Source organism: Centropristis striata, chromosome 14, assembly GCF_030273125.1.
Source record: "Centropristis striata isolate RG_2023a ecotype Rhode Island chromosome 14, C.striata_1.0, whole genome shotgun sequence".
Lineage (NCBI taxonomy): Eukaryota > Metazoa > Chordata > Actinopteri > Perciformes > Serranidae > Centropristis > Centropristis striata.
Genome location: NC_081530.1, coordinates 31190003 through 31475002, shown reverse-complemented (window position 1 = coordinate 31475002; position 285000 = coordinate 31190003). Strand labels below are relative to the sequence as shown.

Sequence of the window (285000 nt, the reverse complement as noted above, 5' to 3'; positions counted from 1 at the left end):
GAAAGAGGAGAGTGTGATGTAGTGATGGAGGTGAAAGAGGGATAAAGATGGCGGCTGAGCTGAGTTTTTTTGTTTTTTTTCTCTTTTTCAGAATAAAGATGCAGATATGATATGAAACTAGAAGACCTGGAGAATCTTTTGGTACCAACCAAGTCGTGATATGTTATCGAGAAAGGGTCACAACAACGTTAGGAAACATTTTAGGAATATTTTAGGAACACTTTTAGGAAAAAAACAGGGATGTTTTGATCTCGGATCTTATTGTGAAGGTACATTTTCATTAAATTATTTGCAGCAGCAATAATAGATTAGTTAATGACCTACGCTACAGAAAATTATACTAAATAAGAGACAAATTAATGTTCGAATAATGACTAAAAAGTTGGAATAAATGAGCAACAACAGCAGCAGCAGAGTAAACAAAAGGAAGGAGTAATAGCTGATTAACCCTTTGGAGTCCATCTATTTATTGAAAATATACTTGTTTTATTTACAGTAATAACTTTATTTATATATGATATGTAGACAAGCTGAGAAAGACAGTTGAAGTTCAATCATAGGAGCTTTCACAGTGTGACATTTATGTTTCTAGACCATTTTTAAATTGTGAATTTTCTTTCTACAATGAAAACTATTAATATTTTTAATTTACATGCAAATAGACTGTTTTGTTGTTTAATTATTTATTATTTTTTCTGCTGTTTTTGTGTGTATAGATGGTAAAAAAAAAAAAAAAGGTACATTTCCATAGAAACCTGTGTCTTTTGTTTGTATTTTGGGTTCCTGGCAGCTTTATACTTAATTAAAATAAAATGAAAAATCTGACTGATAGCCAAGTTTGTGTGGAGAAAAAGGAGCCATGCATGTGAAGTAAGGACAGACTGAAAGATGCTGAACAGAGACAGAAATGAATGCAGAGGAAGTTGACAAATTTGAACTAATATAACTAAATTCAAACAAATTTGAATTTAAAATCTCCTGGACTTCAGAGGTTTAATCCATCTGAGCATTTTAACATCAAATAGAAGCAAAAGCAATGCAAATAGTCTCTAACCCTTAATGTGGTTTTTTGGAGGGACTTTTTAAATTCTTGAGAGGTAAAAATGGTCAAAGTTAGCACCAAATCTGTGTAACAAACGGTAGCCAATCAAAAATTACCGCAACAATTTGCAAGGCATTATTGTACATAGAGACTTTTAAAAAATGACTAAAAACATTCCTTTTTATCAAAACCTTTGGTTCCTCCCATCTAGATGGTTTTTAGATTATGTACAGTATGTATGTTTTCTGTTTTTAGCTGTATGTTTTCTGTTTTTAAATGTTTTTTTCCTTTTTTATCCTTTTTATAATTAGACTGTTATGCTTTTAACCTGTAGCACTTTGAGATTTCCTGTAATGTAAAGTGCATTACAAATAAAATGTATTATTATTATTATTATTATTATTATTATTATTATTATAGAGATATCCAAAATATACCTCCCTCATAAGTCTGTTTTCCTTATATTTCAATTCAGAGGCATGAAAGATGTCATCACACTGAGGGTGGAGGTCTTGACACGGCACTGAGGAGAACAGATGCATGATGGGAAACAAACACACGCCCACCTTGCAGTTTTTCCACCAGTACTTGTTCTTGAGTTTGGCGGCGCTGCTCTCGAACTGCGAGGCTCCGGCCTGCAGCGCGTCGGCCCGGTCGTCCAGCTCCGACAGCTTCTGGTCTCTCTCCAGGACTTTGTCCACGTTCACACGCATGATGTCCACCACCTGAGGGACGGAGACGCCTGGTCAGCTCCATTAAATGTCCCTCTAGAAACGCTTATTTCTACCTTGTAAGTTCCTGTTCAACATTTAATTAGAGCCTGAATTTACACTACCGGTCAAAAGTTTTAGAACACCCCAATTTTTCCAGTTTTTTATTGAAATTCAAGCAGTTCAAGTCAAATGAACAGCTTGAAAGGATACAAAGGTAAGTGGTGAACTGCCAGAGGTAAATAAAAAAAGGTAAGCTTAACCAAAACTGAAAAATAATGTACATTTCAGAATTATACAAGTAGGCCTTTTTCAGGGAACAAGAAATGGGTTAACAACTTAACTCTATGGAGTCTTGGCTATTTTGTCCATTTTTTAATTCTTTTCATGTCTTTGTAAGTCATTTTGTGTCTTTTTTGGTCATTTTGTGTCTTTTTTTGGTCATTTTGTGTCTTTTTTTGGTCCTTTAGTCCAACATAAAATGTGAATTTTGAACTTTCAAAACACTATCATGCTCAATGAAGAATTTTAAATGTTGCAAATGTGCATTCATTTCAGAGTAGACTGACACATTAAACTGCATAATTTTCAATTAAATTCTGGAAAAGTTGGTGTGTTCTAAAACTTTTGACCGGTAGTGTACTTGACATTTTATATAATTTGTAGAACTTGTCCTCACCTCGTCCACCTGTGCTTGTGTCTGCTGCAGACGTCTGTTGCTGGTGAGGTTGGGGGCCGCAGCCGGAGGGCCCCCCTCACCGTCCGGGCCCCCGGGAGTCCCTGCTGCATCTGGAGTCGACCTGCAGGTGAGACGGAGGGAAGGAAATAATATTTTTCTATATATAATAGATGATATATAATAATCAGACAGGCACAAAACAATGTTTATAACAAAATGTATGTATGTTTTCTGTTTTTAGCTGTTTTTTCCCTTTTTATCCTTTTTATAATTAGACTGTTATGCTTTTAACCTGTAGCACTTTGAGATTTCCTGTAATGTAAAGTGCATTACAAATAAAATGTATTATTATTATTAAAATATGACAGTAAAATAAATAATAAAGCTCCCCAGACAGCAGTTTTGGGGTTAAAAATATTTTTTGTGCACTGAAAAACTCTAATAAACACATAAAGAGAAAGCAGAATCAGATCTTTAACTGTTTACTCAGGTGGATATTCTTTTTTTTTTTTTTTATCGCATTAGATTAATAATGGATAATAATATAATCAACAAATAAATGATGCTTAATTTTTACAGATGAAGTCGTGCAACAGCATGTAAAGGAGTTAAAATCAGCTTCACCTCTTCCAGCTGCAACATTAAAGGAATAGTTCAGATTTATTGAAGTATTTATTTATGTTAGTTATCCATCATCAGTACTGACACAGAAGATAAACGATGCACTGCTGTGGACACCAGCTAAAAAAATCAATCAGTTTAAGTGTATGTTATATTTAGAATATTTTCACCACTTTTTCTTGCTGTGTGAACTGAACTGAAGCTGTTTTCTCTGCTTTCTTCAAAGGCACCAGACTTCATTGATAAAAACAGTCATTTTAGCTCAAAGACTATGTGAGTTGCTGCTGCAGTCCTTTAGTCTGTTTGTGTTATTCTGCAACTTTTTTGAAACCTAATTTACACAAAAAAACACTAAAGTCACACAATAACACAAATAAAAAAAATAATCAGGGAAGCGGTAGACCAGCAACCCCTGAGTTCTGTGAGGTAAAATTACTGCTTTTGTTAATGGAGTCTGGTGATTTTGACGACAGCACAGAACGACTTCAGATCTCATGTAAACTTAAACAGAGCTGTCTGACAGCAAGGTAGAGCAGTGAAAATATTCTAAATATAGCAGCACACTTCAACTCATATTGATTTCTTAGGTGGTAAAGTGCATTTAGCTGCTGCTCCGACAACAGCTGCACATTTCTTTGCAATCTAAGGGCGTGCTGATGGCCATCTACTGCAGCTAATACACTGATTGTGGATAAGTAGCTCATACAACAACATTTAAAAAAACAAAACTTACCATTTAAAGTGATGCTCACACACTGAGGCATCAACTTTTATATTTCAGGTAAATTATATTATTCTCAAACTGGCAAATCTGCACAAAAAGTAGTTTTATTGTGGTACTTTAAGCATAATTTGATGATAATACATGTGATATTTTGATGATAATACATGTGATATTTTGATGATAATACATGTGAGTTTGTACTCAAGTATTATAGATAATATAAACTAAATTTAAAAAATTGCAGTTTTATAAGGCAGAAAATCTGAATTTTTTTTTTACACACATTCACTAATAGCAACATGACTCATCAAACTTTGGCCTCCATCTTTATAATAATCAGAAAGTGTTACAGCTCTGCAACACACACACACACACACACACACACACACACACACACGGAGCAGGTCGGTTTGATGCACGATGACACTTTTACAGCCTCTAATAACAGACAGGCTTGTGTTTTTTTTTTCCAGAAGCAAAATGGAGAAAGATTAGTGCAGCAGCCAGAGAGGCTCCACGGAGATAAACATGCACGCAATAATACCTCCCCCTCCTCCCCCACCCCACGATAAATACATAAAATAACATCCATTAGACCTGTATGATTTGTTTTTATATATTTAAAAAAAAAAGTTCAACAAGTGCTCGCAGTTTGACGCGACATTTGAAGCCAGTTTAATGTGGTTCTTCCATGCTGTGAGCTGAATATAGAACAAAGTGTGCATTAGTTTGAAAAGCACTTTATCCGATCACAGTATTGATGGATAGTTTTGCAGGTGAGTCAGCCGATGAGTCACTGTGATATTTCTGCTGCAGCACACAAACATTCAGACTAACAATGACGGGTTGGCCACGATAAAAGCAGAGGTCAAGAGCAAGAAATGTCAGTTAAATTACAGATTTGTAGATTTTTTGCATCGAACTTGATTTTTTTCCCCATAATGCATGCATAAATCAAACTTTAACACATATATTCCTCCTAGTTGGGGTTAATAAATGATTAAAAATGAATTAAATATGTTTGAATACTCACATCTCAGCGGCAGGATGATGGAGATAATCTGAGTCCGAGAGAGAGAGAGAAAGAGAGAGAGAGGAGGGGTGAGAAGGGTGAGAGAGAGAGAGAAAGAGAGAGAGAGAGAGAGAGAGAGAGAGATCTCAGCTGAATATAAATGGAGGATGACTTCAGTCTTCTCTCTGTCTGATGTTTTGATTCCCCTTTTCTTCAAAATATCCCAAAAAACTACAAGTGAAGCAGCTGCGCAGATTAAAATAAATAAAAAAACAACCGCGTCTCTCGCCCCGCCCACACACACACACACACACACACGCACGCACACGCACACACAGCAGCTCTAACGGAAATTAGTGTTTGTCCTTCGATATTAAATACGCACTGTTTCTTTAAATAGATTTTTTGGGGTACCACGCACGCATGCGCACATGCACTGTAATCTGTCAATAGGTGAAGCTCACCTGCTCAGGTAAGCAGAAAATCCTGTCCACACAGCAGCAGCTCAGCGCCTCTCTGACGGGACAGACAGTACAGACAGTCTTCATCATCATCATCATCATCATCATCATCATCATCATCCGGTCAGGTTTGGTTTTAAACTGAAGGGTAAAAGTTAACTTTTGATGCTCTATAATAAAGTCTATGGATATGTATTATTTTCTTCTTTCAGTGAGTTAAATCTTTTAACCAACTTTAGTCCTGATCATAACTACTAAATATTCATTCATTATCAGACTTTTAACCCTTTAAATACCAGTTTGTTTCCACAATGCAACTCTTGTGAAAAATAAACACAATGTAATTATTTCCTCTATATATAAATTAAAAATAAAAACTTCCACTTTTAACCTAGTAGACAAAATGTCCACTTAAATTTTTTTTATTATTTTCTACTTTCAGTGAGTTAAATCCTTTAACCAACTTCAATCCTAATTTTTAATTTTCGAGATTTTAACTTTTTTTTAATGCCATTTTGTTTACATAATGCCCCTGTTTTAAAATAACAACAACAACAACAACAATAATAATAATAATAATAATAAAACAAAGAATTTTTTTTATTATTTTTGGTATACTAAATGCTGGGGGATTTTTTTTTCAGGAACTGCATCAAACCCTGCAGCTCCTTCACTTATTCGAGTCAGGTAGTACAAGTAGAGGTGTGTTGGTCACGTGACCTGCGCGGACCAATCAGACGCAGTGAATCAGACGCAGGTGTGTTAAATGTCCTCCTCTGGCTCGTGCTCTGGTTCTGTCCCACGTGGTCGGTCTCGTGTTCAGCCCTCCTCGTGTCTCAGTGAGTAAACTTTCTTTTACTATGATCTTCATTACTTTTGCAGTAAGATGAATCAACGGTTATTATCATGACTTCAAACTGTTTCTGTGTCGTTTGTTGAATCTCTGTGATTAGAATCAACTTTATTTACTCGCTCTTGTTTCTAGAAGCCTTGTAGTTTAATGAAGTAATTTACTTATTTTTTTAAGTCATTATATTTTGGAGGGAAAATTGTGCTTTTTATGCCAATATATATTTTATGTAATTTTTAGTTCATTAAATTTTTCAAGTGAAATGTATTTTTTATTCTACTACACTTTGGAGGGAAATATTGTACTTTTTACATCACAACGATTTATTTTTATTATTATTATTTTTTTTTTACTCCATAACATTTTGGAGGGAAATATTGAACTCTTTTATTCAACTACATTTTGGAGGGAATTTGGCAATATTACTAAGATAGGGATATATTGTTTTGGTAATAGCCTTGATGTGTCAATGTAATTCTTTGGGACATGTTAGAATAATCTGATTATTCTACGTTGTTTAAATGATTTGACTACACTGTTTATTTTGTCTGTCTCTGTGCATGACGCAGGTCACTATCAAAGGTCAACCTTGGTACTATTAATCAGGCAATATGATTTTGATACAATGATTATGTTTGTGTGTTAATGTTGATTTAGAAACTGTGATTACTTTAATTACAAACATTTAATTTGCTTAAATTGATTAAGATTCTACAATCACAAAGAATATTATTGTCTGTTTTATATTTTTTTAGACTTTAGAATCCATGTTAGACAGTGAAAACCCTTTTGCTCCTGTTATACACTGTAAAAAAAAAATCTGTTTAATTCACGGTAAAATACCGGCAGCTGTGGTTGCCAGAACATCACCGTAAAAAATACAGTGAGCGTATGTTAATGTAAATATCAGCAAAAACTGTAATTTATACTGAATAATCCCATTACTTTTAGGATAATTGTGTCATCATGGTATTTCTCCATTAACTTTACATGAAAAATTTATATTTTTACAGCAAAACTGTGTGTTTTCTACAGTTTATGGCGGTAGAATTTAAAGTTTTTTTTTTACTATTCTTTGATTTACAGTAATTAAAAGTATCTACTACGGTGATGTACAATGGTTAATTTTACAACCTATTTCTGATGCAATTTGACAGTTTTTTACTGTAATTTCTACAAACATTTTTACAGTGTATCTCTGTAAAACATAACAAGGCAGGAGGTTTTGTTGAATGTTCTGGAGAAGAGGCCAGGTCAGGACTTGATGTGCTGGCCTTGTTCCCTGTATTGATTAAGATTGGCGAATCAACGGATCAAGAAGGCGGAACTTCCTGGAAGAAATCTGCCAGCATGTTTAGTAAACAATTGTTAGTATTTAATGGGTTCGAAGGGAGAGAGACGAGGTTCAGACTTCACAAACTGAAACCCGTCTGTGTATCAGGGACATGAAGAGTTTTGGACCCGGAGATCTCTGTATTGCACATTTTTTGACGTATTGTAATAAAACTATGTTAAATTGAAAACTTGGACGTCTCCTGCTCATCATTCCCCATCAACGACTGCGCAGAGAAAATAGGTGAGGATTTTTGGTGTTGGAGTCAGATTATTCAATTTTCAAGGTTTCCTCAAGCTATTTTTCTAACAGACATCATCGTCATCCATCTTTAAAGTGTATGTTAACTCAGTGTGATGGTGTGGTAGTTAGTTTGTTGGTCTCCATGTAAACCCAGTGTGGTGTTTAATGTGTTTAATGTGCTGAAGCAGCTCAGCTGTTTCTCCTCAGCAGCTCTTTCTTCTTCTGCTGCTTCAGTGTTTGTTCTTCTTCATTGATTTACTGTGAAGCGGTTTGTTTTGCTGCGGTGGACCTCCTGTGTGTTGTTTAGCCAATAAACCAGTGTGAGCAGGAGGCAGTTAATATCAAATCATTACAGAAGCAACAACACTCAACTGAAACTAATCAATGCTGCAGAAATAAACTCCAGTTATTACCAGCTGCGTGGAGTCATTTCACAGTGTGGTATTAGTACTTTTACTGAAGTAAAGGATCTGAATGCTTCTTCCACCACTGTCCTTTTTACTTCTTTACTTTTTTATTTTTTTATTTTAATTTAATTTAATTTATTTATTATTTATTTAGGGCCGCGCATGGAAAAAAAAGTAAAAAATAAATAAATAAATGAAAATAAATTTAAAAAATGAAAATAAAAAATAAATAAAAAAGTAAAGAAGTAAAAAGGACAGTGGTGGAAGAAGTATTCAGATCCTTTACTTCAGTAAAAGTACTAATACCACACTGTGAAATGACTCCACTTCGCTCATTTTAACTACCTAATAAACTTTTAAGTGGTTTAATTTATAAAAATGGGTAATCATTTTATATGTATCATGTTTTTCATTTTAAATCTTGACCTGAAAAGTAATTAAAGCTGTCAGCTAAATGTAGAGGAGTAAAAAGTACAATATATGTCTCAAAATGTAGTGGAGTAGAAGTATAAAGTTACATAAAATGTACATAAAAGTACCTCAAATTGTCCAGTACTTGAGTAAATGTACATAGTTACTTTCCACCATTGCTACCTGCCTCTTCTAACTTATACATATCAGTTAAGAGTCCTCCTTCAGACACTGTATGAGGATTAAAGGGATAGTTTGTGCATTATTATACAAAACTTGGTACAATTATTGTCAATGCCCTCCTGAGGATAACCCTTTAAGGTTTTATTGATCGGCCCCTAGGCGGCACTGTGGTGGCAGTCTAATTTCATATTTGGTACCGTGGCCCGTTCAGTACTGCTTTTTTTTTTTTTTTTTAAATCTTTATTGATAATTAAGGAACATTACAATCATGAGGTCAGACAAAAAGGGATTTCAAGAAACAAAAAAAATCTCATGAAACAAAGAACTAATCAGGAGAAGTAGTTGTAAAAAATAAAATAAATAAAAATGATAGATACATTGATCATGCAGAGAGTACGAGGTACATAACGTCTGAACATTCTTTTTTTTTTTTTTCGTTCAGTACTGCTTGCAGTCCTAGTTTTGTTTATTTTTCTGTCTCCTTTTTTTTTTTGCTATTCGAATTTTAGTTCACATCAATATCTAAGTATAGTCTGGACCTGTAAGAACTTTTAATAATTTTTAATTACATTTTTAATTAACTTGCCATTTCTTAACTCCAACTGTCTTAAGTTGAATGATGTGTGATATGTGCCTCTTGTGTGTGTGTGTGTGTGTGTGTGTGTGTGTGTGTGTGTGTGTGTGTGTGTGTGTGTATGAGTTCTCTATACTGCAAACAAAATCTACCTCTGGGTACAAATAATCTTTTAACAAATTTCAGTCATGATCATAGCCACTAAATATTCATTCATTTTCAGAATTTTAACCTTTTAAATACCAGTTTGTTTCCACAATGCAAAACATTATTATTTCTGTATATCAAATTAAAAATAAAAAGTCTGCAAAAATGTCTGAATAAAAAAACTGCTATAATAAAATAACAAGATTAAATTAAAATAAACAATTGTGAAATAATACGTATTATATTCTACTTTCAGTGAGTTTAATCTTTCAACCAACTTAAGTCCTGATAATAACTACAAATTAATTACTAATTTTCATTATTTTAACCGTTTAAATGCCAGTTTGTTTACATAATGCCGCTGATTTATTTTAATAAAACTAGCAAACAAAGAAAAATGTATTTTCGAGTATACTAAATGCTGTTTTTTCCCTTCTTGTATCTGATTTTGAGGCATTTCTGGTTAATGCAGAATTTGAGTAAATGTATCGTGCAAAGAACAAACTCACAACAGAGACTCTTTCAATCTTTTATTCTGTGCAACGTTTCATTTAGCTTCAGTAGATTGATGGAACATACAGCTCTGTGACTGAAAGAAATAAAAACATTAGAGACCTCATGAAAACAAGACTCACTTTACATGCAGAATACAGAATATCTGCACCAAAACATCATTCTGACTTATTTGTTTGTTTTCCGTCCATATTTCCTGAGGTCTTTAAGTGGTTTTCTCTCTGTTCACACTTGATTCATTCCTGTTTTCTGCTCTTTCTACAGATGCTATTTACATTCTGATAATATAGAAGTCAACAGTTGAGTTGAAGCACACAGTTTGATGAGGTGAGTGACGTCTAGTTTGCTTTAAATATATTGTACACTTGCAGTTGCTTTGCTTTGTTTCTCCTTTTGACATTAAAGGAATAATTTGACATTTTAGTCCACTTCTTCTCTGAGCACTTTCTGTGGATGGTGTAAAATTAGAGTTCAGTACATGGAAACAAGCTTTTTTTTGTTTTATTTTTTTAGAAATGTGTTAAGAGAAGAAAATGTACAGGACTAAAACTAAAAGTATTCCTTTAATGGATCTGTTTTTTCGTAGTGAACATGGCAGGTTATTGAATAAGCAGACATTCATTTAATGAGAGATGTTTCAGTGATTGAAGAGGAGACACATTCATGTCAACAGAGACAGAAAACTGGCACAAACAAAGTCAACACTTTGAACACAGCTTCTGCAGAATGGCTTCGTTCCTCCACAAATGTACACAAACATGCACAGGAACCTAAATTCACTTTTAGAGACATTTCTTAAGTCGTACTGATGCCGGCTGTACTGTGCTACTAAGATGTTGATAGTAATAACGATGCTTAAACTAACAGAAATCTATATATAAATTGATACATTTTACACATAGTTTAGCATTATTCACAGCCTCGTTATATACATTAGATACAATATTTAGCCTTTACAAACTGTACATTTTTAAAATAGGTTTTTTAGTTTTGTAAAATAAAAACTAAATTTAATTTCTGTTGTTGCCAACCGTCTCAAAACCACAGACAAGTTCTTTCAAACAAATCCGTTATCTTCGCAGCAGCAATGTATGAAATGTGCAATAATTTCATTACATATAGAGCTCTGTTAGCATTGATGCTAACATGTAGCTCGGCTTCTGATTGATGGCGTATAAATATGACACCTTCCCTTTATGTTTTAAGAGGAAAGAAAATCTGCTCAAAAGAGCAGAAACTAAATCTGCAATCAGTTTGATGATTGATAAATCATTTATAAATCATCTATATAAAAAGACTTTTTTTAAATTATTGGAAATAATCATTAATTACAGCCCTACATCTGTCCTTAACACACAAAAAAGGAGTTTGAATTCAGAAATCTAAGGCGGATTTCCCAAATATTTACTTTTATATTTATTTAAATTAATTTTGGTTAAATGCACAAAAATATTAAATGTTTATAGTGAACAAACTTTCACTCATCTATATGAAAAAATGTTTTTTTTTATTAGAGAAGGTGTCAAATTCCTCAAATGTTGGATTTCAGTTTAAGGCAAGTTCGGCTTTTATAGTTGGAGATCTGTTAAATGTTTTTTCGTCAAACTTTACCGTCAGAATGGTGAACAGGCGAATCAGGAGTTAAACTCTTTAAAGATGCAGCACATGACTGGATTATTAGTAATAAAAACAAGCATTTCATTATAATAAATAAATAGTAAAACTGTTCATACACGTGATCACTCTCTACCACTGTAACCAACAGTTGTGTGCAAACTATTTCTTGTGCGTCATTACGTCTCTGTGCAGCTGCAGCTGAAAGGCATTAGTACGGAAATTGTGCAAAAATAATCGTCTCCCACACTAAAAAAAACAGCAAAATAAAACGTCATTTTCATTTCATCAACAAACAGAATCAGTGAAATGTCTTTCAAAGTGCCGTTTTGTTGTTTTTGACTTATTGAGGTGCAGTTACAGCTGATAACCACGGGAGGGCAGCACTTAAACACAAAGTGAAGAGTTATTGATTTTTGATCAAGCTTAATTCTTTCTATAGTTTTCTATCTGAGCTTTGCAAAACTCTGGTTTTCTGATGTAACTTTTCTGGCGCCAGAAACCGATTTGATTCAGCTTTTTTCCCTAAATCACCTGCTGTCAGGTCGGCATCCAGTAAGCAGCTTAAAGATCAAGATAAAACATTTTACCTCTGCTGGTTTTTAAATAATTTTAACTGCAGGGAAACAAAAAAAGACCTAATTTGAGATGTGTGTCCTCGTATCAACACAACAGACTGATGTGAGGTTAGGTCAGGGTAGCAGCAGCGTGGTGGAGTGTGTGTTAGGGTTTCCTCCAGGTCAGAGGAGGGATGGAGGCGTTGGCGCCGCAGTAAGACTCGCTGGGCTCTGACTCAGCAGGCAGAGCTGCTGCTTTCTTCTTCTCCTCGCCGTCAGAGTCGTCCACCGTCAGCGTGATGAGTGAGGGAGACTTCCTGTAGAGGACAACAACATGATGTAGCTTTAGTCCTCTGTGAGTGGAAAAAACACCATATTATGGGACGTCCAAAAATGACAACCTCATAAAAAGAAATGCTTAAAATGGGTCAATTATAGTCAGTTGATACATATTAGAGCATAATAAGGCCAGAAATGACCTAGGAAAAAAAAGTCATGCTATAGCATGTCGTTTTTTGTCATACTATATATGTATCATAGCATACTAAATTGGTCACTTATAGTCTATTGATACATGATACAGCATAATAAAAGAAATGACATAAAATACCCACATTTTGGGATGTCCAAAAATGATGCCTTCAAAAAAAAGTCAATATATGTGGTAGTATGTTTGTCCAAAAACAGCGAAAAAGCACCATATTATGGGATGTCCAAAAATAACCCCCTCATAAAAAAGTCATACAGTAGCAAGTAGTTTTTTTGGCAAAAATAGTAAAATTTTAAAATGCTTAAAATGGGTCAATTATAGTGAGTTGATACATATTAGAGCATAATAAGGCCAGAAATGACAGAAAAACACCATATTTTGGGACGTCCAAAAATGACCTCCGAGAAAAAAAGTCATTCTATAGCATGTTGTTTTTTGTCAAAAATGGTCAAATTTTAAAATGCCTAGAAATGATTAGAATGGGTCAATTATAGTCAGTTGATACATATTAGAGCATAATAAGGCCAGTAATTACATAAAAACAGCATATTATGGGATGTCCAAAAATGACCCCCTCATAAAAAACAGTCATGTCGAAATTTTTCTGAAAAAAGTCACTACATTTTTAAATTCCCTGATACTCTCAAAATGATCTCATTATAGTCTGTTGATACGTGTAGTAGGGTGGCTTTTCCAGAAACAACAAAAAAAACACCATATTTTGGGATTTCCAAAAATGACCCCCTCATAAAAATATGCTTAAAATTATAGTCAGTTGATACATATTAGAGCATAATAAAGCTAGAAATGACATAAAAACACCATATTATGGGATGTCCAAAAATGACGACCTAGAAAAAAAAGTCATATGTCGATTTTTGTCAAAAATGGTCAAATTTTAAAATGCCTAGAAATGATTAAAATTGGTCACTTATAGTCTATTGATACATGATAGAGCATAATATGTCCAGAAATGACAGAAAAACACCATATATGGAAGGTCCAAAAATGACCCCCTCAAAAACAGTCATACTATAGCATGTCGAAATTTTTCTGGAAAAAGTCACAACATTTTTTAATTCCCTGATACTCTCAAAATGGTCTGTTGATACGTGTAGTAGGGTGGCTTTTCCAGAAATAACAAAAAAAACACACCATATTTTGAGAGGTCCGTAATTTGAAAAAAAAAGTCATAGTATAGTATGTCGTTCAAAATCAGGTTACAAAGTCATCGTATAGTATTTCGTTAAAATATCATGAAAAAAGTCATAGTATAGTATGTCAAAATTTCATAGCAGGTCAGTAAAATAATTACCGCAGTAGGTCAAAAATGCACCTAAAAATGATATTAACACTGTCTCATTTTAATTCTCTTCTTAAAACCCACCTCTTCTCGTTGGCTTTTAACACCGCGTAGAGTGTTGATTTTATGATTTTATGATTTTTTTATTGTATTCATGCATATTTTATTTTGTGCTGGCAGTACATTTTACATTTTATTTTATTTATTTTTTTATCCCATTTTTAATTTAGTTTATGTTATTGCATCTTACTGATCTATTGTTTACTACATCTCTTTGTATTGTGTTATGTATTTGTTGTTTTTGCAGCACTTTGGAAACCTTGTGTTTGCTAAAATTGTGCTATATAAATAAAGGGGATTGGATATTAACAGTTAAATCAACACGTCTATTAACCATTCAACAAAACCTGAACACCTTGATGACAGTAGATACAGGATACAGACATAATAACTTGTGATGTTTATCATTATATCACCCAGCTATAGTAAAACATTTCCCTCAGTCATTTCCTGCTGGTTGGTGTGGATGTCTTGTGTGTGTCCGTACCCGTCTCCACTCTGTGTGATGAGTCTCCTGCACGTCTCCATCTGGACGTCCAGCCCTCTCTTCATTGAACACATCTCCATGTACTCGTGCAGGTGGCGGTTCATGTCACTCTTGGCTGTGGCCAGTTCCAGCTGACCAGGACAGAACAAGTGACAGCATTAACCCCAAAGTACTCCAAAATCTATACATGAAACTGTCCTGGTTAAATCATCATTACAAAGGCTTTAAACAAGCCCATATGGGTTTTCTGCCTCTGTAAAGGGTATTGCACATATTTTATCTGGTTCTGTATTCCCAAAAAAAGGGATATTTTAGATAATAATAGTGTATAAGAGTATTAAGCGATATAGTCAGTAAACAAATTAAGATGACTTTACAATCATACAAAAAAGGAAACATATTTATTTGTGAGAGATTATTTGTGAGAGATTTTTATGAGAAGGTGGACACCTTCTCATAAACACAGGAACTTTTAGCTGTAATTGGGCAGTCATATATTCCAGGTTTAGGTTTATTTATTTGCACAGTTATAAAAACATAAAACAACAAGGATGACAAATAATGTAAAGTGCAGGGAGAGGCAGAAGGGTCTTTGTATAAACAATCTTCCTATCCTGTGAGACCGCTTTTTCTTTTCCTCCATCTTTTTTTATTTATTTTTTGGTATCTGTTTGTATGTTATGCTATGGTGTTTGTATGTTGTGTGTGGACTCTTAATTTTACCGTACAAGTGTTGCGTCATGTCTTGTGATACATGTTTGTCAGTGTCTATGATTGTATATGTGTTGTGACTGTATTGACGGTTGTTGTTGTTGTTGTTGTTTTTGTTTTCATGATGATCTTGGAGTATGGACAATTTTATTTAATGTTTGGACTCCAGCAAGAATAGCTATGCTCATGTGCTGGTGCTAATGGAGATCCAATAAATAAATAAATAAAAAGATAAAGAACTTCTCATGAAAAGTCAAAGATTCAAGCCTGTGTATATAAAAACTTCAGGGTAGATGTTAACTACGACTCCCAAGGTGCATTTCGGCAAGAAACAGCTGTTTCTCAGTGGCAACTGTTTGTATTATAGTATTTAGAATCATCCACTGTGGCAAAATAACAAGACAAAGACATTTAGAGATTAAAAAAAAAGAGAATGCACAAAAACAAGCACCTCAATCTGTCCGATGGTGTCCTGGTATTCCTTCTCTCTGGATTTGAAAAGAGACTCCGTGTCTTTAATCACCTCCTCAATGGACTCGTCCTGCTGCAGCTGGATACAATGAGAGAAGAGAAAGAGACTAAAACTCTTTATTTACACCTAAACACAGCTGATTCTGAGCTATACTGTATATTCTGATGCTTTTGTACTTAGGAAACCTTTTGAGTGCAGGACTTTTACTTTAAGTATTTCTACACTGTGGCATTACTAATGTTACTGAGTTTCTGTGCAGCCAAAATAAAGAACAACAAACCTGCACCACAGCTGTGTAAATGTCTGTGTGAATCTGTTTGCTATTTCCTCTCTAAGCAGGTCATTAGCCTCTCTGGCTTATTAAGTGCAAAACAGCTTACAGGTCACCAGGGTAGACTGTAGACGTCAACAAAACAAAAGTTCACCAGGTCAGCCAAGTAGAACACAATTAAAAGTGTCCCTGACATGAAACACCGGTGACTTTACTGATGTCGGGAAAATAGATCTGTAGAGAGATGGAGGGGGAGTTACATGAGCCGGGGCTTCTCTGTTAGACACCGCTCTGCTCACACTTTGAAGGCAGATTCAGTTTTATAAAAAGCTGCTGTGGCTTTGATTTCTCAGTGTACTGTTTGTTGTTCAAGGGTGCTTTCACACATGTAGCTTTCCTGCTTTGAGGTCCTTGTATTTTTTTAAGGTGTTAAGGGAAATCTCTCTGACTAGGAGAGGGACCAGAAGCATCTGTCACAGCAAATAAAACTCAGCAGATTTATATATGGTGTCCAGGCTGCAAACCAAGGTTATTATAGTTAACGAAAACTAACGAAATAATGAAAACTAGAATTGAAAAAACATTAACGTTAACTGAAATAAAAATAAAAACTAGAGTTTTTAAAAAAACGATAACTAACTGAAACTGTATTGCGTGGTTACAAAACTAACTAAAACTAACTAAAATTATAGTGAAAATGTCCTTAGTTTTCATTTTTGTCAACTTTTTTCATTCATAATTCAGTGTTTCTATTTGAACATGCAACACATGGTGAATATGTTTACTGAGACTGGGATGTCTACACTCCAACCAAAATTCAAAACAGTTAATAACCTTATTGGGGCTGAGATAATAAACCAAAGGAAATAAAGGCAAAAAATTTTATGACCTCTTTGAATCTGGCACCCAACACAGAGCCCATTACAAAAACACTAAAACTAATAAAAACTAAACTAAAACTAGAAAACTCACTCTTAAAACTAACTGAATTTGAAAACAAAAATTCACAACTAAATTAAAACTAAAACTAATGAAAAATCCAAAACTATTATAACCTTGCTACAAACCAGCAGTATCTATTAAAGACGCCTTCTACTTAAGACATTTATTGAGTAATTAATTAATGATCATGATGATCTGATCATTAAAGTCATTTGTCAGGAGACAATGAGAAGAATTTGTTGGTCTCAGCTTCTCAATATGAGGATAAATGCTTTTTCCCTCCATTTTATTTCATTCTAAATTGAAAATCTTTGGGTTTTGAACTGTTGGTCAGACAAAACAACAAATTTGTAGACGTTATTTTGAATACCCAGATCACATGAAGGTCTTACTACAGTTTATAGAAGAAGAAAAAAAGCACTCTTTAGATGGGTTGATAATGAAAACAAGCATTAGTAGCAGCATGAGACTCAAAGACGAGTGTTTTAAGTGTATCTGTCCTACAGATATAAAGGATAATCAAAGCAAAATTAAGCTCAATTTGGGCCAGTACTATCAATGCAATAGCAATGAGTCAGAATACTATATTACATTTGCAAACAATTCTGTGCAGGTGTTGCTTTGTTGTTTCACATTATAATGAGAAGTAGTTGCCAAAAAAGGCGATTCAATCCATTTAAATCTAAATCTAGTGTGTGTACGCACCTCTCCTTGTGTTTCCACTCCCAGACTGTATCCAGGAAAATCCTCCCAGAGCAGAAGAGTCTCCTCTGTTTCCTCCCAGGCCAGACTGTCACAGTCATCCTCGAACTCACACTCCCTCCTGCACACACACACACACACACACACACACACACACACACACACACACACACAGAAACACACATTAGTCATGTCGACTATGTGTCTTAAATCAGTGTGTTTTTAAACATTATTAGCCAAAAACACCTACAGCTGATTCAGCATCCTCTGCATCTGCTCGTTGATCTGATTGGCCGACGAGCTGCACGACTCCTCGTCTTTAGCCCCGCCTCCCTCACCCTCGGACATGCTCAGTTCGTCTCCGTCCCCGCCCTTCGCCGACTGCCCGCTCTGCTTTCTGGCCCGGCCGCTCAGAGTGGAGGGGGGCGTGGCCACCTGCAGGGAGGAGATGTGTTTATTTAACCCTTTGATGCACAACATATAAACACCTTCTAATGCACAACATAAGACAAAAATGACCTGCATTCATTTCACATTTTCATGCTGTTATTTCATGCTGGCTATGTGTTTCAATATCTTTTTTTTATTACAACAGATCACTATATCCATTTTTCCTTTCGTACTTTATAAAGAAAAACAGTTTTTGTTTTTTTACATCAAGTTTACACACATGGGTCAAAAATGATCTTGTGCATTAGAAGCGTAGTGATACAAAAAGTGATACACTAAATTAACAATTTGAGTATATGTGTAACTATTTTTGTCTTCTTTTTAAGGTTTAACTTTAAAATAGTTGTTGGAAAATCACATATTTTAACATTTGAGACTTATTAGAGCCACCAAATAATAATTTCCAATGGAAAAACACAAATCTCACAAAATAGGATAGTTAATATTTGTGAGGTTTTAAATTGGTTAGAAGCGTAGTGATATAAAAATGAAATGAAAACAAAAATTAGGACGTATGATGATCAATGATTAATTGAGGAAAACCTGGAATACTGAATGATGAAATTAATTTATTGCAAAGATATAGAATATACAAACTTATTCGGATCACTTTAGACCAGGGGTGGGCAATTAATTTTCCCAAGGGGCCACATGACCAATACCAAAACTCAGAACTAAATTCTGCTCAATATTAATGTAATCGCTTTATAAAATATAGTAAATTATCTGGTTTTGAGCTGCTGCTGATAGGAACACATGTTATGATGAGACTGTTAATGTGGAGTAAATCAAGTATAGCAGTAAAAAGTAGTAAATACTCCAATCACTATATCACTTTTCCATTTATTTTAAACACAACTGTAAATCACCTTTAACAAGGTTCCTTTTTATGTTTTTGTATTATATAGCTTGTTTTTTCATGTTTGTACATTTTCAAGGTGTTTTACAATGTTGTGATGCTTTTATTTTGAAAAGGTGTCGTCCAGTGTAAAACGGGTGCTTTAATTTTGAAAGGTAGTGACAGGAAATAACCGGTAGAAAGGTTAAATGAAAAAACGAACAGTAAATAATAACGAGTGCGTCGTAATTCATATAGAGTTGATATAAAGTATGAAAAAGGCTTCTATAGTGGCTGACTGACAGGACACAAGGTTTGTTAGAGTTTATTTTATTCTGTCATATATATTAGTGGCTATATTTGTTGTCTTAACTATAGTAAAAGTGCTTGTTAGCTCTAGTGCTAATGATAAGGTTTGCTATTTTTTTCAAAATAAAAGCACTGCGGTTATATTGATTTCTAATTTCTTGGTAACCTCACGCGGGCCGACAAGGACAGCCAACGGGCCGGATGTGGCCCGCGGGCCGCCCAGTGCCCAGGTCTGCTTTAGACCCATGTCGTGCATCAAAGGGTTAAAGTAAAAGGTGGTTGAATTATTGAGATGACATTTTATCACCACAAACGCACCTGAAACATCTGGATCATGTCCTCACAGTTCCTCTGCTGGGCGACGTCACAGAGGCGGGCGGTGATGTCGATGCGGCGACAGATGTCCATGTCCACCTTCATGGCTTTCTCCTGGATCTTACTGTCCAGATCTGACAGGTTCTGATGCAGATAGAGAAGATTTTCATCTTTTATTAGTCAAAGAACTCTGCCAGCACATCCTAAATTATCTATAATAACATAGACTTTATGAATCACAAATAAAAAACTGTGAAATGTATTTTCTTTCTGAACTTTTCTTGGTTTTAAACATATAAAATAAAGCTAAAAGCAGCTCAGAGCAGACTTACGTTGCTGACAAGTCCTTTAAAAAGAACAAGCTCCGCCTTCAGCTGCTTCACCCTCAGAGCCAGCTCATCCTGACACACCTCGCTCTCCTGCAGGTCCTGCACACACACACACACACACACACACACACACACACACACACACAAAGACATGAGAATGAAGTGATGTCCTACCAATATTAATGAGATAACAACTGAAGGTGCTGCTATAACACAGACTCCTGATTGCCTTCATTCAAAATACAAAAATGAATATTCAGAAGACAGTTCACTGATATAATTGTCATCTTTTGGATCCTTTGTTGTGATTAAAGAAAGAAGTGAGACTCAGAGCACGAGAAAAGAAAGCTACATTTTCTAGGTGGTAACCATAGACTGTATAAAATAGGTGGTAACATGCGGCTATAGTTAATATCTGACTCACAGCCACCAATTTATTGCTGACAATGTTTCGATCTACATGGATCTTTGCCAGGTCAGATGGAAACATCGTCAGCAATAAACTTGTGGCTGTGAGTCAGTGTTCAGGCTCTGGATGACCTTGGACCTGTGCGTGATGGGCATACGATATTCTCCTTCCATAGTTAAAATCTTAACATCTTATAATTCATTTCAAATTTAAATGTCACATTACCTCCTCCAGTTCAGCCACCTTCTCCTGCAGATCCATTCTGGCTGTGTACTCTTCCTCCCATCTACAAAACAAACACAGAAAGTAAAACATTTAATAACACAGAATTATGCAGAACAGACAAAGATAATCAAATAATACTCAAAGACTATTTCTACTTGTTTATCTGCTTCCACTGTGTAATCTACACACAATCTATACGTATAACATCAATCTGTATCCTAATCTTCATGTCAGTGAGATGTGTGAAGAGTTTCAGCTTCCTCGTCTTCCTCCCTGCAGCTTTAAGCACCGTGGTTACCTGACTGACCCACACTGTGCAGCACAAAGCCTCTGCTCCCACCACGGGTATTACTCAGCAGGTGTTATGTAAGGAGACACCATGCAGAGTGCATGTAGAGCACCAACAGCACCAAGAGCATGCTGCAGAACTCAGCCAGCCACTGAGGAGAGAAGACAGAAATACACAGACAGAGTGGAGAGGCTGAGCTCCCACTGCAGGGATACAAGTGGTCTGAACACATTTTATTTCTGATTGTATTGTGACACAGCTCAGGTCAAAATATAAATATTAACTAATAGTGAAACACAAAGAAATGCATTCAGAATGAGACAGTAACAAAAGATACTACTTTGGTTTTTAGCCACATTTGCAGTGTGGCATAAGAAACAGTTATAGGTCAATTAATCATTCACTCCATATTTCATGTCCTGAGTTAACTCTCTGGAGTCTCCAAAAGCTCCAAATCCAGACTTCTTCATGACATCCAGACTAGAAAACAAAGCAGCGTGGAGCCCTACTGTAGATTTACCTCTAAAGTTCTGGCTGTAAACTCCATGAGGCCAGTTTCAGTTTGATGATGATACACCAAGTAAAACTGGAGACAAGCTCAAATATATTTAGTATAAAATGATAGAACTGGATGTAACCCTCTTTTATGTTATATTTGCAAGCTTTGTTCACATTTGCAACATTTACAATTCTTTATTGAGCATGATAGTGTTCTGAAAGTTAAAAAAAAGATTCAAAATCACATTTTATGTTGGACTAAAGGACTAAAAAAGACGCAAAATGACCCAAAAAAGACACAAAATGACTTAAAAAAGACACAAAATTACTAAAATAAGACACAAAATGACAAAAAAAGACAACAACAGACACAAAATGACCAAAAAGATACAAAAAGACATATAATAAGACACGAAAAGACATGAAAAGGGTTCAAAAATGTACAAAATAGCCCAAGACTCTATAGAGTTAATAATCTAGATAACTGATGGAACTGGGATGGCATTTGATTTATACACTCCATGTCAAGAGAGACTCAACATATGACAGAAAGCCATCCTATACAACTACAAAGCTAGTGTGCATCTGTTTTCAATGGTGAAATGTAGAGAAATTAAATAAGTTCAAACAGACATCTGTAGAACATGACATTAGGTTATTATAGTATTCGCATCTGACAACAAAACTGCTAGATACTGGTTAAAGTTATATAAACACCCATCAGTTCATGAAATGATACCTTTTAGACCTCAGATGTAATTTTACATAATGCAAGCTTTAGCATGTTACACTTATAATAACTTAGACATGCTAATATTTAAATTCAGCTTAAAGCAGAGCTGAGTACAAAAAGGCCAAGCTTTTTCATTTCATACCCCGCTACAATATATTGATTTGTTTTATTTTTTCCCTGCTGCTTCTCCTGCTTGTTCCAAATGCTTCGCAAATGTTTGTGCATCTGGTTCTTGACTGGATTTTCCTAAACGGCATCAACAAATCATCTCAGCAGTTCTGGCGTCTTTCCATCTTTCCATCCTTTTAGTCCCTCACACTAACACTGCTCAGCTGGAGCCGCTGGAGAAATGAAATTATGGCGTATATCGTGTCTCTCGGGACGACCTCGGATCAGATTGCCTCCATGTCAACAGAGATATTAAGTACGTCACGTGCAGGTTACAGGCATTGAGTGAAATGTGACTCCATGCAGATTTTTGCTGCTGATGAACATCAGATGTGAGTCACATTCTGGGGGACAGAAATCAGCAGTGATTGAACTTCAGCTGCAGAGAGAAAGAGTCATTATATCTCAGATTAATGTGAGGGTGTTACAGTGAGAGCTGGTGTCCTTGTTGCTCTCTTCTGTTTGTCAGTCTCAACACGTGGCTCTGCAGTGAGGCTGCTGGCTGTCATTACTGCTTTATCTCTATGACTGATGATGACATAACTGCTGGATGATTCAAAAGCTTGTTGGAATGCAGTGAAATGTTAATCTGAATAATAAAAGGCTTTCACATAACTCACACTAACTATTGTGTGATGTGTCTCAGTTTGCTCCTGTCACCTGCTGCTGCTGCACTCACCAGCTGCAGCGTCAGCAAACTAGAATGACGAGGAGAGGGTGACGTAAATTAAAATTGTGTTTAATGACGCAACCTATTCTTTTTTCTCTTACTAACAGTCAACTTTGAATTCCTTTAAAGCAGGGGTCTCAAACTCAAATTACCTGGGGACCGCTGGAGGCAGTATCAAAATGACCAAAAAAAGACACAAAATGACAGAAAAAAACTAAATGACTTAAAAAAGACACAAAATGACAGAAAAAAATGAAATGACTTAAAAAAGACACAAAATGACAGAAGAAAACTAAATGACTTAAAAAAGACACAAAATTACAAAAAAATGACACAAAATGACCAAAAAAGACACACAATTATTTTAAAAACACACAAAATGACAGAAAAAACGAAATTACTTAAAGGAGAAACAGAATGACCAAAAAACAACACAAAATGATTAAAAAAAGACACAAAATGATTAAAAAAGACACATAATTACTAAAAAAAAGACACAAAATTACCAAAAAAGACACAGTTACTAAAAAAAGACACAAAATTACCAAAAAAGACATAGTTACTAAAAAAAGACACAGAATTATTTAAAAAAGACACAAAACTATTTTAAAAAGACAGAATTACCAAAAAAAAGACACAAAATTACCAAAAAAAGTAACTAAAGGGACCTCCCACACACAACACGTTAAAGTGCCATTCATATAAAACTCACATTAAACTTTCATATCAAGGTGGGGGCCACAAAATATCGTCATGAGGGCCGCAATTGGCCTGCGAGCTGTGAGTTTGAGACCCATGATCTAAAGGAAATAGTAGTATGGTCTGTGGCTTGTTTTCTGGATTGGTCTACAATCCTTAATAACAGTAAATGGAACTCTTAAAGCTACAACACACTGAATACTGTGTAATTATATTTAATGATAACCTGAGTCCTGACCTCATCCCCATCCAGCACCATCATTTTTTAGGATGAACTGGAACACAGAGACCTTATCACCAACACCACTAATGCCCTTGAGGCTGAATGGGAGTAAATCCCTGCAGCCATGTTCTAACATCTGATGGGAAACCTTCACAGAAGAGTGGATGTTGTTGCCTCTACAGATAAATGCATGTGATTTCAGAATCGTATGTTCAACAGTCACATGAGTGTAACGTCTACATATTTTTGTCCATGAAGACTACCAGCCTTGGCAACATGCTTTCTCATTAAAAACAACATGATAGTGAAAAAAATGTACCAAATTAGATTTTTCCATTGTCCCAAATGTGTCACTTCAAGTATTAGATTGTGTTTTAGGGGGCTACGACAGAGCCGTCGAACTAATGGGTTTTCGTCCAATGGGACGTATTTCTGACTATTGCGGTTTCGGGAATAATGGACCGTCAATCAAATGGACAGTCCCTAAGTGGACATTGCCTTGTAAGATTCAGCTGGTGACTTTTTGGGTAAAAAAAAGCAAAAGTGATCCACCTGAACACATCTCAACCTACTCGTGAAATTAATTTCTTGGGGCCTAGTACATAACATTTTTGTTTTGCTTGAGTCATCCAATCATTCACTGATATCACTAACTGTTATTCCAGTAAGGCTTCTGTAAGTTACAGGAGTCTGAGAAGAAGAACAACGTTTACAGTGGGGTGGCAGGTCATGAACAGGTTTGGGTTTTTTTTAACTTTATTGCCTTTATGCACATTAACAGGCAATTAACAGATCACAAAGGAAAACAAATCAAAACATCTTGAGATTGGGTCTCATCTGTCACACAAATAGCACTGTAAAGGGTATTGCACATATTTTATCTGGTTCTGTTTTCCACAAAAAAAGGGATATTTTAGATAATAATAGTGTATAAGAGTCTTAAGTAATAGTCGGTAACTTCTCATAAAAAACGTAACTGAGCAGTCATATATTCCAGGTTTAGGTTTTTTATTTAGGTTTATTTATTTGCACAGTTATAAAATAAAATGACAAGGATGACAAATAATGTAAAGTGCAGAGAGAGGCAGAAAACCCTTATGGGCTTATTTAAAGCCTCCACCTAGAATGTCATGATTTCATAGTTATAAGTTAGTTATAAGAAAGTAATAACAAACTCATAATATAAAAACACATATGTATAACAACATGTTAGTCTTAAGCGATATAGTCAGTAACTGCACTGTAAAAAAATAATCTGTTAAATTTACGGTAAATTACCGGCAGCTGTGGTTGCCAGAACTTCACCATAAAAAAATACAGTGAGGGGGTTTTCTACTGTAAATTTAAATATCAGCAAAAACTAATTTAGACTGAATATTCTCGTTATTTTTCAGGTAATTGTGTCATTCATTCACACATCCTGGCAAATCCCCATTAACTTTACATGAAAATGTTATATTTTTACAGCAAAACTGTGCGTTTCCTACAGTTCATGACAGTAAAATTAAAAATTGTGCTATTCCTTGATTTACTGTAATTAGTGCCTACTACGGTGATACACAATTTTTAATTTTACGCCCCATTCCTGATGCAATTTGACAGTGTTTTACTGTAATTTCTACAAACATTTTTTACAGTGTGGGCTCCACCTTCTCATAAAAACAGGTACTTTTAGCTGTAATTGGGCAGTCATATATTCCATCATGTAGACATCTTTTACTTCCTGTAACCACTCAGTGATCTTGGATGAACAGGTTTAGAGGAATACTTCGGGGCTATCGGCGTGATACTAGAAACACAAATTGTTTTGTTCTCCCAGATTGAACCAACTGGTTTGTGGTTCGGCTGTGGCTCAGTTGGGAGAGTTGGTTGGCCCCCAAGGGTTGGTGGTTCAATTCCCTGACCATCGCAGCCTACATGTCGAAGTATCCTTGAGCAAGATACTGAACCCCAAATTGCTCCCGATGCTGTGTTCATCGGTGTGTGAATGAATTCCCAATGGTGGCAGGTGGCACCGTTTAGGGTAGCCTCTGCCACCAGTATGAATGTGTGTGTGAAAGGGTGAATGAGCGCAGGCTGTAGTGTAAAGCGCTTTGAGTGGTCGCAAAAGTGACTAGAAAAGCGATATATAAGTGCAGGTCCATTTACCATAAATGGCCCTAGTTTGCAATGTGAGTAAGAGGCTATTGAACTGATTGAACTGAGAATGTAAGAGAAAAAGAGGGCGGAGAGGTTTTGGGATGAATAGTGATGATGATGTTAATGATGATGTCAGCTCCTGCCTGACGCTGCAGAGGCTGGCAGGGGACAGAGGGGAGGGGGAGGAGGGAGGAGGGCAGAGATGGATGAGGAGTCAACAGGGACAGCAGCAAACAATTCAATAGGAAACAAGACAGGAGAGAGAGAGACAGCACATAAAAAAGAGAGGGAGAAATGTGAGGAGGGAGACATAAAACAAGAGAGAGACAGTGAGAGGGAGACAGAGGGTGAGAGATAAAACGCAGAGGAGACAGAGAGGAGAGCTGCTGGCAGACTGGGTGACATCACTGTTGGCGGTCACAGGCCAGTGCTGCATTGCAGGTACCAGGACAAAACACAGCTGAGAAGAGGAGGAGAAGGAGGAGCAGGAGGGAAAGAAAGGAGGAAGAAGAGAAGGAGACAAAATGAAAAGGAGCAAGAAAGAAAGGAAGAGAGAAATCATGACAGAGACAAACAACAGCTCATGTTCAACCTTTCCCCTGACAGTTCCTCCCTCCAGACAAACGGAGCCAAACATTTACGGTCACAGCTAAATTAAAGCACCTTAATGGAAGACAGTACACAGCAAAATCTGTAGTGTTGTTTTTTCAGTGTTAATAATTTTTTGTTGGTGAGTGTTGATTTTAGAGTTGTTTTAACATTGTAGTGATCAAAAAGCTCTGCCGGCGTTGTTACATGTTACATGTTAACACCTGAGTTAGATTCACTTCAGTTGAGTTGATTTTCAGATTTTGTGACTTGTATGTTCGGCTAAAGACAGAATGCACTTTTAATGTATCATAAAAGAAAACAATGAATGTTAATTATCACATGAGCGGAAGGAAATAACATGATTTTAGGGTTAAAATAACACGATGTATGTTAAAAATTAACACTCACAGTGAAAAGGGTTAACACAATTTCGAGTTAAAAGTGCACTTGTGTGGTGTCATAAAACAACACCAAAAGTGTCAAATATTTATTAAAGAGGTAAAATATTAACACTTTTCAAAGTGTAGTTTTAACTCAGAATCCATGAGAACTATATAAACCCAGAAAAAGTGTTACATTTAACACTCTGTGAGTTAAATTAACACTCCCGATTTTGCTGTGTATACACACATAAGCTGCATTTCCACAGATAACTTCCTGGTCATTTGAGTGCCTGGACTAGTTTTTTAAGGGAAATAAAAGATTCTTAAAGTTCAGTTTAGTCTGACTACCTGTTTTCTCTGATAAAGCATGCTGAAAAGAAAAAAAAACACTCAAACAGCCACAGAAAATGCCCCCAGAACATATGTCCAACTATGGTCCACCACTCAATGTTTGGCGACTTTATATCATCCAGGTCATGAATTGCTTCATCTCTGAGTCACCTACTTCATGTCTGAGTCACCAAGAAAAACGAATGGGACTTTCTCGAGTCAACCTTCTACTTCACAACTCTACCTTGGCTTCATTTTGTGAGATAAATACTACAGCACTACCTGTAGAAACTTTCATGCATACATGCTACATGTCAAAGTATCCTTGAGCAATTGCTCCCGATGCTGCATTCATCGGTGTGTGAATGAATTGACGATGAATGAATTCCCAATGGTGGCAGGTGGCACCAGCGTGCCCTGGTAGCCTCGGCCACCAGTATGAATGTGTGTGTGAATGGGTGAATGAGCGTGTGTAGTGTAAAGCACTTTGGATAAAAGCACTATATAGGTGCACCCCCGTTTATGAGAATCAGAAAAAATATGTTTCACCAAACTGACAAGTGTAGAGATTTAGGAAAATGGAAAATGCCCTCCTGACAGGCCTGCCAGCCTGCACAATAAAACCGCTTCAGATGATCCAGAACGCGGCGGCGCGCCTGGTCTACAACCAGCCAAAAAGGTCACATGTCACACCGCTGCTCATTGAGCTCCACTGGCTACCTGTTGCAGCCCGCATCAAATTCAAATCTCTAATGCTGGCCTACAAAGTTGTCTCCGGTACTGCTCCTACCTACCTGAACACCCTGATTCAGACATATGCTACCTCACGACCGCTGCGCTCTTCCAATGAACGGCGCCTGGCTCTGCCCCCCGTTGGTCCAAGGCAATCCAGACTCTTTGCATTTCTTGTTCCCCGCTGGTGGAACACACTACCAGTTCCTACCAGAGCAGGGGCGTCCCTCTCTACCTTTAAAAACCTCCTGAAGACCCAGCTCTTCAGAGAGCATCTTCTCTCCTAGACCACACGATAGTTCTACTCCTCAAAGAATTGTCACTAGCACTTATTGATGCACTAATAGCTCTTTTTGCACTATACCTTGATTGTTTGCTTTTACTCTTCCTGTAAGTCGCTTTGGGTAAAAGCGTCTGCTAAATGACTAAATGTAAATGGAAAATGATCAAAGGAAAAAGTATTTGTGAACTGAAGAGAGAGGGAGACACACCTGGTGGGAATCTGCACTCTACTGCACATCCATTAAGGAAGCAGGATGCTGTAAACATACTGCTTAATTAGAGGAAATAGCTCAATCATTTCCATCTCTCTTTTATAGCTTTCAACCATGTAAAACTTGAAAGCAGTTCAGTGCAGCAATAAAAACGTAAACGATTAGCAACACACAGTTCAGAGAGGTTGCTGTTCAGTAAAACGTCCTGCTGGCTCTGAAATCGATGTGACTGAAGGTTTGTGTTGGAGTGGCATCCTGCCTCAGCAGGCTTAAACACAAAGTAGTGAGGTCAGGACTTTTCAGCATAGAGCTGCAGTTGGAGACTGTGTGTTAATGTGTGTGTCAGTGTACAAGTGTGAAACAGGTCTGAGCTGGAAAAAAAACAGAAGCTGCATGCTGTGCAAAACCCTGCACAGACAAAACAGAGGTTTGCATGTCATTGACAACACCTCTGCTTAAAAGCAACACAAACGCTGCAAATTAAAACAAACGCCTTGTATTCACTTCTAACATCCTGCTCTTCCTGAGGCTTTTGTTTCTTTTATATGTTGTTCTCATAATGTTACCTGCTGTAACACAGAAGTGACAATGTCATTAAAAGAGAATAACAAAAAAAATACAATTAAATTAGGTTGGCAGGTTAAAACTTCACATTTTGTTCAGTCATAAGGATCATACAGTCCGGTCTGGTTATAATTTCCAATTATTTAATTTTCTGCATGGAAATATAACCTTTCAAGATGCTTCTCACCTTCAGTATTTTTTATGCTCGTTTGAAAGTTTGAAAGCACTTATTGTCAATCGCTCTGGATAAAATCATCCGCCAAATGACTGCCACGTAATGTAAAAAATTCTGGTAAAGCTTGCCATAAAGAAATCTTTATCAGCGATTTGCAGCACTGCACTCAATGGCCCAACACAAGCGGAGACATTAAAGCATCACTAGCTCAGCAGAAACTGATTTCCCTTTACTGGTAGTTTGGCAAAATCCTTGTGGGGTGACAAATTCAAATCAATCAACTCTGCTCAATGTTCATGTTTCAGCTTTTCACAGAGATCAATAAATTAAACCTTCAGTGCCAAAATAGATTGTGGAGCAGGAGCTAAAGCTCAGAGGCACGGTGGGACATTGTCTCTCAACAACACTGGAAACTGAGTGCACATTTCTGCCTCTAGTATAAACAATATAAGGCATGAAAAACAACTAATAAGGCACTAAACACACCATAATGTACTGTCTATGATAACATTAAAGTGTATTGTTAAGAGCTGCCAAGCACTGCCTTATAAAGTGATAACTGAGTATATATGATAAATAGTTTTCCAGGAAAATTCTCTATATGCATGCATAGAGATGTGAATCAAATTGCCAATCGATTGGAATCATATGCATCTGAGTTTATGGACTTCTTTTATCAATGCTTTTCTGAAAGTTGCAAAATAATGACATCAAACTCAAACTTAAAACAAGAAGGAAACACTGGGAAAACTGATGATGAATCAATAAGAGAACTGATAAACAATCTGACCAATATGCAGAATCAATAATGGCATTAGTATCTATAAAACAAATTACAATTGTTTTGTTTTTGCACTAATAATATCTTTTTTTAATTAATAAATCAATTAAACCAAATCATAATAATTCCCATCCCTAACTATGCATGTGTCTTTTTCATCATTTTGCTGCTGTGACACTTTAATTTCCTGTGTGGAATCAATATCTCATGATATAGACTGACATCAGTAACTGTACACTCACTGCTTGATGCTGCCATACAACTGAAGTCAATACTTTCTAATCATTCCCAGTACAATAAGTCATTCCCAGTAAAGGAGCCGAGCTGGGAGGCCAGAATATGTGCTGCTTTAATCTCTCCCATCCCTTTAAATGTGCATTTCTACAGTCTTTATCATTGGTGCCACAAATCATCCAGAATAATAATGTGAAAATGATCCTCATAATGCAATCTGACACTTTGGTTTGGTGCCTCAATCCTCCACAAACACTATTTGACACAGCACATACTACATAGGAGACCTAAACCAAGATATTATTTTCCCGTATTAAATATCAGTGACTGCATGTATTATGGTGGAAAGATAGTATGGAAAACCATGATAGAAAAAAAAACATGACATGAGATACTTTTTAATTTACATTGCTTGTTTTATTGTTATAATGTATTTGTAATATTTTAAAAATGTATTTGTAATTTTTGTTGTCTCTGTAACCGGTATGTGTGGTGAGACATCTTAGAGCTGGACAATATTTCAATATCCGTGTCTGAAATACAATTTTTAGATGGTATTTTGACACATTTTATCTAACAAATATTGTGATTTTCTTTCTTCCTGGGAATTGGATAACAGCTTTGCATTTGATTGGTTAAATATTCTTCTTATTAGAACATTTAGGGCTCCATGATTTGGAAAAAAATATGCAAATGTCATTAATTATACTGATATTGTGATATGGTTCACATGATTGGAGAAAATGATCATATTTTCCATAGTTTTACAAATTTCCACCTACAAAATATATAAAAAATGATAATGGTGTTCATTTTTGTGAAGATCTAACAACCTAAAACAAAGATTTTTGTGTTGGCCTGGACATCTTGTAAAACAACAACACTTATTTCATAAGGTGTTTTGACACAAACGTGCCCTTTGATTTGCATATTGCAGTAGTCCATATTGCGATTTGATTAATTTGCAGTCCTATAAATATTAATTACACACTGACAAGAATGAACCTCAGCAGTAAACTGCAGCACTGCATCAGAAATCAGCCAGTTGAATAACAAACAGTTTGCATTAGAGGGTATAGATCCAAACAATGCAGCCATGTTGAAAGTTTAAAGAGATAAACTGCAATAAACAACTCTTACCTCCTCTTGTACTCGTCTCTTTCTCTCTTCACCTTGGCCAGCACGTTGTACAGGGCTCTGATCTCAGGTGTGATGGTGTCGATTTGGACCCCAACGCCATCCGGGTGCGTCCAGGAGACCCCGGGGCAGGACTCCCTCCCGGAGCCGAACCGGCGGGTGTGGTTGAAGGACCAGATGGTCCCGGGGAGGAAGCGCGGGGGAGGAGGGGGGCCGTTGTTGGTGTTGGTCCCGGCGTTAGACGCGTATTTCTCGTTGATGTTGGTGATGGTTTTGGACGGGTCGGTAGGACTCAGGGCCGGGCTGACGGAGAAACCGGTCGTGGTGAGGTTGGAGTTTGAATCCGTGGAGAGTGTGCTCGGGTTGAGGTTGGTCCCCAGCAGGTATTTGTTGTCAAACAGAGGAGGAGGGTTCAGGGTGGGAGACAGGAGGCCGCCGGGCAGGTAGGCCGAGTTGTTGGCGTTATGGAGCGGGATCAGGCCCGGTCTGGCTGGAATAGGCCCAATAAATCCAGTCTGGACCCCCATGTCTTTAGTCAGCGGCTTCTGGTGTCCATCTCCTCCGCAGTTGTCCTCCAGAGCCTGCTGCAGCTGCTTCTCCAGCACCTTGTTCCTGCGCTCCAGCTCATGCACTTTGGCCAAAAAGCAGCGGAAGCGCAGGTTCAGGGTCTTCAGGACGCTGATGTTGGAGCCCAGGTCGTTGCGCAGCGCCGTGGCCGCAGGGGGCACACGGTGCAGCGGGGCGCTCAGGTGCAGGTAGGCGAGGCCTGAGGGCGGAAGGGCGCCCAGGTCCAGCCCCGACAGCCCATCAGGCCCGAACCCGTGGTCCCCCAAGAAGTAGCCAGGCTCCGGGACGGCGGAGTCGCTCTGGCCCGTCATCTGGTGGTGCTGCTGCTGCGGGGCCAGGAAGCCACTCTCCCCCAGGACCGGATTCATGCTGGAATAGGAAAATCTGAAGTGCTCGAAATCCGGCATGAACCCAGACTTCTATATAATCAACTCGACAAATAATTGTGGTATTCTTATTATAGCCCCGAACCGTATTCAGGCCCAGCTGCCTTGTTTTTGAATCCTCCTCCTCCTTCTCCTCCTCCTGGTTTCACCCGATGATCACCTTTATGCAGAGGAGCTGTGGGTCTGATGATGCGGGTTTAAAAGGACGCGTTAGGGGCCTAAAATCGCAGCGAAACAACAAACTCCAACAAGAATATTACAGCAAAGCTATGGTGATACGATATGGGGATTAAATGCAATATAAAGCACAACAATATGCGTCTAAACTCGCAGACACAGCTGGACGCTGCAGCAAAATAAAATTACCGAGTTTACTTTTACGCAGGACTAAATTATGATCCAGAGATCACAGCTGCGTCACACAAATGTTTATTCTACGCCTTAGTTCTTAGTTCTTTGCAGCTGTAATAAAAAATTAAGAATTGTACCTGAAAAACACTAAGTTTGGATCCAGATAATAAGGTGAAATAAGCCTGAGGAGCAGAGAGTCGAGCAGCGGTGCAGCAGGATAAACACAGACTGCGGCGTTCACATACCGTACTGACTGTAGCAGCGGAGCACCGTGAAGTCTGTCTCAGCTACCGTAATGATCAGAGTAGAGGCGCACCTGGGCTAAAACTAAAACCATAGAATGTATAAATAAGGCTAAAACGGCACAAATAGGAGAACTTTAAAATATTTGGATCATCCATCTGGAGCCGAATGTTACATAACCTTAATATTTTTACTTCCCCTTTCAAAAACAAGAACTAAAAGGCAAATCTACACCAGTTTACACCCAAAACGGTTCAGACTAGCCGTGATCGATTACAGTTGAAGAAGAAGAGTACTTTATTAATCCCACAATGGGGAAATTCAACCTCTGCATTTAACCCATCCTTTTTATACACACAAGTGAACACACCATGCAAGGAGCAGTGGGCAGCACATTACTGCGCCCGGGGAGCTGTGCAGGGGGGTTAGGTGCCTTGCTCAAGGGCACTTCAGTCCTAGACCTGTCAGTACTGGGATTCGAACCAGCGACTCTCCAGTTACAAGCCCAATTCCTAACCTCTAGGCCACAGACTGCCCCAATGAATTAATTGAATTGAATTGAATTAACTATTCAACTCCATTTCAGATAGCATAATTTAGCTAATGACGTTTACCAGACTACAGTAGTACAGCTTAATTGCTACCAAATAAATCTTCTTTAACACATAAAACGCCTCTAAATTAATTTGTTCTAACTTTTAAGAGCTGTTCACTTAGCTGTTAGCTTTACCAAGTTCATAATGGCTAACGGCTAACTTTGAAAACATTAACGTTTACATCAACTGACGTTCAAACGGCCAAATAACATTTTCTCACTCTTGGTCTGTCAAATTGTGAAAAAACAGCAAATAACAGTAAACAAATGGTAAACAGGTGATAGTCATTTCAGGGGAGAGACTTTTTTAGGGTACCCAGTGAACACTCATCCCACCCAGCCCTCTCCTCCTCCCTGGGTGAGGCTCTGCAGCAACAGATTTTATTTTTGGCTTTTCTCCCCAGAAACTAACTTCATGTTCTGCATCAAACTCAGAGTCACATCTCTGCACAGGTCCTACAGAACAGCTGTAAGATTCTGGATGAGAAATATGTCTAAACAGCTCACTGTTTGAATTAAGTTTCAACAAAAAAACACAACACAACTAACTAGAACATTCTAAATCTCACTATATAGCAAAATCCCTGCAGTAAAAAGATCTATTTCCCCACAAACACACACTTTACCTGGAAATCTTAGTGCTATCACACCTCTCATTTAATGAAGTTGCCCATTAGTTTTAGCTTGCACCTTTAAATATTTGTCTGTCTATCTGTCTGTCTGTCTGTCTATCTATCTATCTATCTATCTATCTATCTATCTATCTATCTATCTATCTATCTATCTATCTATCTATCTATCTATCTATCTATCTTGATAAAAACTAAATCTGAGGGAAATTATCTTGCTGCATGGACAGATAATTTCACTTCACAATATGTCTTGAATTAAGATAGTTAAATCTAGAAATTAGCATGTTGAACACTTAAAATAAGAAATTAACTCTTAAAACATACATTATCGAAGACTTGTAAATCTAAGTATTTTTATTTCTTCCTCTAATGCTACTAAAACAGCTGAATTTGTTCAGTTATATTGGCTCCTTATCATGTGTTTTTATTCTATCCTTTTTTTAAACATTTTATTGAGGGAGTCTGTTGTTTTTTGTTGCTAAAACAGATCAGACAAACTTTGTATTGTATAATGACAGTAAAACTCGCTTTATAACAGACAGATTAAACTTAGTTTTGTAAATCACAGATGATGCGAATAGAAAATGTTTGCTTGCCATCAACTTTGTGCCATGAGAGGATTTTTCTCCCTGATAACAAATATATTAATCAAAAGTGACATGTAAACCACAAAGTGTGGAGTCTCTCTCATACTTTGATGATCAACTGTCACGTAATTAAGAGTGACAAATGATTTATATGAAATAATCATAAGTGACAAACTACACCTCCTGTATGGCTTCATCCTAACTCTCCTCCTGCCTCCCTGTCTGGCTTTCAGTCTCATAATGTTGGACAAATTAGCTGTTTAACTAGAATTTGGCTTTTTTCCCAGAAATTCATTTAATATTCTGCAGCAAACTCAATGTCACTTGTCTGGGCAGGATGAAAAAACAGCTTTACCAGTCTGTCTAGCCCACTGTTTGAACTAGATATTTATCTAAATACACCAAATGTATTTAGGTGACAAGTAAAGCCTGATAATTAAGATTTTGCAGCACTCTGGCTTATATTTTGAGGTTTAAGGTAGCAGCATATGGATTATGAAGCTCCAGTTTCCATCTTAACCTGTTTAAAATAATTTTAAAAATGCACCAAATGTCTAAAGAGATGTACAGCATGTACAAAATACAGCATAAAACTTGAATTCTTTCCACAAACTGAGGACTTTATTACCATGTTAAGTGCAAAAGGAGCCAGTGTGCATGTTTAGTGCAACCAGACCGTTCAGTACAATACAGTTCAGTGATGGAAGATCATCTCTACAGACGCTGCTGCTGCTGCTGCTGCAGTCCTCCCTGCTGGACAGAAAAGAGGCGACTCTATCATATAAAAAGGTATTCTTGATATTGCTATGATCAGCAGTTTGTCGTAGGAGATGTTTGCTCCCGGGGGGCGGATGGCACGGCATCCAGTTACAGGTGGAAGAAGAGGGAATCATGGGAAGGAACGCTGAGTCAGCACAGGGCTTTACTCCTTGGTGAACATGTGCAGGATCAGGTCGCACACGCGGTTGCTGTAGCCGAACTCGTTGTCGTACCTGCAGGTGAAGAGATAGTGAGGTCACAGAGAGCGAGGACAGATGTGATGTTCATAAAGGAGAAAACAGGTCCCAGGAGAGGGACGCATGGGAGACTTTCAAGGACTCAATATAAGGATTCCAGTCATGTTGTTTTGCATGTAGCCTTTTAGTGGTTCAATGCTGAAATGTGCATCTTTTTAGGAAATGTTCTCTATGAAAAATGCCGTTTTAAGTATTTATAATAATAATAATAATAATAATAATAATACATTTTATTTGTAAAGCACTTTTCATGGTTAAAAGCAATCCCAAGGTGCTACAGAGTACAACAAGACTAAAAACAGGTTAAAAAGCCAAAGCACAACAATACATTTAATAAAAGGTCTTTGTAAAAAGAAAGGTTTTTAGGCCTTTTTTAAAAGAGTCTGTTTTTTGTGGAGCCCTCAGGTGGTCTGGGAGGGAATTCCACAGATGGGGACAAGAAAGTGAGATTTAATGAAAAAATCATGGACACTGAGTTTAATAAAGTAAAAAATATTTTAAGGAATCTAGTGTGAGCAGTAGCTGCCTCTTATATATATAAATAGTGTTTACAACTTTTTCCAGAAGGTTTTTATAGTCCTCCATTATGCCTGTGTTACCATTTGAGGAATTTATATTCATATTTATATTATATTTAAGAAACTGTTCTCTGCAAATTTGATTTCTTGATATTTCCATCCTGGTGTTTTAGTCTGCCTTGTGGGTAAATTTGTGTCAGAGCAAAGATTAAAAGAAAAAACACAAGCAGTGTTTTCTCCACTGGCAGTTAAATAACTTTATATAAACACAAGGACATTAGAAATTCAATTTTACCACCCATTTCTCATTCTTCCATTTAATTCATATGAAGTATACGTTATGTAATTCTTGTCAAAATAAAGTGACAGGTCATACAACCATAAGTACAAGTCTTTGGTTTGATGATAATGGGCTTTTTAAATTCTTGTCTTTTGTATGGATGCAACAAAATTGAGGGCAAATTTAGCAAACGAGAAAAATAAGTGTTTCATTTTAATTTGCATGGGAACTTTTATGTTACTTTAAAGAGGCAAAGCTACCAAATGAACCCTCATATTCACAAAGAAAAACGTATTTTTCAACGTGCAGTTGAAAAATAATTTCTTGTCTTTACCAGCTAAATTAATATAGAAACCCATGGTTCCTAAAGGTAACCCTGGATCTGTGAACACTGTGAACTCACCATGAAACCAGCTTGACAAAGTGCTCATTGAGTGCGATGCCGGCGCCGGCGTCAAAGATGGAGGAGTGAGTGTCGCCGTTGAAGTCTGTGGACACGACCTGAGCAGAAAGAGACGAAAACAACCATTTAAACACACGATCCTGGATACTACTGGGCCACGAAGCGACACAGGCATGATCTCTTTAATGCACAAATAATAAATACCTGCAGGTTTGGCTTTATGGATAATAAATGTTGCAAGGACAACTTGATAAAGTTAACGGTTATTAAAGATGTGCTGCCATCTAGTGGCTCATGTATGGCTCTACACGCCCATAAAGATGATATCTCACTCTGGTGTGTTGTTCATAAAGTCTAAACTAACACACTGTGATTGTCTTGTAGGAATATGTGGAGGTGTTTTCTGTACCTGGTCCTCTGTGTATCCCAGATATCCCTTCATGGGTCCCTCAGCAGCGGCCTTGACGACCTTCTTGATGTCGTCGTACTTGGCCTGAAGAACGAGACGTTTAAAAGTGAGAAATTAACATCATAAACTGAGGGTTAGGTTTATGATTTAGTGTGAGCCAGGCATCTCTATGTGTAAATAACAGAATTATTTCTTAAAACAATGGAGGGAAATTCAGTGTGAGATCAAGATTTTCTTCCAAAAAGAAGGTGTTAAAAAGGTGGAAAGGGAAATTAAACATCCTATAAAAGTTACTGAATACTTACGGGCTTCTCCAGACGGACTGTCAGATCAACGACAGACACGTTGGGGGTTGGGACACGGAAAGCCATACCGGTCAGTTTGCTGTAAGAACGGGACAGTCAGGGGTCAGACACAAAGGAAAAACATCTAAACACGTTCATTACATGTGATCATACAGTCTATGTTCTGTCACAGTGTTTGCCAAATTTGCAAGAACTCAACATCTAATTGTATTAAAGGTGCAGTATGTTGAGTCTAATCCCCAGGTTGTCAAATACTGAAACTTTGGGTTAGTATTCAAGATGAAAAACGACCCACTTTAATGTTTGATGATCTGGGAATGAGTTTTTCATTCAACATTTTTCTCCAGAAAAGCATTCTCACAGATTTAAGTATTTCAGGTAGCCGTTATTAAGGACTCTCATCCCGTAACTCACATCCTCAGAATTTAACGCTTTCCTTCAAAATTCTGGCTGGCAGGAGAAATGCTTTTTCATGAGGGAGCTCCCAATCTTTTCATTTTTCTTGGCCCTGATCTGAGTCTAATATTGAATGTAATCCAATACCAGTCCAGATATGATACTTTTTGTAGATTTTTCTAGATAATAAAGCTGCAGAGTGCATATAAGTTATTTCAATCAATCCCATGTTTGTGTTACAGTATCTTGCAAATTGAACATTTCTGCATTTCATTAAGAAAAAGGGTCACCATGCACATGAAGAGGGGCTCAATAGATAAACTGATCAATAAAAAATGCCTTAATCATCCCTGATATCGAGTCTTCAAGATCAGATCCAGACATCTTTCTACAAGATGCATAAGACTCTGTCCTCAGGCTGCATGGCTACACATTTTAAAATAAGAAGCAGGTGATGTGAGTCGTACCCGTTCAGCTCGGGGACGACCTTGCCCACAGCCTTGGCAGCGCCGGTGGAGGCGGGGATGATGTTCTGGGAGGCGCCACGTCCGTCTCTCCACAGCTTACCGGAGGGACCGTCAACGGTCTTCTGTGTGGCGGTGATGGCGTGGACTGTGCTCTGGAGGAACAGAGGCGGCAGAAGATTTAGGATTCATGTGTTGAATAAGATGCTTTTTGGCAATTAGGAAATGCTGTGTCGGCACTTTGAAAATATTTTATTTAACACAGCTGCAGGTGATCTAATAAGCATCAAATTCAGGAACTTTAGCTGATGATTATTTCATTTGCAGTTCCAAATTAAAAAAAAAATAGTTTGCATTATTTGGATTTTGGGAGAGTTTGAGAGAGATTTTCAAAGTAGGATAACTCTCTAAAATATCACATTTATTTATATACAGTCATAGGTTACAGTATACAGTATTACACAATTTTTAAAATGAATTTTAGCAGTTAAAATGACTCTTAAAGAACTGAAAACAGTAGGATGTTTTGGGGTTGAACCATCCCATTATTATAACTTAAAATGTATATATTAATATTTTTATATGCTTGTATTTTTGTTTTCATTACTGGTCCTTGCTAGCTTTTGTATTATATATGTTAACTTAGTATTACGACTTCTTGTTACAACCCTGTTTAACAGAAGGTTCAGATAAGTGAGGCTAATAATACTACAACTACATATATATATTTAAATATGTAGTTCTATATCTATATATATATATAGAGAGAGAACTGTTTACCATGAGACCCTCAACGATGCCGAAGTTGTCGTTGATGACCTTGGCGAGGGGAGCCAGGCAGTTGGTTGTGCAGGAAGCGTTGCTATGGAGACAAGACAAAGACTCCAAGTTAAAACAATTCAGAGTTATAGTGCTACTTATATCAGAAATGCACTCAGTTTAAGAGATGATCTTGGTTTGACATTTGATTTTTTTTTTTTTGGCAGAGCATTTAAAAGCATCCAGATGTTCACATCTGTCCTCGCCAAGTTAGATAACGGCTGACATGCTGCTGACCAGGTGACACGTCTCACTAAAGGTCACCATCATGAACTGAGATTAAAGCTGCAGAAGCTTTAAAACCACATAAACTACAGTTGAGTTTCTACATGCTGCCATGCTGCTGGAGGAGGAGCAGCCACTCACCTGACAACCTTCATGGAGTTGTCGTACTTCTCGTGGTTGACGCCCATCACGAACATGGGAGCGTCGGCGCTGGGGGCGGAGATCACCACCCTCTTGGCACCGCCCTTCAGGTGAGCCTGGACGAGAGGTCAGAGGTCAGAGGTCAGAGAATGACAGATACATGAAGACAGGAAACATGTAGCTTTGAAACAATCCGTCAATCAAAAAGCAGCGGTGGTGATAAAGATATGAGTAGATGGAAACTGGAATAGAGACAAATAAATAAATAAATAAACATAAAATAGACATAAAAACATTGTTGTTATTATAAATATGGCCTGTACCATAAAGCACATTTACTAAATAAGTTATTTCATCTAGTCTGACTCATTTATTTGGTTCCATAAAGCAAATTAAACATAGTTAAAGCTAATTTACTATGGTGACTATTGCTGCAGACTGTGGGGGATTTAAATTTAAGTGTGTATGTATTTGTAATTTTCAAAAATATATAGAAGGAAAAACAATAATAAGAAAACAAAATAATGATGAAAATAATGATAACTAATAATTATAAATAAATGATGATAATAATATTGATAAAAATGGCAAAAAAGTACATTTATCTTTTTAAATAATAATAATAATAATAATAATTTATATAAAAAATATAAAAATAATAATAATAATAATAATAACATTAAAAAAAATAAAAAAATACATTTAATATTTTGTTTAATATTAATCTGGGGTTACAGCCCAGATTTAGTCACTTTACTGACATACAAACATGTTTAAAAATCATTTTTTTATGTTTAATAATTTCCAGAATAATAACAACATTCAGATTTTTTTTGCTATAAGATGAATGTAACTTACAGAGGCCTTCTCGATGGTGGTGAACACACCGGTGGACTCCACAACGTAGTCAGCGCCAGCGTCGCTCCACTTGATGTTGGCGGGGTCCCTCCTGTTGATGACATCACACAACAGAAAGGCTAAACTCCAACACACTCAGAGTCAAATAGAGCTCATGGTACAAATAGATCTAAAATATAAAGTTTTGGGGGTAAAATGATGGAATGGACTAAATGATGAAATAAAGATGTGTAATTCTATGTTAGTTTCCAAGAAGACTTTAAAGTCTAAAATGATCAAGGGTTACAATGAAATTTGATTGAATTTGAATTTCAGTTAAGCTATCATGTGTTTTGTAACAATGTGAATTATTCAGTTAATGTAATGTATATAATGTATACATGAAGATGGTACAGGAGAGGCAAAAATAAGCCTCGGGGCTTTATCCTAGTCCTATTTCGGCTGCTGTCTGATGGATTCTTTTGTAAAAACATGATTTTAGTTTTTTTTAGTTCTTTTTAAAACCAAAATAAAGCATTCATTCATTAAAGTGTACGTACTCGTGGAAGACCATGATGTGCATGTTGCCGATCACCAGCTTGCCGCCCTCGGCCTTCACTTCTCCGTGCTTCCACACTCCGTGAGTGGAGTCGTACTTGAACATGTAGACCTGCAGGAGAGGAGACAGGATGAGAGGAACATTTACACACAGAACACACAGAGAACACACACTGATAATCACATTTATTATATTTCATTACTCAGAATGGGTTCCAAACATTTACATTGCTCACTTTCTTTCCTTAATGCTATAGAACTCCTATTCCTGGAACTCGAGTAGTTTTACTAAACTTCACATTTACAACTCTAGAATAATCATGAAGCATTTGTAAAACAGGAAGTGCTCTCACCATGTAGTCCAGATCGATGAAGGGGTCGTTGATGGCCACCACCTCGACCTTGCCACCGGTTGCGGCGGCACGGGTCACCAGACGGCCGATACGTCCGAATCTGAAATGAAAGAGGAAGAAGTCAGTCACAAAGTCTCTTGAGAACATCTTTGTCTGCTTTAGGTCCCTCTGGCTCAAAGCTCCTGACTTTACTAACTTAAAGACTATTTTTCTCTTTTCTTTTATTACAGAAGTGTAACACATTCACTTCAGAAAAATATTTGTATATATTATATTACATTATATATTTATATATATTTTCTGAATAAACAAGATTATTATTATTATTATCTAAAGAAATCTGTAGCTGTTGTAATGTAATGTGAAAAAAAAATTCTACTCTTATTTTCTACTCTTTTATTATTATTTTTATTTTCTTATTTTATGGAGATAATAATCTGATCTTTGAAAAAAATGGTAAATTAATGATAATCAGAAAAACCCAGAATTACTGAGATAATTATTTGTTTTTTTCTGAATTAATTATATAATTATCGAAGGGCAGAATTTCTTCTATGAAAACTTTCCGCAGAATTATAAAATTCTGTTTCTGAAGGGAGTGCATCACACTTCTGTACGTTTTCACACCACAGCTGCTCTCTGTGAGCAGCAGGTGGCGCTGTGAGCCAAGCTAACACAGAGTCACAGTGGAGGAGATCAGCACCATACAAGGCTGCCAGCTGACTGGAGATAACAATGGCTGGCACCAGCAGCACAAAGCCTGTTTATGCCTAATATGGCTGCCGTCTCAGCAGGTCACAGCGAGGGGCCCGAAACCAGAGACAGAGCTCACGGAGGACAAGTTATTATTTTATATCATGAGCACTTCAGTGGAAGACGGAGACAACAGGAGGGTTATCACAATGAGAGAGAGGAGAAATCTCCTCGTTTTAACTTACAGGAGTGACTCATATAAAGATCATACAGAGGGAATATAAAAAACCTGCAGGAGAACTGTCCAAGTGATGTCAGGTCTGCTCCTGATAAGTCTAAAGTCCTGCAGGATAAAAGGCCCATAGAGAAGCCTGAGATAACTTCATGTGTGTCGGCTGAAGGCAGGTGATTTTTTAAGGGTAGTTAAAGCGAAGAAATGACAGCGAGCTGTGCATTTCTCAGGTCCTAAAGTCGTTCCAAGACATGAAAAGTTGAAATTCAAAACACATTTTTGGTAATAAGATGATCCAAAAAGCTGATTTGGTTTTGCTTCCTCGCTACTGTCTGACTGACAAACCTCAAACTGTTCCATTTCATATGTTTCATAAGTTTTAGTCCCATTGATCAAGTTTCCTCCCACTGCAACAACATGCAAGTTGGTTATTAGAAATGCTCCTGCTGCTGCAAGTCAGAACAGAAATTGTGACTCCTGAAACTGAACTGTGACTGTCTACATGGCTGCAAAACAGATGGTTTATCTATTAGTGATTCATTAAAGTAAGAAGACCTGCAGTTTAACAGTGTTGTGTCAGTAATTGCCAGATTTTTTGTCTTTTTTACTTTTTTCAAAATCTGACATTTTGAGACTAGAAATCACTGCAAACCTCTCATCACATCACTCTCCAAAATGGAAACAATATTCTGTCACTTTAGTTTTAAATTAAATAATAAAAGTTTTGATCTCCAACTTGCAGTCGAGCTTTGGATAAAAGGAGAACAAGTGCAGCATTTCTCTCTGTTTTCTATTTGTGGTCACTCTGTGTCTTTCTGTTTTTCTGCAGAGAAAGTTACTCTATCATGGATGCATGGATCATTCTGATGAAAAAAGTCCCTCGGCAGCTGGGCCTAGTTAAGTCTGGAAATCGACCTAACTCTTCTGCACAATATTTATTTCTTGCCTACATAAGAACCAGATCTCATATCCTAGTATTCTGAGATAATTAAGTGGCCAAACAGGTATTTATTGTTAAGATAAAGTGTCTTATGATCCACTATCACCTGAGAAGCTGCTGTCATAGAGATAAAAAACACAACCGTAGCAATGACCTTCTCCCAGCCTCAATGTTAAACTATCTTGTTACCTAAAACAACTTCCTTGTGCACTTTGACCTTTCTTCAGATAGACGCAGGACTCTTATTTTGGCGAGCAGAGTGTGATTGTCTGTCACAGCGTTCAAACTGTCCCATGACAACTTACAGTCAGTAATGTGACTCCTGGAGACATGCAGCGTTACATAACAGGACTCAGTATTAAAGATCAGATAATATATGCAGCACTTTTTCCACTGAGCCTTGAGAGTACCCTTGAGCAAGGCATTAAACCCTCTCACTGCTTCAGTCTACTATTAGTTTAATTATTATGGAAACTTCCTGCAGCACAAGGACTTCTGGGACATTTACACAGTCGTGCTGGGAGCATTGTTGCAGGCAGGTTCTGTAAATTTCCTAATCAGCGAGTCAGACGAAACAATCTGCTTCTCCTGAATAAATGTAAATATCAGCATGGAAGATTTTGGCCATAACTGGGAGAGCAGATTGTCAATCATAAAACCTTATTGTCTGAATTTCACAGAAGATTGGACTAGAGGGAGAAGTGTCAGCGGACTTCAGAGCTTCCTGGGTTAGTTTTGGGAAGCCACCAGGCAGCCAGAAGGCCAAAATGGACCGGAGCCCATCTTCTGTTTCTGAGGCTCAGTGTTGGTTTTGGTGCGAGGCCAGAATCAAGGAGCTAAATCTCCCCGCAGCTCCACAGCAGCTGCTTCACCGAGGAGGAGGAGGAGGAGAAAATGTTTCAGTGGTGCTCTCCGGGTCTGAGCAGCGTCTATAAACCGCCGGCCGGATGATCTCTGAACTTCAACGGAAAGGTTAGAGGGTTAAAAATAGACGAGGGGAGAATAAAAGGAATGTGACAGCTGAGCAGAGCAGCGATACAGAGAGAGAGAGACGGGATCGGAGGGTCTGAAGGGTGTGGAAGAAGAGGGGACGCCAACCGTGACACCACAACACCAGCCGACTATAAATAACCAGAGAATAGACGGGTCCTGTCCAGAGCCCTGCCCCAACAACAGCAGCAGCCTTCACAAAGACTCAAAGAGGCTCAAATACAGAAGCATGTTGCTTAAAGTTATTTGATCGTTGCTGAAATAGAAAAAGTGGATCTGAAATGACTAATATTTTATTCCACACAAATATATTTTAGGAGCAATTTGGAGTTGAACAACGACCTTGCCACCCACCTAAAATCAATTTAACATTTGTATTGTTTGTATTTTAACTCTTATTCACAAAGACTTTTCCTTGAAAGAACGCCTTGTTAATTTACTTTGTAGTAAGAAAATAGTTGGGACAATATATAGTTGGTTTACAGATTGTGAAAGCTGAAGACTTCATGTTTTAGGAATGGTATAATAGTCATATCTTCTATAAATAGATGATTATGAAATATTGGATTTGATTATGCAATGCCTAACCCATGGATCTCTGGATGAACAGAATAACAATTATTTGCACTGATTGATTATTGTGCTGATTATTTTCTCGATACAAAACAATTTAGTTCAAAAAATGCAAAAAAATAAAGTTGTTCAGAGCTCATGGTCTCAAAATGCTTGGGGCCCAAACTAAAAAATATTCAGTTTTTAATAAGGTGTAAAAATAAACATTTAATCAACAATATAGAGAAACTTCTCTACTTTTCTGGTTCTTTATAAGCGTACATTTATAACTTCAACTACTTGAGAGAAAACTCATATAATCTCTTCACTGAATCACATCCTCTTTTTAAATTTCCTCTCCTGCAGCTGACTCGATTACGCTCTCGACTCGAAGTGAAATAATTAAAATCTGCTCTCTCCGATATTCACTTGAGGGTCACAGGAACATTGTCTGGAGGTCAGAGGTCGGAGGACTTTACACTCACAGCCACTGGATGCTTAAAATGTTAACGATTTAGGAAATTAACGACTTTCTACTCTTGCCCTCTTATGACATTGTTCTGAACTCAAACAGCAGCTACAAAAATGAAATAAAATGGTTGTGTGAAGCTGAGAGTTTGTGTATCTGCTGCAGCTTTTCTGCACACATCTGACTCCTGTAATGTCCCCTTAATGAGCTGCAGGACGCACAAACTGCAGGATGCACTTGTCTCACATTTCTAAGACGCTGGACGAGTGCATGAACTGCAGGATTTTGAATGCAGCTGGCTGAGTTTTTAAATATCTGCTTTCTAAAACATCATTAACACTTATTAAATACTTCCACCAATAAAGGTGATGTCAGTAAAGTGTATTTTGAGTAGTTTTTGCTATACTTGTTTGTGTTCTTCTCCTCTTTCATTGATATTTCCATAAATTCTGTTTTATTTGCTTGTGCTTCTTCAACATCCCATTTAAAGTTTCCTGTGCAGCTATAAACTTTAAAAAGTCTTCGAGTGCAACAAAACCTCCTGCCCTTTGGAGAATCACTGATTGCTATGCAGTAGTTAGACTCTAATAAAAGCTTTACTATGAGTCGGTCCTGTAGACTAGTCCATGCCAGAGGACAGTGCTACATAAAATGACACAAGTTTTAAAAGATGAGAGTTTTTCTGAGTGCTTAAAATAAAACTAAACAGCAACAACTCACCCGTTGATTCCAATCTTCACCATTTTGTCTGATATGGTCAAGTCCTCACTGCAAGGGAAACGAGATATGACACATTCAATGCATATTTTATTCAAAAACAACACAAAACATATTATTATGCAAAGCTGTGAAGCTGCACAGAACAAGAAACCCATTATTGAAAAAAAAACATTACATAAAAATGCATAAACCTGCAGAAATTCTGAATTTAAACTAGAAAATTGGTATTTTTAAACACACTTCAGCATGCAGATCAATGAGAAGACCAATAATTATAAAATGAGAGCCCCCAAAAGCTACTTTTTTGACAGTTTGTTGCATAAAAAACAGAATTAAACTCTAAAAAGTGAAAAGTTTTGAGTCAAATTGAAAACGACATTATAAAGTAATAGTATTAAAGTGTTCCAGTACCGTTTGTGAAGGCACCTCGGTTGTCTGTCCTCGGGAGGAGAAGAGAGAGCGGGGGACGAGCGGAGGGTCCCGCACCTTTTTATCCCCGCAGCGCGCGGCAGGACACGCCCACCTGTCAGAATGTCAAGGTCGCGTGCAGCTGCCTGTCAAACAGCGACCCGAGAAGTTTACAGTAAGTTTAAAAACAGCTGAGAGCAGAAACAAAACACCTGGACACAGCTGAACTCAGGAAGAACAACCTGACTGTTTAGTTTTATTTAGACAGTAGGATTTTTTTTTTTTAAATACCCTATTTTCTATAAAATACCAAATCCTCCGCCAAGAAAAGTAGTTCCTGCGCAGGGAATAAACAACGTGACTGCTTTGTGACAGTCGTCATTTTCGAGTTTCTTCTGAAGGAAAAAAATTGACCTTTACCTTACAAATTAAATCTAAAATAAAAAAAAAATTTACATTTTACATCCATAATCTATATCCAAACTTTTTTTTTTTTTGAGGCAATACTGAATGATGTTTGAGGATTAAGAAAATCTGACGATGATACTTACAGGCCAACAAATAAAGTAAAATGGGTTATGCATCTGTCTATATATATAAGGATCCAACGTGCATGGATGAGGTATTATTAAATTAGTAATCACATTAATAAAACCAACAATATATATTATTTTGTCAAGCAAAATGGTAAATAACGATGCTGTTGTCTATCCTCGCTGCTGTACTATGTGATTTAAGGGCTGGGTGATAATGATGATATACATCCTCGAGATGTTATAAAAAATTTTTATTTAGAATATATATAATTGTTCCTTTTTTTGTATTACATAAAATCTGACTTCTTTTTGCAGCCAGTGGAGTCGCCCCCTGCTGGCCATTGGATATAATGCAGGTTTACGTTGGATTTGCGTTGGATTCACTTATCAGGCCTGGAGTTAGCTGCTCTGTTCTTCCCTATTTTGTCTTTACTGACAGGCAAAAAGTCTATGTCCTTATACTTATTAATCTAATTAATCATATTCTCTTTATATTACTTTATTCCACAGCACAGACCTATAAATGAAGCTGCATGTTCTCACTCATATAGCTGCAACAATCTGTTTTAGAAATAAAAGCTACAGATGATGCAATAATCCATACATTAACTACTTCACACAAAGTTTAAAGAGTTTAGAGTCAGATGCTTTTAGTGTAGCTAACCTTTTAACTGGTCCTCAGTCCAAAACCAGACCTCCCCTGCCCCCCACCCCCTCCAGTCCAGTCTCATGTTCACTGCTTGACCCTGGTGGTCATGTGGTGCTGTGGAGCCCGCTGCTACGTGAACCGCAGCATGTCAAGAGGAGGAGGAGGAGGAGGAGGAGGAGGAGGAGAGGAAATGTCATGGCAGGTTCAGACGTTAAAGGTCCTGTAGCTTTTATTTTACATTAACAGCTGAATTCAGAGCACTTTGTACCAGCTGTAGAACCTAAAAGTACGTTTCTTTATCATCACAGCAATGCAATAATCTGTAACATCTGATCCGTGCTGGCAAGAGATGGTGATGTTTAGTTGTTTTGAGTAGATTTTCCACTCTCTGGCTTGTGTTTCTTGTGTTTCTGATACCTGGCTGGAGGCCTGCTGCGTGTGTTTGATGAAGCTCAGTCTCTGTGTGTTGTAATCAAGGAGCAGTCAGAGCGCTCGGCTCCCCTGGTACTGCACTTATTTGCAGAACACTGTATTCAATCACAATCAGCAAATTCGTTTTTCTGCTCATGCAACAGGAGCAAAAAGTCCTGAAGTGATGTAGCCAGTGTTCAAGCTGCAAAAGTGATAAATGCAGAATACACAAAAAGATGCATACTGTATCTCTTTTTGAATGATGGAAAACAAACTGGAGATCCCAACTTTCAACAAGCAAAGTGATTTGATTAACCTCAGGTCAAAAAACGTAGATATATTGGCAAAATTCAGCAAAATTTGGCTGAAAACTGTATTAAAACCAAGCAGAAAAGTGAAGCCAATGCTAAAAAGGACTTAAAACTGCATTCTGTCTAACGGCCAGCAGGGGGTGACTCCACTGGATGTAATTAGAAGGGAGATTGTATAGAAGTCTATGAGGAAATTATCCTATTTCTCACTCAATAAACATTCTCATAATGAGTTTATGGTCTCAATCATTAGTTTCAAGTCTTCTTCAATACAGCATGATGTTCATTTTGTAAGTTAGACAATAAAGCACTGTTTACGTTTAAATAACCATTAACTTGTTTTGCCTGTTGTCTTGTTTTCATCTTAGAACTTTAACAGGGCGTCCCAGTTGCTCACTGGTAGAGTGTGTACCACCAGGTTCAGGTCCCTTATCTGTATGTCTTCCATGCATGTAAAGCATATAAACTTTTGCTTTGACCCTTTCACAGTTAAGTTCATAAAAGTTAATGGTAATTAACAATTTGGTACAATTTGGTCCCCTAAAGTGTCGACATTTGGTCGTACTGATTAAAACAAACCAGGACTTTCACCAACAGGAGACCGAGGTTTGAGTCCCGTGTCAAAACAAGTCGATGTTTTTAGTGTGATGCCATTTAATGTGCATGCATTATGTTTTTGAGTCACTTCAAATGCTCACACCATCCTGGTAACAACTTAACTTTCAACATTTATGTGCATTTATTGTACTTTTTAAACCACTTTTATAACACATAAACAGGAGGTTCTTTGCCCTAACCTTGGAAAAGTCATTTTGTGGTGTAATTGTAAGGAAACTGCAGCCTTTTAACTAAACATAACCACTTTGTTTTCAGCGAGCAGCCATTGAATGGACTGATAACAACCATCTCAACCTGCCAGCAGGTGGAGCAGACACCTACTATGTCCATTTAATCATCTGACAACATTTGAATCAGTTCTCGCTTTTTAACTAAGGTAGCTAGTTAGGTTTATTGTTAACTGGCAACTTAACATTTAGCTTAGCACTTATCCCAACAGTATGGTCACCTCTGGCTCAAAAAAACCCAAGATGACGACAATACAAAACTTTAAGCTTCAAAACGAGAGCTGACAAACCGATGTGTGACGTCTGAATTTAGCCGAGTTTTAACCTACATGTTTCTGTTACTGTGCTACACTGTGTTCAAACAGCTACCTAAATAATCATCTATGAAATTAATCAACTCACAACAAATCCTCCGAACCATATGACATACTTTGTTTGTTCCTACCGTAAAATATTTGAAAGTTTTTTTTAAATTAGAGCCCCTATTCCTGACAGGAGGTCAACAAAACAGTTGTGGTTTTAAATGTGTCATTAATGTTGTAAAACAGTCACAGTTTGGTTTGATTAAGGGCAACAAACTAGTTTATTTAAGTTTAAGATAAAAAAGTACATGGTTAGGCTTTGAAAAAGCTGAAAAGGAAAAATAAATTAAAAACAAAACTACTGGAAACAAAGTAGTTATGTCGATGATGTGAGTCTAAAAGAGTGGGAAATTGTCTAAAATGTAAATGAATGCGATCGTATGATAATCATTATGTTTACTAAGACAATACATCTGATGTTCAAACTGATAAACTTTTAGTAGCTAGCTAGGTTTATTGTTAACTGGCAACTTAGCATTTAGCTTAGCACCTATCCCAACAGTATGGTCACCTCTGGCTCAAAAAAACCCCCAAGATGACAAAAATACAAAACTTTAAGCTTCAAAACGAGTGTCGAAAAATGAGTTTCTTTAAGTTTAGGATAAAAAAGTACATGGTTAGGCTTCAAAAAAGGTGAAAAGGGAAAATAAATTCAAAACAAAACTACTGGAAACAAGGTAGTTATGTCGATGATGTGAGTCCTGACAAACCGATGTGTGACGTCTGAATTTAGCCGAGTTTTAACCTACATGTTTCTGTTACTGTGCTACACTGTGTTCAAACAGCTACCTAAATAATCATCTATGAAATTAATCAACTCACAACAAATCCTCCGAACCATATGACATACTTTGTTTGTTCCTACCGTAAAATATTTGAAAGTTTTTTTTAAATTAGAGCCCCTATTCCTGACAGGAGGTCAACAAAACAGTTGTGGTTTTAAATGTGTCATTAATGTTGTAAAACAGTCACAGTTTGGTTTGATTAAGGGCAACAAACTAGTTTATTTAAGTTTAAGATAAAAAAGTACATGGTTAGGCTTTGAAAAAGCTGAAAAGGAAAAATAAATTAAAAACAAAACTACTGGAAACAAAGTAGTTATGTCGATGATGTGAGTCTAAAAGAGTGGGAAATTGTCTAAAATGTAAATGAATGCGATCGTATGATAATCATTATGTTTACTAAGACAATACATCTGATGTTCAAACTGATAAACTTTTAGTAGCTAGTTAGGTTTATTGTTAACTAAGTTGCCATTGTTAATGGCAACTTAGCATTTAGCTTAGCACCTATGCCAACAGTATGGTCACCTCTGGCTCAAAAAAAACCCCCAAGATGACAAAAATACAAAACTTTAAGCTTCAAAACGAGTGTCGAAAAATGAGTTTCTTTAAGTTTAGGATAAAAAAGTATATGGTTAGGCTTCAAAAAAGCTGAAAAGGGAAAATAAATTCAAAACAAAACTACTGGAAACAAAGTAGTTTTTTCGATGATGTGAGTCCTGACAAACCGATGTGTGACATCTGAATTTAGCCGAGTTTTAACCTACATGTTTCTGTTACTGTGCTACACAGCTACCTAAATAATCATCTATGAAATTAATCAACAAACAAGTAGATAATTCATTAAAATAACGAGGTAAATAAAGACAGAGACAGATGCTGTGAGCCTGCTGATTGACGGAGCTTGTCAGTCTGAAGCCTCCTGTGTATCGCTCACACAGAGAACGTCCAAGTCTATTCTTGGATAATCAGTCTGCGGGCCGGATCTCCACAGATCATAACTCACATCCATTATATTCTGTCGACACGCTGTTCAAACACAATGGAGCAACATCTGTCCGCTCCGTTATTGATGGCGTGGGCCGGGCAGTTTATTAGACAACATGACAGGCCGAGTCCGCCAGAACACGCTGACGAGTTTTAAAATATCTTGTCACCGTGACACGTAACGTTCAGCTCAAGATCTATTCTTACTTTAATTTTCCTTTTTTGTTATATGTTATAAAACACAAGAAGAGTCCATGATGAAATACTTTATCCCTCTGGAGTCCACAAAAGCGCCGGAGCACGACTTCTTCATGACGTCACAACGTAAAAACTTCAGCAGCATGTTTCCTGCTGTCAGCTGAACTCTAAAGTTTTGGCTTTTCCACAAGTTTCCATGTCCAATTTAATGCATTAACCATTTTTTTGTGTATAAACATTTACCTTTTTGCAGAGATTTTTCTAATTTAGCTTTGTGCATTTAACATTTGTAATGCAATCTTTTGTGTTTACTGTTTTTTTTTGGTTGTTTTTAATTTTTTGTGTTTTTTATGTGTGTTTTTTTGTAATTTTTGTATGTTTTTTGTATTTTTATTGTGTTTTTGGTGTGTTTTGAGTGTGTTTGTATGTGTTTTTTGTAATTTTGTGTGTGTTTTTGGTTTGTTTTTCATGTTCACAAAAAAACACACAAAAACACAATTTTTAAAAAAAATGTGTTTTTGTGTGTTTTTGTGTGTTCAAAATGTTGTCAAAAAGTAATTAAAAAATTTAAATAATATCCAGGTCATATAGGTGAGGTTGTGCTGAAAACAATGATATCAACATGGCATGGTATAAGTAGTTTATACAGGCAGAATGAAAAGGAGTCCAAAACCGACAAAATAGCCCCAAACTCCAAAGGGTTAAGGAATGTGAATGCTTAGACTTCTAAGGATTAATGCTCCGTACCTTTTGTCCCTTTAAAATCTCATCTTCTGATGAGGAAAGTCAGTTTTTCTGAGCAAATTACAACTGAAGTTGCTCGTTTCCAAAGTCTCTGAACGCTGATTGTTTCCTCTCCAGTTGAAATTAAATTCTTTCTTTCAGGAGGTCTGATAATTAGATTTTGAAGCTATGTGAAGTCTGTCTGCAGGGTCATTTATTTTCTACTATGCTGGGATTTTATTTGAGGTAAAAACATGAGATTTCAAGTCTTAACTTTGCCTTCTTGGTGCTTAAAACATCAAGTTTGTATTATTGTCTTACTGTCAACAAACCCAATAATAAGATAAAAACTAACAGTGTGTCAGTCTATCCTACAATGTCTTTTATTGTTTTTTCTTTTAATGCAAGAATTGTTTTTAGCCTAATGGCAGCATTCTCCTGGTGATTAACTTCTTTGTAAACTGTTGTTGTTAAGGGTTAAGGTGCTATATAAATATAGTTATTATTATAAAGTCATTATTATAAAGCCACAGTTCACTACCTGCTCAGCAGCAAACAGTGGCGGTTCTTCACAGGGGCCACTGTCCCTGTGAAGAAGCCTTTGGCCCCTGCTGTGGCCCCTTTAAATCAGGACTAAAAAAAAAAAAACTACACAATGTTTGACTTGTGCTTTTTATTATTTTATCTCTTTTTTTTATCCTGCTGTATCTTATTTTATCCTATTTATATTTTTATTTCTATTTCCCTGTTTTTACTGTTTTCAATTGTGTCTTGCTGTTTTTAATGTGTATGTAAAGCACTTTGAATTACCTTGTGTTGAATTGTGCGATACAAATAAACTTGCCTTGCCTGTTTCAAATTAATGATAAATTGATCAATTATTTATAACGATGAATAATGGAAGAATTCTAACCTTTTTTTGTTCAAACAATATCTCATTGTACACAAAATTGAGTCTCATTATTTAAATCAATGTATTTGTATCTTCCAAATATACTTAAATGAGATGTTTAAATAAGCTAAAATAAAGATTTTGAATGCTTAAATATCATATTTGCCATTTTTTAATGTGCCCCTCTGATTAAACACTGGCCCCTCCTTGGCCCCCACAGTAAAACTGGTCTAGAACCGCTACTGGCAGCAAACTGCAGACAGACACAGTTTGTAACTAGCTGGTGAACAGAAATCCGTGGAATAGCCACGGATTCACTCAAATTTCCGTGAAAATGACACGGATTTCGCTACAATGCAAGTTAATATTTTTTCCTATTGGTTTGTTCCAAGTCACGTGACTTTCAAGGTCCCGGCGGTCAGAACAAAAAACATGGCAGACAGTTCTATCATTTTTAGTGAAAAAATCAATATTTTGACTTAGTTTCTGCATAAAAATGGGTTTTGATCACATTTCTAGCGAGAAATATATGTTTTATTTTCTAAATATTCACTCAGTGAATGTACATAATCACTTTGTATGTTGGAATAGCCACGGGATATGACTGTCATTAACTTGCATTGTAGCGAAATCCGTGTCGGTTTCATGGAAATTTGAGTGATTCCGTGGCTATTTCACGGATTTTGAGTTAAGCAAATCCGTGGCTATTTCACGGATTCCTGTGAGATCATGTTGGTTTGTAACTAGCTGGTGAACAGAGTGGAGGATTTAGCTGCTGTTTTTAATAGTTTTTGGACAGAAATGAAGCTCTGTGGAGCAGAGATACAGTCTGTTTATAGATACAAATTTCCAGATGGATCCTTTAAATCAGACTTAAGTGCAGGAGTTAGTCTGCAGCTTCAGAAAGCAACATGTGGATCCACACTCTGAGTGTCACAATGCTCGGAGCGGTGAACATAAAGATCTTTAGGTCGGAGGGTGAAGTAAAGGTCAGACTATAAATACAACATCCAACCTTCTCGTGCAGCGAGCCGGAGCTCTCTTCATACAGTCTCAATATGTCAGAGGGCGTGACATTTTGCTTCGGCGGTCGGGGTCAAAGGTCAACAGAACGTCTGGAACACAAAGTGTGTCTGCAGGTTAGTTTGACTGTTTGAATAAAAACCTTTACAGATTAGATAAACGGGGCTCTTTGTGTCTACATGTGATGGTGAAACATAAACAGACCTGCAGTTTATGTGAGAAATGATCATATCAGCTGCTCTGATAGTTCACCACGGCTCTGTCACTCTGTCACGCTCACGTCTCGCTCTCCCCGGCCTCATGTTTGTCTTTCTTTTGTTGCTTTGTGGTTTTAACTTTTCCTCGACTTTTTTTATGACTTTTTCTTCATCGAGTCAGAGGTTTCTCATCACCTGAGGCTTTTATTTCTTACTCTCTTATTTTATTCTTTTATGGTTGCTTCTCTATTTTATTACCACTGCAACTGAGCAACAAACCACCTGGACACTTTTAAAATGTATAATCTGCAACACTGTGCTGCTTTACTTTCCCTAGAAATGTGAAGACTTTCAGAAACAGAATCTCTTAATTGAAAGAAAGTACAAAAAAAAAAGGTAGACGCTCTCAAATTCAATGCAATTTCTACATAAAACAAACATAAATGAGTTAAAAGTACATAGGAGGTCAACAAAGTAGTCATGGTTTTAAACATGTCGTTCAGTTAACCCTTTATCGGGTGAAGAATTATATTTGGTAACTTCAGGTAATATTTCAAGAAAAAAGTTCCAAATTTACTAGATTAAAGCGGCAAATCTACAAGAAAAAAAGCCACAGATTTAAGAGATTTAAAGTGGCAAATCTGCACAAAAAAAGTTGCATATTTACAAGAAAAAAGTGGGAAAAAGCAACTTTTTTCTTGCAGATTCACCACTTTAAATCTCATAAATCTGCACATTTTTTTCCTCATAGATTTGCCACTTATATCTCGGACACTTTTTTCAGTTTTTTTACACATTCTGGCAGTATGTAATATCCTCCAATATTCTCTAGGGTTGAAATTTGGAAATACTGTAATATATATTATAATAAGTATTTAAATGTGTGCCCTATTAAGGGTTAAACAGTCATAGTTTTGTTACGTTTAGGGCAACAAACTAGTTGCTTTAAGTTTAGGATAAACAAGTACATGATTAGGCTTAATTGATTAAATTCAAAACAAAACTACCAGAAACAAGGTGATTCCAAACGTAGAAGCTCTCATATTCAATGCAATTTCTCCATGAAACAAAACAAAACAAGTTAAAAGTAAAGAGGTATAAAAATAAACATATGAATATAAATATTGCACAGTCAACATTGTTTCTTACAGAGGTATTATATTGTATAAGGTATGATGCATTCAGGTGTTTAACTGTGCAGTATTTAGTGCAGCAGCAGCTCTGGGTCTTATTTAGTCTGTTTGTTTTGGCTCTGATTGTCCTGAAGCGTCTTCCACAGAACAACAGTTCAAAAAGGTGGTGACTAGGCTGGGACGAGTCTCTGTAGACGTCCTCAGGAGAGACAAGAGGGAATAACACAGATTTCCTGACTCGTTCTGTCTAACAAACGCTGTTTTATTCTCTACAGTTAGTGCTGAAAAGCTCCAATGCCAACCTGCCTCTTTATTCTGATTTTTGCTCCCAGTTTTTCTGGAAATTCAACAGAAGTGTCAACGCTTCTACTAAATAATAGATTTTTCAGCCTCTGTAGCAGATAGAAATGAAATTCAAAAAGTATTTGAGAGCTGATAGCTGTTATATCTGAGCTCCTCCGCTGTAGTCGTCTTCCGCCATGATTTCAGTTCTGGAAAAGTCCCATGATGCATTGCGACTCTCCCACATGTATTCTCATTTTGTGTCTTTTATTTAGTCACTGTGTGTATTTTTTTTGTCATTTTGTGTCTTTTTTTGTCATTTTGTGTCTTTTTTTTGTCATTTTGTGTCTTTTTTTTGTTGTCATTTTGTGTCTTTTTTTTGTCATTTTGTGTCTTTTTGTGTCTTTTTTAGTAATTTTGTGTCTTTTTTTTTTGTCATTTTGTGTCTTTTTTTGGTAATTTTGTGTCTCTTTTGGTGATGATTTCAAAGTTACATTGCGACACTCCCACATGTATTCTGATGCATTTCATTGGCCAAGAGACCGAAAATAGGTGGAAAAAACTACAAATACTACAAAACGACGTATCCGCTTTCCCGGCTTTAATGGTAGAAATGCAGTAATGCTTTCTGGCTTAAATGGGTTAATACCACCCCGATTCCAAAAAAGGTGGTGGAAAAAGCAACAAAAAACCCAGAATGCATCGATATGCAAAACTCCCATTCAAGAAATCAATGTGCACGAACAAAATAAGAACAAAATTGTGGTTACAAGCAAAGATATTATGAAATTTGCACGTTTATCACTTCCTGCATGAAGCTAAATGCTTTGTTTACTTCCAGCAGAACTTCTTTAAAGCAGCTCAAACTGTGTAAACCTGGTTAGTTATTCTCAAAATAAACTGATTTCTATATCAGGGAAACATCTGTGTGGAAGTTTACGTCACTGGCATCACAAATAAAAACCAATACTCACAAACTGAGAGCCAACTGTTACATAAAGACATTTTCAGGTGAAGTTCAAAGGGCAGATGAACCGACGTGCAGACAGACGGAGCGAACAGCTGATGAGAGCAGGTAACCAGAGACAGACAGCACAGAGGCAGCAGTGGAGAGTGAAGAAACAAAAAGCTGCAGACACAAAGTAGGAAACAAACTCAACTGCTTTCATATTGTGCTGTTTTTTTTCCCGTAATTGTTTTGCATGAAATTAGTGAATCTGAGTTGCTGCAGGAGCTCAAACTGTTCATGAAAATGACCTTTTATAATTTCATTTTAATCTGATGACATTTATGGAATTTTCTCTTCATTAAAAAGTGAAAAAAAGAAAAGAAAGACAGCGCACCACAAAGGTCAAGAAGTAAAGTGGAAGTAGTTTAGACTAAGAGTGGGCGGAAACACCAGAAAGCTGCTTCAGTATCTGTTACTGTGGGTGTGAAAAATAAAAAGTTGGAAATAAAATCATTCTGGAAATTTTGGTCTGTTAGCTAATGAACCCAGAAACATCACATCTGGTTAAACTTTCCGATGCAATTGCAATCAGCTGTGTTTAGAATCATTATTATTTAATTTTATTGAATATATTATGCTTTTCTACATATTTCACTATGGTTGAAATTAATGCTTTTCCCCCCATTAATCTGTTTTGAATTTGTTCTGACAAAATGTGCTGCAGATATAAAGTGTTTTGCAGCACTGACAATGCAGGACTTTTACCTGTAGTGGAGTCATTTCTCAGTTTGATATTACGGTAATACTTTTATTTCAGTAAAGGATCTGGATACATCTTCCAACCCTGCAGATATGTTATAACCTCAGACAGAAGACATTTTCATGCATACTGTAAGCAAAAGAAGTAATCCTCATGCACAAGGTTTTTATTTGACTTGTGCAGACAGATGCGTGGGAGAGAATAACTGAAGGAAATGTTAAAATAAATGTGCTTTTGTGCCACTTTTGACACACATTTTTGTTAAGAATAAAAATGTGTATGTATATGTATTATGCTCACAAGAATGATTTATGATATATATGATATATATATATATATTATTATTATTTATATATTTTTAAAACTTTTAAAAACATTTTTAAAACTCCAGTTGTTTACCCGGTGCTTGCATTTACTAACCATTACAATACAGTTAGACCCACCTTCAAAATAAAAGCAAGCACATGTAGCTTTCATGATGCGTTAGCAGAGTCCACCACAGAATTTACAAGAAGACTGTTGAAATATGATGCCTTGAATAAAACATATAAGAACCCTTATTCTATTTTACAATAATTCATTAAAATATACAATCATTAAGATGGAATAATGGCATTAGAATGTATGAGAGGCACCAAATTTAGGTTTTTAGGGCAAAAAAAAGAGAGAATAACTGAAGGAAAGATTGAGGAGCAATCAGGAGAAGAGAACAACAGATAGTTAAAAGGTTCAAACTCTCTAACGACAGACACCTGACCTGTCTTTAGTGACAGAGACAAAAAAAGAGAAAAGATCTTTACTGTCCAGGTAAACAGAGCTTCAGTTGACTGTCACTGCGGAGTGGCGCCCTCTAGTGATCACATCAGGAGACTAAACATGAACATAGATTGAGTTTTAAAGTTTATTCTAACTAAATTATCTCAGATCACATCTGGAATCAAACACCAGAACAAAACTGGTCTCTGCAACAAATATTTTGGGTTTTTTGTTGTTGTATTTCTTGTGCAGTTTTAAATAAGTAGGGATAGTTTTTTGGGGTTTAGAAGAACTTTAAAATGTAAAATAATTAATGATTATAATGCAATAATATAATATAATATAAATATACAAAAGTGTAGGCTGAAGCTTAAATATTCATATATAAACTTATTATATCTACCTTAAAATATTTATTTTATCATAGGCAACTCCTTCACGACTGGGTTTAGGCTAAACAAACATTTAAGAAAAAAAGGTTTAATTTTTTTACATTTTTATTTTTTTTATTTTTACAACAACAGCTGTCAACATGGTGACAAAAAAACATGACATCATTTTTTTAAGGTGACACTTTTAAATAATTTGGTGCTTCAGAGGTCAAATAAATCCCATCAAACAACCTAACGGCAGTTTGATTAATGGCTCAATGACGTGATCCAACCCAGTGTCAGTTGGTGCAACCAGTCATTTTTTCCCCATAAAGATCTGATTATATACAGGTAAATAAATGTAAATGAGAAAAAAATACAATCCACGTTTACATTGCAACACTATGGTATATAACACATTTTTACATAATTTGTCAAAACTTTTGAAAAAAATGTTTTTAGAATATGTTCTGCTCAATATTGACAATGTGTAAATGTAGAAAAACAAAAAAAAATATTAATTTGATGTTTTTTAAAATTAAGTAATTATATGTATAAATCCACTTATATACAATGTAGGTGGATGAAGTATTTAATATTTATAATTTTTTTGTGGTTACACGTTTTGACATCTTGCCAACCTTTATTTGTCACTGACCCTAATATTCACTTGACACTACCAAATAAAACACATGATTCAGGAAAATAAATCAAAATGTAGATATCTATGTTTGCACATAGACTCTTTAGGTTTACTTAGAAAGGTTCAGGTAGGTATTTAACCCTTTATCGGGCGAAGAACTATATTTGGTAATTTCAGGTAATATTTCGAGAAAAAAGTTGCAAATGTACTAGATTAAAGCGGCAAATCGACAAGAAAAAAGTCGCAGATTTAAGTGATTTAAAGTGGCAAATCTGCGCAAAAAAAGTTGCAGATTTAAGAGAAAAAAATGGGGAAAAATCAACTTTTTTCTCCCAGATTCATCACTTTAAATCTCATAAATCTGCGCATTTTTTTCTTGTACATTTGCCACTTTAATCTCGTAAACTTTTTTCTCAAATATGACCCCCCTCCCCCGGGTCTGTATGTTGTTGGTTTTTTGTATGTAATATCCTCCAATATTCTCTAGGGTTGAAATTTGGAAGTTGTGTTGTTGTGGGGTTTTTTTGTTTTGTTTGTCTGTTCTTTTTTGTTTGATTGTTTTTCTCATCTGTTTGTTTTCTCATATGTTTTTTTTTCTTTTTTCTTTTTTTCTCTCATATGTTTTATCTGTTCCTTATTTATGCTGTGTAACAATGTCTGTTGTGTGTTGAGGGTATAGGTTTGGATATTAATTTGGTTTTCTGAGTGGTGTGAAAGGGACCAGACCCCCGCTTAAGATTGGAAGGTGTGTCGCTTTCTGTAATAAGTTTTTGACTTTGGCAAGCTTGTGTTTCTGTGCATATTATTAGAGCTATTTTGATTTACCCTATGTGAGGGAATATGACAACCTGGTCTCACAGAAATCCGTGAAATAGCCACGGATTTCGCTTAACTCAAAATCCGTGGAATAGCCACGGAATCACTCAAATTTCCGTGAAACTGACACGGATTTCGCTACAATGCAAGTTAATGACAGTCACGTTTCAAGTCACGTGACTTTCAAGGTCCCGGCGGTCAGAACAAAAAACATGGTGGACAGTTCTCTCATTTTTAGTGAAAAATCTTTATTTTGACTTAGTTTCTGCATAAAAATGGATTTTGATCACATTTCTAGCGAGAAATATGTTTTATTTTCTAAATCTTCACTCAGTGAATGTACATAATCACTTTGTATGTTGGAATAGCCACGGGATATGACTGTCATTAACTTGCATTGTAGCGAAATCCGTGTCAGTTTCACGGAAATTTGAGTGATTCCGTGGCTATTCCACGGATTTTGAGTTAAGCGAAATCCGTGGCTATTTCACGGATTTCTGTGAGACCATGTTGGAATATGAGTTGTGGGGGTTGGGTTTTTGTGCATATCCTCTGTAACCTGTTGATCGTGTGTGATAAAAAATACAATAAAAAAAAAAAAAAGAAATTTGGAAGTTGCAAGTATTTCAATGAGTGTCCTATTAAGGATTAAATAAACGTGTTTGAAGTGAAGAAGAAATAAAACTCACAGATCACAGATAGAAGCTCCATCGTCTGTGATGATGTCATTAACAGGAGTCCTGTGTGACTGTGACCTCGCAGGTCGCAGCTTGACCCCGCCTCCTCCTGCAGGATTAGACGATCCGTCTTCATCGAGCTGCAGCCTCCGCGTCTCGGCCACGGCGGCTGAATCTAAGAGCTTTGCTGGCAGGCGGAGAGGCCGCCGTCCTTGTCTCGTCCTCTGTTACAGGAAGGAGGCCTCTAATCAGCCCTGCAGAGAGGATGCAGGATCTCTGGCAGGAGCCCAGGTGAGGAGAGGTAAATGAGACGGGAGGATGCTGCCGAGGCAGGACGCCGTTCATTCATAATTCATCCACTTCACACCGCCACGACCATTCATCAGGAGCTGCAGAAACACACACAATGCTGATTTCATAATTGTGTAAACAAGTGATTACCTTATGGGTATAAAATCACTTTCAACTTGTGTTTTTTTTATTTTTTATTCTCACCTTCCTTTCTTCTTCTTCTCTCATTGATTTAGCGGCCGACTCATTCATCATTTTATTCATTAATTCTGTCCCCCTGTACTTAAGTGGCTGACACTTTTTAAGGTTATGTTAGGTCGCCCGAGGTTATCAAACAATTTAATTCTGCCTTTTATTCCTGAATTAATTCAACACGGTGGAAAGACGAGAGAAAAGCTTCTTAGCAGCCGATGCTGCTGATAGAGAGAAACGTCTGTAGGGAGGAGTGATCAGAGCTTCTGTCTCTCTGGGTTTTATTAGGAAAGATCCTGGAATATAGCAGGTGGAGTTTTAATGTTTATTGTAACAATGCTGCAGAAATAATCAGTTCTGATTGGCTGGAAGGTTTGGATTAATTTATAGTAACTGGAAGGTATACGTGGGCGCTAAAACACTGATAAAAATGACTTTAAAGTAATTTTGATGTCCAGCTAAATTAATTAAAGGCTTAATATTGGAAAAGGGGGAATTCTTATAAATCTAATCTTACTTATGGACATTAAAATCTTGACCTTTGACCCTTTTATAAGCACAAGAGGTCAAATTTTAAGGTTTTAAAGACTTAATTATGAACGGAAATGACAAAAATGAAAGATTTCTGCAGACAGACTGACACACACACACACACACACACACACACACACACACACACACAAGAACAAACACACATAAACACACATAAACACACATAAACATACAAACACACACACACACACACACACACACAAACAAACACACACACACACACACACACACGAATACACACATAGACACACACACACAAACACAAACAAATACACACACAAACACACACAAACCCAAACACATGAATACACACACAAATACACACAAACACACATATACACAGATAAAAAACGCACACACACACAAACGCACACACAAATACACACAAACACACATATACACACACAAACATAGACACACACACAAACACAAACAAATACACACACAAACACATGAATACACACACAAATACACACAAACACACATATACACAGATAAAAAACGCACACACACACAAACGCACACACAAATACACACAAACACATTAATGCTCACACACAAACAATCACACACACACATACACTGATACACAAAAACACAGACATAAACAATAACACGCGCACACACACACACACACACACACACACACACACACACACAAATAAAACACACACACACACACACACAAATACAAACTTCTAACTGCCACTGTGTGTGTGTGTGTGTGTGTTACCTGGCTTTGTGTGTCTCAGGTTCTGTCAGATTTTTCTGCTGAGCGTGGAGGAACTCGTCACCTCGGCAGCTTATCGTCCGTCGACTCAGACCCGGAGCGCTCCGAGGTCTGCTGCTGTCTCTATAAATCCTCTGGAGCAGAGACACAAAACTCTTCATACACTCTTTTACTGTAGGTTCATTACATGTCAGTGTCTATCTGTGTTGCATTGAACCTTTTAAATGTATCGATTGTTTTGTATATTTTGTGTTTCTATGTCTGTGATGCATGTTGTAAACTTGTTTTTCTGCCTGTAATGTTAGTGTGTTTAACTTAAAAAACAAAGATAACTTTGCACACTGCTAGCTCCACAAAAAGGGCAAATTTAAACATTAATTTTCTTTGATAATTCACAGAATTCCTGCAGTGCATTACAATGCTGCTGGTAAATGCAAACTGGTTGCACAAAGTTAAATTTACAATGTCAAAGTGGAAAAATGACGCAAGAAAAGATGCTTCATTTGTGAAACGTGTTTAAGAATAGAACATAACTGCATTTACTGTGAAGAAGAGTAGGTTGGTTTCACCAACCTTTTTTATTTCTCCAGATTTGGTGAGATTTTCAGATCGTGTGTAGAAAGAAAAGTCATCAGGGAAGTTACAAAAAAGAGGAAACAAATTATGATTAATTTAAAAGGAAATTTTGCACAAAAAATACTTTTTGAATCTTTGTACCAGATGAGGAGGAAACACAGCCTGTTTCAGTGTTGGTAATGGGCATGTGTGTGTTTTTAAAAAGTGAACCTGTCTCCTCTGACTCACATAAACTCTGACAGCTCCTGCAGCCTCACCTTCTCCTGCGTCTGCAGCAAAGTGAGGATGGAAGTGTGGAGACAGAAGAACGGCTGTACGTCTGAAGTTTATTTCAGGAGTTTCAGCGTCATTCTGATCTGCAGGAACGTGCGAAAACTGATAAAAGTCATTCTTAAAACGAATAAACTAACACTACTTTGGTTTTCTCTTGATTTGCACATTAAAAAAGAAATTATTTAGTCTAATTTAAAAAGTTTGAGATATCTTATGAAAACAACCCAACAGCAGTTTGACTGATATTGACTCAACTACACCTAACTATATCTGTTTATGCACTTCAGGTAGGTATTAAACTTTATCTCCAGTCACAACATGTGATGGATATTCATTCAACGTGTCATGTTTTATCAAATAAACCCAAAGAGAAAGGACAAATCGGGGGTATTTTACACATTAGAGCTAAGAAATCTTCAAAAACATAAGATAAAACAACTTAATCACTAGAAAAAACATGTTGCCGTTGTACGTTTCTGCAAACCTAGACCCGTTTTTAATGTAAATAGACTAATTTAGACCTAATAAACTGTATTATATAATTGTTACAAGGCTAAAAAATGTTTGTGGCTCTAGAGAAACTTTTACATTTTTGTTATTTGGCCAGAAATGGTTCTTTTGACAGTTGTGGTTTCAAGAAAAAAATTAAAATATTACATTAAGTGGAAGTTTATTGTCTGTAATGTAATTATACAGAATTTCACAGCCACATAATCTCAAAATATGATGTTGATTTTATGCAATTTTTCAGTTAAAAGATGTGACGAAAGAGAAATGTTAAGAATGAGTGGTGATATCCTGCAGATGACACATCCAAGGCAAGGCAAGTTTATTTGTATAGCACAATTCAACACAAGGTAATTCAAAGTGCTTTACATACACATTAAAAACAGCAAGACACAATTAAAAACAGTAAAAACAGTCAATTAAAACAGGGAAATAGAAATAAAAATAAGATACAGTAGGATAAAAAAATAGATAAAATAATAAAAAGCACAAGTCAAACATTGCGTAGTTAAAAAGTAAGGGCAGTAGAGTAGAGCAGATAAGTGTTGAAGTTAAGAGTACGCTGCAGTAACAACATGGTCTCACAGAAAATCCGTGAAATAGCCACGGATTTCGCTTAACTCAAAATCCGTGGAATAGCCACGGAATAACTCAAATTTCCGTAAAAACTGACACGAATTTCGCTACAATGCAAGTTAATGACAGTCATATCCCGTGGCTATTCCATGGATATTTTTTCCTATTGGTTTGTTCAAAGTCACGTGACTTTCAAGGTCCCGGCGGTCAGAACAAAAAACATGGCGGACAGTTCTCTCATTTTTAGTGAAAAAAATCAATATTTTGACTTAGTTTCTGCATAAAAATCGATTTTGATCACATTTCTAGCGAGAAATATATGTTTTATTTTCTAAATATTCACTCAGTGAATGTACATAATCACTTTGTATGTTGGAATAGCCACGGGATATGACTGTCATTAACTTGCATTGTAGCGAAATCCGTGTCAGTTTCACGGAAATTTGAGCGATTCCGTGGCTATTCCACGGATTCCTGTGAGACCATGTTGAGTAGAGCAGATAAGTGTTGAAATTAAGAGTACGCTGCAGTAAACAATAGTGTTTTTAGTCCTGATTTAAAGGAGCAGACCTCAGATCTACAGGTAGTTTGTTCCACAGGTGAGGAGCAGAATAACTGAAAGCTGCCTCACCCCGCTTAGATAATTCCAGAGGAATGATCAGGACACAGACATGTATCCTCTCTCTCTCTCTCTCTCTCTCTCTCTCTCTCTCTCTGAGTTTGCATCACAGAGCCGCTGAACTCGACCCTCAGGAGTCGTCTGTTTGGGTTTGTGGAGCCTGACGTGCTGCCTGAATGCGGCTTCAGAGGCCTTTTCACAGCAGCGGGGCGCCGAGCAGCGGGGCCACGCTGCCAGCAGAAAACAAAGAGCATCGATCGGACCGGACTCAAGTGTGGGATCAATCGTTATGGCATTTACTGTGAGCTCTGTGAAGCCCCATGAGCTGCTGCTGGACTTTGTGTCTCTCTGAGTGTGTGTGTGTGTGTGTGTGTGTGTGTGTGTGTGTGGACGTCATCACTCATGTCAGGATGCTCCAGTGACTCCTGATGAGAAAACAGGGCGCTGATGTGGTGTTGTCTGTTTGTGTGAAGGTTGAACCAAAGAAACTAAAGTGTTTATTGGACCGAACAGAGAAAGTTTATATTAAAATAAATATTTCATAAATACTCACAATACTAGTAACAACACACCTCACTTTTTTGTTTTGATAAATTATATGTAAAGACACACTGAACTAGACAGTACCAATAATAAACTGATAAAATAAAATCAACCTGCATTATTTCTAATGTCCAGCAGGGGGCGACTCTACTGGCTGCAAAAAGAAGTCAAATTCTGTACAAGTCAATAAGAAAATGAGCCTACTTCCCACTTGATTAATTACCTCAGTAAACATTCTTATAATTACTTTATGGTCTCCATCATTAGTTTCAAGTCTTCCTAAATACACCACAATGTTTATTTTGTAATTTATGGTCCCATTTAGGGTAAAACAGAAGACAAACCAGGGTCAGTGTTTTTGCTTCATTTAAAACAAACAGCTCTATTATAAAATTGGAGCAAAATAATCAGAATCATCATATATATCTGTGTTTTGCTAATAAACATTAACACATCTCTAGGTACTCTGAACAAAGTAACTTTTTCACTGCTATAAAACCTGACCATGTTCATGTTTCCATTAAAAGTTGAAGCAAATTTGAAGCAACATTTTGAAATGTCGCATTAAAGAAAATGTGAATTAGTGAGTTTCCATCAACTGGTTTAAAGCAAATAAACAAAGCTGCAGTAACATACCTTGGTCAGTAGATGGCAGTGTGATGTGTTGCTGTAGGCTAATCCATCAGGAAACAGCAGCAGAAGAGAGAAAACAACAACAAAACAGGTTGCTGATCGGAGAGAAAATGGAGAGAAGTCTTCAGGAATTAGATTCAACTGGGCAACTTATAATTTTTCTTTCATGTCAGAGGAAACAGCTGATCAGTCACATGAGTTAAATGTTCTCTACATCAAAACTTATTCAGAAAAAGTGTCTCTATCTCCTGTTAAGACAAAAAACACCTCAAATGAATGTAAAAACTTTTCTGCAGTTTCACAGTTTAAAAAGTTTTATAGAATTTTGGTGTTTGGTTTCCATCAAGCTTTTCTTGTGAGAATCTTCAAAATTAGTATACGGAAACACAATTACTGATGTCATAGAGTTCTTTCTCCTCTACATCACTGCAGCAAAACAAAACAAGATTTTTTTTTAGCTTCTCTTAAGTTCGTCTTTAAAGTGAGAAAACTTTTAATATTGAGTACTATATGAACAGATGTAGCTGTAACACAGTATATGTGTTGAATTATGTAATGTCTCACTCCGTCTCTCCTGTCCTGCAGAGGAAACCCTGTGTGTGTGTGTGTGTGTGTAGGCCTCTTTAAGCAGTCAGGGTGAGCAGTTAAGGAGTGAGTCCTCCTCTCCGGCTGCCAAGGACAGGATTACCCAGCAGACAGCCATGCTGCTGCCGTCACCTCGCCCTGACCCACACACACACACACACACACACACACACACACACACATACGCACACACATCTGCATAGAGATACTTCTGGGGACTCACCACCTCCTAACCTGGAGCTAATCCTAAACTAACCTTAGAGCCTCCAGATGGCAGCCAGAGGTGGCGCTTTGACTTTAAATGTCAGTAAATGTCAGTCTGTGATCATTTACAGCCAAATTAACCAAAAGGAAAAGAAAAAAATAAACAAAGTTGACATAGGGAATATGTTTGAGGGCAATATGTTATTTATTCTTACAAAGTTAAGCAAGTCATATAACTTTTATGTGATAAAAACTTGTATTGTTTTTAAGTTTTTTAGGTAGATTTAGGATTAGAAATGTTCTCAAACATGCATTTTATGGCACTTTCTTTGCCATTATTTATAATTGTTAAAGGTATTAAGCTAATAAGTTGTTTTTAATAAAGACTAATAGTACTGTTGCTACAAAACACAGCAAGTAATAATGAATTTGTTACATAATTTTCTTCCTCCATGGTTTAAAGGCTGAAATTCTCAGACCTCAAGGTTTAAATTGTGACTTTTTTAAATTTGTGGATGAAGATTGAGAATCCATACAACTGTATTAATCTTTCATGCGGAAATAAACTCCAAGAACCCCATCCCCATATGGATTTAGCATATTAAGTCATGGCAAATTTTCACATCCAGATGACACAAAGCAGCATTATGATTCATTAAGAGTTGAGTTTGTGTCCAGCTGATGAATTAAAACCCGATATTCTCTCTCTTTTAGCTCCGCTTTGGTCTCCACCATCTCCTGAGAAACATTTCTGTCCCTTCCTTGTGCTGAGCAGCTCGTCTCCAGCTGAGACTGTCTGCTGTCTGCTGCTGAGCAGGTGATGTACTGCAGGTTTATAAGAGCTTATTTGCTGAAAACAGCTACTCAGGGTTTTATTCTGGGTTATAAGAGCCGCAGGACTCAATCACAAAGGGCCGATTCTCAAAGAACAGACTGGAGCCGCTGATAGCACCACAACAGACTTAGTGCTGATGTTACAGTGCAAACATGCACATCTTATTTTGCAGCTTTTTTTTGCAGTGCGGGGGCTACAATAACGTGACTCAGAGGGATGTTAAAAAGTGCAATGGGGCATTTTTTTTTAACAATATAATATTCAAGGATTTAACCATGCAATAGCATAAAAAAAGCCAAATACCAACAACATGGACTACTGGTTTAAAATCAAAGAATACATGGATTAATCAGAGGACTTTCATTTTTTGGTAATTGTGTGTCTTTCTTTGGTAATTTGTATCTTTTTTGGGGTAATTTTACATTTTTTTGGTGCTAATTTTGTGTTTTTCTTTGGTCATTTTATGTCACTCTTTGTTTTCTTTAGTTTTTTTTAGCTTCTATTGGCCATTTTACATATTTATTTGCCATTTTGTATATTTTGGGGAAATTTGTGTCTTTTTTGGTGATGTTACGTCTTTATTTTTTGTCATTTTGTTTTTTTAAACAACATTCATGACACTTGTGGGCCCTTGGGAAAGTGTTTATATATACATTCTGTTTTATTCACATTTTGTTGGTGCTAATAACACCACAACAGACTTAGTGCTGATGTTACAGTGCAAACATGCACATTTAATTTTGCTGCTTTTTTTGCAGTCCAGAAACCACAATAACGTGACTGACAGGTATGTTAAAAAGTGCAATGGGGCATTTTTTTACAATATAATATTCAAGGATTTAACTATGCAATAGCATAAAAAAGCAAAATACCAACAACATGGACTACTGGTTTAAAATCAAAGAATACAAGGATTAGTCAGAGGACTGTCATTTTTTTTGGTAATTTTGTGTCTTTCTTTGGTGATTTGTATCTTTTTTAGGGGGATTTTATGTCTTTTTGGTAACTTTGTGTTTTCTTTTGGTCATTTTATGTCATTCTTTGTATTTTTTTATGCTTTTATTGGCCATTTTACATATTTATTTGGTCATTTTGCAATTTTTTAAATGGCATGATGTTGCTTTCACCTGGCTGCAATCACAGTCAGTGAGTCTGGACATACATGTGATAAGTTACTATTAATTCTCTGTAGAAGATTATGTTTTCCCAATAACTATGTATCGTGTTATTAGTGTAAGTAAGTTGCAGTGAGGCTCATTGGGATAGAAAGGGGACAATTCAGCACCACACGTATGCATATTACCACATTTAAATAAATGTATTTATCATTTTATATAATGTTTTTAGTTTGTTAAATTTCTTTTAATCTTCATATTTCTTATTTAAGATGCTGAAGTACTTGCTTTAATGTAATCTGTAATCTTTGTTCTTGTGCACCAAAACTCCACAGCAAATTCCTTGGATGTGAAAACCTACTTAGCAATAAAAAAAACTATTCTAATTCTGATTTGTTGGTTTCTTTTTGTCTTGTTTGTGCAGGTTTGTCAGCTGCAAAAGCTGCACAATGGTTTTGTGCAGCCAAAACAAAACAACAACACTAATGGTAGCCAAATGAAACTGAAACCAAACTCGACTGCTGTTAAAAACACATCAGGATGTCAGACTGTCCTGCTGCCCCAAATACTCACCAGAGCACCAAATGTGGAATAATCCGCTGCTGAAAATAGTCCAAAACAAATGCACAAATTCCTGTTACAAACTACAGTTTACAGTTTTGGGGCCTTTAAAAATATATGTTTTCCATTAATTTTATTACACTAAAGGGCTTGGAGCTGAGAGTCACAGACAGGAAGTCAGGATTCTTCTACTTTTATAAGAAGAAATAAATATATACAGTCATGGAAAAAATGATTAGACCACCCTTGTTTTCTTTAGTTTCTTGTTCATTTTAATGCCTGGTACATCTTAAGGTACATTTGTTTGGAAAAATATAATGATAACAACAAAAATAGCTGATAAGAGGTTAATTTAAGAGCTGATATCTAGACATTTTCCATGGCTTTCTTCATAATGATTTTGGTTATTACTAAGAAAACCATGGAAAATGTCTAGATATCAGCTCTTAAATTAAACTCTTATCAGATATTTTTGTTGTTATATTACATATTTGCCCAAACAAATGCACCTTTAGTTGTACCAGGCGTTAAAATGAACAAGAAATTGAAGAAAAAAAGGCTCTAATAATTTTTTCCATGACTGTATATGCCAGTCTTACCTCAGTCCCATAAAGATGACTGATGGGTGATTTCTATCCTTGTGAGGACATCTGGCCTGCTGGACACACAGAGGACAAAAAAAAGGGACACTGCCTCAACATGGAGGTTAAATCCTCGTTCTTCACCTGTTTTTTTCTGTTTGTTTTGCAACTAAAAAGCAATTTAACAACTATTGTCCACTGAAGAGCCTTTCATCATTTTCTTTTGTCCTCAAACGTCCCCTCACACACACACACACACACACACACAGTCCCACAAACACACAACCAACCAGCTGTACAATTAGGCATTCATGCACACAAACAGCAGCACACACACACACACACACACACGCTGGCAGCTATAAATAGAAAGCTACGTGTTTGTCTTCATATGCAGATACACATTTCTCCCTCTTGTCAGCTCTCTCTATTTTTCCTGCTTCGTTCTCACCTTTCCTCTCTTGTCTTTCCTCTCCTCTCTTCACCAGAATACTAATAACCCTCCTCCTCCTCCTCCTCCCCGTCTCCCTCTTTCTCTCCATCTCAAGTTTTTTTTTTATTCCTACAGAAGCTCATATTCCCCATAAATTTTCTCTGCTTGAATTCGTTGTCCTCATCTCTCAGTGTGACTCATAGACTTCTCCCTCCTCCTCCTCCTCCTCTTCATCCCTCCATCTTCACTCTCTTGGGCAAGTTTTATTTGAAAAGCATCCACGGTTGCTTGGGTTTTACCTCCCTCTCGCTCCACGTTTCCTCCATCCTTCTTCCTGTCTGTCTCCTCTCTCTCTCTCCACACAGACACAATATTACTGTAACACGCCCACACGTCTCCGTCTCGTCCCCGAAGACGACTTCCACTGACTGAATGTGAATCAGTGTGATCAAAGTGAAGTGCTGCGTCTCTTAATAAGCTTTTAGAGGCGATCTGTTCACGTCTGCTGTCGTCATGACGTCTGTCTGACAAGTTAAAGTGTTTGCAGAATCATCACCTGATCATTTTCACCTTCAAAGTGAATATTTGTATTAATCAATAACTTTTTACAACCTACAAAGATCACCATTCTGCAAATCTACAATTCAATTTTGACGTCACAATTGGATTACATTTTTGATTTAGAAATTTTTGGCTATGCCAGTGTTAGACTATGGAGTCCTAGCAGTGGCAGAATATATATTTAAGTAATGAATTTGAGTTTGAGTATTACCATTTTTTTCACCTTCGATGTGAATATTTGTATTAATCAATAACGTTTTACACCCCACAAAGATCACAATTCTGCAAATCTACGATTGAATTTTGACATCACAAACTGTAAGTACATTAAGTTAAGTACTGTACTTAAGTACAATTTTAAGGTACTTGTACTTTACTTGAGTGTTTCCATTTAATGTAACTTTATACTTCTACTCTACATTTGGCTGACAGCTTTAGTTACTTTTCAGTTCGAGATTTTCCATGAAAAACCTAATTAATGAAACTTTTTTCTTCAATTAAACCTATAATAAACTGCTAAAATGAGCTTTATCTTTACTTAATTATAACCCTGCTTACATAAATGCATCAATACAAATAATCCAATAATATATCTAGAATATATAAAACAATCCGAGTTGGGCCGTTCTGCATAACGAGTACCAATATCAATCAATAACTATTTCCTACAAAGATTACGATTCTGCAAATCTGCAATTAAATTTTGACGTCACAATTGGATAAAATTTTTGATTTAGACATTTTTTCGCTATGCCATTGTTAGACTTTGGAGTCCTAGCAGTGGCAAAATATAACTAGTACATTTACTGTACTTTTTTAGTAAGGAATTGGAGTTTGAGTATTTCCATTTTTTTCACCTTCGATGTGAATATTTGTATTAATCAATAACGTTTTACACCCCACAAAGATCACAATTCTGCAAATCTATGATTGAATTTTGACGTCACAAACTGTAAGTACATTAAGTTAAGTACTGTACTTAAGTACAATTTTAAGGTACTTGTACTTTACTTGAGTGTTTCCATTTTATGTAACTTTTTACTTCTACTCCACTACATTTGGCTGACAGCTTTAGTTACTTTTCAGGTTGAGATTTTACATGAAAAACCTAATAAATGATTTTTTTTTCTTCAATTAAACCTATAATAAACTTCTAAAATGAGCTCTATCTTTACTTAATTATAACGCTGCTTACATAAATGCATCAATACAAATAATACAATAATATATTTAGAATATATAAAACAATCTGAGTGGGGCCGTTCTGCATAACGAGTACCAATATCAATCAATAACTACAAAGATTACGATTCTGCAAATCTACAATTCAATTTTGACGTCACAATTGGATTAAATGTTTGATTTAGACATTTTTTCGCTATGCCATTGTTAGACTTTCCATTTTATGTAACTTTTTACTTCTACTCCATTACATTTAGCTGACAGCTTTAGTTACTTTTCAGGTTGAGATTTAACAATAAATACATGATTAATAAGACTTTTTTTTCTTAGATTAAACATCATAACAGTATATTAAGTAGTTAAAATGACCCCTATTTTTTACTAAACTATAACACTGCTTACATATATGCATCAATGAAAATAATCTAATAGTGTATTTTGAATATCGTCACACTGTTAAAATAATCACCTAAGTCATTTTTTGTCAAAATTGGTTTTTTTTGCCTAAATCATCTCCTCATAGCCACCTATGGTAAAATCACCTCCATCCTCAGTTGATCAGATCATGTGACTTTACCACTTTAAGATAATGGCCTATGTCAAGTGTGTGACTTAAGCGGATTTATTATGCCTAAGTCAAAATAAAATGTGACTTTGGCAATTTTTGAACATGCCTTTGTGACTTAAGCAAGATATGGTAACACTTTATTTTGAAGGTGTCTACATAAGAGTGACATGAGCGTGTCATAAACATGGCATGGGATGTGTCATGAACATTAATGAAACTTTGAAGTAACATTAATGCTCATGATACTTGTCATGTCATGTTTCTGACAGGCTTGTGTGACTCTTATGTAGACACCTTCAAAATAAAGTGTTACCATATCTTGCTTAAGTCACAAAGGCATGTTCAACAAATTGCCTAAGTCATTTATTTCATTTAATTACATCATTTACACACAGTGTTATTACTATGCCAATAGCCATCCTTTGTTACATCCTTTTTGAGTAAAATGATCAATAAATGTCATATGTTACACTTTTGGTGAAGTTTTTTGTGTTTCCTGCAAAACTTGAAAAAATGAGTTTTATTTTTTATTATTATTTTAATATATAATTTTTTACGATTATTTTAACAGGGTGACGATATATAAAACGATCTGTATATGCATAATGAGTACTTTTACTTTTTTCAGTTGAGGCGGAAATCTTTAGTTGAATTATAATACATTTCCAAAGTAATTTTTACGTGATTCATGTGTTAATTGGCTTAATTATTGTCTCCTTGTTGCTTTAAATGTGATATATTCTGCACAGGGTGTAAAGTTGGCCAGCTGAGAGCGCCTGGCATGATTTTGTGTTTATGTTGTGGACTTCCTGCTCTCTCCAGAGAGCAACTGACAACAAACAGTGTGGGCGACGATGGCGAGACCACATTTACAAGGACTGCATGCAGCGTGTGGTGGGGGTTGGTATTCATTACTGTGCCCTGCTGTCAACATCTCAGCCATCACCAGGAGCCGGCAGGGGAAAGCTGAGGCATCACAAGGCCCAGAATCCACCCAGCAACCCTGAGCTGATGTTCACTGTGAGCTCAGAATAAAGACACTGAAACCAACCTGGTCTCACAGAAATCCGTGAAATAGCCACGGATTTTGCTTAACTCAAAATCGCTCAAATTTCCGTGAAACTGACACGGATTTCGCTACAATGCAAGTTAATGACAGTCATATCCCGTGGCTATTCCAACATACAAAGTGATTATGTACATTCACTGAGTGAAGATTTAGAAAATAAAACATATATTTCTCGCTAGAAATGTGATCAAAATCCATTTTTATGCAGAAACTAAGTCAAAATATTGATTTTTCACTAAAAATGAGAGAACTGTCCGCCATGTTTTTTGTTCTGACCGCCGGGACCTTGAAAGTCACGTGACTTGGAACAAACCAATAGGAACAAATATCCATGGAATAGCCACGGGATATGACTGTCATTAACTTGCATTGTAGCGAAATCCGTGTCAGTTTCATGGAAATTTGAGCGATTCCGTGGCTATTCCACGGATTTTGAGTTAAGCGAAATCCGTGGCTATTTCACGGATTCCTGTGAGACCAGGTTGCTGAAACACAGTCGACAGAATACTGAAAAAATGATTTTCCCCAAATGAGATTATCCAGAATATAACCTCCTCTGCTGTGATGGAGGTGAAGCAGTTGCTGCTGAGTCAGTGGAGCAAAAGTATTTTTTTTTGTCCCCATTCTGTGACGTCAGGATGGCAGCAAAGACTGTAAATGTGTCAAACATCTCAGACTGCTGGTGACGACAGAGGCAGGATGACACATTTTGGCAGTGCGTGCTGGCGTTTAGCAGACTTATACTGCCTGGTCTGATGGGGCAGCTGTAATTAAAAGTCAAGATGAAGAGCTGCCACGGCAACAGAGGGGATGATGCAGCTTTTTACAGTAACGTTCTTCAGGGAAGACATGAACTAGTTTAACCCCTCACCGTTACGTTTGTTCACGCTGCAGATTAATTTGCGATGCAGCTCAGCACTGTGTGTCGAGGTGTTCTCGTCATGAAGCACACGTAAAAATGAATTAATTAAAATGATTAAAGCGTACAGGCGCTGAGAACATTATGAGTAGACGCTCAGTTATGTCTCTAGAGTTGCTGCAGCAATTTCTGATTGGATAACATTTGTTACACAGATTTTGTGCTAAATTTAACTAAATTTTACCACCTGAGGATGGATAGAAACAGTCAAAGATCTCTCCAAAATACCACATTAAGACACCAAGACTTTGAGAACGACCAGAGAAAAAGCTATTTTGGAGATTTCTGCAAAAGTTGCTTTTTTCAGCAAGTGGATAGTGAGCATTTCTGTTCTTTAAGCTGCTGAGAAACCTCCTTATTATCAATATATCTGGGAAAGCTGCACATCCTCTGAATGCTCCAGGTCTCTAGTTGGTGGTTGTAAAGTTTCATGAGGCTGTGATTATCCTAGAGGTCACAGCAGCTCATTTTATACACTGAGCTCAAGTTTCACTCACTAATATCATCACACATGAAGAAAACTGGGCTCATTGAATCCACAAGTGTCTCAGCGTTCCAGTCAGACCCGATTTATGCAGCTCACAGACAGTTTAGGGACCCCAGCATGCAGAAATATTCACATACTATAGGCCAAAATAACATAATGCATATGAATTGCATGATTTTTGCCCTAAACTGCATGTTATCATCATAAAGTGGTATGTCTGTAAAGAGGAGACATGTGGGTAACCTATAGAACCCATTTTCATTCAGATATCTTAAGGTCAGAGGTCAAGGGACCCCTTTGAAAAATGACCATGTCAATTTTTACCTTGCCATAATTTGGAGAGTTCTTTAATGTAATTTCTGACAAGATATCTTGACATGTGATATTGTTATAAAGCCATAAATCACCAGACTTCAGCCGCTGTTTGTTTCACATTTCATGCTGTCAATCAACAACATTAGGGCACCGAAGGAATAAGTTCTTAAACCAGCAAGTAAGTTAGCATGTTAGCTCGTTGAGGTCTCTCCTCTCAAACTCAATGAGGATTCTGATTGTGTTGGTGGTTAGAAGCTGAAATAAGATCTGTGGTTACCACAAGCTGAAGAGATCTCCTTTTTATGTTGAACAACATAAGATACGTTAGTGAAACCGTCCACTTGTGAATTTGGAAATTTTTAAAATGAATGTTCTTAAAAAGGTAAATGGACCTGCACTTATATAGCGCTTTTCTAGTCGCTTTGTGACCACTCAAAGCGTGCACTAGTCGCCTCGCAGCCTTTAGTCGTGTCTTTTTTTTTAGAGCTCCTGCTAACTCTTGTAAATTGTAGATTAAGCTGATAAACAATTTATTAGGCTACAGTTTCACTAAATCGTCAAAAACGCTGGTTAGCTTGTCAGAGAGCACCTGAAGCGTAAAGGTTGTGACATTCAAGTCATGCAACAGCGAGTAGTTCACTATAACCTACTGTTAGCTTTTTAACACTTCAAACATCATAAAAGTGGTTCTCATCTGTTAAGATTATCCTGCTGAACAAAACACGTCAGCATCAGAAACATGTGTTTGCCACAGAGCTTATTTTCTGCAATGATCCAAAATCCAATGGAAAAATCCCATAGGTGAATTCTCAACAGACTCTATGGTGATGCTAACTTCTAGGAAATACGTTTTTCCATTTCCTTTAGCCAAACCAACATCTTGTAATAATCCTAACCTTGTTGTTTTGGGTCTAAACCCGACCAAACCTCAACCACAGTAGTGTCAGATCAGAAAACGTTTTCATTTTTGCAGCAGTGATCTGTTTAAGATAAAAACAAACAATCAGAAAATACTTTTGTGTGTCATTGTATTAACATATAGTAATCTGGAGGGCCTGTCAGGCCTTTTTCTATAAAAGATAATGAGTATTTTTATGTTATGAACTCTCCTATTCTTGTTATAAATTGCTGTAAAACTCTGGAAGTCATCGTGTCTGCAGCCGAGTGGTTTGTGTCTTTATGCAGTGTGCAGTTCACAGAGTAGAGTTCAGCTTCTGTTCTCCGTCTGAGATGGAGATCGAGTTAATAGAGTCGGGAGCGCCGTCCTTCCTCGCCCGCACTCCTTAGAGCTGAATCACTGCGTGTTTTCATATTCATATTGTGTGAGAGTGAGATGGAGGGAGGCGGAGAGGAGGAGAACAGCTGTAGTGCATTGTTGGAGAGAGGAGAGACTCCAACAGGCTGAAGCGTGATACACATTACATGCATCAACACGTGCTCGCCTTTACTCGAGCAGAATAAAACTTTCAGCTCCTCCAGCCATGAATATAAGACTTATACATTAGTCGGGTCATCAAGGGCAGCAGCGGAGTTAATGAATAATACGTTTCAGTCAGAGCTAAAGGAGGCGGGACTAGTTTACTGTAACATGAGTGGATTTACATGTCAGGCCTTCATAGGACTCTATGGCATGTTGAGACAAGCAGGAGATTCTGAGAATAACAATAAACTGCAAATTCACCATCATTACAGTAAAATGCAACTGAAAAACACAAAGTTAAAATGGTTCAATGCACGAAACATTGTGTCTCGTAGAAGCTGCAGAAAGAAACAAGTTTCAGAGATATTAACTCTTAACAGCTGATGCTTTTAAAACAAACAAGAGCTTCTTTCTTAAAGCACTAATGTATGAGGAGAGTCTGATTGTAGAGGAGACACATTTATACGCCTATAGATGGCAGGAAAAGACCAACATCACCAGACTAATTCACAAATGTGTATATGTCTGGAACCTCATGGTTCAATTTGGATTTCCAACAATGAACACAGACCAGAATGCTCCTGAATAGACCAACAACCAATCAGAGCAAAGTGTGTGATGTAGCACTGAGTCACAGTCAGGGAGGAGCTTGGTCCTTTTTCAACATGGCGGTCTGGTCACAAACTTTCTTGACTTAGTTAAACAGTCACTAAAATGTGTTTCTGAAAACATTTGATGTGAGAAATAAACAGTTTGGTCTGAGTGTAGCTACATCGTCCTCATAACTATTTCACTTTTGGCATTTACGTGCATTTATTTTACTTTTTTAACCATCTTTAACTAACTTTTTTAACTGTTATAACGCCTATCCAGGAGCTTTTTAGCCTTTACCCTAGAGAAGTAGTTTTGTAGCAGAAAGTACAACCTATTTTGGTGCCTAAACACAAAAAATTAAGGATAAAACCAAACTGAAAGTTAAATGTGACGAACGGCCATTAAATAACAAGCTAGTGGACCTACTAGCAGGTGGAGCAGGCGCTATTACTGTGGGAGTAATAATCACTGATAACCACCATTCAACTGTGTGATAACGTTGGAAACAGGGGTTAAAACGAGGTGTGTATACAAGGCATAAAAAGAGTGATAACAATATTAAACAGCTGGTAACTGCCTGGGCGTTTTTTGTTTCCTTACTGCAAGAAATTTGCAGGAAGAAATTAAATTTGGGGTCAAAAAATCTGGATGAAAATCAGTTTTACCTTATTCACACGTTTAATGAGAATCAGAGCATTTTTGCATGAAAATCAACAAAAAATAATAATTATAAAAACCTTAATGTAGCACTTTTTATAGCAGAAAAAACACATCAAACTGCTTTATAATAGAAACAAAACAATAACACAGGATGCCACAAGTTGCAAATAATAAAATCTTAAAAATAAATAAAATTAATAGGAAAACTGATAATGCATAAACAATTTTAAAAAGTATCCAAGAAATATAAAATATATGAAGAAATCACAGATAATTTTGTTTCAGAAAAAGTGGAGAAAAGGGCAAAATTTGAAAAATAATTTCAACTGAGCAGAAGTTACATGTCTTATTATCCTTAGCGTTAACTCAAGTATACAAATATTTATTATTTTTGCATATTTTTTTGCATATATTTGCACTTTTCGTACTTTGCATTGCAACTGCTGCAGAGATAAAGTTTTCCCTTATCACAGTAATGAGAAAACTCACAAACAACTCCGCCCAGTGTGTTCATGTGTGAGTGTGCAGATTGACTGTGTTTGCATGTAGGTCTATGTGTGTGTGTGTGTGTGTGTGTGTGTGTGTGTGTGTGTGTGAGAGAGAGAGAGAGAGGTGATGGAGCGACATCGACAATGACTGGGGGAAACAGGAGTGTGTGACGACGGCAGAGAGAGAGAGAGAGAGAGAGAGAGAGAGAGAGAGAGAGAGAGAGAGAGAGAGAGAGGAAGCGACGCGGATGACACGCACATACACACCCTCTCTCTCTTTCTCACATACGGAGGAGAGGACATTAGAGAAGAAGAAGAAGAGACAGAGAGAAGGAGGAGAAGAAGAAGAAGCAGAAGAAGAGGAGGCGAGGGGAAAGCAGCAGCAGAGAGAGAAAGAGAAAGAGATCCGGGGAGAAATGCCCGCTGGACGGATGGATTTTATTTTCCCCGAGCTGTACGAGCCTCTGTAAGACACCATGGGCTGCATAGGATCCCGGCAGATCAGTAAGAACACGCTTTATTTCTGCCATGTGGATGGATGCATGCATGCATGGAGGGAATTAAAGATAGAGGAATGTGTGTGTGTGTGTGTGTGTGTGTGTGTGTGTGTGCGTGCGTGCGTGCGCGCCTGCAGGGCGGAGATGTTAAAGAAAAGGGTCAGAAGAAGAAGAAGAAGAAGCTGGAGCAGAAATAAACCTCCAATACTTTTAGAATAATCCTGCAGGGAGTTGCAGCGCTGCAAATGTCGTTTTCTGCTGTCACATAAGGAGTCTGATTTTGATTTTGAGGTGTGTGTGTGTGTGTGTGTGTGTGGTGTCTGGATAGTTTACTACAGGGATTACATGTCAGGGTGTTTGCATGACTGTGTGTGTTTGGAGTGTGTGTGTCGGAGCGGAGAGGCGGGACAGACAGGCAGCAGGATGTGAGCGGAATAAGATGCGGCTTGACGTCCTCGTGTCCACATGGATGACACCGGGAGAGCAGTGTGTGTGTGTGTGTGTGTGTGTGTGTGTGTGAGAGAGAGAGAGAGAGAGAGAGAGAGAGAGACAGAGAGAGAGACCTCCGCCTTGACATAAAACTAAGGTCATTGCATGCTGGGTGTCTGAGAAAATTCCCTCTCTCTCTCTCTCTCTCTCTCTTCCTTCCCTCCTCCCCTCCATCCTTTCCTTCCTCACCTCTCCTCTCTCTTGTCTCTCGCTACTGTGCGTCATGCAGCGACGTAATAAACTGAAGACGCAGGCAGTGCACACCGGGTTTCACAAACACACACTCACACACACACACATGCGCGCACGCACAGGAAGCTCGGGGCACGGCTCGTGCAGGATGAGTCAGAACCGGGCTCGGTAAACTCAGGTGTGAGTCTGAGCAGCTCTGCACATGTAGGTCAATTCTGCAAAGTCAACGGCAGCTTCACGCAATCTGTGAGCTCCAGTGGTTGAGAGGAGCGTCGTTGACGTGATGCATTAACTTAAACTCTTTAACCTTTAAGTGCAGCTGACATTAAGACTGGAATAAGCATCGCTGCTGAGGAAACAGTAGCCTACAGGATGCCTTTCCTTTGTGTTTCTCTTGATTTGTGAAGGATACTTCTTTGGTGAGAATTAGAAATCACCAAATATGAAGTCTAGGGGAATGGATTTACATGATTGTGTGTGTTTTGTAGCTGTCTTGTGTTATATTCAGGGCATAATGTGGAAATCAGGAGGTCCTGCAGCACAGAAAGGGGAGTAGAGAAGGAGAAGAAGTCATTAAAACTCAACAGTGCCTGGAGTACACTGGACAATATGATGTAGTTTGCATGTTTTATTTGTTTGTGTTGTTTGTAGCTGGTGGTGCTCTTTCAGTGTTTGATGTTCATGCAGTTTTATTTTGAGGTGTAGTACACAGCAGCCACCACCAGAGGGCAGCCTCAAAGCAGTTCAGCTGAGAAACAAGGCGACTTACAGGACCAGAATGACTCTGAAATTGTTTGGGAGTATTTTGGGGTTTAATCTTTATTATCAAGATGAGTCAGGTAACAATGACCGAGCTGCTTTTGGGGCTATTTTATTTTGCAAGTTTAATGATCTACAGTACTGTGCAAAAGTTGTAAGCAGGTGTGAATAAATGCCGAGAAGAACTGATGCTGGTTTGAAGGCAAAGGGTGGTCACGGCAAATACTGATTTGATTTTGATTTTTCTTCTGTGCACTCACTTTGCATTTTGTTCATTGATAAAAATAAACTAGTACCATTGCCTGCTTAATGCTTTTGCACAATACTGTGCCTCTGGAGAACGACACCGCTGCTCTGTTTATCTGACTGCTGACAAAGACTCGGAGAAGTTTGACGAGTTTTGTTTTGTTTCCGTCCAGTCTGAAAGAAGTGTGTTTCAGACGGGTCAACAGTGTTGTAAAGCTGGTCTCAGCTTGGTGGAAGAGATAAACCTGAATTCAGAGGGTCGTACGGTTTTATTTGCTGTTTAATGAGATAACATGGGTGCAAGAAAGTTTCCTCTCTTTACAAGAGCTTGTGCAACTTGAAAACTTGAATGAATCTCTCAGCATAAACCGTATACCCCAATGAAATATAGGAAAGGTGTGACACCAAAGCCTACCTAGTGATGCATTAAATGTACGCTATTGAAAGTAAAATACTCATATTTACCACAGATGATTACAACATAATGCATGTTTTTTAAGTCGTTTTGGGGGCTGCACACAATGTTTCTGAGGGCACTTTAAAAGAAAATAAGTTGGGAATGGTACTTAACCAATGCTACAGCAGAAATACATCTCATACCAGTACTCTCATACTACACACAGCTACTGTATGATGTGCCAGTCACCAGCTGCTGCTGCCACTCACAGGCCTGCAGCTGAGACGCTGTTCCTGCAAACATATCTCTCCTTTTAAAACGGCAAAATTAACATACATTTAAAAAAAAAAAGAGTCTTTGAAGAAGCGAGGACCAGAACAAAATGTCCTGGCTATCCAACAATGTCCTCGATCTCAAGGTCTAAAACTGGTCCTCACAGAGACACACACACACACACACACACACACACACACACACACAGAGCTTTAAATCTTCTCCAGAAGCCTCTTCACTACAGACACTAAGACCCGAGAGACGCACTTCAAACTGTCCTGCTGTCTGTTTCAAGGAAAGCATGGTCACTCCTCTCTGTGTGTCATCATTTCCCATTAAGTGAAGCGTGCAGCTGGTGCCTTCACATGCTCATGTATGCACACACACACACACACACACATAGACACACGGTGCCAGAGGACGATCACCTTCCTCCGTCTTTTAAAGGCTCCATCAAAGCCTCATCAGCTCCTTTATGAGGACAAATCGAGGCAGCTGGAGGATTTCAATAAATAAAGGGAGGGGACTGTTGACCTTTGGTTGTCATTGAGCCGGGCGGGCGGACGGAGAGGGACGGAGGTGGTTTGTGGGGACGGAGGTGGTTTGTGGGGACGGAGAGACACAGAGGAGGGTTTTCTGTAAGAAGGATCCTGTGGTGCAAAGAGCCAAAAAGCGTCCCAGTGTTTTTTTTGGTTTCATAAGTGGGTGTGTTCCCCTTTGTGTCTCTCCTCTCATCTTATCTCCTCTGGCTGTCTCTCTGCCTCCCTTCCTCTCCTTCTCTCTCCATTATTTGCGGTGTCAGAAGTAGATCAAAGCATATTACGCTGGCTGTGTGCCGGGCACGTTATCTCACTCCGGTTGATATTCTCATTTTTGTAAACGTGTTCTCCAGACGCTGCGAGGAGTGAGCCGGGAGCGAGGTCGGCTGGGTCTGCGGCGAGGCTCCGGGTTCTCTTTATAAATCAGGACTAAACACAAGGGAGACGCAGCAGTAAAGTGAGGTGTTGTTCAAGGAGGGCAAGGCAGGGAAAAAACAAAACAGGTTGTGAAAAAAACATCCGACTTCTGAAGCGGATCAAAGGATTGTCGCTAACCTGACAATCCTGCACCTTCATGCAAATGTTTGTTTTGCTTCGTGACGTAGTTCAGGCTGTTTTTAGTGTCTTCCTTGTTGTGTTTTACATTTCTAGCAGCAGCAGAACAGGAACACCTACAGAAACTAACAGAAAATCTACTGTCCGGTTAACTAGTGCAGCGTAGGGCAGGGATGGGCAACTTAAATGCTGCAGGGGGCCACTGTTTTTCGTCAACACTACCACAGGGCCACATATAGGAGCGTGCACTTAACCAGATATGATGAAACTGCAATTTTAAATATGTTTACAGTGCAGTAACTTCACATATTTCATGCTCAAATGCATGTTCAACAGTATAAATAGGAATACAAAATGTTTGAAGCAAATAAAAAATAACAACTTACTGTGATTTCTTTTTTTATCAGTGCAAGAACAGCAGACTAACATTAATTGCAAGAAGTAATTTTGTGCATTTTTACATTGCACTTTTAAGATTTCATGCTCAAATGCATGTAGTTGTACTGAGGGCCACTTCAAGTGAGGGTGCGGCCGTATGCGGCCCCCGGGCCTCCAGTTGCCCATCCCTGGCGTAGGGAAACCTCATCACAACAGAGATGAAGACAGCTTTCACAGATGGATGTTCATGACCTTATCTGGGACACAGTGGCAGCATTGTTGGGAGCGGTGCATTGAAGAACTGAAGGGAAACAAACAACTAATCTAGTGAGGAAGTGGTTCAGGTACTGAGGACATGAGAGCTGCACTCTCCTAGATAGAAACATTGATGTGAACTAGGGATGGCAATAATTAATGGATGATCGATTAATTAAGAATTTGGTCGATCATGTGGAATTTTTAATCGATCTGTGTATTTTTTTATTTTATCTCTGACTGTGTATCAGTATCACTGAACTGAAACACGCCGAGCGTTCACTTCTGCGGCCGTACGTCATTAAACCAATGAGCTGAGAATTAAGTTGGATAAAGCTACAGTTTGCAAAATGAAAGTTGCAAAAACAAAAACACAGAAATACGAGAGGATTAATTTGAGCAAAACTAGCTTACTGTATCAAACCTTGCTAGCATTAATTACTGCGTTTAATTTTATACAAAACTTATTTAAACACAAAACACATTTAAATATGAAGATTACTGTGAAAACTAACCTCATGCCTCTTCGGGGGCTAAAACATAAAACATTGAACTCCTTGACGTTTTCTTTACAGTTTAATCTCACTGAGTTAGTTTTATAATTGATAGGATCAAGTCTCTTTTCGTCCTTTCAAAATAAGAGCGTCCATTATCAAAACAGGCTGTTGCACGGTATTGTATATATATCTTTTATTTTGCCCATGTATGCATGTTTTTATACATGCATGTATAAAAATCACATTTATACATGCATAATTTTTGTGTGTTTTTTATTTTTTTGTGTGTTTTTTGTGTTTCAAAATGTTGATCCAGTAAGTCAAAATGACAAAATAATAGTCAGGTGAGGTTGAGCTGAAAAAGATGATACCGGCATGGCATGGTGATCATTACTTAAGTTGTATATACAGGAAGAATGAAAAAAAGAGTCAAAAACCAACATAATAGCTGGACATTTAACAACAAGACAACTATACTAGTAATCTCTTCTCTGCTGCGATCACCAAATGCATCCACTGTCTCTCTCACACTGCTGCTCTGATACAAACGTCACAGATTGCTCTTAAACTGGGCCTCGGTGATTTTCTCAGCGGGCGGCGGCTGCCTGGACGCCCTTGGTGAACCTTCGCCAACGCAGGTTGTTTTAAGCTGCGAACAAATCAGCGATGCTTAAAGGAAAAACGTCACTCTTAGAATGACTGTTTGCATATGAAGCCCAACCTGTTACCATGAACTCTGGAAGAAAAGGTTTTTCTCCCATGCATCTGTAATAATAACAATACAAGGTCAGAAAATGCTAGTCAGAATGTGCCTGAAAAGCCTGTTAAATTATAGACAGTTTATATATACTGTACCTATAATCCTTATTATTATGTACTGAGATATCAGCTACTGAGGGTCATTTCCCTGCACAGAGCTCAAAACAAAAGACCGATTAGGTTTTTTTAAAGTGGGTTTAACGATTTACCAGCTCAGGTGCGATAAAAGAAATCATCGAAACCATAAAGTAGAAGATAGGGCACATTCGTTCTGCCTCATTCAGAGTGAAAATAATGGTTTATATTCAGGAAACAAGCAGCTTTAGAGTGCAGAAGAAAAAGACTGATGCAACAACCAAACCTCTGCATCCAGAAAGACAAACGGTGACAGATGCAGACAGAGCATCATCATCTGCAGTGAGAGGGACTTCTTAAGTGTTTTAGCAAAATCAATAAACTGTTTTTATAGTTGGATAAAACCCTCCTGCTACAGTTAAAGGACCAGAATGCCCCGAAAAATCCGGCCGGAGTATTGAACTGGAGTGTTGCGAGGATGGAGAGACACACTTACTCCCTGCAGAATATTTCCTGCTGCGTTTCTTGCGAGGCGCATCTATTCTTATATTAGGCCTGAGCGAGAGCGGCTGCTGCTAAAAATAGATCCGGGGTAAAAGAGGGAGGTCAATGAGAAATGGAGGGAGGGAAAATGTTACAGTAAATATGGGTCAACAGCTCTCTCTCTTCTTCTTCTTCTTATCCCATTCAGGGACTTCAGAATCAAAGAGTCTTCTCTCTTGTTATTTGTGGGTTTCATTTGCATTGTTTTCCAGTTTTTTCTATTACCTTGGTGATGCTGCAGCAGCTCCACAACGGTTCAGGTTGATGGATTGTTTCTCTCAGCTGTGGGTTTCCTTTTGAGTGGCATTTAACTAAAGCACCACTGCCTACAGTTACACTCAATTATCCTCCAGCTGCAGCAGAGTTGATGTTCAGCAGTCATCACCAGGCTGCAGGACGGACACGTCTCTCTGGAGCTGCATCTCCAGCAGAGGTGATGACTTCTGCACAAGCTTGCACCAATAAAACCTGCAGAAGAAGATGGAGGTTTGATGAGCTTAAAGCAGGGATGGGCAACTTAAATGCTGCAGGGGGCCACAATTTTTCATGTTCACTACCACAGGGCCACATATAGGAGCGTGCACTTCACCAGATATGATGAAACTGCAATTTTAAATATGTTTACAGTGCAGTAACTTAACATATTTCATGCTCAAATGCATGTATAACAGTATAAATAGGAATACAAAAGATTTGAACCAAATAAAAAATAACCACTTACTGTGATTTTTTTCCGTGCAAGAACAGCAGACCAACATTGTTTGCAAGAAGTCATTTTGTGCATTTTTACACTGCACTATTAAGATTTCATGCTCAAATGCATGTAGTTGTACTGAGGGCCACTTCAAGTGAGGGTGAGGGCCGTATGTGGCCCCCGGGCCTCCAGTTACCCATCCCTGGCTTAAAGGCTGCTCACAAGCAGAGCGAGAGAGTTTCCCAGCAGATTTATGAACGCTTCACCTGGAAAACAAATCTGTCCTGCTCTGCAGAAGAGTCTAGACTGTGCCTAAATATATCTGTTCAGTGGATAACCTCTCACAGTTCCACATATTAGGGAACTTAAAGAACTGACACCGTTTAGTCTGTGAGACGCCATTCGACCAAATGGTGTAATTTCAGCCTTGAAAGGGAACAATTACTACAAAGCTCCTGCACATCAGGGAGTCTTATAAACAGGTGTGTCGGATCGATACCGCCTCGTTCTGACTGGGAAAGAAACACAAAATCCTGCACACAGTCCATCATTTTATATTTAATGTGTCTGAAGGTGAGTTGGGTTCTTTTAGTCTTGGAATAGAAAGATGACAAGATTTGATTTCACCCTTTCAGGCATAATGTGGTTGAATTTATATGGGACTTACGTACAAGATGAAGCTGGCCGGCCACCGGTAGTGTTTAAAGGCAGCGTAGAGGGACGAGCGGTCAGGTTTGGAGAGAGGTGTCACCTGTCAGAGAGCTCAGCAGATTCATGACGCCACGGCCTGAGAGGTTTGATGATGGCTCTGAACATTACCTCAGCTAAGGAGGGGAAGCTCAGTTTGTTTGTCTGTCAGCAGGATTATAGAAAAACAACAAGCCCGGTTTTAAGGGTGTATGTTAGGACATGGAAGAACCCAGTTTAATTCGGAGCAGATCTGAATCACAGGACAGATGCACAACTGTTTTTTTTTTTACTTCATTAACATTGTGAGCTAGGGCATTAGTGGTGCATTCATGGGGTGTTGGAATAATTGGAAAAATTGGTTTCCAACTACAGAAATTCTAGAGAATATTCCCCCAGGTCGGAACGTTTTAAGAACTTGATCCTTAAAATGACCATCTGAATATCAATTACTCACCCAGTGTTCCCTTGAATCCCCAAGAAAACTGTTTTGCTTCTACCATGAGCCGAGAATCTGAAAACAGAGTCAAAAACAGCAAAACTATATCAAAACTTCTGTTTACAAACAGAACAATGCAGTATAATCAAGTCTCATTTATCCAGTCGTTTGCTCAGTACATGCAAAAGAACATGCATTTTCTGAAATCTTACTGTGAAAAACACTTACCATAGACACACTACACGTCTGTGCAAGTGCAGAAGAAGAGTCGTGCCTGCTTTAAAAAAAATGGATGTTTTGATTTAGGTTTGCTGTTTTTAAAGGAGGCACCTATTGACTTCCATCCATCGTGAATGAATGTCCATGTAAGAACAAGTTTTATAACGTAACACTGAGTGAGTAATTCATGTACAAATAGTCATTTTAAAGGTAAAGTATTCCTTTAACACAGCGAAGGAGGGCATGCCTTGGTCTGTGTTCTTTTAGTTGAACAAGAATACTGGGAATCAATAGGAACACTCCAATAAAATGAATTACTTTATTAATTTGAACCCTCCAGTTACAAGCATGATACCTAACCTGTAGGCCACGGACGGCCCAAAACTGTGCATTTATAACCATTTTTGCAAAAGAAATATCTTGAATTTCAAAAAGATCCACATGCAAGAACTATAGTTCAGTTTCTAACCTTAGTAACAGAAAATACTTACTTTTTAGCTTTTTCTGTAGCTGTCAGCAGCATCTCTTGGTCTTCCTCAGTGGATGGAGTATGTCATGTGGTAACCGGTGGTCATTTATGGAGGAAGTAGTTATGAACCTCCATCAGCACCACAGGGCCCAATCTGAGGTCTGGTGATGCAGCTGAGGAACACCAAGAGATGCTGTTAAAAGTTTCTTCAACTATGTGGATTGAGAAGGTCTGGGAAATTTATCACATGGAACAAATAACTTACTCCTTGAGGCTTCAAAAATATATATTTGTTAACAAATTGAGACCTGCCATGACCATATTAATGCAATAATCTCATGTTACCTTTATTTTACTTTATTTCACTTAATTTAATTTATTTCCATTTACAAAGTTATTATTTAATTACTTATTGTTTGTTTGTATTACTTTTGTTTAACCATATCATTTATACATATTTGACCTGATGTATATGCTTTAATATTGTTTAAGCAGATCACAAATGAAAAACAGCAGACTAAAAGTGAATTTGTATATATATGTTTGTATAAGCTGCAAAAATTGAACTAAAATTTAAGTTTAAAAAAAAACGTTTCTTCAACTCAACTGTGAAGAAATATTTGTGCACGGCTCTAATTTCCAGCTGCAACGAGCAACACAAGCTGAAACCAGATGAGATGTGGGAGCTGAAAACGGACGCTAAGGGCATTTTTAAAGATATAAACTGTAAACTGAAGCCTTGTGGTTTGTCTTCATGCAGGGGAAGCGAGCTGCTCCGAGGCGTTTTCTGTCCACTGACTTCTGTATCATTCAAAATGAGAATAATGCAGAAAGCAGAGCTGCTCCTCTCTGAAGAGAGTAAACACGTTGGAGGTGATTTTGCCGTCTCAGTCTGCCGTCATCAGAGCCTCTGAAAGCCTGAGCCTTTTTGTCTGCAACAACAGCTTCCAGCAACTGCTTTCACTCCAACAGATCTCCTTCCAAATGGAGCCAGTGGCAGCGAGGAGGTTGTGTGAGGCTGCGTGTCTCCTCTGCTGCTGCTGCTGCTCTTTTGTTTACAATAATTGTGCTGATGTAGTGGAGACGGGTGCAGCTGGAGCTGGACGCTGCGAATCAGAGAATCACACACGAGGACGGGGCTTCATTCAACATCAAAACGTCTTTATTGTGCTTTTAAAATGCAGAAAAAAAGACACAAGGTGACAGAGAGAAGCTCAGTGGGACTAATAGCAGGTGTAATCACTTCACAGCCGAGCTGTTGTGAATCTCTTTGGCACTAACTGTCATTTAGAGCATAAAAAAAACTGTTTCTGTTCTTTGCTGGCTTGTATTTACTTCACACCTAAGTTTACAGTTATAGTGAGTGTTTGGCTGCTGTCAAAACATAGTTCATCTCAACACTCAATAAATGTATTAATATTATTATAATTTATTTAGTAAGATGTCTTAGTTTCTAAAAAAAAGACACAAAATGACAAAAAAAAGACACAGAATTACTAAAAAAAGACACAAAATGACTGAAAAAACACTAAAATACTTAAAAAAGACTGAAAATGACTGGAAAAACACAAAATTATTAGAAAAAGACACAAAATTACCAAAGAAAGACACAAAATTATTTAAAAAAAGAGACAATTAATAAAAAAAAGAGACATAACATTTCCACTTATTGCGGTAACAACAGATAATAAACGGTCCGGTAGCAGCTGCCTTTCTTTTTGTTGACGTCGTCATAGAAACAAGTGAAACAAAGCTCCAGCTTGCGCAATAAAGGGACCTTCCACACACAACACGGTAAAGTGCCATTCATATAAAACTCACATTAAACTTTCATATCAAGGTGGGGGCCACAAAATATCATCACGAGGGCCGAAATTGGCCCGCGGGCCGTGAGTTTGAGACCCATGGTTTACACTTAAAAAACAACTGGTGGATGAAAATAAGCCGATATTCACAAAATAGTGGAGAAAAGTAAAGAAAAGAGACAAAACTTAACTTAAAGATTAAAGCTCTGTGTTGTTTGCATTGCATGTAATGTTTATGGACCAATATTGATGTGAAATGTGGAGATTGTTCACACGTTGTCCTGTGAGTGGAGGAGGAGGCCGATATAACACGTATTACCTGAATGTTTCATCCAGGAGTGTCTCCTCTCCTGGTGTGAGACGCTGTGAGATCAGTCTGTACATTCAGCTGCTGGTTCGGCTTCACAAGTTACCCAGAAATGATTCAGTCCCACTGCAGTCAGATCTATTGTTTTATGTGATGCAAAAGCTTCTTTGTCGTCATTGAAACAATTCTGCTTTTTCCTATTTTATAGCAAGATCTTTTAACCCTTAGATGAATGAGTGACTGGACCCTGAACTCTTGCATAAGTGGGTCAAAAATGACATTAAAAAAATGTGCTTTTATGCCACTTTTGCCACATTTTTGTTAAGAATAATAACTTGTTTTATACTCAAAAGAATGATTTAATGTATCAAATATTTATATTTTAACCTTTTAAAAACATTTTTTAAAACATCACTTTTTCCCCCGGTGGATGTATTTACTTAGTGTTACCGTAAGAACGTGTAAGACCCGCCATCAAAATAAAAGCAGACACATTTCAAAATAAGAGCATATGGATGTGTTCACAGAATCCACCACAGAATTTACAAGAAGACTGTTGAAATATGACGCCTTGAATAAAACATATAAGAATAATTTATTAAAATATACAATGATTAAGATGGAATAGTGGCATTAGAATGTGCGAGAGGCACCAAATTTAGGTTTTTAGGGCAAAATAAATCTCCGGGGGAAACATGCAACCAGACCCCCTTTACTTTGTTTCATCATCATAGTCTCAGAAAATGCTGCGTGAAACACTGGTTCTAAAGCTTGTTTTGCATTCGAATGTCATATTTTATACTTTCTAAATTGCTGATTTACTTGCGAACACCATCCAGGGAACAAATAACCCTCTACCCCGCTGCTGAAATAAATCCTGGAGGAAACACTGCATGAAATCAATAACATGTATTTTGAGGAATAGCTGGAATATGAAATGATATCAACTTCTTATTCTGAAGATATTGCAAGAAAATGACCTCACCGGGTGGTGGATTTTTGACCCACTTATGTGTCTAGGGGTTAAAAAAGCTACCTGTGAAAATAAAAACTCAGGGATTTAGTCACCTCTGAGAGCAAATCATGAATATTTTGTCCACGTTTCAACCCCGAAGCCCTTAATTAACAGATTTCCTGCTTCAGCATGGTCATTATTCAGCGTTGTGTAGCTCAATGAGCAGAAATATTGCAGCCGAGGTTAGCTGCTCACCCACAATTTACATGCTCACAGTGCTGAACAAAAAGATTTAATGAAACAGAAATGTGAAGAAGAAGTTGCACAGATTCACCGTCATCAAATATTAATACCACGAGGATATAAATAATGAAATGTAAACATCCCAGGGACGTTTGTTTGCTAATGTTTGTGCCATCTGAGCTGTAATCGGATCCCTCGGTGTGTAAGTGAAGTCTCGTTTTGGCTTCTGTGTTTCAGTTGGCAGCGACAGAGTAAAGAGCAGACTGGCAGGCTGGCAGGCAGCAGCTCCATTTCCACATAAATAAACACAGGTTGGATAATGCAAGTCGCATCTGATGTGACACTTGGCCTGTTCGGTCATCTGTGAACGCGGCGGATCAGAGCGGAGTCCTGCCGCCGTTATTTTTAGCCCGATCGATTCGGGGCCAGTAATGGAAAAAGAAGGCGACGCTTCCTTCGGGCTCGTCTTTTTCTGAGTGTCTCGTTTCCCGTTTTCTATCTAAATTTACATCACAATGGCTCAGTGGTCGCTGATCCTGGTTCTCACTGTGGAAGCCTGAAGCCTCCGTACCACATGAGTTTATAGGAGAGAGATGTGTGAAAGTGTCTCACTGTCTCAGTCTTTCTAAACGGCACTCAGAGCGAACTGCTCGGATTCTGAAGCCTCAAAAGTTCTGCATGATGTCTGTAAACTCCACTCAGCTCATATTAACATCTCAACCGCGCTGCTTAATGCAAATAGAAGTAGACAGGTTGAATTTTCTGAGTTTCGGCTTCATTTCATGAGCTAAATTAAGTGATTCTCCAGCAGGGACTCTTGAGACTTTTGATTGGAGAGTCTAGAGATTTGGAAGAAACCTGCCAACTGGAGCATTAACGATCAATTAATCGATTAATCGCTATGTTTATATACATACTTCAGTATCTATGAAACATGCATACATGGGCAAAATAAAATATATATATATATATATTCAACACTATGCAAAAGCCGGTTTTGATAATGGGTGCTTTTATTTTGAAAGGACTATAGCACCCTATAATGTAATAATTTCCTGATAATGTAATACTGCTTGAAAATGTAATAAAATTTGCACTTAAACCCAAAAATTTAATAACTTCATGTGTTTTTCATACATACTACAGTATCTACTAAACATGCATACATGGGCAAAATAAAATATATATACAGTCATGGAAAAAAAATATTATACCACCCTTTTTCTTCAATGTCTTCATGGTTTTCTTGATAATGATTTTGGTTATTATCAAGAAAAACATGGAAAATGTCTAGATATCAGCTCTTAAATTAAACTCTTATGAGCTATTTTTGTTGTTATCTGTCCACAAAAATGTACCTTTAGTTGTACCAGGCATTAAAATGAACAATAAACTGAAGAAAACAAGGGTGGTCTAATCATTTTTCCATGACTGTTTTGATAATGGCCGCTTTTATTTTGAAAGGACAAAAAGAGTCTAACTCTAATGAGATTAAACCTTCAAAGATAACGTTGAGTTATCATACTCATTCATACATACTACAGTGTCTACTAAACATGCATACATGCACAAAATAAAATATGTATACAGTCATGGAAAAAAAATATTATACCACCCTTTTTCGTCATGGTTTTCTTGATAATAATTTTGGTTATTATCAAGAAAACCATGGAAAATGGTTTGATATCAGCTCTTAATTTAAACTCTTATCAGCTATTTTTGTTGTTATCTGTCCACAAAAATGTACCTTTAGTTGTACCAGGCATTAAAATGAACAATAAACTGAAGAAAACAAGGGTGGTCTAATCATTTTTCCATGACTGTTTTGATAATGGGCGCTTTTATTTTGAAAGGATGAAAAGAGTCTAACTCTAGTGAGATTAAACTGTAAAGATAATGTCTAAGAGTTAAATTTTTTTATGTTTTAACCCCTGAAGAGCCATGAGGTTAATTTTCACAGTAATCTTGAATATTTAAGTGTGTTTTGGGTTGAATTCAGGTTGAATTCTCTGAGTTTCGACTTCATTTCATGAGCCAAATGAAGTGATTCTCAAGCAGGGACTCGGTTACTTTTGACATTCTTCTTTTGTTGCAGCAATAATTTGTGATTTCAGCTCAAAGACTGAGCATATTTACACACGATTTATACATCTAATGACACAAAGGAGGGCAGGGCTTTGGCTCCAGCAACAAAACTGTCCTCAGACATTTGCTAATTAATCGTCTTAACCCAGTTACGCTCTCCGAGGTCGCGGGGTGCTGCAGTCTGTCCCGGCACACATCGTCCTTTTATAAAAACCTTTATCAACACTGGAGCTTATCTGCTGGCCCTCGACATGCTTCGGTGGCACTGAGCGTCTCGCCCGGACATGCTGTCCGCTCCGCTTTCCACTTATTAGCTCTGACGAGGAGACTCGGGTTCATTTGTCTGGTAGTTTGCAGGAAAACAGCATTAAACACTTTAATGGGAGTTAACAGAGTTCTGGTTTGGGACTGAGCTTCTCCTGGAACTTTACAGGCCACAGACACTGTTTATATGTGTTACAACCAAGAATATAATAGTTTGGGATTTTTAAATTAGTTTTAGTTTGGTTGTGAATTCAGCTTTAATTACTTTTTAGAGTGAGTTTGCCAGTTTTTATTAGTCTTTTTTTTTTTTTTTAGATGCTTAGTTTTAGTTTAGTTTCTATTAGTTTTAGTGTCAGGTTAAGTTGTTTTGTAATGGGGTATTTGTTGGGTTAGGGTCCAAAAAGGTCACAATAAATTTTGCCTTTATTTCCTTTGTTTTATTCATCTCAGCCCCAATAAGGTTATTAACTGGTGAAACCAGATAGATGAAACAGATTTCATATCAACCAAAAAGGTTTATGTATGAAAAAAAGTTGACAAAGACGAAAACAGAGGACATTTTCACTATAATTTTTAAGTTCATTTTAGTTAGTTTTGTTACCACACGATACAGTTTTGGTTATTTAGCGTTCTTTTAAAAGCTCTTGTTTTTATTTTTATTTCAGTTATCGAAAAAAAAAATTCCAGTCTAGTTTTTGTTTGAGTATGGAGTACCTTTGAAGTCATCCTGGACAGAATTTGTCATTCTTTTGGATTGTTTCCATATAAATAAATGTATATTTGCATAAAGCAGCATATGTGTCCACTCCCATGTGGATAACACTAATAAAAACTTGAAGAATATCCTGTTAGGTACATTTAGAACAGATAAAAAAAGTGCAAAATATTTTAATCGATTGACAGCCCTAATTACAAACATATTTGGAGGTTATTCATATGCTTTTTTAATATTAAACAATAAGGTTGATGTTATTTTATATCTCTGATAGCTCACAAATCCTCTAAAACTCCCAAAACCGTCTGTGTGTTGGTCCGTCTCTCTGAACTGTCTGAGTTTCAACTCCCAGCTCATTGGTTCCTACGGAGCTCGTCTCATGTTTCTAAAGACTCAGTTTTCTTCTCAAACAGTTGGTCGCTGCAGTTTTTAGCCAACAAACAAGAAGAAATAGTGGATTTTTTGGGGGGTTGAGGACTATTTTCAGTGTCGGATTAATCCACATTTGGTGCTCAGTGAGTGTTTGTGGCAGCAGGACGTGTTTGTGTAGTAAAAAATAAACTAGTCTGTGTGTTCATGGTAATGAAGGAACAACCATGTGGATCTATGGTGAGTTTTTAACAGCAGTGGAGCACAGAGGAAGAAGATTAGCAGCCTTTGATACACAATCAGGGTCTTTGCAGGTTCCAACAAGTCATATTTAAGACAATTTAAGACCATAATGGATACAATTAAAGTCCCATTTTACATCCATACTGGCTAAAAAAGTACAAAAGACATGAAGGGAAATCGGAGGCCCAGAATGACTCGCAAAGTAAATTAATTCATTCACAGCCACAAATCATTGAACTTGCACTTACCCATCTTAAACAAGTAATGTGACTTTGCTGTGGGCTTTCGTTTTAGTTTCTCTTTTCTTTAGTTTTCTCTGCTGCTATGCACATACACACACACACACACACACACACACACAAACACATCAGCTGGTTGTGCTCGATTAACCGGGTTGCACAGGTACTTAGCTCTGTTTTGAGGTTATGTTATAGTGTCCTCAGGAATCTAAACATTTCAAAGTGAGACTGAACTTTATGCATTTGTTTTAAATAGAAGTAATGTTAATATGTTTTTTTAAGACCTTTCAAAATCGTATTTAAGACATCTTATGAGATTTTAAGACATTTTGAGGCCTTAAATTCAAATTTATTCATTTTTTTTAGATGTTTTAAGACTTTTTAAGAACCAGTGAATGACAATACTTGTGAGTTGGATCAGTTTGTAGCTGGTTTTGGTCTTTTTAATGGGATTTTTTTTTACAATAAGAAAATGAAGAATATCATCAACGTGTCCTTTAAATACAGATAACCTTTAACTTGTTGCCCTTTGTCTTTTAAATGTGATGAAACTGATATAAATCCATAATACTTGGACAGAGACACAGACTGTATGCATGAACTGAAATAGCATTGAACATATTAGTGGCAGTACAACTAAAGTTGGCTAAAGTATTGATACTTTTACTAAACAATGTGACAGAACTGAAGCTTTTAATAAAACAGATCTACAACCTTATTTTCAACCCAAGGCTGCAAACATGAAACTAATAAAAATAAACTGTGCACTTAAAGGATTTTTATTTGTTTTTGCTCTGCTACTTAAAAAGGTGTTGAGCATCTTTTAGATGTTCAATAGATGTACAATAATTCTTGTGTTGTAATTTGCTACAAGCACACAACGTATTAGCCGTAACGGATGGAGTAAATAAAATGTTGCACAGAAAATCTAATATTCTAAATTCAAGCATTTTTCAAGGACTTACAACGTCAATTTTCAAGCTTTTCCAGTATCTTACACCTGTTGTAAATTGTAAATTGTTTTAGATGAGTATTTACATACTAAAAGGGGGAGATTTAACGTAACCATACCAACAGTGATGGTGTTACACTTTTAGGAGGAACGCTCTTCATTTCAGATAGGCTACTCATTATTTTACATTGAACATGTGATTATCTATAGCAGGGATGAGCAACTTAAATGCTGCAGGGGGCCACAGTTTTTCATGGACACTACCACAGGGCCACATATAGCAGCTATTCTCAACCTTGGGGTCGGGACCCCAATTGGGGTCGCGAGATGATTTCTGGGGGTCGCCAAGTCAGCTCTGTCTCCACTGTGTTAAAGTGTTCATGTGTTAATGTGTTTTTGGTCACTTAATGTCTTTTTTTTTGTCATTTTGTGTTTGTTTTTTTGGTCATTTTGTGTCTTTTTTTGGTCATTTTGTGTTTTTTTTTTGTCATTTTGTGTCTTTTTAGGCCATTTTGTGTCTTTTTTTTAAATCATTTTGTGTCTTTTTTTTATTTTTATCATTTTGTGGTCAATTTGTGTCTTTTCTGGTCATTTTGTGTCTTTTTTGGTCATTTTCTTTCCTTTTTTGGGTGATCCAAACTGTGCATGTGAGATTCTGTTCAGTGAGCGGGGGTTGCGGACAACATACATGTTAAATTGGGGGTCGTGACTCAGAAAGGTTCAGAACTACTGACATATAGGAGCGTGCACTTAACCAGATATGATGAAACTGCAATTTTAAATATGTTTACAGTGCAGTAACTTGACATATTTCATGTTAAAATGCATGTTTAACAGTATAAATAGGAATACAAAAGTTTTGAAGAAAATAAAAAATAGTAAGTAATTTTGTGCATTTTTACACTGAACTTTTAAGATTTCATGCTCAAATGCATGTAGTTGTACTGAGGGCCACTTCAAGTGAGGATGCGGGCCGTATGCGGCCCCCGGGCCTCCAGTTGCCCATCCCTGATCTACTGTATATTCTGTAGATGGATATAGTCAGATTGCAAGAGAAATACAGTAAGAATTTAATGCATTTAAAAGCACTTTATCCAAAATCAAAGCACTTTTTAAACCTTGAAAATACAACATTTAAATTCAAGCATTTTCAAGGATTTCTGGTATGAACCCTGATGTTTGTTCTCCTCCGTCAGCTGTTTGAAGTATCACCTTACAGAGGAAAACCCTCCTCGCTCCCCAACCTCATATCGACTGCTCCCTCTGCTGACGGACAGACTGACGGATGCCCTGTGTACTAAGTGGTGTGTGTTTGAGTGTGCGCACACACACACCCACACAGACAGACTTCTGTAGATGGACTGTGTGATCTTGCCGGTGACGGATACACGGAGTGAGGCGACTGGTCAATAATTTGATTGACGGGCGGCCGTGAGCCTCTCTGACCTGAAGGGCAGAGGCAGAAAAAACTGCTCAATATCCAACAGTTTCACAACAAGAAATCAATTTCTCTTATTTATTAAAAGATGTGACCTGACTGCACTACACAATCCATATACAGAGACATAAGTATATAAAGATAAAGTCTGACTGGTTCCAGTTCGAGCTGAAAATGTTCAGACGGGGTTGAGGTCAGAGACGGTACAACAAGTGCTCAAAATCTGCCCAAACTGATTAAAACAACAACAACAACAACAACAACAACAACCTACAAACATTGCTGTAGCTCATCACAATAATAAAACAACAATTTTAAGTGTTCACAAGAACTATGCGAGGCAATATCTCTCCCTATAAGGTAATGAGAAAGTGTTTTTGACCCCGCGGTTAATAACGGGACAGCTAAAATACCAAAAGATAAGAGGTTTCACCCAAGGTTATTATAGTTATCGAAAACTAACAAAATAACGAAAACTAGAACTGAAAAAACATTTCCGTTAACTGAAATAAAAATAAAAACTAGAGTTTTTAAAAAAACGGTAACTAACTGAAACTGTATTGTGTGGTTACAAAACTAAGTTTTTGTCTTTGTCAACTTTTTTCATTCATAATTCAGTGTTTCTATTTGAACATGCAACACATGGTGAATATGTTTACTGAGACTGGGATGTTACACTCCAACCAAAATACAAAACACCCAGAACTGTAAGAGTTAATAACCTTATTGGGGCTGAGATGAATAAACCAAAGGAAATAAAGGCAAAATTCATTATGACCTCTTTGAATCTGGCACCCAACACGTAGCCCATTACAAAAAAAACAAAACTAACACTAAAACTAATAAAAACTAAACTAAAACTAAGCATTTTCAAAAAATAAAAGCTAAACTAAAACTAGAAAATTCACTCTAAAAACTAACTAAAACTAACTGAATTTGAAGAAGAAAAAAAAACAACGAAATTAAAACTAAAACTAATGAAAAATCCAAAACTATTATAACCTTGGTTTCACCTAATGTTAACTACAACACAAGCCTCAACAGTATGCTGCTTTACTGGGACTGCTTTCATTTTGTTTTCTCTGTGACTGTTTTTTTAGGCGCTGCGAGCATTATCTAAATATGTTGTTTACTTCCTTAAACTGTCTGCACTTGCTAAAAATCTTGTTAAACTAGTACTGTTATGTTTGCTTAATTATAATGCTGTGCAGAGTAAATTGAACTTTCCACTTCCCGAGTGATTTTATAATCTTTTTCTCACAGATTTACGAGGGCACAGTTTGGGTTTTCAGCTGTCGTGTTTAGGCTCGGTAACTCATAGATATTTACATTGTAGATTCTCACTGAAGGCATCAAAACTATGAATGAACACATATGGAATTATGTACTTAACAAAAAAGTGTGAAATAACTGAAAACATGTCTTGTATTTTAGATTCCTCAAAGTAACCACCCTTTGCTTACTAGAATATAAGACATGTTTTCAGTTATTTCACACTTTTTTGTTAAGTACATAATTCCACATGTGTTCATTAATAGTTTTGATGAATTTACAATGTAAATAGTCATGAAAATAAAGGAAACGCATTGAATGAGAAGGTGTGTCCAAACTTTTGGCCTGTACTGTAGTTTAGACTGGCTTCATGAGAATCACCCGATCTGGCAACTCAGCTCAGAGCTGTGTGCAGCCTGGTGGAGTTCCTCCACAGCAAACTGGGAAAACTGTTTTTTAATGGCGGTGACTTTGTGCACGGAGGTGATTGTTGTGAGTCAGAGAAGGGCCAAACAGCAACTGTTGTCCTGCAGTATAATCCAGGCTGGGAAGCAGTCTTTGTTTAGAGAAACCCCACAGAATTGCTCAGCCATCAGCGTGGACTCTGAGTCTTCTTAAGCTGCTTGCCTGGATAAAGCTTTTCTGTTTTTTGGGGGAGTTTAGGAAACAGAATTACAGTTTGCCTGGAGGAAGGCTGAGCCGCACACAGACACATTTACTAAAAACTGCATTTCCTCTTCTGGGTGTGTTAATGTCCTCACTGGACCTCACACCAAGACGACTGTAACATATAAAATCAAATTACAGAGTAGAGGGAGCCAGTTAGTCGCCCTGCTGAACATCTCACACACAAAAAGTCTTTCAAGTTCAAGTCTAGTTCTGTTCCGGGCTCCGAATATTATTTTATATTTCATATTTCACTATCACACTCATTCATTTTGGAGCAGACCTGGGCATTGGGCGGCCCGCGGGCCACATCCGGCCCGTTGGCTGTTCTTGTCGGCCCGCGTGAGGTTACCAAGAAATTAGAAATCAATATAACCGCAGTGCTTTTATTTTGAAAGAAATAGCAAACATTAGCATTAGCACTAGAGCTAACAAGCACTTTTACTATAGTTAAGACAACAAATATAGCCACTAATATATATGACAGAATAAATAAACTTTAACAAACCTTGTGTCCTGTCAGTCAGCCACTATAGAAGCCTTTTTGATACTTTATATCAACTTTATATGAATTACGACGCACTCGTTATTATTTACCGTTCGTTTTTTCATTTAACCGTTCTACCGGTTATTTCCTGTCACTACCTTTTAAAATTAAAGCACCCGTTTTACACTGGACGACACCTTTTCAAAATAAAAGCATCACAACATTGTAAAACATCTTGAAAATGTACAAACATGAAAAAACAAGCTATATAATACAAAAACATAAATAGGAACCTTGCTGAAGGTAATTTACAGCTGTGTTTAAAATAAATGGAAAAGTGATATAGTGATTGGAGTATTTACTACTTTTTACTGCTATATTTGATTTCCTCCACATTAACAGTCTCATCATAACATGTGTTCCTATCAGCAGCAGCTCAAAACCAGATAATTTACTGTATTTTATGAAGCGATTACATTAATATTGAGCAGAATTTAGTTCCGAGTTTTGGTCCGGCCCCTGCAACCTTCGTGGTATTGGTCATGTGGCCCCTTGGGAAAATTAATTGCCCACCCCTGTTTTAGAGCATGGAGAACCCTGAGACATGGTTTAGCTTTTTAGAGAAGTGATGAAGGAAATCCTGACAGAAATACCACAGTGTTAGAAGGTAAAAGGGGGGGAAAATGAACCAGAAAGTCCAGTTTTGAATCATGTGTCTGTGGATTTTAAGGCTTATTACTAGAGCAATAATCTTATCTTTAAACAACAGAATAACAGCATTAAGGCTAAATGTAATTTGGGGGCATTTCTGTCATAATTTGAAGGTTGAAAGAGGAAACAAACAGGATGTTGTGGCATTAAGAAGGATGTATTTAATTGACTAATAGTGAGTTTACATTGCATGATTCCAGCCCTGATGTTTCACTTGTTAACAGTCTTTGAAGCTTGCCAACAAAAGCAACACAAAGCCAATGAGAGCTCCAGATACAGGGGGAGGAGTCGTAACAGTCAACAAAACAATAACAAGCACGGCTCTTCTTTTCATTTTTTTCTTGTGCACAAACAACTCAGACTGGAAGCTTCTTGTGGGCATCAATTTTTCGATGAAAGAAATCCGGTCTCATGCATCATCTGGTGACTTTCTCTTATCACTTCTGGTGTATTTAAACATACAGCCATCGAAAAAATGATTAGACCACTATTGTTTTCTTCAATTTATTGTTCATTTTAATGCCTGGTACAACTACAGGTACATTTGTTTGGACAAATATAATGATAACAACAAAAAATATTTGATAAGAGTTTAATTTAACCCTTTATCCGCCGAAGAACCGTATTTGGTAATTTCAGCGGATATCCAAAATAAAAAATAAAAATATTTCGAGAAAAAAATAGCAAATTTACTAGATTAAAGTGGCAAATCTACAAGAAAAAAAGTCACAGATTTACGAGAAAAAAGCTTTTTTCTTGCAGATTCACCACTTTAAATCTCATAAATCTGTGCATTTTTTCTCGTAGACTTGCCACTTTAATCTGGTAAATTTATTTCTCAAAATATTACCCCCCTCCCCTGGGTCCGTATGTTTTATTTTTTACACATTCTGGCTGTATGTAATATCCTCCAATATTCTCAAGGGTTAGTATTTCAATGAGTGATATCTAGACATTTTCCATGATTTTAATGATAATAACCAAAATCATTATCAATAAAATCATGGAAAGTGTCTAGATATCAGCTCTTAAATTAAACTCTTATGATATATTTTTGTTGTTTTCATTATATTTGTCCAAACAAATGTACCTTTATTTGTACCAGGCATTAAAATGAACAAGAAATTGAAGAAAAAGGCTGGTCTAATCATTTTTTCCAGAAGAAGAGACCAGACAGACTTGTTGGAGATTCCTCCAAAGGAAATGTTTTATTACCTGATATTGGTGGATTTCACCCCTCCAGGGTTAGAGTTACTCCCCCAAGGAAAGGAGTTCAGGCATCACAGAGTTTTACTCACCAGTGATGGAAAAACAAGCCTCAGCTCCGGTCGGCAGCTCTGGGTCGTGACTGAAAGAATGAGATCACGGATACAAGCAGCACAGATGAGTTTTTCTCTGGCGGCTGTCTGGGATCAGACCTAGAGACGGGGTGAGGAGCTGACCAGGAGCATCCAGAGGGAGCTCCTCCGTGTCAAAAGGAGCCAGTTCAGGAGGTTCAGGCAGCTGATGGAGGATTCCCAGCAAGTCTGACTGAGGTAGAGCCAGAACCTGCTAGAGAGATTATATATCTGGTCTGGGTGTGTCTCAGGGTTATTATAGTTAACGAAAACTAACGAAATAATGAAAACTAGAACTGAAAAACACAGTTTTTAAAAAAGCGATAACTAACTGAAACTGTATTGTGTGGTTACAAAACTAACTAAAATTATAGTGAAAATGTCCTTCGTTTTCGTCTTTGTCAACTTTTTTCATACGTAAACCTTTTTGGTTGATATGAAATCTATTTCATCCATCTGGTTTTATGATTTAATAAACTTATTGGGGCTGAGATGGATCAGACAAAGGAAATAAAGGAAACATTTATTATGACTTTTTAAAATCTTTTAAAACTAATGAAAAATCCAAAACTATTATAGCCTGGGTGTGTCTCAGGATCCCCAGAACTGGAAAACGTTTCTATGGACGAAGGACGTCTGGAATACTTTGTTTAACCTGCAGCCCCCGCGACACGGCCCTGGATCAGTGGATGACAATGAATGGATGGAAAAGTCTTATAATGTGCAATCACAAGACTGACTTGTAATTATTACTACTATTATTATTATACGGGCCTTATTTATTATTATTATTATTACTATTATTATTATATATTATATTATTTTACTTAAAATTACTTTATTTATATATTTTTCATTGTATTTTTATATTGTTTATTATCTATTATTACATATTATATTATATATATTATATTATATACTGTACTATTATTATTACTATTATATACCGTCTAGTCACTATAGCATTGTTGCATCATATCACCAGTTTAATTATTACCATCATCTTGCCAACCATCCTACCAACTGATGTTATTTTTTTAACTTCTTAAGTGTCCTTGTTCTATTCTGTGTTTTTTTCTATTGTTGTTTTTATTTATGCTACCTCAGTATTTTATTCTATTGTATTTTATTGTACTTGAACAACCGAATTTCCCTTCGGGGATGAATAAAGTTATCTATCTATCTATCTATCTATCTATCTATCTATCTATCTATCTATCTATCTATCTATCTATCTATCTATCTATCTATCTATCTATCTATCTATCCATCTATCTATCTATCTATCTATCTATCTATCTATCTATATCTATCTAATGTGATCAATAGAGCAACTTTAACGGTCATATAGCTGCTATAACAGCAGGGAGATATGACTTAAGGACACATACAGTACATGAGAAAACTGTCAATCATGAGACACTTTACTATGGTGTTAATAATGAGGTAAATATCCCTTTAATGGATGACTTTACCTGGTATAAAAACGCTTGTTTTACTGGCAACAAGTGGGGATAAAAGGCTTCACCAACAAGTGATGTAATGTGGCATCAGGAGGGAGAAGTTTGTTCAACTTGTAAACACAAAGCTGTGATGTCTTTAGAGGTTTTAAGAGGATTTTTTGTTGGAGACCTGACTTGGGCTTACACTTTGGCCTCATTTAATTGAATGCACTTTGTTACAGTATTAATATCTGTCTGAATGAAGCCTTAAAGAAGCTACAGAAGAGGAGACAAACACAGAAACTCAGTTCTGTATTAAATATTCACAAACTCAAATGTTTTTCTTTTCTTAGCAGCCTGTCGCTCCTCACTAAATCTCCTTAAGTATGGCAACTATATGTTTTCCAGTTGTTTACTGCCCTAAAAGGGAAAGTCCCAACTTTTCAATCAATCAATCAAACTTTATTTATATAGCGCTTTTTCATACATATAAATGCAACTCAAAGTTAACATAAAGTGTCTTTTATTGGCCATGCAACTTCATAATGGTTAATGTGTAAATCTGAAACTTTCTGGGCTGAGAAAGAAAAATGATTCAAAAGTCTTCTTTAATGGATTCCTAGGGTTATTTTTTCTCTCTAGATAGTGCAAAGACACAAAGTGTGCTCACACATCACTTAGCTGAATAACTATCAGTTGGTGGTGGTGATGTAAATATTTATAAAGTATTCAGATTACCTGAAGTGTGTTTTCAGAAGTGCTTAAATATTAAATGAGTGAAAGAGAAAGAACATTTTCTTTGCATCATAAGGGACATCACCCAGCAAACAGAAACCTCCAGAAGCTCAGGGGAATATGGGGTCGCCCAAACCCTCTTATAAAACACCACACACACACACACACACACACACACACACACACACATACATACACACACATTCGTGTACTTCTATCTTTGTGAGGACCCTCATTGGAACAGTGAATTCCCTTGCAAGCTTATAACAGTTTTGGATTTTTCATTAGTTTTAGTTTTAATTTTGTTGTGAATTTTTGTTTTCAAATTTAGTAAGTTTTCATCATTTTTTAGAGTGAGTTTGCTAGTTTTAGTTTAGTATAGTATTTATTTTTTGAAATGCTTTAGTTTTAGTTTTTTGTAATGGGGTATTTGTTGGGTGGGAGATTAAAAGAGGTCACAGTAAATTTTGCTTTTATTTCCTTTGTCTTATCCATCTTCATTATGGAGGAAAAAAGTTGACAAAGACGAAAACGAAGGACATTTTTTACTATAATTTTAGTTAGTTTTGTAACCACACAATACAGTTTCAGTTAATTGTCATTATCATGTAACCTTTAACCCTTAAAACAAAGTCTGGACTCTCAAAAAAGCCTTTAAAGAAGTGAGGACCGGCCGAAATGTTTGCAAAAATGTCCTCACTCTGTTGGTTAAAAACGTGTTCCGGTCCTCACTATGTAGGAAATACAAGAACACACACACACACACACACACACCCGGTAGAATGGGCGGCTGGCTGGATGAAGGTATTGCCCCGACAAGCCGTAGTGAGCAGGACTCCCTCAGTGTTTGGTGTCGGCTCAGAGCGTCCGCTGCTGAGGCGGAGGTGAGTCAGACTCCAGACTTCACTTCAGATCACTGTCACAGGCCGTGTGTCACCTCACACACACACACACACACACACACACACACACACACAGTGCCCAGAGCGATGGCAGCAGACAGGCGAGGCTCTGCCAGAGAGAGCTGTCAGGACCTATTGTTGCAGCGTCCCACAATGCCACCCTTCCTTAGACACTCACTGTGTGTGTGTGTGTGTGTGTTGTGTGTGTGTGTGTGTGTGTGTCTTGTTGGTGGCAGCTTCCTCTTTTCTGCCCTGCTGATCACCTTTAAGTTCCTCTTACCTTTTCTCCTCCTAATCTCCCCATCTTCTCCTCTCTTTCTGTCCCTCTTCATTACAGTCTTTACCTCAGTTTCCTATCTCAGCCTCTCTCCCACCTGCGTCCCTATAGTGCCGTAATGCAGCCGCATTAGTCCTCGTGGAGCCATTAAAGCAAAGCACTACTTTAAATGTCACACATTTTCTGGCACAAATCCACCGCTTCAATCTCTTCATCCCCTCCTCCCTCTGGTGCCTTTCACTGTGCTCTTGTCTTTTATTTTCTCACGCTATGCTATGTTAAGTGCCACTAAAGAACCTGCAAAGTAAAAGCTGAACTACTCATTCTACCAAAAATAACAGCAAAAGACATAAACATTCGCCTAATCAAGTCTGTGATAATTAGCCTTTAGATTTGTTGCACCAAACAAGAAATTTAATGAAAGTCAGCCACTAGAAATTGTGGACAAAATGGAAATACTTTCCCAGTATCTTACACCTGTTGTAAATTGCATGTTTTAGATGAGTACTTACATACTAACAGGGGGAGATTTCACTGAACCACACCAACAGCGATGGTATTACACTTTTAGGAGTACTAAACTATTACTAAAAAAAGACACAAAATGACAGAAAAAAAACTAAATTACTTAAAAAAGACACAAAATGACAGAAAAAAGACGCAAATTACAAAAAAAGACACAAAATTACAAAAAAGACACAAAATTACTAAAAAAACAAAACACAAAATGACCAAAAAATAAACAGAATTACCAAAAAAAGACACAAAATGACCAAAAATACCAACAGTGATGGTATTACACTATTAGGAGGAACGGTCTTCATTTCAGATAGGCTACTCATTATTTTTACATTGAACATGTGATTTTCTATAGACTATAGATGGATATAGTCAGATTGCAAGAGAAATACAGTAAGAATTTCAAACATTTACAAGCACTTTATCCAAAATCCAAGCACTTTTTAAACCTTGAAAATACAACATTAAAATTCAAGCATTTAAAAGGATTTCAAGCACCCGTACCAACCCTGAAAATGGGGACAAATTTTCCAAACTGTGCCACATCCACTCTAGCACCATAACTGAATTATGTGACCCAGTTCTAACTGTGGGCCTGGTTTGAAGGTGTCATTTTGAGAACTTGTGATGGACAATGTTTACTCCTTCTTGACATTTTTCGGACTAATCAATCAATAAAAAAAATAAAAAAAGTGATTGTATCTGCCCTCAGGAACAACATAAATCAAATGTTTTCAACCCTAAAATGCCAAAATACCTCCATCATTAGTGCCTTGCAGAACCAACATTGATCAGTGTTGCAAAAAGAAAAATAGTTTTTGGCTGTGTTTAAAGTTTGGTGAGATTTAGGGAAAGTTATTGGCAGCAGACATCTCTTCTACTGTAGATTTGTTGATGTAACAGCTGTAGTGTGCACTTTTAGTTGCACTTGCAAAATCACTCTGTGCACCTTTAAATAGATCAGAATTGTTACTCTTTTAGCACCTAATAAATGCCAAACAAACATACGCCCAGGTGTAGGTGTGGGGCTTTTAATATGATATTAGTTTGTGATATTGGTAAAAGTAAGTGGTTTGGGTATAAATACTTCTTTTAAGGTTAGGGAGTCTCTGTTATCATAAACAGAACAATCAACTTCAGCTTTAGGTTGAAAATGGGAAGTGAACAGCAGCCTCTTGTATTAAAAATCCAAAGTTTTGTGGTCCATCTATCCACAGCGCCCTACTCTCTCTATAACAGGGGTCTCAAACTCAAATTACCTGGGGGCCGCTGGAGGCAGTATCAAAATGACCAAAAAAAGACACAAAATTACTAAAAAAAGACACAAAATGACAGAAAAAAACTAAATTACTTAATAAAGACACAAAATGACCAAAAAAGACACAGAATTACCAAAAAAGACACAAAATATTTTAAGAAGACACAAAATTACAAAAAAATACACAAAATTACACAGAATTACCAAAAAAGACACAAAATGATTAAAAAAGACACAAAATTACTAAAAAAAGACACAAAATGACAGAAAAAAACTAAATTACTTAATAAAGACACAAAATGACCAAAAAAAGACACAAAATGACAGAAAAAAACTAAATTACTTAATAAAGACACAAAATGACCAAAAAAGACACAAAATTATTTTTAAAAAACCCAAACAAAATTATTTTAAGAAGACACAAAATTACAAAAAAATACACAAAATTACACAGAATTACCAAAAAAAGACACAAAATGATTAAAAAAAGACACAAAATTATTTTTAAAAGACACAAAATTACCAAAATTTAAAAAAAGTAATTAAAGGGACCTTCCACACACAACACGGTAAATGGCATTCATATAAAACTCACATTAAACTTTCATATCAAGGTGGGGGCCACAAAATATCGTCACGAGGGCCGCAATTGGCCCGCGGGCCGCTAGTTTGAGACCCATGCTCTATAACAACAGTTTCTTTCTCTATCAGCTGATCATAAACAAATGTTTTAGGGGGATTTACAAAAAATAATTAAAGCTGCTGTTTCTCTTTGGTGGACAAACTCAGATTCATCAGTAATGGAAACTAGAAGGACCCTTATAAAATAACTTGATGTGGTGTTCACATGAATGTTTCCCAGTTGGGAACTGATCATGTTATCATATTTCTGATGGTTCTTACGTCTCATACAGTACTGTGCGATTGTGTCATTTAGATTTTTCTTCTGTTCACTCACTTTGCATTAATGAATAAAAAAATAAACTATTGACATTTCTATTTTTGAAAGCATTCTTATTTCACACCTTCCTAAAACTTTTGCACAGTGCTGTACATGCAGCCCAAATGCGATATCTTACAGTGTTTACGAAAGTGAAAAAATAATTTGTGCATCCAACTCGTAATTCAGATTTGCTCCAAAATGTAACAGGTTCGGTAACACTTTACAATAACCATCTAAGTGATGTTTATAGATGGTTTATAAACCAATTATTAACCATTTACAAAGTGCTATACATATTTCATCTTTAAATGTTTTCCACCAATTTCTTAAAGGTATATGAATCATTGAAAAATCATTAACATACCTAATATGGTGTTAAAAATATTAAAATAAGTACAACTAAAATTATTAATTAACTATTGATTATAATTTATTGGTTTGTTAATGGTAAAATAACTATAAACTTACCTTAATATACCATCTATTTGTCATTTATAAATGATGTTGTTAGTTTCATTAATATATGATAAATTTACTTTTCTAAATGGCCTATATACGGTTTATAAATGACGATTAAACATTAGTAAACTGTTTGCCATTTATAAATGATGGTTATTGTAAAGTGTTACCACAGGTTCTTCGTTGGGTGATGCTACACAAGTTTCATCAAACTTCGGCCAGTAGTTTTTCTGTAATCCTGCTGACAGACGAACAAACCGAGCCAAAAACACAACCTCTTTGGTGGAAAAAAAATTAGAAAACGGTGCAGTTTTTTTTTGCATAAGAATCAGAGTCGTGCTTTAAGGACGAGCCAAAGACAGTTTGGATTTTCTTTTTCAAGTTCTGACCACCTCGTCCTGGAGAGCAGAGTGAGAGAAGCAGCTGACTCAGCATGTTTAACGCTGATAAAGCGGCTGAATTTCTACATAAATATATTTTCTGGTGTAGCTTTGAAGACAGATTACATAGAGTTGTGTAAATCTCTCTTTCAAAGACAAGTTTGAATATATTTCATTCGTTTGAAAGTGAAAAAAAAAGCACACACACAACTCTGTTGCCAAAAGCAGATGGACTGAGGTAAAAACTCTGTTCTTGGCTAAATGAAGCGTGCAGCTCCAGCAGGCCATTTGGCAGCCTGCACTTCTCTGTCATACTTTGATGTCTCAGATTCATTTCCCCGAGACCTTCTGCCTCGTTGCCAAACAGATTAGAGCGTGCAGCACCAGCGTCTACACCGATGGCCTCCTAATCTGCACACTACAGAAGAATCGCCCGAGGAAAATGTAGTAGAGGCTTTCTAAGGACAGCAGCAACCACAACACAAAACGCTTTCAAACGGCTGGAAACATTACAATGGACACATAACCTGCTCCGCTTCAATTAGGTAGTCTGTGGAGGAAGTTAGGCTGCATTCAGAAACTAATTTGTATCTTTAAAAAAAAAAAATGGAGCTAAAATGCTACCAGTTTGCTTCTGTTGCTTTGATGTATTAGTGTGAATTATCGCCATGCAAACTAATGGACTACACTTCACTGTGTCACAATCTAATTAGGTACTGTATGCAGAAACTGATTGTTCTCCAATTATAACAGAATAGATTACCACCACAAACAGTTTGGATAGATCATAGACTGTATAAATAATGGACGTAGTCACCGTGACGTCACCTGTTGGTTTGTGGCCTGTTTGAGGCATCGAGTTTAGCGATTCACGTGTCACTATCTTGTTTAGCCATCTTTTTTCCGGAAACGGGGAGCAGACCATATCTGGACTGTGGAGGAGGAGAGGGATCTGATCACTGACTACAGCCTCTCTACACCTCAACCTGACTGACTCATGTTAGCATTAACTGGTATATTAATTTTGGCTAGCAAAAAACAAAAAGAAAATGTTACTTACTACTAAAAAACTGAGCAGCGACTCCTTGGAGTGTCTGTTAGTCCAACCAAACACTGAACAAGACATTTTCATTAAGTGAAAATACAGTGAAAGGCTCAAAGTTATGAGACCAAACCGCTAAACGTCCTTTTTTATATCTATATAACGTTACATACAACTTTATTGACACGTTGCCGTGGATACCCATTGCTCAGCTTCTCTCCTGGTGACGGCTCGCCTTGTCAGTGACCTGTCAATCAAAGCTAGATACGCCCCAAATCATACGATTCTTTTTCTTCTATTTTCTTCTAAATGGGGCCATTATTAGAACTATTGACATCAGATTGTCTTGAAGAAGATTTTTTTACTAGCGATTGAGACCATAATGTTGTCCTAAAAAAAATAATTCTGATGTAATAAATCATGTGAGAAGTTTTCTCATTTTGTATTGAAATGAATGGACCTAAATGCTTTTGCAGCTACCGTCAGCGCCCCCCTTGCTGGAATTTTCAGTAGAATGCAGCTTGTTTCTCATGTTTGTATATTTTCTAGGTGTTTTACAATGTTGTAATGCTTTTATTTTCAGAAGGTGCCGTCAAGTGTGAAACTGGTGCTTTTATTCTGAAAGGTAGTGACAGGAAATAAAAGGTGAACGGTTAATAACGAGTGCTTTGTAATTCATATAAAGTTGATATAAAGAATTATATATATTCGTGGCTGTTTTTGTCGTCTTAACTATTGTAAAAGTGTTTATTTGCTAAGTTGCTAATGCTAATGTTAGCTACTGTTTTTCCCATCTCGTAGCTCTGATGGTGAATTCACAAGGTGGTCAAGAAATGTCTTATTTTCATTTTCATGGAGCTACAGTTGTTTAAGGCTATTTTAGTGAATACTAAAATGGAAATCACAGCTTGTAACTATTTTTAAACATGACGTCGGGACTGTAAAGCACATCTAAGGTCATGAAGGAGAAGACCTTCCCTTTTATATCTGAGGGTCCTTTGTTTTTGTTCGACTCCACTGCAGAGACTTTGGCTACGAGCACAAACAGAAGTGACCTTTCCCTCAAAGGTCAGTAGCCTCACACATACTGTACCAGCCTCAGACGCTCAGAGCTTCACAGTCTGACAAGCAAACATTACACTGCAGCCTCCCAAAACACAAGTCACAATCACACTCTGAATCACAGTAATTACCCAGCACAATGAACGGACACGAATTAGCATCTCTCACATCACAATTTTGCCAATTTCACCCCCAAGTGTCGGGGTTGTAAAGGGAGTCACATAATTACACAGAACCCAGAAAAAATCAGCTGCTGCACAAGAATTTATATAGTTTGTTATTCATCTGAAGCAGTAATTGATTGATAATGGATCATTTTAAAGTGAAAATGTCAAATGTTGTCCACACAAAAGTGTTTTCCCCCATAGCAGAGTGATAATGGGTGCATCAGGACTGTAGAGATGCTTCAGGCACTGAGGTCCCGCCTCTAAACCTGCCAACCAATCAGCCAATCACAGCTGTCAATCATGAAGTCTCAAGCCAGTTTTATAGCATCAAATAGAGTCAAATTTGAGTCACTGTATTTGGTTCATTCAGTCTGAAACATGCCAGAACTGAACCAGAGCTCGTGTGGATTAACTGTACATTAAACCAAGTGGTTCTCAACCTTTTTGAGAAAAAAAAATCTGGTATGGAGTTTCAAGCCAGAATTTTAGAGGGAAGCTGGAGGCAAGACTCCACGTTGCTTCATTTTTATGTCTTCATGTCATGAAGAAGTCATGTGCCAGTGGTTTCATGGACTCCAGAGGGTTAATATTCATTTTGTTCACTTATATTTTTTCCAAAATGATTTGGCGACCCCCAGAAATCATCTTGCGACCCCAATTGGGGTCGGAACCCAAGGTTTCTCTGCTTCTTCTCCTCCTTTATCAAACCACAGACTGACACCTTTACAGCCGTCATGTCGTCCATCTTTACATACACTGTAAAAAAATGTCTGTAGATTTTACGGTGAAAAACTGCTAAACCATGACAGTAAAAGACCGTAAAATGATAAATGGGTTAATTCAGTTTCAGTAACAATTAAACACTGTAAATGTATATATCAGCCAGAACAGTATTTTTACAGGTTTTAAATTAAAAAAAAACATTACTCTATTACTGTAAAATACATTGGCACCGTGTTTGTAACAAAAAGCATCACTGTAATTTTTGCATTTATTTTTTGTAAAAATACTTTTTCTCACTGTTAAATGTACTAAACACCATATCTCTAACAGAAATATACTGTAATATTTAATGGTAAAATCTTTAATTTATGCTGCATTTATAAAGTATTTTCTTGTCAAATCTTATATATGTCAAATCTTTTGATGGAAAAACCTTTTATTTATACGGTAAAAAATGGAATAAATGCAATCTTTCAAACGTGAAATCAACAGTGTCAATATCTTTTTACCGTAATATTAGAAAAAAGTTGCACCGTATGTATTACGGTAACGTTCTGGCAACCACAGCTGCCGGTTTTTTACTGTAAAAACAACAGGGTTTTTTTTTACAGTGTACCGTCTATCTTCGTGATAGCCTCCACAGGTGAAGAAAGCAAAGAGCTCACCAACAGAAATGTAAATGACAGAGGAGGAGACGAGTGAGTGACAGGAGGAGCTCTGGGAGGTGAAGTGCAGGAACGGACATAAAGAGATTGAGTCAAAATCACATGAAAGGCAGATAATAAAAAGAGAAGTGGTCCAGAGTGTGACTGGTCATTAGGTCGCCTGATGCTGAGTGACAGTAATGACTGTGCAGCAGGCTGCGGCTCCTCCAGGTGCTGCAGGGAACTCTGGGTAAACGTCCATCAGACGGCAGCCAGTGATCGCTGATACTGCTGCTGCTACACTTATTATCCAACAGCTGTTGATGTTTCACAGGCTGCTGCTGCTGCTGCTGAGGGTGGCGGATTATTCCAGAAACTCTTTTGTTTTCTGATGTTTTGTTAAACACATTGTCAGATATGACCTTCATGCTTTATGCTGTATTTAATAAAATATGTGCACTCTTGTTTTTTTTTATTACTTCATTGCAGGTTATGACATTACGAATATTAACAGCTTCATCACATATTCAATTCATCCTGCCACATTTATGCATTTTTTTTACAAGAGGCAATGCCAAAAGAATAAATAAATAAGTAAATAAGATATTCATTTTTAATTGTTCGCTTATTCAATGAATTGTTTCATTAAGGAAAAGAAAGAGAAGAAGAAAAAGAAAAAACAAAAACTAAAAAAACACAGCAAAAAAAAAAACGGCGGGGGGGGGGGGGGGGGGGGGGGGGGGGGGAGTTCTAGTTTTCCACTCCATTTATTTCCATTACCATTTACTTATATTTCCATTACCATTTACTTATATTTCCATTACCATTTACTTAATTTGTAGGTGATTCTTTCCATTTCCTTAATCTCATCTACTGTTATAGATATTATTAAACATGTGCACTCTTGTTTTTTCTTTGCTAGTTAGTGACAAGTACATGCAACCTCAATAAAAAGGGTCTTTTATGACAAAACTGAACACATTTCTAAAAATAGAAGAGACTTCTGCTTGTTTTGCATTGCCAGCTGTTTCTCTACACATCTGCCCTTCCCTCCTGCTGCTTGTCCTTCTTTTCTTATCTTTGCAGCTTTTTTGCTTTATCTTATTTTCCCAGCAGCCCTTGCTGTTCCCTCCTCGACACACTCTCTGCCCCGTGGTTCTGGCCTTCGATCAGTGTCGTGGTTTTGTTGCTCTCCTTCAATATTTCCCCCTCTCTGGTTTCTTGAGAGCCTTCAGCCTCCCCTCTGTGTCTCTCTCACCCTCTCCTTCCTCCCCCGCGGCTTCGCCAGAGGTCTCCGGTGTGTGTGTGTGTGTGTGTGTGTGTGTGTGTGGACTTGTGTGTGTGTGTGAGAGGGTTTGTATGTGCCTCCATGCGTGTGGGTGTGTTGTGAGGAGTAAATGGCCTCCAGGATCCCCTGGGTCGCATCTCAAATGTACTCACAGAGAGCAGAGTCATGACTAAGGCTGCATGCCTTTCATTAACAGAGAGAGAGAGAGAGAGAGAGAGAGAGAGAGAGAGAGAGAGAGAGAGAGAGAGAGAGAGAGAGAGAGAAAGCATGTCTAACAAAGTTGAATAATTCAGCTGAACTCCTCCAGTAGAGCTGTTGTCCTTCACCTGGAGTTCTGGGTCAGGCCTGAAAATGTGTCATGAATTGTCTGTTTGTGTGTTTAAATGTGTTTAAATGTGTTTAAATGTGTGGTTGTAACTATCATCAGGTGTTTGGTAAATGACCAAATCTGAAATGAATCTGTTTCTAAAATCCAACATCACTTTTGATAAACTCTGACTACATCATTTTGGCTAACATGTAGGTTGAAAGGATTTACCTCTTTCTTCTCCTTCTTCGTCTGATGCTCTGTTAAATATCACCAGCCTGTCATTTTAAAGCTAAAATCAGTAAATGTGGTTTTTCCTTCCCTGCTGTACTTGTGGTTTTGCCATATAATGGTATTAATGATAACCAATTAATGCTTATAAACTTGTTAGAAGCCTGCTCGGTTGCAAACATTCAGTACAAAAATAACTTCCAACTTACTAATAGAATCATTATATTATATTCTTTGACATTTGTCCACAGCAATTAAGGACTTCCTGCATCACTTTGTTGGCAAATCACTGCAAAGCTTCCAGACTAATTCAACATATTTGCATGTCCAAAATGCTTTGAGGGTCCATTCACTCGTGTGTCTATAGAAAATAATTTGGACTGGATAATAACATCGTTATATTGATAAAAAGTTGATAACATGTCAATATTGTGTTTACAATTAGTGAACACTATACAGACACACAAGTAACCCCAAAAAAACAAACAGTTATTGATGTTAGGGGTGTAATGGTACATGTATTTGTCTTTTAGCACAGGATGTGCGGTTTGGTTTGGTACAAACAATTTTCTTTAAAATAGTCGAGTTTTGTCAATGCACCAGTTGTTGTTTATCAGCTGCAGCATTCTGGTTAGCTGAGCCTCATTAATCAGACAAATATTTGTGTTGAAATAAAGCATAATGGTCAAAGTGCTTGAGCCTCCTACAATGGGCCTTCACGTGTGCATTTCAGTCAAACCTGCACTATAGTGCGAGTTTCAGTTCAGGACTTTTCAACAGGTCAGAGTCTTGTAACGAAGCATTACTGTCATTTGTGATATTTTCTTTTGTTAATTAGGCTTCCTTAGTGACAATATACCAGTATTTAAGGGCCTTAACTGTTAGAGCAGGGGTCTCAAACTCAAATTACCTGGAGGCAGTATCAACATGACCAAAAAAAGACACAAAATGACCAAAAAAGACACAAAATTACTAAAACAACACAAAATCACCAAAAAAAAGACCCAAAATGACCAAAAATACACAGAATTACCAAAAAAGACACAAAATTATTTAAAAAAGACCCAAAATGACCAAAAAAGACCCAAAATGACAAAAAAAAGACCCAAAATGAAAAAAAAAAAAGACACAAAATTACAGAAAAAAAGACAAAAAATTACGAAAAACAGTAAATAAAGGGACCTTCCACACACAACACGGTAAAGTACCATTCATATAAAACTCACATTAAACTTTCATAAGGTGGGGGCCACAAAATATCGTCACGAGGGCCACAATTGGCCCGCGGGCCGCGAGTTTGAAAGCCCTGTGTTAGAGTAAGAACTATGGCAAACGAGTCACTGTTGCATGTTTATAAATGAAAACTAAACAGTGAACTTCATGTTGCCTTACAGCTCTAATGGAAGTTAAAACACTTACATGTTTGTGTGCTGATGGATTCTGTTATTGACGTCGCTGCTAACTGGCGACTGAAGACAGATCCTCTGCTCTGTGGTTCACTGGGACTGAAGCTGTTGCCGTTAACATTTTCTGTTATCAAATCCCGTCTGCAGCTTCACCCAGGAGGACTCCCCTGGAGGAAAATATCATAACTGAGTGGGCCAGCCTGGGGAAATTAACCTGGAATGAAAATGAAAAAAATATCAGTGCAGAGCAGCTTCACTGCTATCTGTGACTGCTGCGTCACCACAGACGACTCGGACTTCCTGACTTTTTATTTCATAGCACATGAAAGAAAATGATATAAATAATAACCAGATATGCAAGGGAGGTCAAACGCCAAATCACAGTAGCTCCTAGTGATAATTAAAATGGATCTACTTAATAACAAAACATAAAGTTAATGTCATTTAAAGATGCAGCAACAACCAAAAACACCAAACACATTAATTTAGTGTTTAATTTGAGTTAGGCAGTGGTGGAAAAAGTATTCAGATCTCTTACTTCAGTAAAAATACTAATACCACACTGTGGAAGTAAAAGTCCTGCATTGAAAATAATTAAAATAATTTTGTGTCTTTTTTTAAAATAATTTTGTGTCTTTTTTTGGTAATTCTGTGTCTTTTTTGTCAACTTGTGTCTTTTTTTGTAATTTTGTGTCTTTTTTAAATTTTTATTTTGTGTCTTTTTTGGTCATTTTGTGTCTTTTTTTAAAGTAATTTTGTGTCTTTTTTTGGTCAGTTTGTGTCTTTTTTTAAAGTAATTTTGTGTCTTTTTTTGTAATTTTGTGTCTTTTTTGGTCAGTTTGTGTCTTTTTTAAAGTAATTTTGTGTCTTTTTTTGGTCATTTTGTGTCTTTTTTGTCAATTTGTGTCTTTTTTCTGTCATTTTGTGTCTTTTTTTGGTAATTTTATGTCTTTTTTGGTCAGTTTGTATCTTTTTTTTAAGTAATTTTGTGTCTTTGTTTTGGTCATTTTGATACTGCCTCCAGCGGCCCCCAGGTAATTTGACTTTGAGACCCCTGAAGTTCAACATCACCAAACTGCATCTTCTGCGCTTGAACAGTGACAACGAGACGGCGCCCTCCCTCCACCTCCACCTCCACCTCCACCCTTCGTCTAGAAAGGATTTATTGATATTGATTTGGTTGGAAAGCTTAAGTCCCATTGAAGGAGCGTGAAGGCTGAGGTATTTTTAGGCTGTCGATGGGCAGCGCTCCCTCCAGCGGGGCGGGACCCGGCGGAGGGAGACGGATCAATGAGGGCGCCATTGACGAGCATGTCGAGCCATATGTTGAGAATACAATACATAAGAAATATCGGCTCTAAGTGCCAAGTAGACTGATAAGTGAGTCCAGGCTGCCTTATTGATTGTGGCTGTTAAATCCACTTCAATCAGCCTTTCATCAGCAGGGAGATGAAGGCGAGCTGGTGGGCTGAAGGAGGATTTTTACGCTTTGAACAATGAACCGTTCCACTGATGAGAAACTCCAGATTATTCCCCCTTGAAACAATCTGAGTGATATTCAACCACTTAAGCAATTTTCTACGCGAGCACCCTTATCTCGACTTCTGTTATTTGTAGCTGAAGTTGAACTAATTTCACAACACTTGACTTTGAGTATTCTAGTGTTTCCTCCCCAACAGGAGCAGAAGCAGCTATTTTATCTCACTTCTCAGCAGCAGATATATTAGAGATGTAGCTTATAATTTGTGTTAACACGGGGGAGGCCTCTCCTTTCATCACCACTTAAATCTAATATCCTTCAACATCCCAGACCTGGCTGACTCACGCAGGTCGTACCCCCCTGTGCCAAAGCATGGTGTGGGTAATTAATCTAATTTTAGCGCTGGCAGTGTTGTACTGGACCGTTTTATTTTCACTCGTCTAAATGATGCGACAAAAGATGGAGATGGTGATTCCAAGAGGAAACTCTGGTGATTGTTTATCGTCCATGTGAGAAGAAGACAGAGTGTGTTTACATGCTCACTGTGACTCATATCCTGTTTGTTCATATTCAGGATATTAATCATCACATGGAACACAAAGTCACAAACCAGCTGAGAGACTGAGACACATAGGAGAAACAATTAAACAATAAATGCATGTAGGGCTTAGACCAGGGGTCTCAAACTCAAATTACCTGGGGGCCGCTGGAGGCAGTATCAAAATGACCAAAAAAAGACACAAAATTACTAAAAAAAGACACAAAATGAGAGAAAAAAACTAAATTACTTAAAAAAGACACAAAATGACCAAAAAAAGACAACATTACTAAAAAAAGACACAAAATGACAGAAAAAAACTAAATTACTTAAAAAAGACACAAAATGACTCAAAAAAGACACAAAATGACTCAAAAAAGACACAAAATGAACAAAAAAAGACACAAAATGACAAAAAAAGACACAAAATGACCAAAAAAAGACAACATTACAAAAAAAAGACACAAAATGACCCAAAAAAGACAACATTACTAAAAAAAGACACAAAATGATCATAAAAAGGACACAAAATTACTAAAAAAGATACAAAATGAGAGAAAAAAACTAAATTACTTAAAAAAGACACAAAATGACAAAAAATACACAAAATGAACAAAAAAAGACAGCATTACTAAAAAAAGACACAAAATGACAGAAAAAAACTAAATTACTTAAAAAAGACACAAAATGACAAAAAATACACAAAATGAACAAAAAAAAAGACACAAAATGACAAAAAAAGACACAAAATGAACAAAAAAAGACAACATTACTAAAAAAAGACACAAAATGAGAGAAAAAAACTAAATTACTTAAAAAAGACACAAAATGACCAAAAAAGACACAAAATGACCAAAAAAAAGACACAAAATGACTCAAAAAACACTATTAGAAACATTATTAGAAAAAGACACAATTACCAAAATTACCAAAAAACAATTACCATGAATGCAGCATAAACGCTTGATGTTGCAATGTTAACCAAAATAGAAAAATAGTTCAGAAACATGCCCTGTGATTCTAAACTTCTCCAAAATGTACACATTTTCTCCTTGCCCATGGGATATATTTCCACCAAGTTTATTGAAAATCGGACGAGTAGGTTTTTCCTTAATCCAGACGACATAAACCATAAAAAATATTCAACAGGTCCATCAGTGATGGAGATAATCGTCTCTTATAGGCTATAATGCAGGTGTGTCTGAGATAGATGCTGATTACTGCTAAAAGGGAAAGCATAAAAGGTGCATGGGAGCTGAGAGCGAGACAGAAAATGAGCTAATGGGCGAGCAGTTAGAGCCTCTGGGGCGCCGGACCACCAGGTGAACCAGCAGCTGATGAATCACTGCAGCAGCTCGCCAGACAGACAGAGAGAGAGAGACAACAGAGCTGGTGGATGGTCAAGTTCCTGATCAGCGTCTGCACAAATCTCTAATGCCTCAAAAATGACTTTATTCTGCTTCTGATGGAACATGTCGAGTAATCAAACAGCCTCTTCTACACAACTTACACTTTCACTGCAAAATGTTGATTATAACTATAAAGAAGACGGTCAAAATCAGGCAGAAGAATAAAAAATGAAGATAATCTTACAAGAATTGGCCCTTATAGAACAAAAATTTGCTTTTTTAAGTTAATACACAAAGAAACTTTAAGTTTTTTGGGATAAGGCAAGCCATTTCTCCATTTTTGACTGTATATCATTAATCATACAATCTGTTTTTCTGACTTATATTCTTCTCTCGCATATTCAAGGATGCAAAATCTACAATAAAGACGAATCTTGGTTTCTGCAGCCAGGATTTGATGTTTCATGCAGGGTTTCTGCTTTATTCATTTAAATTATGCCCTCCACTACTCCAGAATAGGAGATTGTTGCAGTGACCACATCGCTCTCTCGCTGTCATGACAACCGTAACAGCGCGATCACCCTGTTAGCATCACTGGAGTTTCTGAGTGAGGTTTGACCATAGACTGTATATGGGTTAGACTGCCTGTTAGAGCTAATGGCTGCTAACATTACTGAAGAGAAAGAAGCACACCAGTCAGCCTCCACTTGTTTTCCCGGTGAATGAATTTACTAAGTGATACAGTAAGCAGTGTTAGACCTGCCTTCAAAATAAAAGCAAACTTGCAGATTTCAAAATAAGAGCACACAGATGTGTTAACAGAGTCCACCACATGATTTACAAGAAGATTGTCAAAATATGATGCCTGAGATAAAACATAGCACCCTTATTATTCCTTTACAATACAAATTCAATCAAATCAAATCAAATCAAATAGCCTTTATTGTCATTATATAGGCAGCTATACAACGGCATTGAAAGTGCCACTGCATAAGGTGCATAGTTATGACAATCATAACACAAAACAACATGATTAAACATTTAGAAATACCAAGCTAAAACAAGGACAGAAACAAGAACAAGGATGTGTGATGTAATAAATAAGTATAAAAATAAATGAAATTATAGATGAGGTAGATAGTATGTCTTGCACATATTAATTGTATTGCACATGTCCGTTTTATTGCACATTTTATCCTGCTAGTTCTGCTTTTCATTGAAATATGCAATGATTAAGATGGAATAGTGCCATTAGATTGTGTGAGAGGCACCAAATTTAGGCTTTTAGGGCAAAAATGTACTTTGTTCGGGTCCCCCCATCATAGTCTCAGAAAATCCTGTGGGAAACCCTGGTCCTAAAGCTTGTTTTGCAGTCGAGTGTCATTTTATATACATGCTCACACCATCCAGGGGACTAATAACCCTTTACCCCCGCTGCAAAAAAAACTCCTAGAGGAAACACTGTTCATGTGCAAACAGAAACAAGATTTGCCAAACACATAAACATACTCATTATTTTCCCCCTAACCTCCTGGACCGTACTTATGTAAGTAAAGCAGGCAGCCTCATTAAGTGATCTTCGGCTGCTTCCACTTCTGATTTTTCCTTCTTACTTTGAGAAACCAACCAGCGACCTCGGTCCGTTCTGCTGCCTGAGCCACCACTGACGCCGACTCATTATCTCTGCACCGCTAACACACACAGCACGCTAATCCTGGTGTCATTTTCTCCAGACTGAGTAGAATTACCCATCTGTCCACACCATCTATATTAAAAGTGCTGCTCAGTCATTGTGAGCCTGGTGACAGGAAAAGCACATTTGACAAAAGCATAAAACCCTGATTCCAGAAAAGTTTGGACGCTAAAAAAACACAATGCATGTAAAGTTTCCTTGTGTTTTTACTGTATTTAATTGGATTGATTTAGCATGTTTCTGCAACAAAACTGTCAATGTAGAATGTAATAAAATGCATATAAAGGATGCTACAAATAAAGGAACTAAACCCAAAAATATATCAACATATCTCCTTCTAAAATCACAGTGAAACTGTATTAAACAGTCATCTCATTTAGTTTGTCTGAATTTACTAAGCGATACAGTAAGCAGTGTTAGACCCACCTTTAAAATAAAAGCAGAGATGCAGATTTCAAAATAAGAGCACATGGATGTGTTAACAGAGTCCACCACGTGATTTACAAAAAGACTGTCAAAATATGATGCCTTAGAAAAAAACATAGAGGAACCCTTATTCTCCTTAAAAATAATTCAATCAAATCAAATATTGTCATTATATAGGCAACTATACAACGAAATTGAAAATGCCACTGCATAAGGTGCATAGTTAAGACAATCATAACACAAAACAACATAAGTAAAACATTCAAAAATACCAAGCTAAAACAAGGACAGAAACAAGGACGTGTGATGTAATAAATAAGTATAAAAATAAATAAATGACTACTGACAATGCTGTATTAAACTGGCATCTCATTTAGTTTGTCTGCAACAACTTCCACTGTTTACTTTGTGCAGCATTACACAGCAGCATGTGTGCAGCAGCAGCCAGCAAACAGCAAACAAGGAGCTGAAACAACATCCAATGTGGCATCAAAACTGAGAGAGAGGGAACGAGGGACAAGGACAAATGGAAATGACTGTCATAACTGAAAAATATTCATTTAAAATAATCAGATCTCTGCATTAAAACACTACTGATACAACAACTGTGGTATTAATTGTAGAGGGAATGAACTGAGTCATTTCTGAGAACAGTTTAGAAATTCTAGGAGACAAATTACTAATTATAAAGTCAATTAGCGGAGCTGTGTAGAAATGTTTTTTTATCTTTGATTTTTTTTTTTTGAAAAGTGGTTGGAAGCTCAAAATGCAAGAGAGATGTCTGTGTTTAATACAGTTTTATATGTGGATATTCTGGGTTTAGTTGCTTTATATGTGACGTCCTTTACATGCATTTTATTGGATCACACTTTCTGTTCTACATTGAACATTTTTTGCATAAACGTGCTAAATCAATTTAATTGTATACAGTACAAATACTAGGAAACTTTACATGCATTGTGTTTTTTTAACCTTTTACATGGCATCCAAAATTTTCTGGAATCAGGGTTGTGTTCTTTTGTCAAATTAGCTTTTTCCGTCATTAAGCTCACAATGACAAAATACAGCTGTGACAACATTTCATTGTTTCAGTGTTTGATACTACAGCTCATATACTGACAATTATCTTTAACTAACAGAATGCAAAGATCTATTTTCTAACTTTGAATGAAACACAAACTTTTAACTTACTGTCTCGTTAAAAACGGCTCGTCTCTTAGCACAAGAGGGAGAAATGTCACAAGTTGGATGAAATCCATGCTGCATACGCTGATTTAAGTCGACTTACAGAGATATTTTTTCTTATTTTAAATAAAGGTTAAAATAATATAAATATAAAGCTTCAAACAACATGACTAAAGCCTGGTTTCCAGTCAAATGTATCGCACATTTTAACCAAATTTCGACATGCAAACGATGCTTGTTTCCATCCACTTCTGATTATGAGTTCATTGAGATAAGCAGTAGATGGCAACAATTCTCCAGTTAGCAAACCATAAAACCATGACAGAAGAAAATGGCACAACAAGACGACTCAAACGATGAAAAACAACGTAGCAAACTGACTGTAAATATGATATTCTGTTTGTTTGACGTGTTAATGTGAGGAAGGTTTCATCAATCAGTGTGGAGCGCTGACGAGGCTGTTTGATCGGACGTTTTTGTCGTCTTTAAGCAAAGTAGAAGCTTTAGTGGTAATCACATCTTGTTGTTCCAAAGATATTTGCGATGTTATTGCCATCTTAGTCCATTTAACGCCACTGATATAATAAAACGATACAATATACAACCTAATAATGCAAGCACAGCATTTTTAAAGAGCATTTTACTTTTAGTTGTGTGTTTGTTTGAACCTCTGACACAGAAATAAATGTGTGAAATATATTCAAAATAAAAGCAAACATGTAGATTTCAAAATAACAGCACATGGATGTGTTAACAGAGTCCACCACATGATTTACAAGAAGACTGTCAAAATATGATGCCTTAGATAAAACATAGAGGAACCCTTATTTTCCTTTACAATAATTCAGTCAAATCAAATCACCTTTATTGTCATTATATAGGCAACTTTACAACGAAATTGAAAGTGCCACTGCATAAGGTGCATAGTTAAAACAAGCATAACACAAAACAAGTATAAAAATAAATAAATGACTACTGAAAATGGTACAAAATTATAGATGAGGTAGATAAGATAATGGCCTATGTCAAGTGTGTGACTTAAGCGGATTTATTATGCAAAGTCAAAATAAAATGTGACTTTTTTGAACATACCTTTGTGACTTAAGCAAGATATGGTAACACTTTATTTTGAAGGCGTCTACATAAGAGTGACATGAGCGTGTCATAAACCTGACATGGGATGTGTCATGAACATTAATGACACTTTGAAGTAACATTAATGCTCATGATACTTGTCATGTCATGCTTCTGACAGGCTTGTGTCACTCTTATGTAGACACCTTCAAAATAAAGTGTTACCATATCTTGCTTAAGTCACATGTACATGTACACACAGTGTTATTACTACGCCAATAGCCATCCTTTGTTACATCCTTTTTGAGTGAAATTATCAATAAATGTCATATGTTACAGTTTTGGTGAAGATTTTTGTGTTTCCTGCAAAACTTGAAAAATGAGTTAGGCGATTATTTTAACAGGGTGACGATATTCAAGTCTAATAACATTCAGAAAACCTTTTTTTATGGCATCATGTTGGCTAAACTGTTGGTGAAATTCTTCATGTAAACAAACAGGCAACAGGTGACATCGTACGATGTTATGACATGAACTCCATAACCTTTGTTGAGCTTGATGAGTCGATATTGTAATTACTGTGACAGTCTCAAGCTTCATGCACATCAATTTGTTCACCAAGTCTGCTGCTGTTGCACTTTGTCAGATTTTGCTTTTATACACTGTTTTTTTTTTTCACCTCAACAAAGCATTAAAATATATTCTGTGATATTTTAGCTTTTTCCAGTGTTTTTTTATGTGCAGATTATAAATTTATGATTATGAAGTTGAGAAAGACATGTCACTCTATACATATAAAAAAGAAAAGTTGGGTGAACTCAAAATTTCAAGGCAACAAAGTTGGACAATTAAACAAAATGTTTTAAGTTTTGTTTTTGAGTTTGCTCAAAATTTTTGTCAACTCAACTGTAAGTTGTACTAACTTATAATTTTATATTGTAATAACTTTTAATCCTTACTTCTGCTAACTTCTGCAGTGGGCTGAATTGGCACGATGAAATGTCAGCTAATGTTGCGACCACAATTTTGAGTTAGCTTTGATACGCTAATGGCTACTTTTGTAGCTGTAACAAGCAGCGCCGCTAGCATCAGTTAGCCGCTAGCTTTCGTTAATGACGGAATTTCACCGCTTTCCCGCATTTCACAACAAAGAAATAAGAGTTAGCAGAACTATTTTGAACCCCAACTTAAAGATATAAGTAACAACAACTCACCAACTTGTTTTTGAGCAGACAACTGGTTTCCTTTGTTGTGCTAACTTACATTATTGCCCTAAATGTCAGTAATTTATAATTCCAAGTTTTACCAACTTAAATCACTGTTTTAAGCCAAAAAATACAAGTTGGCTTTTTTGCAGTGTACATATTAAAAAGGACTAAAAACTTACTTTTCAAGCAAAACTTTTGGTTTTTCCCCCTTTGGATGGATTCTAGATCATGTTTCTTTCCATTTCTGACTGTTTTATATACTTTTTTTAAAAAATCCTTTTTTGAATTAGACTGTTATGATTTTAACCTGTAGAACTTTAAGATTTCCTTTTTTAATGTTAAGTGCATTATAAATAACATTTCTTATTATTATTATTAGTATTATACAGAGTGGTTTGACACTGTTAAAATAAAGACAATGTCAACAGAAAATAATGTGAAAAAAACAACTGCAAAAGCATTTATAATCAGGCTGAACTAGTGTTAACATGGACACCAAACACAATGATTTTCCAAGGTCACATTAATGATTTTGTGAATAACCTCGTTTTCTGTAAGAGTCAGACTGAAGGTCTTCCTGTGGTGGAAGTTAGTGTTCATTAAAACTCTCCAGGTTGTGTCTGGTCAGCGGCCCGGCTCCTGTTTTATTCCCTCTGAGTGATTAAAGTAGCGTTCCATTACTTATGATAATAACTGGCTAACGGAGTGGCTCACCCTTTCATCACCCTCGAATATTTCAGAGTCGTCTGTGGCCTCGGTGACTCACACTGGTGCTGCCCTCTGTGTGCCAGAGCTCGCCACGGATAATGAATCTAATTTTAGCTCGCCGTGTTTGTGAGAGAGAGAGAAATAGTGGACAGCGTTGTCATTTTCCCTCAGCGAGCATGTTGAAGGCTGCAGCAGTTTGACATACTGTTATCTCTCTCTCTCTTTCTGTCAATGTCTCTCTCTCTCTCTCTCTGTCAATGTCTCTCTCTCTTTCTGTCTTTCTGTCAGTGTCTCTCTCTCTCTCTCTCTGTCATTGTCTCTCTCTCTCTCTCTCTTTCTGTCAGTGTCTCTCTCTCTCTCTTTCTGTCAATGTCTCTCTCTCTCTCTTTCTGTCAATGTCTCTCTCTCTCTCTTTCTGTCAATGTCTCTCTCTCTCTCTTTCTGTCAATGTCTCTCTCTTTCTGTCAATGTCTCTCTCTCTCTCTCTCTGTCAGTGTCCCTCGCTCTCTCTCTCTCTCTCTCTTTCTGTCAATGTCTCTCTCTCTCTTTCTGTCAATGTCTCTCTCTCTCTCTCTCTTTCTGTCAGTGTCCCTCGCTCTCTCTCTCTCTCTCTCTCTCTTTCTGTCAATGTCTCTCTCTCTCTCTCTCTGTCAATGTCTCTCTCTCTTTCTGTCTTTCTGTCAGTGTCTCTCTCTCTCTCTCTGTCATTGTCTCTCTCTCTCTCTCTCTCTCTTTCTGTCAGTGTCTCTCTCTCTCTCTTTCTGTCAATGTCTCTCTCTCTCTCTTTCTGTCAATGTCTCTCTCTCTCTCTTTCTGTCAATGTCTCTCTCTCTCTCTTTCTGTCAATGTCTCTCTCTTTCTGTCAATGTCTCTCTCTCTCTCTCTCTGTCAGTGTCCCTCGCTCTCTCTCTCTCTCTCTCTTTCTGTCAATGTCTCTCTCTCTCTTTCTGTCAATGTCTCTCTCTCTCTTTCTGTCAATGTCTCTCTCTCTCTCTCTCTTTCTGTCAGTGTCCCTCGCTCTCTCTCTCTCTCTCTCTCTCTTTCTGTCAATGTCTCTCCCTCTCTTTCTGTCAGTGTCTCTCTCTCTCTCTGTCAGTGTCTCTCTCTCTCTCTCTCTTTCTGTCAGTGTCCCTCACTCTCTCTCTCTCTTTCTGTCAGTGTCCCTCGCTCTCTCTCTCTTTCTGTCAGTGTCCCTCACTCTCTCTCTCTCTTTCTGTCAGTGTCCCTCTCTCTCTCTCTCTTTCTGTCAGTGTCCCTCGCTCTCTCTCTCTTTCTGTCAGTGTCCCTCACTCTCTCTCTCTCTTTCTGTCAGTGTCCCTCTCTCTCTCTCTCTCTTTCTGTCAGTGTCTCACTCTCTCTCTCTCTTTCTGTCAGTGTCCCTCGCTCGCTCTCTCTCTCTGTCAGTTTCTCTCTCTCTCTTTCTGTCAGTGTCTCTCTCTCTCTCTGTCAGTTCTTCTCTCTCTCTTTCTGTCAGTCTCTCTCTCTCTCTGTCAGTCCCTCTCTCTCTCTCTCTCTCTCTCTCTCTCTGTCTCTCTCTCTCTCTCTCTCCTATCATGGCTGGTTGAGACAAAGCCTCTTGTGTATTCTGGTCTGATGTTAGTTTCTTCTCCCCTCAGTATCTCCTCCCTGCTCTGATACCTGTAGCTACTGAAGCAGCCGTCATAATGAAATTAACTCTAATTCATCTCTGTGTGTTTCTGTCTCTCTCCAGCAGTGGATGCGGTGCCGGTACAGAAAGATGGGGATCAGGTAAAATGCTATTATCTTCTTTCTTTTTTTTTCTTTCTTTTTTAATGCCTTCATCGTTTTCTGCACACCTCAATCTATTTTCCCATTTTGCTGAAAGCCGCTGTGACAGAATACAAAAGGCTCCAGCGCTGGTGTCCTCAGCTCTCCCCTTACATCTCAACAGTCTCCACACAGAAGTGGCGTGGTGTGTGTGTGTGTGTGTGTGTGTGTGTGTGTGTGTGTGTGTGTGTGTGTGAGTGTGTGTGTCGTTTCTTGTCTCCTCCAATTTTTTTTAGAGGTGAGAAAAAGAAGTGCTGTTACTCACCCAGAACTGCCTCCTGCTGTTAGTCGGCCAGGCCGCGATCTCAAGAAAGGTCACCCACATCTAAACACTGAGAAAGGATAAATGATTCACTTTGTGTGGACACTACTTTTTTTATTTTGTGTGTGTAGGTGTGTCTTTTGTCTTATATGTATTTGGACATTCATTCATTCATTACACATAACTGCTTATCCTAACTAGGGTTGGCTGGGTGAAAGGTCTCAGGGCCGATACAGAGAGACAAAAAAACCTTCATGGTCACATTTGCACCAACAACCAGTGGTGGAAGAAGTATTGGTAACACTTTACAATAACCATCATTTATAAATGGTAAACAGATAGTTTGTTAATGTTTAATCATCATTTATAAACCGTATATAGGCCATTTAGAATTGTAAATACATAATTTATTAATGTTTAACTAACTACATCATTTATAAATGGCATATAGATGGTATATTAATGTAAGATTATAGTTACTTTACCATTAACAAACAATTAAATTATAATTAATAGTTTATTAATAGTGTTAGTTGCACTCATTTTAACATTTTTAACACCATATTAAGTATATTAATGATTTTTGAAATGATTCATATAACTTTAAGAAATTGTTTTTTTAAGATTAAATATGTATAGCACTTTGTTAATGTTAATAATTGGTTTATAAACCATCTATAAACATTATTTAGTTGGTTATTGTAAAGTGTTACCGAAGTATTTAGATCCCTTACTTCAGTAAAAGTACTAATACCACCCTGAAATTCTCCACTGTAAGTAAAAGTCCTGCATTCAAAACTTACTTCAGTAAAAGTACAAAAGTATCAGCATCAACATGTACTCAAAAGTAAAAGTACTCGTTATGCAGAATGGACCCACTCAGACTGTTTTATATATTCTAAATATATTATTAGATTATTAATACTGATGCATTTATGTAAGCAGGTTTTGATTTCATAAAGGTAGAGCTCATTTTAACTGTGTAATATACTGTTTTGAGGTTTTATTACGAGGTTTTTTATGATAAATATCGACCTGGAAAGTAACTAAAGCTGGCAGCTGAATGTAGTGGAGTAAAAAGTACAATATTTTCCTCAAACTGTAGTGGAGTAGAAGTATGAAGTAACATAAAATGGAAATACTCCAGTAAAGTATGCAGGATGGACCCACTAAGATTGTTTTATATATTCCATATATATTATTAGATTACTGATGGATTCATGTTCATACTACTACATGCAACAACTTATTTAACCAATTTAACATGCTAAAATATACTTTCTCCAATGTGCAATATTTGTAAAATGCAAAGTACTTTAAGAAAAACAAACAAACAAACAAACAAACACAAAAATATATATTAATAATAAATGCCAAATAGCCTTTTACTACTGTCAATGTAGCTCATTTTAAGTATTTAATATACTTAATGTGGTTGAATTTATAAACATGCGTAATCGATTTAAATTGATCATGTTTTTATGTTAAATCTCAAAATGTAAAAATTAAATAAATATGGCAGCTAAATGTAGTAAAAAAGTGCAATATTTGCCCTTAAAATGTAGTGGGGTAGAAGTATAAAGGTTACAAACGGAAATGGAAATACTCAAGTAAAGTAAAAGTACCTCAAAATTGTACTTGAGTAAATGTACTTAGTTACATTCCACCAATGCCAACAACAAATAATCAAACACCTCGTCTGTATTAAGACAGTGTAAAGACTTTCGTTTTTGTCTGTGCACTCCAGCACATTGGAATATAACTGAATTTTATATATATATATATATATATATATATATATATATATATATATATATATATATATATATATATACACTACTGGTCAAAAGTTTTAGAACACACCAACTTTTCCAGAATTTAATTGAAAATTATGCAGTTTAATGTCTCAGTGTACTCTGAAATGAATGCACATTTGCAACATTTAAAATTCTTTATTGAGCATGATAGTGTTTTGAAAGTAAAAAAAAGATTCAAAATCACATTTTATGTTGGACTAAAGGACTAAAAAAAGACACAAAATGACAAAAAAAAGACACAAAATGACTTACAAAGACATGAAAATAATTCAAAAATGGACAAAATAGCCCAAGACTCCATAGAGTTAAGTTGTTAACCCATTTCTTGTTCCCTGAAAAAGGCCTACCGTACTTGTATAATTCTGAAATGTACATTATTTTTCAGTTTTGCTTAAGCTTACCTTTTTTTATTTACCTCTGGCAGTTCACCACTTACCTTTGTACCCTTTCAAGCTGTTCATTTGGAAAAATTGGGGTGTTCTAAAACTTTTGACCGGTAGTGTATATATATTATATTTTACTTATCAGTCTTGTACAAGTCTGTTTACAAGAACTGTTGCATATAAGTAGTAGAAAGCCTTCAGTGTCTCAGGAGGGATCAGTGTGAACTCTGATAAAGTGCCTCTCATAACATCACTTCAGTCAGCATCAGTTGAAGCTGCAGAACGTTTGAAAATGAAAACAATCTGTGGATGTGGAGTTAGAAAGAAATTAGGTTAGCAGAGGTCTGTAGCCCACTCCTTGTCTTCGCTTAAAGCTGTAAAACTGCAGTGAAAACATAACAGGAAATGGTTCTGCTGCACTGGTTTTATCCCTTTAAAAATAATAAACTGTCTCTCATTTAATTTGAGGGTTTAAGGACGATCAGACATTTTTTTATACTCAATTTTAGGACACTGCAGCAGGGCAGACGAGGCAGTCAAAGTATTTATGGCCAAACGTTCTTGACTGGTCTGACAGAGACTCACAAGGGACGTCTGTGAGTCGTAGACTTCAGACACTCACTGAAATATTAAATATGGTGGCGTGATGTCCTGCTGGCTGAGTGCTTTAAGGTGCAGGATTATCCTTAAAAAAAATGGACAGACTCTCAGTCGTCACCCAGCAGAGAGTGTGAGGTGTCTGTAGAGACTCTGCCTCTATTTTCTCTGTTCTTTACATTTAGCAGTATCTGGGCAGTCAGCAGAGAGAGTTTAAGTCCCACATGAGTGACTGAAGTTGTACATTCATTAGGGGTGTGCCATATCGTATCGTCCACGATAATATCGGAATATTTTTTTTATGGTTAAAAAAAATGCATATCATGATATTGGCAACGTTCCTACTTTTTGATGTCGTGGTTAAAGTTGTTTTAATCACAAAAAGCTACTTACTTCCTGTCGCTAAACACATGCAGCTTTCAAAATAAGAGCGCAGTGTGTTAAGAGAATCCACCACAGAATTTACAAGAAGACTGTCAAAATAAGATGCCTTAAATAAAACATACAATAACCTTTATTCTCCTTTACAAAATGTCATTAAAATATGCCCCCCGGAACCCCTAAATGGTTATTTTTATTATTTGCTCATACTCAAGAGTCAAGAGTAATTTTTTTTGTATTTGACAACTGTTGAGATTTGCACTTCACACTACATTTTAGATTTTTAATTATTTATACAGACTACCAAAAAAATCGTATTTTCTATCTTTTTAAGTATTTCCTAATATCGTCAAGAATATCGTTATCGCAAAAATAGTCTGCAATATCATGATATTCTTTTAGGGCCATATCGCCCAGCCCTAACATTCACACCAAATACAACAACGGGGTTGTGTTTATTTGTGCTTTAGAACGTAACTGCAGTGAAACAATCAGGAAATAAAGTTGTATTCCTCTGATTCACTGCTTTGTTCTTGCCGGAGCCATTCCCTCTCTTCACTCACTGTCTAGCTCGCTCGACCACCGCTGGATTCAGCTGTATTAACCCATTTAGGCCTAAAACGCCTGTAAAAATGCCTGTTAAACCTCTGGGCGATTTTAAAATAAGCTCCTAAAACCTGAAGTTTTACTGGAAATTCAACAGAAGAGTCAACGCTTCCTACTAAATAATAGATTTTTCAGCCTCTGTAGCAGATAGAGATGAAATTCCCACATGTATTCTCATTTTGTGTCTTTTTTTTGGTCATTCTGTGTCTTTTTTTTTGTCATTTTGTGTCTTTTTTTTTGTCATTTTGTGTCTTTTTTTGGTTATTTTGTGTCTTTTTTGTAATTTTGTGTCTTTTTTTGTAATTTTGTCTTTTTTTGTCATTTCGTGTCTTTTATGTCATTTTGTGTCTTTTTTGTCATTTCGTGTCTTTTTTTGTCATTTTGTGTCTTTTTTTGTCATTTTGTGTCTTTTTTTGGTCATTTTGTGTCATTTTTTTGGTTATTTTGTGCCTTTTTTTGTTATTTTGTGTCTTTTTTTGGTCATTTTGTGTTTTTTTTGGTGATGATTTCAAAGTTCTGGAAAAGTCCCATGTTGCATTGTGACACTCCCACATGTATTCTGATGCATTTCATTGGCCAAGAGACAAAAAATAGGTGGAAATAAATACCATAAACGCACAATGTAACATTTATGTCACATCACAGATCTTTCACATTTAGGGGTAGTATTTTTTTAAAAACATCATAAATGTGTTCTATGTGGTCCACTTGGTCTGTGGTATATCCCCCATAATGTTCCTTTAAGGATTACTGGGTCTGGGTTCCTATGGGTTAAATGTGAACCTGAAAAACATCCTTTCAGCCTCATTGTTTCATAATAAAACAGCTGAATGGTTTCTTTGGCTCACCCCGCCTTAAATATCCGATAATCCATAAAAAAAACTGCACTAGTTTTGATTCATTCAAAAGTTTCCCTGTCCCATGATGATCTTAATGTTTTATCAGAGGCATTTCAAACCAAAATATAACAAGAATATTACTGCCAAGAACTGAATATGTCTCAATATCTGGCAAGAGAGGAAACATTGGAAGAAACGAGGACATACTGGCAGATGATATTTGTATCAGCCTTCAGAGGCTCATATTAGTCAAACCTGTGTGTCCTCCTGTGTGTGTGCCTGCACTCTCGTGACTGGCTGTGCGTGACTGGGTGTGAAGGTGTGTGTGTGTGTGTGTGTGTTGATAGTCTCTTACCGAGGCCACAGAGCTGCTCTCCCCAGGGCTCAGACTATTACTGAGCCATGTATCACTTCTCAGCTGTGGGCCCTGGGGAGAGAGAAGAGTAGAAAGAGTTAGAGAGAGAGAGAGAGACAAAAACACAGACATCCATCTTATTGTTTTCCATCACTGGCTGCTGCTTTCTTTCTCTTCTCCACTGTTGTCATTGTTCCTGGGCTGCAAGGCCAACATGGACCAGCAGTTTCCTTGCTGTATAGATATTTTAAAGGTATAGAACAAGGAATCTGGAGCTTCTTTCTAGCTTTTTCTGGTGGCTTTCTTAACCCTCCTGTTATGTTCGTTTCTCAGGAACAACAATAATGTTCAAGGGTCAATTTGAGCATGTTTAATTATCCAAAAGTGTCAGAAACTAAAAATATTTTTTTATATAACATTTATATATTAAACATACTTTTTTAAAATTGTTCTTCTGTAATAATACATTTTTTGAGAGACTGAATTTTAGGTCTTCGTTAAATGTAAGCCATAATCATTATAATTAGTTAAAAAATGAAGACATGAAGTGTTTCATTCAGTGTATCATGGATCTATATAATGTGTTATCTCCACTTTTTGAATTGGATTACTGACAAATAAACTTTTCTTTGATTATTCTAGTTTATTGAGATGCACCTGTATAAAATACAATGATTTTACATGACGTTGATTTTATTTTACATTTTTTACAAAAAATCTAGGGCTGCACCGATTGCAATCTTCTGTCCGGTCACCGATTTTTAAAAAGCCTGACCTGCCGATACCGATTTTTTTATAACTCACAGCATACACCTTCAATGTTTGAATCTTATTTTATTGAAAAACAATAACACAGCAGTATTTTTCTTTAACAAATAAAGGAAATCACAATGTCTGAGGTAGTTAATAAAATAGAACTTAAAATAAATAGCAAAAATTTACAGGACAAACTAACAGAAGAACTGCAACCATAAATAAAGTGTCCTGAGTTTTCGGTTTCGTTATAGTAGTAGAAGTACGTGCAGACGCATTTTCAGACCTTTGCGGAGGAAGATAAAATCGCTAGATAAGATCGGTTTGACGTAAAAGAATCGGTCGATCGGCGATCCTGCAAAATTAAGGAAATCGGTGGCGATCAATTGATTGATTTTTTTATTTTTTTTAACCTCTCACAGATCAGGTTCAATGAGGATAATTCACTCGTTTTTCATTAAAAAATGCATGTTGAAACTTTTTTCTACTTACATTGGAAATACCTGCGTACAGGTGCATCTATATAAATTAGAATATGATGGAAAAGTCCATTTCCAGTAGTTCAAGTCAAACAGCCCCAACCAAGTATTGAGTCACATAGATGGACAGACTTTTCAGAGGCCAACATTTACATATTAAACATACTTTTTAAAATTGGTCTTATGTAATAATACATTTTTTTGAGAGGCTGAATTTTAGGTCTTCGTTAAATTTAAGCCATAATCATTATAATTAGTTAAAAAATGAAGACATGAAGTGTTTCATTCAGTGTATCATGGATCTATATAATGTGTTATCTCCACTTTTTGAATTGGATTACTGACAAATAAACATTTATTTGATTATTCTAGTTTATTGAGATGCAAAATACAATGATTTTACATGAAGTTGATTTTATTTCACATTTTTATTTTTATGAAAAAATACTTTTAACAATTTCTTTTAGATTTTTAAACTTCGAAATGGGTCAATTTGAGCAACAACAAAACAGGAGGGTTTAAATTAGGACCCTATTTCCCATAAATCCTGTTGTTTTCTTGTGGTGAATACACAAGTCAGAAGTGATTTCAATGAAACTTTGATTGATGATTCAGACATTCGGTTGCCACGGCATCAGTAGCTCAATTCATTTTTGATTAAGTGTTGCTCCCGTTGAGCACCGATCCCGCGGCAGCCCTCCAGTTGTTTACTTCCACAAACACGACTCCTCTACCTCTAATTTATAGACCTGCAGACAGGGAGGCCAGCAGGTGGAGAGGGATTTGAAAAAAGAAAAGAAAAAACACAATAAAGGAGCTCAGAGAGTTGATTCAGACTGAGGAACAGGAGCTTCTGGACCGAGTGTTACAAACACAACACTCCAGACTGACAGACAGACAAAATAAATACAGCCACAGTGAGGAAAGGGAACACGACACACTATTGGAGAAGTTGAAGGAGAATAGAGCAGGCTGGCAGAGAATCAGAGATGAAATCTGAAGATTAGGCAGAGACATCTAAATGTAACACGACAAATACAAAAATCTACCAGAATAGCAGTTTTAGTAAAGCCTCCAAGCAGAATAAGAGCTAAATGCAGCAACACGTTTACTATCCACAACACCTGCAGTGTTACAGTGCAGACCAAGAGTTTGGCTGCAGATTTGGCTCTTTATGGGGCACTCAATAAAATACTTAGAAAGTGTTATAGAGGACATTTCAAGACTTTTACATTTGTGACTTTTTTTTGAAAATATTTCATTTTTATGTTGCAAATTAGGGTCAATTGAGTTATTATTATTATTATAGTCATTATTATACTGATTGGTCAGATGCAATGGTTCTGGGTTTCTATTATGCACTGTTTTTGTTACTTATTGTCCCACTGAGCCACTGATAAACTTTAAACCGTGAGTGGGGGAGATGAAAAGACCTCCTCAGCCACAGAATTCATCCTTCACCCTTTTAACAAATTGAAACTATAAAAAAACATGTTTTTCTAGTTGTCCTGGCCTAAAATACAGATGGTTTTGTCTGGTTTTGCTTAGTAGCGGAAAAACTAATTAGACCATGATCATTTATTTATAATATATTTTCACCAAATAATCATCCAAAACTGGTTATCCCCTCTAGTTGTTATGAAAATTGACAGTATAAAATTTGCATTTAAAAAAACATTTTTTTTAATTTATTTTCCAAAAGAGACTTTTTACACATTTAAAAAACTTTTAAATATATAAGCTTTAATAATCATTTACCACAGTAACAATGTCTAGACTGTATGTCTGTTAATTTAATTTAAAAAAAATGTGTTTTCTTTCAAAAATAAAAACATTTCCAAGTGACCTCAAACTTTTGAGCGGTAGTGTATATCTCTAGTACATTACATTATAACAGCGGTTCCCAAACTTTTTTAGCCGCGCACCCCCCTCTATGTCCCAACCGGGTTGATGCCCCCCAATCCCCCACACCTTCAAAAAAAATAAAATGCAATTAGCTTTTTTATAACCATAATAAAGGCGGCATGTTTAATCATGCTCAAATAACCAGAACACACATATAATAAAATAATCACCATCACAACACTCTCGCATTTGAATTAAATACTGATTGGTCAGATACCACTATCTGTGACGTAGCCTGATCTTCACTGATTAGCTGCAGATATCCATGTGGTTCTATGACCTCATGGCGAGGCATGAGGACACTATTTCAGATGTCCGCTAAAGTTACCAAATATGGTTCTTTGCTTTGGTAAAGATATTTTCATATTTTCTCTTTTTCATGCACCTTGGAAGCAGGTGAAGTTGTGCTGGAAACTGCTGCGAGCTAAATGCTAACACCCTCACACTGACCATGTTCATCATCATAGTTTAATTTGCTCTCAATCAAGTCATTTGATTTGCAGGTACAGTATTTGGTCATGAATCAAAGTATTAAGAATTTGAGCTGATAATGGTGCTTTTTATTATTATTGTTATTACTATAACCATTATTTAACCAGGAAAAGTCTCATTGAGATTAAGAATCTCTTTTACAAGAGTGTCAGAGGCAGCAGCACAATCAACAGGGTTTCAGACATAAAACATATAATAATAAACATAAATAAATAAAGGAATCATATGGATAAAAAGTTGAAGGATCGCCAGTAATTATTCTTGAAGTGGTCTTGTTTTGGTCTGCACCAGAGTACAACTGGAGCGTTCACAAGCGACCAAAGTTTGGTCAGACCAGAGTTTGCTTAAATTAACTAAACTTTGGGTTGTGAAAATGCCCTTAACCCATAAGAACCTATGGTGACACCCGTGTAACAAACACTTTAAATCTTCTATAATCTCTCATATTCAGCTTTATGCTTCACTTTTTCACTCATTAAATCCCTAAGCGACGTATACTCAACACCCTGGTGTGGTGGTCATGTGACTTTGACAAGAAGTGACTTCTCCAAAATACGGCTGTGGCTGGAAACAGAAATGTGAAAAAGTAGGTAATTTCAAAAAGCTTATTTTTTGTTCCGAGGCTAAGTTTAAACCCATTTAACAATTCTAACCCGTTAATGTCCTGTATTGTATTTCTGACCATATTTGACCAACAAATTAAAGTCATGATATATGTTATGGAGATGCAAACAAAAAGGCAAATGGTTATATGTTTTTATTTATTGTTGGTTTATTAATATTTTGTTACTTATAAACAAATCTGAAAAATATTTTGTTGTTAAACAGCACTATCAATGTCACAATTTTGATATATGTGAGCAGAAAATGAGTCTAGTTTTATTTTAAAATATGAAATATTTTAATAATATTTATGAAATATCATAAACATAAATACCATAAAAGCTCAATTTGACACATAATTTGACACATAATTTTCCTTATGGGTTAAGGAGCCTATATTGCCGTTTTGAACTTACAGTCAGCTCTCAGACCCGTTAAACACATCGTAGCTTCTCATAGTATGCTGATTGGTCAAACTGCTGCTAGTGCAAACATAAATTAGTTTTACTTAAAGCCTGGCGAGATGGATTTGGTGATATCTGAACCCATGATTCTTGCATGATCTCATGATATTGCATGACTCCAACAAGGTGAGGATTCATCCTCTGTGAACCAAGGTTATAATAGTTTTGGACTTTTCATTAGTTTTAGTTTTAATTTAGTTGTGAATTTTTGTTTTCAAATTCAGTTAGTTTTAGTTCGTTTTTAGAGTGAGTTTTCTAGTTTTAGTTTAGTTTTTAGTTTTTGAAAATGCTTATTTTTATTTTAGTTTTTATTAGTTTTAGTGTTAGTTTTTTTGTAATGGGCTATATGTTGGTGCCAGATTCAAAGAGGTCATAATAAATTTTGCCATTTTATTCATCTCAGCCCCAATAATGTTATTAACTCTTACAGTTCTGGGTGTTTTGAATTTTGGTTGGAGTGTAACATCCCAGTCTCAGTAAACATATTCACCATGTGTTGCATGTTCAAATAGAAACACTGAATTATGAATGAAAAAAGTTGACAAAAACGAAAACTAAGGACATTTTCACTATAATTTTAGTTAGTTTTAGTTAGTTTTGTAACCACACAATACAGCTTCAGTTAGTTAGCGTTTTTAAAAAAAATTTTTATTTCAGTTAACGAAAATCTTTTTTCAATTCTAGTTTTCGTTATTTCGGTAGTTTTCGTTAACTATAATAACCTTGCTGTGAACCATGAATTTCTGCAATCAGGTTCATGAAAATCCATCTTATAGTTGAGATATTTCAGTAGCTGTTATTGTGTCTAAAAACAGTTTACTGCAACATTTCTGAGCTTTCCAAACAGAACTAAACACCCTTGAAAACTTTGCACACAGACACAAGCGACGTGTCATCATGTTCTCCTAATGAACGCTGGAGTCGAAGCGATGAGCTCATCATGCTGCTCACATTCACACATTACAGCGAGCAGGAACATGGCTGCAGCATCAGGCTCAGCCAGAGGCACATTAGCTGAAACATCAGCCTGTTTGTGGTTCCACTAAGAGTCCGATCGATACTGAGTGCTGCTATCAGATCTCCTCCGAGGATATACGCCTTCCACATTCACACAAGTCGGACTAAAACCATGGAGGAGAAACAAACAGATGTGACTGAGATGGAGCTGCAGCAGAACTCAGGACCTTATTTACCGCCATTAGTGTTTTTCCTCTCAGACTTCAAATGAGTTCCTGCAAGCCGATAGCACAAAGCTGCTGCTCGACATTTAACCACTTCTCAAATGTTTCCCAGCAGGATTTGAATATTTTTAAAGTGTAAATGCTTCTGAAGCTGCATTTTCACATCACGTGACACTAAAACTAATGACATTTTTTAAAGATTAGCAGCTCTTTAAGCACCATGATCCCACAGCTCTGAAATTTAAATGAATTGCTTATCTTGCATGTAGTACAAAATCCTATCATTGGTTTCTATTATGCACTGTTTTTGTTACTTATTGTCCCACTGAGCCACTGATAAACTTTAAACCGTGAGTGGGGGAGATGAAAAGACCTCCTCCACCACAGAATTCATCCTTCACCCTTTTAAGAAATTGAAACTATAAAAAAACATGTTTTTCTAGTTGTCCTGGCCTAAAATACAGATGCTTTTGTCTGGTTTTGCTTAGTAGAGCTACTAGCAGAAAAACTAATTAGACCATGATCATTTTAATATATTTTCAACAAATAATCATCCAAAACTGGTTATCCCCTCTAGTTGTTATGAAAATTGACAGTATAAATTTGCATTTAAAAAAAATTTTTTTTTAAATGTATTTTCCAAAAGAGACTTTTTACACATTAAAAAAAACGTTTTTCTTTTTTCAAGCTTTAATAATCATTTACCACAGTAACACTGTCTAGACTGTATGTCTGTTAATTAAATTTTAAAAAATGTGTTTTTTCTTTCAAAAATAAAAACATTTCCAAGTGACCTCAAACTTTTGAGCGGTAGTGTATATCTCTAGTACATTACATTAGAAGAAAGAATAAAATAACCACAGTAAAAAGTTATATATTCACTCTTCAGCTGCTCCAATGCATGCTGGGATTAATTGGAGCCCCCGTGACCTTTAGCACAATGAGCAGGTATAGAAAACGTAGAGATGGATGGAGAGTTATTGTGTTAACGCTCTGCTCCAGTTAAACGCTGTAAGGCAGCAAAAAGAGGTGATTTACCAGCCGGCTCACAGTTAAACGTCTGTCAGTGTTATCCAGGCTGAATGGATCTGAGTTTCTGCTGCTGCGTCTCACTGGGGGACGAGCTCGGCTGTGATATACGCTATGGACTCTAGCTGAATACACAATATGAGTGTACACACACACACACACACACACACACACACACGAACACACACACACACACACACACACATTCTTGTACTTCTATCTTTGTGAGGGCCCTCATTTAAATAGTGAATTCCCTTGCAAGGTTAAAATAGTTTTGGATTTTTCATTAGTTTTAGTTTTTATTGGGTTGTAAATGGTAAATGGACCTGCACTTATATAGCACTTTTCTAGTCTCTTTGCGACAACTCAAAGCGCTTTACACTACAGACTGCGCTCATTCACCCTTTCACACACACATTCATACTGGTGGCAGAGGCTACCCTAAACGGTCCCACCTGCCACCATTGGGAAATTATTCACACACCGATGAACGCAGCATCGGGAGCAATTTGGGGTTCAGTATCTTACTCAAGGATACTTCAACATGTAGGCTGCGACGGTCAGGGATCTAACCACCAACCCTTGGGGGCCAACCAACTCTACCAACTGAGCCACAGCCGCCCGGTTGTGAATTTTTGTTTTCAAATTCAGTTAATTTTAATGAGTTTTTAGAGTGAGTTTGCTAGTTTTAGTTTAGTACTTATTTATTTTTTAAAATGCTTTAGTTTTAGTTTAGTTTTTATCAGTTTTAGTTTTTTGTAATGGGGTGGGAGATTAAAAGAGGTCACAGTAAATTTTGCCTTTATTTCTTTTGTTTTATCCATCTTCATTATGTATGAAAAAAGTTGACAAAGACGCAAACGAAGGACATTTTCACGTTTCACATTTTCACATTTCACATAATTTTAGTTAGTTTTGTAACCTCACAATACAATACACAATACAGTTACCGGGTAATTATCTTTCTTTTTAAACTCTCACTTTAAATTTTATTTCAGTTAACGAAAATGTTTTTTCAATTCTAGTTTTCGATATTTCGTTTCGTTGTCGTTAACTATAACAACCTTGTTCCCTAGCCCCTTAACCGAACCGTCACCATGACAACTAAATGGCCAACCCTAACCCTAACCTGATTGTAACCTTTAACCCTTAAAAAAAGTCTGAAATCTCAAAAAAGCCTTTAAAGAAGTGAGGAAAAATGTCCTCACTTTGCAAAAATGTCCTCACTCTGTTGGTTAAAAACATGTTTTCCGGTCCTCACTATGTAGGAAGTACAAGAACACACACACACACACACACACACACACACACACTTCACAAAGACGGTGATGACGCCAGATTTTTTTTGTCCTCAGTTGACCAGGAGAGCTTAACATTCACACACTGAGGCTCTGAATCCAAATCCTGCGACCTCTGACGCAAGCTCTGTTCATAACACACACACACACACACACACACACACACACACCAAGGACAGAAATGACACAGAGTCCTCACACATTTGACCATTAAAAGCCATGATTGAAACCTCCTACACACACAGTTATTAATACTTCATGTGAGCCACATTCTGATTTTCTGAATAATTTAAAGGTTATTACTTACAGTTTCTCCTCTCTACGGCACTAAATGGTGATAATGTAACTGCAGAAGGAACGGTCTAACTGATCAGAGCCCAGCACTGATTGGCTGGGCCAGCTGCTGGGACTCAAGTGGATTCATATTAACCACTGTTTTGGCTTTTGCTGCTGCTAAACCTGCACAAATAAGACAAAAACAAGTGTGATATGACTCAGGATAGTAGAAGGAATGGTCATTCTGAATCTTTCTTATATCCATTGAAAAATACACTACCAGACACACATTCTCATTCAATGGTTTTTATTTATTTTTCCAACATTGTAGATTAATACTGAAGACAGCAATGCTATGAAAGAACACATATTGAATTATGTAGTAAAAAAAGTGTTAAACAAACCAGAATGTTTTATATTTTAGCTTTTTTGCACACTTCTGTTATTCTCTCAGTCAGATTCATGAGCTGCTTACTTAATAAGTTAATTTGTTATTTTTGTAGTTTCTTGCCTTCTTAATATGTTTGAGATCATAAAGCCAAAGGTTAAAGGCAACTGTGAAGAAAATATAAAACAGATTCTGGTTTATTTGACACTTTTTTTGTCTCCTATATAATTCCACGTGTTCCTTCATAGTTCTGATGTTATTTAAATATGAATCTACAGTGTTGAAAATAATAAAAGATAAATAAAAATCATTGAATGAGGTGTGTCCAAACTTATACCTGTATGTTATGTACTGTATGTTAAAATGATCATTTTTTGCCTTCTGACAAGCAAAAAGTTGTTCTTATGTATGACTTCTATAAGCTGTATAAACCATAAGTAAAGCCATTACATAAAAATATTTAAAAAGGTGACTTATTATATATTTTTAGCTGCAACAGCAACATAAAAAGGCAAAGAGCTTCCATGCAAAGAGGATATAATGACAATATTAGAGTTGTCTGACGTCCCACGAGACACTAAGAGAGGTCGTAAATGACTCGATGTCCCTTTTACACTGAATACATTAACATTTAAGTGAAGAATTCAGAGGCATAAAAATAATACACTGCTGTTGTCTAGCACATTTCTCTTATGCGTGACAATCAAATACATTATTTTCACCATAATAATGAGATGGTTCCTCCTCAGTTGGCTCCGTCTGATTTATTGTCGTTGTTAAAAGACTAATCTGAGTCAGTCCAGTCTGCAGCTCCACTGCTGAGCATGTTCATTAGCTCTTCAGATTAAATAAAGCGTTATTCTATTAGTTTGGTTAGTCCGTCAGCCGTGAGAGTTTAACGCACTCATTAATGTTTGTTCAGGGTGAAAAATGTCTCTGAGTTGTGCTCAGGTCTCGTTGTGAGCCAGGTGTTTAACCCTCTGGAGTCCATCTATTTATTGAAAATACACATGTTTTATTTACAGTAATAACTTTATTTATATATGATATGTAGACAAGCTGAGAAAGCCAGTTGAAAGTGCAATCATAGGAGCTTTCACAGTGTGACATTTATGTTTCTAGACCATTTTTAAATTGTGGATTTTCTTTCTACAATGAAAACTATTACTATTTTTAATTTACATGCAAATAGTTGTAGTTTTATTATTTATAATTTTTACATTTTTGTTCATTTTTTGTGTACATTTCCATAGAAACCTGTGTCTTTTGTTTGTATTTTGGGTTCCTGGCAGCATTATACTTTGTTAATTAAAATAAAATGAAAAATCTGACTGATAGCCAAGTTTGTGTGGAGAAAAAGGAGCCATGCATGTGATGTAAGGACAGACTGAAAGATGCTAAACAGAGACAGAAATGAATGCATAGGAAGTTGACAAATTTGAACCAAAATCTCCTGGACTTCAGAGGTTTAAATTCAGGGTACTTACATACTAAAAGGGGGAGATTTCACTGAACCATACCAACAGTGATGGTATTACACTTTTAGGAGGTCATTATTTCAGCTCATTATTTTTACATTGAACATGTGATTATCTATAGTCAGATTGCAAGAGAAATACAGTAAGAATTTCAAGCATTTACAAGCACTTTATCCAAAATACTTTACACTTTAACACTTTATCCAACACTCTTTAAACCTTGAAAATACAACATTTAAATTCAAGCATTTTCAAGGATTTCAAACACCTGTACAAACCCTGTATTTAAAAATGAGCTCAATCTTTACCATTAAAGTGATAAATACATTAAAACAATGCTAAATTATCATCCAGTGATTTATTTATTTTTTCTGAAATCGGCCATTCTGCACATTCAGTATTTTTACTTCTTTGTACTTTATTACTTTCATACTTTATCACTTTCACTTAAGTAAGACTAGGTGGCAATTCTGCCATATAGCATTGTTACTTTTATTTAAGTTAAATATCAAAATATTTCTACCACCACTGGTTGATTCAGTTTGATGGTAGAGACAAGACGAGAGAGACAAGGTTTATACTCTTTTTCAGTGGTCAAATTCAAGCACTTTTCAAGGACTTTCAAGGTCCATTTTCAAGCTTTTCCAGGACCTTACAACAGTTGTAAGGTTTATGTTTTAGATGAGTACTTACGTGCTAAAAGGGGTAATTTCACTCAACCATATCGACAGCGATGGTTTTACGCTTTTAAGCACTTTATCCAAAATCCAAGCACTTTTTAAACCTTGAAAATACACCATTTCAGTTCAAGCATTTTCAAGTATTTCCAGCAGCCGTACATCATACCAACCCTGTAGATTATTCTCAGGATCTTTGCAGCTCTGACACAAAAGCCCACCAAGGCGTCTGTTGCAGGGCTTCACTGGATCCCTCAGCCATCTCAGCCGCTGCTTTATTAGAGGAGGATTATTCTTATTCCTCATTCACTTGTCATGAAAATAAACATCTCGGACATGAATATTACATGGCGGCGGCTGCTTCCCAGAAAGCCGGAGGAAGACAGAATTAATTCTAGCTTTCAGTTTCAGCTCGCCCATGGTTTCAATTTGCTAACCATTCCCTGTATTTGACACCAGATGAAAAATGTTAATCAGGGCAATAAGGTCTTGATCTAAGTCCGACCCAGATTCACATTCACTCATGGAGATCTTCTGGTTTTATAGTTTCTCTGAGCCCAGCAGCTGCTGATTAAAGCATGAATAAATACAAAGACTGGCTGAGCTCCATCTTAATGTTTTATCACTGCAGCTGGCCACTCTCCCCCAGACACCTTATCACTGTATTAGCATTTTTATTATTATTATTTGATTTGTTTTTTTTAGAGATGACCTTATGGGAATGAATGATGCACCTTTACAGCTGCACAAGATTATATTTTTTATGTAAAAAAATCCATCTTTTATTCACCTGAAATCACACCGCTGAGGGTGCAATAAGAACAGGACACCTTCTCCCACAATGCACCTGTTGATTCAGTCTATCTGTGGTATGAATGTGTTATTATTGCTCTGCTGATGGAAACTGGCATCAGAATGAAGAGCGGTCGATAAGGAAACCATAAAAATGTCTATTGTACATATTTTTCAGTATCTTTTCTATTGCAATGTTGAAAAAGCTGCAGCTAAACTGCTTTATGGCAATATTTGGACGGTGCTTCTTTATGGGAGCAAAGCTGGAGGGACAGAAATAGGATTTACCATCTTTTTATTGATTTATCACATTTGCTTTAGTGTGAATTATATATTTCATCATTGAGATATTAAATCACCCTGATGATGACATAACATTTTGGCCATATCACCCAGCACTACATTACAGGACTGTTGAGGGTTTAATCCATCAATATGAGCAAAGATTTACAGCATGGGTCTCAAACTCGCGGCCCTCGGGCCAATTACGGCCCTCGTGGTGATATTTTGTGGCCCCCACCTTGATATGAAAGTTTAATGTGAGTTTTATATAAATGGCACTTTACCGTGTTGTGTGTGGAAGGTCCCTTTAATTACTTTTTGGGTAATTTTGTGTCTTTTTTAAATAATTGTGTGTCTTTTTTAGTAATTTTGTGTATTTTTTGGTCATTTTGTGTCTCTTTTGGGTCATTTTATGTCTTTTTTTTTTTTATAATTTTGTGTCTTTTTTGGTCATTTTGTTTCTTTTTTAAGTAATTTAGTTTTTTCTGTTATTTTGTGTCTTTTTTATAATTTTGTGTCTTTTTTGGTCATTTTGTTTCTTTTTTAAGTAATTTAGCTTTTTTGTGTCATTTTGTGTCTTTTTTTTGTCATTTTGTGTCTTTTTTTGATCATTTTGATACTACCCCCAGGTAATTTGAGTTTGAGACCCCTAATTAACAGTTTCTATAGAGACAAGACCACCTGTGTGCCTCTATGGTTGGTGTATTTTCAGTGTAAAAGCCTTGATTATTAAAGGCTTTTTTCTTAACCATCCACTTGAGTGCCTGAAATTGGATTTTAATACCAAACGCTCCCCACAGATAAAGACTTTTCTTTCTCTTCTTTAAACCCATTAGTGGGTGTAGGGGAGACTAGAAGCAATTCTGTGTTAGGGAAAGAAAATCCAAACTTACACAATAAACGCTCATGTGGGTTAAAATAAGATCAAATATAAAAAGGTGAAGTCCTTCCTGTGGACCAACATACGTACTATTTTGGGAAAACTGTATGGTAGTTAATTGCGCAATGAATTACACATATATTTGAAGACACAAAAAGACTAAAATAAGACAGAAAATGACCAAAAAAAGACAGAAAATGACCAAAAAGGACACAAAATGACAAAAAAAAGACAGAAAATGACCAAAAAAAAGACAGAAAATTACCAAAAAGGACACAAAAAGACATGAAAAGGATTAAAAAAAATGACAAAATAGCCCAAGACTCCATAGAGTTAAAGATAATTCACTTTACATTTCATGTGGCTATAAATTGATCTCCTGAGTGTGTTTAACCAGTTGAACCTCCTTTGTGGGAGCGGCAGCCTGGTGAGGACAGGAAGTAGAGTTTGGCATTTACTTTGACAGAATGTTTGGGGCATTTTCCGTGTCACCTCTCATGCAGTCTGTGATCTGTGGCTTTGAACGCTACAACTGTGATAACAAGCTTAAAGTGCCAGTGGAGAAACTCTTCAGGGCGCTGTGACAAAGGGCCTGATGTTAAAAAATAAGAACAGAAAAACAAAAAATCCCTTCTGACAGCAGCGTGTGTATAAATCCTCTGGAGCGAATACAGTTTACAGAGTGTTCCTCTCTGCCTTTGTCCTGTTGTACAGCACAATGTGTGTGTGTGTGTGTGTGTGTGTGTGTGTGTGTGTGTGTGTGTGCATGCATATGAGGACACACACTAAACGGTGTCAAGGTTTGGTCACCCCATCAGATTTGCTGTTGCCCCCGGCAACATGGTCACGGCCGAATGGTATCCATTGGTTACCTAAACATTGTGGGCAGTGTAGATGGACAAAGAGAGATGCTGCAGCTACACACACACACAAACACACAAACACACACACACACACACACACACACACACACACAATTTCCATATTTCCCCAGATTCCAAATCCTGTTTCTAATGCCCTCTGTTTTCTTTCTACAATTAAAATAAAACTGTTCCACGTCGGCCCACAGAGACATAATATATAATAATATATAATAGGATTACATCAAACATAGACCAAGGCCCATAATGCATTCTGTGCATTTTGGCTGTATATTTGGATACTTTAAAGATTTCTCCAATCACAGAAACTGACAGTAAATCATGTGTTTTGATGTTATGATCAAACTGTCTGACACCTCCCACTCATCACATCACACCGGCTCTCTCAAGCTCTCACCACTGGCAGATAATATAGTTTTTATATGTAAAATATAATTTGTAGCCACAGTTTACAGGTTTGCGTGCCACTTCAAATCACAAAATATTAACTTAAGCTCAAGCTTACTGTAGTTCTGAGCTCCTGTAGCACAAACACGATGACTAAAAATGGGGAAACTACACTAAGAGGACTTATGAAAATAAAGCATTCAATCTAAACACAACCAGGGTCAATCATGAACACCTGCAGGATGCCTGAAGGTTTATTCAGACTTCAGCAAACTTTTTACTCAATTCAAAACCAGATTCTCTTAAAATACAAAGTAGTGCTAAACTGCAAGTAAAAACTAATAGAAAAGTGAACTAAGGAACTATATTAGGAAACTGCTGACACCCTTGTAGCCCTATAATGTAATAAAACCTAATAATGTAATAACATCACCAACAATGATATAAAATATCCTGACTGATAGAATTAGATAAGCTTCTGAGCAGCTCTGGAGACCCAAGGTAACTCTTCCCTAAACGTTCCTCTTCACAGATTTCAAAGAAATCACGACCTCATGAAAACAACCACAAAACAACAAAACAACTTCCTGGAAATGTAATAAATCCCCAGTAATGTAATAATATATTTATAACATGTTCATTTTTGTTTTTTACTGTTTTTGTCATTATAACTTGTTGATGTTATACACATGTTTTTTTCTATTATCAGTTTATTACTTTCTAATAACTATGACATATGAGGTGGAGGCTTTAAATAAATAATCCCATCTGGGTTTTCTGCCTCTCCCTGCACTTTACACTAAATGTTATCTTTGTCATTTTATGTCATTCTAACTGTGCAGATAAAATAAACCCAAACCTAAACCTAAATTATCGGTAAAAATGTTACAACAATATCAGTCAGGATATTTTATTACATTATGGTGAGGTTATTACATTATCGGGTTTTATTACATTTTCGGTTGATTTAAGTGCATATTTGATTACATTTTCAGGAATTTATTACATTATAGGGTGCTCAACATGATCTCATCCCGTGGAATAGCCACAGAATCGCTCAAATTTCCGTGAAACTGACACGGATTTTCGCTACAATGCAAGTTAATGACAGTCATATCCCGTGGCTATTCCAACATACAAAGTGATTATGTACATTCACTGAGTGAATATTTAGAAAATAAAACATATATTTCTCGCTAGAAATGTGATCAAAATCCATTTTTATGCAGAAACTAAGTCACAATATTGATTTTTTCACTAAAAATGAGAGAACTGTCCGCCATGTTTTTTGTTCTGACCACCGGGACCTTGAAAGTCACGTGACTTGGAACAAACCAATAGGAAAAAATATCCATGGAATAGCCACGGGATATGACTGTCATTAACTTGCATTGTAGCGAAGTCCGTGTCAGTTTCACGGAAATTTGAGTGATTCCGTGGCTATTCCACGGATTTTGAGTTAAGCGAAATCCGTGGCTATTTCACGGATTTCTGTGAGACCAGGTTCAGGGTGCTACACACCTTAAAATCCAAAACGTCCAAATTACTAATTAATAAGTTAATAAATTATAAGGCTGAGGCCTCATCTTCTCTCTTTTAAATGTTCCTTTTTCTCTCCTCACCTCCACCTTTGCTCTACCTGTGCTCCTCCACCCCCTCCTCCTCCTCCTCCTCCTCCTCCTCCTCCTCTCACCCCAGCATGGCCGTTCCGAGTTTTCCTGGGAAGGAATCAATGTAAGTCTCCTTGTTTAAATCTTCTTCTCTCCCTTCTTGTCTTGTCCTTCCCCCTCCATCATCACCTGAGTCTGAGCTCTGAGTACATAAGTTGACATCCTACTTGTTTATCCTTCCTGCCTCTCTCTCTTTCTCTTTTATCCCCCAGTTTTTTTCCCTCCCTTCTTTCCTTCCACCCATCTCCTCTCTCGGCCCTCTGCTAATCTACTGTAGTGCCAGCCTGGTATATGCAGCATATAGAGTCCCAGATAACAGGCAGTAATAAGCTTATCTTATCCGGAGCTGAAGCCGTCGTACAAGCCGGTTTTTACTGAAAGCGCTGCATGATGAAGTGCATCACTACTCGACTCATCAGCAGAATTTATTTGCACGACGTGAATTTTTGTTGACTCAAATATACGCAGAGGCAAAAATAATCTCACAGAGACACACTTCTGTTTCAAGCAACAGCGTCTGGAGAAATGTTCCTATATACAGAAACTTCCCCGACCGAACGGAGCACTGTTTGACTTTGAGTCGACTTTTTGTTCTTGGTTTGTTTCCAGCCAGGCGGAACACATTTGCATGGTTAGTTTTTGGTGAAATACTGGCAAATATGTTTGCAAATAAAACAAGTTTGATAAAACCTGTAGAAGTGTGAATCAGCAGAGGCCCCATGATGCGATTTTATCCTGATACTTGAGTCACGATACGATATTATTGCAATTTTAAGCATTTTTTTGCGATATGGTGAGTATTATTATATTATTATACTGTTTAACTGCATTTTGTGTCCACAAAATTAAATTCATTATGCTGTATCGATTTTTTCCCCCACCTCTAAAAACCTGTCTGAGGAAATTTAATCTATAGACACTAAAAAAAAGACATAAAATGACTGAAAAAAACCCTAAATTAGTTAAAAAAGACACAAAATGACCATAAAAGACCCAAAATGACCCAAAAAAGAAACAAAATGAGCAAAAAGACACATAATGACCAAAAAAGACCCAAAGTGACCCAAGTAAAAAAAAAAAAAAAGACAAAATTATTAAAAAAGACGCAATTATTAAAAAAAGACACAAAATTACCAAAAAAAAAGTAATTAAAGGGACCTTCCACACCACGGTAAAGTGCCAGTCATATAAAACTTACATTAAACTTTCATATCAAGGTGAGGGCCACAAAATATCGTCACGAGGGCCGCTATTGACCGCGAGTTTGAGGCCCCTGCTCTAGATAAAATGGAAGCAATCAACCTTAAACCAAGAGCAGGCTTGTGTCAGTAAATTGCAGCAAAGTAAACTTTCTGATTTATCTCTGCTTTGGGCTCCACACACTCCTAGACACTTTACTTTCTTCAACTAACTCCATCCGTCTGCTGAAAACACTGAACTACCATGAGAGTCCACAGCGCTGCTGCATTAATTATTACATTTCTGCAAAACTCTGTTGTTTCACACGTTAGCGTGGCTGCAGGACTCAAAGGCACAAAAGGAAATTGAATACCTGTTCACTTCTGGTTTATTAAATTTGAGGATGAAGAAGATTCTAGCCGTCTTAAACCTAGAGGATAAACCCATGATCATGAATAGTTCTGTGTGCCTGCTGCACCACTACACCATATAATGTTCCTGTTAAATGCAAAAGCTTCTTGGCAGATGGGACAACACGCGGCTGATACTCCACTTGAACACCACAGAGGGAGCAGATAATATCAGTTTGCCTTTGTACAGTAATTAATGCACTTTAACTCAAGATATTACATCACATCTACCACACTATCCCCCGGTGGAACAGAGTCCACATGTTTTTCCAACTATTTCCCACTGTAATTAGCTGTTGGGAGGACCTCATTAAGAGCTGAGCTCGCTCTCTCTGTTCATTAGTTTGCTGGTTGGTTTGCCATCAGCGCTGGCGCCAGGAAGTTCAGCACACAAGCATCAGCAATATCATGCTTGTGTGCACTTGGTCTCCTGATTCTCTTCTTTCTGACTTTAAAAAGGCTTTAATTTCCCAAATAACGATTCCGTTATTTATGTGTGCTGCAGAGGAACATGTGGAATATGTTTGTACTGACTAATTCCTAAAAGAAGTCTAGTACTGGTTGCTAATAAAGATGATTTAGTTTAGACGTGCGCCCAGTGCGCTCCGAACATATAAAAACAGAAAGTGCAATAATGTTTACAAAATATCTCGCTGATTTATTTTCCCGTCATACAGCGGCAATGACTTTAACTCAAAATATACAAATGTAACAAAAACAACAAACCGAATTGTTTCTTATATCAAAGACCAAAATACTAATACATACTAGGCACAAACTGGCCATAAACTGGGCACAGTCGAAAACTGTTTGCTTCCCAAATCAGCAACCCCGGTGTCTGGGTTTCCCCAGGTTAAATGGCCCAACCCAGCTGACCCGAGGTCAGCTGAGCCACACAGCAAGCACAGCTCCCCCCAGTGGCATGGAGCAAAATTGAAATGAACATGACATGACATGACATGACATGAAATACAAAAATGAATATGGCTCATACAATCTTAGTAAGTCAATTTAACATTGTTGTAGAAAATCTTTAAAGAAAAACACTTGACGAACAGATAGATTCGAATCACAGCCTTGTGCGGGATTTAATTGGCAGATAATAAAAACAGATGACAACACATCCAACGTTCAGAACAACTCTGAGAGACAACACCCAGTTTCTCTCTTTTTACTTTGCAGGTTGGCGTGTCATTGTTTCTGTGTAACTAAGGTTCAACGTCCTGTAATATCCTGTTATGAAGAACACTTGATATAAGAGCACACTTGGGATTTCCCAAATCCGAGCTGTTCATATCTCAATCAAGCAGAAGTTTCCTGTAAAGAGACTGTGACTGTTGGTCAGATTTCTGTGTGTTTATCAAAACATATTTGATGCATATTTAAACTGCTATATGTCAGATATTTTAATACATCTTCAAATTAATTCTACGACAACATTAACCCTCTGGAGTCTCCAAAAGCACCAAAGCATGGCTTCTTCATCAAGTCCAGACGTAAAAACAAAGCAGACCAAGAACATACACAAAAAGACACAAAATGACCAAAAAAAAGACACAAAATAACTAAAAAAGACACAAATGACCAAACAAGACACAAAATGACTTACGAAGACAGGAAAATGGACAAAATAGCCTCCAAAAGACTCCAAAGAGTTAAAGCTAGAGTGGTGAACTTTTACATATAAAAACGGTCTCTTACACTCAGGCTCTTAACAAACAACTGACACAATGTTGATTAAGCCTCACAATATAACAAAGTTGTGGTGTTTCGTTTCTGGGTATTATTTTAAAGCAAAAGAGCTAAAGTGGGCCGGAAAAGACCGACAGATCAACAGCTAGAAGTTTGGCAGAAAAATCCTAAAAAGTGTCAATAAAAGTTTCTTAAGATAAGATAAGATATGACTTTATTTATCCCGCAGTGAGGAAATTAGTCGTCACAGCAGTTCAAGATACAGACACACAGGATATTAAAAAAAAAGACATATACTTACATTCTATACACCTTATATACATAATTTACTTATATGGCGGCTATTTGGCATTTATTATGAATATATACATTTTTGTGTTGTGTTTTGTATTTTGCATTTTATAGATATTGCACATTAGAGAAATTATATTTTAGCATGTTAAAGGGGGCAGGAAGGGGGAGCAAGCAGCAGATCTGCAGCTAGCAGTACAGCAGAAAATACTAAAAAGTTTCTTAAATGAATGCTACAGATAAAAAAAGACAGTTGGCGTGCCGGAGAAAGCTTAAAAAAAGAAGAAAACTTGGCTCACCAGTGGTGCAGGGCGTTTTTGGGGGCCGGGTGATGTCAAAAGTGTGATTACTCTCACTGCCAGCAGGGGGCAGACAGAAGGTTAAACATCACACAGTTATAACATTATCTCTTTGGGGGCTGCATGGACCAAATATCTATATTTGGGTTTTAATTGTCGCCTCATATTGTTGCATGAGCTCTTTTTGTACGCTCAAAAAATAGATAGATAGATAGATAGATAGATGGATAGATGGATGATGGATGGATGGATGGATAGATAGATAGATAGATAGATGGATAGATGGATAGATGGATAGATGGATGATGGATGGATGGATGGATAGATAGATAGATAGATAGATGGATAGATGGATAGATGGATAGATGGATGATGGATGGATGGATGGATAGATAGATGGATAGATGGATGATGGATGGATGGATGGATGGATGGATGGATGGATGGATGGATGGATGGATAGATAGATGGATAGATGGATAGATGGATGATGGATGGATGGATGGATAGATAGATAGATAGATAGATAGATAGATAGATGGATAGATGGATAGATAGATAGATAGATAGATAGATAGATAGATAGATGGATAGATAGATAGATAGATAGATAGATAGATAGATAGATGGATAGATGGATAGATAGATAGATATACTTTATTTATCCCAAGCTGGGAAATTATAGTGTAACAGCAGCATTACACACAGAGACAATGACAACACAATTTAAAAAAAAGAACAACCTAGGCATACTTCAAGCACTAAAATATAAAAATACAATAAAAATAAAGTGTCTAAAGAAGGAGTATGTATTAAGGAGTAGAATAGAATTCCAGTGCAGAATAAATATGAATCTACAGTATAAAAATGTTGGTGCTATGAAACAAATAAGGTGCAATGAACAGTGTGCATAAAAAACACATAAAGTGCACAGACAGTATGTAATGAACCAGGCTATTATTTGTTATTGTACAGTGTGATGGCATGTGGAAGGAAAATGGCATTCAAGGTGGGTAAAATCTCCTGTAACACACAACTCTTCATTCAAGAACCTTGTATGAACAGATTTGCTCTTAAATGGTAAAATTAAATTGTAAAATTAATCTAGGAGAGCTTGCAGATTCACCAATTTCTTCATGTTCTCGTAGACACGAACACAATTTAAAACGGTCCAGACCTGTGTAGTTTTTCACTAGTGTGTTGTATATTTCATTCCTTCGAACCAATTTTGGGAAAGAAAGGTAGGATAAAAATACAAAAATGTTGTTGCATGAGGCCCACAGAGGGTCAGTACGGGTCAAAAGAAGCCAGGAGGAGGAGGATTATTGCTGTTAAAGTAAAAAAAACCAGGTTTAAGCGTCTGTCTCTGCCCTGAAGAGTCACTGAGCAAACAAGCAACACATTCTCTCATTATCATATCAACATAAACTGCTAAAATGTACCTGTCAGGATGAGTTTATGTCTTGTCTTTATTTATCCATCGACTCTTTGTGCTGTATGTAAAAAAATCCATCAGTGTGTTTTTATCATCGCCATGATTCTGCACCAATTACACCAAAGACTCTCTGTTGTTCATTTAAACTGCTTTTGAATCACCACTTATGCATCAATTTTTCTCCTTTTAGTCACATTATATCTCTGATTCTCTTCTTTTCAAGCAATGATCCCTCTAAGTCACTGACAAGGTGTTTGAATAATTAACGCTCCTTTCTTATTCCCTCTATAACAACCTCCCTTCTCTTCTTCATCTCTCTGTTTTCTGAATCTTCAATCATCTGCTCTCTTCACCTCAATTTCTTTCATTCCATTTCTCTCTTACCTCTTCTTATTTGCTCATTTTTTCTATCACGTTATATTTTTTTCTCCCTCTTATCTCTTCTCCTCTCCTCTTGCTTTTTCTCGTCTGTTTCTATGTTTCTGTCCTCCCTCTCTCTTCAGTTGTCCATGGAGGACACTACTTCCATTCTGCCTCGCCTCAAGAGGAAGCCGGCCCAGACCTATGGGATCGGTGCCCTGGCTAAGTCCTCTCTGACAGGTGTGTCAGGTGTGTGTCTGTGCTGCTAGGTGGTAAAACAGCCCCCATGTTGCCTCCACATGCTCCAGGGCGGAGGCTCCAGGGTGGAGTTGTTGTTGAGAAGAGACAGGGGCTAAAAACTTCCTCTCCCTGTTGAATAAAAGATAATTCCTGCTTTCTCCTCCTGTGATATTCAGACGCTTGTTTGGTGCAGAAGCCAGCTGATCAATGCTTGGTTTGGTTTACTGTTAATCACCAGACGAGATCATCTGCAACTCATTACAGCTGCTGCATTATTAAATAAATTAAATGGGGGCAAATAAACCAACTTAAAAATGTATTAACTAATTAGAAGTGATTATGATTGAATCGGTTAAGTGTCGTTTAGCATTAGCGTAGCTCTGTTCAGGTCTGGTTGGCTGTTGCTAAGCATTCTAACCAAACCATCCATTCATTCCACTTTGCAGAATGGAGTTTAAAAATAAAACACTCAGTTGTCAAGCAACTGGGAATTTAACCCTCTGAAGCCCGTAAGCCACTGGCAGGTTTAAAAGGCACGTTTTTATTTGATTTATTTGCACCATAAGAAAAGACAATTACAAAAATCAGAAATGAAAGAAGAATAGTAACTGTGTGAGAGGTTAAAACACAGTCCATAGAGACTTTTAAAAAAGGACTAAAAACTTTCCTTTTTAGCAAAACCTTTGGTTCCTCCCATCTAGATGGTTTTTAGATTATGTATGTATGTTTTCTGTTTTTAGCTGTTTTTTTTTCCTTTTTATAATTAGAATGTTATGCTTTTAACCTGTAGCACTTTGAGATTTCCTGTAATGTAAAGTGCATTACAAATAAAATGTATTATTATTATTAATAAAAAAAACCTATGTGGGCTTATAAAAAGCACCTCCCCAAGAAATATACAAAAATTCAAAAGTAAATCAACAACAACAATGAGAGAAAGCAACAACAAATAACAACAAAAAAGAAAGCAAATACAAGTGGCATTTTATAGCACACACAAAAAAAGTCGAAAATAAAAACATGGGCGTGTATAAAAGTAGATAATTGTATTTGAGTGTCTGAGTGTATAAGAGATAATAATCCAATGAAAACTTTATTGGAAAAGAAACTATTAGGAGTCTTGATTTAACAGGTTTAACAGCTTTCAGTCTTAATTTAAAATGATTGAGGGATGAAGATAGTTTAACTACATGAATATGAGAATTCCAAAGTATGGAGCCTCTGTAAGCAAAAGGAAACTGAGTATGTGTGGTGCAACAAAAAGAAAGATGAAGTTTATCAGTGTGTCTTGTGTTGTAAGAATGGTAACTTTTTCCCCCTTTAATCACCAAAACCACTTAGTCTCAAAGCCAGTTGCTTTAAAAAATAGAAATTATTGTCAGATTTTTGTCCTTATAACAATAATAATACATTTTATTTGTAAAGCACTTTTCATACAGAAATCTCAAAGTGCTACAGAAACCAGAAACAAGAAAGAGAAAACTCATTAAAATCAGCAGTAGATAAAAAAAAAAAAAAAAAGACGGGTAATAAAGCACAAAAAAATAAATAAATAAATAAAAAATAAAAACATCTAGGGACAACCTAAAAATGCCTCCCTGAACAGAAAAGTTCAGGGAGGCATATCATGTGTGAAAAATGCTCCCATGAGGCTTGAAATAGTGATATTTCATAAAAATCACGTTATTCTACATGTCTCATTTAAAATTACAACAAAAAAAATATTTGCACAAACCAGATCCTATAAAAATCATTAAATTATAATGTAATTATGTGCTCCGCAGCACAACTGGGAAGCACATAATGACTCAGCTGAGGGCATCAGACATATGATAAAAAAATTCAGTGAAACTTCAACTGAAGTGCAGCTCGTTTACACAGAGCAGAAGGGAGTTAACACCTTGATTCTCCAAATATTTGATAAAAAATGTAACTAAATAGGAAAGCAACCCAGCCATAAAAAGTAATTTGGGTTAGCTTACTATCCATGCTCCAAATACTCACACTAGTCTATCTCTATCAAAAGAAGCTAATAATAGCCCAATCAATATATATCTGATTTGAAAGATCATGAAAGCCTTTTGACACAATCAGTGGTGGAAGAAGTATTCAGATCCTTAATTACTTCAGTAAAAGTACTAGTACCACACTGTGAAATTACTCCACTGCAAGTAAAAGTCCTGCATTCAAAACTTACTGAAGTAAAAGTACAAAAGTATCAGCATCAGAATGTACTTAAAGTATCAAAAATAAAAGTACTTGTTATACAGAACAGCCCCACTCAGATTGTTTTATATACTCTAAATATATTATTGGATTATTATTGATGCATTTATGTAAGCAGCAATGCTTCTGTAAAGATAGATTTTACCTACTTAATATACTGTGATGGGGTTTAATAAAAAAAAAAGTCTAATGACTTTGAATGTATCATGTTTTTAAAGTTGGCAGCTAAATGTAGTAAATGGAGTAAAAAGTGCAATACTTACCTCAAAAATGTAGTGGAGTAGAAGTATAAAGTGTCATAAAATGGAAATACTTAAGTTAAGTACAAGTACGTCAAAATTGTACTTAAGCACAGTACTTGAGTAAATGTATTTACATTCCACCACTGGTCATAGTTGAATTAAAAGTCAGCTTTTGGAAGGTTTTAAATGAAATGTACCATTTAAGGTTGTACTTTGGCTGCAGGGATGTTCATTTCATTTTATGAAACCAGGATATAAAGACTCTTGTTTGTGTAATAAACTCCACTCTGTCTGCACTTCAACTTGGTTTCTGCACTGCTCGCTGACCAAACACTCGTCTGAAACACTTGTGGGGGAAAAAAAAAACAGGAATTATCTTTTCACCTTTGCCATAAGTGGCTGATTTTGTAACACAAAGCTTTCCTCAACACACAACTTCACTCTAGCGCAGGAGGAGGAGGAGGAGGAGGAGGAGGAGCTTGGAACCAACATGGCCGCCCCTGTGGGTGCCCCTTCCTATATCACTCCCTACTTTCCCTTCTCTTCCATTGATATCAACAGCAGACGTCAATGACAGACACATTTTACGCGGAGTCATTGATGGAAACCCAATCAGATCTTTGATTTCAAAGAAACTAAAGTAAGTGCGATTACTTACTTTAAAGACTTACTGAAGCATCTCCACAGGCGTGTTGGGACATGTAGTGTACCTGTAACGTGGTGTTAGTGCTGGTGGTGGTGGTGGTGGTGGTGTGGCCCGGTTTCTGTGCCGCCGTGACTCTTGTGTGCAGTGTCGTGACTTCCAGTGGCTCGGGCCTCTTGTGTGCTATCTCTGTGCTTCAAACTGTGGTGCTCTGTGCTTTGTAGTGTCGCTCCTCAGAGTGTCTGTGTAAACATTTTTTTGTTGTGTCTGGTGCACTTTGATTAAATCTGTTGGTATAATTTATCAGTGTGTAGCATTATTTTATTTTGAGCCTCTGAATATCCAAAACCCCAACACCCTCCCTCATGCCTCATCCCCATTGTTTCCATTCCTATTTCCAACCCCAATTAGACTCTGCAGGGAGTGTTTGATTTTCAAATGAGATCGGCTCTCTTTGTCTGAGGGGAAAAACTGTTTCTATTTATAGCTCGGCCTGTAACTTGCCCCCTGGACCGGGGGAGCAATTTCCGACGCTCCGTCTGTGTTATTCATGCCTGTTTGATTTTAATTTAATTTTTTATCGATCAGCCTCTCTGCGAGCGTTTGACTCAGAGTATATGTCCCTCGTTTGAATCCAGTATTTGCATCTTAATTGGGCAGAGATTTGCCAGTGGACCCTTCTTAACGTTGTGTTTACACCCAAGGATTACTTTCCTCTGCCTCTCTCCGTCTCTGTAACACGTTTTTAATTACGCAAAGTCTAATGAATCTCATTTATTCTGTTTACCAGGAGATGAGTAATGGCTTTAATTATTAATATGGGTTTGTCAGCGTTTCAGGCGTCATCCTTGTCCCTTTCTCTTCTATTCAGCAAACTCTAACGAGCACACAAGCCACCCTGTCCAATTTGTCACTACGGGTAGCTCGTATCGTCTGACCTCTGACCTGCAGCGGATTCATCGGTTCATTTATTGGATTATTCGAGAATTACTTGTGAGATCTTCAGGCATAAAGTTATCTGAACATTTCACACTTTAATTTAATTACAGAGAGGTTGATGTGCTGGAGATAAAAAGAAGTCTTTGTTTTAGTGGTCGGCAGAAAATCCACTAAGCTTTGGTCAGAGTAACAAGAAACGGATAAAATGATTTGATTTTATAAGAGAAATATTGTAGGTTTAAGAGGCACACTGCAAAAAAGGCTGTCTAAAAACAAGATAAAAACACTAAATCTGAGGGAAATGATCTTGCTGCATGGACAGATAATTTCACTTGACAAGATTTCTTAAATTAAGATTGTGAAATCTAGAAATAAGCATGTTGTACGCTTAAACTAATAATAAAAAAACTCTTAAAACAAGATAAATTAAAGCTGCAAGCAGCAATGAAGTGGCCCGAGCAGAGTGACCTGATGATTATTTGTTTCTTATCAAGATAAAAAAAAACCTTTAGATTTAGAAGTATTAGATAATTTATCTTGTTTATCTTGAGTTAGTTTATTTCAACATGCTTTTTTCTATATTTAACAATCTTAATTTGAAGAAATATTGTCAAGTGAAATTATCTGTCCATGCAGCAAGATAATTTCCCTCAGATTTAGTGTTTTTATCTTATTTTTAGACAGCCTTTTTTGCAGTGCAGAGATCCACTAATTGCTAATCGAGTTTTCCTCTACGTGACATTTGTCTGACTGCTCTACATCTTTCTCTGCTCATGCAGATCAGTCACATGCATCATTATCATTTAAAACGGCACATAATGATGTGATTGATATGAATCGACGGTCAGCGGTGAATGTCAGACTCATTTCGATGATTAGCATGCAAGTAAAAAGTGACAAATTGAAAAGGTTTTGGTGAGTGGATGTGGCCGGTAGACGCCCTGAAGGCTCCTTTCACTGATTTAAGTTTGAAAGCAGCAGCGGTTAAAGAATATTTACACCACTATTACGTTTTTGAGGTATTTAACCCCTACTACTCCAGCAGGAGGGCTCATTAAGTTAGATAGAGGTTGTGAGATCGTTGCTAGAAAAAGACAAATTGTGTTCGATGGATTTATCTCGGATCAAGATTTAAAAGCAATCTTTACAGGCCATTACATTTATTTAAAAAAAAAAACTATTCATGCAAAGTAGCTGCAAGGTCATTTTCATGTTCTCATCCCCGTCACTCCCTGAATACATCCACACCACTACATTCATTTCCCCATTGGCATTATTTATTATAGTCCCATGTATTAAACAGTTTCCCTACAACATAACACACTTTTCTCATTATCATTCTTCTTTCCCCCCCGAGCCTCGGCTGGAGGCGTCATCAGCCACACAGGCCAGAAGTGGTTCTGACAGTGTTTGTGTGTGTGTGTGTGTGTGTGTGTGTGTGTGTGAATGTGCCCCTCCTGCTCCCGTACCTGTTTTTAGGTGTGTCTCGCTCCATGAAGGACAAAGTGACCAAGCCCACCGCTATGGCCCAGGGTCGCGTCGCCCACATGATCGAGTGGCAGAGCTGGGGCGTACCATCTGCGGGGCCGATGGGGGGCGCGGGACACACCAACCTGCAGAGGGAAAAGGAGAGGAGGCTGGAGAACGATGCTTACAGCGACCTCAGTGACGGCGAGAAAGAGGCTCGCTTCGCTGCAGGTGACGTTTTATGCTACAGCAGGGGTGTCAAACTCTGGCCCGCGGGCCAAATTTGGCCCGCAGTGTAATTTTATTTGGCCCGCGAGGCTATACCAAATTATTATATTATTATTGTACAATAAAAGCTGACCCGCTGGTATTATACGGCACATTTACCGCTTATACTAGATTTATTATTGTTATTTTATTTTTAAATGTATTAACCTGTTGAAAAACTTTATTTTGATATTTAAATCAGAAGGATGCAAATAAAAAAGAGGCATACGATTTTATTTAATATAATATTTAATATTTAATTAATGCCATTGATGTGTTTTTTATTTGAAATTTGATTTTGCATGTCTGCACTATTTAGTTATATATTGTATGTTTATAAGCGTTGCTGGTTCCATATTTAATGTTAAAGCAAAACATGTTTGGTATATATTAAAAGGTTTATTTGTTCAATGTTGGCCCGCGATTTTATTCAAGTTTTAAATTTTGGCCCATTATGTATTTGAGTTTGACACCCCTGTGCTACAGTGTCAGAATGGTTTTCTTCAAAGTAAAACCAGTAGAAAACAAATCCCCGTCATGCTGAGGGAAGCTGTGCTTTAGACTTGTTGCACCTTTGAGACTTCAGATCGCTCAAATAATAATGACAGAAGTTGGACACAATATTTGTTAACTTCAGGTGCGTGTCCACTATAATCCAATACCCAGAATTAGGCGGGTCTAATCTGACCGGACGTTTTTTGGTCAAAGAGCAGGGACATTTTTCTCCCCTGAAAAAAGCCTGGTTTCTGATTGGATAGAACGCTAAGCGGGATGTGACGTAGTCGTGTGGTCCCACAAAAGCAAAGTGATATTCTGCCCTTTCATAGTGCAGTCCGGCGTCATAGAATGATGTGCACAGTAGCACAGTGCTAACAGGCTAACAGTTAGCTCTGTAGCAGTACAGTGTGTATGTGCTACAGCTGTAAGTGTTCACTTAGCGATCTTTGTTTTTTTTACAACAAGCACCGGACGCTCTGTGCACAGTTAGCCATGCTGGTTTGTTTATGATCAGCGGCGGACACTTTATGTACAGTAAGCATGCCTGTTTGTTTACAATAAACGGCGGACGTTGTGCAGTTAGCGACGGCGGCCGCAGGTGTTGTGCATGCTGTCGAAACTGTCACTAAGCGATAACGCGATATTTGAGAACCATACGTCAACTCTGGAGTCCCGTAAATGCCTCTGGGGCCTTTTTTTGTAATGGAGACACGCCGAGTGAGCGTTCATTTGAGGGGGCGTGGCCTGAGACTTTCTCAGCGGCCACTCTTTACCCTATTAGAAAAGCACCTATTTTGGCAGCAGAACATTAAAAAAGAAGACGCGCCCTGGTATCTTTTTCTTGAATATTCATTTTTGCTACTCACTGGTGCACCATTTGTCTTCACTGAGGTTTGGAAAATTTAATTGGTTCTGGCCCATCTGTTACGCCTAGCAAGGTTAAATTAATCATCTGTGAATTGTTATTTATACACATTTTATTTGTCTGCAGCATTTACAGATTTCCTGCTTGGAATAAACACTTTTTATTCTTCTCCGTTGCCCCATCCCTCCTAATTAACTTCTGTATGTGTTAGCAAAGCTGGGACTGGGATTTGTTTTACGCTCTGTATTTGTAATTGTGTTTCAGTGCGTTTAAAGATCTCCTTATCGTTATTTATTACTTTCTCTCTTTAGGCATCATGCAGCAGTTTGCGATCTCTGAGGCGACTCTGTTTGGCTGGAACTCGATGGACGGGGAGAGTATGGGAGCCGGCTCCAACCAGGGCAGCGTCGCTCACCTCAGTGAGGTCAACCAGGAGAGCATCACCAGCAGAGGTACTGCACTTTAAAGCTTGCTGTAAAATGGCTCCGGGGCATGATTACAAGAGTTAAGGCCCTCCCAGACACAATGATGTACACGGATGATGCTTCTTCCTCTATGCACTCTTTGCATTGCCTCTGTAAACTGCCTGACTTGGTGTTGGAGAAAGTTGCAGAGCACAGGTCAGAATTAGGGTTTTGGCTGATGGACAATCAGGTTTCTGACAGTCGTGGACCACTGGGCCCAGCGCCCCCAATCCACACCTCCACCTGGGCTTGTGTTTGTGGTGGCATTTAAGTTGTTAAAAAGTAACAATTCTGACTTTATTTATGACTTTAATTCTGATTTAATAGTGCACGGACTGATTTCATGAGTGCAACTGAAGGTGCACACTCAAGCTGTCAGATCAATGGATCTAATTTAAACCAACTGAAACGTTAAAGATCTTAAGAGAGAAGAACTCACTTATTTTTACCATCTATGTAATGCACACATTCCTCATGAAAAAATGATTAGGTTATGAGGATTCTTAATGGTTGATATAGCCCCATAGTGGGTTTTGTGTCCATGTGATTTCAAGGTTCCTACAGCTTTAGGCAAGTTAAATCTAAGACATTTTAAGACTTTTTTAATGCCACCTGGAATGAAATTTAAGACCTATTAATAAACACAATTTAAAAAAGCACCACATCAATTACATAGTATTATGGACAATGTTGCCCAAATGTTTATTTTCACATAAAACATGACGCTTTGGTCTTGTGAAAAAGTAAGTAGAATATCTACTTCAAATTTTGAAAAACACTTTCCAGACTTGAACACATGGAAAACAATACATAAAACATCAGTAAAAAGGCACAACTCGCAGATTATTGATGCCAAATAGCTATTCTACTGCATTCTCTACTAGTGAAGCATCATTCACTGTGGAGATTGTAATATGTCGATTTGGTAGACCTTGTCCAAGCCCAGTCAGAACAGATGGAGTTCTCAGATGCATGTCCTGTGCTGAGGAGCATGCACCAGCAATAGCCTGCAAGGGAGCAGCTATTGAGGGGAAAAAACTTTGTAAACTAAATGCCTGAGCTATGTTTAGCATATCATTTAGGCTACACATATTGCGTGCCAACCAGCTAAAAAAAACACCTGATATGCCTAACGACATGCTTTAAGGCAGGGCTTTCTCATGTGGAACCACTGAAGGATCTCACACTGTAACGATGGTAAAGGTTAGAGGTTAAATGTAAGGCAGGATGATGAGTCATTTACAAACACTAACACAGATTCTGTATCTCTCTGTGGTGCAGAGTAATAGCTCTAAACTCTTCTCACAGTCAAATGTCTTTGGACCACACAGTAAACTATTATGTTGTGTTTTTCTGCGTAGATGCAGTTTAGGAAAATTAGAGCCCAGTTGGAAACTAAAAACAGCCAAGTCAGTAATTCTGCCGACCAGCTGTAAAGGACTTTTGGAGGGCAGGCACACAGCTGCACATTTCTGCCTTTCACTGCTACCGGGCACTTACTCAAAAACTTCCAAATGACGAATCCAGATGACAGCCTGTCATTTCTGAAACATCAGGACGCACACTGATGGAGTGTCACGAGTGCCTGGGTAAGAGAATTCACCCCCAAATAAATCTAAAAGACGAGTTGTATTCAAATGAGGAAATGAGCTGCACGAAATGTGAAGTTATGAGGATTTCACTTTACACTTGGCTGGATAAAACAAAAACAGTTTGGGGAAACAAACTCATATCCTGATTTGGGGTCGGAGCCTCAGGTGGTAAGATGTCTGTTCGGTTTAGTTGCGGATAGGAAGATAAAAACAGAGAGAAAGGAAGGGAAGAGAGCAATCGGCTGAGGCAAAATCAGGAGACCCCACTCGACCTCACAGGAACAGCTACTATACAACTTCATAAAGATCCACAAACAAATCATTCTGTAGCTCTGTCTCTGCTTTTCTGGCTAAAAATTCTTTTGAAACCTGGACTTGTGTGCTGCTTTCACTTTAGACGGAATAATAACACTGCAAACTGTTTCTTTTTTTGTTCTTGCTGGTGTTAAGCAAAGCAGAGCGCTGTCCAAACCCTGAGGGACCCTGTAGGTTAGCACAAGGACTTAGCCCTGCTCTCATTAACAACACCATATGGGCCCTGCTCTCTGCTTTATCTAGCATGCAACACAGACACACATGTACAGTACAAACACACACACACACCCACACAGAGTGACGATTAAAACACGACTTAATATCAGCATTAGGACTGAGGGGATGTTTCTCCTCCGCAGTCTGTTTGATGGCTCCGCTCTGTAATAACAATGCTGCTGCAGATCAGCTAATCATACTCCTATTAAAGTTTTTACAGTTTGTTGCTTTTGGATGAGAGCAGGTTTATCCCTGCGTATGAATTCATAAGAGCATCTGAACTCGGCTGGTAATTACTGAATCAACAGCTCAGGCCTGTGGCCTCTTCTTTACAGCATCTCGTGTTTTTGTCTCAGACCTGTCAAAACATGTTTCTTTTTAGCTCTATTAAAGGATGTTTTGTAATACTGAGGAAAACATTACAATGTATTTTTAGTGATGCACAGATAGTGATTCTAGATGGGATATCGGCCTGATGCTGACTCAAATAGCTGGATGAGGGAATTGGTGACACTGAGGATGATCTATTCAATTATTATCTTTATTATTATTATTATTGTTACATTCTGTTTTACTAAGTTAGGAAAGCAAGTAAGTCAGGCCTCATATTACCTTACACATTCAAAATTGATCCAAGTCACTTCCACATTGATGTATATAGATTTATTTAAAGACTTATTAATTAAACACTGGTATCGGATCAGTACTTTGTATTGTCCAAAACCCAAAGATCAGGTATCAGTATAATTTTTGAGACTGAAAAAGTCGGATTAGTGCATCCCAATATTTTCTTTTTTTAAATAAAATCAAGGCTGAGGTCTTTTTTATGTAATGTAATGTATTATCTAAAAACATGAGCATTTTAATCCTTCAATAAAAAACCTTTAAATCTAAATGTGGGCAGAGGAATTCATATAATTCTTGTTAGTGGGATCTGTGGTTGTGTGTATTGTTGTTGGTCTTGCTCTCCCCCCACTCATTACTAAAATAAATCACCACCTATATTTTGAACCATCATCTCTTTTTTCCTTATTGTTTTCCTCTTTAACCGCTCTCGTTTGTCTGTTTCCCCGTGCAGACCAGGTGCTCCACCACTCGTCAGCAGACGTCTGGCCTCACACCTACGTCTCTCAGGGCCTGTACTGCCTGTCGTCCTCCGACGCCTGGGACCCAATCACCAGCCAGCCTTCGGGCGTGGCCTCACCTGCTGCAGGCTCCTACATCATGGCTGCTGGTGACCATTCAATCTTCTCTCTTACACTGCCTGTAAACACTAGACCAGTAGTTCCCAAACTTATTTAGCCGCGCACCTCCTTCTATGTCCCAACCGGGTTGACGCAGCCCCAATCCCCCACACCTTCAAAAAAAACAAAATGCAATAAGCTTTTTTATAGCCATATTAAAGGCAGCATGTTTAATCATGCTCAAATGACCAGAACACACATATAATAAAATAATCACGATCACAACAATGCGCTCTCGCATTTGAATTCATCTGCAGCACTGTAACAGAGTTTCAATATAATGCAACAAAGTTATGTGCAAGCTTCCACTTTTAAGAGCAAAGAGGATGATGACAGGCTCAGGATCAGAGGCAGACAGCAGATAAGTTGGGAAAATGTTATAGTATTTTGAGCCACGTTGAACAAAAATTGTCATAAAATTAAATTGTCATTTAAAGTTTAAATGAATGGAGCTAACACAAACAAACGTCATCATAACTTCTTCTACGCTTCATTTTAAGATGAAGTGCATTCTGAATAGCCTGCATTTATTTATTAATTAATATTACAGTTTTTGTTTTGACATTTTACAAAGGACATGTTTATTTACACGTCTTTATTGTGTGGGGGGAAAAAAATTTAATTGTGTAATTATCAGACCGCCATTACATTTTTCATTTCGCGCCCCCTAGCAGCAGCTGCAGCTGGTGCACCCCCAGGGGTACGCGCACCACATGTTGGGAATCCCTGCACTAGACTGTGTCTCTGAGCTCTAAGTGTTTTGTGGTTGTTCCAGGTGGCGGCAGCGGAGCAGCAGGAACACCTGGTGAGGGCTACGAGGGGACGGTAGGTGGTTACCTTCAGCAGCATCACGCTCATCTGGCCCTGCAGCAGCAGAGCCAACTCCAACAGCTGCAACAGCTCCACCAGTACCAGCAGCATCAGTTCCTGCAGTACCAACAACAACAGGTCAGTAGTGATAAAACTGGTCATTTATGCAGTGTGCTACTAACAATGGTCCCAGCTGCTGGGAATCTATATAGTCACTAGTTCTAGAGTACTAGCATTGCATGCACAGTAAGACTAAAATCATTGATTGAACTTATAGGCTAATAGTCCTTCTACTGCATTGTATTACAGTACCAACTCTCAGCTACAAGCTAATACATTGTGAAATAAACATCACGTTTACTGTCTTCACGTAACTGCCATGACATACACTCATGGAAAAAATTATTAGACCAATTCTTCAATTTCTTGTTTATTTCAATGCCTGGTAAAACTAAAGGTGCATTTGTTTGGACAAATATAATGACAACAACAAAAATAGCTCATAAGAGTTTAATTTATGAGCTGACATCTAGCCTGTTTCCATGGTTTTCTTGATAATAACCAAAATCATTATCAAGAAAACCATGGAAAATGTTTAGATATCAGCTCTTAGATTAAACTCTTTTGAGCTTTTTTTTGTTGTTATCATTATATTTTTCCAAACAAATGCACCTCTAGTTTTACCAGGCATTAAAAATGAACAATAAAGTGAAGAAAACAAGGGTGGTCTAATAATTTTTTCCATGACTGTATTTTAACATATTAATGGTTTGATTTATCCAGTGAAATATGTGAACATCTTGGCAAAGAATTGTTCCCATAGATATGCATGGTTCACAGATGAAGTGATGAAACTGACTTTTCATTACCACATTTATCCAGATTTTTCAGCTAAATGCAGCAATGAATGAATGAATGAAATGTGCAACACTGAATGCTTAACAGAACGAGTTGTTAAAGACTTTTCATTGAGTGCCACCACCACCACCACCATTTCATTTGTCCAATACTTTGGTTTATGACCAAATACGTTTAAATCTAATGGCGTTCCCATCAGTCTTAGCTGTACTTCTAGTGGAGATAATCTGCGAAAGTACGCATGCTAACATGCTAAACTAAGATGGTGAACATGGTAAACATCATGTTAGCATTTAGCTGAAAGCACTGCTTTGCTTTTTCAACTTTTTTTAAATAATGGGCAACATGCTACAGAGCCAGGAAGGTTGAAAAGCCTTGTCATGCCACAACATGATGTTAGCAAATTGTCAAATTTGTTTATTTATGCAAAAGTGGTTATGTTTTTGGTTCAGTTGTCAAAACTACTCATCTGATTTTCATAAAACTTGGTCAAAAGGTGTTGCATGGGCCAAGAGAGAACAAATTACATTTTGGAGCAAATCAAGGGGATACAGAAATCATATTCAATTCTAGTTTAAATACAATATATTTAAACTAATCCATGGTTATGCTTTCTTGGTTTATTGAAAACGTTAACACTGACTTGTAAGACGAGCAGGTCAGGTTTTCTCCAAAATGTATTAAAGAACTTAAATTACGTGTTATATAAAAGCATATGAAGTTAATTTTTTGGCACTCATGTTTCTGTCGACAATAACACCAACATGCTACATAAACACAAGGCATTTACTTGCTTCTTGAGTGATCAAACTGGTTGAAATGATTCGATTAAATCTGAAATGCTTCCATGTTAAAGCGACAGGCTTCCCTTCCTGTAAACTGGTTGTGTGTGCAGGCTGTGTGGCTTTATTGGTGTAAATCAGCCGCTGACTTCCAGCTCTCAGGCTGCTGGAAGCTTTTCTGCAAATGTAGTGAGTCATGATGAACTGTGACACCCAAAGACTTTTCCGGCTTCGCTGGCTGCTCCGGCGTTGATACATCTCAGAGCTCATTAAGTGACTGAGGGTTATGAAATAATAACTTGAAAAGGTCAGGGACTGTGTCTTAGAAAAGGTGTACTGATCCGAGACCACAATAGAAATGAGCTTGTTAGCTTTACTGTGTGTATTATACGGTTCCCCCTCCGAAGGAGACTATTGAATATATTACATTACATTTATAATAAAGCTTTTCAATCAGTCAGTCAATTTTCGGAACATAAGAGCCTGAGACGTTTCCCCCACTGTTCCCCCCAGCACGGTTGCTGACTCATCATTTAAAGTGGTATTATGAGCAGATGTAGGCCATTATTACTGACTCAAAGGAAGCAAAACAACTGGCAAAAGTATCCTTCTACACAAGAGTGCTAGATGTTGGAAGAATATAACTGCTTTGTGATTTGTTCTGGCACAACGAAGCTTTTCACCCTTCCCTGTTGAGATGTGCTGTGGTGCAGGAGCTCACTGTAGCGTTGTTGTCTGTTATGAAGAAGCTGAAAATGTCAGGAGCTGCGGGGCTTTGGTGTGTTTTTAAATCTCTAGTGGGTGGTGTTATTTTTATTTTAAAGAAGAACAAAAGTTTTTAAAACAAGAGATTTGGCAAAGTAACTGTTGAGTCACTGGTTTTGATTAACAACCCCCTCTGGAAATATAACAAACTTATTTTACAGTAAATTCGCATTAATTCTCTTTTCTTGCTTTCCTATCTCTGACTACAGTCTATGGAGCAAAGGCTACATAGTGCCTCCCATTCCCTCCAAGCCACTCCCAACAGCACCATCCACAGTCTCGGCCCTCCCACCCACCCTCGGCTAGCTGACCTGTGGGGAGCTGCGCAGGTCGAGGCACACCACGTAGGCACTCCCCTGCTGAATCCAAATAGTCGGATTACACACTTTGCGGACTCGATGGTGGTTTAATTTATTCCGACAGCGTTTGCAAGGGCACAGGGGCGTGTGACTGTATACACAGTCATATGCAAACAAGACAGGGGTCTCCATTAGTCATTGTTGCAACGCACGAGACAATAATCATCAACAATGACAGCATGTCTTATTATGCATTTTATTCTCTTATTATGTAGGAAGCCAAAGTCGATCTTTGATGTTATTTTTCAGGCGTTTTTATTGTGTCTTCAGGTAAAACTAGTGCACTTATCTTCTAAATATCAAGTGGATGTTAATATGCTGCACGGAAATAGCCTTTTTGGTCATTTTCCATCCTGTTGGACACTCATCTTGGCTAATTTGTTTTTATATCAGCAGGCATATTTAGCACACAGCTGTAGTGCAGTGAATGATGGGAGAAACTGCCAGGGAAGTCGGCAAGGTAGGAGACAGGCTGAATGTCTGCATGGAGCACTGCCAAAAGTCTGCATGACAGCCTTGAGCGGACCTGATGAATTTCGACAGAGGACCTCCTTAAACCCGCCTGGTCTTCAGAGTAGCATGCTTGAAAGTCCGCAAGTTGACAACTCTAGGCATTTGGATTCAGCATCTGTGTTTGTTATACCTACCTCAGTATTTGTCTTGTCCCTCTGATGTCCTGCATCGGGAAATCAAGCGGGGACATAAGAGTTCATATTCTGCTTCTCCATCTTCCTTTCTGCCTTCTGTCTCTCTCTTTCTTTGACTGTTAACCTGTAATTAAAGTTAAAGGGTTGATGTCAGTGACCTGTTGAATGAACTTAGGTGCAACAGAAAAAGACAAGGTACTAAATCAGAGAACTTAACTGGTTGCAGGTGGAGATTGTTGGGCCGATGAATGGGCAGATGGCTGACATGGTGACAGGAGTGGTGGAGACAGTGGGAGAGGAGCCAGAGCCCGAGTCTGAAAGCCTCGCTGAGCAGCGTGAAGACGGAGAGGAGGAGCTGACAAAGGTCATTTTACTTCAGTTGGAACGCTACTTTGTTGTTATATTTAGCGACTATTCAGACCCCTCTAGAGACTCTTTTTCAAAAAAGGGGACTAGCGACAAATCTAGCGACTTTTTCTGGTGTTATTGGAGACTTTTGGAGACTCGTTACTCTTCTTAATGAATTGCAGCCATCGTCCCAAAGCACTCACAAGCGGCCCAGTCCTCCTGCAGCAGTCTCTCCCAGCTGCTGCAGTCAGCAGAGCTGGAGATGTTAACCCCTCAGCGTCCAGTTGCACCAGTCTGCAAATCACGCATGCGCGAAATTGCGCTCAGTAGCGGCTCAGAAAGTACCTACCAGAGGCAGGTACTTTTTGAGCTGCTAACCGGTGAAGTTGGGTGGATCTTGGGTGGATCCTCTCTCCCAGGCCACACCCATAGCGGCTAACTAGAGGGAAAAGTACCTAATGGAAACGTGCCTTAAGTTGGCAACACTGCTTGCCGTGTCGGTCTGTTGTCACATTCGAGCTCCGTTGGTTAGCCGCTACAAAAGTAACTGTGTGGAAACAGAGGCCGAGGGGAACTACCGTAACTAGTGGGCGGAGCCAAAACACTTTCCAACAAGTACTCAGTCAAAACACGCCTAAAAACTAATAGACCAATGACATTAGATTAAGATGTAGAAGCACAATTAAAAAAGATGACATGTCTTGCCTCTGACACAATACAACTGTAGTTTCCCAAACTGCCTTTTAAATGCTTCATCTCCTGCCGTTACAGGTAGATGACATCACATTAACCCTGGAGCCGGAGCCGTGCTCTTTGACCCCGTCCCCACAGAGGGAGGAGGTCTCCTCAACCAGAGGGTCAAGCCCAGGACTGCCAGCACAGATCGCCGAATCTACTGCGGGAAGGATACCGTTCGAAGTCACGCCCTGCATCGTCCAGTCAGTAGAGGAGTAGGACGAAGGAGCGGAGGAGGGCTCCATTGTTATTGTTGAAGCCAACTGAATCATAGGGCCAGAAAAAACTGGAAATTAATACTTCAATAATCAATCAAGCTATTCTATCCCTACCCCAACCCCCTCCTATTTATCCACTTTGAGTCAGAGGGAATGCAAGAAGACTTTTTCAGATGATACGTGGGATGTAATGTACACAAACTAAATGCCAAGAAGCCCCCTAAGTTACTGCGGGAAATGTGGAATATTAAATATGTGACGATGAACACATAACATTTAAAGTAGATAAGAGACTTACATTCAGTGACTGCTGAAACAAGCTGTGTGAGGATGAGACGGATTCATAACCAGTTTGGACCAAACGGACCAAAGAACCAGGACTTAAAGCCGAACAGTAGGCAGACGGACGGGTGTGATAAGAAAAAAGAAGAAAAGGTAGGACATGAAGAGAGAGGAAGGGCCGAGTTAAACATCAGTATCAGTGCAATACAACAAACACGGACACAACAAGGTCAAACAGTCTTTGCAAATAATTCCGAGCTGGTGGTTCAGGTGTGGCGTGTTATCTGAGAAATCCTGCAGGACCAGGAACTCCACCTGGTTACAGATAAGTAATGTATTCTGCTTTGACGGGCAGCTTGTCTGAGCTCTAGTTGAGATGACACTCAGAGGGACCTGTGGCTCACACCTTGGACTTATTTGCAAACACACATAATCTGGACACAACCAAAAGAAAGTGCATGCTTTTTAACAGTGACCTAACCCTTACAGTATAACACAGTATACAAAGTAATAATATATCAAATTGCTTTTTATAATAAAAGAAAAAATCCAATAAACCAATATGTATTTGTATGAATGTAAGAATGTATGTATGTATGTATGAATGTAGCTTTGTTTGTGTGTAAAATATATATATTCTGGGAAACAGATTCTTCTTGGTGCTGTTTTGTTAAAATGTGGAGCAAGTGCACACACACACACACACACACACACACAGAGTTTGTACTTCTAGCCTTGTCATGACCTTCTCTAAGATTTTTCACCTAGCATATTGTCCATAACCAAACCATAACAGTGGCTTTAACATAAGCTTAAGAGCTTTAGCTCCAAACTGAGTCCTGACCATAAAACCATCATTGGTCCGTCACAACGACAGATGTGAAAGCACATAAGGAGAGTATGCTTGCACCCACTCACCCAATTTTTTGCCACATTTTTCTGTTCATTGATTTGTACCAAGGCTAACTGGCTTTATTTCATCCACAGACTGTACAAAAGAGGTGGACGTAGCCACTATGACATCACTCATTGCTTTGTGGATAATTGTTTTGAAGCCTTGAATTTGGAATCTTTGCTGTCACTGTTTTGGATTTTTTTTTTTTTTTTTTTTTACAGGAAATGACCATGTTTGGACAAGAGGGTTGGAGCTAGGGAGGGGCACCAGGTACCGTAGCAAATGCTAAGTTACCAGCTAACATGCGGACTAGCTAGCTAGGTTACCAAGGTGCATCTTTGATATTGGGGAAGCTTTCAGCTAGCAAAAAACAGGCTGAAAACAAAATGTACTCACCAGAAAAAATCAAGTCAACTCCTCAGGGTGTCTTTTTCTACAACCAAACGATGAACAAGACGTTTTCAGGCAGCAAAAATTAAAATTAACTGTTACCAACTTAAATTCACACATGAAAACACCCAAAACTAACTAGTTATTGAAATCTACATAGTGCCATGGTAGCGCCTCTGTCCTGATTATACTCCAAATGGGACAATAATTTACTAAATTAACTTCATGCTGTATTGAAACAGACTTGAAACTAGTGACTGAGAACATAAACTCCTTAGGGGAATATTTAATGAGGTAACAAATCAAGTGAGATGTGTATCCATTTGATTTAATTTTGACAGTCAAACATCCAAAATGCTGTCACTTTAAGAAAAAGGCTGCGCTCTTATGATCTAGAATTCAAATATGGTTGTCAAAAAAGAGCAACATAAAGATAAAAAACACACAAAAAGAGCAAACTGCCCTGACATTCAGTTTACACAAACAGTATAATAAACACAGAGAAAATGCAAAGAATGGGCACTTAAAAGCCTGCTGTATATTTTTCAAGCTGCAGTGTGAAGGTCAGAGGTTTTCTTCACAGAGCGTTAGTTTTCTTGTAGTCATCAATTCCACTATAACACTCAAACTGTTCTTATCAGCAGAACAGCCTCATTCATTAAACAGGGCCATGTAGACTTCATTATTGTCTGGAGGCAGAGAAGTGCCCTTGTCTGCTGAGTGCTGTTATCCTTTTGAGCCCTTTTGGAGGCTTTTTAGTGTGTATTCTGTTATGGTGGCTAGTGGTGTGTTTTTGTTGATTAAAAAAAAACAACATAAAAATACAAGAAATAAAGAAATGCTGCATAATAGAAGACGTCCTTGGAAGCAACATGGTTTAGTGACTTCATGTGAATGTGTGAAGAGTTGTGTGTGGCTGTCAGTATGAAGACATAACAGTATCTGTCATAAATCTGCCCGTGTTAGAGGAAATCACACAAAGCTGACACGCACACAACAGTCTGTTAATAACTAAGAATTTTAAATATTATCTCTTCTAAAAGATCCCACCTACAGCTGCTGGAGGGAACGATTCACTTTTACGCTCCGGTGATTAAGACCCTCAACGCCCCCGTCTGCTGCGATCACTATCTGTCCTCTGTTGGTCCTCTTGTTGCTCAGAGATGTCACACTCAGATTACATGGAAAGATCAAGCTCATGCCACAAAATCCACAAAATCAAAGGTTTTTTTTGAGTGGAATTGAGACATAATGGAATTTTTGTCAGACTCATATAACTGCGAAGTTTGTCTGGGTGTCTTGAAAAGCACTATACAAATTAAATACATTATTATTATGCTGTTTAATTACTTTGAATACTTCTGTACAGTCTGTGCAAAACACATAACAGAAAAGTTTGCTTCCATAATGAGATGGCCATCATTTTTAATTCTTCACTGCAGATCGGTCTGCAGGAGAGCAATAACTAAATGTGAAAAATGACATTAATTTCAAAATGAGATACCCACAAGAAGTGACACCTACTCTCACAACAAAAAAACACCCATGCAATAAAAAGCAATTAAAGTAAGAAACCACAGGTGGATATGAAAACCCTGTCATCCTGTCAAAATAAAGTTAATATGATAGTCCATCAAATGTGCTTTTGAAATGTTTGTTTTGATGTTAATTCGGTGGTTATACTGACGAGAACAGAGAATGTACTGCACTTTGTAGTTTTTTATAACTAAACTTTATATAATTATCAAACTTCAGGGATTGTTTTGGATATTTCAGACACCAGAGTAGGGCTGGGCGACATGTCTTATATTTTTATGTGTGACATGGAATTAGACCATATCGGCTATATCGATATAGTTCAATTTTTCTTCTTTCTTTATATATAAATGCTAACCCTTACTAGGGTTTGTCATATTTAGTTCTTTTGTAATGTTTGTTTTTCTTTTCTCATATAAATATAGTTATTTAAGAAGATTGGCCTATTTTATTTCATAGGCTATTTTTACTGGTCAAAAGTTTTAGAACACCCCAATTTTTCCAGTTTTTTATTGAAATTCAAGCAGTTCAAGTCAAATGAACAGCTTGAAAGGGTACAAAGGTTAATGGTGAACTGCCAGAGGTAAATAAAAAAAAGGTAAGGTTAACCAAAACTGAAAAATAAAAAATTTCAGAATTATACAAGTAGGCCAGGGAACAAGAAATGGGTTAACAACTTAACTCTATGGAGTCTTGGGCTATTTTGTCCATTTTTGAATGCTTTTCATGTCTTTGTAAGTCATTTTGTGTCTTTTTTTTTGTCATTTTGTGTCTTTTTTTTGTCATTTTGTGTCTTTTTTGTCATTTTGTGTTTTTTAGTCCTTTAGTCCAACATAAAATGTGATTTTGAATCTTTTTTTTACTTTCAAAACACTATCATGCTCAATAAAGAATTTTAAATGTTGCAAATGTGCATTAATTTCAGAGTACACTGAGACAATAAACTGCATAATTTTCAATTAAATTCTGGAAAAGTTGGTGTGTTCTAAAACTTTTGACCAGTAGTGTATATCGTATATCGATATTCAGCCTAAATATATCGGGAAATGACTTTTGGTCCATATCGCCCAGCCCTACACCACAGTATCTCGAAAATTAAATTTTGTCTTTATCATACTGAAAAAAACAAACCCTTCACTTATCTCCTGTGTATTCTGAAGAAAACATCTCTATTTCTCCCCTACCTTGACTGAGTTCAGTTGCTGTTCCAGGTGACTGAGTAAAGAGGAAAGGTTTCTGTCCCAGTCTGCCTTCAGCCTGCCTCACCTGGATAAATAAAGTTCAAACACATGAGGGAGAACAACTCAAGCCTTCTACTGAATACAACTTTATTCTGCTACATCTTTCACAGTTTTATACATTTTGCGATAACATTTGATTCTACTAAAAGGTAAATAAATAAGTACATTAACCACAACCGATGAGAACAAAACAAAAACAGTAGCACTTAGACCAGTACAGAGCCCTCTTAAGAAATGGACACACACAGTTTAATTCAAACAGACATATAGAAAAAAAGCTTTTTGTTAAATGTGAAGGTTTAAAGACTTTAAAAGGCAAAACCTGAGAAACTGAATCCAGGAGATAATAATGAGATAAGAAGACAGTAAGAGAAGAGAGAGGGATAAAGGAAAGGAAGGGTGCACCACAAGGAGAAATGTTCATACATGAATATAATTATCATGGTTTTCACTGAGAGCTCTTCACATTAAATATCGTTTTTTTAGGTCTCAGTACCCGCGACAGCCTGGGCCACAGGCGTTATGTTTCTGGGTAGTCCCTTTGTTTTATTTCTGTCATGTGGATGCAATATATTAGGAACGCCTGGAGAGAATTTCTACACATTTGGCACAAAGACCCTGTTGGACTCAAAGATAAACTGATTAGATTTTGTTGGGTCAAAGGTCACTGTGACTTCATGTCCGTCCCATTCTCATGAAGGCAACGTCTCAGAAACGCCTGCTAGGATTGAAGGGAGTTTATTTTCCTGTACTGGAGCATGTATGTGACGTAAACATACGTGACGTCAGCAGATCTGAGCAGAGTTTTGCGTCTTGGCAGTGTAGACGGACACGCTACGGCGGAGCATATTTAACTTTTCCACTTTGGAAGGTGGTTTCAGATTTTTGCATCTTTAAGCCCCCAAAACGCCGTCACCGTCTAAACGAAAGGCACTTCCGATAAAATATTTTGTCGTTTTTACCCGCGAGCGTCCTCGTGTAAACGGGGCCTTAGTCTCTAATTGTTGTTTTTTAACCATTTGAAAGGAAAGAAAAAGTCACCTCACTTTTTAGCTTTTTAGCAACTGCATTTCCATGGTTGCCCTTAAAGGGAAACTTCTCATTTTCACTTCTGGGAGCTGCAGCATGGAGGGAGAACCGACACGTTCTCTTGGTTCTGCAGTGATACAGGTTGAAAGTTTCTCTCCAAGAACTAGAAAAACAGTGAAGCCTTTGTAGCTGCTGAGAGAAGAAAGTCTCGCATGAGCAGCTTTAATAATCATCATGACAGGTTTATATTTAATGTTTTTTCTAATGAGGTAATTTATCAAGCTAATTAACGCATTAACAAGCAAATATCTCTCTGTCAACATACATCTTCATCTTCATTTAACATAAAGATGTTATGTGGAAAAATGTCAGCTGTCATTCACCGTCATGAATGTCAGTCATCATTTGATTATTGTCACATTTTGGAGTGAAAAGCTTCAGTTGTTTGAAATTCTTTGTGCATATTATCATCATAATAATCCTAAAGAATTTTTAAAAAGCCATGTGAGATTTTTGCAAAATCTAAAACCTGATCTCCAGGACCTGACTGTCCTCAGCCGCCTTTAGCTTCACCATCTATCAACTTAACCGTGATGAGATGAGCTCTGAGGCGGCATTCACAAGGTCAACACACAATTTGGAGGTGGTTTTGGGGCTTTGGCCGATCTTCCACAGCGACTGAGCAGCTCCATTAGTCTGCTGCTATCCAGATGGTCTGCTGCCAGTTAAAAAAAAATCAATAGTTCCTGCTCTCATCCGATAAAAACCTTTTTTTAAAGACACATAAACGACCACGTAACACAGAGCGGCTGTGCAGAGATTCACTGGGTTCACTTCTGGTTAGAACAGGTTTGGATTACTCAACACAGCATATTCTGTTTATAAAAATAAAAGGTAACACTTTATATCAGGGAACACATATTCATCATTAATTAGTTGCTTATTAGCATGCAAATAAGTAACATATTGGCTCTTAATTAATCATTATTAAGTAGTTATTAATGCCTTATTCTGCATGGTCTTATTATACAACCAGTAAGACATTAACTTAAAGAGTTTTCCCTCAATAACCTCAGAATTATTGCTTATTAGTAGTAAGTAAGGGAGTTGTTGACTTATGATCTTAATATGCTTTACTTTGTATGGACTTTATAATCTCTACATATTGGTGAAGGAAACCATGGAAACGGCAAATAGCCTCCTTCTCCAGACCTTTGATGTGACTGGTGGCTCCTAATGGATGATTGGATGAGGATTGGTAGGTTGTAATGTTAGTCTACCAGTGAGCCACTTTGTAGAGTAATGATTGACATTACAAAGTAAAGCATATTAAGATCATAACTCATATACAACAACTTCCTTACTTATTACTAATAAGCAATAATTCTGAGGTTATTGAGGGAAAACTCTTAGTTAATGTCTTACTGGTTGTATAATAAGGCCATGCAGAATAAGGCATTAATAACTATTTAATAATGACTAATTAAGAGCCAATATGTCACTTATTTGCATGCTAATAAGCAACTATTTAATGTTGGATATGTGTTCCCTGATATAAAGTGTTACCAAATAAAAATATGTTGTGCTGAAAATCAGATGTGTCTAATCAATTACAATTCAAAGTGGGATGAAGCTAAATCTCAACAGTACATTATATTTAAGATGACTCTTGTTTTAAACAGCCACCGACAGTGAAGCAATTTGTTTTTCAGTGGTGATTTTTGGTTATCATAATTGTCTTAATGCTGCTTTAGATGCTATAATCCCCTGAAAAGGAAAATAATCCTGAATGACAGCCCGTTCTTAAGCATAAAAATCAAAAAGAGCAGATATTGGCGGCGACTTTAGCCTCAGGTATAGAACACATATTGGTTGAACCCTTGAGACTGTGCGTGGGAAAATAAACAAGAAAGAGACAATGAGGAGAGAGCGAGGAAGGACAGGTATCAAAACATCCACAGAGAGAGCTTTGTGTATTAAGTAAAGAGGGAGACGTCGGGGAGGGCTGGGGACTATTAAAGGAGCAGACAGAGTGGGTAAGGCTGGGATAAACTGTCCTCAAATAAATAGAAAATATGCCTAGCTTCAAGCAAACACACCGTTTGCTTTCAAATCTTTGCTCTACCAAAGTGCCGACGAAAAAAAAAAGAGGTAAATGGGTGTCCAAAGACCGGAGCAACAAATTAAGAACAGAAGAAAAAAACTCACACCATTAAAAAAGTTTTCCATTATAAAAAACATAACCATCACTCCTGTCTAATCTAAACCATTGGCTCATCATCACTGTCTTCATCCCCCTCAAAGAGTCTCTGTAAGGCTGGAGGGATGGAGGGGGGAGGAGGAGAAGGAGGAGGAGGAGGAGAGGAGGAGGAAGGGACAGGTGGAGGAGTGGTGGAGGGAGGGGGGGTGAGGTTGCTGTTGTCGCTGGCTGAGCTGCCGCTAACGCCGCTAACGCCGCTAGCGCCGCCGCTGCTGCTCTCCTCCACCTCCATGGTCACGCCCTCGATCCACACCTCCGTTTCATTCTCGTGGTAGTGGAGAGGGTGGTGAGGGGGGGAGGAGAGGGGGGGCAGGGCGGCGGGGAGAGCCGGGGGGGAGGAGGTGGAGGACGGAGGGGAAGGGGCAGCGGTAGAAGAAGAAGAAGATGAAGGTTTAGGGACTGATTTGTGGTTGCTGATGTCGCGAAAGCTGGCGAGAGGAGGACGGAGCCGGACACCGGAGCGGGTGGAGCCCTCGATGGCCTTCTGGAGCTGGAGGAGGAGGAGGAGCAGGAGGAGGAGGAGGAGGAGATAAAATGGTGGAGGTTTAGAGAAGGAAAGGTGTAAGATAAAGGAAGACAGAAAGAACAACAACAGGAAGGAATGAAAGAGGATGAAAAGAGAGGAAGATGATGGTGAAAGTAAGTAAAAGGAGTGAGATAAAGAGATTGGTTAGTTATGGAAGAATGGAAATATGAGGTGAGGGAGAAAAGAAAAAGAAAAGGAGGTTTAGGAGGAGTGACACGAGAGGTGGAGACGGAGACAACAAGGGGTAAAGACAGAAGGAATGAAGTAAATCACAGAAAGCCTGAAACATACAGAGAGGATATTGATTATGCTAACAAAATACTCATACATAATTCAAAAAGCTTTACGAGACTCCAAACAACCAATTGGACTTGTTTCCCTCCAAAGTCAAGACAGACAAAGACGGACTTCTAAAGTCTGAGTGTATTAAAACAGGAAGAGGGCTTTTTTGGACTTAGATCAAAGAAAATGTCATTAGATGTGCTGCTGGTTTTTGCTTCCAGGTGACCTTTGAGTTATGAAATAAAAACATAGCTGGAAATGAAGTTTCTTACCTCTTTCAGCGCCACCACTCCCACCAGTTTGCCAATACTGGTGACGTAAGCATGGCTCAGCCCCAGCAGGGAGAATAAGGTATGGGTCTGGAGAGACAGAGGGAAAAGGTCACGCGTCAAATTACGACAAACTTCTCCCTCTCGCACCACGTCGGCTTTTTTACATCCGTCTGTGACTCCAGGAAATGTACAGGCTCCGTGCTTCTCCGTCAGCTCCGTCTAGACACCATGTCACACAGACAGAGAGATGAAAGCTAACTGGCTTCAGGCTCCAGGTGGACCACAGAGAGAAGAAAGTCCTTGAGAGTGTCTCTATGCTCCAAGTATTATATTCATATTCGGGCTAAGGTGGCACTTAGGATGAGCTCTCTGTATGCATCAGCACACCTACAACTACAAAGGCCCCTTTGCACATGAATGAGCAGAATATTCAGGATATTACCATGAGAATTCAATTACAATAATGACATAAAAACAACACCAATGGTACAAGTTGTTGACAAGCTTCACAATCTAACAGATATCTGTAAATCCTGCATCATCCTCTGATTTATCGTAGTGGGGATGTGAGCATTTCACAAAAATGGAATATATTTGATAAAGATCATCACTATTTGGATCCCAAAGTTGTCATGTTAAAATTGCTTGTTTTGTCTGACTATTGGTCAAAATATTCATATCTGTGTATTTTTTCATTTTCATTTTATCTAAACACACAGAGCGTTCAGTTCTGTGGCCGTAATTCAAAAAGCCAATGAGCTGAGAATTAAGTTGGATAAAGCTACAGCTTGCAAACTGAAAGTTGCAATAACAATTATAAAACACACAGAAATACGAGAGGATTAATATGAGCAAAACTAGCTTACTGTATCAAACCTTGCTATTACTGAGTTTAATTTGATCCAAAACTTATTTAAACACAAAGCACATATAAATATGAAGATTACTGTAAAAACTAATATCATATCTTATCTTAGTATTCTAGACGGAATTGTCCAAAAAGTGAAAGTGAGGATCATTTATGGGTACAAGTCAGGAACCGGCCTATTTACTTATTTCAAGGGTGCTGAATCCAAAAAAATTGGTTCCCAAGCGAAATTATGAGTTTTTGACCTTCTCATTTGCATATCAATATGGCAGCCAAATTGCCAAATCTTGCTCAGTTGTTGGACCATTTTCCCCTAGTTTTTTTGTAAGTAGGCAATCAAAGAAAAAAAGTTTTCTAGGAAATTAAGTTTCTAGATCTATAGTCTAGAGTCAGAGCAAGAATATAGTGGAGGCTCATTGTCTTTTTTATGTATATTTATATATATGCAAAATACCAACTTTAAGGTGAAATTAAGCATTATTTGTGTGTTTTTTTTAAAGCTGACATAAATATTCAATCAATATCACTTTTAAATGTTCCAGTTGGTATTTTGCATACATATATATACATAAAAAAGGCACTGAGCCTCCACTATATTCTTGCTCTGACCCTAGACTATAGATCCAGAAACTTAATTTCCTCATCTTGATTGCCTACTTACAAAAAAACCAAGGGGGGAATGGTCCAGTGACTGTGCAAGATGGGCAATTGGCCATTTCATATACAAATTAGAAGGTCAAAAACTCAAAAGTTCGCTTGGCAACCATTTTTTTTGGACTCAGCACCCTTGAGATATGTAAGGTAGGCCGGTTCCCGACTTGTACCCATAAATGCTCCTCACTTCTTATAGGAGGCCTTTATTCTGAAATCCGTCTAGACTATAACAGTTTACTCTCACTTGAGTTTGATTGATGATCAACAGGAAGTCTTTTTTCGTCCTTTCAAAAAAAAAAAAAAAGCGTCTGTTATCAAAACAGGCTTTTGCATAGTACTGTATATATCTTTTATGCCTGCAGCGATTAATCCATGGGCAATCGTTAAAAAAATCGTTAGAAATAATGGAGTTGGCAGGTTTCTTCCAAACGCCCATCCCTAGTATGTTGATCGTAAAATAACTCTGACAAAAACAGTGAATATGAAATAAAATAACAAAAGAACTTGAGCTTGAACAATGTCCCCAACATGAGCAGCGAGTGTGGAGTTGTCATTGAGTCAGACACTTTAACTCTCCTCCATGTGTTCTAGTGGAGCTTCTCTGTCTTTGTTCTTATAACGGACTAAATGGATTGTGAAGTTGAACACGTGGGTGCTTCTTTTGTTTACCTCTCTGGCAGAAACGAAAAAAAAATAATAATGGAAGTTTGCCTGACAATGAGTTAACAAAAGAAAACTTTGTTCATCTCCAACCAAAAGGCACAACGTGTGAATGTTTGGCTGTTTATGTAAGAACGCCTCCGCCCGCCGACTACTGTAAATTAGAGTCTGCTCTCAGTCAAAAAATGAAATGATGTTGTGTCGATCTCCATTTAGTTGGACGACGGCGTGTGAATAAATCCGAGTGTTCACTGAGTGTTTTTCATGTGCCATTACCCCTCAGTCAAGGTTATCCACATGGGCGCTGAATGAGATGTTACTGAAGTAAACAACTTAAGGAGGCGAGTGTGGGAGCATCAACAAAAGACCTGACGAATGCTCCAGGTGCTGAACTCCATTTATATGGTTTTTTGCTTGTGCAATAATAATAATAATGTGACAAAAAAACATAAACTGGTTGTCTACGGCAAATTTACACTTTACAATGAAATCTGCTGCAGGCTATCTGTTCAAGTAATTTCATGCAAATTATAATGTAATGAATAATACATTTGAATGAAAATGGAAGTAACTGACAATATTTCCTCCGTTTATGTTCACTTGAGATATTTTCCTTTTTAAACGAACTAATGTTGCATTAAATGGAGATGGAAATGAAGTTGTTGGATGAATAAGAATTGCCTCAAGCTGGTACATGCATTAAACACAAAAAGCTGGACAGCTTCTTTTTGCTGCTGGAGACAGAACAGGAAACCTGCTGCTGAGAGAGGAGCATGTTGGCATGTAGAGAATTGGACAATATTGAAAAAATATATGATTGCAATTATTTTTGACTGATATTGTGATTTGATTCACGACATTTGAGGGAATGGCAATTGTTTCCATCATTTTTTTAAATTTTCATTAAAAAATATATTTAATTAATTAATTTCTAGTTCTGGACATTTTGCAGCACAACAATACTTAATTCAGAATGGATTTTGACATATTTTGCCTTTAATTAATTTATAAAGAAGAGATATTATAAAAAAATAATTTATATATGCATTTATTTAATTATGTGACCAATTACAGTACTACTGGGCAATGTGTTTCATGAGCAAGACCCCTTTGACATTCATGCTGTTTGGTGAGAAACACTAACACCAACAGAGACTATTTTCATTCAGATAGCATGTCAGAGGTCACATACAGTAGAAAATAACCTAACTCTGCAGCGATTTTTCACCAACTTCCCGACATGATATATTGGCATATCCTTCTTGGGCTCTAGATTCCTTAGATCAGGGGTGTCAAACTCAAATACACAGTTGGCCAAAATTTTAAACTTGGACAAAGTCGTGGGCCAACATTGATATTTATTGAAAAAATTGACCTAAACAAGTTCAAACGAAATGGAACAAGCAAAGCTTGATATAACTTAATATTGCAAACATGCAAAATTGAATATCAACTAAAACAAACAAACACATCAATGGCATTCATTTCTTAAATAAAATTTAAATAAAAATCGTATGTCCCTTTATTTTATATGCGGCCTTCTTTAAATTTAAATTTAACGGTAATCTTTTTCCACAGGCTAAAAATAAATGTAAGAATAAAATAACAATAATAAACCAAATGACTAATAATAATATCCTTCAATGAATGTGCAACCATTCAAGCCTTGGACTAGCAAGAAAAAGTGCATAAAGACAACTTTAATTGTTGCTCAGTTTGCCACACACTGATCTACTGTGTTCAAGCCAAAACACGAGCAGAGCATTCTGGGATTTGTAGTATTATTTGCGCTGCATAATACTGGTGGGCCAGCTCTGGTTGTCATTTGGTATTTCCTCGCAGGCCAAATATAATTATACTGCGGGCCAAATTTGGCCCACGGGCCAGAGTTTGACACCTCTGCCTTAGATCATCTAGTTTCATTTGATATCATAATATTTAGTATACTCCTACAATTGATACGGCCTCCTGGGGAAAAAAAGCAGCGTATCATTCTGCCGGCCCGCCCGCGGGACTTCTGCATAGTAACAGGTTACCAACCCAGCCTCTACCATTAGATGAAACTATTTGTGCCATTGGTTCATATTTTTGTAGCAACATTTTCACCACATTGTTGCTAATCCACATCCTGTTTCCATCTGAATTCCAGTAAGGAGGCAAGGTGCTCTCAGAGCAGCTGGATCAAACATCTGCTGACCTCTGTGGCACCTGTTTATCTTTGTCTTTCCCACTAACCTTGTGCAATGATGTTCTCTCAACCAGCTGGAAAGGGGAAGGGTCTACTCGTATCTCATCGATTTCCATCGGCTTGTCCATCTCTGCCTCTTCCCACGCTTTGATCTGCGGCAGCAAATGAGAAGCAAGGTCATAAAGGAGGCTGGCACCAGTTCACAGCTGCTCTTATAACCTGAAAATCCCTCTTTCTATTCAAATGTACAAGTTCAGCTAGAGGGGAGCATCAGGTTTGTGTTTAATGATGGCTCAAATATATAACGTGTCTGATTGAATATGCATCAGGCAACAATGTTACCTGGAACACAAACAATCTAAAGAGTGAGCTGTTAGTTGGTGTGAAGTGAAGGTGTGTATGTGTGAACAGGGGAGCGTGCTTTTCTACCACCGAGGAGAGTTTTGCAGCTGTGAAAAACCTTGAAACCCCGTGTTGCGTCCTTGCGTGTCGCCGGTCTCCCCTCTGAGATTTAGGATGTCTGACACCTTTTAGCCTCTCTATGGATTTTACCTACAAGCCTCTGCCTGCTGTGACAGGGGCAGCCGTCTTGTAGAATTTACAGGGCGATGTTACGGGGCATTTTGGGAAAGTGCCAGGAAGAGTAAAGGGAGAGCGGCAGACGGAACGGGGCTGGAGGGCACAATATTGTTTTGGTGCTCTCCAGTGAAAAAAAGATGTCTCATTTAAAATTCTGGCTGTGTTCACACTGCAGTTTAAAAGTGCCCCAATTGTGAGTCGTCTCCTTAAGTGTGACACAGATCTCTAACACCTGTGGCCTACATGTGAAATGGATTTGAATGCTAACATTGAGATTTGCCAGCTTCATAATAAGTAAACCTTAAAGCTCACCTCCAGTGTAATTTGATGTTTTAGGACTCGAAGTTTGATGACTCAACACGAGTGTGAGAGCAGTGGCGGTTCTAGACCAGTTTTACTGTGGGGGCCAAGGAGGGGCCAGTGTTTAATCAGAGGGGCACATTAGCACATTAAAAAATGGCAAAGATGATATTTAAGCATTCAAAATCTTTATTTTAGCTTATTTAAACATCTCATTTAAGTATATTTGGAAGATACAAATACATTGATTTAAATAATGAGACTCACCAACAATAACAGGTTTTTTTTGTATGACAGTGACATTTCTCATTTTTGTGCACAATCACTTTTTTTATTTTGAAAGTGCAGTGAAATCAAAGCAGACCAAAAAAAGACACAAAAAGTCACAAAATGACCAAAAAAAAGACACAAAATAATTGAAAACGACACAACAACAGACACCAATGACAAAAAAGACACAAAATGACAAAAAAAGATACAAAATAACAAAAAAAGACACAACAACAGACACAAAATGATCAAAACAGACACAAAAAAAGACACAAAAAAGACACATAAAGACACAAATGACCAAAAAAGACACAAAATGACTTACAAAGACATGTAAAGACATGAAAATGATTAAAAAATGGACAAAATAGCCCAATAAGACTCCATAGAGTTAAACTATTGTACAATGTAACATTTTGGGTTCCTTTTGTGTACAATGAGATATTGTTTGAACAAAAAAAAAGGTTAGAATTGTTCCATTGTTCATCGTTATAAATTGATCATTTTATTATTAATTTGACACAGGGGCCACAGCAGGGACCAAGGGCTTCTTCACAGGGGCAGTGGCCCCTGGAGGCCCCTGTGTAGAACCGCCACTGTGTGAGAGTATTTGATCAACATGCTGAAAACAATTAAGCAGACATTTCTGTAAAACCATGCAAATCCACCACCTCTGCATGATTAACATACCTCCTCTGGTGTCATTGTGTCTGACAGGGGAGGTGGACAGGGCTCCTGGGAGAAAGAGGGACAGATGAGAGATGAGACATATTTGTGAGCGTCACTTCTGTCCCTCTGAACGTGGCTGGGTGTCACCTCTAAATGGAGAAAACCTCATCTGAATCTTACATGAGGGGAAAGCACACAATCTGCTTCATTTGGCTGAATACACTTCATCAGAAAACGGCAATCCAGTTTTACAATCTGATTACTTTTGGATTTATGTATTCTGTCATTTGTAAAAAGACGCTTAAAGGCATTACAAGCAAATACAACTGTGCTTAATATGTATTTTAAACAGTATACAGAGATAATAATTACTTGTTTTACTCTCAAAAATACAATTTCTAATCTAGAAATATCTGAAATTGGATTTATGTCTGTCGCAGCAATTAGGACAAATTGCAGCAACATGTAATCAGGTTGCTTTCATCTAGTTTTCTTCATTTCATCGCAGCCAGAGCACATCCTGCAGCTTTGTGAGTAAACTGGATGCAGGAGGTGAAACTCGGGCCAACACCTGCTGCGACTTGTTTGGTGAATCTGAATTTATTAGTGATGCATCCCTCATTATTCACTCACTGTCTATGCAGGCTGGCTGCTTCTGACCTTGAAGCAACAAAAATAACATTAACTTTTGCAACAGGTGTGAGGTTTCTATGTAGAAACGCAGCAAGGAGATAAGTATTGTTTAGCAACTAAACACATACACAAACATTTTGAAAGGTTTGACATTTTTACAAGGTCCAGTGTTATTGTGTGATTGCAATGTGCATATATATTCATTAAATACTATACGTGGTAAAGTATTCATCCCCGGTGCAGGTGCCTCATAAATATCATTAACATATTAAAGCAGGGGTCTCAAACTCAAATTACCTGGGGACCGCTGGAGGCAGTATCAAAATGACCAAAAAAAAAGGCAGAAATGACTAAAAAAAGACAGAAAATGACAGAAAAAATAATAATTACTTAAAAAAAGACACAAAATGACAATAAAAGGCACAAAATGACTAAAAAAAGACACAAAATGACCAAAAAAATACACAAAATTACTGAAAAAACACTACATTACTTTAAAAAGACACAAAATGGCCAAAAAAAGACACAAAATGACCAAAAAAATACACAAAATTACTGAAAAAACACTACATTACTTTAAAAAGACACAAAATGACAAAAAATACACAAAATTATTAAAAAAAGACACAAAATGACCCAAGAAAGACACAAAATGACCAAAAAAAATACACAAAATTACTAAAAAAAGACACAAAATTACCCAAAAAAGTATAAAAAGGGACCTTCACCTCCACACAACACGGTAAAGTGCCATTCATATAAAACTCACATTAAACTTTCATGTCAAGGTGAGGGCCACAAAATATCGTCACGAGGGCCGCGAGTATGAGACCCATGTATTAAAGCATGTATTCAATAATGCCAGATAGTACCTGTTTTATGCTTTGGTAAATAGCTTATGAACCGCATAACTGATTTTTAGATAAACAAATATAAACTGAGCATATTTTATCTTATCCTAACCAATTTATAGGTACCATATTTAGATGACCCCGAACAAAACTTGAGAGTTCTCCTACAATTCAACCAACAGGGGGTATTACAATGACATTAATACATGATATAATTCTCTCATAAAATAAAACTTAGTAAACAAGTTCTCCATGAACGTGTACACGATATATCTAAGCATGAAACCAACAGCCCCACCTTGTGGCCGTCTGTAGAACACCACACTACAACCCCAATTGCTTAAGAGTTGGGCTTAAATCAAAACAGAATGAATGAAGTCAGAATTCAGAGTGTAGAAAGGATTAGATTATGATCACATTCTGTTCAATTCATATTGTAAACCATGTAGAGCCTGACCATTACGGGAGTTTTCAACCAATACTAATTTTAGATTCAATTCACAGAAAACCGATATAGTGAATTTTTGAGTTGACCTTTTCTATGTCTCACATGTACAGATCAGTAATTGTATGTCTGCAGTGTGTGAAGCTTGATTATCTTTCTTTTTCTTATCACTGCAGCCACAGCAATAATAAAAAATGAATGAACAAGATGCTTACACTATTCCAGTAGCCAGATAATATTCTAAAGGTCAGTTTCTGGTTACCTGCCATCAGTGGCCGGTAAAATAGACAAAAACCTGATTCTCAGCCAGAATTCAGCCATGGTTTGGCCTGATTGCTGGTGGCAATTTCCTACTGTGCGTCTATTTTATATTCAGGGCTGTAAGAGTTGTGACTCGCTGCTGTAAAACAATCCCCATGCAGGGATGGGATTGAATCCAAAACCATAATAGAGAATCAGACTGGTAATACACAAGGCACAGCGGTAGGCACAACAGAAATCAAATTCTAATCTTGCAAGCTTACAAGTATATGCTTATTTCCAATGTGGTTTTCACTCCTGCTCGTGTAAACAGATGACATGTATTGCTTTCCCTGTGAGCCGAATAATAACTCTACCTCCAGTATCAGACTTCCACATTTCCATATGAGAAGGTAGAAAGAAAGATGCTCGACTTCGGGGAGTTTGTCTGAGGATGAGGAAGCAGTTGTGTATTCATGTGTGTCTGTCAATCAGATAAGTGTGTATGTGCCTGAATAGAAAGCAGACCCCAGCATGAGAAATTCACCCTGCGAAAAAATAATGAATAAATATTTATATTCCTATCAGTGCCAGTGTGGGGATGTGGTTTTGGGATGACTTTGCCAAAAAGGATGGGTGGTTATTTGCATTTCAATGGTTCATAACACAAGGGAACATTTCCTGGCTACTGAATACACTCCACACATCTCTAAATAGTTGCTGAGCAGAGAAAAGGGCACAGATATTAAATACAGACATGTAGGAACATATGAAGATCTTAGTGAGAAAGATTACAAGTATGACAGTCAGTGCGGTTACATGCACAGTTTAATCGAGCTATGCTTAAAAATCAATTTTGGCATCTAATAGGACTTCTGTCCTTGTCCCAGTTTACATGCAACTGAGAAAATCTAATAACTGACGAGAACGTGTCCCCCTCCTCAACACTGGGTGGCGATATGCATCGTTTCAGCGAGTTATTATGGCGCCCTTTCCGGTTGACCTCAGTTCGACACTTTGTGCCGTCACTACTGACAGGCTAATGCGACCGGCTAATGTGACTGGCTAATGCGACCAGCTAATGCGACCGGCTACCGTCTAATGTGACAGGCTAATGCGACCGGATAATGTGACTGGCTAATGCGACCAGCAAATGCGACCAGCTACCGGCTAATGTGACCGGCTAATGTGACTGGCTAATGCGACCGGCTACCAGCTAATGTGACCGGCTAATGTGGCTGGCTAATGCGACCGGCTACCAGCTAATGCGACCGGCTAATGTGACCGGCTAATGTGACTGGCTAATTCGACCAGCTAATGTGACCGGCTACCGGCTACTGCGATCGGCTAATGCGACAGGCTACTGCGACCGGCTAATGCAACTGGTTAGCAGCTAATGCGACAGGCGACTGGCCACCAGCTAAAGCGACTGGCTACCAGCTAAAGCGACAGGCTACTGCGACGGCAAACGGCTTTCTCGAATGTATTTGTTCCGGGGTCATACTAACGTCGGACTAACGTGTTTACATACACTTCAGTTGTCCAGTTATAATCAGATTAAGGCAATAATTAGTTTTTTTCAAGTGTCATGTAAAGAGTGGAGACTGATGTTAATGCATCTATTGTAAGTACACTTTCTCAATTATGCTTAAGAATGGACATAAAAAGTGCATCCACACACCTGCGACTGTCCCTCCGTCTGCCTGTCCTTAGAGGTGAAGAGATTCCTGAGTGTTTGCCTCACAGACTGTAGAGGACCTTTATCTGGCAGAGAGAGAGAGGAGAAGAGGGAGATGCAGTGGGTGAAGGTCAATAAATTATACACATGCAGCTTTCTGAAAGACTTAAAGCTGTTGGAGAAAAATAACCTAACTGCAAATGGAGGTTTGGAGAGACTGCGACATCTCATCCAACTCCTTATTGTTGTTGCTTGGATACCATTTCACTGGGAGACTGCCTGTTGTTGTGTGTGATCGGCTAGAAGTTTACTGTGCCACAATATATACACACACACACACTAACACACACAGGCCATCTGGTTACTTGCAGTGAACATGCTGCCAAACTTTCCCTTATTGCTGTGAGGCTTGTAAAATTAATAATTCTAATTGTTTGACACCTGTTGAGGGCAGAGACAATAAGCTTGTTCGAGTCAATTAATAAAATCGATACTTTTAACCTTTTATGGAGGGAACTAAATTGTTAGGAGGACAAAGGAGTAGCTGCAGGGTACGGCTGACTTGGTAGGAATTCTTCTCGTGTGTTCACATGTGCTGCTTTTCTATCGCAAACTGTCAATCAAAACTGTCAGCAGGAATCCCACCACCAATGCACATTGTTCACATGCCAGGAGCGTAATAAGATTGAACAAAATGGGTCACTGGCAGATAAAAGCATTTGATTATTTTTTATTATTACAGCTCAACTCCTTACAACTGACTCAAAACATATTGGGGCAAAATGTGTTAAAATCAAGAACACTCTGTACTAACCATGTACTCTAATCTATTCTTCTGCATACATATCCATAGGCAATCCCACCATGACTGATTCATACCATTAAAGTGTTTATATTTGTATTAGTGCAATCAAAATGTTCATTTTGATGAATTAATTACAGAAAAAAAAAAACAATATCCCATATTGATATATACAATTGATAGAGATTAATTAATCCTAAAGCATGTCATAAATTATATATATTTTTTTAATGACTGGAGAGTTATTTTGACATTGTATTCTGTGTATATAATTTGAGAAAATATGTTTCCCTCAGAATATAATAGGAATTTATTGTATGGGAAGAGACCAGGCTGGTTTGGTTTGGCATTAATGTCGCTACTGCTTCTTTTCTACAGATTCTATAAAACAAGACTGTTTTTTTCATGATTAGTTCCCATGGTTTCTCCTTCACTCTTTATTAGCACCAGTGAGACGGGTCTGTGGCCTCTGGGCACTGATGTACTGAACACATATGAGAACCTGGTGAGCTCCATAGCCCATCTGCGCTCTGACTAAATGCTTAGTCATATCGGCTGACATATTTTTCTGAGAAGTAGGAGAGGCAAAGCTAAGAATGAACCTCATTATATCACCATAGTGATGTCTGAAAGAATCAATATTACTATGACAAGCCCCATAAGGCTTTTATTGCCCAGCCTCAACTCCTTGTCACACAACTCCACAAGTGTAACAGAGCTAAGGAAGAGAGATCACAAACTGTATGTCCTCCTAAGATAGACTTGTTTTGTCTTATTTTTCATATAATATATTTTTTTTGGCTGGGGCATTGGTTTTTATCACAGCTTTGGATATGTCAAAGATTAGCAACAAAATTGATTTTGATGCATTTTTAGTTTTTGTGTAGTGTCCTACCCAAGGCTGTGATAAGAACCAATACCCCAGCCAAAAATTATCTTTTTTTTTTTTTTTTATTATTTTTCTTTTTGTGTTTTTTCTTTGAAAAACAGTGACATTGTGCAATCAAACTGGCATTTAAAGGGTTAAAATTCTCAAAATCTCTAGTTTTGAGCAGGGCAGAAGTTATTTGAGAGGTTTATGCAGAAAAAAGTAGAAAAAAAATATTAATCTGTAAGGTTTTTATAGCATCTTTTGGGAGGTGGACATTTTCAGACCGAAAGGGCTCGAAAGGGTAAGCTTGTACACAGTGTTTTATAGAGCCATTAGAAAAAAATCAATTAGAATTTCAAAATATATCAAGAAAGAAATCCTTCTTCCAAAAATCATGTCATTTGCAGTATCACAGCCAAAAGTATTGCCAAAAATAAAATGAAACATTTCTGAAATGGCTGAAAATGTCCTTAGTGGGCCCTGAGGGTTAATTTTTTTTTTAATTCCTCAGAAGCAGCTAGTGCAGTCATTGTGTAGGTTTTTTTTAATTTTTTTTTTTAGGTTTTTTATTTATTTGCACAGTTAGAATTACATAAAATGACAAAGATAACATATAATGTAAAGTGCAGGGGGAGGCAGAAAACCCAGATGGGCTTATTTAAAGCCTCCACCTAAAATTTCATAGTTATTAGAAATAAATAAACTAATAATAGAAAAAACACATGTATAACATCAACAAGTTATAATGACAATAACAAAAACAAAAACAAAAATTAGCATGTTAAAAAAGTGTATTTGTGTGTGAATTAGAATTTTAAAACAGCAGTTAAATGAGCTGACGTGTTGAATAAGAGTGAATCTGAGAATTAAATTTAAAATAAGTCTTAAAGTGCTTTGGAAAGTTTTGATCTGAATGTACCTTAAAAATAAAAACACATATTTGAGAAATATTGTCATGAACAGTAAGTATTTGGAGTTTCTGAAAGAGGGGTACAGATGAGGCGAGATGTAGAACTATTACAGCTCCACTGTGATAAATAAAATAAAAAAACTAAGAATGTACTCAGGAATATGAAGTCCTCTCAGCTCACCAGGGACAGGAGCAGTGTGGTTTGAGGAAGGCTCCTGAGGTTTTGGAGGAGGCAGGGGGCCATTCCTCTCCTCCTGCACCGGGCTGCCCTGCAGACCACAACCACATGTAACTAAGTAGACATGATTAGAGTTGTCCATTTCCACTTTAACGATGGTGCTTTTGACATATAACGTGAATTGTGGCATATAAAACTGAAGTACATGGATGCAGAACAGCAACGTTACAAAGGAAAAACACACTGAAGGATTAGAAAAACAATAGTAGGAACTGGGCGTCCCACCTTCTCTCCCTCCTCCTCTCCCTCCTCATCTACGAAGGCAAAGGACTCCCAGCTGTGTTTCTGAGACTGGTTCCTCTCCTGTAGGCTCTGGCCCTGATCCAGGTAAACAGATCAATACACACTGTTGGTGTCACAATATGAGAATTAAATACAGTGTAAATTCAAAGCTATCATACTGTGTTTAACACCTGCGCTTTACTTGAGTTGTTCTACCTCAGCAGCAATAAAACATTTTTCAGAGATGTGATGTTTGTCCTTTTTGTGCTTCTTAAATGAAATAAAATACAGTACAGTATGTTTGATTTTCTTGTGTAGAGTCAACACGAAGAACCCTGCAGCTTTGTCTATTAAAATGTTTATATTTTCTATTTTTCTAGTTGTTTTTTTAAAAATCTGCATGTATCTGTCCTCTTCATGTTACAAAGGTATTTCTGCTTACACCAGGGATGGGCAACTTAAATGCTAAAGGGGGCCACAATTTTTCATGGACACTACCACAGGGCCACATATAGGACTGTGCACTTCACCAGATATGATGAAACTGCAATTTTAAATGCGTTTACAGTGCAGTAACTTAACATATTTCATGTTCAAATGCATGTATAACAGTATAAATAGGAATACTAAAGGTTTGAAGCAAATAAAAAATAACCACTTATTGTGATGTATTTTTTTAGTGCAATAACAACAGACCAACATTAATGCAAGAAGTAATTTTGTGCATTTTTACACTGCACTTTTAAGATTTTATGCTCAAATGCATGTAGTTGTACTGAGGACCACTTCAAGTGAGGGTGCGGGCCGTATGCGGCCCCCGGGCCTCCAGTTGCCCATCCCTGCCTTACACTATATTATGTGGGGTTGTCGTCTTTCTTCAGGTTGAGAGGAGCCACATTCATGACTCTTTTGACAAATATTTATCATATTAGAGTTCCCTGAAGTAGTATTTTGTTTAATGGAGCATTTCTTTACCCATCAGGTCAAAGGGTAGGAAAAGATATAATTACTACTTTAATCCTCAACTTTTGCGTGGCATTATTGTCTGTCTTTTCATGGAAACAAAAAAAAAGGTTAGAACCTGTATTGCTGTTTAGACAGAGCATGCAGCCAATTATTGCATTAACTATTACTTTTATATCTGCACAGTACCAAATAACTCACAGTATGTAACATGCAGTGTATATATGATGTTTAATACATCTGAGTCAGACTGTCCTCACCTCCATCAGGAGCCTTCTGTCTGGTGACAACCACCAATCACAGAGAGCCAGAAGCTCCAACCTGTCAATGCTGCCCAACAGGATCATAGAATCTGGAAGAATCATTAGCAAACAGTGTCTGAGCTGCCAAGCTTGTGTTTTCACTGAATACAAAATATTCTTCCAAAATAAAAAAAGGTTACATGTTCTCTCATGGATAGTAAGATTTGGTTCTGTATAGCTTAGAGTGTAGATGATAGCAGTTTCTATACAACTGAGACATTTCTATCATTTCAACCCACTCATATGACAACAGCCTCGAAACAGAATCGATTTATTTTCCTACGCTGCAACAAAAGTGTGTGAATGAAGCATTACCTTGTTAAATTTTACTCATTTAGCGGCTGGCTTGTTAGTTATGTAGCTTGCTAATTCCACCATGTTTTCATGCTACACTGCTTACAGAAAATGAGCCAAACAGCAGGCTGCTGGCCAGCTAATTCTTGTCTCATTTGTGGTTCATCAACACAGCAGTAGATGGCGAGTCGAGGCTTTGGTCATACTGAGGTGGACATGGTTTCATCCAAAGTGGGTTGGAAAAACGACAGAGGCAGCCGACAAAATTTAATTTCAATTTCAATAGTCAAGATTTAATTCAAAATGAACTCTTTTACCTTTGGAGTCGACCAGAGGGATTGAACTGATTAAGGAGGAGTCCAGCAGGAGTTTGACTTCTCTGTATGTTGACTGAGACGACACAAACTTGACTTTTCTCACCATGATGTCTTCCACAAAGATGTTGTACTGGCTGCAGGACAGACACAGAGGGAGGTGACTGATGCAAACTGCTACCACTTGTAAACACAGAGGTTTGCCCACATAAAGTTCTAAAATAACATCCTCTTTATAGAGAATTGGGGTGAAGGGCAGGTATTTTTAGGGGGAGATAGCAGTTCAACAGTAGAACAGATTAATTAGAGATGCAGTTCAGCACAATGTGCCAAATACAAACATTGGCCCTCATTTATCAAGCGAGCGTAGAAATGAGCGTGTATTCAATGAGAGTGTATATTTCGTCTAACGACAGGGTCCACGTGTGATTTATCAAACGATCGTATCTCTTCAATCACAGCGTAAGAATGATCGGCTGTTGATAAATGTGGCGGCTCGAAACATGCATAATTTAAATACCACGCCCTAATATATATAATATAAATATAATATATACCCGATTCGGATGACTCGCCTTCAGAGTTTACGATACCGAAGGGCGCAATGCGGCCAAAAAGAGGATTTTTTTCACCCCCAAAAGCCAACTTTATTAGCAAAGTGCACCGTTACAATAAACAATAGGGTCAATATAGACATATTAAAGAAATACGCAGCGACGGAGGTTTATGAAATAAAAGTTCTTATAGTTATAAACTCAAACAAGTTCACTGAATATTTTACATTTGGAGCACGGACTTAGAAGTTTTCAGCTTTTTGGTTGAAGGAGGTAAATGTTTTAAAGTAAGTTTTAATTCAAAAAGAAGAGGAATTTCTCAGTCAGAAAGTGAAACGCTGACGTCCAACAGCTGCAACACAACAAACTGGTTTTGTTTGGCAGCAAAAAAAGTGAAAAAGAAGGAAATCAGTGGTGCTGTCAGCAGAGTAGCGGACTATTAAACTCCCAGCGAGGTTTGAGTAATTACATGGTGATATATAAAGCCTAATAATCTATATAATATCCGAATATTGCTATTATTATGATGGAGAGATATTATTCACCTCTTTACATTTACTAATAATGATGTCCTAGTCAGAGGAGCGTGTGGCAGCGCTGATTGGAAATGTTTCTATTCGGGCAGCACCGCTGGTAAAAGAGACACTGGCGCTCCGGTGTCCAGCTGGATAATAATAATAATAATAATAATAATAATAATAACAGTAAACAGCAGAAGACAACAACATTTAATATCCTCGGCTGGTATTCTGTTTAAAGAATTTCACGGTCGCAGGGTGTATTTATTTTTGGATTATGTTTTAATGATAAACTATGTAGTCTAAACATGTTTTGCTTTGTCACTATTAAAAATCAAAACACCACAGAGTTTATCAGCTCCAGGCATCGATACAATAGTCTAAGATCAATTCTCAGACTCAGACGTGTGGACTTCACGCTGACTCAGATTTGCGTACACGAGCTGAGAGCAGACTGAGATCTGATCGTACCGTCCGCTCACGTCCATATTGATAAATGCCGAGGCTTGTAGAAATCATCTTACGCCCACTTTATGCTCACTTTCTGACGTACGCTCGTTTGATAAATGAGGGCCACTGTGTACAAATAACACTGCTGATTTTAATGTTAATTACAGAGCTGCATTATTATATAGACTGCTTACAGGTGTGCATATTCTCACATTAAGTTTGTTTTTGTAGATTGCAACTTCTGCATTGGAAGTAATGAACACCTTATAAATGCAACCTACATGAATGTTTACAGTGCTGATCATATTCTCTGCCGTGTGAAATCTGCACCAACCTCATGTGTCCAAAGCCGAGCTCGGGCAGGTACGGCAGCTTCTTGACCTGGATGATGGAGTCGTACAGGGAGGGCTGCAGGCCCTGGGCCACCATATTGGCCAGGATTACTGCCACCATCATGGGCAGGATGTGGGAGATCTGGCCTGTCAGCTCAAAGCAGATAACCGCCGTGGACACCGTGTGAGTCACGGCCCCGGTCAAAGCTGCCGCTCCTGTCAGAGACATGGGATGGGATGATGAGGGGAGGAGGAGGGGAGGAGGATGGATGGAGAAGGAGAGAGAGGTGGGGAACAGTGGGGAAGCATGGAGGTTAAAGAAGGAACATGAGGTAGAAGAAATGGAAAGGCAGCATGCATGGAAGGAGTTTTGCTGGAAGAAAGTAGCTCGATATTTTATCACTCCACTCATGAAGGTGCACCAAAGTAACTCCCACATGTCACCATGTGTTCTGGGAATGGCCAAACATACAAAGTTACTGGAAAGATACAGTACAGGCCAAAAGTTTGGACACACCTTCTCATTCAATGTTTTTCCTTTATTTTCATGACTATTGACATTGTAAATTCATCAAAACTATTAATGAACACATGGAATTATGTACTTAACAAAAAAGTGTGAAATAACTGAAAACATGTCTTATATTCTAGTAAGCAAAGGGTGGCTACTTTGAGGAATCTAAAATACAAGACATGTTTTCAGTTATTTCACACTTTTTTGTTCAGTACATAATTCCATATGTGTTCATTCATAGTTTTGATGCCTTCAGTGAGAATCTACAATGTAAATAGTCATGAAAATAAAGAAAAACGCATTGAATGAGAAGGTGTGTCCAAACTTTTGGCCTGTACTGTATACATAAAGCAATACAGGATATTTTTAACACACATATACCATTTGATTTTAAAATCATGTACTGATAGGTTAGGTTATATCCCCCCAGACAAATATTTAATGGGTGCATTACTGGCAGCTGGAAAAAGGCCCTAACTAAAAGATGGATGTTGCAGACTGGACCTACAATTAATCATTGGACATATTTATGAAACACTGGGGAAGATGGGAGCAGTCCATCAGACCTTTAAGACCAGATTTAGTCAAGGTAACAAGCTGAAGAAACGTCCACTTTTTATTTGGTTTCCTTTTTTTGTTTTTTTGTGTTTCCCACTGTCTCAGTGACGTGAATACAACTGAATGATGCCCAACTGCTACAGACATTTATATTTATTTGTTCATGTTATGTATTTACTTTTTGCCTCTATAAACCTCTCGATGTAAATAGTTAAATTGTATTTTTTTCTTTTTCTTTACATATACATATTCATATTATTAAAAGGGAATGGACAATAACACTTGGAACAAGAAGCTATTGATACAAAACCCTTGGCTCTGTACAATTTTGATGCTAACAAGTTTAAATCCATTTGTACTTCTCAACTGATGTGAAATTTCCCAATAAAAAGATAATTTCAAAGAAAGAAAGGCAGGACAGTGGTAATAATTAAGATGGGAACATATAACAGTGAGACAAGACACTAGGAAGGAGGGGTAGAGAAAAAAAAGAAAAGAAAAAAATGTGTGATAGTGGGCAGGTGAAATTAAGGAGAAACAAGAAAGGACATTTCATACAAAAACGGTTTAGCAAACATGAAAAGATAGGAAGAAGAAAAGAATGGATGAGAGAACGGGTAGAAAAGCAATGCAAAGGTTTAAACACAAAAAGAGATTAAAAAAAAAGGTATGTGAGGAGCAACGGGAAGCAAACAAAGGTCATCAGAAAGATATTAAAGTGAAAGAGACAGATAACAAAGAGGAGGATAAAAGGACAGAGTAGGATTGGAAGGAGTAACACAAGGAAGTCAGGTGGGATGAAGGGAGGAAGAGGAGGGGTGGAGGGGTTGTAGGGCAACAGGAGAGGGATTGAAGGAAGGCCACGTTTCTGGGTCGGTGGCTGAGGTGAGGACAGCAGAGGGAACCCACTGTGACATTTAACTGTCAGAGCAAAGTGGCCACATGCTCCGAGAGAAAGGAGGGAGAGGAGGAAGAGGGTGACAAAGAAAGGGAGGGAGAAGAGGAAGATTGGGTGGGGAGGACAACTTGACAACAAGTGACAACCAGAGGGCCGGGGAGGTTGACAGGAGAGGAGGAGGAGGAGTTGGAGGAGAGAGACGATGGGAGAAGTGACAGTAGAGAAGGAGGAGGACACCGTGGCAACCGCTGACGAGCTCAGGTTGACAGTTAAGGAGGAGGAAGAGGAGGACGAGGAGGAGGTGGAGGGGAGGTTGGCAGCTTGAGAGTAAGGCTTTGATGATATGGATTTTAAAATATGCAGAACAGTTTGATGACTCTTAGGTCTAATGGTTCATTAACTGCTACTGTATGTTAGACTTAAATTAGGCTAGGGCTGGGCGATATGGCCCAAAGAATAAAAAAAAAAAAAAGAATATCATGATATTTCAGGCTATTTTTGCGATAACGATTATTCTTCACGATATTACGAAATACTTAAAAAGATATAGAAAATGTGTTTTTTTTTTAGTCTGTATAAATAAATAAAAATGTAAAATGTAGTGTGAAGTGCAAATCTCAACAGTTGCCAAATACAAAAAAGTTTACTCTTGGCTCTAGAGTATGAGCAAATAATAAAAATAACCATTTAGGGGTTCCGGTGGCATATTTTAATGACATTTCGAAAAAAGGAGAATAAAGGTTCTTGTATGTTTTATTTAAGGCATCTTATTTTGACAGTCTTCTTGTAAGTTCTGTGGTGGATTCTGTTAACACACCGTGCTCTTATTTTGAAAGCTGCATGTGTATAGCGACAGGGAGTAAGTAGCTTTTTGTGATTAAAACAACTTTAATTGTTGGCCTTACACCACTACATCAAGAAGTAGGAATGTTGCCAATATCATGATATGCATTTTTTTTAACCATAAAAAAAATATACCGATATTATCGTGAACGATACGATATGGCACACCCCTGAACTAGTCATGATTGGAGGTTGGAGGAAGGTGAACAAAAGTTGTCAATATGCAGAAAAAATGAGAAAAAACAACAAAGGAGAGGAAGATTGCTTAGAGGTAGAAAGGGAGACTAACCAATGACTGCGTAGCCTCCGGGGATGATGCGGTACAGGATGCCATCGAACACGATGCCATGAGGGAACAGGGTGGCCATGATCTCCCCCACCAGCCGGCCGAACGCAGCTCCTACCAGAGGAAAGGAAGGTAAAAAGTTAACATTCAAACCTCTGAACGTAAATGTACTTTCAAAATAAAAAAGGAACCTTGAAAGATTTACATTACGGCTGTTTATTATAATTAAAGAGATAGTTTGGATATTTTAAGTGGGCTTGTATAATTTAATTATCTTTAATCAATAGGCGCGTTTTCATTAAGGTAAAGAGTGGCCGCTGGGAAAGTCTCAGGCCACGCCCTCTCAGACGGCCGCTCACTTGGCTAGTTCCATTACAAATAAAGGCCCCAGAGGGATTTACGAGACTCGGAGGTGATGTATGGTTTTCCATCGTCACATAATCACTTAGCGACAGTTTCCACCGTGATGTCACATACGTGACAGATTTAACACGGGAGACACGCCAATGTAAACAATAAGGAAGGAGACGCTGAGATGGAAGGAACAGAGCTGCTGTGTTTCTTGTCGCTGTGTTCATGCACATGGCGGCGGTGATTATGGACAAATTATTGTTGTGACTCCTTGCTACTTCACCGGCTTTTAAAAATTGCGCATGTTGTTGTGGCGTCGAGAACTAGGTCACATCCCGTTTAGCGTTCTATCCATTTTGCAACCAGGCTTTTTTTCAGGGGAGAAAAATGGCCCTGCTCTTCGACAGGGCCAAAAACAGCCGGCCAAACGGCCGCTAGGGCCAGCTCACATTCAAATTAGGGGCATTTCCGTGAGGGAGACCCGCCTCATTCCGGGTATTCGACTATAGTGGCACCTAATGTATTACCTACAGTAGATGGTGGTCAGCAAGTTCCAATTTTGGGGAAGCGGCCAGGAGTACTAGCATGGAAGCTAAGCAATGTACTGCTGTGGACGGGGGCAGTAGCACCTAATAAAATAAAAATATGTCATCTGCAGCCTTTTCCAATGGGATCTGAAGCTGTTATATCCATCTATGCTCTCTTAAAAGTCACAAGACTTGACAAAAACAGTAATTTTACCTGACAGAACACAGGCCTGGTCAACTGCTGCTTCTGTTGGTTAGTTTGTGTTATTGTTTGACTTTGCTGAATCTAAATTAGCTTTAAAACACCAAAGTGACACAATAACACAAACTAACTAACTGATGGAGGCAGAAGCAGACCAGCAGCTCCCACGTTCTTCTAAGTAAAATTACTGTTTTTGTCAAAGGAGTCTGGTGGCTTTGAAGAGAGCAAAGTTAATGGTGTCAGTTGGAGGGAAAGGTAAAGCGGTAGAGCGTACTGATACGGGTTTTTTTTAGGTGGCTATAATAGGAATTGCCTCTGCCTCAGTCCACAGCAGTACATTGCTAAGCTTATGCTGGTTGCACGTTGATCACCATCTGTTAAAGATTAACGCTGACTATGAATACGTAACTTATAGAAGCCAACTATCCCTTTAAATATAAACCCATTAATTATCAGAAATATGTATGATTAAAGTAGACAAGCAAGAGTACCACCAATAACACTGCCAGCCTCTGTTGGGTGCTCAACTGATTTTTTTCTGTTTATCACCACAGCAAACAGAACTCAAGTCATCAGTGTTTCTAGTGACAGCAGATGGTGAAAAGGCTGATGAAAGAAATCACTTCCAACATGATTATATCCCAAACACCACTACAATCAGAGAGAAAGGCCTGGAACAACCACTATCATGTCATTAGTTTTTCATGAAGACCCCTATAATGGTCTCATTTAAAAGTTTGGATTATTTTTATGTTTTGTGCTGCGACAGTGCAAAAGGCCACATTTTAAAACCACAGAGAAGCACACACACACACACACACACACACACACACACACGCCACGACTCACCATATCTAGAGCAGAGTTTATTCATTTGAAGTTGTTTGCGGCTGGTAATGATGAATATTTTAAAGTGAAGCACTGGTAAAGGTCACGCTCCAAAACATTTCACACTACAAAAACAAACAGATGAACTGCAAACTACTGCAAGTAAACACTGATTCCTAAAATGTTGATCTGAATAATAATAGACTGATTTCCTACATGAAAGTTAATGAAGCAAAAACCTTGGAAACACAAAATTAGTCTGTTTGGCATAAATAATAGGGCGCGCAATTAATCGCACAACTCAACAGCACATATCAAGATTCCAGTTTGCAAATAATGGAACTTCAGTTTCTGCTAAGATTGAAGTGCAATAATTGACAAGTAAAAGCTTTTTTTCCCCTTTAATATCACAGTAGTAGCACTTATAACATGCTCTACACCAAAATAATCATCATAATAGCCATCATCATGCAACCCCAGCTACAAATGATAAAAGCTGCAGGTGTTTTTTCTCACCTAGTATGAAGACAGGCATGAAAGCTCCAGATGGAATGGGCATGGTGGTCGCCACAGCAGACATCCAGAACTGCAAGAGAGAAAGCGTTTAGATAAGAGAGCTGGGAACAGTTGATGGAAACCAAATATCAGTCTGCTTCAGCCTGATGGTAGTGAAGCCTGTAATAAATGCAAATACAAAGCAAAAAATAATGTATTACCAATAAATACACAGAAATGACTTCGTATTCATGAGGGGAGTTATAATTTAAGGGGTAAAAGTAACTTTAATTTAGCGTTGATTCGCACAAACAGGAAGGGTTTTTGTGTTTCAGACTATGGAACAAGCTCACGATGGAGTTGAAGCAATGTCCGAACATGAAACAGTTTAAAATGAGGTACAAAGACCAGGCGGCAATCTCCGTGCCTGAGCATGGAGGCCACCAGGAAGTGCATTAAGCCTGCAATTCACCGAAAATTCCAGTAGGGGGTGCTAAGTTTGGCTGCAAAAGAAATCTGCCCATTCATTTCAGTGCTAAATTTGATAACTTCTCATTTGATTTATTACCTCAGAAAAAATGTTCAGGGACAACATTATGGTCTCAATCACTAGTAAAAAATCTTCTTCAAGACAATTTGATGTCAATAGTTCTAATAATGGCCCCATTTAGAAGAAAATAGAAGATAAAGAATCATATGATTTGGGGCGGGGCTACCTTTGATTGACAGGTCATTGACAAGGCGAGCCGTCACCAGGAGAGAAGCAGAGCGTATCCATGGAAACGTGTCAATAAAGTTATATATAACGTTATTAAGATAGAAAAGAGGATGTTTACCGATTTGGTCTCATAACTTTGACCCTTTTCACTGCATTTTCACTTAATGACAGTTTATTTGAATGTTTTGTTCAGTAAAATGTCTTGTTCAGCGTTTGGTTGGACTAACAGACACTCCAAGGAGTCGCTGTTCAGTTTTCTGAGGTAAGAAAGATACATTTTGTTTTTGTTTTTTTGCTAGCCAAAACTAACATCCCAGTTAATGCTAACATGAATTAGCAGCAGCTTCTCTCAGTCAGGTTGAGGTGTAGAGAGGCTGTAGTCAGTGATCAGATCCCTCTCCTCCTCCACAGTCCAATTATGGTCTGCTCCGCGTATCGGAAACAAGATGGCGACGAGTATAACACTGAACTCGAGGCTTCCAACGGGCCACAAACCAATGGGTGACGTCACGGTGACTACGTCCATTATTTATATACAGTCTATGATAAAGACACTATTTTCCAGAGGTACTAACAGGGATGAGGGAGATGTTGGGTAGCACCAAGTGTTATGAGGATACTGTTTTTATTTATTTTGATCTTTTTTACACTGGTTGTCATTTTGTGTTGTTTCTTTTCCTTTCTTATGTATGTATGTGTGCGTGTGTTCGTGTATGTATGTATGTATATATGGGCATGTGTGTGTATGTATGTATGTATAATTACGGTGTATAGGTAAATTATATTTATGTTTTGTAATACAAGACATGTTTAGACAAGGATTTTAACTAGTCATATTTAAGGGGAGGGGGTGGGAGTTTATAAGTTTTACTTCTTCTCACTCTTTTTCGAATATGTATTCTACATGTCATGTTAAATGTTTTGTCTCTCTTTTTGTATTATTTTGTTTTCATATTCGAAATAAACTTGAATCAATCAATAAAAAAAAAAGTGAGCAACCACCTGTTGAATGCATGATAATATAGCCCAGTTTGAGAATGAGCCTTGCATTCAGGACACGTCATGTCAACGAGGCTGAAGTTTGTGTTTGAACTGAAGATTTCATCACCGTCACCATTCTCCGTCTGACAAGCTGTCAAACTGCTCCACAGTCAGGGACAAAACAAGTCTTAATCCCAATTTTGCTTTCAAGAGCAAACAGGACAGCAGCTATTTTTTTCCTCCTGTTTTCATTTTCAATAATATCTCCTTCATTGCTTGTGTTTCAAAGCAAAAGGAGAGCTGTAAAGTCGCTGTGCCCTTCTGAACTCTCGTCTCTGTGTCTGCATTTAAGTGGGAGGAAAAGAAAAATCCTCCTATTTGGACACAGCTTGATTAGTTACAGAAGAGGAGAATCAGGGAAAAAGGGTGTGTGTGTATGTGTCGGGGGAGGAGACCCAATCACCCTTGGGTGTCTTTGAGCAAGGCACTTAAATCAACAGCTGCTCCAGTGAAGCTGCAGAGGATGGTGCTGCAGCTGCACCGAGTGGCTCCCAGATGAATGTGTGTCTCTGTGACTAAGGAGTGACTGGGTGAAAAAAACAAATATGCAAACTCCTCTGCAGGTTAAATTACAGGCAAACACAACCTTCAAATGTCACTTACACTGTTTGTCTCCAAACAGTTTCTGTATTCATCAGAATGTAACTTCAAAATAGCTCCCCTAATAATACGCTTTGTTCTTGGCTGCAGAGAGCTCATCAGTGATAATGATTACCCTTACCCAGGCTCGGGATTTTTCTGTGTGTGTGTGTGTGTCTCCAGCATCCCACATACTGCGCTTTCCCGTTTTGATTTGACGGGATTGGCGAGTAACACTACATTACCATTTTAACAGTCCAGATTACTATTCTACACATCATTTGTCATCATCGTTTGAGAACTTAATTACTGTGGTACAAGATAAAAACTCATTAGCGCGTCTCTCACAGGGTGGCTGCTATCCTGATGGCAGAGAGGACCGCGCTCACAGTCGTCTTCTCCCTTTTAGTCCTGACAGTCAGACACAATCTTGCGGAAACACACGAAGCACAAAACAGGCACACACACACACACACACACACACACACACACAGGCGTTCAGCACACACTTTCATCAGTGTCAAAAATCCTGAGATAGATGGAAGCAGAAACACTAAGACACAGAGTTAGTGCCACATTTTGATACAGAACAATCTGGAGAAGGAGTGCAAATAACGACAGGAAGTGTGGGTGCCTGTTATGTGTGATAAAGAAAGACAGAGATGGAAGTAAAAACAGTTAGTCACAGTCTGACAACAACTTGAAAAAGGTCAATTCTAGCAGAAAAACATTGAATGCAAGAGCTCTGACTCATCTTTCTCCGTCAATAAAAAAGGATAACCCTTTGACGGAACACTATCTATAAAGAAGCTGACCATGAAATGTTGCTTAAAAGCTGTATAGACATAAAATAAGCTATAAAAAAAACACTATGTGTCTAAATATACTGCATATGGTTCTTGTCAAGTATGAATATTCATGGTGATCTTCCTAAATTTCTTTTAGATGTTCACCCTGGGTTGGATTGTCCTAACCTGAGTTTGAGGCCCACTGAAGACCCACAGGTATCTAACTGCACATAGACCGTACCGCAGTTCAATAAGAACTGGTCCTGGAACCATAGACTGTATAAATAATGGACGTAGTCACTGTGACGTCACCCGTTGGTTTGTGGCCAGTTGGAAGCATCGAGTTCAGTGTCACACTCGTCGCCATCTTGTCTCCTATACGGGGAGCAGACCATATCTGGACTGTGGAGGAGGAGAGGGATCTGATCACTGACTACAGACTCTCTACACCTCAACCTGACTGAGAGAAGCTGCTGCTAATTCATGTTAGCATTAACTGGAGCATTAACTGGGATGTTAGTTTTGGCAAAAACTAAAACTAAATGTTCGTTACTGACCTCAGAAAACTGAGCAGCGACTCCTCGGAGTGTCTGTTAGTCCAACCAAATGTTGAACAAGACATTTAATGAACAAAACGTTCAAATAAACTGTCATTTAGTGAAAATACAGTGAAAGGGTCAAAGTTATGAGACCAAACCGGCAAATGTCCTTTTTTTTATATGTATATAACGTTATATATAACTTTATTGACACGTTGCCGTGGATACGCATTGTTCTGCTTCTCTCCTGATGACGGCTCGCCTTATTAGTGACCTGTCAATCAAAGGTAGCCCCGCCCCAAATCATACGATTCTTTATCTTCTATTTTCTTCTCAAAGGGGCCATTATTTATCAAATTGTCGTGAAGAAGACTTTTTACTAGAAATTTAGACCATAGTCTCAAAAAAAAAAAAAAGCTGAGGTAAATCAAGTGAGAAGATTTCTCATTTTGTATTGAAATGGATGGAACGAAAAACTTCTGCAGCCACCGTCAGCACCCCCTGCTGGATTTTTCGGTAGAATGCAGCTTAAGGCACTTCCTGGTTTGCCTCACTGCTCAGACCAAATCAATGCAAAAGTACCTTTAAAATCAGAATATACACTTTTTGCTTGTGCTTAATTTATTTTTGCAGATGGTTGATTTGTTTTCCCAAATCATGCATTTTTATTTTTTGATGCAGTCCAGGGAATATCAAGCATTTTCCTAAATCATGTATATTTATTGTGCACTCAAGGGAAATGGTTTATTTGTTTTAGGAATCGCTTTATTGATTTGTTTTTTTGCAAATTAACTCTTCAAATGCAGACAAAGAGAGAAAGTCTAATCATGTACAGGACAAAGGCAGATAGGGAAACGGGCAGAGAGAAGCCTAAACACACGGGGGAGAGAGGAAGATCCAGAGTGTGTGTTTGAGTTTGTATTAGAGAAAGGCAGACAGCAGCAGAAGGCGACAGGAAAGCAGAAAAAAACGGTGTACGTGTGTGTGTTCTGAGAAGAGTTTTACCAGCCAGCTGCTCTCAGTTTTGGTTGAATTAAGTTTTCACTACAGGGAGCCGCTCTGCTCAACTGAGAAACACCATGACTAAACCAATGCAGTGTATGATGCTGAGTGACAGCCTTTAATATCCTGTTGATTGGATTATTTATGTGGCATTTCTGCCTAATTTGACTTAAATACTGCAGAAAAACAGACTGAGGTTAACTCTAAAAAGACTAATGGATTTTGAGTCATTCTAAAAATATGATAGAGTGGATCTAGGATAAACTATGGAGGACCATGTTGAATATTAGACATGTCTATAATTGCTTTTGACATATATTTAATTGAAAACTGTATAAAGACGATATATTTTATGCTAAACTTCAGTTTTTTGTAAATATACACTCTGTAGGGCTGGGCGATATGGCCCTAAAAGAATATCACGATATTGCAGGCATTTTTTGCGATAACGATATTCTTGAAGATATTAGGAGATACCTAGAAAGATATAGGAAATGTATCAATAATTAAAAATCTAAAATGTAGTGTGAAGTGCAAATCTCAACAGTTGCCAAATACAAAAAATTTACTCTCGATTCTTGTGTATGAGCAAATAATAAAAATAACCATTTAGGGGTTTCGGGGGCAAATTTTAATGGAATATTGTAAAGGAGAATAAAGGTTTTATTTAAGGCATCTTATTTTGACAGTCTTCTTGTAAATTCTGTGGTGGATTCTCTTAACACACTGTGCTCTTATTTTGAAAGCTGCATGTGTTTAGCGACAGAGACTAAGTAGCTTTTTGTGATTAAAACAACTTTAACCACTACATCAAGAAGTAGGCATGTTGCCAATATCATATGTATTTTTTTTAACCATTAAAAAAAAATTCCGATATTATCGTGAACGATACGATATGGCACACCCCTAACACTCTGTTTATATTCATTTTACACAGTGTCTTAACTTTTTGGAATCGAGGTTGTTATTTTCCATTCCTCCTAGAGTTCAGCAGCTTCTGGTACTGTGAAGATGTAAGCTTGAGACTGGTTTGTCTCAAGATGGAATCCCAAGAAAAGACAGTCCCGTCTTCTTAGCGGTTAATCTCACAACCGGACCACGCTGACCAATACAACATGTTGGGCAGATATTGAGAAAGACTGCCAAACAAATACATGTGTAAACAGAACTTTGTGTGATGTGTTTCCATGTAGACTAAAGTCTGGTTTTGTGTTGACTGGGAAAGTAATTTGCTTCCCCAGTTTCCCAATCTTTCACTGTTCTCTGCTTGAGCTTTTGAAAAGCTGCAGATTTTCATCAAGCAGGAGGCAGCAACAGCTTGGTGCTGTTTTCTGAAGCAGCCAACAGACTGTAGGCGGGTCAGGACTCAGAGTATTTAGAGATCAGACTTCGTCTGTCTGTGTTTTTCACACATGAAACACTTGACACCAAGAGGCTCTGGAATAACAATACCGGGGTGGATAGATTGACAAGATTGGGGGGAAAAAGTGTGACCATCAGGAGGCTAAACGTGAGGAGGGCCAACCTTTGCCTTCTAGACAGCCTTGATTTTTGGAGACGAGTTTCTGTCTTGATCACAATTCAAGTCGAATTGACAGATTTAGTTAGTGGTTACAGTGTTATTTCCCAGTTTGTCGGCCCTATAAAAACTGGATGCTGTAATGTTAGAAATAGTGTGAAAGTTGTTGTTCACTATTGTTTTGTGGAATCATTTTAGGAAAAAACATCATGGGTTCAAAAAACTTAAGAATGTAGAAACTACTAACATATACACTACCGTTCAAAAGTTTTAGAACACCTCAATTTTTCCATTTTTTTATTGAAATTCAAGCAGTTCAAGTCAAATGAACAGCTTGAAATGGTACAGAGGTTAGTGGTGAACTGCCAGAGGTAAATAAAAAAAGGTAAGCTTAACCAAAACTGAAAAATAATGTACATTTCAGAATTATACAAGTAGGCCTTTTTTTTTCCAGGGAACAAGAAATGGGTTAACAACTTAACTCTATGGAGTCTTGTCCATTTTTGAATTCTTTTCATGTCTTTTAAGTTTTTTTTTAGTCCTTTAGTCCAACATAAAATGTGATTTTGAATCTTTTCTTTACTTTCAAAACACTATCATGCTCAATAAAGAATTTTAAATGTTGCAAATGTGCATTCATTTCAGAGTACACTGAGACATCAGTGCATCATTTTCAATTCAATTCTGGAAAAGTTGGTGTGTTCTAAAACTTTTGACCGGTAGTGTATATATGGAAAGAGAAGAACTAGCCAGTGGTTTTGGAAACCCTCAGTCTTCCTTGTACTCTTATACTGCATTCTGAAGCGTCTGCAGTGGGATCATTAAGCTGTACTCACACCATGGCCAGAGGCAGTAACTCTTCGGAGTCGACTTAAAAAATGGCTTTGGAAATTACACTGACCGTGCAGGGCCTACAAAAGACCTTGTGACTCCCATGAGACAGGTTATGCACCTTTACATCAGTTCTGTCTGATCTTCTAGACTGGTCCCTGTTCATTTTCATACCTGATACTTAAACACCATCACGCTGCTCGTTTTCTTTGAACCTGTTAGTTGCTATGCTATTAATGCTTATTAGCATTCATGTTGTCTCTGCAGCTGCCTTGTTAGTGTGATTTAGTTATCAAAGTTTATTTGGGTTGTTGGTAGTGTGTTAGAGATCGTTTGTCCACCTGTGTGCACGCTGTGGGATATTTTACAGACTTTACAGACATCATCAACTCTCTGCTGATTCACAGTCAGCCCGGCACAGAGACAAGATTTGTCGATGCTAATAACAACTGAGATAGCACGAATAGTAACTCTCCAGGGTCTGTGTGTGTGTGTGTGTGTGTAGCTGCTTTCAAGAAAACATAAGAATGCTCCAACTGCTGGCAACCTGCCAGTGCTGTTGACCTTGGACAGGAAGGGAGAGGAGGAGGACAAAGACACACCAACACACACAGATGTCGCCGTCACCAACACACAACATGAGTGACCTGCAACAAATGTCCCTAATGAAGAAGAGGAGGATGATGACGAAAATGCTGACGTCAGGTGGAGCCAGCCACACACACGCATGCACACACACACACACACTCCCCACAAACACACATCCAATCCAACAACACACACACACACACACACACACACACACTCCCCACAAACACACATCCAATCCAACGACACACACACACACACACACACACACTCCCCACAAACACACATCCAATCCAACGACACACACACACACACACACACACACACACACACACACACACTCCCCACAAACACACATCCAATCCAACGACACACACACACACACTCCCCACAAACACACATCCAATCCAACGACACACACACACACACTCCCCACAAACACACATCTAATCCAACGACACACACACACACACACACACACACACACACACACACACACACACACACTCCCCATAAACACACATACAATCCAACGACACACACACACACACAGACCTTCATGAATAAGAAGAGCAGCAGGATGAGGAAGACGCTGACATCAGGGTGCAGCCAGGCGGCGGAGCGGCCCAGACCGGCCGGAGGAGGAGATCCCGAAATCTTTGTCCACGTAAAGTTGTCAAAAAGGGAGTTGATGCATTCTCTTGGCATCAGCTGGAGAGGGGGAGAAGAGGGGCGGAGAGGAAGGAGAGGCAGGGGGAAGAAGGGGTGAGGGCGGGTGTTACGGAGGGAGGGTTAGGGTGTGAGTGGGGTGGGAGAGAGGTGGAGGAGAGAGCGGGAACAATCACAGAGAGATGGACAGAGAGGGGGAGGGGGAGGAGAAAACAAGAATGGTAAGAGAAATAGCAAAGAAGGAGAAAGTGGGGGGACAGAGTGGGAGGAAGGATGGAGGGAGTTAGAAGATAAATAAAGAGGTAGAAAGTGAAAAGGAGAAAGATGGGAATGTGCAAAGGTAGCTGGAGACAAAAAGCAGGGGAGGATAGAAAGTGAAATGAGGATGGGAGAGAGGGATGGAAGGGGAAGTAAAACAGAGTGACAGTAAAAAGGGAGAGAAAGAGATTGAATGGAAGGAAGACAAGAGAATAAGGGAGGATATGAGAGAAGTGTAGGGTATTAAAAGGTGGATAAGAAGGCAAAGAGAAAAGGATAGAAAGAACGAGAGAAGGACAGAAAGAGAAGAAAGAGGTAATGGGTGGAAGGAGGTATGAATTTTAACAAAGGAAGGGAAAGAGACAAGGAGGAGATGGATGAAAAAGAAAGGGAAAGAGAGTAAAGAGAGAAAAAGGGGAGACAAGAGAGTAAAGGAGGAAGAAAGTCAAGTGGGACACACAGACAGGAAGTCATCCAGAGAGCTGGAAGCAGACGGGTACGGGTGGCCGTGTCCAATGACTCATTCTCTTTAGATGACTCATGAATGACTAATTCACTTCAACCATTTTGCACCACATTTGCATAGATGCCTCTGAATTTGCTCACAGGCACAAATCGCAGCACATCCCACATCTGCATAACGCCGCCGCCGGGGAAAAACAACACTAACGTCATTCTGATTTTTCTACTTTTGTACTTCCTGCTGGAGCGAGGGTTGAATCGAGGCCCTGAAATTCACGGTTGGGTGTTTGAGTGGAAATACGGAGGATCGGCTCCGTGAAAGGTTGCTGTTGGCCTCGACGGAGCTGGATGTAATAATAGGCTTTCCTGTGCCTTTTTGAAGTTGTGGGTTCATGTCTGGTTCACAACCCATGTAGCTTTTAATCTCCTCTCACTGTGCTGCTGCTTCTGTCACTCTGCACTGTGCTATCAAGTTGGATTGGAAGGATTTAATTCCCCAAAAGCTATATATACACTTTCTAGGGGGGAGAGCGTGTGTCAAATACAGATTTATTTCCTAAAGTGAAATTATTTAAATGTAGGTATCACTTGGCTTCACTGCTGTGTTAAACAATGCTGTGAGTTTGTTATAAAAGGTGTGAGACATTTCTACAATGAGGGTGTAAAGGCATGCACTGGGGGCATGGGTAAAAAAAAAAACATGTTAACGTGTTGCTGACTGACATATGCACACAGATGGATACACAAACACACACACACACACACACCTGGTTCACACTAAGTGGTCTATTCTAAGCGTGTGTAAAACACATGATTAGCTCTCAGCGCTGGGTGTGTGAGCGGTTGATACTGTATATGTCTGTCTGAGCTTTCACCTTAAACTCCTTTTGTGCCAGCATATCCAAGAATAGCTTTCAGTTCGGTTCAATTTAATCGACAGAGCTTACAGCTCGTATTTTAAATGTTAATCCAAATTATTCAAAACATTAGGGTGTCACACTTTATCCAACCTGCTGTCACACTTTGTTAAGCGCTGGAAAAGTGTGGCTTTAGGCAGAAATGTGCAGAAATGGATCTATGGATTTAAACATGAATTATTTTGCAGCTTCTTACACATGTACTGTAAGTGATTTCATTGTGGCACCATAATACTATTGCCAGATCAAAGTGTGCTGCCTTTTGTCCCTCAAAAGGTGCCAGTCCAGGTCCTGGATGTGCTGATAAAAACAAACTGTAGCACACTCTCTTATCCCTGCTGCTTTCAAGCAACCTTTAGACACAAAGGCAGGACAAAACAATTACAAAGGCAATTAACATTGGCATTTAGCCAAGGTGGAACTAATTGTTACATTCCTCCTAATGCACAAGTTTTTATTATTCTGTTTATATTGTATTTCAGTTTCATAGCACAAGAGATGCTTTCGGTTTTATAGCCTGTTATGACCTATTGCCCTTTGGGAAAGTATTTGTTTAGTGTTTGTACAGTTTAATAAAGAACTGTTTTTCCGACTTTTCTAATTAAATTAGTTGAGCAAAGTTGTCGAGGGGGAAACTGTTTCCTGAGTCCCCTGGAAGACGCATCTATCTGTCTGTCACACATGTCTGTTTCTGTTTTTGTTTATTTTCTGCTGTACTGAACTCCCACCAAACCGTGGCCTTTAAAACGAGGTTCAAACAGAATCTTGAACTCTGGATACCATTACAGTACTAGTGAAACAGTTAGTGCAGTCGTCTCATGTGGGGTGGCATTTACTGCAGCTTGTTGTTCATAAGCTCTCTGTAGCTGTCAGCACGGCAACAGGTACCAACAGATTTCCTGCATTCTCCTTGTTTCTATGTGTGAAAGGATGTAGAACAAGATATGAGCTCTGACCTCTCCCGCCATAAACTGTCCGAACCCGGGTGGGAAGGTCAAGGTGGCGATGACCAGCGTTACTACAGCAGGAAAGATCAGCCGGCTGTGAGGGAAAACACAGAAAAAGGATTGTTAATGAGACAAACTTAGACAGAGGGTGACTCTCATGAAGCCAGTCTAAGTTCTGTCTGTGAAGATTTTAAGGACATACTTTATTAAACTAAACATATTTCGCTTTTATAGGAATGAACAATAAAAAAATAATAAAATAATATTTTCTATATTTTTGAACATATTTTTGATTCACAAATTCATTAATGTAATGTGTCCAGATAAAAATGTCATGGTTTCCCCACATTTATATACAATAAATATTTAATAAACTTTATAAAAATAAATAAACATTTGTTTAAAAATGTATAATTTAACAGAATATAATCAAATATAAATATAATAATCTTTTGCATTAAAATATGTGTAAATTTTAATAAAATACATTTTGGTGATACCAGCTACCCTTGAACATTTGGCAAACATTGCTTGCCAAAGAAAGAAAAAAAAAAAAAAACTTTCATTGTTTTTTTATTTCTATTTAAAAATGTGTTACGATAATGAATTCTGTTGCTCACAGTGTCTAAAAATGTCAGAAAATACATTAAAAATGTTCAAATAGATTATAAATTCATATTAAACAGTGACTTTAGATTGTATATGTTATAAAGGGTCATAGAAAATATGTATTCAATGCTCTTGGATTTTTGCTATGAGCTGCACCATGTTCATGAGAATCACCCTATTTGTAATAATCAAAGTACTTATTTGTAATAATCAAAATAATTGAATCATCAAGACACCTTTAACAGTGGAATAGCTGCACATAGTTCTGCATACTGTAAATACAGTATATAAACCTTTGAACTAGGATTAGCATGTCAGTGATGAAATTTATTTTTGAAGCTTATATTAAATATATTTGCAAGCATTAAAGCATTTGGATTGAGCATCATTTTGTAGGAGTGTAATTTATACTGAATAATAACTGTTCATTTTGAATGCATAAAGTTTGAAGATCACCATCCTTTAGTGTTGGAAATGACAGCAAGTAATAAGTAAGTTGAAATGATCCAGTGTCCTGATCCACACAGACTCACTGTTTGATGAGGAAGCGCGTCATGGCGTTGGGTCGTCTCATGAACAGCACCACCTGTCTGTTGAGATAGACGAAGAACGCCCCCAGGAACCCACAGGAGATCCTGCACAAACCAAGAAACTTCACATTAGCCAGCTTATGTCATCTATTCATTTGTATGTCTCTCTCTTTCCTCCCCGGAGGTAAAAAGGTGAACTAATAATTGGATTCTCCATTTTTTAAATGCTACATTTGCATTAGGTTTGACTTATTAACATTTTCCATCTTGTCCATTAGGGGGTTTGAACACACACTGTGCACACATGCACGCACGCACACACACACACACACACACACACACAAATGCTGCTATATACATCTTTGTCTCAGTATTCCAGCCACTCACCCAATGATGGCGAATGCTGGCAGCTCCTGCAGGTCAAAAGGAAAATCCATGCGGAAGTTTGTCCTGAACAGAGCAGTGATGGTTACTGCAAGACAAAAACAGGGAAAGAGATTCAATTTATAGCATTTTATATTTAGTTTTTTTAATAGGACCAGGTTAAAAGGGTTGTGAATCACAGTAATAATCAACTTCTTTCTGCAAGGCCATGGGAAAGTGTTGACACAGTGAAATAAAGATGTTTATTGGTTTGTCTGGAAATCACTTAAATACTCTTATAGGAGCCTTTAGTAACCTGAGTCTGGTATTAAAATACTGCTCCATGGTGGAAGAGAACCATCTAGAGGAAAATGTATAATGTGCATACACTACATACATTAAGTCAGGTTGCTTGGTGGTGATTTTTGAAGTGAGGGCGCCCTCTAGTGCATGTTGGATTAAGAGTGACATAAATTGTCCAGTATCTCACACACCAGTACAACATTTAAAATGAAAGTCAATATCCTAATAAATACTTTCACTTCAATCCGTACCTGCGTCTTTGTTGAACACGGACAACACTCTGAATATGAAGGCACTAAATGTAGCAGCAAAGTATCCTCTCCAATAGTTTCTCACAGCAAAGTATGTGGATGTTACCTCTATACTGAAGAGCACACCTGGTGGAGAAGAAAAAAGGGAAACACACAGTAATCAAGCAGGCAAGACCTGAAAACAAGTAGCATGCAGTAAGCCACAGCTAATCAAAGGTACATTTAATCAATTGGATATTTTCTGTAAAAATGGAAAAATTTGGGATAATTCAAGTTCTTCAAAGGGTTAATTTACATTCCCTATTTGCATAAAGCAAAGCAGGAAAGGAAAACGCTGTGTACCTCCTAGTGGGGTACCAAAGCAGCAGCCCACCCCAACAGCACAGCCCACTGTCAGGATGTCTGTGTAACAGTATGGATTCTACTGATCCAGAGAGGAAGAGGAGGAAGGGTTGAGACAAAAGAAAGACAACATATAGATGATGGAGTAGACATTTTTTATATATATAATCACACTTGAAAGTTGCATATAAATGAAAATGTTTCCTAACATCAGCTTACCTGATAAGCTCCTGAGAAGATGGACATGAACCTGCTGAGAACTGCAGCACAGATACTGGCGATGTGAACAAACGGGCCCTGAGTGGAGGAGATAAACACGACAGCAACATTAAATCAATGTTATATACCAGTAGATACAGAACAAGACCAAACAGCACAGGAGCTGATGATGATGATGATTTAGAGTGAGAAATATATTGGGAAATAGGGCTGTGCCATATCGTATCATTCACGATAATATCGGTATATTTTTTTGTGGTTAAAAAAAAATGCATATCATGATATTGGCAACGTTCCTACTTCTTGTCTAAGTTCTTTTAATCACAAAAAGCTACTTACTCCCTGTCGCTAAACACATGCAGCTTTCAAAATAAGAGCACAGTGTGTTAAGAGAATCCACCACAGAATTTACAAGAAGACTGTCAAAATAAGATGCCTTAAATAAAACTTATTATTTGCTCATACTCAAGAGTCAAGAGTAAAAAATTTTGTATTTGGCAACTGTTGAGATTTGCACTTCAAACTACATTTTAGATTTTTTATTATTTATACAGACTACAAAAAAATCATATTTTCTATTTTTTAAAGTATTTCCTAATATCGTCAAGAATATCGTTATCGCAAAAATAGCCTGCAATATCATGATATTCTTTTAGGGCCATATCGCCCAGCCCTATTGGGAAAGATTAAATAATTAATCTGTGTAAAAATCTGGATCACCCACCTCTTTGCCTACAGGCATCCCGCTGCCCAGGGCAGCAGTCAGACCAATGACTTTGGCAACAAAGGCCTTAAGAGTTAAATATTCCTTTAGCACCACTCCTCTCAGGATGGTCTTCAGCTCTGGGATGCCAGAACCTAAAACAGAAGATGGATCTCAATGTACTTCATAACTAAAATATAAAATAGACATATTGTCTACCTGTCTAGAAAGAAAAGAGTCCATTCAGGATCGGTTTTGAATCCTTTGAAATCCCACAATTCTCTCCGTGTATTCAATGACCAACAGAGGGGGGCACATTTTTTGCTCTATCACTGTCCCTTTTAGTTTTTTGTTCTTCTAAAGTCAATTCTGTTCTTTTTCACTTTACTGCTCACATAGCCATAGCCATAGCAGCTAAATATAACCTTTGCCAGGGACAATGTAAACATAGGCTCTTCCAGTTTGCAGGCTGTAAATCATCTGTTTTTGCTTTATATTGGGCCCAGTGACAGGAATGAAAAATACCTATATAGAACTAGCCAATCATCTCACTATTGGTCTTGTTTGCTTGTGAAGGTTATATAGAGGAAACAGTATTACATTGAGACAACTTAAAAGCTTTTTAAATATCTAGCTTAAAAAAGGCTTCCTGGTTTGTTGATGGGTTTTTCCATGCAAGGAAATAGTGTCATTTCTATCCATCTGTTGTATCTGTTCTCAGAGAAATGCTTTATTAGTAATCACCTCATGTGAAAAAGCGTATGAGATAATGTGAAAAACATTCTTTGGTATTCTAGTGAAGCTGAGACAGGTAATGATGCACCCTGGAGGGCTCAGACTCCACGGGGTTTCATTCCAATCAAATGTTACAGCATCTGATTTCATTGTTTAGCCCAGATGACTATTCCACTAAATGATGTTGCACACAGAATTTTAAAAAGTGCATTGTCTTATATGCAGTAATCATTTAAAGGCATTCTATCAGAGACCAAAGGCAGAAGACTGAGAACAGAGGCGTGAGAGGGAAGAGATACAGACCGATAGCTTGAGGAGAGACCAGGTGACAGAAGAAGGAGGAGAACAGGATGAAGATCAGGGGATATGAAACCCAGGCCATGTACTGCAGGGGGATGTTCCCCTTCAGTTCCACATAGATCCATTTATAGGCTGAAGGAGGGAGGGAGGGAGGGAGGAAAAGATGGAAGAAACAGGAGAAAAGGAAAAACAAAAGAACAATGGATTGAAAAGATAGAAGCAGGAGTGTAGGAGGAAGTTAGGAGAAAGGGGTCGATAGAAAAAAGAGAGAATAGAAGACAGAATTAGATAGAGAAGAGCGATAGAAATTGAATGTGAGGAATGAAACGGGCATAAATGAGAATTCAGGGGGAAAAAACAGGCGGCAATCTCCGTGTCTGAGCATGGAGGCCACCAGGAAGTGCATAAAGCCTGCAATTCACCGAAAATTCCAGTAGGGGGTGCTAAGTTTGGCTGCAAAAGAAATCTGCCCATTCATTTCAGTGCTAAATTTGAAAACTTCTCACTTGATTTATTACCTCAACATTATGGTCTCAATCGCTAGTAAAAAATCTTCTTCAAGACAATTTGATGTCAATAGTTCTAATAATGGCCCCATTTAGAAGAAAATAGAAGATAAAGAATCGTATGATTTGGGGCGTTTCTAGCTTTGATTGACAGGTCACTGACAAGGCGAGCAGTCACCAGGAGAGAAGCAGAGCAATGCGTATCCATGGAAACGTGTCAATAATTTATATATAACGTTTTATAGATAGAAAAGAGGACGGTTACCGATTTGGTCTCATAACTTCACACACTGTATTTTACACACTGTATTCACACTGTATTTTCACTTAATGTTTTTGTTTTTTGCTAGCCAAAACTAACATCCCAGTTAATGCTCCAGTTAATGCTAACATGAATTAGCAGCGGCTTCTCTCAGTCGGGTTGAGGTGTAGAGAGGCTGTAGTCAGTGATCAGATCCCTCTCCTCCTCCACAGTCCAGATATGGTCTGCTCCGCGTATCGGAAACAAGATGGCGACGCAAGATGGCGACGAGTATAACGCTGAACTCGAGGCTTCCAACGGGCCACAAACCAATGGTGACGTCACGGTGACTACGTCCATTATTTATATACAGTCTATGGAAAAAACATGCCAATGTCTGTTCTATATTGCACCAGCCTTTCCTTTACTTTATTGCTACTGCAATGCTTTATGGGTCCTGTAGTCCTACCTTGCAGGCTCTTTGCGCTGGCGTAGTCCATAGTCCAGCTGACCAGCGCCATAGTGATGCCCAGCAGAACGAGAAAGATCCAGTCTTCTCCCAACCTGGTCACAAGGAATCGCTGCACCCGTGCTATGCAGTCTGGAAGAAAAAAACAAACAGAAAACCTTAGAAAAAAAGAGTAAAAATGAAAACATCTATTTACTTACTTTTTTAAAATCACGATTGCTCACCCCGACATTTGGAGTAAGACCGTTTCTTCTTCACAGAGGACGTGAGGTCAGGTTGAGCCGTTTGCTCATCCTGCTCGTCACCTTCTGCCTCCATGTTGCTCTGCTTCCTGTTCCTCTGGCGGCTGTGGTAGCCGTGCTGATGGCGGCCGTGGTATCCATTTTGACCGTGGCTACGCCGGCCATGTCGCGTCCTGCCGTGGCTGCGGGGATGGCTGCCATGTTTCTTGATCTGTCTCTCTGTCAGCAGGCGCGTGGCCTCCCGTCTGCCGGAGCCTCCCTGGTTCTCTTGGTACTCCCCATAGAGCTGTTAATCAATCAGTTAACCAATCCCTTCATCAATAAGTACAGAGGAGTACACATCATAGCCAGCATTCATTCACTAGACATAAACAGTTACAGGTAGTTCCTGAGAAAGTGAGAATGTAGAGTGTGATAGTACTCTCCGTCTGGCACCCTGGCAGAGAAGAGTCCTTTTCAAAAATAGACAGGACCACGTGTTGCTCTAATGGAAACGGAAACATGGGCTCTGCATCTAGATTTATCACCTCTGGACAGACTCCATGAAATTGCCTGGGACATCTGGGGAAGAGATCAATTCTCATCTCTCTCTCTCTCACAGGCACAAGTATCTCTTTCAGTAGGAGATGCCCTCTTGCATTTGTTTTATCCTTTTCTTCAAAACACAGGATGTCCCACATACACGATAGTTCCATGATTTAGATTTCTCCTCTACATTAGAGTAAAGACATTACAAAAAAACACCTTTTTTTTAAGGCTGGGCGATAAATCAATATAAAAAAAATATATTGATATATTTTTAAATGTGATATGGAATTAGACCATATCGCATATATCAATATGGTTCTTTTTTTTTTCTTTCTTTATATATAAATGCTGCCCTTACTAGGGTTTGTCATATTTAGTTCTTTTGTAATGTTCGTTATTCTTTTCTCACATAAATATATTTATTTCAGAAAAATATTGGCCTATTTTATGTCAAAGGCTATTTTTATTTACAGTAAGATATATTTTTTTTATTTAAATGTGCACTTGATGGAGTTTTGATTTTTTTAAAAAGGTATTCTTGTTGTTATACTGTATTTATGTTCGCTTAAACAGTTTCAATAAAACTACTTGTGACATGTCATATTTGTCTTTGACTGAACATGTCTTTGCTCTCACTTTGCAATAAAAATATCGGGATATATATCGTACATGAATAATCAGCCTAATATATCGGAATATGACTTTTGGTCCATATCGTCCAGCCCTACTTTCTATAATTCTCTATTACAACAAACTCCTAAATTGCACTCTCTTATCCCTTCAAAAAAATACAGTATGCAGACACAAATGTGCACTTGCACTTTCTTGGTGCTCAGTGTGAGTGATGTGTAGTAGTCACGTTTATTTCAGCTGTCATATATTCATACCTGGGATATTCCCAGAGCTTTTACTGGTATCCGCTCTGCAGGATTTGTTGGTGTTCTTTGGGAAATCTCATGCAAATGACATCAAGTTAAATCCTCTTTACGACTACAGTTATGAAACAATACTATATAGGGACACCAGAGGTCACTAAAGTCATCAGGGTTCAAATTTGTAAGTAAATAAGTAGACCTCAAATTTCATGCTGATGAATTTTGTGTCCATAAATACAAATGGAAATAGAGATTCTAATGATGTGCCAGCTATTCTGGCCTACAAAGCCTAACTGCAGTAACTACGCAAAAGGTAAAACTGAGACTTTTAACGTTTTTAAACTGGCCAGCCAAATTGGTATATGTAGGTAAGTGACATGACACTTATTTCTACATGTATTGATGATGTACTTTTTATGCTCAAAAATAATGATGTATTTGACCTTTGACCCCAAAAACTTCTGCATTGCTGTAAAAGGTTCTAATGGTAATGCAAAAACAGTCAATAACTACAATGTTGTTGTCTTCTTTCAGCTTTTGTATTTTGTTTTCAGTGAAAAATATCAATCTCGATAATAATTTCCCTTTCAAACAAACTTATAATTTCTATTATTTTGATGTTTAAACTAGTATATATATCCAAAGCAGACCGTTGTAAGTGCAATTACTGCTTGGTTTTGAGTTGGATTTTGTGGTTTTTATATAATTATTTCTCTGAAATAAAGCAAAATTGAAATCTAAAACTTTGTCACAAGATAAAACAGACATCAAGGAGTTCATTTTTAGTTTGAACTCAATTTTGACCAAATTGTAGTTACTGCAGTTAGGCTTTGTAGGGCAGTATAAAAATTTTGTGCATAATGCAAGTCACTTCATTCCAACAACTCTCAATCACAGTTAATCACAAAGTATTTTTTTAAATCTATCCTACTGAAGCACTGTCATTCCAGCACTGTACCATAAATATTAAAGCAGGGCTCATATATATTCTTGGTACATCAGTAGCAGACAATAGAAGTCCAGGAATACAATTGACAAGCTGATAAGTTGTTTCTGGTGCTGACACTCTGGATGTCCGTGCAGTAACCTTTCAACAGCGTCTCATTTAGCAGGTTCATGGACAGACAGGTTGATGGATGGATGGATTAACACACACTCACATACACTCACATACATAGGGTACTGGCCAGGCTGTGTGAGCAGAGATGCCAGTCCATGCTTGGTGAAACTTGAGCTGCATAATACACAATGTGCTGTAACTGAATGCCAACACACAACACAGAATCAAACAATAGAAGCCACGGGTGTCTTGATTGGGTGGACAGTGCTCCTGTGTTCAGCTGTGGGGGTCAAGAACCCGTTCCAGGTTGGAACCAGTTCCAAATTTCCAAGAACAGTGGATTGATAAGACATGTGCGTTTTGATTCTGCTTACTGGTTCCTCAGGCTGGGCGATATGGACCAAAAGTCATATCCTGATATATTTAGGCTGAATATCGATATACGATATATGTCCCGATATTATGTTCACAAAGTGAGAGCAAATGTTCAGTCAAAGTCAAAGCCAAACGTGACATGTCACAAGGTGTTTTATTGAAACCGTTTAAGTCATGGGTGTCAATCTCGCGGCCCGCGGGCCAATTGCGGCCCTCGTGACGATATTTTGTGGCCCTCACCTTGATATGAAAGTTTAATGTTAGTGCGGCCCGCAAGTTTAATATGAATGGCACTTTGCCGTTTTGTGTGTGGAAGGTCCCTTTAATTACCTTTTTTTGGTAATTTTGTTTTTAGCAATTTTGTGTCTTTTTTGGTAATTTTGTGTCTGTTTTGGTAATTTTGTGTCTTTTTTTGGTAATTTGTGTCTTTTTTAGTAATTTTGTGTCTTTTTGGGTAATTTTGTGTCTTTTTTAGTAATTTTGTGTCTTTTTTGGTAATTTTGTGTCTTTTTTTGGTAATTTTGTGTCTTTTTGGTCATTTTGTGTCTTTTTTTAGTAATTTTGTGTCTTTTTTTATAATTTTGTCTTTTTTATAATTTTGTGTCTTTTTTATAGTTTTGTGTCTTTTTTTAGTAATTTTGTGTATTTTTTTGGTCATTCTGTCTTTTTAAAGTAATTTAGTGTTTTTTCAGTCCTTTTGTGTCTTTTTTTTAGTAATTTTGTGCCTTTTTTTGGTCATGTTGATACCGCCTCCAGCGGCTCCCAGGTAATTTGAGTTTGAGACCCCTGGTTTAAGTGAACATATTTTTTTAATCAAGGCTCCATAAAGTGCACAGTTAAATAAAATAAAAAAATCTAAAATAAAAATAGCCTTTGAAAAAAAAAATAGGCCAATCTTTTTCTGAAATAAATATATTTATATGAGAAAAGAATAACGAATATTACAAATTAACTAAATATGACAAACCCTAGTAAGGGCAAAATGTATATTTAAAGAAAGGGGAAAATTGAACTATATTGACATATGCAATATGGTCTAATTCCATATCACATTTAAAAATATATCGATATACTGCCCAGCTCTACTACCAAGTGAGCTGCAGTGAGCATTTCACAGTCCATGATAGTTGAGCTTATCGGCAAGGCTACGCAGACCGATCGTCTCATCATTTGTTGCGTCATTTGACATGTCGACATGACATTTGAGAATAGACACTTCTGTTAACATCCTCAATCACTGATGACCGCAGCATCAATGTTAAAAAATTTGTCTTAACTTTACTAAAATGCAGCCAAATGCAACACCTGCTGAAAGGATAATCCATGCAGGGAGGAAGGACCTTCAGCATGACGAAGGTTTTACAAAGGAATACATCATGTTTGTTGAAATGGCAACAACTATTGTTGATCATTTATTTTAAGTCAAGGTAATATTTGTATTTATAAATAAATAAATAACCTCCCTGTCACAGTTAAACGTGCAAATAATAAAAGTAGATTCATTTTTGGAATCATAGCTAAGATTTGCTAACACGAATCAGAATCAATCAAATTGAAATAACACTCAAGCCAGATTGTGTCTGACTTAAGTATACTGTTGCTAAGCAGAACAAGTTTTTCTTTTTTAAAGAAAATACACCCCCTTAAAAGTTTAAGTCATGGGTCTCAATCTCGCGGCCCGCGGGCCAATTGCGGCCCTCATGACAATATTTTGTGGCCCTCACCTTGATATGAAAGTTTAATGTTAGTGCGGCCCACAAGTTTTATATGAATGGCACTTTACCATTTTGTGTGTGGAAGGTCCCTTTAATTACCTTTTTTTGGTAATTTTGTTTTTAGCAATTTTGTGTCTTTTTTTGGTAATTTTGTGTCTTTTTTTTTGTAATTTTGTGTCTTTTTTGGTAATTTTGTGTCTTTTTTGGTAATTTTGTGTCTTTTTTTGGTAATTTTGTGTCTTTTTGGTCATTTTATGTCTTTTTTGGTAATTTTGTGTCTTTTTTTAGTAATTTTGTGTCTTTTTTAGTAATTTTGTGTATTTTTTTGGTCATTCTGTGTCTTTTTAAAGTAATTAAGTGTTTTTTCAGTCATTTTGTGTCTTTTTTTAGTAATTTTGTGCCTTTTTTTGGTCATTTTGATACCGCCTCCAGCGGCTCCCAGGTAATTTGAGTTTGAGACCCCTGGTTTAAGTGAACATAAAGGGGAGTACATTTTTTTAATTTTTTTAATCAAGGCTCCATAAAGTGCACATTTAAATAAAATAAAAAAATCTAAAATAAAAATAGCCTTTGAAAAAAAAAATAGGCCAATCTTTTTCTGAAATAAATATATTTATATGAGAAAAGAATAACGAATATTACAAATTAACTAAATATGACAAATCCTAGAAAGGGCAAAATTTATATTTAAAGAAAGGGGAAAATTGAACTATATTGATATATGCAATATGGTCTAATTCCATATCACATTTAAAAATATATCGACATACTATATACTATATGAGCTGCAGTGAGCATTTCACAGTCCATGATAGTTGAACTTATCGGCAAGGCTACGCAGACCGATCGTCTCATCATTTGTTGCGTCATTTGACATGTCGACATGACATTTGAGAATAGACACTTCTGTTAACATCCTCAATCACTGATGACCGCAGTGTCAATGTTCAAAAATTTGTCTTAACTTACTAAAATGCAGCCAAATGCAACACTTGCTGAAAGGATAATCCATGCAGGGAGGAAGGACCTTCAGCATGACGAAGGTTTTACAAAGGAATACATCACGTTTGTTGAAATTGCAACAACTGTTGTTGATCATTTCTTTTAAGTCAAGGTAATATTTGTATTTATAAATAAATAAATAACCTTCCTGTCACAGTTAAACGTGCAAATAATAAAGGTAGGTTCATTTTTGGAATCATAGCTAAGATTTGCTAACACGAATCAGAATCAATCAAATTGAAATAACACTCGAGCCAGATTGTGTCTGACTTAAGTATACTGTTGCTAAGCAGAACAAGTTTTTCTTTTTTAAAGAAAATACACCCCCTTAAAAGTTTAAGTCATGGGTCTCAATCTCGCTGCCAATTGCGGCCCTCATGACGATATTTTGTGGCCCTCACCTTGATATGAAAATTTAATGTTAGTGCGGCCCGCGAGTTTTATATGAATGGCACTTTACCGTTTTGTGTGTGGAAGGTCCCTTTAATTACCTTTTTTTGGTAATTTTGTTTTTAGCAATTTTGTGTCTTTTTTAGTAATTTTGTGTCTTTTTTTGGTAATTTTGTGTCTTTTTTAGTAATTTTGTGTCTTTTTGGGGAATTTTGTGTCTTTTTTAGTAATTTTGTGTCTTTTTTGGTAATTTTGTGTCTTTTTTTGGTCATTTTGTGTCTTTTTGGTAATTTTGTGTCTTTTTGGTCATTTTGTGTCTTTTTTGGTCATTTTGTGTCTTTTTTTAGTCATTTTGTGTCTTTTTTTTGATTGAATTATATCACTTTTTTTTTTATTAAATTGAAATAACACTCAAGCCAGATTGTGTCTGACTTAAGTATACTGTTGCTAAGCAGAACAAGTTTTTCTTTTTTTAAGAAAATACACCCCCTTAAAAAAGATCCATCATGCAGTCCCTTTAAGAAGGGAGGATTTTCTCATCATAAATTATTCCTGACATGTCCTGAAAGGTGTCTGCAAGGGCAGTCCACACAGTCCTCACAAATGCACTATCACCTTACTATGCTGTAACACCAGACAGATACATGATACACTGTCAACATCACACCTTGAGTAGCCACACCGCTTGAATTCCTTCTTAGATTTGTTGCATTTACACAGAAATGTCTTTCAGGGCAGCCCCCATATAACAATTATACAAACAGAAAACTATAAATGGCCTTCATACTAACACAAAGTGGCCCACTCTACCACTCTCACTGTTAAGTAGATGCTTACAGGGCTGCCAGTCATACCAGAGATTACAACTACAGTTTCAATATGGTGCAAAAATCTTCAGTCATGAATGATTTGATCTGTAAAATATACAGTATGTGACAAAACCTCATCTCAGCAGGCCACCTACTAATATTGCAAGTTTTAATATAGACAGGTTTGTCATATTCAGCTTGGTTAACTAGCTAACTAGCCAATCGGCTACAACAGCAAAGCAGCTAATTATAAAGCAGCATAACACAACGAGCCCAAGAGATGGACACATCTAAGCAATGTTTGTTTATTAACTTAGAGAATAATCAAGACTATTAAATATGTTTACATGTTGTTTAATCAAAACTAATCAACAAAAATAAATAATGTAAATGTGCCTCAGTAATAATAAGCATTGATGTACAGCAGAGGCCCCACGATACGATTTTATCCCGATACTTGAGTCACAATATGATATTATTGCGATTTGGTGAGTATTGCGTACAATATACTGCAATTTAACTGTTTAACTGCATTTTGTGTACATTAATTAAATTAAATTCAATCAAGAATTATTTTGTCCAATAAGGGAAAATTCTCAGCCTATTCATCTCACTTCAGTCTTTTTATTTCTCCACATTGAGAGTCAAACCCACAGACTGACCAACAAAGTATTCAGTCAAACTAAACTCAACTGATATTAAATATGATTTCTCAAACTTTCCTCAACTTTAAGCTTCAATGCTCTGAATGTTTTGGAATGAAACATAAAAAAAGTCTAACTTTGCAGCATTATTTCAACAACTTCCCTACATGATATCCTGACGCATGTGGTGCCTACAGATTCATAGATACCAGTATCTCCAGTATATTCCTAAAAGTGAGCCTGGTACGGCCACTGGGAGAAAAAAACGGCGCAAATACTGACAAAATGCTAAATATCGATACTTGACGGCCATGAATCAATATAATATAAAGACAGACATCTTCTTTTAATTTATTTTAAATTAAATTTTGTTTTGTTTTCTTTGTTACCTTTGTCAATTTTTTCAATTCTGTATTTTGTTGCACTTTCTTGCACTTTTATGTGAAGCACTTTGGTGCGGCTCAGCCGTCTGTAAATGCGATATATAAATAAATCTGACTTGACTTGACTAATATACCCACACAAAATATTGCGATAAAATGCTGTATCGACTTTTCCCCCCACCTCTAATGTACATATGTATGCAGGCCAGATATTATAATGAATTTGCTACTATGAAGGAACTTGAAACATAATCATTTCTCCAAATGCACATAAATTGAACATCTCTATCTGATTTGGTTGAAACACCAAAGTTGCATATTTGTAAATGCAATCAGCTGTTCACTTCTGTGCAGTTCAGGACATGAGGACCTCCAACATGGCCACAGAGTATGTCATGTTGTCAGAAAGCCATCCTTGCCAGCCCTTCCTCCTTTACCTCATTCCACCTCACCTTCCTGTTTTCCCTCTTGAACAGTGAAACTCTACTCTGCACTAATCACTTACCTCCTTCCTTCGTTGCCCCCTACTCTCTGGTGAAACACTACTCTGGGCTAAATTTAGTGCCGGTGTGATACAATATTCTTCATTACACTTCCCACACCTCTCTCCCTCTCTCTCACCATCAGGGTACTTTTCAATGCCTCATCATATTCCTCAGTTTCTCCCATGTCTCTGGCTCACTCTGTCCTTCCAGCTGCCTTTTAATCCCCTCAAGGACTTAGAGAGGAAGTATAAACTGATAAACTTACTTCAAACAGCTGAGTTTCCTAATATTCTGCCAATTTACAGTTATTTCCGTTTGATATACTAGAGGGTCAGCTCTGAGCCTCATGGAAGGAATCAATGCCTTGCTCATAGACACCTCTGCAGTCACAATAGTTTAAGCATGGAAGTGCTTTTCAATACTATATCATTTAAATACAATATGAACATGTTTTTCTATAAAATCAAATGAATGTACCAAATGTATTTCAATCAATCAATCAATCAATCAATCAATCAATCAATCAGACTTTATTTGCATAGCACTTTTCATACGAGAGATTCAACACAAAAAAAAAATATATATATATATATATATATATATATATAATAAACATAAATTAAAAAAGTAAAAGTAATAATAACAATGGGAAGTTAAAAATTTAAAGTTAAAATTAAAATAAAAAAATAAAATAAAAAAGCTAGATAAAAAAGATAAATAAATAATTAAGAAATAGAGCATGATGAAATATAGAAATAGACTAATAAATAGTAGCAAATAAATAAATAAATAAAAGAGAAGATGTTATAACACTAAGATGCATGAGCAGAAAAATCTCTAAAAATGGTTCAGGTAAAAGCCAAATTAAAAAGATATGTCTTAAGTTTGCTCTTAAAATATGAACAGTCTCTCTATTTGGTACTGTTAGATTGCTGCAAACAAACTATTGGTATTTTAATAAAGAAGTCAGGCAATGATTGGCATCTTTCCATCATTCTGTGTGATCTTGCTAATTTATGCTGCACATGTCATGAGTCTGCAGACAGCAAAAGTGAAAGTAGTTGGATACCTTGGTGAAAAGTTGGAGAGGCAGCCTGTCAGCTAACAGCTGTGGCTGCTCCTGCTGCTCATTAGGAACAAACAACAAAGTGAACTAGAAGGAGTAGACGGAGGAGGAGACCAATGTTTTCTTTATGGGTTTCACCATTTGTGGTCTGACTGACATCACTCAATTCTTCTGAAATGGTTTACCCAGGCCAATTAGCACCAGTTTTTTACCACCAAAAAAAAATTGCTCAACGGTCTTGTACCAGACAGATTTATTCTGCTTTGGTAGATATTTTACATATTTTTAATGAGGATGTATTGATGTTGATAAGATGATGATGCGTTTCCAAACTGGATCATCACATAGGCCTGTCACCATAATTACTATATCGACTTATCGCTTGATATATAAAAATGGACACGATAGTTTTTTTTCTGGACTCAATATATTGTTGTTTATCTGCGTGACTTTTCGTGCTTTTTTGTGTTTAAAGTAATGCTGTAAGGCAGCACGAACTTCCAAAAAAACCTATATTTCCCAAGCAGCCATTCCAGCTGTTTATATGTTATTTTAATAATAAAATAATGATTATCTCATTACAATGTTTTGTTAACAGAGCCTGAAAGTCTTCATTTGTTTTGGTTGTAGTTTATTTATATACGTTTTATTTATCTAGGATATTTGAATATTTCTTTCCCACATTTCAATACAATTGTTTAATATTCTTGAGATTTAAAAGTTCATTGCTGTGGAAAAGGATTTACTAATTATGCTCTAATATTGTTATAAAACTAAAACGACATCGATACAACGATACTATCGTTCATCATGATAGTTTCTGGGAAAAAATATTGTCAGAGAAAATGTGTTATTATTACAGGCCTATCATCACATGTGACAATGAAGTCCACTGTACATTATTTGTGGGGCCCTCTGACGTCCACATACCTCCGTACATGTGTACAGCTGAATGTGAGCACATGCCATTATAAGCTGTCATTTGAAGTCAAGCCTAATGCATATGAAGGTCTTCTAAAATAGAGAAGGATTTAAGTCTATACATTCTCTACGTGACTGTCAACTCCAGGGTCAGGTGCCCTGTCTTTGTAGTAGATTGCAGAAGGACGAGATATTGTTATTATTATGAATAATTAAAATTTAAATGGTTGTTTTTACTTATTTATTGTGATTTCTTAGTGTTTAAATTAAGCTCTCTCCGAGGAACCAATAACTGTGAAATGATTAAAAGACATATACACACACACACACACACACACACACACACACACACACGCACACAAACATTATACTCAAAATAACAAAACATATTTAAAATATAACATATAAGTTACACCACAGTGTTTATAGCTCTGCTTCCTTGGGTGACAGCGTAAACATAGGGTTACCCCAGCCTGCATGGCCTTCACTCACACACTCACACACACAGGTTAAATGACATTGCACTTCCTGGACTACCCACAGGCGTTGGGTTTCAACCATTAAATTCTATAGGTCACCATGATCACCAGTCCTCACATACCAGCCAATCAACACCGCAGAGGCTCTGCAGCTGTATGGATTAGAGTGGAATACACCTCTATTTGAGAATAATGCATCAAACAGATTCTGTGTTTCAGGGTGTGCAAAGTAATCTGTAATTCTGATCGTTATAATTACAGCTTTATGTCATTTACCATTTCTATTGTGTTAATAAAAGTAAAGACTTAAGTAAAAATTTGGAATATGGAAAAATACGAAACAAAGGGAACGATTAGTATTTATCTTGGAAGAAATGAAAGAACACATAATTTGATGTTAAAAAATAGAAAATGTAATATTAAAAATGTCAGACCGTGATTAGAACACTGTTTTATTACCATTTGTTCTGGCTGATCTGCAGCATGCTGCTGTTTTATATTCTTCTACTCCTCAATTTCTATTAGTGGAGGAATATCCTGTGCTTTAATGTAAACTGTGTACTCACTACAAGGTATTATTTGAGGGTCATTGTATCTAACTGCATAACAACATACAAGTGTTTCTATTTTTCTGGTTTCACAATTTACATCCCTAAACATCTCTGAGAACATTCAGGGTTCTATAACAGAACATCCTTAAGCCTTGATGATAATCCTCTAGCTGTTCTGAGACACCCTTCACACCGCCTTGTCTTGAAAACATACATGTAACTACATGAATGGGGAAGATTAGCACCCCTGCAAATGTGGCATCGGGTTTCCTTTCTTCAGAACACACATGGACACGAATCCAACATACATACATTAATAAACAATAACACACATCGCAGCAATAAGACAAAAACACATGCAAAAATTATTACCGCACTCATTCTGTAGATCAACACACAGCAGCATAAAAGGACAAATATACTGTGCATACACTTTCAAACATACTGTGTTACACATATCAGAAAAGTAATTCCTAGATGTGTTAAGACCAATCGGGGCTTAAGAAATGAGGCGCAGAAAGGGTAGCAAACAGGTGGCCGGCTGAGAAAGAAGGAAACGGCAAGACAGCAACAAACTGTGTATGAGTGTGAGTGTACGTGTGTGTGTATGTGTGTGCGCGTGTGTATGTGCATGCCAAGTTCAGGGGTGAAGGAGGTGCATGGTGTCTTAGCACCTGTTGCGTGACCATGTGCGTGACCCTGTTGTTATACATGGGCTAATTGGTCTTCACCATGTCCAGAACTCACACACATTCACACAGCAGAATGTGCTTCATCCACAGGCTCACACACAATAAATCAGACAGGCTCCATCCATGCACTGCTCAGATCGCTTTGCCAATACAGGTGCGTCATGCAAGACGGACATAAGTGATCCAGGGAAAGAAACACCGTGGACAACAACAGACGAATACGCATGACAGAGACTGAGGCTGGTGAAGAGATAAACAGGTGGACACAGCAGAGAAGAGTCAGAAAGAGCAACATAGAGAGAAAGAATAAGAAGAGAGAGGGACACTGACCAGGGTTTGCTTGTATCTCAGAGCCTTCCTTTCCGACGCATCTGCGGCCATTGACACACTGTCACTGACCCAAAAATAAACCAACCCGCTCACCGTCTGTCTCAGCGTTACCACGGCCGTGCTGGACACCCAGCCAGGACACACACACACACACCGACACACATACACACACAGGGATAGACATATACATGCACGCGCCCCACACAAACACACACACATATTCTGACATGGTGTAAACTAGCTCCAGTCGGGGTTACCCTCCGTGCCCCAAGCTAGCTCCCCACCCTTGTGAAGTTAAGTCAGCAGTGGACAAGAAAGACTATATGTCAAAGTGATTTAAAGTACTACCTGGGTCAATCCATGGCAGCATGACTTCTGGCTATGCCAGGAACTCCATCACACACAACTACACTGTTTGCATGTGTGAAGCCAGGGAAGTTTACTTCCTTTGTAGATGCACCAGCAAGTCCAACCAGCTCAGAGCACCACTTTGATTTGATTTGAGGAATAGCAAAGCCACAACACTGGTGATTTTGTGCTCACAGTGTTTTCTCTATATTCAATTAAATGTTGCTGCTCAAATTTCACAGGATCATTAACATCCTCTGCTCTCATTTTCTCACCTTGTATTTCCTCAAAAAAGAGGAAGAAACACAGTCATCCAACCAAAGAAAACAAATCTGTTTTTTTTAATGAAGCTCATGAGATTTGTCTGTTTTGCCCTAACAATGGTACGGAGGACGATACCAGGAACAGACAGAGTTTACATAACAATACGGTAAGAGGATCTCTCTGATTGAGCTTGTTTCAGACCACAGCAACCACTGTAGTTTCAATGTGTCCCTAAAGGAATATTTCACAGGACAGATGGCTGACAGAGAACCACTGACTAGCATGAATCTGTGGCCTTTATAGGATGGATTATACAAGTAAAACATCTAGTGCTTGATGAATAGAGACCAATGTGGTGGTTATGGTGAAACCTGACCAAAGTGCTGTCAGTGTCTGGGTGTGTCAACACACCTGCTTGACTTTTTGAAAGGGAGGAGGGTGGAGCCAAGGCAGCAGGTGAAAAGTCATGATTATTCAACACCAGTACCGATCACACACACACACACAAGAGCCAGTGTCACACCTTTCAGCTCAAATAAAAGTGATAAGTGAATTGGAGTCGGTTTCTTTAATATCTTGCCAGCATGAGCACGGTAAATAAAAACTGTCTGTTTTAATACAATAGCTGCATCAATAATCGTTTATCTTCTTTGTAGCTCTTATCTGGAGGATCTAGACAATAACCTTTCAAAAATCTCTCTTTGAGTCAAGGACATAATCATTGTTAAACAACTGAGGGACACAAATGAGGCTAAGTGTGTGATCACACAGGCCATTCTTAATATACATTTTTAATATAAAGTAAACGCTAAGCTTCATATTTTGAAGACTGTGAAAATGTCTCACTTAAGGGATTTTTCCTGAGCAGTCTGAGCTATTTTACACATTACAGTTCATTTAAGAGTTTGGATTTAAGTTTTGGGGATTTTAATATTTCTGCTCAAACATTCCAAGATGAAAGAACAGAAAAATACGTCATGTTACCGTCCGCTGAGTCAGTGTCACGTTGACAAATACAGCCAGCTGTCTTTAAACTTGACAAGCACACAAAAACACATGAACAGTAACACACACATACATGCACATAGCAAATACAATGCTGAGTGCTAGGTGTGTGCAGGTGATAAGGATGGCAAGGAAAAAAGTGTTGGAGGGTGGGTGTGACCGAGAGAGAGAGAGAGACAGAGAGAGAGAGAGAGAGAGAGAGAGAGAGAGAGAGAGAGAGAGAGGGAGGAGAGACACAAGTGAAAAGTCACGGTGCTTGTGACAGAAAAATAGAAACTGGATTCTAACCAGTATCTTCTGTGGGAATGTGTCTTCCTGTGACTATGACGACATTCTGCAGACAGACAATGAAAACATGCAAACTGAGTGGGTGGACTTGAATTTATCTTACAACTCTACACTTATATGGCTTGCTGGGACAACAAACTACATGTTTTGGATAAAAGGAGCACAAAGAGTTTGACACAAACAGTCAGAGGACGTCGGCCAGGTAAGATAAAAACACAATTGTTGAAGCAAACTGAATATTGTGGACGACGTGTAACTGCTACTTATAGATAGATAGATAGATAGATAGATAGATAGATAGATAGATAGATATACTTTATTCATCCCAAGCTGGGAAAGTACAGCGTAGCAGCAGCATTACACACAGAGACAATGACAACACAATTAAATAAAAAGAACAACCTAGGCATACTTCAAGCAATAAAATATAAAAATACAATAAAAAATAAAGTGTCTAAAGAAAAAAAGAAGGAGTATAAGAGTGGCCAAATCAATCATTGTGATGTAATTTCTACCTTTTTAAACACGATCCTGCTGAATTATAACCAAGGACAAAATATAAAGGTTTATATCAAAATATGCGTCTATGTTTATGACCTGCATATTATTCTGAATATGTCCATGTTTACATGTAAGCGCTGTGTGAGCATCATTTGGTAGGACTGCACAATATATAATTTTTTTAATCATCACCTTAACGTTAACTAGCAAGATAAAGACATCCCACAAGGATGACAGGTTGCACTCCAGTATTTATTCTTTCTGCATACAATACTGTATGTGTGAGTAGATGATTCACTGCAGAACTAATGTTTTTGATGTTTTGACACATCGTTTTGTTTATGCATATTCACACGTCTGTGTGTCTTTAACAGCATATTTTTACTGTCCCTTCTTGTTGTTGTGTGTCTGTGTGTGTTGTGAGATGGCTCAGCCTTCTGTTGTGCGTGCAGGTGTGTGTTGATGCAGGAGTGTTACGGGCTCGTGTAAATGTGGGAGAACAATGCAGACAAACGGGTTCAGTGACATCCATCCTTGCTCAAGAGTGAAGGACGGTGTGTGTGTGTGTGTGTGTGTGTGTGTGTGTGTGTGTGTGTGTGTGTGCATGCGCATTGTCTTAAAAAATGCTTACTACATACCGGTTTGATTTATCAGGGAGTGTGTATGTGTCACACCATATGATGTGTTGACTCTATATTAAGATATTTTTCCGTGCTCTGAGAGGTGAGGGGAGGATGACGCTGCATTGTTACTACATGAAACAAGTTACAGACACACTGTTGTCACCTACATTTGTACAGAACAAGTGTCTTCACTCTGATACTAACACCTCTACATCACCACAACGGAGTATAGTTGACATTACGCGAGTTAACCTGTGTTTGGTGAAGCAGTTCTTCAGATGACAGAAGAGGACAAGGTAGGCACGAGAACAACTCCTTAAGTATTATTTGACAAACAACATTGAAGCTGCTCATTGACAAAGACAAATTACAAACATAAAAAAAATGTCAAGTAAGGGACTAAACACTAAATGATTTGTTGTAATTCATTGACACATAAAACTTGTTTAAAGTGATTTCAACAGAAGCTAATTAACCTAATTAACCTAATCTGCAGTGAACAAGTAGCAACATTTTAAGAAGTCACTGCCTAGTAAACATTAAAAATCATAATTTATTCTGACGCAACAGGCAAAATTCAATATTTAACATAGCTGTGTATTTATTATTTTAATCTTAGAGTGTTTACGGAATCATCTAAATATGTATTAATCAAGGTTTAATTTCATACTCAATGTTAAAGAGCACTTTGAGATTGAAAACATTTATAGATGAAACACTTGTTGTAGATTAGCTGTTAGAGAAGAGGCTAGCTGTAGCATTACTGTTGGCCTGATACTGTTGTGAATCTCTGTGAAGCAGTTTTTTAATTTAACTAGGCCTACTCTTGGCTACATTTGTTAAACAAATTAGCTGGGCAGGAGAACAACAGAATACGTGCCTCTTCTTGCACATAGTGGTCTCAAGGGAGGTGTGTGTCCCTGAGTCCTAAATGGGTGTTCTCCCTTTTAACCTCCTGATTTTAATGTACAATTTGGTTGTTTGAAAAGACCAGGAGCACAAGTTCAAACACACAGGATGAGCTTTGTATACAGGCACACCCTCCCATTCATTACAAACTCACTCACTTCATTCACCTGTCACTTCATGTCATCCATCAGTTAAACTTTAATGTATTTGACTTCCCTTTGTGTTATTGTGTTCTGCCACTGAGTTTGATTTTGTCTTTCATAGTCAAGTTTATAGGGCTGGGGTTTGTTTGTTTTAGATTCATGGCTTATTGTCACAGCAGGGAGTCACACAGCTGCATGCAGAATACACAGTTTGTAGACTGACATGAATTATGTGAAACCAAAGTTCACACTAGGGCTGGGCGATATGGCCCTAAAAGAATATCACGATATTTCAGGCTATTTTTGCGATAACGATATTCTTGACGATATTACCAAATACTTAAAAAGATATAGAAAATATAATTTTTTTAGTCTGTATAAATAATTAAAAATCTGAAATGTAGTGTGAAGTGCAAATCTCAACAGTTGCCAAATAAAAAAAATGTACTCTTGACTCTAGAGTATGAGAAAATAATAAAAATAACCATTTAGGGGTTTCGGGGGCATATTTTAATGACATTTTGTAAAGGAGAATAAAGGTTCTTGTATGTTTTATTTAAGGCGTCTTATTTTGACAGTCTTCTTGTAAGTTCTGTGGTGGATTCTGTCAACACACTGTGCTCTTATTTTGAAAGTTGCATGTGTTTAGCAACAGGGAGTAAGTAGCTTTTTGTGATTAAAACAACTTTAACCACTACATCAAGAAGTAGGAATGTTGCCAATATCATGATATGCATTTTTTTTAACCATAAATAAAAATATACCGATATTATCGTGAACGATACGATATGGCACACCCCTAGTTCACACATGTGAGATCCATTAGCAGCACATTTAGTTTAGTTTAGCACAAGAAGCAGCCACTATGGTGGGCACAAATAAAAGAGTACAGGTGATCCGCCTGCAGGTTCCTAGTCAGCTACAGCAGCAACACAGAGAGTTGTGTGCCCTTTTTGTGTTTATTGCAACTAATTTGGCTATGCAAAGATCCTAAGAAGGCTGCTTTCTCAAACAAATCACTTTCTGAAAGAATATTTAACATTATACATTATTCACACAACGTATTACACTGTCAACTGCGCAGCCACCTTTGAAAAAGTAGTCGCTCAACTTCAAACACATTCAAACTAATACACTTTTGTTTTTGTAAATGTAGACCCTGAATTTTAAGGAGTGGTTTTATTTACACTACCGGTCAAAATTTTAAAACACCCCAATTTTTCCAGTTTTTTATTGAAATTCAAGCAGTTCAAGTCAAATGAACAGCTTGAAAGGGTACGAAGGTAAGTGGTGAACTGCCAGAGGTAAATAAAAAAAGGTAAGCTTAACCAAAACTGAAAAATAATGTACATTTCAGAATTATACAAGTAGGCCTTTTTCAGGGAACAAGAAATGGGTTAACAACTTAACTCTATGGAGTCTTGGGCTATTTTGTCCATTTTTTAATTCTTTTCATGTCTTTGTAAGTCATTTTGTGTCTTTTTTTGTCATTTTGTGTCTTTTTTTAGTCATTTTGTGTCTTTTGGTGTCTTTTTTTGGTCATTTTGTGTCTTTTTTTAGTCCTTTAGTCGAACATAAAATGTAATTTTGAATCTTTTTTTTACTTTCAAAACACTATCATACTCAATAAAGAATTTTAAATGTTGCAAATGTGCATTAATTTCAGAGTACACTGAGACATTAAACTGCATAATTTTCAATTAAATTCCGGAAAAGTTGCTGTGTTCTAAAACTTTTGACCAGTAGTGTATGTTGCACAGAGAATCTCAATTTTTTTGTGAGTTGTACAACATTTTACTGACAACAGGAGAGAGGAGGAGCTCATTTAACAAAAACAATATACTGACTGTATGGTAAAAATAAGATGCTTGGTATGAGCCCTTAACAGTTCTAGGTAAATGTTTAGAGAAAGTATATCTGGCATATCGTGTGTGTGATTTGAGAAGTTTAATGGGCTGCTGAATGCCAGGTTATCCTTTCAAGGCTTTTATGGATTTTGGGTCACCGCTGAGCGATGGTAATGCTGATCTCTGCTCTTCTATTATCTATGTAACTGATAGCTGGTTAACTATACACATAGAAAACTAGTCATCAAACACTCCTTTTCCTGTTAGCTGTACGTGTCCAGATTAAAAGGTCACAGTTAATATTGACTGTGTAAGTGTAGATTAAAAAAAAGGCCACAGTAAATATTTACACTCACTAAAATGTTCTAAAAGTTGATCGCTACTGGTCGACATCCTTCTGGGCGTGTGCTGTGCTGTTTACTGAACTCCACTGATAGCTCTTAAAGACACAGTTTCAATCTAAAGCAGCCACTACTGTATATAGAGGTATTAGAGGCAGATGCCATGTGACTCTGTCTAAGCTTAGAGGATTGAGAGTAGCTGCTGAGCAGAGGTAATGTTGATCTCTTCCTCCAACTGATAGTAATGTTGATCTATCTGTCTTCCTCTCTTTCTCTCCAGCATGACATCCAACTCCACGGCCGATAATCTGTGTGCAAGCGATGACCACCTCTGTCGTAAGGACACAGCTGACACTCCTAATCTCTCTTTTCATCACCACCACTTAGTTTCTCCCTTCTTATTATTCCTTCCTTCCTCCTTCCTTATCTCCCTTTTCCTTTACTTATCCTCCCATCTTTCTAAACTTCCTTCTTTTTCTGCAAATTTCCTGTGCTTTCTCTACAAATTTGAAATAGCACTGTCACAATCAGATTTGCACTGCATGGTGATCATAGCCAAAATAATTCACAATTACAATATATAGTATATAGAGTCTTAACCATCTTCATATTGTAACACCCCTAACCTTAAACATGCCTGTAATCTAGAATTTAGCAGCTCATGTAAGATCTAACAGCACTTTGAGGAAAATACAGGCTCAATCAATACTTTACATCTACACCATGGGTCTCAAACTCGCGGCCTGCGGGCCAATTGAGGCCCTCGTGACAATATTTTGTGGCCCCCACCTTGATATGAAAGTTTATATGAGTTTTATGTGAATGGCACTTTACCGTGTTGTGTGTGGAAGGTCCCTTTAATTATTTTTTTTTGGTAATTTTGTGTCTTTTTTGGGCAATTTTGTGCCTTTTTTAAATAATTGTGTGTCTTTTTTAATATTTGTGTGTCTTTTTTGGCAATTATGTGTCTTTTTTTGGTCATTTTGTTTCTTTTAAAAGTAATTTAGTTTAGTAATTTTGTGTTATTTTTTTGTAATTCTGTGTATTTTTTGTAATTTTGTGTCTTTTTAAAGTAACTTAGTGTTTTTTCAGTCATTTTGTGTCTTTTTTTGGTCATTTTGATACTGCCTCCTGCGGCCCCCAGGTAATTTGAGTTTGAGATCTCTGATCTACACTATATATTGCCACGTCTCTCTTTTCTGTTGCTTCCTCTGCTGTCTCTATCCTTTTTCTCCTGCTTTATCTTTTTCACCCTTTATTCCTTTACTATTACTGATTACTTATTTTTTCTTTACCTTTTAACTCAGTCTTGCTTATTACCTGCATAAAGGGGCATTAAGGTGAACCCAAAGAAATGAACTCTTCAAATCTGACAATTTATTGGTATTTAACAACCATAAAGTTCATCATTATTTCTGTATTTATTTAACTATGAAACCGTCTGTTACGTCTACAACTTGCAACATTAAGCCTCCAGATAATGTCACGGCAAACAATTCCTGAGCTGCTTCACGTACTGTTGCTCCAAATGATGTGTGATTACACAATCAGATGGAGAAATAACTGCTGACTCACATATACTGATGGGAAGTCTTTGCAATCACACAGTTAATATTTATGTTACCTAGATAAGACTTTCAACAGCAATATCCGTAAATTGTTTCAATCAACTTCTGAAATTTGAAAGCAATCTGTACTTTCAACATCATTATGATACTAAGATCTCAAAAACTGCAAGTCATGTGTTGAGTTACAACACTTTGAAAGAAAAGAATAGTTACTGATGATATCCAACGATCCGGAGTCCGGGTGATTTTGGTTTATTTTTGCAGATTTTATATGGATTATTTCTGGTCTTTGGTTTGTATCTTAGGTTGACAAACATGGACTTGACATGTTTGACTTGTATTGAGTCTTTGTGGAGGAAAGGTGTTTAAAGTTCAAACTCAAACCGACTCTTTCATGAGAATGACAAGAAATGATTTATGCCATTCTACAAATCCCCCGCCACACCTCAGAATGTGCCACAACCAGCACACGATGTTTACACGGACCAGTAGTTTCCATTCCAGTTTTTTCTCTCTAACAACATTGGTTTCACATCAGGATTTCAGGTGTTTAAGATGATGGATTTGATGGTTACTAATACAGCTAACATGCATTTTAGCAATGTCATATAAGGGTCTAAAACCAGAGAATGCAACTAAAAGGGTCAATATGGACACAAATGTGATATTGACATAAAACATATAATAAGTAAAAGCTTGTTTAACTAGTAAAGCCTTTATCCATTTGCTGCTAGGCACAGCTATCCAAAAAGTGTCTCTAATGGGTAACATACATGTAATCAATCAATCAGCACTACATGAATGTCAATGGATGACTCATTCAAGAGCGCCTGGGCCTGTCTTACTGCCTAATTGTGTTATGTTGGCAATGCAAAAGGAATGCAGAAGGATAATCTTGTTTTGCTATGAGCAAAGTAAGGCAGAGTTAGTGAGAAAGAGGTAATTGCTGGTTCCGGTTCTACTAAACAATTCCAGTTTTTAATGATTCTGGATTTCAATTCTTTGAGGGACAAGGTCAGAGCAGACTGGAAAGTAAATTGCAGTATCATCTGGCTATATATCAACAGATCAACACTGGTGTAAATAGAGGATGATGTAATGTCACGGTAGAACATCCTGTCAACACTTGAGAGGTGCAACCTTTTTAACAGGCAACATATTTATCCTGTCATAGTATACGAAGCAGAACACTAAAACTGAACCTGTACAAACTTGTTTTTTATTTCGAAAAATATGTATTTCAAACATTCATCTGAGATGCAAATGTATGCAAGCAATTCACAAGAGTTTTCAGGACTGGAGGAGCATCTAAGTAGCGTCCTTACTTAAATAAAACAAACTGGTAGTTGTGACTTTGTGCTATGAGGCCATCTTTTTTTAAATCAGACAAACCTGTCTGCAGTGGTGGAAGAAGTATTCAGATTCCTTACTTAGGTAAAAGTACTAATACCACACTGTGAAATTACTCCACTACAAGTAAAAGTCCTGCATTCAAAACTTACTTTAGTAAAAGTACAAAAGTATCAGCATCAAAATGTACTTAAAGTATCAAAAGTATAAGTACTCGTTATGCAGAATGACCCCACTCAGATTGTTAAATATCTTCTCAATATATGATTTGATGATTATTATTGATGCATTTATATAAGCAGCATTTTATTTTCTCAAGGTAGGGCTCATTTTAACTATTTAATATGCTTTTATGAGGTCTAATGTCACTTTAAACTTTAAACCTATCATGTTTTTCATGTTAAATCTCGATCTGAAAAGTAACTAAAGCTGCTGGCTATATGTAGTGGAGTAAAAAGTACAACACTTGCCTCTAAATGTAGTGAAGTAGAAGTATACATTTACATAAAATGGAAATACTCAAGTAAAGTACAAGTACCTCAAAATTTTACTTAAGTACAGTACTTGAGTAAATGTACTTAGTTACATTCCACCACTGCCTGTCTGCTGGCACATAACAGATTTTTAACACATAACCGTCTCTTTCTCTCTTAGTTGTGAAGGAGCATATGCAGGCGGTGATCATCGTCCCCACGCTGCTCCTCTTTGGAACCCTCATCACCTTAGTGGGCCTGTTTATACTACGCTACTGTCCTCAACGGAAACGGACACGGACCACAGCCCCTCAGCGCTACCACAGCTCATCACATAGACACACACAGAGGCCCACTCAGAGGCACAGCCACAGACATCACCTACAGGGCATTGATGGTGAGCAAGCATGCATCAGAAGTCTCTGAGTCCATCTTTTCATTGCTGATCATTTCATCAAAGAACTTTAATATTCTGCTCTGTGTCTCTCTCTCTCAATAGCACCCCCGGGGATAAACCCACTAGAACATGAAGAGCTGCCAATGTCAGTTCAACAAGTGCAGCAGAATGTGAGGCCGACTCTGGCTGCAGTACCACAGATCTCCACAGAGAGGCATCATGGTGCCTTCAGCCAAGTCACTGCCCTGCCACTCACCTTCTCCATCAAGCCTAATGACACATGCAGCCTCTACAGGGCCCGCATGGACAACAGGGACGTGGTCCTCAGGGTACTCAAAGGTATAATGACCTGTACAAAGCTGTACAATGATGAGGTTCAGATAAATGTTTTGTTCTCTTTGCAGCAGTTAGGAGAAATGTCTGTTTACTGGTGTACAGAAACTAGTTTTGACATTGCTTGGTTTTGCTTCATATGAGATCTTCCATAGTCTCAAGGACATCAGACAAAGTGACTCTCCATGTTAAAAAAAACTACAATGATTAATGGCGAGGCCTGTTTTTGTGACTTGTCAAACAAAAAAGTGTAGTTAAATCAATGTAAAACTAAACTAAACATACTATGCAGTAACAGTGTAAATGGGGAGCAGTGTTCCTGTAGACAACTGCTTCTGAACAACATGAAACTACTAAAATGTTCAACTGTTAATAAGCACACCTTTAGCATCCCCACCTTCTATCACAATGCCTTTGTTTACATGTATTTTCAAGGCAAGGCAAGGCAAGTTTATTTATATAGCACAATTCGGACACAGGGCCATTCAAAGTGCCTTACAGGGGCAAGATTAAAATACATATAACACATTAGAAGACATTTAAAAGCGAATATAAAAAAAAGTGAATGAATAAAACATTTAAAAGCGAATGAATAAAAATTACAGGTTAAAATGGAAACAGAAAAGTCTTCAGACTTGATTTAAAAGAGCTGAGAGTTGCAGCAGACCTCAAGTTCTCTGGGAGTTTGTTCCAGAGATTTGGTGCATAAAAACTAAACGCTGCTTCTCCTTGTTTAGTCCTAATATATATATAACTCTGGGGACTGTAAGTAGACCTGTCCCAGACCACCTAAGGGCTCTGGACGGCTCATAACGTATCAGCAGATCGGTAATATATTTTGGCCCTAGACCATTTAGGGCTTTTTGTCATTTATCCATATACAGTGCGGTTCATAGAGGAACACTACTGTGCAAAACAAAGAATAAACATAAGGTGCAAACAACATATAATGCAAGAATAAGCATGTAGTGTAATTCTATAAATACAGTGTAAATATAAGTTCAGATAGTGAAATGTTGGTTGGTTGGTTGTTATTAATGTTGGTTTATAGTCTGTCTTATCTAACATCTTCCTCAGGCACAGCAAACAGCGGTGATAAGCAGCAATTTTTGGGTTTCGCTTCCTTCGTGTCGGGCCTGGGGCCGCACCCCTTCCTACCTGAGCTGTTGGGGGTGGTGTCAGTGCAGTCGCCTCTAATGATGGTCGTGGAGGAGCTGCAACACAGAGACCTGCTGGCATACCTGTGGAGATGTCGACAGGTACAGCAATATATTAGTTACCAAAAAAAACATATTATTTAAAGTCTGGTGTGTACCAAGGTTATTATAGTTAACGAAAACTAACAAAATAACGAAAACTAAAATTGAAAAAACATTTTCATGAACTGAAATGAAAATAAAAACAAGAGTTTTTTCAAAAACGATAACTAACTGAAACTGTATTGTGTGGTTACAAAACTAACTAAAACTAACTAAAATTATAGTGAAAATGTCCTTAGTTTTCGTCTTTGTCAACTTTTTTCATACATAATTCAGTGTTTCGATTTCAACATGCAGGAACACATGGTAAATATGTTTACTGAGACTGGGATGTCTACACTCCAACCAAAATACAAAACACCCAGAACTGTAAGAGTTAATAACCTTACTGGGGCTGAGATGGATAAACCAAAGGAAATTAAGGCACATACCCATTACAAAAAAACTAAAACTAACACTAAAACTAATAAAAACTAAACTAAAACTAAGCATTTTCAAAAAATAACGAAATTAAAACTAAAACTAATGAAAAATCCAAAACTATTATAACCTTGGTGTGTACAGTGGTTTGCATTATGTGTTGCATTAGGGTATGTGGTCATTTCAGAAGGCAATATTTAAAACTCTTTGATGCCATCTGCAACTTCGCTTCAGTTTATTTCAAGCTGCAAACTGGTGTTGAGTGTTTCAAATATCTAAATGAGCAAGAAAACAAAAAGAGGTGTCTAAAATTGTAGCCCTAAAGCAATTTAATTATACCTTCTATGTGAGAAATATAATATTGTTCCAGTGTAAACTCTGACCATGACCGTTAAGACTAATGTCATGTAGTTAAAGTAGTTACTGCCCTTTGCCTTTGTGGGGCAGTATTAGGCAATAAATCGGACTACCACTGAAAGGGAGAGACACCTAATTCATAGCTACTTGATAGTGACCTACAGTATGTTCACCTATTTCCTAGACATGGGTATACAAGCCTGACATACTGTAGTTATGGTCCACTGCAGTCGCTGATTATCAACACAGACAGAAAGAGAGGAAGATCCCATTACATAAGACATGTCTGGTAGTCTTCTTATGGTTCAATAGTAGTATTTTGAGTGGGACTAACAATAACATTTATATGTTTTCTCTTTCCTTCTTCCTCCCCCTCTCTCACTGAAGGATAACTCAGGTTTAGAGTCTCCATGTGAGATGACAGAGAAGAGGATCTTCATCATGGCTGAACAAGTGGCCTCTGCTCTGGTTGGTTAAACTGCTGTCTGTCTGTCTGTCTGTCTGTCTGTCTGTCTGTCTGTCTGTCTGTCTGTGTCATTGCTCCATGGACCAAAATACTGTATTTGTGGGAATCCTTTCAGAGAGAGGTCATGCATGTTTTTGTCTATGCTAATTTCTTATGATTAGGTAGTAAATAAAAGTATCTTAAGTTTTCACCTGATGCCTTAATCATCAAGCAAAAAAAACAGTCTGAAGCTTACATTTTTTGCGGGTTAAGATAATATTGTTCTGATGTCAGGTTAAACAAAATACTTTAATAATTAAAAAAAAAAAACTCCTGAAGACCCAGCTCTTCGGAGAGCATCTTCTCTCCTAGCACCATACGACAACTCTACTCCTTAAAGAATTGTCACTAGCACTTATTGCTGCACTAATGGCTCTTATTGAACTATACCTTGATTGTTCCCCTTTTTAAGTCGCTTTGGATAAAAGCGTCTGCTAAATGACTAAATGTAAATGTAATAACATAAATTCTGTAAAAAAAAAAAAAAAAGTATGAATGCAATATAAACCATCATGAATGTCAAAGGTATGTCTAGTTGATTTGAGTGTTTTGTATTTTTGTAGTATACTTGTAGTGTTGATTTTTCTACTATCCCACAGCCATGTCCTCAAGCATGCTCATTTCCAGCATCCCTCTTATTACCCTGTCTTTATCTTCTAGGAGTACCTGCACACTCAGAGCTGCGTCCATGGCAACGTGGCAGCTCGCAGCGTTCTGGTTGGTGGGGATCTCACAGTGAAGCTGTGGGGATTGGGCTCGGCCCACCGCAGGAGAACACAGGCCAGTTCACCGGGGGAAGCAGAGGACATGGAGATGAGGAAGTGGCAGGCACCTGAAGTGCTCGGCAGAAGAGTGCTCACTAAGAGCAGTGACGTGTGAGTGTCCAAGCCCTCTGTAGGAATATTAAATGATGCAGTGAAGATGACAGAATATAAAGCATGCCATTGAAATGTCCCAGCCAGTTATCAAGGTGGGAGCATGATGTTGCAGCTTGACTATTATCTCAGTTAATCTCAGAGTGCTGAATAACTAAGCTACGTAAATTATGTTATTATTATGATGAGTTTGTAATGAGTAGCCTATTTCACTACCACGTACAATACTACTTTATCACATCAACAGTTTATAGTCTGCTTCCTACAAAGAAATCAGCTAGATTTTTCAGTATAATCAAAATGGAAAAAAACATACACATAATAAACCTTTTGCAAAAATCAAACCAGGTGCAGTAATGAAGGCTCAAAGATGTTTTATTCAGCCACTTCACATTTCTGGTGCAATTTGTGTGCTTGAAAATACATTTAAATGTTGATTGCTGAGTCTCTACCCTAAAAATTGGCACTTTATGGGAGATAAAACAATATGCAACCTTATTTGATTTTACACCTTAACACTGTTTGTGGTTTAATGTGAGACCAAAATATTATCCCTTTACTTGACATAATGCCCTTCTCTCCATGTGTTTTTGCCAGATGGTCTTTTGGTATCCTGCTGTATGAAATGGTCACATTGGGTAGGTGTTTTGAAATTCTAGATATACCTCCAAGAGAAGATTTTTAATTGGACTGCATAATGATGTTGTAATTTGGTGCATTTATAATAACCAGCAAAGAATGAACATGAACTCCCTTTTAAAGATCATAAATTGTACACTCAGAGAAACTGTGGTGGACTTTTAAACATGTTTGAAATTTGAAAAAATGACTTAATTATACAGCAAATAAATGAAAATTCAAACTAATATATATAACTTCCATGTATACAGGCGACCCACCGTTTGCCCAGATCATGGCGACTGAACTTCTGCAGTATCTACAAAGAGGAAAGCATCTCAAAAAGCCGGCCACCTGCTCCAACTCACTGTAAGACAAACAGCAGACACCAGTTTTATTATAATGTACACAAAAGAAGCAAGAGTACGGTGTAAGAGTCTTATCAGCCACAAATCATGGGGTGATATGACTTCACCCCAGTCCTTACAGTTCTCTTAAGAGCTGCTTTTTAATTTCCTAACATTAATAATGCATCACATCTGAAAATAAGTTTGACACTTAAGACAAATTCATTAACATTAAATGTCTGAAGTGGTGTAGATGAGAGAAAGATCTCTCCCTGACCCTAGATAATATATATTTTAATAATTTATTCATTTAATGTTTTGGGAACCTATACCAATCTAAGCTATATCACAAGTAAAAATGTCAAGTATCAAAAGCTGGCATCAAATTTAATACTGCTATTTTTTTTTTCTTTTGACATGTTTGCATTATCTTCTTTTTCTCCTCCCCACATTACCTTAAAACTGCTGTCCATTCATGGATATAACTTGAGGCCAGACACTACAGGCAAAAACTGTTTTTTCCATGCACTGGTCAATTGTGAGATATTTGGTAACATAAAATATCTTCTAGTAGACAAGTGGAAAGAAAACATCTAACACTTTTAGGTTTTAAAATGTAAACTGTGTACATTTCGTCTGTAAATTTGCCAAAAGTCAGAAATAGATATATCTCATTTTCAGATTTAAACATAAATCATCAGAAAACTCAAAGAAATGCTTGTCTTAATGTAACATTAAGTAGACAAGTTGGGAAGTTTCATGGTGCTATCAATAAACGTTAACGACTTTTTTTTACCGTTCACCTGTAGTGTCTCCCCTTCACATTAAGATGACGATACAGTTAGTTACTTACTGCTAGTTACTTAACGCTACCAGCTAAGTTAGTAACGTTGACCTAAAGTTAACTTAGCAAACAGTTAACGTTAGAATGACTGCATACTTTTATTTTGTTGATGTTTTACTTTAGCCAATGTTATTTATAAATAAATCGCTTGAAGTATAATTTAACTTACTTTTCTATTGAAACACACTCAAAAGCCACATTTTTGTCAGATCAGGTTGCATTAAGCGTTAACTAACGTTAGCGGTTACCGCTATGCTGACAGTTGTTTACCGCTAACGTTGGTTAACTTAGCTAACGTTAACAGTTAACCAACGTTAACTAGAATGACAGCATTATTTCGTTGGTGTTGTTTTACTTTAGCCATGGCAAATTACCAATAATCTTTTCGACGTTAAATTAAATTACATTTTGACAGGAAACACACTAAAAAAGCCCACATTTGTCAAATCAAGTTTTATTAAGGCTACCGTTAAGCTAGTAGTAACCGTATAGTTACCCTTAACCACAGGGCCGGCTCTAGCCCATTTGGTGCCCTAGGCGAGATAGCTCCGCCTGCTGTTTCACGGAGGGTGGAACTCCTGTTTTTGTTTCCCCATGGTGCCAACCAGGCTATATAATACAACTGTCTGTCTATATAATTATTAACTTACAAGTCAATTTGCAAAGAAGCACAGCTGGAGACCGCTAACAAAGTTAGATACAAGAGAGACAATGAAAGTGCAAACCCACGCGAAAAATGTGCTTAACTGTGTTAAGCTAGCGTCGCTTTATTTCAACCTAGCTAGCAAGCTAATACAAATGAAACGTCCTTACACAAAAAGGCATTTAAAAAAAGAGTGGGACTTCTTCTCCCCCTCCTCTTTTCTTCTCTTTCGATACTAAGATTTATCAAAACATAATATGTCTGTCACTTGACGTGACCTGACCTGTGACAGCGATCTGACTGTCTAAAGGGGGGCAAGGCAATGACCACGTGTCATGTGACTCAGCACCACAAGTGACAAAATGTCATTGTTTATCTGTTAATTTATTTTGTTAATATTTATTATTTTCAAGACAGAACATGAAAGGAGGAAATTATTGAAATTTTTTTTTTTTTGTTTTTTTCTCGCTCGAGGGTGACTGGTGGCGCCCCTCCAGCAGATGGCGCTCTAGGCGACCGACTATGTTGCCTATGCCTAGAGCCGTCTGTGCTTAACCATTAACACTTCCAACGGCCGACATCACAAATCACTTATTAAGGACAATAAATCAGCAAATTGTTGTCAAAAAATGCCAGCTATGTTTTTAGACAAGAAATGTGTAAACATGTTTTCGCTGGGTTCAGTCTATGGTTCGGTCTGACAGTATATTACCCTGTTCTGTAGGTACTCCATCATCAGGTCCTGCTGCATGTGGCGACCCGACCAGCGCCTCTCAATGTCGGATCTCATTCGAAAGCTTCAGGCGGGAGAGAAATCAGCCAATGGGAGGACAGTTCTCATAGTGCCTGAACCAATAGACTTCGAGAAGTACCTGAGGGAGGCGGGATATGGAGAAGCGTACAACTATGCCATGCTCTGATTGGCTGAGTGTGGCATCAGTCAGGACTACACCGGTGCTGCTTTTGTTTTACTAAGGACTTTCTGCAAGAATTAAGAATTAATGAAAAGCCACTTTTTTTTAGAAAACTGCACATTGTTTATGAAGCACATTTGTTTTTGTTTTATACTTGTCTGTACTGTTGGAATACTATTTGTTTTAAGAGTAATATATGGATTGTAAATATTTCTGTAATCTATGGTGATCTAAAAGATTAATGTAATGAAGGAAAAAAAGTTTCCTGCAACTGTAACAAAAGTTTTTATATGTATGAAGCTTCTCAGAGGTAATCTGGTGCACTTAATAACAGTGTGAAGGAACCATAACATTGCACTATAAAACTAAGGCTGCTTCAAATAATGATGATGCAGACTTTTTGTTTGGGACCTGAAACCTTTAACCACAGTTTTTTGCATCATTATGACACAGAGATCGCACGATACCATGTATTTAAATGCATATTGAAACCCTTTGAAACCTATTGACAAATAACCTTGCAATTATTTGTCATTATCAATGGATTTGGTCTAAAAGACAAACAAAATGCCAGCTGGAAACAGTTTGAAGACGTCTGGAATGAATGTGATTTAGCTATCAAGACAGAAAAGGTGATACAATCCAGGGGCTTTATATGCTGGTGTTAAAAAAAGGTGGGTCATAGCAGATAGAAGGCCTAAACTTGAAATAGAAAATAACCAAATTTTATAAAACTACTCTTGGCCTGTAAACCTGAAATGCTCTGTCATCACTTTTCTAACAGGGAAGCTAATGGTGCATATTGAAAGCAATCCATGCAAAGTCTGACATGCAAATTAAAAAGAAAAACATTATCTCTCAGGGTTTCATAGGTCAGACTGGTGCCATTTCAATAATAAAAACACAGACATCACAGTTTTTAAAACAGTTCCTTGATTATTTATTTGCATGATAGTATTGTTAGCGTGACCTCGCATCAAACTCAGTCCCTCAAAGATTTTGCAGTTTTTCTGATTATTGCAAGCAAACACATTTTGATCCTGAAGTAGCCTCTTTGTGTTAAAAAAGGCCTTTTGCAGAATCCACTCTCATTTTGTGAGAAAAGTGCTACTTTTTGGGAGAGCGATGACTGAATGAACAAAGTCTCAACAGTCTGCTTGTTAACAAATGTTACACCGGTTATCACCACAGAGCTGCAATGATTTGACTCAGAAACTGTGGCTCACATCACTTGAAACGCAGAACAAGTGCTTTTTTTTTGGTTTTCACAAAATGCCGAGGGAGCTGCTGATTTAAACACTTCAAAATCCGGGGACGACTATGAAATATAAAACACACAGCTATCAAAGATTATTATCCTCTCTGAAAGAAAATACTGTAATAGCCACAGTCACTAACAATAAAGCCAAAGATAGCTAGCTAGAAAGGTAAATACTGTTGGTAGTTACACGCTATGTGACAAAGCTATGAGGAAGACAGCAAGTTTCCTTGATCAAGGTAGCTACTATTCAGTCACGCTTTTTGGGAAAGGCAACAGATGTCATTGCTTGAAATAACAATCGTAAAAAAGTAAGCACTAATATAAAACAAGGAATGGTATGAAAAGCAGTTAAAAAACAGACAATCCTCATCTAAACCTATGGTAGAGACTAGTGAGAAAGGCCACACGGTTCACAGAGAAAGAACATGAGAAAACTCCTACAGTAAAAAGCTTAAACAAGGCAATCCAGCAAACAAATGCATTTAAATATAAAGGCAAATTTTACACTTATTACAGTATAGTTTAAGTTTTTCCTCACTCACACACTCATTCACTCAGGTATGATTTTCTAGGTCCACATGTGGCAACCAGCCTATTTTTCTTTAGGAACCTTCTGGCTTTGTTCACGAATGTAGCGTAAAGAAACTTCAAATTAACAGCTTATTTAACAGCTTGTTTTCATTCTGTCTTTATGTAACTTCACAAAATCAAGCCCATGACTTTACCCTTCGCCCACATGTTCTTTTGTACAGATCAGAAGCAGCTGGTGAGACAATCTATAATTTGCTTGACTGAACAAAATAGTCACAGATTTTGCAGAATACAGTCCCTTTTAGTAAAATCAGGAAAATCGCTCTGTTAAAAAACTTAAAAAGACCGGATCTCCTACAGACACTGAGTGAAAAATGTGGAAATCGGAAAAGCATTTTTGCAGTAGTCCTTTATCAGCTGCTGATGTGCTCTGTGTGTGTAAAAATACAGCAGGGATGTGAAAAATGATATGAAACATCAGTATTTTTACAGTATTTTTTGCCTCACTTGAAATATGAAATGCTCTCTGAACACAGAGAGATTTGGGTTTCATTGCATTTCTGCAGCCAGTACCCTGTACTAAAACTGTACCCTGTAAAATGTAAAATAGGCCATTTTCAAAATAAAAGTGCCACCAATTAAAAACGAAGGTGCCTATTCCTACAAAAGGATTAGAATTTTGAAAGTTTTTACATAACATTTAAGGTATAAATCTCTGAGTGCATCCCTAAAAAACACTTGAAAGTAAAACCAACAGTCATCTTTGAGCTCTTATTTCTCTTCTGACTGAAACAGACATTTTTGGGTAGATTTTTAATTAGATCCTGCAGACTTTTTTTGCTGCATTTCTGTCCTTATGTTATGAAGACTGCGGCATAAATAATAATAATAATTGTTCTCAAAGACAAGAAAAACAATCCTGAATTTAGTTTGAAGACAAAGAAGTGGGCAAATCTGTCAAAAATACTTTTCCTGTACAATATGATACAGTGAACAAATAATTGGCTGGAGCAAAAACATGAAATGGAACAGAAATTGAAATAAGATAAGCACGACCTCAAAGGGCAGCTCGATTCTGTGCAAGTATTCTGAATCCAGCTTTTTGCTGATTACACAATAAAGGTGACTTCTGCATTGAAAATACATTCAAAACCTTCATTTCTGCATTTTACCATGCCCACATTAGACTGAAATTGTGCAACTAAAAAACAAAATTAAATCACTTGGTAACAAGGTTAATACGTGTATCATTCGTTCTTTCCATTTTCAGTTGACAATTAAAAATCAAATAATGAAAAATTGACTGGTTATTTTGTTATTTGTTTTTTATTATAACACAAAAAACGAAAAAAATGCCTGTTTTTTCATATTTCAATATTAGGCTCAGAACAAAAATACGAAATTGAAAAACGGGCACCAGGAATTAATTTGATATTAATATTTAATTGGTCGGGTTTGTAATGTAAGTTTGTAATGTAATATTTTACTGTACAGTCTATATCCAAATGCATTTTATTAAAAAAAATCCACAGTGAACAGTTCTGTGAATATCATGCAATTAATCTTATATCCATATTTATCTGGTATTTGGGCCTGGTTGTTTAACACTTTATTCTGAAAACTGAATACCGCACATGGACACAACAAATACATTTTGTTGAGTTTTATACTGAAAAAAAGTGATAAAGAATGACAGTAAAGTGTTTATCCTTCATGTCAGCTCACTTGGAGCAGTGTCAATGAATTTACCATTAGTATCACAATACGGGTCACTACATTATATATTATTATTCTATAGGGGCGGCTGGTTTGACTACGGAGGAGCGAATGACGGCTAACCTGACGCAGTCAAACTTCCGGGTCACGTAAACCTGACCAATTAAATATTAAAATCAAATTCATTCCTGGTGCCCATTTTTCCATTTTGTATTTTTGATCTGAGCCTAATATTGAAAAATGAAAAAACAAGCATTTTTGTAATTTTTTGTGTTATAATAAAAACAAATAACAAAAAAAACACTAAATTTTTCATTATTTGATTTTTGATTGCCAATTGAAAATGGAAAGAACGAATGATACACAGATTAAAGGTACTGATATTGCATCAAAATAGCGTTTTAGGGAACATGTACCTTCACTTCAATATAGTTGGTCATCTGCAGTATTTTAGCAACTCCAAAACATGACAGATGAACAATACTTCTGTGCGAGTATGACCGTTTCAACAGATTGAACAGATTCAAGTGCTGCAGATTGGAGAGCTAAAGAGCCTCGGCTTTGTTTGGGAAATGAAGCGTACCTCACACATTCCCCTGCGGGACTCCGGCTGCTCTGGATCCAGGTTCAGATCTGAACTGGGTGCAGAAAAACAAAAGGGAGTTTGGGGTAAATGTCCAGGGCTTGACTTTGAGCACGGTGGGTCTTATTGGGAACATCAGTCTCTCAGGTTGTTGATGTGGGCGCAGATCTTCAGGGCGGGGCCCAGCTTGATGTTCATGGTGGACATGAGGTGCTCCTCCTTCAGCAGCAGCAGCGCCTGGCCGTCGATCTCCTGCGACAGGAACTGGGAGGCCAGATCCTCACAGCCTGTGGAGAGCAGGGAGAGGAATATAAATAGAGAAAGGAAAACGGGGGAAGGAGGACAAAATAAAACAAGAAGGGGGTAGAGAACAGCGTTGAAGTCAATGTGAAGAAAGAAGGAATAAAAACAGACATGAAAAGCAAAAATGAATGGAATAAATTAGGGCTGGGCGATATGGCCCTAAAAGAATATCACGATAATTCAGGCTATTTTTGCGATAACGATATTCTTGACGATATTACGAAATACTTTAAAAGATATAGAAAATATGATTTTTTTTAGTCTGTATAAATAAATAAAAATCTAAAATGTAGTTTGAAGTGCAAATCTCAACAGTTGCCAAATACAAAAAAATGTACTCTTGACTCTTGAGTATGAGAAAATAATAAAAATATCCATTTAGGGGTTCTGGGGGCATATTTTAATGACATTTCGTAAAAGGAGAATAAAGGTCCTTGTATGTTTTATTTAAGGCATCTTATTTTGACAGTCCTGTAAGTTCTGTGGTGGATTCTGTTAACACACTGTGCTCTTATTTTGAAAGCTGCATGTGTTTAGCAACAGGGAGTAAGTAGCTTTTTGTGATTAAAACAACTTTAACCACTACATCAAGAAGTAGGAATGTTGCCAATATCACGATATGCATTTTTTTTAACCATAAATAAAAAAATACCGATATTGTCGTGAACGATACGATATGGCACAGCCCTACAATAAATGCAGTCTATAATACATGAGAATATTCCTTGTTTTGACCCCAAAGCCTAATGATGTTCAGTTTCTTATCAAAACATCAATAATTCAACTTGAATATGAAACCAGTGCTACATAAATAAGCATTAATAGCTGTGATAAATGTCCCATTTTGATGAACATAGCATTATTTTTCTAATTAAGTTCAAAGTGCACATCGATATCAGTATTTCTACTGTTCCAACCTTGTAGTGAGGAAATGAACTGCGACACTTCCTCCACGCTCCAGTGGGCGGGGCTGGAGGCCAGGCAGCCTGGTGCGGAGCTCTCTGTGGGGAGCGGGGGAGGAGGCTGGTGGCAGGAGGCGGAGGAGGCGGGAGAGAGGGACATGGGGTCGTCTTCGTCCTCCTCTCCACTCGACTCCTCCTCTGAATGGCTGGACTCGGAGCGGCACTGTGGGGAGGAAAAACAAACCCGTAAGCAAACATTAAGGACGGAACAGTGGTGGACAAGTTTTGATTATTTATGCATGAAGTCACACAGAAAGTTCAAAGCTGCACCAAGCTCTAATTAATGGATATAGAAAAAAATGAAAAAAACTTTGGACAACATGGGTCGAGATGTTACTACGGTTATGGTTTATGTTATGGTCATAGCGAAGAGATGCATTTTGAAAATGTGGAAATCTGACTCACCACCTAAATTCCAAGCCTGGCTAAGGGAGCTGGTAGGAATCCTCCACATTGAAAAACTGAGATACGAGATATCTGGCAACTTACAGAAATTCTATGGTGTATGGAGACCTATCATGGAGCACTAGAAACTGTAGTTAGCCCCCTAAAGAGTACTTATTCTGACATATTTGACGCACTCAAGTGGTCATTCACTTTTGACATTATATTATTCCTCTTTGTGTGTAATTTGTTTTGGTATGTGTCAAGTTTTTTATTTATTTACTTTTTTGTCTTGTTTCTTTATTTATTCATCTATATTTTTTATTTTATTTTATTTATTTATTAGGGCCCGAGCAGGCAACGACCTGCGAGGTCCCTACTGTATTTCGAATGATTCTTTATTATTATTATTTTTATTATTCTCGTGACGAAATGATCGCATATTTCACTGCCTGAACATACCCCAAAACTCATGAAACTTTAAATATAAGTCACACCTGGTGAAAAATTTTATAATCAATTGTCACCCTGAATTTCCACCACTAGGTGGCGCTATAATAAAGGAAAGTGCGTTTTGGCTAATAACTCCCACATACTTCATCGCACATTCAAAAAACTTATATCCACGCATTCACTGAGTTGTGCTGAATCTCGTGATATAAGCCACGCCCATTTTCGCCTAGAGTTTTTATTTTATTTTTACTATTATTATTATTATTATCATGTGTCCCTGAAGAGTACCTATTGTGACATTTGATACACTTAAGTGGATATTCAATTCTGATGCACTCAAGTGGACATTCAACTCCGACATTACATTGTGTATACTCTGTTTTGACATGTCATAGTTTGTGTCTAGTTTTTATTTATTTACCCTTTTATTATTATCTTTATTATTATTTGTGTATGTATGTTATTTGTTACTCTGAAAATTGACAATAAAAATATATCATTGAAACAGAGAAACAAAAACAGTGTGGCAGGATCACAGAGAGAATGATCCTAGTAAACTTTACAACATTTAAGGGCGTCAGATTGTCGTATGGTTCACACGACATAACTTGCTGTTTCCTAATGAAGTGGTTGATGTTTTCACACTACGTGACTGAGTGGAGCAACACGTCTCATCTTTCACCAGGAGATATGCAAAATAAGCATGTCTATTCTCCAAAATACATTGGTCACAAAAAAGACGTGCAAGAATTTTCTTTTTCTTCCAAAAAAATGAATGCTAGCCACAAAAATGCGCTCTAAGTTGTCTGCACAATGATTTGCAAGAAAAAGAAAAAGGCAATTTTCTCACATCTTTAGTATTTAAATCCTACTTCCTCTACATGCAACAACAACTTCTGTGTTTCTAGTATTTGTATATCTGGGCTGTGTGTGTGTGTGTGTGTGTGTGTGTGTGTGTATCTGTGATGCATCAGTGAGTTCTCAACTTCTTCATTTGATCACACATATCACTTGAATGCCTTTGGTCCAGTCCCACTCTGACGCCTGCAATAGGTTGCGTCTCACACATTTTCTATGGTAACTTCTGCTTCTCCACTATCTATTTTGCAGATGCGTCGCTGCTATGTCCGAGGCTTAGCGTCGCACCCAAGGTTTAAAGAAATACAAACAAACTGGAGCATCTTTTCCCTACAGAATGATTATGGGGGCATGCCAGATCCATACAGGGTTCATACACTTTAGCAGTGGTCAAATTCAAGCATTTTTAAAGGACTTTCCAGGTCTATTTTCAAGCTTTTTTCAGTATCTTACAACTGTTGTAAATTGCATGTTTTAGATGAGTACTTACATACTAAAAGGGGGAGATTTCACTGAACCACACCAACAGCGATGGTTTTATACTTATAGGAGGAACGGTCTTCATTTCAGATAGGCTACTCATTATTTTTACATTGAACATGTGATTATCAATAGTCTATAGATGGATATAGTCAGATTACAAGAGAAATACAGTAAGAATTTCAAGCATTTACAAGCACTTTATCCAAAATCCAAGCACTTTTTATACCTTGAAAATACAACATTTAAATTCAAGCATTTTCAAGGATTTCAAACACCCGTACCAACCCTGTCTACTTGACACAGAGCTGTGGGGGAAGGTCTGTCTATGTCAGACTAACTTTTGCTCACGAGTGGAAAATCATGGTTCAAGTGTGAACGAGTCATGCACTCTAATAAATAAAACATTGGGTCAACAAAAAAAGTATGTTCACGTTTTCCACTAGAATTTTTACGTTAAGCCAACTGCTGCTATTACATTAATTCAAAGCAATGTTTAGTCTAGTGAATTACCTTTTCTAAGTAAAATGAACTTTATCATTGCATGAATGCAAGTATTTAAGTTAATCCAACATCATGTTTTAAGTAAAGTGAAGAAGCTCGCGCATGCAGGAGACGGAAACTGGGCCGTTTACACGTCATCAAATTGTATTTTACATTAACAGAACTTAAAATGTATTTGTTTTTTGATTAAATAAAAAAATTTAAACTGACACAAGTCATGATATATTGAATCAATAGGCATAACTTGTGTGTCATCCAAACTCAATAAAATAACAATTACAAGTAAAAAGTCTAATAGTATCTCAGAACTTGATTTTTTATTTCACAACTATATATATATATATATATATATATATATATATATATATATATATATATATATATATATATATATATATATTTAAGTAATGACTAAAGGTCCTCTGAATTAGTTTTTAGAGTGTGCGGTGCTTGTTTGTAAAGCCTGCAGGGCATAATGGAGCCACTAGAGGGCAGACAGGTTTAAAATGAAAGAGCAATGGATCCATAAACTGCTTTCCATCTCAAAATATGCCCAAACTGTTGCTAAGTGATAATGAGTGTTTTACATCACACTATGCTGCCAAACGTATTTGAATGTAACTCAAAAAACTGATCATCACTTTCCTTCACCTCTTCAGGTGAGTGTATGAAACATGGTGTGGCTCCGTCTCACCTTGGCAGGTATGGGTATTTTTACAGCATTTTTTTTTGCCTCACTTGAAATATGAAATGCTCTCTGAACACAGAGAGATTTGGGTTTCATTGCATTTCTGCAGCCAGTACCCTGTACTAAAACTGTACCCTGTAAACTGTAAAATAGGCCATTTTCAAAATAAAAGTGCCACCAATTAAAAACGAAGGTGCCTATTCCTACAAAAGGATTTGAATTTTCAAAGTTTTTATATAACATTTAAGTTATAAATCATCTGAGTGCATCCCTAAAAAAACACTTGAAAGTAAAACCAACAGTCATCTTTGAGCTCTTATTTCTCTTTTGACTGAAACAGACATTTTGGGTAGATTTTAAATTACATTCTGCAGGCTTTTTTTGTCCTTATGTTATGAAGACCGCGGCTTAAATAATAATGACTGTTCTCAAAGACAAGAAAAACAATCCTGAATTTAGTTTGAAGACAAAGAAGTGGGCAAATCTGTCAAAAATACTTTTCCTGTACAATATGATACAGTGAACAAATAATTGGCTGGAGCAAAAACATTCTTCAGGTGAGTGTATGAACCATGGTGCGGCTGCGTCTCACCTTGGCAGGTATGGGTCTTCCTGCTATCTTGGCGCTGGCGATCTCTGAGCTGGTCCTGCGGGGGACCCTCCGCCTGGCGATCCCTCCCTCTTCGTCCGAGTTGGAGAGGTGACCCTGGCCTTGATCCTGATCCACGGCGCGGTCCTGACCTTGCCCTTGAGCCTGCCGCATGCAGAAGTGCTGCCTGAAGCTGACGTTGTACCTGGGGAACCAATACATACTGTATCGTAGACAAAGAGTGACATATACGGTACTGAAGCCAAGACGAGCAACACATACAGTTTTTTATCTCTTTGCACCATACGCGGTATATAATCTATACACATGTAGTGGGCAAAGGGACAAATGCAAAGCAGAAGCAGAGAATGTAAAAATCATAAGCATACTGTTCAAAACAATGCAGACAGTGCATTGTTTATATAGTGAACTTTTACGACATAAGAATTACATTTTATATGGAGCAAATTCAAGAGGAAAAAAACAGGACTTTACTGCAATTTGACATCAGTTTTCATGCCATTTTTTGTAAAGAAAAGTGGGTGAAGTGGCACAATCACAGAATTCAAACATAAGAATAAAACATGAGAACAGAAAACATACATGCTGTGTAACATGCAGCTGTAGCCACCTGAGAATGCTTTAACACGTCAACTGTTGTGAGACGTTTCGTATTTTTATCCTTTTTTAACCCTTTGATGCACAACATGGGTCTAAAGTGACCTGACAGAGTTTTTATGTTCTATGTCTTTACAATAAATTATTTTCATCATTCAGTATTCCAGGTTTTCCTCAATTAGTTTCTTTTTGATCATCATACATCCTCATTTTTATGTTTTCCTTTATTAATTTTTGAATAAAATCCCTTTTTGTGTCACTATCCTTCTAATGCACAACATGGGTCAAAATCCATTTTTTAGCTAAGTAGCTTGCTAAGCTAACTACTGAGCTAACTTCTTGGCTAAGTATTTAGCTAAGTATCTTGCTAAGTTAAATACTTAGCTAACTTCTTGGCTAAGTATTTAGCTAAGTCGCTTGCTAAGCTAACTACTGAGCTAACTTCTTGGCTAAGTATTTAGCTAAGTATCTTGCTAAGTTAAATACTTAGCTAACTTCTTGGCTAAGTATTTAGCTAAGTCGCTTGCTAAGCTAACTACTTAGCTAACTTCTTGGCTAAGTATTTAGCTAAGTAGCTTGCTAAGCTAACTACTGAGCTAGCTTCTTGGCTAAGTCTTTAGCTAAGTAGCTTGCTAAGCTAACTACTTAGCTAACTTCTTGGCTGAGTATTTAGCTAAGTATCTTGCTAAGTTAAATACTTAGCTAACTTCTTGGCTAAGTAGTTAGCAATGTAATAATACAAAAACTGTTTTTCTCCATAAAGTATGAGAGGCAAAATGGAAATAATGATCTGTTGTTATCAAAAACAAGATATTTAAAGAATACTTGAAATATTCAATCATAAAACAAGTTGATATCAAAAGATCGAGCACAGAAACACACAACAAGCATTAAATAACATGGGGAATGAATGCAGGTTATTTTTGACCCATGTTGTGCATTAGAAGGGGGGTCAATATGTTGTGCATCAAAGGGTTAAATGTGAGACGGAGATAAGCCTGCAGCTCTCAGCAGCTCAGTGTTTATTTTCTCAGATGGCTTCCACTGCATATATTATATTTCATGCATGTTGAAGTACCTCTTGGCACAAGACATGGAGCAGAACCTTTTGGTGCCTCTGAACTGGCTGGCAGGAGCGAAGTTTTTACAGTACTCACACTTCAGCACTGAGGGGGAAACACAAAGCAGACAGTAAATATATCATTTCTAACATTTTTTAGAGAAACACAGAGCACTGCTAATTAAAATGTAAGACTGTGAAGATATTTTCTCTGCTGCCTTCCACTCAGAGTCAGAGGTGGGAAACTCCCAGCTCCAAGCTTGTAATTAAAACCTCTGTGCGTTCCTGCGGCGCGGCTCGGACAAACACGGGTCACACACGGGTCATTTCGTTGCTCAGTGCAAAATAAAACCTTGCTCTCTGTGTCCAGTTATGTTAATTATCTCTGGAAAGGTTAACTAGCAGATTAGCATGGACATCTTCATAAAATTAAGTGATAATTAACACCTAAAATGTACTTAAATGTGATTATATTTTAAATTAAAGCCCTCATGATGCAACTTTCTACCAAAAACACGTCTGGAAGGCAGCAGCACTTTCTGACCCGTTTTTTTATTTATTTTTTTTACCTGTCGCTGTTGTTACAGTCTCTGATTGGTTAGTGTCCGGACTGTCGTTGGTTAAATCTTCTCCAGTCGAGTCTTTTACTGAACCACAGACCTGTCAATCAAACACAAGAGGCAATAACAGGAAAGGTTGGTTGGTTGGTGACCAGCAGGCCAGAATGATACGTACATTTTGTTCTCTAAAGGGCCATTTCTGGACTTTTTTAAAAGCCTGAATTGATAAAATTCAAATGTAGTTGCTTCACTTTAGTCAGTGTGAAGGAGGTCTGGAGGAATTTCTGCTTTTGTTGTTGTAATATATGAGTGAAATGATGTTATATTAAATAAATAATTCCTGATAATGGCATATGAGTTGAAAGCATCTTTACATACAGACACAAAATAAAACATTTAGTCCCATATTTGTACCTTTAACTCTATGGAGTCCTGGGCTATTTTGTCCATTTTTGAATCCTTTTCATGTCTTTTCATGTCTTTTCATGTCTTTGTAAGTTATTTTGTGACTTTTTTGTGATTTTGTGTCTGTTGTGTCATTTTTAGCTATTTTGTGTTTTTTTTTTGTCATTTTGTGTCTTTTTTTGGTCTGCTTTGTTTTTAAGTCTGAATGTGATGAAGAAGCCATGCTTTGGCTCTTTTGGAGACTCCAGAGGGTTAAACAGCTACATTTCTGGATACTTCTCATTCATAGATTATTTAATAATAGAGTATTATAACAGAGTCCCTGAGTTAATCCTTAGCAGCAGTGTTACACCCACGGTGTAAGAAGGAGAGTTTTCACAGTCTGTCAGACTCTACAACACCTGCACCACCTGGTCATGTTAGAGCATCATCACACTACTCACCATAGCTTTTATATCATCTTGATCTGTATTGATATTTTTCATTTTTCAGTCAAACTACTACTTTTTTTCCCCCTGTAACTTATATTCACACCTTTTGCTTCTGTTTTTGCTGCTGTAACAAGTGAATCTCCCTGTTGTGGAATCAATAAAGTATTATCTAATAAAATCTTAACTAATAAAAATGAACATATTGCTCCATAATTGCTGAAAATAGGGGATATATTTGACTGCGGGTCATCTGACTACATACAGTACAGGCCAAAAGTTTGGACGCACACCTTCTCATTCAATGCGTTTTTCTTTATTTTCATGACTATTTACATTGTAGATTCTCACTGAAGGCATCAAAACTATGAATGAACACATATGGAATTATGTACTTAACAAAAAAGTGTGAAATAACTGAAAACATGTCTTGTATTTTAGATTCCTCAAAGTAATCACCCTTTGGTTACTAGAATATAAGACATGTTTTCAGTTATTTCACACTTTTTTGTTAAGTACATAATTCCACATGTGTTCATTAATAGTTTTGATGAATCTACAATGTCAATAGTCATGAAAATAAAGGAAACGCATTGAATGAGAAGGTGTGTCCAAACTTTCGGCCTGTACAGTACATGCTGAAAATCAAAACATTTACATCAACCATATAAATATAATGTAATGTAAAGATTTTCCAAACTAAAAGTCTCTAGAGGAGCATGATTCAACTTTTCCCCATGGCCTAGTTTTAAGAAAAGTAAACAGTTTTGCACGAAAACATGACATCAAATCACAGTTCTTCAAAATTCGAAATTCCAATACATAATGAATAGAGAAATGTTTTGACAATGAGGCTGTTCTATATCGGTCAAAGTTACCAGACTCCATTGACAAAAGCAGCAATTTCATTTTACAATGCCTGGATTATTCAGTTTGTTTGTGTTATTGTGTGACTCCTAACTAATCCTTTAAAACAGAATAAGTCCCACAATAACACAAACAAACATTAAAAAACTACAGATCCCAGGTACTCACAGGGAAAGGCTCGGCCCCCTCCTGGATGACGAAGCCCTCTATGAGGTGTGTGAGGACGTTGGGTTTGACCACGGCCTGGGGGGGCGGGGCTCTCTCCCCCTGGCAGACCCCCCGGGACACCGCCAGCACCGGGGAGGGAGAGGGGGAGGCGGGAGGAGGCGCACCAGAGCCTGGAGGAGGGAGGAGAAGAAGAGAGGAGCGGTGAAATAAAGTCAATATTGTGTCACATTTAAATTCATAAACTTGGAGGTTTGCTTGTTTCTGTGTGGTTACCTGCTTCGATGGGATTGGTCGAGAGAGCCGAGGCGTGATCTCTGATTGGCTGGAGCCGCGGAGGGGAGGGGCCGTCTTCGTCGTTGGCTGAATTGGAGTCTGATTTTCTTTTTAGTGAGCCACTCAACTGCTTTCCCTAAAGAATAAATAAATAAATTAGTGAACAGATGAATAAACAAAACAACAGCTACAGGAGGAGTTGGTCACTTCTATGAAGCTGATAATCAGAGTGAGGAGCAGCTGAAGGGAGAGTTTGGATTTGAAGTGTGGTTGTATACGCTACTTATCCATCATCCATCTACAGTAGTGTTCAAAATAATAGTCACAATGTGACTAACCAGATTAATCCAGGTTTTAAGTATATTTTTTATTGCTACATGGCAAACAAGGTACCAGTAGGTGCAGTAGATTCTCTGAAAGCCAACAAGACCCAGCATTGTGATATGCAGCTCTTAAGGCTGTGCAACTGGGCGATTAGTTGAAAGGGGTGTGGCATTCAATCAGTGAGGTCATCAAATTAGTGAAAAAACAGGTGTGAATCAGGTGACCTCTATTTAAGGATGAAGCCAGCTAAATCCTAGAAACAAAAAAGTTTTTACAAAATAGTTTTGAATTTGTAAAGTCAACGGCAGACACTGCTATTTTTTGATGAATAATTTGTATAAAGAACACTCAGTGTGTGAAGCTGACCTGTGGCGTCTGACTTCCTGTTGAGTCTCCGTTGGTGGTGACAGCAGCTGGCGCTCCTCTCTGCTCCTCCGTCACCAGGGGGAGGGTGAGGGCGGAGCGGGACATGGAGGGGGGCGGGGAGGAGACGGCGGGGGCCTGGGAGGAGGCGGGGCTTGGAGCCAGCGCTCCGTTCTGACCCTGTCTGGAGCTCTGATTGGCCTGTGGATGCACCTGAGAGACCTGAGCCAGGGGCGGGGCCTCCTGGGGCGACTGCAGCGTCTTTAGCCCCACCCCCCGGCCCACCACGCCCCCCTCCCTGGAGGCGATGGACGCCACCATGGTGAGCAGGCTGGACGAGCTGCTGAGCACGGCGGCGCCGTCCTGGCAGCAGCTGCCCCGGGCCAGAGCCAGAGCCTGGGGGTTCCCCAGCGTGCTCTGCCTGGCGCCCACGATCTGCACCGGGATGTGTGGCGGCTGGGGCGGCTGGGCGGAGCTGCTGGCGGGCGGCGGGGCGGGCAGGATGGGGGGCGGGTTCCTGGAGGGCAGCTGGAGGGGCAGCCGGAGCCCCTGCAGGGTTTTGGGCTGGATGGGGACGGGTCCGTTCCCGTGGCCCGACTTCTCGGCGCTGAGCGAGCTTTTCTGCAGCGGCTGCACCACCAGCGTCTGAGCGTTCACCGCCGGTTTGATGGTCGCCGTGCCGACGGGGTACCCGTGGGCCTGGGACGCCGCGCTGGACGCCAGGACCAGCGTGTGCGCCGCCGTGGGGGCCGTGGTTCCTGTGGTGAGAGTCCGGGTCCCGTGGAGCAGGAGCTGGGAGAGAGGGATGGAGGAGGTGGAGGACGTGGAGGAGGAGGCGCCGGCGGAGGAGGAGGAGGAGGCGTGGGCCTTCAGGCTGGAGGGCTGAGGGTACGTGGGGATCTTGATGTGCTGCGGCTGGTGCTGCGGCTGGCTGGTTTTACTGGGGGACTGGGAGTTGGAGTGGTGGGAGGGCTGGACCAGAGAGAACGCAGCTGGAAGACAGAAAAAACTCATCACACACCAACAACTAGATCAATCAATCAATCAATCAAACTTTATTTATATAGCGCTTTTCATACATAGAAATGTAACACAAAGTGCTTTACAAAAAAAAAAAAAAAAGAAAAAATAGACACTTAGAGTCTTAAGCTGCTGTTCTGTCACATATTTCCCAAGCAAAGGGAATATTTTAGCAATGTAAGTCACAAGAGGGATTTAAATAAAATCCTTCATATTTGCAGGGTTCGTACACTTTAGCACTGGTCAAATTCAAGCATTTTTCAAGGACTTTCCAGGCAAATTTTCAAGCTTTTCCAGTATCTTACACCTGTTGTAAATTGCATGTTTTAGATGAGTACTTACATACTAAAAGGGGGAGATTTCACTTAACCATACCAACAGCGATGGTATTACACAAATCGATATAATGCTAATACTATGCTGTATCAATTTTTCCCCCCACTTTGACTTTTAACCAGCTTGGGCTGTGTTACTGCAGCATGGATGACTTATTAATCCCTTCATGCCACCAGAGCTGGTAGAACATAAACTCAAAATCACTTAATAAAATACACATCCATTTGTAAAAACCTGCACATGACTCTTCTACAACAGCTTTGGACCACTTAAAAATTGTGTTTTTGTCTCATGCAAAATTCAAAATACAGCAAGTTCTCCCAAGTCATTAGTAAAAGCCCCTTAAGAGCAAAAAAATGAGTGGTTCCTGCACAAAGCCAGATGTTTTTGAAATGAAAATGTTGGTTATGTACTGTAACCCCGTATTCTATGCATATAAGTGTTTTGGCCCACTCATATTATGACATCTCTCTCTCTAAATTTTAAATTTCTCTAAATGAAGTGTGGGTTTTATATGACCGCTGTGGCTCGTCACCAACAGTCTCATTTGATTGAATTATCAAATTATTATTAAATTATTATTTCATCAAGCATTTAAACCTGTTTGACTTCAGGAAGAACTCTGATAGTGATTTTTTCACTTATATTTGGCATACAGGTGCATCTCAATACATTAGAATATGATGGAAAAGTCCATTTCCAGTTCAAGTCAAATAGTCCCAAACCAAGTATTGAGTCATATAGTTGGACAGACTTTGTAGAGGCCAACATTTCCATATTAAACAGACTTTTCAAAATTGGTCTTTTGTAATATTCAAACTTTTTTGAGACATTGACTTTTAGGTCTTCATTAAATGTAAGCCATAATCATTATAATTAGAATAAATTAAATAAATTAAGACTTGAAATGTTTCATTCTGTGTGTAATGGATCTATATAATGTGTTATTTCTACTTTTTGAATTCAATTACTCACATAAATAAACTTTTCTATGATATTCTAATTTATTGAGATGCATCTGTATAAAATACAATGGTTTTACATGAGATTGATTTTTCTTAAATTTTATTTTACATTTTTATTTTTTATGAAAAAATACTTTTAACTTTTTTTTTGGCACAGGGACACAGGATTAAAACTTGGAAAATATATTTTAAATTTCACCGGGACATTAAACTGCATCGTCTGAACACAACACAGACTTATTATAAAATAATAAATTAGTCAGTTTTCAGCCTCTCCGTCCCTCCCTACCTGAGTCACTCCTCTCTGGGGCTTCGGTCTTCACACCGACGCCTTTCGGAGTGGAAACGCCTCGCATGGCTAGATTCTGCACCTGGAGACAGAAAACAGTAAAGTATAAAAGGCGATTTGTGACGAGATGCAAGAAAGTTGTTACCCTCCTTAATTAACCAACACATGAATCCCACACACCTGGTCGTTATCTGATTGGCTGCTGGAAGAGGAAGTCGGTGTCACTTCCTGCTGCTGTTGCTGAGCCTGTGGTTGCTGGGTGACGGTTGCCACAGCAGCGGTTGCCGTGTTGCCGGGCATAAAGATGAGCTGTGAGGAGATGGGAGCCCTCAGGGAGCGGTTGACCTGCAGGACGACAGGACGGCCGTCACAGACAGAAACTAAAGTATGAACCGCGTTAAAAGTGATTCATGATTCTTTTCTGTTTGGGATCCAGTGCTGACATACTTGGGTAAACTTAAGGTTGTGCCCACTTAAAGCCACTTAGCAGCCCTCTAGCATTTGCATTTACACTTGTGACATTCATCCATGTGAACTGTAGTGTGTAGTACACGAACTCAGCAATGGTGAGCCTAGGTTGTTTGTTTTTTTTGTATTGTTTTTCCTTACTATAAGTATAAGTATTATTGTTATTGCAATGCATACAATGTCCAACATGTTTTGTTTGTTGTTTCTTTTGTTTTTCTTGGGGTAATTCATGCAAAAAACAAAAAACTATGTGAGCATTGGTCCAAGTTTTCCTTTGTGAATGTTGTATTTTTGTACAAGTCCTGTACTACCAGCGCTCAATAAAAATAAAGGTTAAAAAAAAAGTGATTCATGAGAAGGTTTTGGTGAACTCACCCTCAGGTACATCTGTCCCTGCCCGCCTGCCGTCCCACTCAGCAGCACCGATTGGCTGATGGTGGAGGTTGCCGGGGCGCCCATCGGGCGGCTGCTGGTGGTGGATCCAGACGTTACACTGGCCTGACGGGAGACAATCAGGGACTTCAATGAAGAGACTTTATGTAGTTTTTCTTATGCTTTACTTAAAAAGTTAGGACACTTAAAGCTGAGGTCGGCAGTTTTCAGGCAGAAGAAAAAAAACCCTCTCTCCTCAGCACCTCGTCTCTCTATTTCTATTATCCTATCGTGATCCTGATGCTGTTATATAGCAGCATTTTTATGAGAATAACTATAACTAATAACTATAACTAATCCTGTTTTCATGCCGATTGTGGGTTTGTAAAGTCTTTTGAAACTGGGATTCAAAGCTCCAGATAGTGGGGCTGTAACCATGTCATTATGTTTTACATTATATTTTTTTATATATTTTATTGCAGGAGTTGATACAAATTTACATTTGTTTACATATCATGTTCTTCATACTTATATATTAATATACTTCATACGTATATTAATCTATTAGTTATTGTTAAAGTCACTCAAAAATGAGATTCAACTTTATTGTCATCGAACAGAGTAACAAGTGCGAGGACAACGAAATGACGAAAATGCCAAATACTCTCTGGTTCTTCATAATCGTTAGACTAAAATAAAAAAAATAATTCTCCAGAGAGAGACGAGATATTTAACAACTGTTTTTGTCTGACAAGTGCACTGATTTTGATGTGTTAAATAGAAAAATAACAGTTGTACTGCATATAAAGTGAAACATGTTTACTTCACCCAAATCACCCAAATACAACTAAAATTACGATATATATATATATATATATATATATATATATATATATATAGCTATATATAAAAATCTTTGAGGTTTTTGAAAGAAGCTTCAAATGTCAGTCATCATATTTTATGACGTCATCATCCTAAAAAAACTCTCAAACAAAATCTAATTTTTGTTTTATTTGTCAGCTGCCAAAAATACCAAAATTGGCAGCTAAATATGATTTTTTTTTTTGCTATTTAAATTAGGTAAAATCATATTTCATTGTCCAAAATTCTGAGCTATAAGCAACATGATCTCCAAAATCCTTCATCAATATTGACACTTTTTTTTGGCCTCTGTTTGAAATTACCTGTGTTTTTTTACCATTATGGGCAAATCTTCTCTAAAGCCTGAAAGCAGCCAAGAGGAGGTGTAAAAGTGTCGTTCTCTGTTATTAAGACTATTGCCTGATGGCGGAGAAACAAACCTCCCACCCCAGCTTTACAATAAAAGAAGTCACAGAGTCAAAAAAAAGTTGATTTTAGTGCAACCATGAGTGTGTACGTACAGCAGCGGTGCTGGTGGTCTGAGAGGAGCTGCTGCTGGAAGGACTGGACTGACGGCTGGCAGCCAGAGTGGCCTGACAGGAAGACAGACAGGAAGACAGACAGAGAGAGAGAGGCTGTTTAGGCTTCAGTCGACTCCAAACAAAATCAAAAGTGGGATGTTTGCAGAAGCTGTCAGACTGCAGGATGAATCACTGCGAGCTCTGTATACTGAGTACATCTCAGAGCTGCTGGAGGAGCTCACAGAGCAAACAATCAGTTAGTAGAGAGCTGCTGCAGGGCAAACATGCTCTTTGTTCCCGTCACAAACAGAAAATGTGATTGTTTTTGTTTCTTTCTGGTGCATACAGTAACTGTTGGCCACATCAAGGCTCTATTTTGTCTTGCATTCTCTGTTTTTTCTGTCTCTGTAAAACCCTTTGTGAATCTTTTAAAAAAAGGACTAAACCGACATGTGGATAATATCATAGATTTCTGCTCTTATTGCTCTCGAGAAGTTGACTCATGACTAGGGCTGCAACGATTCGTCGACGTTGTCGTCAAAAATTGACAATAGAAATAGTCGACAATGAATTCCATTGTCGACTATTGTCGCCAGACGTGTTTTTCCAACAGAGTGAGGAATCTCACTTAGGCCCCGTTTACACGAGGACGCTTGCGGGTAAAAACGACAAAATATTTTATCGGAAGTGCCTTTCGTTTAGACGGTGACGGCGTTTTTGGGGCTTAAAAACGCAAAAATCTGGAACCACCCTCCAAAGTGGAAAAGTTGAATCCGCTCCGCCGTAGCGTGTCGTCTACACTGACAAGACACAAAACTCTGATCTGATCTGCTCACGTCACGTATGTGTTTACGTCACATACATGCTCCAGTACAGGAAAATAAACAAACGTGGGATTATTTCCATGCGTCGGACCTTCAAGCTGCTCTGGCAGCTCTAATAAACTTACAGGAGTCTTTCCAGCAAATGTACAGGATATGTAGAGATAGTATTAGTGAACAGAGAAGGATCTGTAATTACCTCCATCACATTCTGGATGCAGCAATTCGTCGGAGGCGAGCCAGACGGCTGTGAACGAGACCTGGGAGATCTAGTGATGGTGGAGAACTTTGTGGAAGGAGTAGCTGATGAGAATGTGTGGCGTGAAAACTTCTGCATGCCCAAAGATGCTCTTATCGCTTTAAGTGATGCCGCCTGGCTGCATACAATCCAATTTCACACACTTTTGCGTCACCGTATGCACGCAGATTTCCTCCCGAAAATGCTCGTCTAAACGAGGAATAAAAAGTGAAGACGCGACGCCACTTTTGCGTCTTCTGTTCAGACCGTCCTCGTGTAAACGTAGCCTTAATTACAATCTCTGCCGAGAGTGCGTCTCTGTCGAGCGCGAGCGGTAACGTGCACAGAAATGGCGGCGTCCAACACAGCTACGCGTACCAAAACTTCGAAAGTTTGGGAGCATTTCAGCCTGGATACGGCGAATAAAAAAATAATTTGCAAGGTTTGCAAAGCAGACCTTGCGTATCACGGCAGCACCTCGGTGATGCTGGAGCATTTAAAAAGAAAGCACGTCGGGCGGTTGAACAAAACGGAGGTTTATTTATTTTTTGTATGAATCAGCAGCTGAATTGTTGAATAAAAGATGAATTTTTCATTTAAGTACCCATCTTTCTTGTGTTTATTATCATTTGCCACATAGTTGAAGCAACTTCATGCTAAATTTAAGAAAAAATGTATAATTATCCGATTAGTCGACTAATCGTTTCAATAGTCGGTGACTAGTCGACTATTAAAATAGTCGTTAGTTGCAGCCCTACTCATGACCTTAATCACAAATCGGACAAGTTCTGTAGGATCTGGGAACCATCGCTTTCCTTTTTACAGAAGCTATAACTCTTCATTTGTCCCTGGAAGATGAGGACTATCTGCCCTTTTTATTTATTTCATGTATGTGTTCTTTGTTTACCTGTCTCCTGTCGTGTTTTATTTACTTACTTATTTTGTGTAAAAATAGAAATATATAGCAAAACGCTCTTTTTGTTTTGTGCTTTGCTGTCTGAATTGTTTTTGTTTGTGCTTATTTAAAAAATAAATAAAAAAAGAACTAAACATACACACACCTTTACCTGTTGCACGGCTGCCAGGTTCTGCAGCTGGGCGTTGTTGATCTGCTGCTGCAGCATCAGCTGCTGGAAGTACTGAGCTGCATTGGGCTGCCTCTGTAACGCCTGCAGGGCCTGAAGACAGGAGGAGGAGGAGACAAATGAACAATCACAGGGCAGAAAAGCAATCAGAGCAAGAGATAAGAGAGAGGAAAAGAGGACAAAGAGGGAGCAAGAAGGATGATGAAAGAGAGAAGAGAGGTGGAGCAGAGGAGAGGAGAGGAGGAGTTAGGGCTGGGCGATATGGCCCTAAAAGAATATCACCATATTTCAGCCTGTTTTTGCGATAACGATATTCTTGACCATATTACCAAATACTTAAAAATATATAGAAAATGATTTTTTTTTTAGTCTGTATAAATAAATAAAAATTTAAAATGTAGTGTGAAGTGCAAATCTCAACAGTTGCCAAATAAAAAAAAATTACTCTTGACTCTAGAGTATGAGAAAATAATAAAAATAACCATTTAGGGGTTCTGGGGGCATATTTTAATGACATTTTGTAAAGGAGAATAAAGGTTCTTGTATGTTTTATTTAAGGCATCTTATTTTGACAGTCTTCTTGTAAGTTCTGTGGTGGATTCTGTTAACACACTGTGCTCTTATTTTGAAAGCTGCATGTGTTAATAGCGACAGAGTAAGTAGCTTTTTGTGATTAAAACAACTTTTACCACTACATCAAGAAGTAGGAATGTTCCCACTAGAAGGAAAGAACTTTTATTTACCCTTTTTTTTTAAAAATGTATTTACTTTGTATTTTATTTATTTAATTTTTAATTTCCGTCTTTGTTTTTTTCCTGAACGTATATATGTCTGGGTATATTAATATATATAAGTACAATATTATTTCTTAAAGTAACCCCCTTAATCTGTTTTTTTCATACTGAGATATTTATTTATTTTATTTATTTATTATTAAAAAAAATAATAATTAAATATTATAATTTTTAAAAATATGATATTATATTTTTAAAAATATTTTATTTATTTATTATAAATAAATATTTATTTATTATATTTATTTATTTAGTTAATATAATTTAAACAACACTTCTGTGATTGTGTACGTGTAAATGTGTATCGTGGATGTGTGACTGTTATGTTTTATGTTCAAAATGAGAAAATTAATAAAGAGAGTTGAAAAAAAAAAGAAGTAGGAATGTTGCCAATATTATGATATGCATTTTTTTTAACCATAAAAAAAATATACCGATATTATGGTGAAAGATACGATATGGCACAGCCCTAGGAGGAACTATAGGGAAAAAAGTGCGGACTAGGAATCAGGAAGTGTGACTATAAAGGAGGCAGAGGGAGCAGGCAGGAGGCTGTAGAGCTGCTGCTGCCAGCTGGCTGATGTATGAGCAGAGGCTCCTACTGTAATAAGTGGAGAGATGAAAGTGAGCGCGGCGGGCTGGATTAGTGTTCAGGGTGACAAAGACAGATGGCTGAGCACGGTGACAGAAGCCTGAGAACATTATACAGAGACTCCTTCACCCAACACCACTCAATCTCTCTCTCTCTCCAGCTACGTTTCACTCTCCATCATCTCCATCCACCACACACACACACACACACACACACACACACACACACACAGACACACACAGACACACACACACACACACACACACACACACACACACACACACACAGACACACACACACACACACACACACACACACAGAGACACACAGACACACACACACACAGACACACACACACACACACAGACACACACACACACAGACACACACACACACAGACACACACACACACACACACACACACACACACACACACACACACACACACACACACACACACACACACAGACAGACAGACACACACACACAGACAGACACACAGACACACACACACACAAACACACACAGACACACACACACACACACAGACACACACACACACACACACACTTTTCTAAGTCACAAATAAAAACATAAATGTGGACTATACTTTTTTCCTTTCCATTTAATCTCCCCTTTTCTACAAAATCATCACTTAAAACAACAACACAGGTCAGGACCTGGAAGAGAGATATCTATGCATCTGAAACTCTGTTTATCTTCTAGAAACATAAACATAAAAACAATTTGTTTTATTTTTTCTGCTTCTTTAGTTTTTCCTTTTTGTTCAACATCTGGACTGAGCCTGGTTCTGCTGAGGTCTGCTGGGTCCATTTCATCCCTGCAGCATCTTTATGACCCCCAACTACACACACACACACACACACACACACACACACACACACACACACACACACAGCAGATCAATCGTCCTGTTGCTCTCACTTATACACATATAAACAAGACTATATAACCAACAAAATACAGTCTATTAGGGTTGTCACGATACTAAAATTTTCAACTCGATACCGATACTCAGGAAAATATTCTATACTCGATACCATTTTCAATACCACAAGAATAAAAACAAAGACCCCGAAATTATCAACAAGAAAATTGCAACATGTAAAAATCAACAGAACCACAGGTTAAATATTTATAATAAAAAACAGTTGTGCAAAAAGAAACTGCAACTATGATAACAAGCTTCAGGTCTGAGGTAGTGCAAAAAATAAATAAATACTATTAACAATAACAATTAGAACAATATTTTGTATGCTGTGCACAATATTAGGCAAGCTTGATAAATCGACTTTTCTCTGCTTCATTCTGGGACTTCAAGAGAGAAAAAAACACTTTTCAGTCACCAACATTTATGTAAACTTAACTTAATTAACTCTATGCTTATGTATACTGACACTGTGTCAATAAAAGTAATATGGGCATACTATGTGCCTGATTTATTTATTCATTTGTTTACGTTGTTTATAATTATTAACGAGACGTCAGCCTTTAATTTCTAGCTGCGGCTAATGGCAAAAAAAAATAAATGTACAAATGAAAATAATTCAATATGTATAGCATGACACATTTTTTTTCCACTAGCGTTAACACTTGTGGAGTCTTGGAAAAATGTTGTATCTATAGATTCCATTTGTTTCAACTTTTGCAAAATAAATTATCAAAGAACTTCGACTTGTACTTTTTTCTACTTTTAGGACTTATGGCATGACAACAGTGTTATGGTACATTAAAAAAATATTGTTGAATTCCATTTACTTCTGGCCATAATTGCGCTGTTTACATAAAGGTGTAGATCTCATATTTATTATATATTGCAGTGAAAAACAAGGACAGAGCGAGTAAAATTTGACAGGAACAAAAAAAACAAAAAGCCCTGAAACTGCTTGGGGTTAACCTGTGAACTAGAGAGAGGAACTTTTAGGAAAAACTAATATTGTTTGAATAAATTAAGAGCAAATATTAGTACTGATGGAGAGACTTTAGAGCCATAAATTCAGCCCAAACTAAAATCTTAACTTCGTACAAACAGTTTTGAAAGACACCAAAAAGAACAAATCAGGTGAATGTGAAAATCTGTAAACTATAAACACACACACACACAAACACACAAACACATACTCCCCTAATCAAATTTATTATTCTAATCAAACAAAACAACTGCAGAATAAAAACTAAGAGGTATAATAACAGAAGACCACAGAAATCCCAAGTGAAGCACACACACACACACACACACACACACACACACACACACACACACACACACACAAACACACAAACACACACACGCGCCTACCTGCACCGCCTGTCGTTCATACAGAGACATGGAGTTCATGGGCGAGGGGCGGGAGCTGGTCCCAGACGCAGCGCTCCCATTGGTGGAGGCTCCCTGCTGGTTCTGCTCTCCATCCGTCTCCATGGCTACTGAGGACACAGAGCACACGTCCATCAGTCAAACACTTCCCTCCTCTGAGAGCCGGCTGATGAAAAAGCAGCCGTCAGCGCTCCTAACTAACACCATTCCTCTCAGACACTCGCCGTTACTCTGACTGATGGCGTCCTGACGACTCCTCATGTCTTCTTCTGACACTTTCAACTTCTTTAAATCTGAACATTTCTCATTTCAGTGTCGTAGGAGCAGCTGTTGAGTCTCCACCAGGACACACAGACATAAACACAGTTAGCTGCTCAGAAGAGGCTTTTAAATAAATAGTTAAATTACAAGCTACTGAACAATTAATCAATTACATTAGCAATGAAAATATAACTTCTTATGAGCTTTTCTACATATTGTTTCTGTGAATATTTACAAATATGCATTAACTCATTCAAAACTCTTCAGGATAATACCAATGTTAATATTTTAAAGTTTTACAAAATTCTATAATATATCATCTGTTATTAGCTTTTTAAAAGAAAGAAATATAAGCCAATTTTAAAAATAAATATACCAAGACAAGTTCAACTTATTTTCCTTTGAGTCACAATAAAAAATAATTTAAGTGAATGTAAAAATAAAATAAAAATAAAAGGGATACAGAGTCAACTGATTTCCCGGCTTGCACAAAGATTGATGATTTCAGAAAATAAATAAAATGGAAATATTTATTTTTACAAAAATAAACAAACTTTATTGCAGACTGCTGATTCGATTACATTGAAAAATATTTTTGTCAGCGTTCTGCAGACAAACCACAGAATAATTACATTTTTCTAAGTGACCTCAAACATATATTATATATTTTAGTACTGCTATTTCTTCTGACTTTTTGTTTTCCAATATATGATTCTATATTTCTTTTTAGTCTGTGGTTTTAAAACTGCACCTGAATGCATCGCAGCAGATATAAGAGCAGAAATAAAACTATTTAGTTCTTTGCCAAAGTCTGGATCAAGCTTTTGTAAATAGCAAATATAAATACATAACAAATAAAAACAAATATGGACTATACTTATTTCCTTTCCATTTAATCTCCCCTTTTCACTAAAAACAACAACACAGGTCAGGACCTGGAAGAGAGATCTCTATGCATCTGAAACTCTGTTTATCTTCTAGAAACATAAACATAAAAACAATCTGTTTTATTTTTTTCTGCTTCTTTAGTTTTTCCTTTTTGTTCAACATCTGGACTGAGCCTGGTTCTACTGAGGTCTGCTGGGTCCATTTCATCCCTGCAGCATCTTTATGACCCCCCAACCACACACACACACACACACACACACACACACACACACACACACACACACACACACACACACACACACACACACACACACACACACACACACACACACACACACACACACACACACACACACACACACACACACACACACACACACACACACACACACACACACAGTCCCAGCAGCACTAGCTCCAGCCCACATTGCCGGATGTCTTTCTGTGTGTTAGCTAGCTGCCCTCCATGTTTCCACCGGAGGCTAGTCCTGCTAGCATCCCGCTAGCCGCTGCTGCTGTCTGGCTCGTTAACGAGGAGGGGAGGGGAGGGAGGGGGCTCCGGGTCCGTGCTTACCGTCACAGGTCCGGGTGTCTCAGCCTCCTCCTGCACCGGCTGCCCGCTGCAGAACGGGTCCAGGCGGCTCCGGGTCCTCCGGAGCTGCTGCTGGTTGCTGCTTTCTGTCGCTTTGCAGGACGACCGCAGCAGCAGCAGCAGCAGCAGCAGCGGTGGTGATGGTGGTTGGTGGTTGGTGGTGCTTTTACTGTTTTGCATAAATTTGCAGCTGATGGTGTTGTTGGAGGGCAACGCCTCCTTTTTTCTCCGCTGCTCTGCCTTTTCCGGCGCGACGGGATGACGGAGGAGCAGGACGGAGAGAGGGGGGACCCCGGCGGTCTGTCCAGGGCCGGACCTCATTTATATACAGTCTATGGGCCGGACCTCATTTATATACAGTCTATGGGCCGGACCTCATTTATATACAGTCTATGGGCCGGACCTCATTTATATACAGTCTATGGGCCGGACCTTATTCATATACAGTCTATGGGCCGGACCTTATTTATATACGGTCTATGGGCCGGACCTCATTTATATACAGTCTATGGGCCGGACCTTATTTATATACAGTCTATGGGCCGGACCTCATTTATATACAGTCTATGGGCCGGACCTCATTTATATACAGTCTATGGGCCGGACCTTATTTATATACAGTCTATGGGCCGGACCTCATTTATATACGGTCTATGGGCCGGATCTTATTTATATACAGTCTATGGGCCGGACCTCATTTATATACAGTCTATGGGCCGGACCTCATTTATATACAGTCTATGGGCCGGACCTTATTTATATACAGTCTATGGGCCGGACCTTATTTATATACAGTCTATGGGCCGGACCTTATTCATATACAGTCTATGGGCCGGACCTTATTTATATCCAGTCTATGGGCCGGACCTTATTCATATACAGTCTATGGGCCGGACCTTATTCATATACAGTCTATGGGCCGGACCTTATTTATATACAGTCTATGGGCCGGACCTTATTCATATACAGTCTATGGGCCGGACCTTATTTATATACAGTCTATGGGCCGGACCGAGCCGCTCCGGGCTCCAGGCAAGAGCCCTCACTCATAATTTGCACAGAGCTTTTCTTTCTTATTTTATTTCATCTGATGCATGGTCTTAACCCAGGGATGGGCAACTTAAATGCTGCAGGGGGCCACAATTTTTCATGTTCACTACCACAGGGCCACACATAGGAGCGTGCACTTAACCGGATATGATGAAACTGCAATTTTAAATATGTTTACAGTGCAGTAACTTAACATATTTCATGCTCAAATGCATGTTTAACAGTATGAATAGGAATAGAAAAGGTTTATAAATACACGTTAATGCCAAAAGTTAGGTAGTCACAATTTATTCTTTATTCTCGCAAAAAAAAAAAATTTTACGACTTTATTCTCATAATTAATTCAACATTTTCGGTATTATTCTCGTAATGAATTAAATATTTTCGGCTATATTCTCATAATTAATTCAATATTTTCATCTTTATTCTCGTAATGAATTAAATATTTATGACTTTGCTCTCGCAATTATTTAAATATTTTCAATTTTATTCTCGTAATTAATTAAATATTTTCAACTTTATTCTGGTAATTAATTAAATATTCACAACTTTAATCTTGTAATTATTATTTTTTTAAATGTGGCCCTAATACTCTGTTGTACAATACATCTAAAATGAAGATAAATAAAATCTTATTTATCCTCATAATTATTTAAATATTTTGTTTTCTTCTTGTAATTAACTAAATATTTTCAGTTTTATTCTCAAAATTAATTAAACATTTTCGATTTTATTCTCATAAATAATTATGTTCAGTTTTATTCTCATAATTATTTAAATATTTAGTTTTATTCTCGTAATTAATTAAATATTTTTGACTTTATTCTCGTAATAAATTCATTATTTACAGCTTTAATCTTGTAATTATTTATTTTTTTAATGTGGCCCTAATACTTCGTCATACAAATACACCTAAAATGAAGATAAATAGAATCTTTAAAAAAGGGTGAAAGACAACTCTGACTACACATTGGCACCATGTCTCGTTACATGATGAATATTTTATTTAACAACATTATATCTGGTCTGTACAATACAAACACAAGTGAAACAGTCGGGGTGCATCGATGGCGTGGCACAGAGAAATGTTAAAAAGCCTGAATATTCACGCTGAAGCTACAACATCATCTGCTCAGTTTACACAAACAAAGTCTGAAAGTGTCACTTCATGGAGTCGTATTTTAGTGGCCGGCTGCCTCTGGAACAGCCGAGCACACAGACGATGCTTGTTTGTGTCTAAAATCCCTCCAGTTGCAGAAACTGAGTAACAGTCTGTGAGCGCGCAGCTGCAGAGAGGCACAGAAAGACTTACAGTACATGATACTCAAACATACAATACGGTCAGTACATTTATTCACACAGCAATAACACACAGATCAGGACCTCAAAAACAATAGAAACGCAAAGATCACAGCAGCCAAAGCATGTCGATGCACGTTAGATTCAAGGCCTTGACACCAAATCATTCATTTTAGAGCCCAGTTACTTATTATGCAGTGGTTTTGATATTTTGCAGATTCAATTCGGCTGAATTTGATGCTGTTTTTGTTCAAAAAGGCAGAGAAATAATTTAATTCTTTGCTGGGTTAAAAGGTGTCAAAGACAAACATGGTTGGGTTAAAATCTGCCTTTTAAATATACCAAGTTTGCCATGGCAACTCCATTACAGCCATGAATTTTTAGCAGAACAGAAACAATATGGCAGCCTGAAAACCTGACAGAACACGACAACCATCAACAAGCTCTGAGTAGAAATCTGATTTAGGCACACAGATGAAAATACATAGCTGCGATTAAAGTGGTGAGAGACATGAAAGAATGAAAGAGAGGAGACAGAAGTGTTAGTCACACACAGAGAATCAACGAAAAGAGCCACGATTTAAAGAGATATTCACCTAAAAATCATCAAGAGTCTGCTCCTCTCTTCTACAGAAATGAAAAACACCCCAAAACAAAAGTGATCCACATATGACCGTGCAAGTCAACATATAAATAGTACTTTTTTTTAAAAATACATATTTACAAAGTAATACTCTCCTATCTTTGTACAGTGAGTGGAGGGGTTTGGTGCATGTGATGGTTAGGAGCAGTGTGCACCCGGGTCCACGTATTGGCTTTAAATCCTTCCACATACTTTTGTGATTCGCTGAATTTGGAGGATTTGCCTTGTTAGTTCAGTTTGTATGGCCAAGTGGAAAACTATCTTTTTTTCCATTTTATTTGTTCCAACTCCTCCAAGTTGCAGAAATATCATAACTTTCCAAATCTGTATCACATTGGCAGTTCTAGACCATTCCACAATAAATTTGGTTGCAAAAACTTTTGACATTTTGTACGATTTCTGCAAGAATTGCATTATTTGGCGATTTGATGGCAAGCTGTTCTGTTCTGGAAACTGCTGAAAATCCACCTTATTGTAAATATATCTCGAAAAGCTGCTCTCTACGTCTCTAGTTTGTGGTTGTAGAGTTTCATGAGGCTGTGATTATCCTAGAGGTCACAGCAGCTCATTTTATACACTGAGCTCAAGTTTCAGTGACCAACATCATCACACATGAAGAAAACTGGGCTCATTGAGTCTCAGATTCCAGTCAGACCCTATTTATGCATGTCACAGACTGTTTAGGGAGCCCAGCATTCAGAAATGTTCACATATAATAGGCCAAAATGACACATTTAACTGCAGGAGGAAAACTGAATGGGTTCTGCCACAAACAGCATTTGACAATGTGCATAAAGTGGGCATGCCACATTGATTTTTGTCTTGTTTCTTTTCTAATTTATGCAACTCAGACTGTTTAGGGACCCCAGTATGCAGAAATATTTAAATGCATTAGGCCAAAATGCATACTAAATGCAAAGAACTAGCATAAATGGGCATGTCAGTTTTTCCTTTAGCCCAACTTTTAAGCGTTACTTCACCCCCTTTTGAACAAGCTATAGAGGTTAAATACAATTGGGCTCATTGGATCCACAAGAGTCTCAGCTTTCTAGTCATGCCCAATTTACGCAGCTCACAGATTGCTTAGGGAGCCGAGCATGCAGAAATATTCAGATACAATAGGCCAAAATAACACCTTTAAGCCTCCAGAGTCTCACCTTTCCAGTCAAACCCAATTTATGCAATTCCAAGACTGTTTGCATGCCCAAATGTGCAGAAATATTTAAATGCATTTTTTGGCTGTCTTTTTGCCCCAAACTGTATGTGATTAGCATAAAGTGTGCATGTCTGTAAAGGGATAGAGTGGATATTTCCGGCTCGGCCCCACGAATATACAAGCAAACTGTGTTGTATTTTCCATAACAGTTTAAACAAGAGAAAACAAGTTGTCAGTGTGATTGCACTTTGCACATTTCTTCACTTGGTCTTGGTCTTAGAAACGAAATTCTTATTCTGTTTCTTCATTTCACCTCAGAGAAAAAGGATGGTTTTTCGTAATTGTGATATCACAAAACACAAACCCGACCAGGCGGGCGGGCTGAGTAATAGTAATAGAAAGCATTTTAAATCCATAACTGGACTCAGGTGAGGTAAAGTTCAGTGTTCAGGAGCTGTGTGGGCATAGCGACGGACAGAAGCAGGAGACCTTGCAGGAGAGGTTGAACACGACAATGAACACTACCATGAGAGGAGTGTAACACGCAGCTCCCCCCGGTGCAAACACAGCACGACACTATCATCCACGAACACACAAAACACCACGAAGCCACGACTCTGACCAGGAACTGTCCCTGCACCACCAGGAATATTCATCTTAACAAGCAACAAATCAGTCAGACGGTGGAGCACATTTTCATGCTTTTCAAATGAACTAATCCGATCAAATGTTACACTTAAATCCCTTGTCAAGACAAATATCTTCCCAGTGTAGCCGAAAAATAAATAATACATAAATAAATACATATGTTTTCAAAGTGCAGCATGAACGCCTGAAGCTGAATGAGCCGTTTTTTACAGCTTTTATCAACTACAGTCATGACCAAATATAGAAAATATACTTTATGTTATACACTTATACACCAAACATACTGTACAGTGTTGGTAATATGTGAATGTGTAAAGGTTGACAATGCTACACAACTTTTCAGACAAATCGTCACAACGTTGACGGCATCTGGACCCGACAGATAAAGCCAGAAACACACCAGAAGCGCCAGTCTTTTAGTGTAATATGAGGGAAAAAATGTTAATTATCTTTATTAGTATTTCCATGTTGGGATACATAATGAATGTTTCTCACGAATTGACGGTTCGCAAAACTCCTCTCTCGAACGGTCCTCCTCCAATCCTACCTTAGCAACCGTTACTAAGAAAAGAAGGTGGGAGCTTGATGTACATAGCAACAGTACCTAAGGGGGCGGGGCCTTTGCTAAAGGACAATTGACATGTTTCAAGTCACGTTCAGTGTGTTTGGGCTTTAAATGTGAACACAAGTTGGATCACAATAACATGTCACTTCAAGAAAAATTAATTTAATAAGTTGAACTTGAAGACAGATTGTAGTTTTAGTTCTTAAACAATTTCGAAGAAGCAGAATCTCATTTGTTTGAGTTTCTCCGTTCTCTTTTTGACCTCCTCGTTTTGATTTCACACCCACATTATTTTCTCAGATTATCACAGAGGTCAATCAGGTAGTCATTTTCGCCATTTTCTCCTTTTTGAAAATGTAAAATAATCAACAAGTCCTTCAACCCGTACAACCTCACGGGTCGTTAGTAACAGTTGCAGTTTTAAATACTTTATAAATGTTGCAAAAACACTACTTGGTTAGGTTTAGGAAAAGATCATGGGTTATTATATATAGTTTAATTCGTAACTGACGAGCCTGTGTTTGTTGGACATATATCTATCCACCCGTCCTCCTACCACGTCACCTTATTTGTGCTTTGCCCGTCATAATTACTACAGCCACTAGAGGTCGCTGCCACAATAAATGTAAATATGAGTCGTTTTAAAGTGCTTTTTTTTTAGCTATTCCACGAAATTTAGTCAGTTGACGTTGGTCAGTTGACGTTGTTTGAACGGATTTAACCAGGAGAATGGTGTTCATGTCCCATTGGAAGTTATATATATATATATATATATATATATATATATATATATATAAGAAGGCCTAACCCTGTTCCTTAACCTTAACCAAGTAGCTTTGATGACTAAGTTGTTCTGTTTCACAACATTAACAACGTGTTTAAAACAGCAACTGGTCATAATTTGTAGGATATGATACAAAGTTTTCATTTGAAATCACATGAACCAGCTCATGAGGAAATTGTAAAATTATCAACAGGGTCGTCTTTTAGTCGAGGACAGTCTTAAAATAATGACCCATATTAGTTTTTCTAATCAAACAACAGTTGGTCTTCTACTAAAATATTGTTTACCTGTTGTTTAATACAGTGTTCCCTTTATTTCCCTCCTTTCACTCTCAGCATTGTGTCTTTATTGATTGCACATTTTATACGACTCCTATCTACTCTAACAGCTCGGCCAGATACACGCAGCGCTCAGGTAAATACAGTTTTTAATTGTTATTCAGTTAATTTGACGTAAAGCGCTGCTGATGACTTCTACCTTAGTGGTTGTGGCTCTAAAGCTGCTTATCAGGTTAACAAAGTGCATCTAAATAGAGAGAAAGGAGTGAGATTGCACTTCATGTGACGTAGCTTCACTCCATTGTTTGTTACTCGGGAGAGTCTGGAAAGCATCACGAGTCTAATTTGCTTTAGTGTATTATAACTATATACTTTGTACAAAAATTAATTTCTAAGGTAATAAATACTATTGTTTTATCGACAAAATAAAATATACATTGCACGTTACCCTACTGTGATCTACATGTTTTTGTTTGTCATGTCAGAGTCACTACTACATCCTAAATTCTCCTAAAATTCAGAAGCCACAGTCAAGATTTTACTGGCTTAAAATATTTTTTTGCGAATAAAATATAAAGCAATAATCCACAAGCCTTTAGAACAAATTAATGCCTTTTTGCCGCTATATAATTGCCTATTCATAAAATTCATGGAAGATGGAAGCTGCCAAAATAAAAATAAAAAATAAAAATAATAATAATAAATAAATAAAATTTAATTAAAAAAAATAATAATAATTAATTAAATAAATAAATAGTTCCATTAATAAATAATACTTAAACATTTTAAATAAATAGCAATGCATGAACAAATTTATGAAATGGTAAATTAAACAGGAAGTTGAATAATTGAATGATTCAATAAATAAAAAAAATAATAAATACAATCAAAAAAATAATAAATGCATACAAAATATAATATATAAAAGGGGAAAATTGAATAGGAAATGAATCAAAGAAATAAAGGGATTTATACAAAGATAAATAAATGGAGAAGAATATCGATTTCTGTCACATTTGATCAATTAGTTAATGCCTAAATTTATTTTCATTAATATTTTTGGTACGTTAAATGGCTTATTTAATTTATTTATGGAGTAATTTATTCATTTTTAATTTGGCAGCTTCCAACTTCATCAACCGAAAACTCCGACAACAAGCAGGATAAGACCACGAAACGAAATCGTGATCTAAATAAAGCTAAATAAACTTGTGGATTACAGCTTTAACCACCAATTTGTCTTTCAGAATAAATGCTGCCTGAATTTAACGAGCAGAAGAAACACACTTGAGGTCACACGTGTTCACCGGGCGGCAAATAAAGTTCGGTACTTTGGCATTACAGAGCGTACATTTTAAAAATCCCTTCTTACACCTGAACACTTCTGAAAGCATCTAACAGGAAGAATCATTAAATAATAATAACTAGGTGACACTACAGTTAAATTGCACTAAAATATCCACTAAAACAGGAAGATGTGGGGAAAAAAAGTGCTTCATCTCTCTCCATGTCACCTCTCACTACATGGAGCTGAAGTGAATGGACTCGTGGACGCTCTGCCTCTAGTCTGCAGCGAGCCGGACCTTCAACAAGCATCACGGACACACAGCGTGTGAAACGTGTCGTCCTGACTAGACGCACAGCTGTCCCGGAAAAGACTGGACCTGTTTCATGAATGTAGCTTAACTCCTAGGAATGTACAGTAGATTAAATCTGCAGGATTGTACAGTGGCTGAGCGAGGGAGGATTTAAAAGAAGGAAATGTTACAGAAAAATAAGAAACCCAAGGAGGAGCTGAAGCCTCTAAGCTGATAAGGTTTTTCTCGGTACTTCTATTATAAAATTATATAGTTTCTATTACTCCAAGGTGTTTTAATTAACTACAATTTACAGCATTTTTTAAATCTCTGTGATTCTTCCTTCATTTAGAACCCCCTTCGCCCGTTGAACTCCAGCTGCTCTACACGCTCTCCTGCACCGTCGACTGGGATTTATCCTCCAGCGGCGTGCTTTCAGCCGCAGCAGGCGGAGCCGCCGCCGCCGCCGCTTCCACCAGCGGGACCTTCTCCTTCACCGGAGAGGCGGGCAGCGTGGTGGCGGTGCTGGCGCTGGCAGGAGGGTCCTCCACGGAGGTGGAGGTGGGAGGAGCGCCGCTGAAGTGGCGGGCGATCTCGTCGAAGGTCTTGCCCCTCGTCTCCGGGACGGTGAGGAAGGTGAAGATGAAGAAGAGGACGAGGAAGGTGGTGAAGATGAGGAAGACCCAGGGCCCGCACAACTCCTGAGAGGGACAGAGACGAGACGCAGGGTTTTATACAAATACTTGATTTTACATTTAGACTTTAGACTCATGTTATAAATATGATCTTTATAGAATAAAACAGGAAAAAGTAAAAGACAGGAAGAATGTTAACCGAGTGCCAGAAATTCTTTTTGCTACAGAATCATTTATTGATTACTTGCTGTCAATACCAGCAAGTTAAGAAGTATAAATCAGTAAATAAAATTGTCAAAAAAGTATAAAAAGTTTAAAAATTTTAATAAAATTGTCAATAAAAAGCATTAAAAAAGTACAAAACAGTCAATAAATTTGTCAATGAAAAAGTATTTAAAAAAAAGGGCATAAAACAGGAAATAATGTTAACAATAATAAAAAAATATTAAAAGCAAACAGTTTAATCAATAAATAAACCAGACAATAAAAAAGTTAATTAAAAAATACAAAAACAGTAAAAAAAAAAAAAAAACATTAATTAAAAAATGTCATTAAAAAAAATATATATATATAAAACCGTATTAAAGAGGATATAAAAGAGGAAAAAAAAGAGAAAAAAAGAGAAAATTATGAATCACAGCAAGAACTCCTTCAGTCACAAATGCTCGCACAAAGTTTTAGGCTGTTTGGTTTGATAGTTTAAGAGGTAAAAAGAGAAAGCTGCAGAAACACACAGATGCATGCACACACATACACACACACACACACACACACACGCATGCAAACAAACACATACTCCTACAGGCTTATGCAAAGATTCTAATCAAACCGAAACAACTGCAGAATAAAAACTAAGAGGTATAATAACAGAAGACCACAGAAATCCCAAATGAAGCTTCAGACCAGGAGGATCGCTGCTCTCTCACCTCTAGTTTGGGGAAACTCATTCCCACCAGGAAGTTGGCGGTCCAGTTGCAGCAGCCGGCCACGGCCATGGCGGCGGGCCGCGGGCCCTGGGAGAAGAGCTCGGCCACGATGAACCACGGGATGGGACCGGGGCCGAGCTCAAACATGGCCACAAACAGCATGACGGCGATGATGGCCATGTAGCTCATGGCTGGGATGTGTTTCTGCTCAGACAGACAGAGAGAGGGAGGGGAAACATCTGAACATGAAATATTCTACTAAATTATCTTCATACTCACAGAAAAAAAGTCTTGATGAACACTGTTTGATGTTCATTCCAACCAAATTGACATTTTCTCGCAAAAAGACATCCAGCTGCATCTGAATACATCAGAATATGATGGAAAAGTCCATTTCCTTTAGTTCAAGTCAAACAGCCCCAACCAAGTATTGAGTCATATAGATGGACAGACTTTTCAGAGGCCAACATTTATATATTAAACATACTTTTTAAAATTGGTCTTTTGTAGTATTAAACATGTTTTGAGACACTGAATTTTAGGTCTTCATTAAATGTAAGCCATAATCATTATAATTAGAAGAAATTAAATAAATTAAGACACAAAGTGTTTTATTATGTGTGTAATGGATCTATATAATGTGTTATTTCCACTTTTTTAACTGAATTACTGACATTAATAAACTTTTCTATGATATTCTTATTTATTGAGATGCACCTGTATATGCAAACACTCTGTTGTAGAGTCTTTTTCTTTAGTTTCTTTAAGACGCTCTCTTCCTGAAAAAGCCCAGTTTGCTCTGATTGGTCAGCGTTTCTGGGTCCAAGCTTTCTGCATTGTGTGTGTAATGGGTCTATATAATGTGTTATTTCCACTTTTTTAACTGAATTACTGACATTGATAAACTTTTCT

The 285000-nt window shown here is 37.6% G+C and overlaps 7 protein-coding genes and 1 long non-coding RNA gene across 10 annotated transcripts in view; 1 reads left to right on the top strand and 7 right to left on the bottom strand.

Annotated features, from left to right (window-relative positions):
* LOC131984348 (vesicle-associated membrane protein 2-like) overlaps window positions 1–4843 on the bottom strand; it is a 6683-nt gene extending 1840 nt beyond the window's left edge. The window contains exons 1-3 of the mRNA XM_059349215.1: window positions 4810–4843; window positions 2432–2552; window positions 1609–1767 (exon numbers count right to left, since the gene is read on the bottom strand). Coding sequence (XP_059205198.1) covers window positions 1609–1767; window positions 2432–2552; window positions 4810–4811 — 282 coding nt within the window. The 5' untranslated portion in view covers window positions 4812–4843. The remainder of the gene's footprint in view (window positions 1–1608; window positions 1768–2431; window positions 2553–4809) is intronic.
* A 5271-nt stretch (window positions 4844–10114) lies between these two features.
* Window positions 10115–32866, bottom strand: iffo1a (intermediate filament family orphan 1a). The gene is made up of 9 exons (XM_059350415.1): window positions 31238–32866; window positions 20395–20455; window positions 19764–19859; window positions 19435–19575; window positions 17770–17954; window positions 17523–17640; window positions 15584–15682; window positions 14422–14552; window positions 10115–12398 (listed from the first exon to the last, which is right to left on the bottom strand). Exons 1-9 carry the CDS (start codon window positions 32206–32208, stop codon window positions 12248–12250), a joined length of 1953 nt encoding a protein of 650 aa, XP_059206398.1. The 5' UTR covers window positions 32209–32866; the 3' UTR covers window positions 10115–12247.
* Window positions 32867–35194: 2328 nt separating this feature from the next.
* LOC131985354 (glyceraldehyde-3-phosphate dehydrogenase) lies at window positions 35195–46513 on the bottom strand. Its single transcript, XM_059350420.1, has 12 exons — window positions 46327–46513; window positions 45916–45963; window positions 41320–41419; window positions 40969–41078; window positions 40430–40520; window positions 39572–39687; window positions 39167–39248; window positions 38390–38541; window positions 37527–37605; window positions 37222–37305; window positions 36813–36910; window positions 35195–35587 (listed from the first exon to the last, which is right to left on the bottom strand). Exons 2-12 carry the CDS (start codon window positions 45936–45938, stop codon window positions 35518–35520), a joined length of 1005 nt encoding a protein of 334 aa, XP_059206403.1. The 5' UTR covers window positions 45939–45963; window positions 46327–46513; the 3' UTR covers window positions 35195–35517.
* A 32531-nt stretch (window positions 46514–79044) lies between these two features.
* Window positions 79045–171472, top strand: fam131ba (family with sequence similarity 131 member Ba). Of its 3 annotated transcripts, none has more exons than XM_059350418.1 (10): window positions 79045–79199; window positions 126903–126940; window positions 153944–154040; window positions 159570–159788; window positions 161499–161639; window positions 164853–165008; window positions 165794–165966; window positions 168443–168577; window positions 169466–169603; window positions 170359–171472. In XM_059350418.1, exons 1-10 carry the CDS (start codon window positions 79172–79174, stop codon window positions 170539–170541), a joined length of 1308 nt encoding a protein of 435 aa, XP_059206401.1. In that variant the 5' UTR covers window positions 79045–79171; the 3' UTR covers window positions 170542–171472. The 3 variants fall into 3 exon arrangements, with proteins under 3 accessions (XP_059206401.1, XP_059206400.1, XP_059206402.1); XM_059350417.1 differs by having other exon boundaries at window positions 153944–154049; XM_059350419.1 differs by lacking the exon at window positions 153944–154040 and having other exon boundaries at window positions 79120–79199.
* LOC131985355 (uncharacterized) lies at window positions 159565–169315 on the bottom strand. Its single transcript, XR_009395625.1, has 3 exons — window positions 169240–169315; window positions 165856–165945; window positions 159565–159703 (listed from the first exon to the last, which is right to left on the bottom strand). It is a non-coding gene; the product is annotated as an uncharacterized LOC131985355 (long non-coding RNA).
* Window positions 171473–177471: 5999 nt separating the features above from the next.
* On the bottom strand, window positions 177472–247584 carry LOC131984347 (chloride channel protein 1-like). The gene is made up of 27 exons (XM_059349214.1): window positions 247507–247584; window positions 245242–245279; window positions 241993–242167; window positions 237271–237273; window positions 218214–218517; window positions 217990–218121; window positions 216777–216905; window positions 215760–215893; window positions 215036–215113; window positions 214817–214895; window positions 214475–214600; window positions 213945–214029; window positions 213561–213662; window positions 212428–212512; window positions 209721–209876; window positions 201582–201651; window positions 199161–199271; window positions 196061–196274; window positions 194208–194341; window positions 193555–193646; window positions 192335–192427; window positions 192053–192140; window positions 189292–189368; window positions 185463–185507; window positions 183671–183775; window positions 179254–179340; window positions 177472–178663 (listed from the first exon to the last, which is right to left on the bottom strand). The coding sequence occupies exons 1-27, from the start codon at window positions 247582–247584 to the stop codon at window positions 178175–178177; spliced, it is 3309 nt and encodes a 1102-aa protein (XP_059205197.1). The 3' UTR covers window positions 177472–178174.
* A 3930-nt stretch (window positions 247585–251514) lies between these two features.
* LOC131984312 (polyhomeotic-like protein 1) lies at window positions 251515–274649 on the bottom strand. Its single transcript, XM_059349173.1, has 15 exons — window positions 274510–274649; window positions 272769–272896; window positions 269045–269155; window positions 266919–266990; window positions 265540–265662; window positions 264877–265041; window positions 264697–264778; window positions 262090–263078; window positions 261400–261535; window positions 261127–261296; window positions 259268–259358; window positions 258717–258804; window positions 257024–257225; window positions 253020–253227; window positions 251515–252086 (listed from the first exon to the last, which is right to left on the bottom strand). Exons 2-15 carry the CDS (start codon window positions 272889–272891, stop codon window positions 251935–251937), a joined length of 2712 nt encoding a protein of 903 aa, XP_059205156.1. The 5' UTR covers window positions 272892–272896; window positions 274510–274649; the 3' UTR covers window positions 251515–251934.
* A 6710-nt stretch (window positions 274650–281359) lies between these two features.
* The window catches only part of slc2a3a (solute carrier family 2 member 3a), a 23208-nt gene continuing 19567 nt past the window's right edge, over window positions 281360–285000 (bottom strand). The window contains exons 9-10 of the mRNA XM_059349611.1: window positions 284089–284292; window positions 281360–283228 (exon numbers count right to left, since the gene is read on the bottom strand). Of these exons, the coding sequence (XP_059205594.1) occupies window positions 282911–283228; window positions 284089–284292 (522 nt within the window). The 3' untranslated portion in view covers window positions 281360–282910. The remainder of the gene's footprint in view (window positions 283229–284088; window positions 284293–285000) is intronic.

Coding starts and splice junctions, on each gene's coding strand:
- fam131ba (XM_059350417.1), top strand. CDS start 79,172: ATGGGCTGCATAGGATCCCGGCAGATCA. Junction 159,789..161,498: donor AGAGGCTCGCTTCGCTGCAG/GTGACGTTTTAT, acceptor TTCTCTCTTTAG/GCATCATGCAGCAGTTTGCG. Junction 161,640..164,852: donor GGAGAGCATCACCAGCAGAG/GTACTGCACTTT, acceptor TTCCCCGTGCAG/ACCAGGTGCTCCACCACTCG.
- LOC131984347 (XM_059349214.1), bottom strand. CDS start 247,584: ATGAGATCCGACATTGAGAGGCGCTGGTCGGGTCGCCACATGCAGCAG. Junction 213,663..213,944: donor CCAGCATTCGCCATCATTGG/GTGAGTGGCTGG, acceptor TGGTTTGTGCAG/GATCTCCTGTGGGTTCCTGG. Junction 193,647..194,207: donor CCCTCTGGTCGACTCCAAAG/GTAAAAGAGTTC, acceptor TGATTCTTCCAG/ATTCTATGATCCTGTTGGGC.
- LOC131984312 (XM_059349173.1), bottom strand. CDS start 272,891: ATGGAGACGGATGGAGAGCAGAACCAGCAGGGAGCCTCCACCAATGGG. Junction 264,779..264,876: donor GCCAATCAGATAACGACCAG/GTGTGTGGGATT, acceptor TTCTGTCTCCAG/GTGCAGAATCTAGCCATGCG. Junction 258,805..259,267: donor GACTGTAACAACAGCGACAG/GTAAAAAAAATA, acceptor TTTCCCCCTCAG/TGCTGAAGTGTGAGTACTGT.
- iffo1a (XM_059350415.1), bottom strand. CDS start 32,208: ATGCCGGATTTCGAGCACTTCAGATTTTCCTATTCCAGCATGAATCCG. Junction 14,553..15,583: donor ACACCATCGGACAGATTGAG/GTGCTTGTTTTT, acceptor TGTCCTGGTCAG/CTGGAACTGGCCACAGCCAA. Junction 12,399..14,421: donor ATCACACAGAGTGGAGACGG/GTACGGACACAC, acceptor TGTCCTCTACAG/GAAGTCTCCCTCACTCATCA.
- LOC131985354 (XM_059350420.1), bottom strand. CDS start 45,938: ATGGTGAAGATTGGAATCAACGG. Junction 41,420..45,915: donor GTGAAGATTGGAATCAACGG/GTGAGTTGTTGC, acceptor CTTTCATTTCAG/ATTCGGACGTATCGGCCGTC. Junction 40,521..40,968: donor CACATCATGGTCTTCCACGA/GTACGTACACTT, acceptor TGTCATCAACAG/GAGGGACCCCGCCAACATCA.